This window comes from Hemitrygon akajei, chromosome 10 (assembly GCF_048418815.1).
Source record: "Hemitrygon akajei chromosome 10, sHemAka1.3, whole genome shotgun sequence".
In the NCBI taxonomy this organism is placed as follows: domain Eukaryota; kingdom Metazoa; phylum Chordata; class Chondrichthyes; order Myliobatiformes; family Dasyatidae; genus Hemitrygon; species Hemitrygon akajei.
The window spans coordinates 4,411,443-4,699,800 of NC_133133.1; the positions used below are offsets into that span (position 1 = coordinate 4,411,443).

The following is a 288,358-nucleotide window of genomic DNA, read 5'->3' on the forward strand; positions in this document are numbered from 1 at the left end:
CATCTACCCACCCTGTTACTTGTAAAAATGCCAATCCCTTACTCTCAATTCCTCCGTCTGCTCTGAGCCTGAAGCTTTTCATTCCGAACAAAGATATCCTCCTACTTTACAGAAAGGGGCTTCCTTCATCTGCCATCCACGCTGCCCTCAAACCACATCTCTTCCATTTTGCACGTCTGCCCTCACCCCATCCTCCCGCCACCCCATCAGGGATAGGGTTCCTCGTCCTCACCTACCACCCCACCAACCTCTGTGTCCAGTATATAATTCTCCATAACTTCCACCAGCTCCAACAGGATCCCACCACCGAGTACATGTCCCCTACGCCCTCCCCACCCCAACCCCTGCTTCTGCTTTCTGCAGGGATCACTCCCTGTGTGACTCTCTTGTCCATTCATCCCTCTGCACTGATCTACCTCCTGGCACTTATCCTTGCAAGCAGAATAAGACTACAGCTGCCCCTATACCTCCTTCCTCACTTTCATTCAGGGCCCCAAACAGTCTTTCCAGCTGGAGGTAGCACTTCACCTGTGAGGCTCTTGGGGGTCATCTACTGTATCCGGTGCTCCCGGTGTGGCAGGTCCTGTTGAAGATTGGGAGACCGCCTCACTGAGCATCTACGTTCTGTCTGCCAGAAAAAGCAGGATGCCCCAGTGGCCACCCATTTTAATTCCACTTTCTAATCCCATCCTGATATGTCAATCCACAGCCTCCTCTACTGTCAAGATGAGGCCACACTCAGGTTGGAGGAACAACACTTTATATTCCATCAGGGTAGCCTCCAACCTGATGACATCAACATTGTTTTGTCAAACTTCTGGTAATGCCCCACCTTCCCCATTCTGTCTCTCACCTTATTTCCTTACCTGCCCATCATTTTCTCTGATGCTCTTCCCACTTTTCTTTCTTCCATGGCTTCCTGTCCTCTTATCAGATTCCCCATTCTCCAGCCTTGTATCTTTTTCACCAACTTCCCAGCTCTTCACCCCTCCTCCCCTTCCAGTTTTTCCTATCACCTTGTGTTTCTTCCTTCCATCTCACAAACTTCTAATTCTGACTCCCCATCTTTTTCTCTGCTGTCCTGATGAAGGGTCTCAGCATGAAACATCAACTGTTTACTCTTTTCCATTGACACTCCCTGGCCTGCTGAGTTGCTCCAGCATTTTGAGTGTGTTGCTTGATTTCCAGCATCGGCACATTTCCTCGTTTGCCATTACAAAGTTACTCACTTTCTCCAGAAGAAACAGAATCCACTTTGAATGTAATGTTGTATCAAGGCATTTGGCAAGGTCCCACATGGGAGGGTGATGCAAAAAAGTAAAAGCACGTGGGACCCAGGGTTATTTTAGCAAATTGGATACAAATCTGTCTCAGTGGTAAGAGGCCAGAGAGTGGTATTGGAGGGCAGTACACACAAAATGGCAGAGGATCTTAGCAGGTCAGGCAGCATCTATGAAGGGGAATAGAGAGCTGATGTTTCTGGCCGAGACCCTTCTTTGACTCAACTGGAAAGGAAGTGGAAAAAGCTACAATAAGGTGGGGGCAAGGAGAGAAGTACAAGCTGGTAGGTGGTAGGTGAAGCCAGTTGAAGGGGAAGGTGGGTGGGGCAGGGGATGAAGTGAGATGCTGGGAGATGATAGGCAGAAGGGGTAAAGGACAACTCCACCATGAATGGTCCTAAGCCCGGCTGTGAAAGGATGGCTGGGCATGGGACCAGCAACCTCATTTTGTAAAATCCTGGAGCAACAGAAGCTCCGAAGACCTCAGCTCCATCAAAGAAAGGATCTTTGCCTTGAAGATGTAAGGACTACACCTGAAAGTACAACTTGAAAGTCTGGTCCAGGATAGAGGACTCCAGCGAGCTGCTGACGGTAGCCTATGCCCTAGTAGGGGTAATGGGCTTATGTAAAGAGCCTTTTTCACCTATCACCTCACAGCTTATTCTTCATGCTCTTGGAGAGTGATGTGCAGATTGGAGGACTGTGACCAACCGTGAGCTGGAGGGATTGGTACTGGGTCCTCTGTTGTCAAATACATTGATTTAGATGGGAATGTACACGGTGTGATTAGCATATTCGCAAATGGCACCAGAATTACTGGTACAGTGGACATGAGGGTGGTTATCCAAAGTTACAATGGGAAAAAGATCAACTACAGAAATAGGTAAGGGAATGGCAGATGGAATTTAAGTCAGACAGATGCCAAGTTGGGAAGTTAAACCAGGCAAACAGATATAGTGAATTGTTGGGCTCTGGAGAATGTTGTAGGACTAAAAGTCCTAGGAGGACAAATACATTAATTCTCTGAAAACAGGAATGCAGGTAGACACACAGGTGAAGACTGGTATGGCACACTTGCTTTCATTGGCTTAGGCACTGAATACAAGTTCATAGGTTAAGGGTGAAAGGTGAAATATTTAAGGTAACATGAGGGGGGAACTTCTTCAGAGGGTGGTGAGTGTGTGGAACAAGCTGCCAGAGGAAATGATGGATGTGGGTTCGATAGCAAAATTGAAAAGAAGTTTGGATCGGTATACAGATGGGAAGGGTATGGAGGGCTATGATCCAGGTGCAAGCTGATGGGATGAGGCAGAATAACAGTGCGGCACAGACTAGATGGGCCGAAGGGCCTGTTTCTGTGCTGTAGAGCTCTATGACGCTGTGAGATTGGAACATTACGTTATAGTTATAGCTATACAAAACATTGGATGAGCTGCACTTGTCAGATAGTGTGCCGTTTTGGTTTCCCACACCTTAGGAAGGGTGTGATTTAGTTGGTGAGTGTGCAGACAAGATTCATAAGGATGTTACAGACAGACAGACATACTTTATTGATCCCGAGAGAAAGTTTTTTTTTTACTTGGATTGGGTTACAGGATGGATAGGTTAGGTTTGTTGACCCATAATATAGGATGGTCAAAGTCAGCACCGGTGGACTGGGCAGATGAGATCCAGTGGCTAGAAAGGCAGTTCTGCAAAGTTCCATGGAGAGCAAAGGGTGGATCAAGGTACCAAAAGTCATGGTCATCCACCACAACTAAGGAAAAGCCCAGATGTGATGACCACTTGACTTGTTCTTCCAAGGTTGAGAGAGTTAATCTGCCCCAGTGCATTAGCTTTTCAACTTCAAACACCCTACTGCACAGGTTTCCTGTTATTGCTGGATATGACGATGGCCAGCATAGTAGGGTGAAGAGTGACCCAAGAGAATATAAAATTCTGACAGGTAAAGGTAGACAGCCAGTGTCTGCTTCCCATAGTAGGATCATCTAAGACCAGTTAACATGAGGAGGATGTTTAAAAGGGTAAATTTTTTCACACAAAGTAGTTGGCATTTGTTATAAGCTCCCAGAGATGGTGGTGGAGGCAGGAGCAATAACAAAATTGAAGAGGCAACTGGGCAGGTACTTCAATATTTATGAGCACACTGCACACAGGACATGATCCCTCTCATGTGTCCAATAATCTCTTTTACTCTCTGTCAGGTAGAAGGAACCATAGTTCATTACCAGTTATATGTAAAAGTATGTGAATGGCAGTCATTACACCACTGCCATGTCATATGTGCACTTAAAGAAACAAAACTAAGAAAACACAAATTTATCCCAGTCTCCTTGTGTTTTTCTTTCAATTAGTTTTATGGGTTGAAGTTACAAAACTTCTGTGTACATGGTTGAACTGAAGAGATTGTCTGAGTATTGTCAGTTCAGTGATGAGCTTAATGATGCACTGAGATTGTTTTGTTTGGTGGAATCTTACAAGAAAACATTCAAAAATGGTTCCTTACTGAAGTACAATTCATTTAAAAGAGCAATTGAATTACTGTTTCAATGGAAACTGCAGGCAGAGATGCCATTCAGTTGGTGAGGAATGAAAGTGCGTGTGAACAAAATTGCAACATCTCAACAGAAACCAGCATGGCTGAACACATTGTGTTGCTGTTGTGGCAGGGGCTCACGTGCAGGTTTAAAGGTGAAAATTGCAGAAAATAGAAGAAAGTAGAAGACACACAAAAAGCATGTTGGGCAAACAAAAATAAATGGACTGCATAGAGAAGAGAAAAAGTCAAGTTGCAGTTTCAAAAAGAACATTAAACTGCATGCTGCTGATGAAAATCTGATAATGATGATAGTGGCACCAGACTGAGAGACTTGAGACTTACAATGTGAAAACTAACCATTAGTGAATGGCATTTCATGACACTGAATAGAAGCCTGCAGATATCTAACTAAGAACTTATACTGGAGAAATTATAGTTCCTGTGGGAATTTCATTCACAACAGTGACATGCAACAACCGTCAAACCACATTGGATTTGTATGTGGTTAAAACACGAGGGCCAGTATTGTGAGGCCATGATTGGCTGAGAGAACTACAACTTGATTGGAGAACCATCCACATTTGTATGCCTTGTCCCCTGCAATACAGTCAATTGAAAATAAATTAAGAAAGGTCCTAGATACCACAGAAATGTTCAAGGATGGCATTGGAATACTCAAAACATATCAAGTGTAATGTTAAATGAAAATGCCACACAAGTTTTATAAAGCCTGTCAGGCTCTACACCATCTTTGATAAAGTAGCCAGTGAGTTAGATCACGTGGAGCCTGAAGGTATTCTTTATAAAGCTGAATGGAGCCCATGGACAATACCAGTGCCCCCCCCACCCCCCATAGCCAAGAAGAATGGTCTGTCAGGATCTGTAGTGATTTTAAGATTACCATCAACCCAGTACTGAAAGAAGGTCAAGACCCTCTGCCCAGGATAGAGGATACCTTTGCAAACCTTTGTGGATGCAAACACTTCAGCAAAGTGGAATTAGCGGAGGCCAACCTACAGATGGAGATGGAAGAAGAGTCCATAAGCACTCACAAGAGGCTTTAACACTGTAATAGGCTTATTTTTAGAGCAACATCTGCACTTTGACAGACAGCTATGGACCAAGCACTGCAAGGCTACCGAGGTACTCAGTGTTAACTGGATGACATCATTATTACAAGTAAGGATGACAAGGGACATCTCCAAAATCTCAAGAGTGTTAAAAAGATTAGAAGATAAAGGACTCGCAGCACGGCACCACAAATGTGAATTCTTTAAATCAAGCATCATTGACTGCAGTCTCGTCAAGAACTTACAGAAGTGAGTTGAGAAAATTTAAGCAGTGGTGGATGCCCCAAGGACAAAGAACACATACCAATTGTGGTCCTTTTCAGGATTTGTGAATTACTTAAAGAGGTCACTGCCAAACCTGAGTACTGTGCTCCCCCCTTGAACTCACTATTAAAGATCAGGAAGAAGCAGCAATGCTCAAAGCAATGTGAGGTGGCTTTCCAAAAGGTAAAGAAACTGTATTCACACATTATAATCCACATCATCCAGTGAACTTGCTTGTGATGAACCACTTTATGGTATAGGTGCAGTCATGTCACATTATGAGTTATGGAAGTGAATGCCCCATAGCCCTTGCATCCCGTTCCCTTACCGTTGCAGAGAAAAAGGATGCAACATTGGCAGAGAGGCCTTGTGTCTGGTTTGGGATGTAAAATGTTTGACCCAGGACTTGTAAGGGAGAGAGTTTACCCTTGTTACTGATGATCAACTACTAGTGTATATTTTCAATCCACAGAAAGGTGTTCCGCTAACAGCAGCAGCACAAATGCTGAGCTATTTAAATCATCCTTAGTGACAGGAGAGGTACCAGAAGATTGGAGGATGTTTAAAACAGGATGTTTCATTATTTAAAAAAGGCTCTAAACATAAACCAGTAAATTATAGGCCAGTGAGTCTGACATCAGTTGTGGGAAAGTATTGGAAGATATTCTAAGGGACCAGATATCTAAGTATTTGGATAGACATGGACTGATTAAGGATAGTCAGCATGGCTTTGTGCATGGTAGTTCATGTCTAAGCACTCTTTTGTTGATGTTACCAAGAAAGTGGATGATGGTATGTTGTTTACATAGACTTCCCACATGGGAGGTTGATCAAGAAGGTTCAGTCACTTGCATTCAAATTGAGGTAGTAAATTGGACTGGACATTGGCTTTGCGGGAGGAGCGAGAGAGTGGTAGTAGAGGGTTGCCTCTCTAACTAGAGGCCTGTGACTAGTGGGGTGCCACAGGGATTGGTTGGCCTTTGTTGTTTGTCATCTATATCAATGATCTGGATGAAGGTTAAATGGATGAGTACATTTGTAGATGACACCAAGATTGCGGGGTGTAGTGGACAGCAAGGAAGGCTATCGTGGCTTGCAGAGGGATCTGTCTCAACTGGAAAGATGTCTGAAAACGGCAGACAAGTGTGAGGGTTACACTTTGGTGGAACCAACCAGGGCAGGTCATACACAATGAACAGTGGAAGTCTGAGGAGTGAGGTATAAGAAAGGGGCCTGGGAATACAGGTCCATAATTTGTTGAAAGTTGGGTCACAGGTAGATAGGGCCGTAAAGAAAGCTTTTGACATATTGGCCTTTCATAAATCCAAGTACAGGAGATGGGATGTTGATGTTTGGTCACCTACCTACAGGAAAGATGTAAACAATGTTTGAGGAATACAAAGAAAATTTACATGGATATTGCTGGGAGGACCTGAGTTATAAGGAAAGATTTAATAGGTTGGGACTGCATTCCCAAGAACGTGGAAGATTGAGAGGAAATTTGATAAGAGGTATAAAACATTATGAGGGGTATGGACAGGGTAAATACAAGCAGGGTTTTTAGACTGAGGTTGGGTGAGAATACAAACTTAGTGTAAAGTTTAAAGGGAACATTCAGGGAAACTTTTTCACTCAGAGGGTCATTAGCTGCCAGCACTAGTGGTGCATGCTAGATTGATTTCAAAGTTTTGTAAAGTCTGGATAGGTACGTGAATGGTAGGGGTATGTGGGGCTATGGTCCCAATGCAGGTCGATGGGAATAGGCAGTTTAAATAGTTTCAGCATGGACTAGATGGGCCAAAGGGCCTGGTTCTGTGCTGTACTTCTCTATGAATCTACAGGCTCTTTCCTGGAGGACACGATTGACCCGAGCGAATGCAAGAGGATAACTAATCCTTTAAAAGGAAACTTCAGAAAAATTTACAAAAGAGGACACTCTTGACATATTCTCCCTAATGTAAATTGGAAATCTCCTTATTACAGCAGAGATGATCAAAAGGAAACCAGAAACACCATGGACTCTCTCTGGTCTATACGGCAACCCAAAATGGCTGGACTGTGTAGCAGAAATCAGAGTTACCCCATTTTTCCCAACACCAGAATGAATTTGCCCTTGAAGGGGGTTGCCTTTTGTGGGTATTGTAAGTTGTTGTACCAGAGAAGCTGACAGCTAACGTGTTGAAGGAGCTAGATGCCAGTCATCTAAAGGTGATAAAATGAAAGTGTTGGCTCAAAGCTTTCTCTGGTGACCTGGGATAGATCAGCAGAGCTAGCAACTTGCCATGCACTGTCCGGGATGCCAACACATTTAGAAGATGCCAAGAGCAGAACTCTCCATCCCTGAGAATGATCTGCATTGTCCTGGCAGAGGATTCATGTGAATTTTGCCAGACCATTCATGGGCACAGATTTCTTGGTAGTAGTGGATCCAGCTATAAATTGAGGGTTCTTCAAACAAGAAGGTTCGATGTTTCACTCCTGGAAAAGCAGTCCTGGCAAGGACTACAGAGGTGATCAAAAGTAGGTAATTGGAAAGATTAAGGACATAACTGGACCACTCTCCCACACAGCGGAGATTGTATCTGATGTCATCTGGAGATGAAATATTGATCAGTTGAGGAGAGCAGAGTCAATTGTTAAAGAAGTTGTCCAGAGTTTCAGCACAGCCACAAGAGTAGGAAATTCACCACAGCGATTAAATTTTTATGCCTGAATAGGTAAAATTTACTATGCTGTGAAGGTCTATATAGTAGTTGTATTATTTGGTATACTCTGTGTGTGTGTGTGTGTGTGTGTGTGTATCTGAGCAGAGAGGAGTGTTGTGTATTTAATATTTTAGTAACATGAGTAATATTGTAAAAATATTGTTTGATCAAGCATCCTGTTGTTTAAATAATTACCAGTTATATGTAAAAGTACGTGCATGGCACACATCATTACCCCACTAAGTCACATGTGCGCACCTCGCTAAAAGTAAAGAAGCAAAACTAGGAGTTCACAGGTTTATTCCTGTCTTCCTGTGTTTTACTTTCAATTAGTTTTAAGTTTTGGAGTTACAAAACATATCAGTAAATGTGTCTTATTATTTGTGATAATATTATTTTATGCGTTGTGTGTGAATTATATGTACTGCGTTGTGCACCTTGGCCTGGAGGAACGATGTTTTGTTTGACGATATATATGTGTACTGTTGAATGACAATGAGTTGAATGTGAATGAGCAGCATATAGAAGAAGAAAGCCCTTAACTCCGAGTGGAGTCATCGGGACGCCGTCGTGATGGTGTTTTTTTAGCAGGCTTTCTTGTTTTTACGAGGCCAATTTGCTAGCTCGATGCTCAGCCCAGCATGGTTGGAAAGCATGCAAGGGAGCTGGCTGGATTCGAACTCGGGAACCTTCGCTCCGAAGTCCAGCGCTGATGCCAAGCACATAGAGGGATATGGAATTAATGCAATCAATGGGATTGGTATTGATAGGCAAGTTGGTTGGTAAACAAGCATGAGAAGGTTACAGTTGCTTGCATGGTGGGGGGGTGGTTGGTGCTTCTGCTGGCACGGGTGGGGGTGGGGGGGATTGATACTTTTTGCCACTGCTTGTGCAGAGGGGTAGGAGATTTTGGGGCTTCAATGTTTCTATCATTCTATGGGATTTCTTTGTTTCATGAACATTTGTGAAGAGAAATATTTTCAGGTTGTGTTCTGGATACATACTTTGATATTAAATGTATTTTGAAACTTAGAAATAAGCAATTAGTCAAAGGACCTGCTTCTCAGTTGACAGTTCTATAAACAATAATACATTTTAAACTGCATAATATATTAGTTTCTAGCTGAACTCCTAGCCAAGGGGCATACAGTGCATTTCTTAACCTCACATCCATAGACCCATAAACCACCTAAATTATCATGGAAACCTGCTGCTGTATTGGTGCGCCAAAATGAAAAATTGCCTCTTTAGTTGTGAGTGGACCAGTTATTTTAAAAACAATAACTTAATTATTGAGACAACACACACAAAATGCTGGTGGAACACAGCAGGCCAGGCAGCATCTGTAAGGAGAAGCACTGTCGACGTTTCGGACTGAGACCCTTCGTCAGGACGAAGTCAGTCCTGACGAAGGGTCTCGACCCGAAACGTCGACAGTGCTTCTCCTTACAGATGCTGCCTGGCCTGCTGTGTTCCACCAGCATTTTGTGTGTGTTGTTTGAATTTCCAGCATCTGCAGATTTCCTCGTGTTTGCACTTAATTATTGAGCAGTTTTTATACAGATGTTGTAGTTCAAAATGCTCTACAATGGGATAAAGTGCAAACATGAAAATAAAATTAAAAAAAAATAAATGTGAAAATTAAAGACAAAAAAAGATTCAGTGAAAAGCAAGGTTTTGAGTGTTTATGTGTCAACTGAGTCTGCATCCCTTATAGTTTTAGGTATTGAATTTCCCAGTTTAGGAGCTTGGTTCAATAAAGATGACCAATTATTTTTTGAGGGATATTGTTTAAATTTAAGAGGCCATTGAAAGAAGACACGAGAGCTCGAGCAGAATTATAAAACAGCAGCAAATATTTCTTAAGAATATGTTTATTTCTGTTTGTACAGTCTGTTACGGAAGCTTAATTTATTCATATATATTTATATATATATATATAAAATGTCAGCATATATATTTATCAGTATGTAGTTTAATTAAGATCCAAACTTTGCAGTTTCTTAATAACTAGACTACATCTTATAGACTATTTCTTTTGAATCATAAACATTATCAGGAAAAAATGTGAACAATGCTGGTTTATATTCATGCTTAAGACAAGATACCACAGTTAAGAGCTCACCCCAAATGCTATTTTACTCATTTCAATTAGATGGTTTAAAATAAAACTGAAGAATTCCGCTAGAGGTATAGACAGGAAATGGATGTCTTCATTATCATTGACCTAGCATTAAAAAAGAATTTTGCTCATCTATTCAGACCAGGGAACATTTAAGCTGCACGAGGAGAAAAGAATATGTTACGAACAAGTTGCCTGGAAGAACACACACAAAATGCTACAGCAGCTCAGCAGGCCATGGAAATTAATAAACTGTCTGTATTTCCAAACATTTTGGGCTGAGAGCCTTTATTAAGATTTTAAAGAAAGATACCAGAACAAAATGATTGTGGGTGGTGGGGGGAATGGAGCACAAGCTAGAAGTTGATAGGTGAAGGCAGGTGGGTGGGGATTGGGTGGAGGTGGATGATCTGAGAAACTGGGAGGTGAAAGGTGGAAAAGGTAAAGGGCTGGAGAATGAATCTGACTGGAGAGGGAGTGGACCATGGTAGAGGAAGGGGTGGGGGGTCATGGTACTAGGGGAAGCTGATGGGCAGGTGAGGAGAGGAAATAGGAGGGAAGGGGTGGGGAAAATTACCAGAAGAAGTAAAAGTTCATGCCATCAGTTGGAGGCTCACTTGCCAGGAATATTTCATTGTGCATTAGTCTAACCCAGATTTAGCAAACACTTTAATCTACTCAAAAGTATCATTCATTGACAGGTGACATAGCACTCAAGCACAGCAAATATTAATAACATACTTAAAAAATTCAACAATCCCTGATTACTGAAATGGAGAATAAACTGTCATGAATAAAAGACAATTCAGACAAGTCATGTCAAATTGTCTTTACAAAGCGTTTGTCAAAAATTGTATTATGCACTGCATTACAAAGCCATAAGAACTCATTGATTAAATTAAAAGTGCATTCTCAGAACACAAGTCATTGTATAGTTTCTGATCTATCAGAAACACTTCATAATGTAAAATTCATATCCAGATACCCTTCAGGTGTCCATTTGGAATTACCTGCAAGCAGCTGTCACCAATGTTTATTATCAGAGGCACTATTGTGTAGAAAGTGGTTTAATATGAATTTATCAATCCAACTGCTTAAGTACGTCTTCACAGCTTGTTCAAACCATCAGATCTTGGGATGAAAGAACCATCATTAGTATATTGAAATGTCAGTAATTCAGGCAGTGTGAATCTTACATTCTGCAAAGAGGAACACAAAAAATTACTTCACACTTTTATTGAACTAGCGTTTTAAATATACAAATACAAAAGACACCTCATATCTCTTCTCATTGCTGCCATCAGGAAGGAGGTGCAGGAGCCTTAGGTCCCACACCTCCAGGTTCAGGAACAATTATTACCTCTCATCCACGGGGCTCTTAAACCAGAGGGGATAACTTTACTCATCCCAGCAATGAACTGATTCCACAACCTCTGTACTCATTTTTCAAGGATTCTACAACTCATATTCCTGATATTTATTGTTTATTTACTACTAATATTTTGTTTGTTCCCCTTCTTTTTGTACTTGTACAGTTTGTCTTTTGCACATTGGTTGTTTGTTCATTACTGTTATGCACAGTTCTTCATCGATTCGAATGTGTTTTCTGTATTAACTGTGAATGCCTGCAAGAACCTGAATCACAGGTACTATAAGGTGACGTTCAGTGCCTATGAAAAGTATTCACCCCCCCTTGGAAGTTGCCATGTTTTATTGTTTTACAACATTGAATCACAGTGGATTTAATTTGGCTTTTTTTTTTTAACCCTGATCAACAGAAAAGCCTCCTTTACATCAAAGTGAAAACAGATTTCTACAAATTGGTCTAAATTTATTATAATTATTAAGCACCAGTTAATTGCATAATTACTCTTCAAGTCAGTATTTAGTAGATGCACCTTTGGCAGCAATTACAGCCTTCAGTCTGTGTGGATAGGTCTCTATCAGCTTTGCACATCTGCATATGCAATTTTTCCCCATTCTTCTTTACAAAACTGCTCAAACTCCGTCAGCCTGCATGGGGATTGTGAGTGAACAGCCCTTTTCAAGTCCAGCCACCAATTCTCAGTTGGATTGAGGTCTGGACTCTGACTTGGCCACTCCAGATTAACTTTGTCATTTTTTAGCCATTCGTGTGTAGCTTTAGCTTTATGCTTGGGTTCATTTTCTTGCAGGAAAACAAATCTCCTAAATCACAGTTCTCTTGCAGACTGCATCAGGTTTTCCTCCAGGATTTCCCTGTATTTTGCTGTATTCATTTTACTCCCTGCCTTCACAGGCCTTCCAGGGACTGCCGCAGTGAAGCACCCCACAGCACGATGCAGCCACCACCATGGTTCACCATAGGGATTGTGGTGTTTTTGATGATGTGTGGAGTTTAGCTTACACCAAACATAGTGTTTAGTTTGATTGCCAAAAAGCTCAATTTTGGTTTCATCAGACCATAGAACCTTCTTCCAGATGACTTCAGAGTCTCCCACATGCCTTCTGGTAAACTCTAGCCAAGATTTCATGAGTTTTTTTTAAACAGTAGCTTTCTCTTTGCCACTCTTCTATAAAGCTGTGACTGGTGAAGCACCCGGGTAACAGTTGATTGCGAGTCTCTCCCATCTCAGCCACTGAAGCTTGTAATTCCTCCAGAGTTGCCATCGGTCTCCTCGTGGCCTCCCTCACTAGTCCCCCTCTTGCATGGTTACTCAGTTTTTGAGGAAAGCCTGCTATAGACAAATTTATAGTTGTGCTGTATTCTTTCCATCTTTTGATGATTGACTAACTGTACTAAAAGGGATATTCAGTGACTTGGAAATTTTCTTGTATCCATCTCCTGACTTGTGCTTTTCAATAATCTTTTAGCGGAGTTGCTTGGTGTTCTTTGGTCTTCATGGTGTAGTTTTTGCCAGGATACTGACTCCCCAGCAGTTAGACCTTCCAGATACAGGTGTATTTTTACTAGTCAGTTGAAACACCTTGACTGTACAAAAGTGATCTCCATTTAGTGAATTAATTGAATTAAATTGACTTTATTTCTTACATCCTTCACATACATGAGGAGTAAAAATCTTTGTTATGTCTCCATCTAAATGTGCAATGCGCAATCATACTAATATATAATAAACAGAACAGTCAATGTAACACAGAAATACACTCAAATCAGCGTGTTAATCGGTCTGATGGCCTGGTAGAAGAAGCTGTGGTACCGCTTCCCGGATGGTGGCAGCTGGAATAGATTGTGGTTGGGGTGACTCGGGTCCCCAATGATCCTTTGGGCCCTTTTTTCACACCTGTCTTTGTAAATGTCCTGAAACATGGGAAGTTCACGACGACAGATGTGATGGGCTGTCCACACCACTCTCTGTGATTGAAGGAGGTACAATTCCCATACCAGGCAGTGATGCAACCAGCCAGGATGCTCTCAATTGTGCCCCTGCAGCAAGTTCTTAGGATTTGGGGGCCCATACCAAACTTCCTCAACCATCTTGAGGCGAAAGAGACGCTGTTGTGCCTTTTTCACCACACAGCTGGTGTGCACAGACCACATAAGGTCCTCAGTGATGTGGGTGCAGAGGAATTTGAAGCTGTTTACCCTCTCAACCCCAGATCCATTGATGTCAATAGGGGTTAGCCTGTCTCCATTCCTCCTGTAATCCACAACGAGCTCCTTTGTTTTTGCAACATTGAGGGAAAGGTTGTTTTCTTGACACCGCTGTGTTAGAGAGATGACTTCTTCCCTGTAGGCCAACTCGTTATTGATTATGTCAATCAGTGTAGTGTCGTCGGCAAATTTAATTAGCAGATTACAGCTGTGGGTGGCGATACAGTCATGGGTATACAGGGAGTAAAGAAAAGGACTTAGTACACAACCTGAGGGGCTACTGTATTGAGAGTCAGAGAGGTATAGGCAAGGGAGCCCACTCTTACCACCTACCGGCAATCTGACAGGAAGTCCAGGACCCAGCTGCACAAGGCAGGGTCAAGGCCAAGGTTTCTGAGCTTCTTGTTGAGCCTGGATGAAATTTTGGTGTTGAATGCTGAACTGTAATCCAAGAAAAGCATTCTTACATAAGCATCCTTCTTCTCCAGATGTATAAGAATGGTATGTAGAGCTGTGGTTATTGCGTTGTCTGTCAATTGGTTGTGTTGGTAGGCCAATTGTAGGGGGTCCAGTTTGGGTGGTAGCATGCTGCAAATGTAATCCTTGACCAGCCTCTCAAAGCATTTGCTTATTATTGAGGTGTGTGCGACAGGACGCCAGGTGTTCAGACATGTTACCTTGGTCTTTTTTGGTACAGGAACAATGGTGGATAATTTGAAGCAGGAGGGCACTCTACACTGGGAGAGGGAGAGATTAAAAATGTCTGTAAACATACCTTCCAGTTGCGTTGCGTACATCTTGAGTACTCTCCCTGGGGTGCCGTTCAGTACTTGCGACTTGTCCACTTGTTGGAAACATTTGCGTACCTCAGCCTCAGAGATGGCCAGGTTGCAGGTTGTAGCGGTGGCTTTCCTCGGAGACTCAGAGTTAGCGACATCAATCCAAGTGTAAAAGCGATTGAGCTCATCTGGGAGAGAGGCCACAATGTTGGTGGTACCACAACGACTGGCTTTGGAGTCTGCGATGGTATGCAACCCTTGCCACAAGTCACGTGTGCTATTCGTTGTGAATCTTGACTCAATCTTGTCCCCGTATTGTTGTTTCGCAGCCTTGATAGCTTTGTGCAGATTGTAGCTGCTTTTCTTGAGTTCCTGCTGATTGCCGGCAGTGTAAGCTCTGCATCGAGCTAAGTGTTGTTCGCACGGAACTACTGATCCAGGGATTCTGATTTGGAAAGACCCTGGCCAACTTCCGGGGGACAACATCGTCGATGCACTTCCAGATGAAGCACTTGACTCCATCCGTGAACTCAGAGACATCCTCATCCTGGAAGACATTCCAGTCAACATCACCAAAGCAGTCCTGCCTGCAGCATGGAGGCCAATTGGTTGGACCAACAGTGAATTAGATGACTTCTAAAACCAAATGACTGCACCACTGATGATTTGGTGTGCCATATTAAAGGGAGTTAATACTTATACAACAAATTATTTTTTTTTTGTAATTAATTTAATCACTTTGTAGAGCTGTTTTCTCTTTGACACAAGTTTTTTTTCTGTTATCAGTGTAAAAAAAAGCCAAATTAAATCCACTGTGATTCAATGTTGTAAAACAATAAAACATGAAAACTTCCGGGGGGGGGGGGGGGGCGGGGGTGAATACTTTGTATAGGCACTGTGTATATGTAGTTTGATAATAAATTTACTTTGAACAGCTATCATGAAAATGTTTAAAAGGTCTGTGGACACAAGGATACTCATTTATATTGCAAGAGAATAAGGTTATTCACTAGTAAAGGAAATGGGAAATTAGTACATTACCAGGACAGTTACTCTAGTTGCAAAGAACTACATTTAGCAAGGTTTCTATCAATTAACATATTTAGTTCATGAATAACAGGGGATCCTGTCAATTCCCAACTTTTTAAAAATTAAATATTGAAAACAATTGGATAATGATAAATGATAATAAATCACAGGGTTGTAATCGGGTGGATTGGGCTTATTAAGCTGGGGGGGACGGTTACGTGCTATATCTAGAACAAGGGTTCCCAACCTAGTTTAACAGTGGGGATCCATGGGACAAAAATAGTTGGGAACACTTGATCCAGAAGATATTTCATTTTAGAAGAATGATGGCGGAATCTTATTGAAACCTATCAAATACGGAAAGGCCTAAATAAAGTGGATGCGGAGAGTATGTTTCCAATAATGAAGGAGACTAGGACCAGAGAACACAGCCTCTATTGAGGGATAAGAACAGAGATGAGGAGGAACTTCTTCGGCCAGAGGGTAGTGAATCTGTGGAATTCATTGCTATAGATGGCTGTGGAGGCCAAGTCACTGGGTACTTTTAAAGCAGAGGTTGATAGGTTCTTGATTAATCAGGCCATCAAAGGTTACAGGGAGAAGGAAGGAGAATGGGGTTGAGAGAGATAATAAATCAGCCATGATGGAATAGCAGAGCAGACTCAATAAGCCAAATGGCCTAACTTTGCTCTTATGATCAAAAAAGACTTGTACCTCATGCTTCAAAGACACTTGAAAACAAATGGCAGACAATGGATTACTTCAAAGTCAAAGTAACAACTTATCATACGGGAAAGGCAGAAAGCAGGTTGTGCACAAAAGAAATCCACTTTTTAAAGCAGTTCTGTTTGTGTGTGTTTCGGGAGGTAGCTTGATTAAAATGTAGTATGCTAAGTGGTCTTGAGAAGCAAAAGTTAATGCAGCTAGAATCTATCTAGGACCTGCTCGTTTTACTGTGATTTACCCCCACCATCCCATCACAAATTCATACTCTCTTCTCACTGCCTCTCCAGGAAGGAGGTACAGGAGCCTCAGGACCCACACCACTAGGTTCAGGAACACTTAATGCCCCTTAAACATCAGGCTCTTGAACCAATGGGGACAACTTCACTCATCTCATCACCAAATAGATTTCACAACCTATGGACTCATATTCTCAAAATTTATTGCTTGCTTGCTTATTTATCTATCTATCTATTAATTAATTAATTAATTAATTAATTGTTAGGCACAGGAGTACATTCAGCCAGAGACTTATTCCACCGAGATGCAACACTGAGCATCATAGGAAGTCATTTCTGCCTGTGGCCATCAAACTTTACAACTCCTCCCTTGGAGTGTCAGATACCCTGAGACAATAGGCTGGTCCTGGACTTATTTCCACTTGGAATAATTTACTTATTATTATTTAATTAATTATGGTTTTATATTGCTATATTTCTATACTATTCTTGGTTGGTGTGACTGTAACGAAACCCAATTTCCCTCGGGATCAATAAAGTATGTCTGTCTGTTTGTCTGATTATTGTTGTTAATTTTTTCCTCATTTTGTATTTGCAGCTTGTCTTTTGCACATTGATCATTTGTCATTGATTCTATTGTTATTCTTTTTATTTACTGTGAATTCCCACAAGAAAATGAATCTCAGATTTGTATATAGTGACATATGTACTTTGATAATAAATTTACTTTGAACTTTGGAATATTAATTATAATTTTAATGCATGAGTTCATAATACAACGGAATGTGACATTTGCACAGACAGTGGTGGGTGCGTGGAATGCACTGCCGGAGACGGTGGTGGACACAGATACAACAGGGTCTTTTAAGAGACTCTTAGATAGGTACAAGGAGCTTAGAAAAATAGAGGGTTATGCGATAGGGAAATTCTAGGCAGTTTCTAGAGTAGGTTACATGGTCCGCACAACACTGTGGGCTGAAGGACCTGTTACGTGCTGTAGATTTCTATGTTTTATATTCAATCATAGGACACCACATAAATGGAGGAAAATGAACGGCATGCATGTGATGGTCACTCAGAAGAATGCTATGTTCGATTATTATGCATCTCTTCAGAACACATCCGGCATTTACCAAAGCAGCAGAGCATGCAAGACATAGGCAAAGACATCCATCTAACAAGCCCCACACCAACAGTAAATAAAATGTTTGCACCACCTTGTAAAACTGAAGCCCAGTGACTATTTATTCATTTGTACCCAGAGATATGATTTGATATACTGTACAAATTATTCTTGATATTATATTATCATTAACCTGCTTCCATACAATTAGAATCACAATATAACATTTTAAAATAAAAATCTGAAGATTAAACTAGGAGATAACTACCAAAATACCAGTACCTGCCAATGTCAATCATGACTCAACTGAGAAAGATCTTGCAAGAAGTGGTTCAACAGGGGATCTGGGGGCCGTAACTGAATCAGCAGCCTTGTTATAGATCAAATATTTCTGTAATAATGAGGTGAGAAACTTAGAATACTTGTATAACACAGATTGTGCTAGGTTATAATTATCTGGGAGCTTCAGTCATTTCGGGAAGAGCATTTTTAGTCATAAGTTTGCAATAACAATAAGTCTGAATACCTTTCACAAACCCTTGAGTTAATGTGGAAAAGCCGAGGGGAGTGGATGGCTCCCTTTGAGTTTAATTTGCATTAAATTATGCCCCTAGCAGTGCAAGTGTAAATTAAATCAAAATGCTTTAAAATAGGAAAATAGCTTGACTGAAGTCTAAAATCACTATCAATCTATCCGTTCACTTTGAGACTAAAAGCTAGGGATTTCTAGTTAAAGAGAGCACATATAAACCCTTCTTTCTGAACATTATCTCCTAATACATCACTCAAGAGGATATTGGTCATACTGGAAACTCTAGAGATTTCGAGCCAAGATCTTCATCAGGACTGGAAAGGAAGGAGGTCATATTAAAGCGTTAAATGGGAGAACTGTCATGGCATTCAACTACAAAGCCAAAATCAGTGACCCTAAACTTAATTACACTCACTGACCAGTATTCCCATCAGGAATTTTGCATAAATTTATGTATATTAAGAGCATTCAGACATTTCTAACGATATTGTTACCTTGGGCAGCAGCTAGAGCCCACTTGGTTTCTAGATCTGTGCCATGCTATAAGTGTTTAGATTGTTCACTGGCTTATGCTCAATGAAATAGCTTGGAGAAGGTTTGAATCAATGCATTTTAGTTTCAAAGAACACCGTCAAGTTTGCATTGGACTTTTCAAACATTCTCAAAAAAAAAATCACTATATTTTATATAGTTTAGCCTTGGGAACCTGCTATCTTGACTATACTTCTTCCCTTTCTGACTCCTGTAAAAATGCTATCCCTTTTTCTCCGTTCCTTTGTCTCTGCCAAATCTGCTTCCAGGGTGAGGCTTTCCTATCCAAGGCATCAGAGATGGCCTCTCCCTTCAAAGAACGGGGTTTCCCTTCCTTCGTCATTGATATTGCCCTCCAAGTCCACTGCTCTATCAGATTCCTTCCTCTTCAGCACTTTACCTTTCAACACCTACCTGGCTTCTCCTATCACCTTCTAGCTAACCTCCTTCTCAATCACCCCCACCAACCTTTTTATTCTGGCATCTTTGCTTTTCCTTTCTAGTTCTGAAGAAGGGCCTTGGCCCGAAACTTTAACTGTTTGTTCTTTTCAATTGATGCTGCCTGATCTGCTGAGTTCCCTCCAGCACTTTTTGTCACTATATACTACATTTGAAAAAAGCTACAAATGACTGGATATAGACCAATTGGCTAGATATTAAGATCATAGTTGAGCCTTTCCTTTCATCAACAGTCAAGATGGTGATTTGTTGACTGAAGATCCATACCACTTTACTTACTGGTCATAAACACAAGAGATTCTGCAGGTGCTGGAAATCTGAGGAAGTGTCTGGGCCTGAAACATCAGCTGTTTATTCCTCTCCATGGACGTTGCCTGACCTACTGAGTTCATCCAACATTTTGTGTGTGTTGCCTGGTTCATAAGAACCTTGTGCTAAATTTGTCCATTAAAAGCATCCGGGCCAGGCTCTCTTCTTACTGCTGCCATGAGGAAGGAGGTACAGGATCTCAGCACTCACACCACCAGGTTCAGGAATCACCAGGCTCTTGAACCAGTGTGAATAACTTCACACACCTCACACTGAACTGACTCCACAACCCATGGACTCACTTTCAAGGATCTGTACAACTCCTGTTCTCAGTATTACTTATTTTCTTTTGTTTCTTTTTCTTTTTTTTTTGCATTTGCATTATCTGTCCGTCTTGTGTACAGTTTTTCATTGATTCTATTGTTTCTTTGTATTGTGAATGCCTGCAAGAAAATGAATCTCGGGGTTGTATAGGGTGACATATATGTTCTTTGATAATAAATTTACTTTGAATTTTGATCAAGTAAGGCAGTTTTGCTGCATGCTATCCACCTTTTCCCCATTGAGGCATGATTTGTTCTAGCTATTGTGTGTTAAAATACATCTGATAACTAGCAATATCATCATGTGAGAACCAGAATGGAAAATAAGTGACTTATATATTCAGTCAGTTTCAGCAGTAGTCAGCTTCTGCCATGTTGACATTATCTATCAACCTAAAATCAATAGAATTAGGAAACAAATCAATGATGATTTCTTTTGCACTGTAGACTCTTAAAAACTGAATATACTGTTAGTGTGAGGCATGATGGACAAAGCAAATAGCCAAGCACATACAATACCAAGGCACATACAGGAAACTTTACACTGAACCTGTGTTTTGAATGCATATGAAAAGTGAAATGAAGGAATGAACAATAACATTGCTTAAGTTACATCGCCACACTTTACAAAATCTAATGTGACATCAAATAGATGATCAGTTTTAATAACCTTTCACTTGCCAAATACAACACTGTTCCTAGCATTTGTTGTCGTATTCAAGGTGAAGAACATATGACTTTCCTGGCTTCAGTGCTAGTTTTAACATGCTAACACTTCATTTTTTTTTAAGAGTTAAGCATGTAACAGGACTTTCTGGCTCAATGCCCAGCAACCCACCTATTTAACCCTAGTCTAATCACAGGACAATTTACAATGACCAATTAACCTACTAACTGGTATGCCTTTGGTCTGTGGGAGAAAACCAAAGCACCCCGAAGAAACGCATGCACACACGGGAAGAATATACAAATTTTCTTACAGAGGATGCCAGAAATGAACTTTAAACTCTGACGCCCCGAGCTGTAATAACGTGGCACTAACCACTACGCTATTGTGGCGCCATATTGAACCCATTTATCAGGAAGGAAAGCTTTGCAATAATTTACCAGATTTAATTATCTCTTACAATGACCTTCTCTTCCATAGTTACTCATAGAGCTACCTGTGAATATAGATAATCTACTTACGGTTTATTTCCTTGCTTATAAAGTCTCCTTTTTTTCTCAGCGAGTAAATATTTCTATAAATGACAGAAATCTGCTTTTGACAGCTTGATGGCAGCTTGCAGATCGAGTGCTATTTAAACTACTGGATTGCCACCATACAACAGAGAATAAATACTGTATGGTTGCTCTCCGAACCCAAACATCAGGTTCAGGAACAGTTATTACTCCTCAACCATCAGGCTCTTGAATCAGAAGGAATAAATTCACTCAATTTCACTCACCCCAACACTGAACTATTCCCTCAATCTATGGACTCACCTTTAAAGGATATAAACACATTACAGTATCAATATTTATTAGTTATTTATTATTATTTCTTTTTATGTATTTGCACAATTGGTTGCCTTTTGCACACCAGTTGTCCGTGTTTGTTGTGTGCGGGTTTTCATTGATTTTATTGTATTTCTTTGTACTTACGGTGAATGTTCACAAGAAAGTTAATCTTAGGGTTGTATTTGACGACATACGTACTTTGAAAAATACAGAAGTAACAATCTTACAAGCTATCAACTCAGAGTACTTAAAATGTCAAGCATAACAAATTTTTCAATAAAATGCAGATTTAGCTTTTCAAAAAAATTACATACATTTAAGACAGATCTTAATCAGAGATATGTGTCTAAATAAGTAAACATGCATGTAGAATCCATCAAAAAATAAGTTGCTATAAATACACTGCATGACAGGTTAAAAAAATAAATTAGTTACACAGGAACAGGAAGAGAGATCACCTCAATCATTCCAAGAGAAACTCTGGCTGCTGGAGGTTTGTGAGAGCATAAAGACTGTAGAGTGTCTGGAAGAAGGCAAGTGTGGTCTTGCCTGGTTCAGAGTGCAAGGAGGGGGAAAGGAGAGAGACCGATAAGAGGATTATCAGAAATATTTCAGGCACAAGTAGGTTTGAAGATTTTAAAGAGGGGAGGAAGCACAAGTAATCAAAACATGGCATGAAAGATCTGAGAAATCAACACCACTTTGAACAGTCAAACACCATAAAACTCAATGAAGCACAGATTCTTCTGATCATTGCTTCCATTCAGATGGAATGGAAAATACTGTGAATAACTGCAACATTAATTGCCACCTAAAATTTAGCACTTAAAATATTGCCTTGCTGGAAAATATTCCCACTTTCAAAAGGCTGATGATTTTTCCTAGATTTTTATGGTTATTAAAATAAACAGGTGTGCAATTTGATGGACAGTTTTACAGTTAAGTCCATAAGTGGCTTAATGCCTCCTTAGCAACTGAGAGTACTTGGGGGCAGATATTTCATTATATAACTACCGTATATAACAATTACACCACGGAAACAGGCCACCTTGGCCCTTCTAGTCTGTGCCGACGCTTACACTCACCTAGTCCCACTGGCCCGCGCTCAGCCCGTAACCCACCATTCCTTTCCTGTCCATATACCTATCCAATTTTACTTTAAATGACAATACTGAATCTGCCTCTACCACTTCTACTGGAAGCTCATTCCACACTGGAAGCTTTATTCTCTGAGTAAAGAAATTCCTCCTCGTGTTACCCTTAAACTTTTGCCCCCTAACTCTCAAATCATATCCTCTTGTTTGAATCTCCCCTACTCTCAATGGAAAAAGCCTATCCACGTCAACTCAATCTATCCCCCTCATTATTTTAAATACCTCTATCAAGTCCCCCCTCAACCTTCTACGCTCCAAAGAATAAAGACCTAACTTGTTCGACCTTTCCCTGTAACATAGGTGCTGAAACCCAGCAACCTCAGGAACCTCATCAGTGCAACCTCAGGAAATTTAATTACATTCTAGTAGTTATATTTGCTTAATTTAGATTTAATAATTAATACACTTAACTGAAGAAAGTATGTGTAATGTTAATTCCAATACCATCCAAACTTTTGCATTTAACATGTCAATGTCGAATTTCCAAGTTCACAAGACTTGAAAGATAAATGTATGCTTTAGTGACATACAAAATCCAGGTTTTTGGGTTTCTTTAATGCCATTTCAAAAGTTGGTAAAATATTTATCCAGCTATTATGATGTTAATCTTATGTTATAATTCACTACTATATAAGTAAACACAGGCAATTTCTCTGACACCTATGGCTTGTTCCTTATCTTTGGGATTAATGGAATTGTGATCTAGGACTGAGACTGCAGATAAATCCATTTCATACAAAATCAAATGCTTCAGATAGACATGTGTCTGCAATTTTGCTGTTCAACACACACAAAATGTTGAAGTAACTCAGCAGGTCAGGTAGCATCTACAGAAATTAATAAACAGCCGATGTTTAAGGCCAAGACCTTTCATCGGGAATGGAAAGGACGGGGGTAGATAGCAGAATAAAAAGCTAGGAGGAGGGGGAAGGGTCACCAAGGGGAGGTGATAGGCAGGGGTGGAGAAGAGATGGTGTCTGGACTCTATATATTAAACCCACCTCATCCCAGCAGGGGAACACCTATTGTAATAATGTTTAAACATTAATTCCCCTCCTGCAAATCAATATTGATAGGTAAAATTTAAACGAAATCTGCAGGATAAATATTGCCACATGGAGGGTGGTGGCTACATGAAACAAGCTGCTGGAGAAATATCGAGGCAGGTAAAATTAGAATGTTTAAAATGTTCTTGGACAGGTACTTCGATAGGAATTGAGTGTTAAGGCTTAATGTGAGCTAATGGAATTAGTACAGACATACTCCCTGGTTAGCACAGATGAGTTGGAACATGAGTCTCATTTGCATGCTTTAAAACTGATCCTAAAATGCTAGCCTGGAGCTCCAAATCACCAAAAACTCAGTACAAAATACGTATGTACATTACTCCTTCAAGTTTGCCAGACTTAGTTACAATATATAAACACAGCACAGTACAGGCCCTTCAGCCCACAATGTTGTGCCGACCCTCAAACCCTGGCTAGCATATAACCCCCCTTAAATTCCTCCATATACCTGTCTAGTAGTCTCAAACTTCACTAGTGTATCTGCCTCCTCCACTGACTCAGGCAGTGCATTCCACGCACCAACCACTCTCTGAGTGAAAAACCTTCCTCTAATATCCCCCTTGAACTTCCCACCCCTTACCTTAAAGCCATGTCCTCTTATACTGAGCAGTGGTGCCCTGGGGAAGAGGCGCTGGCTGTCCACTCTGTCTATTCCTATTAATATCTTGTACACCTCTATCATGTCTCCTCTCATCCTCCTTCTCTCCAAAGAGTAAAGCCCTAGCTCCCTTAATCTCTGATCATAATGCATACTCTCTAAACCAGGCAGCATCTTGGTAAATCTCCTCTGTACCCTTTCCAATGCTTCCACATCCTTCCTACAGTGAGGCGACCAGAACTGGACACAGTACTCCAAGTGTGGCCTAACCAGAGTTTTATAGAGCTGCATCATTACATCGTGTCTCTTAAACTCAATCCCTCGACTTATGAAAGCTACCACCCCATAAGCTTTCTTAACTACCCTATCTACCTGTGAGGCAACTTTCAGGGATCTGTGGACATGTACCCCCAGATCCCTCTGCTCCTCCACACTACCAAGTATCCTGCCATTTACTTTGTACTCTGCCTTGGAGTTTGTCCTTCCAAAGTGTACCACCTCACACTTCTCTGGGTTGAACTCCATCTGCCACTTCTCAGCCCACTTCTGCATCCTAAAGCTTGAGAATGAGAAGAACACATATATTCTTCCACTGTTATCTTAATTAGCAAATCACCATAGATCACTTTTCCAATAAGGAACATATTTTCATTTAGGAAGTGTTTAAAAAAATCCACAAAGAATTCCTGCATTTTGTGTAATAGAAAGAAATCTGCAATTAAGAAGACCACCTTTGACCACTGAGACAACTTTTCCAGATTTTCCTACAGAATTTTGTGTGAATAAGATATTACTTTTGATTAAGAGAACTACTAATGCTTTGCAATCTCACAGATTAATAGTCATAAATTTCACTTAGACTTGAAGACATACTGAGTGAAGAGGCACTATTTTTCAATACACAAAATATTTGTTCTACAGTAATTCATATCACCAGGAGAACTTTGGTATGTACCAAAAATACACAAAAAAATACCACCAGTTGCACACTGTTAACTTCTGTCTGCATATTAAATGAATTTTGAGAATGTCAAATCTCGAGCAAAAGTAATGCACAATGTAAATGATTAGTCTGCAGAAACAGTAGTAAGTATTCTCAGTTTTAGGACATTGTAACAGCTACTTGTACATTTTCTGGGTCATCTGTTTATTAAAAACAGTTCTCTGGTAGTCATAATGAATGAGAAAAACAGTCAAATAACATTAGATCAATCTGTCACATTCAGTGTTGATCACTTACCTGGAACTGCCTTCTGCCAGGTTTGCTCAAGATTTTTACCACAATATCAGGCACCAAACTAACAGTTATTAATAAAATTATAGTCAGCCATGCTGAGCCAGACGTCAGCATCTGTGCAAACACGAAATGCATTCTCTGTTGTTTTAGGGATGGCCTAGCAAAAAGAAACCAAAATAATCAATACAGTATTTTCATGGTGCATTCAAATCATTTTTCCAAATTGATGCAGTTAAAATATGAAAGCTTAGGCAATTTAGCAAGGAGTGCTATGAAAATTCATATTTAACTGACATAATCCATTGACTATTTGGTTTGGATGCAATACTGTGAATCCATCATTGTATTATGAAGTTGTTCAGATTGGCACAAAGTAATTTCCTGCACAACAGTTAGTACACAAAATTGTGTCCTCTTTCTCAATGATTCTTTGAGATTCTCAAAGATAAAGCCCCTTTAAAATAAAATAGGTACATGATAATTTAGCATAACACATAACACTGAGTGTGTGTTCGTGGTCTTCTGGACGTCCAGTCCCTATATACCTCTATCCCCCACCGAGATGGTCTCAAAGCTCTTCGGTTTTTTTTTGGATTCCAGACCTAACCAATTCCTCTCTACCACCACTCTCCTCCGTCTAGCGGAATTAGTTCTTACTCTCAATAATTTCTCCTTTGGCTCCTCCCACTTCCTCCAAACCAAGGGTGTAGCCATGGGCACCCGTATGGGTCCCAGTTATGCCTGCCTTTTTGTTGGCTTTGTGGAACAGTCCATGTTCCAAGGCTATACCGCGATCCATCCCCCTCTTTTCCCTCGCTATATCGACGACTGCATTGGTGCTGCCTCCTGCACGCGTGCTGAGCTCGTCGACTTCATTAACTTTGCCTCCAACTTTCACCCGGCCCTCAAATTTACCTGGTCCATTTCGGACACCTCCCTCCTCTTTCTTGATCTTTCTGTCTCCATCTCTGGAGATGGCCTATCTACTGATATCTATTATAAACCTACAGACTCTCACAGCTACCTGGACTATTCATCTTCCCACCCTGTCTCTTGCAAAAAGGCTATCCCCTTCTCACAATCCCTCCGTCTCTGCCGCATCTGCTCTCAGGATGAGGCTTTTCATTCCAGGATGAAGGAGATGTCTTCCTTTTTTAAACAAAGGAGCTTTCCTTCGTCCACCATCAACTCTGCTCTCAAACGCATCTCTCCCATTTCCCGCACATCTGCCCTCACCCCATCCACCCGCCACCCCACTCGGGATAGGGTTCCCCTTGTCCTTACCTACCACCCCACCAGCCTCCAGGTCCAACATATAATTCTCCGTAACTTCCGCCACCTCCAACGGGATCCCACTACCAAACACGTTTTCCCCTCCCCCCCCTTTCTGCTTTTCGCAGGGATCCCCTTACGCGACTCCCTTGTCTACTTGTCCCCCCCCCCCCCCCATCCCTTCCCATCGATCTCCCTCCTGGCACTTATCCTTGTAAACAGAACAAGCACTACACTTGTCCTTACACTTCCTCCCTTACCACCATTCAGGGCCTCAGACAGTCCTTCCAGGTGAGGCGACACTTCACCTGTGAGTTGGCTGGTGTGGTATACTGCGTCTGGTGCTCCCGGTGTGGCCTTTTATATATTGGTGAGACCTGACGCAGACTGGGAGACCGTTTCGCTGAACACCTACGCTCGGTCCGCCAGAAAAAGCAGGATCTCCTAGTGGCCACACATTTTAATTCCACGTCCCATTCCCATTCTGATATGTCTATCCATGGCATCCTCTATTGTCAAAATGACTCCAAACTCAGATTGGAGGAACAACACCTTATATACCGGCTGGGTAGCCTCCAACCTGATGGCATGAACATTGACTTCTCTAACTTCCGTTAATGCCCCTCCTCCACTTCTTACCCCATCCCTGACATATTTAGTTGTTTGTCTGTTCTCCATCTCCCTCTGGTGCTTCCCCCCACCCCTCCTTTCTTTCTCCTGAGGCCTCCCGTCCCATGATCCTTTCCCTTCTCCAGCTCTGTATCACTTTCGCCAATCACCTTTCCAGCTCTTAGCTTCATCCCACCCCCTCCGGTCTTCTCCTATCATTTCGCATTTCCCTCTCCCCCCACTACTTTCAAATCTCTTACTATCTTTCCTTTCGGTTAGTCCTGACGAAGGGTCTCAGCCCGAAATGTCGACAGCGCTTCTCCCTATTTTTGCTGCCTGGCCTGCTGTGTTCTACATTTTGTGTGTGTTGTTGTTTGAATTTCCAGCATCTGCAGATTTCCTCGTGTTTGTCCTGGCCTTTACATGTGGCTTAGCTGCTAAGTCCAGTGGGACTGTTTTTACTGACAGCAGAAGGACAAAGGTGGGCTACTGGCACCTTCAAACCAGTCGCTCCGGGCAGATGGGAATCTAAAAAGGAAAAAATTGATCTCAAACCTCTGCTGCTTTGTGGCTATACCCAACACATAGGGAAGGTTTCCAGAGTAAATCCAGTGCTAGGGTCCCTAAGGCAGACCTACGTTGAGTTCAATGCTGACTGGCAACACCTACAATGCTACTAGTGCCAAACTGTGTCAATCTTTGCCGTTCCTTTGGAGTCATCCGCTGTGTGAAAGGTGGAGGGGGGGAGGGTCCACTGCATGGGCAACAGCTTGCTCTCCATGTCGTACTGCTCTGGCTTGCATACTGAGTTGACACTAGGATGCAACATTCAAGGTTGACCAGTGGAAACCAGCCTCTCCTCTATGGACTCTGTCTACACTTCTCGCAGCCTCAGCAGAACAGCCAACAGAATCATAGAGCCGACCCATCTCGGACATTCTGTCTTCTCCTCTCTTCCATTTGGTAGAAAATACAAAAGCCTTAAAGAATGTACCACTAGGCTCAAGGAAAGCATCTGCTATGCTGTTACAAACCTGGTGGTTCCCTGGTATGATAAGGTGGATTCAGGATCTCACGATCTACCTCGTTGTGATCTTGCATCTTCTTCCTTACCTGTAGTGCACTTTCTCATGTTAATGAATTCCTGTACCAGACAGTGATGCAGAGGAGTCAGGACACCCTCGATGTGCTCCTGTAAAAATGGATTAGAATGGGGGGGTGCGGCGAGTGGAGTCTCACTCGCCTTAATCTGCTCAGGAAGTGGAGATGCTGTTGTACTTTCTTGACCAAAAAGAGGTAATGTTGAATATGTTCTATGTCAATGCACAGTACAATGATTTGATCTGTTTGAACAATATGTAAGATAAGCTTTTCACTGTATTTCAGTACATGTGACAATAACAAACCAATTCCAATTCTGTTGCAAGTTTTTGTTGCACCTCTACATGCAAGTAACTGCGCTATGACAATAAACCTGGCTTTGACTTTGATCTATCAAATGCTCTTCAGACAACATTCATCAATTTGCTGTAATTCAGTGCTGCAAACTATTAAATCATCAATTAATACTTAAATTTTGTAACTTTTCTCAATCACTATCTGCTAAATTTCAGTTTGCTTAAATGGGACTGTAAATATTCACATCTACTTACCATATAATGCCACCCCAAAAGAAAGAGAAAATGACAAAAAAGGCTAGAGAGCCCCATATTACAAAGTGGTTCAGCCATGTCCAGTATCGAGTATCCAATACGAGCTGAAAATGCAACAAAATAATGAAAGCTACATAGTCAACACCAAATACCACAGCTGATTATATGCATTACTTTCCTTCACCATTCTATACCAAATTTGCTGTAAATTTGATACTCAAGTAAAAGATACTATGTAGAAAAATACAAATAGAATACAACACAACTATCTGCATGACTGAAAATCAGAACTATGAAACCTTGTGTTTCCAGCCAAATCAGTGTATGTGCTAATATGTTTATCCTAGGAATTGTCTCAAAATCTATTGATTTCCAATATATTTTTGAGAAAGCGGAAAGTTTAAGACTACAAATTCACAGAAATTAGTTCTACATTGAAATACCTCTGACAGTTGTTTAATGACATTGCAATGTGGGAAACCAAAATGACAAGCAACAACAGTTTAAAGAGGTGACATGTTGTAGCTTGATCACTTGAGTCGAGTACAATGTTCTAAGCAGGTGACTATTTGTGGATCCTCCGGTGGTAGTAGAGGCCGCATAACAAAGTGATGATAACAAAAGACTGGAGAGCCACCGTTCTTCTACATCAGCCCTAGTAGAGTCACCAACTGCCCAAAACTGACCCAAACCTCAAAAGGCAAGAACACAATATCATCTTGAGGCCTCAGCCACAAGTTCTTTGAGAACATAGAACATTATAGGCCTTTCAGCCCAGGATGTTGTGATGACCTTTTAACCTACTCCAAGGTCAATCTAACCCTTCCCTCCCATTTTCTAACATCCATAAGCCTAAGAATTTCTTAAATGTTCCTAAAGTATCTGCCTCTACTACTATCCCTGGCAGGGCATTCCACACACCTACCACTCTCTGTGTAAAAAAAAAACTTATCTGACATTACCCTCTACACTTTTCTCCAATCACCTTAAAATTACGTCCCAACCCTCTTCATATTAGCATTTTTCTTGGGTTCATCGCACAAAAACAACCAGTTAGGCAATCAGCACCTCAGAAAGGTCATGCTCAAAGATTCCCGCATCATGTGCATTTCTTTGTGAATGTATTAAACAAGAATGCTTTAAGGGTTTACAGACTTAAGGGAGGGGTGGGGAGGAATACACTGGGGTGGGGCTTTCTAGGTTGAAGGTACCTTGGCTATGAGTATAAACAGTGGAAAAGCTTAAGGCCTCTGTTTAATTCTGAGCAATATTTCAATAATTTTGAAATATTGAACGGAACTTATTTGATACTTTCAAAAATTAAAGAGGGAACCAAATGCAGCATATCTAAGTTTGCTGATAACATTAAGTAAAGTAGAAAAGCAACTTCTGCAGAGATATAGAGCTAGGTTAAATGAGTGGGCAAAGGTTTAGCAGATTGGGTGAATGCAAGGTCATCCACTTCGGAATGAAAAACAGAAGATCAGACTATTAAAGAGTGAAGGTCACAGTACACTATTGTGCAGAGGGACTTGTGAGTGCTTGTGCATGAATCACAAAATTTGGTTTGCAAGTGTGATATGTTATCAAGAAGGCAAATGGAATGGCTCTCATTGCTAAAGGGAAGGAATTTAAGAGCAGGGATGTTATGCTGCAACTGTGTGCTGGTGAGGCTGCATCCAGAGTAATGTGTGCAGTTCTGGCCTCCTTACTTGAGGAAAGATACACTGGCTTTGGTGGTGGTGCAGAAGACATTCACCAGGTTGGTTCAGTAGATGATGGTGTTAGTCTATGAGGAGAGAATGAATCACCTGCGACCATACTCACTGGAATTCATAAGAATGAGAGGAGATGTTATAGAAACACATAAAATTATGAAAGGAATGGACAAGATAGAAGCAGAAAGGTAGCTTTCTTGGGAAGGTGCAATCAGAACCAGGGAACGTCACTTCAAGATTTGGGGGAATCTGTGGAATTCATCCCAGGGAAACAATAGAGACTACTTCAATAAATACACTTAGACAGTTGAACGGATTTCTGAATAGCAGGGGAATTAAATATAATGGGGAAGAGCCAGATAGATGGAGCTGAGTCCACAGTCAGATCAGCCATGATTTTATTGAATGGAGGATCAACCTCGATGGGCCAACTCCTGCTCGAAGTTATTATGTTCTTTAATAAATAAAGTTATTTTTGTTGTTGGGTCCAGAGTCTAGTAATCAATAGACAATAGACAGTAGGTGCAGGAGTAGGCCATTTGGCCCTTCTAGCCAGCACTGCCATTCACTGTGATCATGGCTAATCATACACAATCAGTACCCCGTTCCTGCCCTCTCCCCATATCCCTTGACCCCGCTATCTATGAGCTCTATCTAACTCTCTCTTAAATGCATCCAGAGACTTGGCCTCCACTGCCTTCTGGGGCAGAGCATTCCACATATCCACCACTCTCTGGGTGAAAAAGTTTTTCCGCATCTCTGTTCTAAATGGCCTACCCCTTATTCTTAAACTGTGGCCTCTAGTTCTGGACTCACCCATCAGCAGGAACATGCTTCCTGCCTCCAGTGTGTCCAATCCCTTAATAATCTTATATGTTTCAATCAGATCCCCTCTCATCCTTCTAAATTCCAGTGTATACAAGCCCAGTCGCTCCAATCTTTCAACATATGACAGTCCCGCCATTCCGGGAATTAACCTTGTGAACCTACACTGCACTCCCTCAATAGCAAGAATGTCCTTCCTCAAATTTGGAGACCAAAACTGCACACAATACTCCAGGTGGGGTCTCACCAGGGCCCTGTACAGCTGCAGAAGGACCTCTTTACTCCTATACTCAATTCCTCTTCTTATAAAAGCCAGCATGCCATTAGTTTTCTTCACTGCCTGCTGTACCTGCATGCTTGCTTTCATTGACTGATGTACAAGAACACCTAGATTTCGTTGTACTTCCCCTTTCCCTAACTTGACTCCATTTAGATAGTAATCTGCCTTCCTGTTCTTGCCACCAAAGTGGATAACCTCACATTTATCCACATTAAACTGCATCTGCCATACATTTGCCCACTCACCCAATCTGTCCAAGTCACCCTGCATTCTCATAACATCCTCCTGACATTTCACACTGCCACCCAGCTTTGTGTCATCAGCAAATTTGCTAATGTTACTTTTAATCCCTTCATCTAAATCATTAATGTATATTGTAAACAGCTGCGGTCCCAGCACCGAACCTTGCGGTACCCCACTGGTCACAGCTTGCCATTCCGAAAGGGACCCATTAATCGTTACTCTTTGTTTCCTGTCAGCCAGCCAATTTTCAATCCATGTCAGTACTCTGCTCCCAATACCATGTGCCCTAATTTTGCCCACTAATCTCTTATGTGGGACTTTATCAAAAGCTTTCTGGAAGTCCAGGTACACTACATCCACTGGCTCTCCCTTGTCCATTTTCATAGTTACATCCTCAAAAAACTCCAGAAGATTAGTCAAGCATGATTTTCCCTTCATAAATCCATGCTGACTCGGACTGATCCTTCTGCTGCTATCCAAATGTGTTATAATTTCCTCTTTTATAATTGACCCCACCACTGATGTCAGGCTAACCGGTCTATAATTCCCTGTTTTCTCTCTCCCTCCTTTCTTGAAAAGTGGGACAACATTAGCCACCCTCCAATCAGCAGGAACTGTTCCTGAATCTATAGAACATTGGAAAATGATTACCAATGCGTCCACAATTTCTAGAGCCACCTCTTTAAGTACCCTGGGATGCAGACCATCAGGTCCCGGGGACTTGTCAGCCTTCAGACTCAACAGTCTATCCAACGCCGTTTCTTGCCTAATATAAATTTCCTTCAGTTCATCCTTTACTCTAGTTTGGCCACTATTACATCTGGGAGATTGTTTGTGTCTTCCCTGGTGAAGACAGATCCAAAGTACCTGTTCAACTCATCTGCCATTTCCTTGTTCCCCATAATAAATTCACCCATTTCTGTCTTCAATGGCCCGATTTTGGTCTTAACTATTTTTTTGCTATTCACATACCTAAAGAAGCTTTTACTATCCTCCTTTATATTCTTGGCTAGTTTACTGTCGTACCTCATTTTTTCTTGGCGTATTACCTTTTTTGTTATCTTCTGTTGCTCTTTAAAAGCTTCCCAGTCCTCCAGTTTCCCACTCATCTTTGCTATGTTATACTTCTTCTCTTTTATTTTTATACTGCTCTTTACTTCCCTCGTCAGCCACGGCCGCCCCTTACTCCCCTTAGGATCTTTCTTCCTCTTCGGAATGAACCGATCCTGCACCTTCTACATTATTCCCAGAAATACCTGCCATTTTTGTTCCACTGTCTTCCCAGCTCGGGTATTGTTCCATTGAACTTTGGTCAGCTCCTCCCTCATAGCTCCATAGTTCCCTTTGTTCAACTGTAATACTGACACATCTGATTTTCCCTTCTCCTTCTCAAATTGTAGGTTAAAACATATCATATTATGGTCACTACCTCCTAATGGTTCCTTTACCTCGAGGTCCCTGATCAAATCCGGTTCATTGCACAACACTAAATCTAGAATTGCCTTCTCCCTGGTAAGCTCCAGTACAAGCTGTTCTAAAAATCCATCTCGGAGGCACTCCACAAACTCCCTTTCTTGGGGTCCAGTACCATTCTGATTCTCCCAGTCTACCTGCATGTTGAAATCCCCCATGACAATTGTATCATTACCTTTGCGACATGCCAATTTTAACTCTTCATTCAACTTACACCCTACATCCAGACTGCTGTTTGGGGGCCTGTAGATAACTCCCATTAGGGTCTTTCTACCCTTAGAATTTCTCAGTTCTATCCATACTGACTCTACATCCCCAGATTCTATGTCCCCCCTTGCAAGGGACTGAATATCATTCCTCACCAACAGAGCCACCCCACCCCTTCTGCCAGTCAGTCTGTCCTTTCGATAAGATGTATATCCTTGAATATTCATTTCCCAGGCCCTGTCCGCTTGAAGCCATGTCTCAGTTATTCCCACAACATCGTACTTGTCAATTTCCAACTGAGCCTCAAGCTCATCTACTTTATTCCTTATACTTCGTGCATTCATATATAATACTTTTAATTCGGTACTCCCCCTCTCCTTTCATATCAATTCCTATTTCACTTGGCCATACTGTATGATCTCTTCTTGAGCTTTCTACTCCATTGATTCTGTTGTCCTTTTTAACTTTTCTTATTTTCACTTTCCCTTTAACTCCATCCTTATATTTCCAGTTCATTCCCCCCCCCCCCCACCCCACTACTTAGTTTAAACACATCCGTGTTGCAGTGGCAAACCAGTCCGCCAGAATGCTGGTCCCCCACCTATTAAGGTGCAACCCGTCCCTTTTGTACAATTCATCCCTACCCCAAAACAGATCCCAGTGGTCTAAGAATGTATATCCTTGCTTCCTGCACCAGTTCCTCAGCCACACATTCAGATCCATTATCTCCCTGTTCCTGCCCTCTCCAGCACGAGCAAGACATTTCAGGAGTAATATTAGCTGACTTATCTATAAGCAACACATGATAGAACATGCATCTGAATGTATAATCAATATAGGCAAATGTATATGGTCATAGATCAGCATAATTTCACAATTGTGAGCAGACTCCAAAGGGTTACATGGCGAGGTCCTGATTTTAGGGTATTACTTAACCTTGATAAATTTGGAATATGATTAAGTCGGGACCCTGTGCAAGGAAGTTATCAAAATTAAACTCCTCAAAACATAAAAAATTCAGTGCAAGTTAACTAAAAAATGTACATACCTTAAAATTAACTGTAAATACTAAAACTGTAAAGACAATTGTACCAAAAGTCCAGTTTCCATAAATCTGTAATAGAAGACAAAATAATACAACATCAACTGAATATAAGATCATATAGGAATGTAGCCAATACTTATAACTCTGTCTTCAAACCCTAAATGTGTTGAAAACGTAGTTTTCATCTTGTTTCATCTTCTGCTATAATCCACAGAATAATAAAGTACTCATTATTGCTGACGATACTCACTTAAAATATAATTTTTAATACACATTACAATGGGAATTAAATAGCAAAACACACAAAATACTGGAGGAACTCAGCAGGTCAGGTAGCACCTACAGAAAGGATTGAAGAATTGACTCTTCGGGCCGAGACCCTTCATCAGGATACTATTTCCAGCATCTGCAGAATCTCATGTGTTTATGGGAATTAAATAAATTAAAATGCAAATTGAAATGCATCAGGCTGAATGGGTACATTCGCCAAATTTCAACCATACATAATGTTAAAATGAGTTATACTGAATTGCAAGTTCAGCCTTAAACTTACTGTTTTACGAACAGCACCGAAAGTAAAATACAGGATTTATCAAATTCCACATCCCATTTCAGCTTAGGCCATGTCATTGTTCAGACTGAGAATCTGAAGATTCTCACTCCTACACAAGTTGAGGGCAAGATCAAAATCAAGATAACTGTAGACACTAGAATAGTTCACTAGGCACCTTCACTACATTCCGCTTACAGTCAGAAGCAATTAGAACATACAGCACAGGAACAGGCCCTTCCTTCGATCCACAACATTGTGCTGAGTTAAATCAGTAATCAAATGGGCAACTAAACTAATCCCTTCGGCCTATACAATAACCATATCCTTCCATTTTCCTCACATTCATATGCCTATCTAACTGTCCCATGGAAGTCTATAACATAACTGCCTCTACCACCACCCCAAGCAGTGCATTCCAGACACCCACCACTATGTTAAAAAAACTTGCCTCTCAATCTCCTTCAAATTTACCCCTTCTCACCTTAAACACATACCCTCTGGTATGAGAAATTTCAACCCTGGGAGAAATTGATTGCCATCTACTCTTTATCTCTCACAATCTTATAAACCTCTATCAGATCTCTCTTCAGTCTCTGCCACTCCAAGTTTGTCCATCCTCTCGCAGTAGCACATACCCTCTAATCCAGACAGCATCCTGCTAAACCTCTTCTGCACCCTCTACAAAGCCTCGACATCCTTCTTATAATCGGGCGACCAGAATTTTATGCAATACCCCAGATGCGGCCTAACTAGAGTTTTATAATGCTGCAACATCTGACTTTTAAACTCAATGCTTCAACTAATAAAGGCAAGCATGTCATATGTTCTGGGAACTATGCCCTTGGACCTCAAGATCTCTCTGCTCATGAAGACTATTAAGAATCTTGCTTTTATATATGCCTTACTGCATTTGTCCAGATTAAACTCATCTGCCATTTCTCCAACTGATCTATATGCTGCTGTATTCTTTGCCAGTCTTCTTAATAAGATGCCAAGAAAGAAGCCTTATGGAAATTACGTTAACAAGCAATTTCCAAGGTAAGGAAATCTTCAATGATAAAAGTCAAAAAGACAAGAATAAAAGGATATCACAACCATTTGATGAAGCAGTAAATGAAAATCTAATTTCTGTAATTCAAATGGAAGATACAAGATCCAGGTAAACTCATTATTTCAGCTTGTCCCTGCTCCGCTAAACTAATACCTGCATACCTTGACTCAGTTTTATCCCCCTGGTTTGGTCCCTTCCTACCTACATCTGTGACAGTTCACATGCTCTCGATCTTTTCAAAGATTTCAAGTTCCCTGACCCTGGCACAGACCCAACCCGTTCCCTCCACCACCACTGTCCTCCGTCTGGCAGAACATCCTCACTCTCAACAATTTCTCCTTTGCCTCCTCCCGTTTCCTTCAAATAAAAGGTGTAGCCACGGGCACTCGCCTGGGTTCCAGCTATGACTGTTTTTTTGTCGGCTAAGTGGGACAGTCTATTTTCCAAGCCTACAGTGGTGCCACTCACTGACTATATTGACGACTGCATTAGTGCTGCTTCCTTCATCCAAGTGGAGCTCATCAAATTCGCATCTAACTCCCACCCTGTTCTCAAGTTTACCTGGTCTACTTCTGGCTCCTCCCTCCCCCCTTTCTCGATCTCTGGAGTCAGGTTATCTACTGATGTCCATTGTAAACCCATGGACTCTCACAGCTACCTGGACTATACATCTACCCACCCTGTTACTTGTAAAAATGCCAATCCCTTACTCTCAATTCCTCTGTCTGCTCTGAGCCTGAAGCTTTTCATTCCGAACAAAGATATCCTCCTACTTTACAGAAAGGGGCTTCCTTCATCTGCCATCCACGCTGCCCTCAAACCACATCTCTTCCATTTTGCACGTCTGCCCTCACCCCATCCTCCCGCCACCCCACCAGGGATAGGGTTCCTCGTCCTCACCTACCACCCCACCAACCTCTGTGTCCAGTATATAATTCTCCATAACTTCCACCAGCTCCAACAGGATCCCACCACCGAGTACATGTCCCCTACCCCCCACTTTCTGCAGGGATCACTCCTTGTGTGACTCTCTTGCCCATTATTCCCTCCCCACTGATCTTTCTCCCTGCATTTAACTTTGCAAACGGAACTAGTGCTACACACTACCCCTACAACTCCTCCCTCACTACCATTCAAGGATTCGGGGCCCAAAAGTTGACTTCATCAACTTTGCTTCCATCTTCCACCCTGTCCTCAAATTTACCTCATCCATTTCTGATACCTCCTCCTCCCCCCCACCTTGATCTCTCTGTTTCTATTTCTGGAGACAGCTTATTCACTGATGCCTATTACAAATCAACTGACTCTCACAGCTACCTGGACTATACCTCTTCCCACCCTGTTACTTATAAAAATGCCACCTCTTCTCTCAATTCCTTTGTCTGCTCTCAGCATGAGGCTTTTCATTCCAGAATGACAGATGTCATCCTCCTTCAAAGAAAGGGGCTTCCATTGAGTTCAAGTGCTGTGAGGTAATGTTACAGCTATATAAGACCTTGGTCAAGCCCCACTTGGAGTACTGTGTTCAGTTCTGGTCACCTCACTACAGGAAGGATGTGCAGAGATTTACAAGGACTTTGCCTGGATTGGAGGGCATAACTTCTGAGAATAGGTTGAGTGAACTTGGCCTTTTCTCCTTGGAGCAACGGAGGATGAGAGGTGACCTGATAGAGGTGTATAAGATGATGAGTGACATTTCATTGTGTTGATAGCCAGAGGCTTTTTCCCCAGGACTGAAATAGCTAACACAAAGGGGCATAGTTTTAAGGTGCTTGGAAATAGGTACTGAGGGGATGTCAGGGGTAAGTTTTTCACACAGAGAGTGGTGGGTACGTAGAATGCACTGCCGGAAGTAGTGGTGGAGGCAGATACAACAGGGTCTTTTAAGAACCTCTTAGATAGATATGTGGAGCTTAGAAAAATAGAGAGCTATGCGCTAGGGAAATTTTGGGCAGTTTCTAGAGTAGGTTACGTGGTTGGCACAACATTGTGGGCCGAAGGGCCTGTAAAATGCTGTAGACTTCTATGTTCTACCTCCACTATCAACCACGCCCTCACCACATCTCTTCCATTTCGTGCATTTCTGCCCTCACTCCATCCTACCGTCACCCCTAGGGTTCCTCTTGTTGTCACCTAGCACCCCACCAGCAAGCATATCTTTCTCTCCCCCCCTACACTTCCTGCGTTCTGGAGGGATCGCTCCCTACGCGACTCCCTGGTCCATTCATCCTTCCCCACTGATCTCCCTCCTGACATTTAACCTTGCAAGCAGGACAAGTGCTACACCTATCCCCACGTCTCCTCTCTACCATTCAGTCCTTTCAAGTGAGATGTCACTTCACCTGTAAGCCGGTTAGGGGTCATCTATTGTAGCTAGTGCTCATGGTGTGGCCTCTTGTATATCACTGAGACCCGACTGAGATTGGAAGACCGCTTTGCCAAGCACCTATGCTTTGTCCACCAGAAAAAGCGTGATCTCTCAGTGGCCACTCATTTTAATTCCACTTCCAATTCCCATTTGACATGTCCATCCGTGGCCTCCTCTACTGTCGCGATGAGGCCACTGTCAGGTTGGAAGAACAACATCTTATATTCTGTCTGTGTGGCCTCCAACATGATGGCATGAATATCGCTTTCTTGAATTTCCAGTAATCACCCATCCCCACTCTCTCTATTCCCCTCGCCCCTTTTCCCTTCTCACGTTATCTCCTTGCCTGCCCATTGCCTCCCTCTGGTGCTCTTCCCCCTTTCTATTTCTTCCATGACCTTCTGTCCTCTCTTATCAGATTCCCTCTTCTCCAGCTCTGTATTTTTTTCACCAATCAACTTCCCAGCTCTTTACTTCACCACTCCCCCCACACCTCCCAGTTTCATCTACTACCTTGTGTTTCTTCCTCCCTTCTCCCCACCTAATTCTGACTCATCTTTTCTTTTCTCCAGTCCTGATGAAGGGTCCCGTCCCAAAACATCAACTGTTTACTATTTTCCATAGATGCAGCCTGGCCTGCTGAGTTCCTCCAACATTTTGTGTGTGGCTTGGATTTCCAGCATCTACCGATTTTCACTCATTTGTGATACAAGATCTCTCACTATTTAGGGCACTGGTTTCCAAGGTGGGCAACATCGCCCCCTCAGGGATGGTGGGTGTTTCTAAGAGGGTGATAAAGATAAAGCTGTGGTGGAGGGAGCACTCGGTAGCAAGCGGGGCAGCTGAGGGATTACAAGCCGAGGTTTAGAAAAAATCACATCAAGACTTCTGACTGCATAAAGAAACCACTGAACATAATCCTACACCATGGGAAAAGATCTAGATGTTCTTTATTGCCTTTCCAACCTCATTTAGTGGAGTGCAGTTGCCCAACTTATTTCAAAGAAACAATACAGACTGCAAATTACTGAATGTGATCTGAGACTCTTTCTGAGTGACACTCAGTCTGATGTTAGAAGCTGATAACACTGCACCAAGCCCATCCTTCTCACTGAAAGATGTAAAAACAACAAGAAGTGAATAGTTGGGCTACAAATTTAGGCTCTAAAACTGTGAACGAAAATTGTTTTTACTGTAGTTAATGAAATAATTTTATCTGTAGCTTTAAATAGATTTGAATATTTTTCCAATTATTTCTCACTGCTTTGAATTTGCAGATCCTATTTTCTTTTCTTTCATCATACATCACAAATCAAAATTCTTTATAGTTTTTATGTAATGACCAGAAAGTGAAAGGGGAGAACCGGGGATATGGTCTGGTAGCCAAGGAGCGCTAACCCAAACAAGTTTGAGAACCGCTGATTTAGAGTGGTTTGACTAATACTTTGAATAGCACTGAACCAACTGAAGAGATTATCTATCTAATCACTTACATTTCCTGTTTATGGAACTGACTATGCTGTATCTGCCTACAGCAGCAAATGCTCCATGTCATTACTGTCTGACAGTAACCATATAACCATACTAGTCCGTGCCGAACGCTTACTCTCACCTAGTCCCACCGACCTGCACTCAGCCCATAACCCTCCATTCCTTTCCTGGCCATATACCTTATCCAATTTTTTTTTAAATGACAAAATCAAACCTGTCTCTACCACTTCTACTGGAAGCTCGTTCCACACAGCTACCACTCTCTGAGTAAAGAAGTTCCCCCTAAACTTTTGCCCTTTAACTCTCAACTCATGTCCTCTTGTTTGAATCTTCCCTACTCTCAATGGAAAAAGCCTATCCACGTCAACTCTATCTATCCCCCTCATAATTTTAAATACCTCTATCAAGTACCCCCCTCAACCTTTTATGCTCCAAAGAATAAAGACCTAACTTGTTCAACCTTTCTCTGTAACTTAGGTGAATTACTTGAGAATAGTTCTGAAAGCCCAATTAAAATATAGGCCTTTTATTTCCAAGTACTGTTAATGCATAAGAATATTTATATAACAAAGCAAGATGGGCACTTCATGCTCATTTTAAAACAGATACATTTGTTCATAAGGTTTACATGGTCAAAATTAATAAAATGACAGTCACTAATGCAAGTATTTCTCTACTGACCTGCCCCTTCCCTGAAGATAATGAATTATCGTAGAGAAAATATGCTCCAAAGAAAAAGACGAGCCCATTAAAGAGTCCAAGAGTGGTCCAATAAAGGAAAGGCTTCCACTGAAGTAATGCGTTATTGGCAATGTTCCTGCAGAAGAGATAACAAAACAATCATGCATATGGTATATCTTCAAAAACTCTGCCAAGCCCGGCTACGAAATGAGGATTGTAGGTCATCCTGAAAAAATGCCAACAGAAGCCCCAAACACTTCATCCCTGGGAGAGGGAGATTGCATCAAGAGACAGGGTACACCTGGGGACAATTCAAAAAACTGGCTCAGGACAGAGGACACTGGCAAGCTGCTGTCAGTGCTCTATGCCCCAGTAGGGATGAAGTAAGTTATCTTCAATAGAATTTCATATTCCTTCAAAATTTACTAATCATATTGATAGAAAATCATCTGTTGAGAGAATCATCAGAGTGTCTCTCGACTCCTCTCCTCTCCCCCCCCCCCCCCCCACCACACCCTCCAACCTATTCAGGACATACACCAGAAGCACTGTGCTTGCAGAGTCCTCAGCAAAGGTTCCCATCTGACCCAGAACGTCTTTAACCTCCTATCAGCAGGCAGAAGGTACCTCAATATAAGAACAAGGACTGTTAGGTTAGGTAACAGCTTCTCACCCCAGGCTGCAAGACTTCTGAATGCCCTGCTACCACCCAGTACACATCATTTATAACAATGCCAGTAACACAGTGATATATTTAACTATATTTCATAAATGCACTTTATTTCAACTTGTAGAGTACATATACAGAATATTTTTAATTATTGTATTAATAATATTTTATGTGCTGCATATGATACATGTAACTATGCTTTGTGCTTTGGTCCCACAGGAACATTGTTCCATTTAACATGTGTACCATTCAATGACAATAAACTTGAACTTGAATCTGAAAATGAAAGACATATTGAAGATACTTATTTGTATTTGCAACACACACAAAATGCTGGAGTAACTTGGCAGGTCCAACAGCATCTACATAAATGAATAAAGAGTCCATGTTTCGAACCAATGCCTTCATCAAGACGGGAAAGGAATATGGAAGATACCAGAATAATGAGGTGGGGCAGGGTCAGGACAACAAACTAGAAAGTGATAGGTGAAGCTAGGTGGGTGGGGAGGTGGGATGAAGTAACAAGCTGGGAAGTGATAGGTAGAAAAGGTAGAAGGCTTCAGAAGGAGGAAACTGATAGGTGAGGAGAGTGAACCATGGTACTCGTAATAGTTTAAAAAACGTCAACACTTAACCATCAATATAAACCTTCAGGGCTGTGATCTTTTCTTATTTCTGTTTCTAAAAACAACAGAACAACTCTGGTTTAAGTTTATTGTCATCTGACTGTACACGGATTCAACCAAACAAAACAATGTTCCTCCTGAGAATGGTGCACCCACAGTACATATATCATGCACAGCACATAAAACAAAATCCTACCACAAATAAGTTAATAAAATATCATACAAAAATGCATGTACTACGCAGTACATGTAAACAATAAACAGCTCGCTGTCCTAGTGATGAGACCTTGGTACTAGGGTACTCATTAGTCTCACAGCTTCAGGGAAGAAGCTGTTACCCAGTCTGGCAGTCCCAGTCCTGATGCTCCTGTACCTCCTTTCTGATTGTCGTGCGCCAAAAAGATTGTGGGATGGATGATAGGGATCCTCAACGATGCTTTGGGTCCTTCCGACTAATAAACATACAACGGATAAACTGATAAACCACCTGAAGCACCGTATGGAAACTTAATAGGAGTGCAATGCAAAATAAAACAATTGCTACACAACAGGGCCATGAAGCACAAGAAAAATGACTTTAGATAATCTGAAATACCAAACAGCCTCATCATACTTGATATCCAAATTAGATCTACAACAACAATTGTTGAAATTTAGCACAAATTATCACCAACTTTGTCATTGACTGATTTGGGGTAGGCAAAACAGAAATGTTCATGCTGCAGCTGTAGCACTGAACACAATTCCAAAAGCTTCTCAGAGATTCCTCTACTCCTTTAATGATCTGTCTGAAATTGTGTTTCACAGTTCATGTTTAAGTTGCACGGTTTGTTTTTACAAACAGAAATGGACCTCTCAGCCAACATAGTCCATGCTGAACTAATAATTGGCCCAGTCCGATCAACCTCCACCCCGATTACAGCGCCACATTTCAATACTCCTCCCAACCATGTACTTATCTAAATTTGTCTTAAATGTTGAAATCAGAATCAGGTTTATTACCATTGACTTGTGCTGTGAAATTTGTGTGTAACAGGCAAGGTTTGAGGGTCGGCACAACATTGTGGGCCGAAGGGCCTGTAATGTGCTGTACTATTCTATGTTCTATATGTTCTTTAGTAGTACATTGCGCGCAACTACATTGGTGACCCCGACGTTCCAGACGGCATCTGGAGCCGGTGACTCAGTGACCAGCCATGAGTCCGAGCAACTCGCACAGCACGGTCTCTCTGAAGCTCCCGACTTTCTGGGCCACTCAGCCCCACGTTTGGTTCGAGCAGGCTGAGGCCCAGTTCAATATCAGAGACATTACAGTCGACGTCAGATCATCGACTTCCTATGCCAAACACCAATGGAGGACAGGTACACTAAGCTTAAGGCACTCCTGATCTGTACCTTCAGACTCTCCCGCTGTGAACGGACCGCGTGGCTCCTACACACGGACAGCCTGGACGACCGCACGCCATCTGAGCTCATGAACGATATGCTGGCGCTCATAGACAGCCATAAGCCGTGCCTTTTATTTGAACAGTTATTCCTCGAGCAAATGCCAGAGGACATTCGCCTCCTCCTCGCGAGTGAGGATTTCCACGACCCACGCAGGGTCGTGGCTAAAGCAGACGTCCTTTGGCAGCGCAAGCAATGTGGAGCAGCCTCCATCGGCCTAGCCACGATTGCACGCCCCAAAGCCCAGGCACTGCAACCGAAGCCATCGAGACCCACGGGGGAAAAAGAGGAAAGTTCGGAACAATGGTGTTTCTGTCACCAAAGATGGGGCTTAGACGCGCGCCGCTGCCATCCACCATGTGCTCTTCCGGGAAACGCCGGGGCCAGCCGTCGCTAATTGCTACGACGCCTGGCCACCAAGACAGCCTCCTGTACTTCTGGGATCGACACTCCGGGCAGCGCTTCCTGGTAGACACCAGGACTGAAGTCAGCGTACTCCCCCCCTCTAACATGGACACTCGTAATGCAGTCCCAGGGCCCGAACTCACCGCTGCAAATGGCACCAGCATTTGGACATACTATCTCACTGCGTTTCGGGTCCAGCTGTTTCACTTGGACTTTCACGTTGGCAGTGGTGTCACAGCCACTACTGGGGCAGATTTCCTACAAGCCAACTGCCTCCTGGTTGACCTAAAAGGCCGCCGTTTGGTCCACGCCGAGATGTTCCAGACTTTACAGCACGGAGAAGTCAAGCTACCGGCCCTCCACCTGGATTCCGTGACCCTCTCGGGTAACGAATTCGCCAGGGTGTTGACGGAATTCCCCTCCATAGTCACCCCGCAGTTCTCCACGACCAAACCCAAGCACGGTGTGCAGCACCACATCCCCACGCAAGGACTGCCGCTGCACGCCCGAGCTCGCAGGCTCCCACCCAACAAGCTCCACCTCGCCAAGGAGGAGTTCCATAAGATGGAAGAGATGGGAATCATACGCCACTCAGACAGCCCATGGGCGGGATATCCCCACTGCACATGGTGCCCAAGTCCGCAGGAGGATGGAGGCTCTGCGGAGACTACAGAAGCCTCAACGATGCCACAACCGCTGACAGATACCCAGTACCCCACATCCAGGACTTCACAGCGAACCTGCATGGAGTGACCATCTTCTCCAAGATTGACCTGGTCAGGGGATACCATCAGATCCCAGTGCACCCCGATGACATGCCCAAGACAGCCCTCATCACCCCGTTCGGCTTACTCGAATTCCTGAGGATGCCTTTTGGTCTCAAGAATGCAGCCCAAACTTTCCAAAGGCTCATGGACTCGGTGGGACGCGGCCTAGATATCGTTTTCATTTACTTGGACGATATCCTGGTGGCCAGCAGTTCGCACCAAGAGCACATGGCACATTTGCGCCAGCTCTGCCAACGCCTGAGCCACCACGGATTGGCAATCAATCCGGCGATGTGCCAGTTCGGGCTGACGGAGATCGACTTCTTGGGCCACAGAGTCAACTGACATGGCACAGTTCCCCTACCGGACAAGGTCCAGGCCATCTGCCAGTTCTCCAAGCCCAGCACGGTCAAGGGCTTGCAGGGGTTCGTAGGGATGGTCAACTTTTATCATCGGTTCGTGCCGGCGGTAGCACGCATCGTGAGACCCTTGTTCAGCCTGATGGCCGGCAAGGCCAAAGAAGTGGCATGGGACGCGGAGTCCTCGGAGGCGTTCGAGCAGACCAGGGAGGCGCTGGCCAAGGCGGCCCTCCTAGTGCACCCCAGAGTCGATGTACCCACGGCACTCACAGCTGATGCTTCCGACACGCGACTCGTCGAGGACCAGTGGCGACCACTCACTTTCTTCAGCCGGCACCTACAGCCACCAGAGGTGAAGTACAGCGCTTTCGACAGGGAGTTGCTAGCGCTCTACCTGGCTGTCCTGCATTTCTGGTACTTCCTTGAGGGAAGGGAGTTCACCATGTATACCGACCACAAGCCCCTCACCTTTGCACTGGCCAAGGTATTGGACCCATGGTTGGCTCGGCAGCAGAGGCACCTGTCCTTTATTTCAGAATTCACCACGGACGTCCGCCACATCACAGGGAAGAACAACGTCGTCGCCGACACACTGTCTCACCCCTGCCACCACACAGTAGGCATACCGTCCTCAGGAATAGACTACACAGCACTGGCAGAAGCACAACAGTCAGACACTGAGATCCTGGCTTTCCACACCGCTGTTTCGGGGGTCCAGTTGGAGGACGTCTCCATCGACCTGGCAACAGATCGACTCCTAAGTGACGTGTCTACCGGCAAACCACGACCCGTGGTACCAGCAGCATGGAGGCACCGTGTGTTCGACACACTGCACGACCTGGCCCACCTGTCCATCCGGGCGTCCATCAAGCTGGTAGCGGACAGATTCGTCTGGCACGGTTTGTGCAAACAGGCCAGACACTGGGCCAGGACCTCCATACACTGCCAGACCGCCAAAGTCCAGCGACACGTGAAGGCCGAGACCTTTCGTCAGGACTAACTGACAGCAAAGATAGTATGTCGGTTAGTCCTGATGAAGGGTCTCGACCCGAAACTTCGACAGAGCTTCTCCCTATAGATGCTGCCTGGCCTGCTGCGTTCCACCAACACTTTTTGTGTGTGTTGCTTTCTTTACCATGGTAGACAGGTTCACCAGATGGCAGGAAGCCGTACTGCTCGCAGACATGTCCATTGAGTCCTGCGCCAGGATGCTCATTGCAAACTGGATCGCCAGGTTCGGCCTCCCAACAGACATCACCTCCGACAGGGGCACAGTTCACGCCTGGTTTGTGGACAGCACTGGTGCAACTCCTGGGCACCCAGCTGCATCACACCACAGCGTACCATCCCCAGTCTAACGGTTTGGTAAAGCGATTCCACCTGCATCTCAAGTCGGCCCTGATGGTGGGCCTCAGGGGCCCCAACTGGACAGATGAGCTTCCCTGGGTCCTACTGGGCATCCGCACAGCCCCCAAGGAGGACCTGGACAACTGCTCGGCGGATTTGGTCTACGGTGTCCCCCTGACGGTCCCAGGCGAGTTCGTACCAGAGGCCCGAGGTTCGGAAAAAACTCCAGCAGCGGTGCTAACGATTCTGCGGGACAAGGTAGGGACCCTGGCACCGGTCCCAACCTCCAGGCATGGTCCCACGCCATCCTTCACCCCTAAAGACCTCCGAGACTGTGAGTATGTTTTTATTCGCAAGGGCATGCACAGGTCACCTATACAGCGACTGTATGAGGGACCCTTCAAGGTGATCTGGCACAACGGAACCACGTGTGTCGTGGAGGTGGGTGGCCGGGAAGAGACTTTCACAGTGGACCGCCTCAAACCGGCGCACTTGGACATTGAACAACCAGTGAGGGTACCCGCACCTCGCCGGTGACGCCAGCCACCCAGGCAAGCCACACAGACTGGGGGCTCCATACCCCGATGGACGTTTCTGAGGGGTGGGGGGTGGTGTGGTGGCCCGCACACGCGGGACTCGAACCGCCATCGGGAGCTGCGGGCAGACATGCAGTAGCGCGATTTGGAATCAGTAAAGACATTCTGAGTTCAGCTCTCTCTGCCTCCGTGTTTCTTTAGTAGCGCATTGCGCACGACAGTATATAAATTAAAAATATTAAATAAGTGATTTTATATATATATATAGAGTAAATTTAATATTTAAATTCAATAATAATTGAACCACATTCCACCATTTTCGCTGGTAGCTCATTCCACACTATCATTTTCAAACTAGGAGTTGATAATTATCCACAGCAAATTAATCCTTCTGAACTGGAAGAAGGTCTGATTACAAATTGTGCTCTCTCAAAGACCAAGCACAGATAGGCTTGATGTGATAGGCAGTGCAGGAACAATATTTGGAATTGTAGTGGCATTGGGAGGTAGAATGGGTTCGAATCAGCGAACAAGAGAATCAGTGCAACAGCAGGAGAGAAAGGGAACCTACTCTTTCTGCTCCTCATAAGTGACTGCAGAGAAAGAATGAATAACGTCAGGAAAAAGACAGTATACTAGTTTGAGTATATTGCATGCCATCATGAAGCAAATTTTATTTATTTTATTTAATTTAAAAGAACAGCCTGAAGAGGAGCTTAGGAGAATTAATGGCGGCTAATGAGGCATCCTTTGCTTCATCTTCGGAAGCAGCTCTATTTCCGTCTTTAACTTATCTATTTTTCCCTTTCAGGGTTCTTTTGAAGACTCTGACCTGGAGTTACACACTGACTATGGTTCTTTGTGGGACCCACTCTTGGGGTTTCACGACTGGCCACTATTCGGTACGCCAAGGGCACGGTCTAAGAGCTCAGCTGGCCTTCAGAGGGCCGAGATCTCGTGGCTCTGGGGATGGGCAGATCGAAAGTTGGTGTCCAAGCAGATTGGTGTGTCATGGGAGATGAAAAATCTAAGGCTGTGTGTCCAGACACCCGAGATCTTTGGACACAGAGCTCAGAAAAGGCTAAATTGCAAACCAGCGAGTTGTTTGTTATGTCTCTCCTCTCGTTGTGTAATGGAGACACCTCTTTTCCCCTTATTAGGGAAAGAGAGCCTTTGGTATGTCAAATACCGGGTGAACATGTAATCTTTGGGGTGACTGCAAGTCTTTTTCTTTGCTGTTGCTTTGCTCATGCTTGAGTGCTTGGTGGCGGGTGTCGACGCTTTTTTTTGGCAGTGGGGTCAGGGGGGATTGTTGCTTGCTGTCGCTTACGTGCGGGTGGGAGGGGGGGCTGGTGGGGGGGGGACTTTGGGCTCTAGCTCAGGACGTTGGAGTTCAGAGTTTATTTCAGGTGTCCTCGGTTAAAAAAAAGTGTGTACATTCTTCCCATGATTGTGTGGGTTCCTTCTGGGTGCTCTGGTTTCCTCCACGGTCCAAAGACATACTGGTTGAAAGTTTCAGGTTCAAAGTAAATTTATTATCAAAGTACATACAAGTCACTACATATAATCCTGTGATTTACTTTCTTGTAAGCAAACTCAATAAACCCATAACACAATCCATAACTGTATTAATTTGAACATTCAACCAGTGTGCTCAAAACAATGAACTATGCAAAAACAAAATAATAATAATTAAATAAGCAATGAATATTAGGAACATAAGATGAAGACACCTTAAAAGCAAGTCCATAGGGTGTGGGAACATTTCAATGATGAGGCAAGTGAAGCTATCCCCTCGGGTTCAAGAGTCTAATGGTTGGAGGGGTAATAACTACTCCTGAGCCTGATGGTGTGAACCCTGAGGGTCCTGAACCTCCTTCCTGATGGCAGCAGCAAAAAGAGAGCATGACCTGGGCAGTGGGGATCCCTGACAATGGATGCTGCCTTCCTATGACAACACTTTGTGCAGATGGGCTTGATAGTTAGTACCGTAGATTCCGGATTTTAAGCCGCTACTTTTTTCCCACATTTTGAACTGCTTTGAACTTTGCGGCCTTTAATACGGAGCGGCTAATGCATTATTTTTTTTCATGCCGCCTCGTAAACATTTTGCCTCGTAACAGTAGACCAATAAAATTGATGAGTAGTTCACAGAGGTCCAATGAAATTGTACGATAAATCAAGCGCACTTTCACAATTAAATTATTGTAAATCAGCCATTTGTACTCACCCTCATCAACATGGAAAACACTCGAAGAAAAGCATTGTGCTGCCTTTATGGCAGTTATTTAGTTTATAATATTTTCGCTTAGTAATTCATTTTCTAGTTAAAGTTAGAAGAGTTTTAACTATATTTGTTTTCTGTACTACATCGCGGGATGCTATGACGTCACACCCGGTTTCGCCGCGTCTTGTGGGATACCAGTTTGCGATAAACGGAAAGGAGGGGGGGAGCGGCGGAGCCAAAACGCTGCTTTTAAGTTAAAGGCGATCAATAACTTTTCCTGGTAGGCTGCAGTATATATATTTTTTACCAGTCGTTAGGAGATATTGGAATGTTGTTCAGTAAAGAAGTATACGCAACGTATATTTAAAAGTAGCCGCGTTACGGGCACGGTTCGAAAAAAAGCATTTGCAATATGTATTTGTTTTTGTTACCATATGGATTTAATTAAAAGTTAAAAAATCCTCACGTGTAATATCTTTCTGTGTAAATATCTCATATTACAACGTGGGACACCTGCGGCCGAAAATCCGGTACGGCCTTTACAAGTAAAAAATTGATTTTATTTCTAAAATTAGAGCCAGCGGCTTTTAATCAGGTGCGCTCTGTAGTCCGGAATCTACGGTAGGTTAATTAGTCATTGTAAGTTGTCCTGTAATTAGCATAGGATTGAATAGGTGGGTTGCTGGACGGTGAAGCTTGTTGGACCGGAAGGGCCTGTTCTACACTGTATCTATAAATAAATAAAATACAGAGAAGAGTCTCTTCACAGGTACCAATTATGGGGCACTGTAGAAGCACACTACTTTCTTTCCTCATTATTGTTCCAAATTTATCACAAACTGGATCCCTAACAGATGAGTTCAATGATATTGAAATACTTGTGTAAGCAAGGTCGAACCTATGGATGGGGAATTAACAGTCAATTTTTGAGGCCAAGACCCTTCATTAGGACCCAAAACGTCGGCTGTTTATTCCCCTCCGTAGATGCTGCTGAGTTCCTCCAGCTTTTTGTGTGCGTTGCTCAGGACTTTCAGCACCTGTAGAATCTCTTGTAGCTTTTGTTACTGGAAGAGCAAAATCTTTTTAATAAGCTGTTAGGGAGTAACCAAGCAACACCACCTTTTCTATAGAAATATTCTAAACCATGAGTATGCTTAAAAAAGTACAGTGAGATCATAAGCAGCTTAACAGGTTTACTAGCCCTTGAGCCTTGTTGCCCAGTGTGTTAAGTCATGGTATTTGTTAGCTAGTTTCATAATCTACATCAGGAACTGCAATTAAATCTTCAATAAAGAGAATTATTACTAACCTGTAGAGGGAGGGCTCTTTTCTCAGCATTCCAATGTTTATATGTTGTTCCAGCAGACTGTACAGCAGGATTGGCAGAGAAGTGAAGCAGATATTATAGAGAGTGAGATAAGTTGCATCATAGAGTGGCTTGTGAGAAAAAGAGAGAAAGAGAAAATTGTAAATAGTTGAGTATAAAATTCTGCAAAAAGCGAAGGAGAAAAACAAAAATAAATTGAATTGCTCAGTTTTAGGTTTACAGTTCACAGGAGAATCTGGAAATAGGGATTAGTGGTGGTGGGGGAGGTAAAAAATTTATTAGACCATACTAAGACACAAGAGCAGAATTAGACCATTTGGCCCATCTAGTCTGTTCTGACATTCCACCAGGACTGTTTTATTATCCCTCTCAACTCCATTCAACTTCTCCCCATAACATTTGAAACTTTGACAAATCAAGAACCAACTAACCTCTGATTTAAATATACCCAATGACTTGGCATCCACAACCATCTGTGGCAATGAATATTAAGTTGATGAAATGTGAAGTCATATCACAATTTAGGTTTAATTTGAAAACCATGGCTCCCAGCAGTCAAAAATCACCTATAGGGTTGAGGGCAAATTCACAAACCTGTCAGACATTCTCCACCCCAATCTGTATTAGAAACTGATAGGATAATACTAACCTGCTGTGAAAATCCACAGAAGAATTGGTATAAAAACTGAGGTAAAATGAAGCAAAGATTCTGAAAAATAAAATGAACACCATATAAATTTTGTAATTCACCACGATAGCCTTAACGATTTGTTACCTTATTATTAAGCAAATTATTCATCTGATTTGGATATGACATCATGGGAAAATTTTTCTTTGTTATACCCCTCAAAGTTGAAGATATATAACCACAGTGAACAGTTACAAATTGTTACATTATCAGAGTTTGTTAAAAGACATAGGAGCAGAATTAGCATATTCAGCCCATTGAGTCTGCTCTGCCATTCCAACATGGCTGATTTATTATCACTCTCAACCCCATTCTTATGCCCTCGCTCTGTAACCTTCGGTCCTGACTAATCAATAACCATTCAACCTCTGCTTCAAATATACCCAATGACTTGTCCTTTACAGGCATATTATCAACAAATAAAAATTCAGTATTCAAATATTTTAACACTGAGCGGTATAGGAAGTCATTTCTACCTGTGGCCATCAAACTTTACAACTCCTCCCTCAGAGTGTCAGACACCCTGAGCCATTAGACTGGTCCTGGACTTATTTCCACTTGGCACGATTAACTTAGTATTATTTAATTACTTATGGTTTTATATTGCTATATTTCTTCACTATTCTTGGTGCAGCTGTAATGAACCCAATTTCCCTCAGGATCAATGAAGTATGTCTCTCTGTCTGTAACCCAAGACTTCTGGGTAGTCTTGAGAATGTCCCAAATGCCTTAGATTGATACATTTAGAATCAGTCATTGAAAAGTACAGCACAGACACAGTCCCTTTGACCCATTTAGTCCATGCCAAAACCATTTAAGCTGTACTGGGACCATGGCCCGCCATACCCCTACTGTTCATGTACCTACCCAAACTTTGCTTCAACGTTGAAATCAAGCTTGTATGCATCACTTGGGCTGGCAGTTCGTTCAATACTCTCATGTCCCTCTAAGTGAAGAAATTTCACTTCATGTTCCCCGTAAACTTTTGACCTTTCGCCCTTAACCCATGACCTCAAGTTGCAGTCTCACCCAACCTCAGTGGAAAAAGCCTGTTTGCATTTACTGAAACTATACCGCTCATAGTTTTGTATACTTCTATCAAGTCTCCTTTTAATTTCCTACGCTCTAAGGAATAAAGTCCTAACCTAGTCAATCTTTCCTTATAACTCAGGTCCTCCAGATCCAACAGCAGCCTTGTAAATTTTCTCTGTACTCTTTCAATCTTGGTTACACCTTCCCTGTAGGTAGGTGACCAAAACTGCAAAATACCCCAAATTAGGCCTCACCAACACCTTATACAATTTCAACATAACATCCCATCTTCTGTACTCAGTACTTTTGATTTATGAAGGCCAATGTGCCAAAAACTGTCTTTACGACCCTATCTACGTGTGATACCATTTTCCAAGATTTATCTACCCGTATTCCCTGATCCCTTTACTCTACCACACCCCTCAGTGCCCTTCATTCACTATGTAAGACCTACCCTCGTTGGTCCCACTGAAGTGCAACACCTCACACTTGTTTGCATTGAATTCTATCTGCCATTTTTCTAGCTGAGGAGACTGAGGTCCTTTAACATCTGCTGGACGATGCTGAGGATGTTCTACGAGTCTGTGGTGGCCAGTGCTATCATGTTTGCTGTTGTGTGTTGAGGCAGCAGGCTGAGGGTAGCAGACACCAACAGAATCAACAAACACATTCGTAAGGCCAGTGATGTTGTTGGGGTGGAACTGGACTCTCTGATGGTGGTGTCTGAAAAAAGGATGCTGTCCAAGTTGCATGCCATCTTGGACAAAATCTCCCATCCACTTCATAATGTACTGGTTAGGCACAGGAGTACATTCAGCCAGAGACTCATTCCACCGAGATGCAACACTGAGCGTCATACCTACCTGTGGCCATCAAACTTTACAACTCCTCCCTCAGAGTGTCAGACACCCTGAGCCAATAGGCTGGTCCTGGACTTATTTCCACTTGGCATGATTAACTTATTATTATTTAATTATTTATGGTTTATATTGCTATATTTCTTTACTATTTCTTCACTATTCTTGGTTGGTGCAGCTGTAACGAAACCCAATTTCCCTCGGGATCAATAAAGTCTGTCTGTCTGATGCAGATCCCTCTGCAAACCATGATAATCTTCCTCACTATACACTACACCCCCAATCTTGATGTCATCTGCAAATTTGCAGATCCAGTTAACCACATTATCATCCAGAACGTTGATATAGATGACAAACAACAACAGACATAGCACCAATCCCTGTGGCACTCTACTAGTCGCAGGCCTACAGTCAGAGTGGCAACCATTTACTACCACTCTCTGGCTTCTCCCACAAGCGCCAATGTCTAATCCAATTTATGACCTCATTCTGACTGTTGAGCAACTGAAGCTTCTTGACCAACCTCCAAGCAGGACCTTGTCAGATGCCTTGTTAAAGTCCAGGTAGACAACATTATTGCTTTACCTTCATTCACTTTCCTGGTAACTTCCTCAAAAAACTCTGTAAGATTGGTTAGATATGACTTACCATGCACAAAGCCATGCTGACCAACATTAATTAGTCCACGTCAATCCAAATACTTACAGTATACATCTGGTTCCCTGGAATATCTTCTAATAACTTTCTCACTACTGTTGTCAGACTCACCATCCTATAATTTCCTGGTTTAAGTTTAGAGCCTTTTTCAAACAGTGGAACAATACTGGCTATCCTCCAATCCCCCAGCACCACACCTGTTGCCAAGGACGATTTAAATATCTATGCTAGCATCTGGCAATTTCTGCAATTGCCTCCTGCAAGGTCCGAGGGAATATCTTGTCATACCCTGGGGATTTGCCTACCGATTACCCCTCCTTTGTACTCTGTACAGGGTCCAAGAAATGGATGCTGCTTTGCCTCACTTCTATAGACTCTCTGTCCATCTCCCGAGTAAATACAGATGCAAACAAAATTAATTATAGATCTCCATCTCTTTTGGCTCTACACATGGATTACCATTCTGAACTTCCAGAGGTCCAATTTCATCCCTTACAATTCTTTTTGCTCTTAATATAGCTGCAGAATCCCATAGGATTCTCCTTCTCCTTGTCTGCTAGGGCAACCTCATGCTTTCTTTCAGCCCTCCCGATTTCCTTAAGTGTTTCTTGCATTTCCTATACACCATAAGCACCTCATTTGTTCCTACCTGCTATGCACCTTTTTTTTAAACCAGGACTTCAATATCTCTTAAAAACCAAGGTTCCCTACACTTGTTATGTTTTTATTCTGACAGGCAGATGGAAGCTTTGTACTTTCAAAATTTTAACTTTTGATGTCCTCCCACTTACCATGTACTACTTTACCAAAGAACTGCCTGTCCCAATCCACACTTGCCAGATCCTTTCCGATGCCATCAAAAATGTTCTTTCTTCAATTCAGAATCTCAACCCACAAACCAGATCCATCTTTTTGCATACAGGCAGTCCCCGGGTTACGTACGAGTTCCGTTCCTGAGTCCGTCTTTCGGATTTGTACGTAAGTCGGAACAAGTACATCTGGTATTATTTAGCGTCAGTTAGTCAAATGTTTGTCTTAGTATATAGTATATATTTTACCTTTCTATGCATATAAAACACTTAAGAAATGATTGTATTCCAATAATTAAACCACTGTGTTGCTTAGTAATAATTGTAGCTTTCATCTGGGCAGGGCCTTTCACACGCTCCATTATTCTCACTTTATCCGTTATCCTTTAAAATTGTTCCGATCATTGACCGTCTGTAGCCTAACGCTTTTCCAATGACCGATGGCGTTTCATCTCTTTCCAAACGCTTTATTATTTCCACTTTATTTTCAATCGCGATCGCATCCCGTCAATGGAACAGAAACACTGCAGGCGGTGGGTCCTGAGCTTTGCCGGCTCCTGAGGTCTGCCAGGTCCTAAGGACCACCGCACTGAATTCCCCGGGTCCTAAACTCCACCGCACTGAGACAGGTTAAATGGGACAAGTGGGGGCTGTGCTGGGTTTGGGTATTTGATCCTCCACAATATTCCGTGTAGGAATTTAAACTGGAGGTGGCAGTGTTTTTTTTTACGAAGTCGAGTTGCAAGCTTGACATCAACCCGGCACGGATGGTATGGGAGTCACTGGATCGACATCAACCCGGCACAGGAGCGGTCTGTCACTAAATCGAACTCTGGAACCTCTGTTCTCCAGCCTGGCGCTGATTTCACTGCGCCACCAGCTGACCGGAATTGGGGGGGGGGGGGGGGGGGGGGTGGAGTCAGGGTGAATCTTACTAAGAAAAATTTAAGCCAAATACAAAGTTAAACACTCAACACAGTGTCAATGGCAACGACTTAAAATGGCGGACGGCGTAGTGATCCGACTTAAAATGGTGGACAGCGTCGCACTCCGACTTAAAAAGGCAGATGGCGTCATGATCTGACTTAAAATGGCGGACGGCGTCGCAATCCGACTTAAAAAGGCAGATGGCGTCGTGATCTGACTTAAAATGGCGGACGGCATCGCAATCCGACTTAAAAAGGCAGATGGCGTCATGATCTGACTTAAAATGGCGGACGGCGTTCTCCTTCCTCGGTTTGTAAGTACGAGTTGTCCGTAAGTCGGACGTTCGTAACTCGGGGACAACCTGTATTTACTTTGAAACTAATCACATAATGATCACTGGATAAATTTCCCCTACATAAATTTCTGTCACCTGCTCTGTCTCAATCCTGAACAGCAGATCAAGCATCGCAAACTCTCTCATCGGACTTCAATGTACTGACTAAGGAAACTTTCCTGAACACATTTGACAAACTCTATCCCATCTAGTCCTTTTATAGAATGGGAGTCCCAGTCAATACATGGAAAGTTAAAATCACCTTCTATATCAACCTTATGTTTCTTGTAACAATATGCAATCTAATTCCTGGGGACTGTTTGTTGGTCTGTAATATAGTCCCATTAACATGGTCATACCTTTCTTATTCCTCAGCTCCACCCATAATGCTTCACTAGATGAGTTCTCCAGTCAGTACTGAACGCTGCCGTGGTATTTTCCCTTCCTTTAATCACTCCTGCTGTGTCACGTATAAAATAATGGAACTCCAGAATAATGAATTGCCAGTCCTGCTCCTCCTGGAACCAAGTCTCACTAATGGCTACAATACCATAATTCTATGCCCTGAATTCACCTGCCTTTCCTAGGATACTTCTTGCATTGAAATATATGCAGCTCATACAAAGTCAGGAATCGAAAGGTTGAGTATGGTTGAGTAGGTGTCACTAGTTGCCCCATACTCTACCTTTTGATTCTTGACTTTGTATGGGGTCTTACGAACATCTGCCTCCACAACCTTCCACTAACTGATCTGGCAGTCTGGCTCCCATCCTCCTGCAACTTGAGTTTAAACCCCACCATGCAGCATTGGCAAACCATCCTGCTAGGATAGAACATAGAATAGTACAGGCCCTTTGGCCCATAATGTTATGCCGACCCTTAAACCCTGCCTCCCATATAACCCCCACCTTAAATTCCTCCATTTACCTGTCTAATAGTCTCTTAAATTAGACTTTTAAAGGGGATATTAGTCCTCTTCCAGTTCAGATGCTAACCATCTCTTCTGTACAGGTCCCACCTTCCCTGGAATACAGCCCAATGATCCAAAAATTTTATGCCCTCCCTCTTACACCAACTTCTTAGCCACATGTTAAATTGCATAATCTTCATATTTCTGGGTTCACTAGCATGTAGCAAGGGTAGCAATCCTGATATCACAACCTTGAAGGTTTTGCTTAGCACCTTTAGATAGATAGATAGATACTTTATTCATCCCCATGGGGAAATTCAACTTTTTTCCAATGTCCCATACACTTGTTGTAGCAAAACTAATTACATACAATACTTAACTCAGTAAAAAATATGATATGCATCTAAATCACTATCTCAAAAGCATTAATAATAGCTTTTAAAAAGTTCTTAAGTCCTGGCGGTTGAATTGTAAAGCCTAATGGCATTGGGGAGTATTGACCTCTTCATCCTGTCTGAGGAGCACTGCATCGATAGTAACCTGTCACTGAAACTGCTTCTCTGTCTCTGGATGGTGCTATGTAGAGGATGTTCAGAGTTATCCATAATTGACCGTAGCCTACTCAGCGCCCTTCGCTCAGCTACCGATGTTAAACTCTCCAGTACTTTGCCCATGACAGAGCCCGCCTTCCTTACCAGCTTATTAAGACGTGAGGTGTCCCTCTTCTTAATGCTTCCTCCCCAACACGCCACCACAAAGAAGAGGGCGCTCTCCACAACTGACCTATAGAACATCTTCAGCATCTCACTACAGACAATTGTTTATTTCAGCCCACTCACAGTAACACAAAGACCTTTCAGTATTAGTAATGATGAAAATTAAAACACATATGTTGGTATTTTACTTAGCATGTAATGTGTGTTCCTGGGAATGAGCAATTTAACTGAATTAACTTCAGAAGGGATCATTGTATACTGCACCAATAGTGTGTTCACTTTGGATTAACAAATTCATGAGTAAGCTGATAAGGTGGTAACTTTTAATGATTTTATTTTTGCTTTCTTTCTTACATTACGTTCCTTCCCCCAACCTACACTTTTCCTCTATTCTCCTCCCACCCAATCTCCAGACCAACAGTACCATAATGGATCTGTAATCTGCAGTAAGTGGTTACCATTCAATTTTATATCACAACTTTTCAAAGCGTTGTGAGTCCAGTCCCGTTTAACCCTGCTTCTCGATTCTCCTTATCCAAAACATTCACTTTACACACCACTGTGGATTCCAGTTAACTGGATCATCGGTTAAATGGGGTAGCCTCTTATTAGTCATATGAGCAGAATTAGGCCATTTAGCCCATTGAGTCTGTTGTGCCATTCAATCATGGCTGATCCTTTCTTGCTTCCTTCCTCAGCCCCACCCCCCAGCCTTTTGATGGCATGTCCAATCAAGAACCTATCAAGCTCTGCCTTAAATATACCCAATGACCCGGCCTCCACAGCTGCCTGTGGCAACAAATTCCACAAATTCAGCACCTTCTGGATAATCAGAATCAGGTTTATTATCACTGGCATGTGATGTGAAATTTGTTAATTTAGCAGTAGCAGTTCAATGTAATATATAATCTAGCAGAGAAAAAATATAATTAATAAAACATAATAAATAAACAAATAAATCAATTACATACATTGAATATATTTAAAAGAATGTGCAAAAACAGAAATACTGTATATTTAAAAAAGTGAGGTAGTGTCCAAAGCTTCAATGTCTATTTAGGAATCGGATGGCAGAGGGGAAGAAGCTGTTCCTGAATTGCTGAGTGTGTGCTTTCAGGCTTCTGTATCTCCTACCTGATGGTAACAGAGAGAAAAGGGCATGCCCTGGGTGCTGGAGGTCCTTAATAATGGACGCTGCCTTTCTCAATACCGCTCCCTGAAGATGGCCTGAGTACTTTGTAGGCTAGTGCCCAAGATGGAGCTGACTAGACTTATAACCTTCTGCAGCTTCTTTTGGTCCTGTGCAGTAGCCCCCACCCCCAATACCAAACAGTGACGCAGCCTGTCAGAATGCTTATAGCCGCTGTCTTGCCTTCTTCATAACTACATCGATATGTTGGGACCAGGTTAGATACTCAAAGATCTTGAAACCGAGGAACTTGAAGCTGCTCACTCTCTCTACTTCTGATTCCTCTGTAAGGATTGGTATGTGCTCCTTCGTCCTACCCTTCTGTAAGTCCACAATCAACTCTTTCATCTTACTAATGTTGAGTGCCAGGTTGTTGCTGCAGCACCATTCCACTAGTTGGCATATCTCACTCTTGTATGTCCTCTTGTCACCACTTGAGATTCTACCAACAATGGTTATATCGTCAGCAAATTTATAGATGGTATTTCAGCTATGCCACTAGCCATACTGAGAGTAGAGCAGTGGGCTAAGCACACACCCCTGAGGTGCGCTAGTGTTGATCGTCAGCGAGGAGGATATGGTATCACCAATCCGCAAAGACTGTGTTCTTATAGCTAGGAAGTCGAAGATTCAATTGCAGAGGGAGATACAGAGGTCCAGGTTCTGCAACTTCTCAATCAGGGTTGTGGGAAGGATGGTATTAAATGGGGAGCTGTAGTCGATGAACATCATGCTGACGTAGGTGTTTATGTTGTCTAGGTGGTCTAAAGCCGTGTGGACAGCCAGTGAGATTGCGTCTACCATTGACCTATTGTCTGCACTTCTGTTTTAAATGGATGCCCTCTATTATCCTGAAAGCTCTCTTGTCCTAGACTCCTCCACCATAGGAAACATACTCTCCACATCTACTCTGTCCAAGCTTTTTTTTAGTTATATAAAGAGTAAAAGGGAGGTGAGAGTTGATATTGAACCACTGGAAAATGATGCTGGTGAGGTAGTAATGGGGAACAAAAAATGGCAGATGAACTTAATGGGTATTTTTACATCAGTCTTCACTGCGGAAGACGCTGAAGTGTGCCAGAGGTCTGTGAGTGTTCGGGAGCAGGAGTGTGGGGCCATTGCTATTACAAAGGAAGAAGTGCTAGGTCTGAGAGAGGTTGCAGAAAAGATAACGGATAGATTAGTCATGATCTTTCAAGGATCACTTAATTCTGGCATGGTCCCGGAGGACTGGAAGATTACAAATGTCACTCCACTCAAGAAGGGAGGAAGGCAGACCAATGGCACTATTACAAAGTTCAAAGTAAATTTATTATCAAAGTAGATATAGAGTGGCATGCAAAATTTTGAGCACCCTGGTCAAAATTTCTGTTACTGTGAATAGCTAAGCAAGTAAAAGATGACCTGATTTCCAAAAGGCATAAAGTGAAAGATGACACATTTCTTTAATATTTTAAGCAAAATTACTTGCCAAAGGGGGTGTTCCTAAGTACTGACCATGCAGGGTGCCCAAACTTTTGCTTTGGGCCCTTTTCCTTTTTTGTTATTTTGAAACTGTAAAAGATGGAAATAAAAAAGTAATCTTGTTTAAAATATTAAAGAAATGTGTCATCTTTAACTTTATGCCTTTTGGAAATCAGGTCATCTTTTACTCACTTACTTATTCACAGTAACAGAGATTTTGGCCAGGGGTGCCCAAACTTTTGCATGCCACTGTATGTAACATATTCACTTTCTTCCAGGTATTCACAGAAAATACAAAAAAACACAATAGAATCAATAAAAAAAATTGCACACAAAATGGGCAAACAGGCAATTTCCAAATACAAACAATAAAATAACAAATAAATAATACATATTAAGTCCATTTGTTGTGAAATCAGTTCAGTGTCGAGGAGGGTGAAGCTATTCCCTCTGGTTGAAGGATAATAGCTTTCCCGAATCTAGTGGTGTGGGACCTACTGCTGCTGTTCTTCCTTCCTGATGGCAGTAGCAAGAAGAGATCATGGCCTGGATAGTGGGGATCCTTGACAATGGATGCTGCTTTACTGTGTCAACACTCCATGTAAATGTGATCAATGGTGGGGAGGGCTTTTCCTGTGATGGAGTTGGTTGGTATCTACCACTTTCTATAGCTCTTTCTATTCTGGGCATTGGGGTGAGTGAAGTTGAATGACGTTAATCCCTTCTGGTTCAAGCGCCTGATGGTTGAGGGGTAATAACTATTCCTGACACTAGTGGAGTGGATCCTAAGGCTCCTGTACCTTCTTCCTGATGATATGGGTGGTGGGGTCTGAATATAACTTACAAATTACGAAGGTAATAGGATAAGAGAATAAGCTCAGCTATAATACTCTCAGAATTTAGGTCTCACTACGAACGGAGCTGTAAGCCCATATCTATTTAAGAAGTGTCATGTTGCTGCAATTAACTGGAACACAAACATTCACTTGTACTTTTACAAAATGTTTTGGTGCAAAGATAAGGCAGTGAGAGCCAAACACTCAAATGGTGTCAAGATAAATCTATTTCAACATGCTTCAATGTCTTAGATTAAAAATAAATCACTAAGTATTTGAGTGCCTTCTCATTATCTGGCTGATCCATTGGAATTAGTAACACAGAAATCAGGTTCAAACCTGCAGCCAAATTTGTGAGCTTCAAGTCAATCAATCTGTCATTTCTATTGAACATCTAAGTCAAGGCTGATAAATGCAGATAAATATCTCCGCCATAGGTGATAACCATTATAAATGACACCACTGCCATGACCTCTGCTTTTAATATAATGGTCAGAAAATTAACAGGAAAAGCCACAAGAACAATTGGGAGAACAAAGCAGGGTACAATTGAGTAACTAACTGGCTCAACTATCTTTTCAGAATCTTTCCATCAGCTGCTGGGCTTTGAGTAATACAGTGCAAGTACCTCAGCAAGAGAATTCTAGATGTTAGATATACTTGAAGACAGAACACGTCAATTACCCAGCTCCACTGCAAAACTTATCATAAAAATTAGCAACACACAGGGTATGCTGCTCCTAAAGGCTGCTCAATTCTCTAACATTGTAGCTAATCTATAAGAGCAGAACTGGGCCATATAGCCCATCAAGTCTGCTATGCCATTTGGTCATTCCCTCTCAACTCCATTCTCCTGCCTTCTCTGAATGCTACAAACGTTTCAAGGGAGGCAAGCATCCAAAAAAAATCCTCATTTCTTCTAATAATCCACGCTTAGACATAAACGTAAGATTCAGCAGATATTGGAAATCAGTGCAACACACACAAAACGGGCAGTTGGATGATTGGGAAGCTTTTAAAATCTAACAAAAGGCAACTATAAAAGCTATAAAGAAAAAGATGAAATACGAGGGCAAATTAGCCAATAATATAAAGCAGGATACTAAAAAGTTTTTTTTCAGTTATATAAAGAGTAAAAAGGAGTGAGAAGTTGGCATTGAACCACCGGAAAATGATGTTGGTGAGATAGTAAGGGGGAACAAAGATATGGCAGATTAACTTAATGGATACTTTGCTTCAGTCTTCACTGTGGAAGACACTAAGTGTGCCAGAGGTCTGTGTAAGGGAGCAGGAGTGAGTGCCATTGCTATTACAAAGAAAAAAGTGCTAGGCAAACTGGAAGGTCTTAAGGTGGATAGCCACCTGGACCAGATGGACTACATCCCAGGGTGTAGAGAGAGGTTGCTGAAGAGACAACGGATACATTGGTCATGATCTTTCAAGAATCACTTGATTCTGGCATGGTCCTGGAGGACTGGAAAATTGCAAAGGGAGAAAGGGAAAAGAAAGGAAATTAAAGGCTGATTAGCCTAACCTCAGTGGCTGGAAAAGTGCTGGAGTCTATCATTAAGGAAAGGATTTTGGGGTACTTTGAGACTAATGATAAAATAAGTCAAAGTCAGCATGGTTTCTGTAAAGGGAAATCTTGCCTGACAAAGCCGCTGGAGTTTTTCAAGTAAGTAACAAGTGGGGTGGACAAAGGAGAGGAACTGTGGATGTAATATACTTGGATCTTCAGAAAGCATTTGATAAGGTACCACAAGAGGCGGCTTAACAAGATAAAATCCTGAGGTATTACAGGAAAGATACTGGCATATATAGAGGAATGGCTGACAGGCAAGAGGCAGCATGTGGGAATAAAGGGGGCCTTTTCTGGTTGGCTGCCAATGATTAGTGGTATTCCTCAGGAGTCAGTATTGGGACCGTTACTTTTCAAATTGTTTGTCAATGAATTAGATAATGGAATTGATGGCTTTGTGGCAAAGTTTGTAGATATTACAAAGATAGATGGAAGGGTACGTAGTGCTGATGAAGCAATGTATTTTAGCAGGATTTAAGACAAAGTGGAAGAATGGGCAACAAAGTGGCAGATGGAATACTGGGAAATGTACGACAATGGATTTTGGTAAAACAGCCTCAAAATTGAGGGGTGACTTTTTAGAACAGAGGTAAGGAGGACTTTTTTAGCCAGATTAATGAATCTATGGAATGCACTGCCACAAACTGTGGTGGAGACCAATTCCGTGAGTGTACTTAAAGAAGTTGATAATTTCCTGATCGGTCAGGGCATCGAACGACATGGCGAGAAGGCAAATGTATGGGGTTCAGTGGGACCCAGGATCAGCTATGATGGAATGGTGGAGCAGACTTGATGGGCTGAATAGCCCAATTCTGCTCCTATGTCTCATGGTCTAAAATGCAGGGTGGAACTCAGGTCAGGCAGCATCTATGTAATTGTATAAACAGTCAACACTTCAGTCCTGATGAAGGGTTTTGGCCCGAAACATCAACTATCTATTGATTTCTGTAGATGCTGCCTGACCAGCTGAGTTCCTTCAGCATTTTATGTGTGATGCTTAGATATATACTGATCTGCTTGATATTAGACATATACTGATCTGTTTAATATTGTTGAATTATATGGTGAAATTTGCAAACTATCAGTGCAGACAACCAAGGTCACAACAAAAACAGTGGCAGTCCATTTCCACCTCAATGAATTCTTTTTGCAACAGATTTTAAAACACGCTTGCTTCTCTGTTGGACAAAAGCAAGAACAAACCTGGCTCTAGCACTACTGATATACAGAAAGGTGCTGGAAATGGGCCAGTAACATCATGAAGGATCCCACCTAACTTGCTCAGAGATTCCCATCAGCTTGGAGGCTGCATAGCATCCACTCTAGGACAACCAGACTAAAAAACAGTTACTTTCCCCAAGCAGTAAAGCTGATCAACACCTCCACCCACTAACCCACCCCTACAGTCTCCCCAACAGCACTTTATCATTTCCTGTCAGTCACCTTATGTACAGACACTCTTGCGGCAAATGTCACTTTATGCATGTACAACCAATCTATAAGCTATTTCATATATGTATTTCTATTTACTGTGTATTTTTTTTCTATTATTGTGTTCTTTATGTTATTGTGTATATTTTTGTGCTGCATCGGATCTGGAATAACAATTATTTTTTCTCCTTTTCACTTGTAGACTGGAAATCACATTAAACGATCTTGAATCTTGAGATCTGTCAATACTGATTGTTTACTCAGTGTGGCCATTTGTCCAAAGCAGGGTTCCAAACCTTTTTTATGCCATGGACTAATAACATTAAGTAATGGATCCTAGGTTGGGAACACCTGGTCTAATTGGTCTAATTGTAGTCTGTGATGATACTCTGACTCCAGGAAACAAAAAACAGAAATCTGTGGAGAGAAAACACGCAAAATAGAACAATAAACCATGCATTCACGTGTATATCCTGTCCTAAATGGCAAACCTTGTAGAAGAAATACTGCACAAGTTGTGCGATCCGGATGTAGTACAAATGTCCATGGACAAGCAGAAGCTTCTGTAGGTGTTTAAACTTTGGTATTGCATAATCACTATTTCTGGCTGCTTGACGTCCTTCCTTGCCCTTCAAACCTGAAATTAAAAATTTAAAGCATTTGTAGGTGCATATGGACCACTGTTTAAGTAATTGAAAAGGTTTTCTATGCTGTAATATACTTAAATACAGCCCCCACTTTTCGAACGTTCGATTTACGACAACTCGCTGTTAAGAAAGATTTACATTAGTACCTGTTTTCGCTAACCAAAGAGGATTTTCGCTTTTACCGAAAAAACCCGCTTTATACGTGTGTTTACCCCGAGATATACTACAATGACTGTGAAGCCTTGTGCGGGCAGTTGTTTGTGCATGCGTGTACGTGCCTATGCATATGTATATGTGCCGATTTTTTTCTCCAAATCAATTTTGGTTCGCTGCCTTCCCGAGTTTAATAAGTGAAACTACCTACATTATATTGTAGATATAATACCTACAATATTTCTACTTTATATAGGGTGTAAATTTATTATATCATTCCTGCTTTTACTATATGTTAGTGTTATTTTAGGTTTTATGTGTTATTTGCTTTGATTTGGTAGGTTATTTATTGGGTCTGGGAATGCTCAAAAAATTTTCCCATATAAATTAATGGTAATTGCTTCTTCGCTTTACCACATTTCGGATTACAAACAGATTCATAGGAACGCTCTACCTTTGGATTATGGGGGAACCTGTAATACATTTCGTATATTTTCCTCTGCAACAGATATAAATCTGACTGGCTTGTAGCTTCTTGCTGTCTAGCGTCCTTTACGAGTAGTGTTATATTTTCTACTTTTCTACCCCATAAGACCATGCACTAATCCAAGACATTTTGGAATTTTTTTCCTGTTGGATATCAAGGCCCCAAGTGAAAATGTGAAGAGGGTAACGGGTACGTGTAGAAGGGGTGGGCGAGGGGTAAGTGTAGGAGAACAGGGAAGAGGTAGCTAAATTTAGGTGCCAGACAGCATGTGGCCACCACAAAGAAGAGGAACCTTGCAACCAAAAGACAATGTGTTTGGCAAAGTATTTTGAGCTATATACCTATTTCGAGTGTTTTGCTTGCATCCATACCCATTCCAAGTATAACACTTGCGTCTATGCTTATTCCGAGTATTTCGCGTGCTTAGCTATGCAATAGCCAATCAGTTGACGGATTTGAATCGGTAACCATATTTGCGAATGTAGTACCCTGCTCTTGGGTATAAGTATTACCTTTGTAAACCGACAAATTGGGAGTTGGCTACCTTATGCCTGAAGTGTGTGGGGCTACGAACTCCTCTCTGAATAAAAACTGTTTCAGAGGTAATTTCGTGACTTTGGTGTTTTTCCTCAACTGAGCAGGTTAATAATTTCAGGTTGACACAAGGACAAAATCACTCTACAGGAATTTTTATGAAGTACAAGTACATTTCCATTGTGCCTTGCTACATCATTAAATATCTTGGTTAATCTTTTCCCTCATCTTTCTGGGAGTGCACCTGAACGACAGACTTGAGTGCAGCACCAACACAGAGGCTGTGTATAAGAAGAGCCAGAATTGCCCCTACTTCCTGAGGAGACAGAGGTCTTTTGGAGTGTGCAGGCCTCTCCTTCAACATCATCTACCAGTCTGTTGTCACCAGTACAATCATCTATGTGGTGATGTGCTGCGGCAATGGCATCCATGGTGTGATACCGACAGGTTCAATAAACTGATCTGAAAGGCTGGCTCTGTTATAGGAATCAAATTGGACACACTGGAGGCTGTGGTAGAAGAAAGGACCCTACGAAAATCCTGGTAATTCTGGTCAACTTTTCTTACATGCATGCCACCATGGCTGAACAGAGGAGCACTTTCAGTAATAGACTAAGACAGCTGTACTGCTCCAAAGAGGGTCATTCTTGCCCTCGGCCAATACACTCTATCATGAGTCAACCTAGAGTCAGGGAAGTGATGTTCCCCCTCCTGTTAGACTGTTAATAACCTCTGTTTACCTCTAACCTTTATTTAAGCTGTTTTATTTTTAAGGTAACTTTTTTTTTATTCTTTCTTACTTCTCTAATATTTGAATATCTGTGCACTTGTAATGCTACTGTGACACTGTAATTTCCTTTGGGATCAATAAAGTATCTATCCACCTTCTTCATCTTAGTTTGTTCATTCATTATCTGTCATGTCGTAGGACATGGGTGATACCAGTCTTATAACCATGATTATTCTTGGAAAATTCTATAGACTGATTGCCATTGGCTTCTTCTGGGCAGTGTCTTTACAAGATGGGTTATCCCAACCATTATCAATATTCTTCAGAGATTGTCTGCCTGGCATCAGTGGTCACATAACCAAGACTTGTGATATGCACCAGCTGCTCATACAACAATCCACCACCTGTTCCCATGGCTTCAGCTGACCCTGATCTGGGGAGGGCGGGGTGCTAAGCAGCTGCTACACCTTACCGAAGAGTGACCTACAGGATACCGGAGGGAAGGAGCACTTACGCCACCTTTGCTAGAGACGAATCTCCACGTGGCAACCCACCTTAATTAGTATCAAATAAAAATCCACCAATCATTGCCTTGATAATATGCAGATTATCCAAAGGCCTCAAGACAGATAGATAGATATATAATTTCCAAAATCAATCTGGTTTAACTTCACTGTAAAAATATATCCATCCTCAGTGATATCCATCACAAAGCTATTTGAACAGCTGAAAATGAAGGAGGCCTATAAATAGCAAACACGAGGAAATCTGCAGATGCTGGAAATTCAAACAACACACACAAAATGCTGGTGGAACACAGCAGGCCAGGCAGCATCTATAAGGAGAAGCACTGTTGACGTTTCGGGCCGAGACCCTTTGTCAGGACTAACTGAAAGGAAAGATAGTAAGAGACTTGAAAGTAGTGGGGGAGGGGGAAATGCGAAATGATAGAAGACCGGAGGGGGTGGGATGAAGCTAAGAGCTGGAAAGGTGATTGACAAAAGTGATACCGAGCTGGAGAAGGGAAAGGATCATGGGACAGGAGGCCTTGGGAGAAAGAAAGGAGGCGGGGGGGGGGGGGGGGGAAAGCACCAGAGGGAGATGGAGAACAGGCAAAAAACTACCGGTAAATATGTCAGGGATGGGGTAAGAAGGGGAGGAGGGGCATTAACAGAAGTTAGAGAAGTCAATGTTCATGCCATCAGGTTGGAGGCTACCCAGCCGGTATATAAGGTGTTGTTCCTCCAACCTGAGTTTGGATTCATTTTGACAGTAGAGGAGGCCATGGATAGACATATCAGAATGGGAATGGGATGTGGAATTAAAACGTGTGGCCACTGGGAGATCCTGCTTTTTCTGGCGGACCGAGCGTAGGTGTTCAGCAAAACGGTCTCCCAGTCTGCGTCGGGTCTCACCAATATATAAAAAGCCACACCGGGAGCACCGGACGCAGTATACCACACCAGCCGAATCACAGGTGAAGTGTCGCCTCACCTGGAAGGACTGTCTGGGGGCTGAATGGTGGTGAGGGAGGAAGTGTAAGGGCAGGTGTAGCACTTGTTCCACTTCACCTTTCCAGCTCTTAGCTTCACCCTACCCCGTCCAGTCTTCTCCTATCATTTCGCATTTCCCCCTCCCCCCACTACTTTCAAATCTCTTACTACCTTTCCTTTCAGTCAGTCCTGACGAAGGGTCTCGGCCCGAAACGTCGACAGTGCTTCTCCTTATAGATGCTGCCTGGCCTGCTGCGATCCACCAGCATTTTATGTGTGTTGTTTGTGGCCTATATATAGTGTTCTCAATAGAACTGCTTCCCTGTATTCCAATAACTGGCTTCAATAGACTAGCTCATTGGACTACATTTGTTGAAGGCATTATGTCAGTGGATGACAGTGAAAGCCATAGATGAAATCACAAATTATGTACATATAAGGTTGTTAACAGGTCAGTGATTACAAATTGTTCTGTTTTGACCTTTGATTGTTTTCTTACCAATTCCAACGTGTGCCTCCAGAACCATACTGACATCATTTGCCCCATCACCAATGGCTAAAGATATGGGTCGTTCTTTTGTGTTTTTCACCATTTTTACAATCTGAAATAAAAAGATGAAAAATTTATAATTTACATAATCAGAGTGATATAAATTCTATCATTTAACCTTAACTGCAATAGTTTTTCTGATCAAATTGATCTTGTAACAGAGTAGGTGGGAATAAAGTTGTAGCTTATTTTACACTCTGCTCACAGCAAACCAGAGACGCAGGAATAATGGACAGCAAATCTTTATAAACTGACTCATGGGAGCAAGAAGTGGATACCACAAGAGGGATTGTGTTGAGTGACTGCTGAGATTGGCTGATCTTGTAACTGGAACTGGATGGTAAAGATAATTTACCAAATAAATTATCTTCATTTGTGATGAAAATCTACTAACGAGAATAATTTGGTATCAACCATCACTTTCATTAATTCTGATGAACAGTCTTCACTGCCTGAAAAAAATGGGTGGAGGCAGATACTCTCAGGATATAGAAACAGCATCTAAACCAGGGTTTCCAACTTTTTTTTAATGCCATGGATCAATACCATTAAGCAAGGGGTCTGTGGACTCCATGTTGGAAACACCTAATCTAAACAAAAGCATGAGATTGCCAAATTATGGAGGCTATGGACCAAATATGAGTAAATGGGATTAGTGTAGATTAGTACAAAAGGTAGCATGGACTCGACACCTGAAAGGCCTCCTTCTGTGTTCTGGAAATTTATGACTCTATGGAGTTCTTCTAAATTATCAAGAAACAATTCTTACATGATTGCAAAGTAACATTGATAGTATCTCACGAAATGATAATCCATTTATTTCAGGATATCAAAGCCATCCAAGAAAATGGAGGCCAAATTTGTTGGCAAAAATCAGATATGAAAAGTCAAACGGGAATGTTGTAGACAAAGTGCCCACACATCCCCCAATCTCTTTGATCCACCACCATCATGCAGAACGTACAGGAGCATTGGAACTAGGCAAGCCAGACTGGATAACAGCTTCTTCCCTTTGGCTGTGAGACTAATGAATACCCTGGCACCAACAAGGTCTCGTCACTAGGTCAGCAAGCTGTTTACTGTATACCTGTGCTGCACACTACATGTACTTTGAATTATAATTTATTAACTTATTTATGGTAATATTTTGTTTTCTGTGCTGCGTGTGATATACATTTTTTGGGTGCACCATGGTCTGGAGGAATGTTGTTTCATCTTGGCTGTATATATGTAGTCAGATGACAATAATTTGAATTTGTAATTATAATAGGTAAAAAAAACACTTAAGACACTTGTGACAAACAATCCACCATATGATCATCAGATGAAGAGCTTTATTCTGCTAAATGTGACAGGAAGATACTCTAAATACACCTATTTTGAACAAAAGTATAAAGATCAAAGCACTTCTCTACTGGTGGTACTTATAGCAGGAATGGTGAAAAGGAATGCAAACTTCTGCAAATATGATAGAAAGATGACTTAAACATGTCTTAAAATGGAAGACAACTGTTGAAAGTAAGCAGGGAAAAACTGAAGACTATCAGAGGTCAAAAATAAAGATGTCTAACTGCCAACCAAAGATCTTTTCAATGTCACATTCACTGCATCTCCCAGCAGGGCACATCCAAATGCATCCTTATTCGTGGTTTCAAGATGGAAGTATGCAGATACTTATGGGTCTTTTAAATATATACTCTTAATATACTTTTGACAAATCACAAGTGAATTATATGGGGCTCCCCATGGGGATATAACAGAGGGATGAAAAGATAAATAGACAGACATTAAAGACTGGCAAAAATTCAGCATACCTGTGCTTTCTGTAATGGTGCCATGCGACAACAGAGGACAGCTGTACATCTCTGGCATATTTGTAACAATAGACTTTTGTAGTTACTCGAACCACCATCTTGGGTTGGTTTCAATATTAGCGACAGAGCAGCGCCGTCTATGATCAAGCCATATTGCTGCGTAACAGACCAACTTCTAGAACAGAAATTGTTGCAGGTATAATTTTAAACTGTGATGAATGGCACAATTCCAATAGAAAAGGTTTCCTCCCACCCAAAGCACGCCATAGCTGTGACCAAATTAGTGCGATCAACATAAACTTTGTTGCAGTTCATTGATTCTGCCACAAGATGCCAATGCACCTTACACATTGAGCCAGAATTTACTGAAGCCTTTCAATTGGAACAATCATAAGACTACACAGCATAGAACAATACAGCACAGTACAGGTCTCTCAGCTCACAATATTGTGCTGACTTTTTAACCTACTCTAAGATCAATTTAACCCTTCCCTCCCACATAAATCATTTTTCTATCATCCATGTGCCTATCTAAGGCTTTCTTAAATACCCTTAACGTATCTGCCTCTACCACCACCCCTGGCAATGTGTCCCACACACCCACCGCCCTATGTAAAGAACTTACCTCTGACATCCCCCTATACCATTAACCTTATCAACACAGAAGCAAAATTAGGCCATTTGGTACACCGAGCCTGCTCTGCTATTCCATCATGGCCAATTTGTTCTCCATCTCAACCCTATTCTTCTGCCTTCTTCCCAAAACTAATCAAGAACTTATCAACCTACCCAGTAACTTTGCTTCCACGGCCATCTGCGGCAACAAATTTCACTGATTCACCACACTCTAACTAAAGAACTTGCTCATCTTCGATCAAAAAGGCCGTCAATGTGTTCTGAGGCTGTGTCCTTTGATCCCAGACTCCTCCACTATAGGAAACATCCTTTCCATATTATAGCCCTTTCAATATTCGCTAAAGTAATCTGCAATAATCACTATAGATGTTGACATTTATGCCAAGTCTTTAAATGTTTATTTCTTAATTCACAATAAAGAAATCACTTCATGATTAAACATAAACACAAGAGATTCTGCAGATGCTGAAAATCCAGAGCGACACTCACACAAAATGCTGGAGGACCTCAGCAGCTCAGACATCTATGGAAATGAATAAACAATCAATATTTCAGACCTAGATCCTTCATCAGGACTGGAAAAGAAGGGGGAGGAAGCCAGAATAAAAAGATAGGGGGAGGGGCAGGAGGGCTAGCTAGAACATGATAGGTGAATTCAGGAGGGTGGGGGAGGGAACAAAGTAAGAAACTGGGAAGTGATAGGTGGAAAAGGTAAAGGGCTGGAGAAGGAGGAATTTTATAGGAGCAGAGAGTCATGATCAAGTTTCACCTAATTGATTTAAAAAAAAAGTAATATAGATGCTCCACAGGTGTATTATCTGATATAAAGATTCATAGATACGATAGGGCAAGTGACCAACAGCTTGGACAAAGAGGTTTTTGGGAATCACTTAAGGAAGCTCTGGAACTGAAAGACCTGGGAGATAAAGCACATTGGCCATTGATGGATCTCAGAAAGTAGAGTATTCATCTTAGAATAAACAAAGCTACTACCAGCAGCAGTTCCTACCTATTCAAGTATAATGTTGAACTTCAGTTAGGTTACATATACTAGATCTCAAATTGAGCAACACAAAATGCAGGGGGAATTCAGCAGGTCAGGCGGAATCTATGGAAATGAAAAAGCAGTTGCCGTTTCAGGCCGTGACCCTTTACCAGGACCTGGTGATTTCCTCCAGCACTTTCTGTGTGTTGCTCAAGATTCTCAACATTTGCAGAATCAATTGCTTTTGTTTACGTCTAACTTGCTAGACTGAAACAGGTGATTAAGACTTTCAGGGCAGCACAGTTGTGAAATGGTTAGTGTAATGCTATTAAAGCAGCAGCACACTGGGTTCAATTCACGCCTCCGTCTTTGCTGCGACTGTGTGGGTTTCCTCTGGATGCTCCAATTTCCCCCCACGTTCCAAAGACCTACAGGTTAGTAGGTTAATTGGTCATGTGGAAGCAATAGGGTGGTGTTGGCTTGTGGGCTGCAAGAGTTTGAAACTGTGCTGTATCTAAATAAAAGGATGGACCAATAGGATAGATAAACAAAATTCTGCCTGTCATCTACAAGGGGATATGATTTTGATGGGGCACTGGTTGAAAGTTCAAGTTGGTGTGGTCTTTCATTGATTCTATTATGGTGTTATTCTATTATGGATTTATTGAGTTTGCCCACAAAAAAATGAATTTCAGTGTTGATAATTGTAACCTATATGTACTTTGATAATAAATTTAATTTGAATTTTGAAATCAACTTTTTCAGTTAAAGTCTCACCTGACTGCAGCACTTTTGTGCAATACATCCTCCATTCAGTAGAATGTCAACTTCTATTTTTATGTTGAAGAATTTGGACTAAGTATTGACTTGGCAGAGATATCTCAAAAAGCCTTACCTTAAAAGGCTTGCAGAAGAACATCTTTTATCTTGGACAACCACTTTATGGAGCTCCAGTAATAGTTCGTGCACTTTCTCTGCGCCTCTTGCTCTATACTCCTCAATGTGTTTGGTTGTCAGCTCTAAAAGCTTCATATTGGTATGAAAAAGTCTGCAGGCAAAACATGTGGCCATTGCTGTTTCCATTTTGTCCCCTGTGAGCACCCAAACTTTCATACCTGCAGAATGCAAGGCTTCAATAGTTTCTGCAGCTTGTTCCTGGAGTCTAGACAGAGAAAACAGAAGAACAAACATTCAACATTTTATATGCAAAAATTGCACCCAGTAAAAAAAGAGTTTTCCCTTTAATAGACAAATATTTATGCCAAAAATCTCTGTAGTAGCAGGTTATGATACTTGTCCAACTTTGGTTTTTGGACAGTGCTTACCCATGGATTTTTCTCCAATAGCTACCTATGATAGAACGCAGATTCTGATTATTTACAGTATATATACAGGTGTCCCCCGCTTTACGCCACTTCGCTTTTACAAAAGACCTACATTAGTAACCTGTTCTCGCATTACAAAGAGGATTTTTGCTTTTACAAAAATTTTTCCCATATAAATTAATGGTTTTTCGCTTTACGCCATTTCAGCTTAAGAAAGGCTTCATAGGAACGCTCTACCTTTGTAAAGGGGGGGAGGGGGACACCTGTAAAAGCCAAAAAAAACTGCACTTTGCAGATCTGTCAGCCTCTGTGCACAGACAGAAAGTTAGAGATTCAGAACAACGACACCTTCAGAATTTTCATTCTAGCATCTTTTCCATAAATGCTGCTTCTCCAACCCTGTGAGCCTAGGTAGAAAGGATGATATTTCATAAAAGGTTAGTCATAGCAGAACAAGGGGCAATTTGAAAGTGAGATATAAAATTATGAGGGGAATATATATAGAATAAATGCAGGCAAGCCTTTTCAACTGAGGTTGAGTGAGACTAGAGCTCTAGGACATGAGTTAAGGGTGAAAGGTGAAATATTTAAGGGGAACACGAGAGGGATCCTTTTTTACTCAGAGGGTGATGAACAGTGTGGAATGAGTGCCAATAGAATGGTGGGTGCACATTCGATTTCCATATTGAAGAGAAATTTGGATAAATGCATAGATGAGAGTGGTATGAAGGGCTATGGTCCGGTGCAGATCGATGAGAACAGGTAGATTAATAATAACACACACACAAAATGCTAAGCAGCACCTACAGAAAAAAGTACAGCTGATATTTCAGGCTGAAATGTCGACTGTACTTTTTCCAAAGATGTTGCCTGGCCTGCTGAGCTCCTCCAGCATTTTGTGTGTATCGCTTGGATTTCCAGCATCTACAGATTTTCTCTTGTTTGAGGCAGATTAATAGTTCAGCATAGCCTATAAAGGCCATAGTGTTCTATGACTCTATGATAACCTGCTCCCTGATCTCTGTGTATATCTATGCCCCAGCTGACTACATCTGACTACCCTCCCCTCCTTTAAGGTCATTACTGTCATGCAGTAAGATTATCATAATTAGATCATTACTGGCTTGATTGTCCCTCACATTATGTCAGTTCCTGATTAAGCAAAGGTACTAACAATCCAAGGAGGAATATTTACTAAGTATATCCTGAAATAAGTTCAAAAATAATTGTTCATTAAATAAATAATTGAATGGATGACATGATGTTTGCTGCACACCACCTTCCACTTAACAATGAAGCAGTGCAGCAACTAAAGATGGAAATTTTCAAACAAGCTGCTGCATTTTAGTACTGGAATACTAACCTTAAATCAGTATTTTTCTAATTAGCAGCTACTCCTACAATTTAAATAAATAATATGATAAGTCTGTCAACCAACAGTGGCAGGGATGTTTACTCATAGCTTACAATGAAATGTTCTGGATTACTGTTGTCTGTGCCAATAAGTTTACAGTATCTCCAATCACAGGATGATGGCTTTGGGCAAAGCCAGGACTCAGATTCATTTACCACATGAACATGGAAACACACAGTGAAATGCGCTGTTTGCGAAAACAACCAACACAACCTAAGGATGTGCTGGGGGTAGCTCGCAAGTCTCACCACACTACGTTCAGCAGAACAACACAAACAACAACATAACAACAGCAAAACAAGCCCTGTTCTTCTCTAAGCACACAGACACAAATAAGCCTCCAATTCCAGGACAGGCCTCCAACCTCTAGTCCCTTGCTAAGACTCACAGAGCATTTGCTACTTCTATCCATTTGCCTTTGCTAGACATGCCAAGTCACTTTGGTAGATATTTAATCATCAACCATAATGGTACTGGTTGGTAGCCCCAAACACCAGAGCAGCCATTGACGCAAATGATGCATTACACTGTAAGCTTAAATCTTTTGATGTACAACTGCCAAATAAAGCTAATCTAAAAATGGTGGAACAAATATGTAATTGAGGTAAAGATATCCAAATACAAAGGCTGCTTGATTAGATTATACAGTTGGACAATAAACATAAATAATCTCTCAAAGACTTACTTGTCTTCCACAGCTGTTGCCCCAATTATATGCAAATCACTTTCTATACTTTCGTAAAGTTCAGCCAGTTTTTCTTCTCTGTCCTTTAGGGCCATTTTGGCAGCATGGAGCTGTGCACTGATCTGGTCATATTCGTCCTGAGCAAGTTCTTTATAAGCGACACAGAGTGTTCTTAAACCATCCTGAAATTATGCAATTGCAGCACAAGTCATCCAACAGGTACTATTTTTATCTAATGCTATCATATTTACATGATTCATAAATTTTATGCATTTATCTTTTGTTTAAATCTCTCATTTCAATGCATCTTGGGTAGTTCAAGATATACAGATTGGACACATAATAGAAATGTTTAAGTGCAAAAATCCTTTGATTTATGAAAAGGCAATCAGCAATGGAGTCCAAATGGAAAAATGACAAGTTTTTTTTCATCAGACTAGAATGAGAGGTCAGGGGTTAAGGGTGAAAGGTAAAATGTTTAAGGGGAACATGAGGAAGTATTTCATCAGAGGATGGTAAGAGCGTGGAATGAGCTGCTTGTAGAAGTGGTGAATGATAGTTCGATTTCAACATTTAATAAGAAATATGGATAGGTACATGGCTGGGAGAGGTATGGAGGGTTATAATTTGGGTGCAGGTCAATGGGACTAAGCAGATTAATCGTTCGGCATGGGCTGGATGAGCTGAAGGGATTGTTTCTGTGCTGTTACGTTTTGTGACTTTATCCTCAAAGATGTACACTTCGTCTTCACTCAATCTACAGCATTAGTGAACCATACAAGATTGTAGTCTCCAGTCTATGGCATGAACATCAATTTCTCTAACATCCAGTAACCAGTACATCCTCTTTTTGCTGTTGACACTAAACTGAGTGGAAAAGCACATTGAACAGAGGATGTGGAGAGTCTGCAGAGGGATATAGATAGGTTAAGTGAGTGGGCCAAGGTCTGGCAGATGGAGTACAACGTTGGTAAATGTTGGCCGCACCTGGAGTACTGTGTGCAGTTCTGGTCTCCATACTTGAGGAAGGATATACTGGCTTTGGAGGCAGTGCAGAGGAGGTTCAACAGGTTGATTCCAGGGATGAAGGGGTTAACCTATGAGGCGAGATTGAGTCGCCTGGGACTATACTGTGCCCGGGTTTAAGGTGCTGGGGAGTATGTACAGAGGAAATGTCAGATGTAAGTTCTTTACGCAGAGAGCAGTGAGTGCGTGGAATGGGCTGCTGGCAACAGTGGTGGAGGCGGATACAATAGGGTCTTTTAAGAGGCTTTTAGGTAGGTACATGGAGCTTAGTAAAATAGAGGGCTATAGGTAAGCCTAGTAATTTCCAAGGTAGGGACATGTTCAGCACAATTTTGTGGACCGCAGGGCCTGTATTGTGCTGTAGGTTTTCTATGTTTCTATGCTACTCTCTGGAATTCAGAAGAATGAGAGGGGATCTTATAGAAACATATAAAATTTTGAGAGGGATAGATAAGATAGAAGTAGGAAAGTTGTTTTCATTGGTAGGTGAGACTGGAACTAGGGGACATTGCCTCAAGATTCAGGGGAGAAGATTTAGGACCAAAGAGTGGTGAATCTGTGGAATTCTCTGCCCAGGGAAGCAGTTGAGGCTTCTTCACTAAATATATTTAAGAAACAGTAGATAGGTTTTTACACAGTAAGGGAATTAAGGGTTATGGGGAAAAGGCAGGTAGATAGAGCTGAGTTTATGGACAGATCAGCCATGATCTTATTGAATGGCGGGGCAGGCTCACTGGGCTGGATGGCCGACTCCTGCTTCTATTTCTTACGTTCTTATGCATGTTCTTTTTTCCCTCCTTATCCCAGTGTCTCCTATCATCTTGCCCTTCCCTCTCTATCTGCTTGTCACTCACAGCTTCTTTCTATCCATCCCCTCCTCACGTTCCTCACCTCATTCCATGGTTCACTACCTTCTCTGATCAGATTCCATCTTCAGCCCTTGTCAGTTCTATCTATTACCCCCAAGCTTCTTACATTATTCCCTCTTTCCTTCTCCCTCAGCTGCCTATCATGTTCTGCCCACCCTTCTACTTTTTATACAGGGTATCTCCCTTCTTTCCAGTCCTGATAAATTGCACCCCAAAATGTCGACTGTCCATTTCCTTCCATAGAAGCTGCTTGACCTGCTGAGTTCCTCCACCATTTTCTGTGTATTGCTTCAGATACCATCACCTAGTGTCTGAAGACTCTCAAGAGTCTTGAGATGTGGTGGTTTTCACTTTGATCAAAGAGATATTCAGTCAGAGCCACCTGGAAAGCCATTCAGCACAGGCACCTGCTAGTGCACTTCCCTCTAGCTCTATAAACTATTTCAGTTCCAGAATTACACTCAAACTATGCATGTAAGCTCTCTTATGTATTTATATTTATCGTGTTTCTTTTTTTAGTATTATGTCATTCATCTTATTGTTTTTTTTGTGTTGCATTGGAACCAGAGTAACAATTACTTAATTCTCCTTTACATTTGTGTACTAGAAATGACATTAAACAATCTGGAATCTTAAATCTTATCAATTGCCTTGAAAATAAATTTTAAACCAGTAACTTTCCAAGTCCAGGAAGGGGGAAATTGAATACTACAATAATAATAATTACTTTTCCAAATAACATTCTTCACACGTAACCAACATCATTGCTTCAATGGCATTTAAAAGCCTAAGGAATTTTTTGTTTCTGTCTGTTCCCTCCATCCCCAAACACCTGTCTAACCAGGAACCTGTTGCTTTCAATCTTGCATTTATCCATCAAGACATATTTAAAGTTAACTTACTGTTCTAGAATGGTGTGGGGGTGGGAGACGGAGAATTGCAAAATAAAAATCTGTAAAAGGCACCTTATAACTGAAGTAATCTATACCTGGAGTGACAAATGCAAAATACTGGAGGAACTCAGCAGGTCAGGCAGCATCTAGAGGCAGTCTGGCCAAGGAAATCTGACATTTCTGGCTAAGACTGGAAAGGAAAGGGGAAGAAGCCAGATTAAGGAAGGTGGGGGAGGGAGAGTACAAGCTGGCAAGTGATAGGTGAAACCAGGTGAGGGAGAAGGTAGGTGGGTGCGAGAGAGGAGATGAACTGAGAAGCCTCCTAAAAAGTTCCTAACATTTCATCTTATAATCAAAAGCATATAGTAAAGAACTGAAGAAATCACAAAACTAAATGTTAACTAACCATCAAGAACATCACAGAAAGACCACATTAGCACATTAGATCTTACCACTGCACTGTGTTCCACGTGCAGCTTTATTTCCTCTTGTTTTCCAGCATTCACCTTTGGAAAAACTGAGGAGTCTGCTCCCTTACAGAAAAGGAAAATTTTCCCTATTGTGAAAGAAAATAAAGTAATGGATAGGAACCAGAAATGAAAATAAAGAATATCTTAATGAAACTTTTCAAAATAATGCAGGACAATTCCTCATTTTGTACAAAGTTTTAAACACAGTAATTTATTAGGATATATGTAGAAACAGCTTTTACATTAAAAAAGCATACTACCTGTACGATCTTTCACAATCACACTCATGCGTCGACGAATAGAGTCAAAGCTAAGAATCTGCAGAAGTTCATACCTGTAACCAGAGGAAGCATTTATATTTTCCATCCCAGAAACATGATCACAACAGTTGACACACATACTTAAAAGTCAAATGAATTATCCAAGTACATAGATGTCACCGTATGCTACCTCAGATCATTTTCTTTCATTTATTTTTTTATTTATTTAAAGAAACAGTGCAGAACAGGCCCACGCAGCAATCGACCTATTTAACCCTAACCTAAACACAGGACAATTTACAATGATCAATTAACCTACTAACCAGTATACTTTTGAAATGTCAGAGGAAACCAGAGCACCCAGAGGAAACGCGTGCTCACGGGAAGAACATACAAACTTTCTAACAGAGGACACCAGAATTGAACTCTGAACTCCATTGCCCCATGCTGTAATACGCTATCTTGGCACCCTTCTTGCAGGCACTTACAGGAAAATTAAAGAACTACAGTTAAACTGAGTCTACCAATTGAAAAAAAATGTATGATTCCAAACTGAGGAAAATTCTTTTGGAGACAATGTCATCTGTCACAGCTCGCTCACCTCTTCCTAATGAGGGCAAGGATAGAGTTCTTTAGGCCTTCTATGTTGAAAGGATCATTTTTAATGACCTTTAGGAAGATTCTGCTACCATGCATTTTCCTCTCTTCTTCCCTTGAAGCATTCAAACAGGTCTGCTCCCTTTGCAAATTCCAGTGCAACCAACCAATTCTCTTCCCCATCCAAATTCCGGTTTGAGATGGTGCTACTTAAGGCATGCAGTAGCTTACTGGTAGTTGGAAGGTAAGAAATCCGAGTAATAAAATTACTATAACACCTTTTCTGAAGAAAATTGTGGTAAACCATCACCGCAAACAATGAAGAAGCAAGTGGAGTCGAAGCTGATTGGAAGGATGGGCCGTGTGGGTTCATTGCAGAGCTGAAGCTCAATGTGTTCATGATGGAGTCACAGACGGAGTTGGTGTCACTGTTGGAATTGGAGTGCAGTCAATGTGGAAGAGTTTTGTTGCCTGTCCACCTAACCTGAGCGAGAGGTTGGATTGCTCCAAATGAAGAGTAATTTGGTGAGATTGAGAATGGCTTCGGGTTAGGCGGCCCAAGTGTTTCGCTATGCCAGGGTCCAGGGTCCTAGATGAGGCAATACCCGGTGTATGGACAATTTAAACACCAGTCCAGGTAGACTGGAAAGCCTGAGTGGAGGCAAAGGTCGAGCCGGTTTCACTTGCTCTCCCATGATGTTCAGATAGATACTTTATTCATCCCCATGGGGAAATTCAACTTTTTTCCAATGTCCCATACACTTGTGGTAGCAAAACTAATTACATACAATACTTAACTCAGTAAAAAAAATATGATATGCATCTAAATCACAATCTCAAAAAGCATTAATAATAGCTTTTAAAAAGTTCTTAAGTCCTGGCGGTAGAATTGTAAAGCCTAATGGCATTGGGGAGTATTGACCTCTTCATCCTGTCTGAGGAGCATTGCATCGATAGTAACCTGTCGCTGAAACTGCTTCTCTGTCTCTGGATGGTGCTATGTAGAGGATGTTCAGAGTTATCCATAATTGACCGTAGCCTACTCAGCGCCCTTCGCTCAGCTACCGATGTTAAACTCTCCAGTACTTTGCTCACGACAGAGCCCGCCTTCCTTACCAGCTTATTAAGACGTGAGGCGTCCCTCTTCTTAATGCTTCCTCCCCAACACGCCACCACAAAGAAGAGGGCGCTCTCCACAACTGACCTATAGAACATCTTCAGCATCTCACTACAGACATTGAATGACGCCAACCTTCTTAGGAAGTACAGTCGACTCTGTGCCTTCCTGCACAAGGCATCTGTGTTGGCAGTCCAGTCTAGCTTCTCGTCTAACTGTACTCCCAGATACTTGTAGGTCTTAACCTGCTCCACACATTCTCCATTAATGATCACTGGCTCCATATGAGGCCTAGATCTCCTAAAGTCCACCACCATCTCCTTGGTCTTGGTGATATTTCACGATGGGGTGAGGGGAAGGCCACTGCACTGGATCGAAAGAAGCTGCAGAAAGTTGTAAAATTAGTCAGCTTCATCTTGGGTACTAGCCTCCGTAGTATCCAAGACATCTTCAAGGAGCAGTGCCTCAGCAAGGTGTGTTCACTATTAATGACCCCATCCCTCAGATTGCCCTCTTCTCATTATTGCTGTCAGGAAGAAGGTACTGAAGCCTCAAGGCACACACTCAGCAATTCAGGAACAGCTTCTTCCCCTTTGCCATCTGATTTCTAAATGGACATAGAATTCATGAACACTACCTCACTTTTATTATATCTGTTTTTGCACTATTTTAATTTAATTATTTAATATACATACATATGCTTACTGTATTTGATTTACTTATTTTTTTCTATATTATGATGTATTGCATTGTACTGCTGCTGCTAAGTTAAACAAATTTCACAACATATGTCAGTGATATTGAACCTGATTCTGATTCTATTATTTGCATGATTGGGTTTTTTTTTCTCTTTCTCTGTGCAGTGGTTTTGATTTTTTTTTTTAAAAATTGGGTTCTCTGGGTTTCTTGCTTTGTGGCTGCCTGTAATTGAAAATAAATATAATAATAAATGTTCTTTCAGACTTTGAAGCTTGAATTCAGGGAATTAAACATCATAATTTTTACTTTGCCCCTTTTTATCATCCAGGGACCCAAGCAGTCCTTTTAAGTGAAGCTGAAGTGCACTTGCATTTCTCCTAATCTAGTATTTTGAAGTTGGTACCTATGATGAAGTCAGCTCTGAAAGACTAGGCAGATAAGACCAACAGAGAAACCTAACTGCCAGGAAAGTGGTTTGGCAATGCAATCATGGAAAGCGAAGAGCATACCAAGGTTCAAAAGAAGTCATGGTTATCCACTGTAACCAAGGAAGACACTAGTTGTGAGGGCTACTTGTAACACTGGACACAGACGATTGAGAGAGTGGAACTGCCCCAATGCAATGGCTTTTCCATTTTAAAAGTTCTCCCACACAGCTCCCCTTTCATTGTTAGATATGACAGACAACCAAGACTCATTTTGTGGTCTCCTCTAAACTTGAGAAATCAATGTCAATAAGGTGACTACACTGCAAAAACCAAAACTGGTTAGTTCTGCTGAAAAGTGATTTATCATAAAACCAGTTCAGTGTTTTGCTTTCCAAGGTCGCTGCCTGATCTGCTGGGGATTTCCAGTAGTTAGGTTTCAGTAAAAGCTCTGACCTGCTTTTCAACTTTCCATACCTTTTGTCTGTTTTCTCGCTTTGCCCTACCCTGATGTTAGAAATATTTGACTTATTTCAACCCTCCCTACAACATTTCCCCCTCCCTTTGACAAGCATCTTTGATCTGTGGCGGGAAAGTCTAAGATCAGAGGGCACAGCTTCAGAATAGAAGGACATCCATTAGGAACAGCGATAAGGAGGAATTTCTTTAGGAAGAGAGCTGTGAATGTGCAGAATTCATTGCCACAGATGGCTGTGGAGGCCACGTCAATGGGCATATTTTATGCAGAGGTTGAGAGGTTCTCAATTAGTCACGAGCTCATCCACCTTATTCCAAATACTATGTGTATTTAAATACACCACCTTCAATCCTGTATAGTTTGCCCTTTTGAATTTTGCCTCTGTGGTGCAACTTAATTCTTTGCACTGTCTGCATTTGTATCCAATCACTGGCTTGTCCTTCCTTACATTCATATTACACCCATCATCAACTTAGAAACCTGCTGGCTCATCCTCAGCTTATCATACTGGTTCCCATCGCCCTGCCATATAAGTTTAAACCACTCCCAACAGCTTTAGCAACCTTGCCCGCACGGATATTGGTTCCCCACAGATTCAAGTGCAACCTGTCCCTTTTGTACAGGTCCCACCAGCCCCACAAGAAGTTGCAATTACCAAGAAATCTGAATCCCTGCTTCCTGCTCCAATTCTTCGGCCATGCATTTATCTGCCATCTCATTCTATTCCTAACCTCACTGTCGTGTAGCACAGGAAGCAATCCCAAGATTACTACCCTTGAAGCCCTGCTTCTCAGCTTCTATCCTAACTCCCTTTATTCTGTTTTCAGGGCCTCCTCCCTTTCTCCACCTATGTCGTTGGTACCAATGTGTACCACGACCTCTGGCTGTTCAAGCTCCCTATTGTGGACATGATCAGAAATATCACAGACCCTGATACCAGGGAAGCAATCTACCATCTGCGCTTCTTTTTCATGTCCACAGAATCATCTATCTGTCCCCCAAACTATATAATCCCCTATTACTGTTGCCAGCCACTTTAATTCCTTACCCTTCTGAGCCTCAGCTCATGTCAGTGCTAAGTTTTAATGGATATTGCATCATCAACTACAAGTGGCAGGGTGCAGGGATACCTGCAAGAAAAAGTTTGTAAACCCTTTGCAATTGCCTGGTTTTCTGCATTAATTACTCAAAATGTTGTCTGATCATCTGTCACAATGATAGACAGACATAATCTGCCTAAACAAGTAATAAACCCATCAAAGACATAATGGGCCAATGGGCTAACTCTGTTCCTGCATCTTCTGGTCAAACAATCGTACTTTTTATGTCTTTATTGGACCCATTGTTTAATCATTCACAGTCCAGGCTAGAAAAATATATGTTAACTCTTGTATTTAATAACAAGTAGAACTTCCTTTAGCAGCAATAATCCCCAAATGTTTCCTGTAGCTGCTCATCAGATTTGCACAACAGTGAGGAGAAATTTTAGACCATTCCGCCATACATAGAAAACCTACAGCACATTACAAGCCCTTCGACTCACAAAGCTGTGCCGAACCTGCCCTTATCTTATAAATTACTTAGTGGTACCCATAGCCCTCTATTATTCTGAGCTTCATGTACCTGTCCAGGAGTCTCTTAAAAGACCTTTTCATATCGGCCTCCACCACCGTTGCCAGCTGCCGCTTCCACGCACTCGCTTCCAGGCACTCACCACTCTCTGCGTAAAAAACTTACCCCTGACATCTCCTTTGTACCTACATCCAAGCACCTTAAAACTGTGCCCTCTCATGCTAGCCATTTCAGCCCTGGAAAAAAATCCTCTGACTATCCTCTTATCATCTTATATATGTCTATCAGGTCACCTCTCATCCTCTGTCACTCCAAGGAAAAAAGGCCGAGTTCACTCAACCTAATCTCATAAGGCATACACCCCAATCCAGGCAACATCTTTGTAAATCTCCTCTGCACCCTTTCTATGGTTTCCACATCCTTCCTGTAGTGAGGCGACCAGAACTGAGCACAGTACTCCAAGTGGGGTCTGACCAGAGTCCTATATAGCTGCAACATTACCTCTCGGCTCCTAAATTCAATTCCACGATTGATGAAGGCCAATACATAGTACGTCTTCTTAACCACAGAGTCAACCTGTGCAGCTGCTTTGAGTGTCCTATGGACTTGGACCCCATGATCCCTCTGATCCTCCACACTGCCAAGAGTCTTACCATTAATACTATGTTCTGTCATCACGTTTGATCTACCAAAATGAACCACCTCACACTTATCTGGGTTGAGCTCCATCTGCCACTTCTCAGCCCAGTTTTGCATCCTATCAATGTCTCACTGTAACCTCTGACAGCCCTCCACACTATCCACAACACCTCCAACTTTTGTGTCGTCAGCAGATTTACTAACCCATCCCTCCACTTCCTCATCCAGGTCATTTATAAAAATCACGAAGAGTAGGGGTCCCCCAGAACAGATCCCTGAGGCACACCACTGGTGACCGACCACCATGCAGAATATGACCCGTCTACAACTACTTTTTGCCTTCTGTGGGCAAGCCAGTTCTGGATCCACAAAGCAATGTCCACTTGGATCCCATGCCTCCTTACTTTCTCAATAAGCCTTGCATGGGATATCTTATCAAATATCTTGCTGTAATCCATGTACACTACATCTACTGCTCTACCTTCATCAATGTGTTTAGCGACATCCTCAAAAACTTCAATCAGGCTCGTAAGGCACGACCTTCCTTTGACAAAGCCTAATCATATTATGCCTCTCTAAATGTTCATAAATCCTGCCTCTCAGGATCTTCTCCATCAATTTACCAACCACTGAAGTAAGACTCACTGGTGTATAATTTCCTGGGCTATCTCTACTCTTTGTCTTGAATAATGGAACAACATCCGTAACCCTCCAATCCTCTGGAATCTCTCCCGTTCCCGTTGATGATGCAAAGATCATCGCCAGCGGTTCAGCAATTTCCTCCCTCGTCTTCCACAGTAGCCTGGGGTATATCTCATCTGGTCCCGGTGACTTAACCAACTTGATGCTTTCCAAAAGCTCCAGCACATCCTCTTTCTTAATATCTACATATTCAAGCTTTCTAGTCTGCTGCAAGTCATCCCTACGATCGCCAAGATGCTTTTCCGTAGTGAATACTGATGCGAAGTACTCATTAAATACTTCTGCTATCTTCTTTGGTTTCATACACACTTTTCCACTGTCACACTTGATTGGTCCTATTCTCTCACATCTTATCCTCTTGTTCTTCACATACTTGTAGAATGTCTTAGGGTTTTCCTTAATCCTGTTCGCCAATGCCTTCTCATGGCCCCTTCTGGCTCTAATTTCTTTCTTAAGCTCCTTCCTACTAGCCTTATAATTTTCTGGATCTGTCATGGGCAAAGTACTGCAGAGTATAACATCGGTAGCTGAGCGAAGGGCGCTGAGTAGGCTACGGTCAATTATGGAAAACCCTGAACATCCTCTACATAGCACCATCCAGAGACAGAGAAGCAGTTTCAGCGACAGGTTGCTATCGATGCAATGCTCCTCAGACAGGATGAAGAGGTCAATACTCCCCAACGCTATTAGGCTTTACAATTCAACCGCCAGGAGTAAGATTTGTTAAAGTGCCGGGGTTGATTGTATTTAATGTATTTAAGTAAACTACTTAAGAACTTTTTAAAAGCTATTATTAATGCTTTTTGAGAGAGTGATTTAGATGCATATCATATTTTTACTAAGTATTGTATGTAATTAGTTTTGCTACAACAAGTGTATGGGACATTGGAAAAAATGTTGAATTTCCCCATGGGGATGAATAAAGTATCTATCTATCTATCTATCTATCATTACCTAGTTTTTTGAACCTTTCATAAGCTCTTCTTTTCTCCTTGACTAGATTTTCAACAGCCTTTGTACACCATGGTTCCTGTACCCTACCATCCCTTCCCTGTCTCACTGGAATGTACCTATGCAGAACCCATGCAAATATCTCCTGAACATTTGCCACATTTCTTCCATACATTTCCCTGAGAACATCTATTCCCAATTTATACTTCCAAGTTCCTTCCTGATAGCCTCATATTTCCCCTTACTCCAATTAAACACTTTCCTAACTTGTCTCTTCCTATCCCTCTCCAATGCTCTGGTAAAGGAGATAGAATTGTGATCACTATTTGCAAATTGCTCTCCCACTGAGAGATCTGAGGTCTTCTTGTAGGCTTATCTACATATTGTGTCAAGAAACCTTCTTGAACACAGCTAACAAACTCCACCCCACCCCATCTAAACCCCCCGCTCTAGGGAGATGTCAATCAATATTTGGGAAATTAAAATCTCCCACCACGACAACCCTGTTATTATTACACCTTTCCAGAATCTGTCTCCCTATCTGCTCTTCGATGTCCCTGTTACTATTGGGTGATCTATAAAAAAACATCCAGTAGAGTTATTGACCCCTTCCTGTTTCTAACTTCCATCTGTAGACTCTGTAGACAATCCCTCCATGCCTTTGTCCTTTTCGCAGCCGTGACACTATCTCTGATCAACAGTGCCACGCCTCCAACTCTTTTGCCTCCCTCGCTGTCCTTCTGAAACATCTAAAGCGTGGCACTTGAAATAATCATTCCTGCCCCTGAGCCATCCAAGTCTCTGTAATGATCAGAACATCAATGCTCCAAGTAATGATCCATACTCTATGTGCATCCACTTTATTCATAATACTCCTTGCATTAAAATAGGCACATCTCAAACCATTGGTCTGAGTGCATCCCTTCTCTACCACCTATCATTTTCGCACTGTCTCCAAGCTTTCTCTATTTGTGCGCCAACTGCCTCTTCCTCCGTCTCTTCAGTTTGATTCCCACCCCCCCCAGCAATCCTAATTTAAACACTCCCCAATAGCCTTAGTAAACCTCCCTGCCAGGATAATGGTCCCCCGGGATTCAAGTGGAACTCGTCCTTTTTTTGCAGATCACTCCTGCCCCAAAAGAGGTCCCAATGATCCAGAAATTTGAATCCCTGCACCCTGCTCCAATCCCTCAGCCACACCTCACTCTATTCCTATACTCACTGTCACGTGGCACAGGCAGTAATACTGAGATGACTACCTTTGTGGTCCTGCTTCTCAACTTCTTTCCTAACTCCCTGTAGTCTGCTTTTAGGACCCCCTCCCTTTTCCTGCCTATGTCATTGGTACCAGTATGTGCCATGACCTCTGGCTGTTCTCCTTCCCACTTCAGGATATTGTGGATGCAATCAGAAACATCCTGGACACTGGCACTTGGGAGGCAAAGTAGCATCTGTGCTTCTTTCCTGCATCCACAGAATCACCTATGTGACCCCCTATCACTGCTGCTATCCTCTTCCATTTCCCTACCCTTCTGAGCCATAGGGCCAAACTACAAAAACAGTTTCAGTTCATCAATATTTCTGGGAGACCTTGCATGAACAACCCTCTTCAGGTAATGCCACAACATCTCAATTGGTTTAAAATCTTGACTCTGACTTGGCTATTCCAAACACAAACAAATTTTCTTCTTTTTAAAACCATTCTGTTGTTGATTTACTCTTGTGTTTCAGATCATTGTCTTGTTGCATCATTCAACTTCTACTAACTTCAGGTGATGGACTGCTATCCTGACATTCTCCTGTAAAATGTCTTGATTTAGTTTTGAATTCATTGTTTCCTGAATGACTGCAAGCTGACCAGGTCCTGAGGCAGCAAAGCAACCTGAAACCAGGATGCTCCTTTAACCATGTTTCACAGTTGGGATGAGGTTTTGGTGTTGGTGTGTGGTACCTTTTTTCCTCCAAACATAGCAATGCGCACTTCTGCCAAAAAATTCAGCTTTTGTCTCATCTGTCCAAGAAGCATTGTAGAACATCCAGAATGTCTTTTGCAAACATGAGACATGCAGCAATGCTTTTTTGGAAAGCAGTGGCTTTGGCTGTGTTGTCCTTCCATGAACACCATTCTTGTTCAATGTTTTTCTTATAGTGGATACATGAACAGAGACTTTAGCAAGTTCTAGAGATTTCTGCAGGTCTTTTGCTGTTACACTTGGGTTCTTTTTCACCTCCTTCAGCACAGCAGGTTGTGCTCTTGGTATGATCTTTGCAGGACACCCACTCATAGGAAGAGGAGCAACTGTACTGAATTTCCTCCATTTGTAGACAATTTCTCTTATTGTGAGCTGATCAACACTCAGGTCTTTAGAAATACTTTTGTAGCCTTTTCCAGCTTCATGCATCTCTACAATTCTTCTCAGGTCCTGGTAAAGTTGTTTTGATCGAGGCATGGTGCACATAAACAGATCTTTCTTGAGAAGAGCAGGCTGTATCAGAAACCTGGCTTTGTGTGTCCTTTTTACAGGGCAGGGCACCTCTCCAACCCACACCTCCAAATAGGAACACCTGACTCCAAATAGCTTTTGCAGAAGGTATTACCCCAGAGGTTCACCTACTATTTTGAATCTAGACTGTGATTGTTTAAATGGTGTACTTGATATTGATAGTACAATTGTTTGTGTGTTATTAGTTTAGGCAGATTGTGTTTGTCACGAACCAGCTAATTGCAAAGGGTTCACAAACTTTTTCTTGCAATTGTACATATCCTCCAAAGGAGGTGTAAGGCGCTCCTTCCCTTTGCTAGCCTGCAGGTCACCCTTGGACGCCTGTCTTGTCCCCCTCCCTGAACGGCGTCACACAGAGCCATGGGAGTAGATGTGAATGGTCTTATGAGCAGCTGGTGGATATCACACGTCTCGGTGATGTGACCACTGAAGCAGGCAATCTCTGAAGACTACTGGTAATGGCTGGGGTCACCCATCTTGCAAAGGCACTGCCTAGAAGGCAATGGCAAACCACTTCTGCAGAAAAAGTTGTTAAGAACAATTATGGTCATGAGACCATGATTGCGCACGTCATACTACATGGCACAAGATGATGATTATCAATTATTAAAATCAATTCACATTGAATGAAAGAAATACAAACTAGTTAAATAATACGGTTTACAAAAATGTAAAAATTTCACAAAGAGAAGGAAATACATACATTTCAATTTCTTTGTCTCTGTTCTGAACTTTCATCCAGTTTTTCTCCTGTCCTTTGAAGGTGAAGCCCAACCTATTATGGAAAATAAACAAGTGTTTTCTTGGTAAACAAGGAAGATTAAGCCTCTGAACTACTAACAAAGTCAGAACACTGTATATTATGTATGATCGTTACGATCATTCTGACTTCTGTCTTTGTCCAATAGTACAAAGTAAGATTGAGGCTCTACAGTTTTTACTGATACCGTGCAGGCATCACTATTCATGTCATCTTCAACGAGTTCAGATGACTACCTATTCTTGAAGCTGTCAGAAATGGACAAGTTTATATATCTATAACATTAACTGTTCATCACACTCTCTTCAAATACAATCCAATTTTCTGAGTATTTCCAGCATCTTTCTTGTTCAGATTTCCACAGTGTCCGCATTCTGCGTCTCAATTCGAGCACCGTTTCCTCTCTCTCCATTCCTTTTGTCATTTTCTCCTACGTACACTCCAGATCCAGTAATTTCTCTCTCCATTTGGTACATTTGATACTGAATCAACTGCAGCATTTAGAAAACTTTGCCATATTTTCTCAGTATTAAGGTGTGGCCACTTGGCTGGTTTTGGCCTGAGATGCCACAGCAAGGCACCATGGTAGTGTAGCACAACTTTTACAGCTCAGGGCATTCTGGATTTCAGAGTTTAATTCTGGCGCTGTCTGTAAGGAGGTTTGCTCAGTTTCCTTGTGACCATGTGGCTTTTACTTGGGTGCTCCGCTTCCCTCCCAAATTCCAAAGATGTACTGATTATTAGTGTTACGCCTGTGCTTCCCCCCCACCCCTCCTTTTTGAGAATCGCAAGATCGCTATTAAGTCAGGTCAGGAGACCCAGGAAATGAGAGAAAGACATGCAGAATCCACAAAGAGTTTGGAATGTGTCCTGGCCTCCGAAAGGCGGAACCATTGATAACGGCTATTGTCTCTTGGAGACGGAATTGTGTATTGAGCACTGTACGATTCATCGAAGCCCCCAGGCAATGAACCGAGTGGGGTTGGTGGAGGGATTGCATCATCCCAACCTGATTGACATCTGAGACCCTCTGAGTCAGGATAAAAGAGGGTCTGGAGAACAGCCCCTTCAGACGCACCAGAAGAAATGCTAGAACTCCTGTAACAGCGTAATAGCGAAAGCCGGTGGAAAAGCCCACGTGCGTCCTTTTCCATTTGCCTCGGAATTGGTGGGCCTTTACCACGGAAGCACGGCTTTAGCTAACAACAAAGGCCCCCAATGACTCTCGAAGGTTTGACATCATAAAAGGAATGGGCAAGTTAAACCTCCTACTTTCTCTCCAACCAAAAGCTGCAGCTTGAATGAACTAAAGTGACTTTTATATTTCCAAAGGACAATACATTATCCCCTAGGCAACGATAGAGCTATTTCTTATTGATTATTATTATACCTGCGCTTTTAGATTTAGTATTGACGACGTATATTATATGTATGTTTGCATTGATATTATTTTTGTGTATTTTTATCAATAAATACCGTTAAAAATAGTACCATCAGACTTCAACGGACCTCTCTATCTTTGCTGGTAAGTGACCCAGTTACGGGGTACTTAACATTAGGTAAACTGAAGTTTGTAAACTGTCCTATGATTAGGCTAGAGTTAAAAAGGTGGGTCGTTGGGCAGTGTGCTTCAGCGACCCACTGGAAGGGCCTGTCCTGCAAGCTATCTCCAAACAGATAAATATACATTGACTCATTTATTTTTCTCCATAGACGCTGCCTCACTTGCTGAGTTCCTCTAGCATTTTGTGTGTGTAGGTCATCGAGTTTATGCTAGCTCTCAGAATATATTGCTGTTAATCCCATTCACTGCTATCTTTGCTCCCAGGTAACTTGCATTCTTTCACACACCCATCAACATTCCCACTTTTCCTGCCACCTATCTACGTGGGTAACTTACAGAAGTCAAGCAAGCAAACAAGCAGCCAGTAAGTCTGGGATGTGAGACAACCCTGCAGTTATCCACAAGGTCACAGAGTAGATGTGCAAACTGCGCACAGAGCACCCAAGCTCAGGATCAAACCTGGATCCAGGTTACGGTAGCACAAGCAATTTACAGCACCAGCAATCACCATTCAGGACTCATTCAGTGCTGCTGTCCATAAGGAGTCTGTATGTTCTCTGCATGATCACATGGCTTTCCTCTGGGTTCCTGTTTTCCACCCACGTTCCAAAGATGTACACATTAGTAAGTTGTGGGGAGAAAATTCAAATATCAGAGGTGCAGAGGGACTTAGGAGTCCTTGTGCAAGACTCCCAGAAGGTTAATTCACAGGCTGAGTGTGTGGTAAATAAAGCGAATGCAATGTTGGCATACAATTCGAGGGGAGTAGAATATAAAACAACAAGCTGCACCACAACTGGTCTGCACAATGTCAGATATTCTCTCCACCATGCCTTCTCTGCAACTTAAAGCACGTTTTCTTCCTCCTAGTCCAAATGAAGGGTCAGCAACCTTAAGTGATAACTCCATTTCTCACTGCAAATGCTCCCTGAACTGCTGAACATTCCCAGCAATTTTTTAGTTTTAATCTCAAATTGCATATTGACCGTAAACTCTAAGCCTCTAAGCCTCCTGCTTTCAGTATATTTTTCTACCATGATAATTACACCATCAATCATCTACCAGCCTCGATTAAAGAAAATTCCTGTGTGAATTGACTAGGCACAAAGATGTGCCATAATCAGTGAATCACCCTTGTACTGGCTACGAATACAGTAAATGCAGTCATTTTGGTGCCCTGGATGACAAAGAACGTCAAGTATAATAGATACAGTTCATTCAATCACAAACAAGAGAAAATCTGCAGATGCTGGAAATCCAAGCAACACATGTCAACTGTACTCTTTTCTATAAACACTTCCTGCCCAGCTATGTTCCTTCACATTTTGTGTTGTTTAGACACAGTTCATAATGTTTATGGTGTCAAAATTCAAGAAAAAGTTACAATTCTTTATCAAAGTCAAAATCCCAAAATCTAAATTACAGGAATTAATGGTTTAAAATCAAGACCAGTTCATTTTCATTATATTAAGTCACGGAGTTGTTCTGTACAGAAAAGACCTTTCAGCTCACAATACCCATGCTAACCATTCAGCCCATCTACACTCATCCTATTTGCCTGCATTTAGACTGAATGTTTCTATGCCTTTGTTATTTGTGCGCACACTTTGGTTCCTGATTCTGTTGGGTGTTGTGTTATTAATAGAATAACACTGCTCGCACTGGAATGTGTGCTGACATAAGCAGGCTTCCCCCATACACCCTCAGGTACGTTGGTTGTTAATGCAAATGATGTAGTTTAGTGTTACATTTTGATGCAACACTGAATCTTGATTTTATAAAACCTATTTTGTCAAGTACAAAAACACGCTATGTTGAGAAAGAAAGCACTGCAGAACACTTATAAACATCATACTGTGGAAGTGGTCGTCAGGAAGCACTTTCCAGAATGAAACTTTTGGAAAAGGCAGTTTGCTGGGTTGAGCTCACAACTCAGCCTGCCTTGTAAACAAAAAACCCTGCGCTGTGAGAAGGGCGTGGGGGACCACTCACAGAATCTTTCCTCCAAGACAACCACTTGGAAAAAAAAAGTGGTTGCTGAGGCTCTGGCAGAGTGTGGCACACTAAAAAAAAGATGGAATGGTGAAGCAGGCTCAATGGACTAAATAGCCTAAGTCTGCTCCTATGTTGTATGGTCTTATTCTTTTTGACCCCATGTCTGGATTCTTACCTCTTAGCACCTTGTACTAATGCGACTTCATCGGGAGAAGATGCAGTGTACGTGCACTCGCTCTCTTGCTGTTTTACCAAGCCATCTACTTTGTCCTCCTCTTTTACTTGAACCGTGTGGCATAAACACAACGCACGAAGGAACAGCTCTTCTTTTTCCTGAAAGCACATTAATTGTACCAAAGTGAGATCTCAACTTACACACATAAATTTGGATTCAAGACTCAAGATTGTTTGTCATTTCCAGTACACACATGTAAATGAGAACAAAATAATTGTTACTCTGCAACTGAGGTAGCGGACAAAACACAACAGGATAAAGAACACAATCATTAAATAAAACATATTAAACATAAATAAGATAGCTTTTATATATATATATATATATATGTATAGACGGTATGTCCATAAAGTGACACTATGTACACTTGTTTTAAATGGACGCCCCTCTATCCTGAAGATGTGCCCTCTTGTCATAGACTCCCCACCACGGGAAACATCCTTTCCACATCTGCTCCGTCCAGACCTTCCAACATTCAAAAGGTTTCAATGAGATCCCACCCCCGTCCATCTAAATTCCAGCTAGCACAGACCCAGAGCCAAGCTTTTCTCATGATAACCCTTTCATTCCCAAAATCATCCTTGTGATCCTCTCTGAATCCTTTCCAATGCCAGCACATCTTTTCTTAGATGTGGAGGCTAAAAATGTTCACAATACTCAGGGTGAGGACTCACCAGTGCCTTGTAAAGCCTCAGCATCACATCCCTACTCTTGTATTCTAGACCTCTTGAAATGAATGCTAACATGGCATTTGCCTTCCTCACCATCGACTCTTCCTGCAAGTTAACCTTTACTGTTGTTTTGTACAAGTACTCCCAGATCCCTTTACATCTCATATTTTTTGGATTTTCTCCCCATTTAGAAAATAGTCTGCACATTTATTTCTTCTATCAAAGTACATTACCATGCATCCTGCCTGTTTCCTCAACACTACCGGCCCCTCCACCAATCTTCATATCATCTGCAAACTTGGCAACAAAGCTATCTATTCCATCATCTAAATCATTGATATACAGAATAAAAAGAAGCGGACCCAACACCGACCGTGTTATATCACTAGTTACTGGCAACCAACCAGCAAAGGATCCTTTTATTTCCACTTGCTGACTACCAACCAGTCAATGGTCTAACCATGCTAGTAACTTTCATGTAATATAACGGGCACTTAACTTAGTAAGTGACTTCATGTGTGGCACCTTGTCAAAGGCCTTCTGAAAGCCCAAATATACAACATCCACTGCATCCCCTTTATCTATCCTACTTTTAATCTCCTCAAAGAATTCCAACAGATTTGTCAGGCAAGATTTTCCCTGAATGAAACCATGCTGGCTTTGTCTAATCTTGTCCTGTGTCACCAAGTACATCACAACCTCATCCTTAACAATTGACCCTAACATCTTCCCAACCACTGAGGTCAGGCTAACTTGTCTATAATTTCCTTTCTGCTGCTTCCTCCTTTTGGAAAGAGTAGAGTGACAATTTGCAATTTTCCAGTCCTCTGGCACCATGCCTGAGTCCAATGATTTTTGAAAGGCCTCCACAATTTCTACCTCAACCTCTTTCAGCTTTTTGAGCACCTTCTCCGTTACTGTATTCCTTTCTCTTTGTTTTTGGAATTCATCTATCCGGCACCTTCCTAATTTTCCCCAGAACTCACAACATTGCTGTTCTGTTGACATCCCTGCCAGCTTTTCCTTCCAATTTGCTTTGGTCAACTCCACTCTCATACCACTGCAATTTCTTTTAATCCACTGAAATACTGCTAAGCCAGACTTTAGTTTCTGCCTATCAAATTTCAAGTTGAAATCAATCATATTGTGATTACTGCCTCCTAAGAGTTCTTTTACCTTAAGCTCCTAATCGCCTCCAGTTCATTACATAACACACAATCCAGTATAGTTGATCCCCTAGTAGGCTCAACAATAAACTGCTCTTAAAAGCCATCTCATAGGCATTCAACAAACTCACTCTCGAGATCCATCACCAACCCGATTTTCCCAAAAAACTTGCATGTTAAAATCTCCCATGACTATCATGACATTACACCCTTTTCACACGCGCCTTTTCTATTTCCCATTGTAATCTGCGGTCCACATCCCAGCTACTGTTGGGAGGCCTGTATATAACTGCCATCAGGGTTCTTTGACCCTTGCACTGTCTTAACTCAACTCACAAGGATTCGACATCTTCCGATCCCAAGTCACATCTCTCTATTGATTTGATGCCAGCAGAGCGAAACCTCCTCCTTTGCCTACTTTCCTATCCCTCCGAATACAATATATAACCTTGGACATTCAGCTCACAACTACAACCATCCTTCAGCCATGATTCAGTGATGGCCACAACATCATACCTGGCAATTTGTAAAAGTGCAACAAGTTCATCCACCTTATTTCTTATACTCTGGGCATTGAGATATAACGCTGAGTACTGTATTTACTACCCTTTTTGATTCTGCATCCCTAATGCACTGATACCCACCCTGCTGGCTGCAATTTTGTTCTATCATCTGCCTGCCCTTCCTGACAGTTTGGCTGCACACTATCTTTGCTTTTTACCATCTGTCCTATCCTGAATCCCTTCATTCCTGTTCCCACGCCCCTGCCAAATTTGCTTAAACCCTCCCCAACATCTTTAACAAACGTGTCTGTGAGAATATTGGTTCCCCTTGGGTTCAGGTGCAACCCGTCCCTTTTGTACAGGTCATACCTCACCATGAAGAGATCCCAGTGATCCAAGAATCTGAAGCCCTGCCCCCTTCACCAGCTTCTCAGCTACACATTTATCTGCCAAATCATCCTGTTTCTACCCTCACTGGCATGTGGCACAAGCAACAATCCAGAAATCACAACCCTGGAGGTCCTGCTTCTCAGATTTCTGCCTAGCTCTCTTAAATTCTCTCTTCAGGATCTCTTTTGCTTTTCCTTCCTAAGTCATTGGTACCAACATGTATCAAGACATCTGGCTGCTCCCCTCCCCCTCCAAAATGCAGCTGATGCGATTCAAGACACCTCTGACCTTGGCACCTGGAAGACAACATACCATCCAGGTTTACCGCTCACGTCCACAGAATCTCTTGTCTGTTCCTCTCCTGCTCCACGGACCCGTGCTCAGTGCCAGTAACCTGGTCTCCGTGGCATTCCCCAGGAGGTCATCCTCCACAGCAGTATCCAAAATGGTATACTTATTATTGAGGGGAATGACTACAGGGGTGCTCTTCGCTAACAGCCTGTTCAAATTTCTCCTGACAGTCACCCAGCTACTCGTCTCCTGCGTCATAGAGATAACTACTTCCCTGTAATTCTGATTATCTCCTCACTCTCCTGCACAAGCTGAATTCTGCTCCAACGTCAGTGCCTAAAAGGGACTTGGAAAGATGAACTGCATAGCTTCCAAAGTTCAAAGCTTAAAATTCAAATTATTATCAAAGCACATGTGTTCCAATATATTTTCTTGTGGACATTCACAGCAAATATAAATAAGCAATAAATCTTGAGAGCATGAGTCTTTGAAGTTGAGTTCATAGGATGGAGAAACAATTTAGTGATGGGACGAGTGGAGTGAAGTTATCCCCTCTGGCGCAGGAGCCTGATGGTTGAGGGGTAATAACGGTTCCTGAACTTTAGAGTCTCCATCCCTAAAGCTGGTTGTTGTTATCCTACTGGATAGATATGTGAACAAAAGAAACAATTTGTTGTTAAAGAAACACACAAAAGGCTGGAGGAGCTCAGCAAATCCGGAGGGGAATGAACATTACAATCCAATAAACTAAACCATTGTTATAAAATTGGGGAATTATATTACATAAATAGCAGCTATCATTGGCACAGATGTAGTAAGCTAAATGATAATCCTGAATTTGTTGCTAGACTCACTGCAAAAGCATGGTACTTATACATTATAAGCAGAATAGATTCTTCAGATGCTGGAGATCACAATGAGTCCTGATGAAGGGTCTCAGCACAAAACATCAACTCTATCTCTCTCCATGGTTGCTGCCTGACCTGCTGAGCTCCTCCAGCATATTGTGCGTGTCATACTTACACACTGTCAATTACAACAATATTTAAAACTACAAATACTGTTACCTTTCCAGCCATCCCACAGATGTCACTATGAGGACCGTCAGTTGAAGAAAGGCCATCCACAACAGACACTGCATTTCCTATGAGTTTATACTTGAATCCATCTATACAACATTCAATAAATTCCATGTTGTTTTCTGTCAGTGTTCCTGTTTTATCAGTGAACACATACTGAACCTGTAAGCAGCAAGATGGGAGGTGAACACACTTTCAACTTAGGTGACGGTAGGCAATATGAACTGTTTTGAAGCTGATTATTGTAAAAAGCATTTAATCTACATAAAGGAAAATTAATTCTTACGGAAAGGATTAGCAGCTGAAAAACAATGAAACCTGAGATTAGAAATTAGTAGAAACTAAGTAATTTTAAATGTTAAATCCAAACTTAGAACACAGAACAGTACAAGCCAGTAGTGTAGTGATTAGCACAATGTTATTACAGCTCGGGGTGTCAGAGTTTAAAATTCAATTCTGAAGGCATCTGTAAGGAGTCTGTACATCAGAGGTTCCCAGCCTGGGGTCCACAAACCAGTTGTTTAATGGTAGGGGTCCATGGCATAAAAAAGGTTGGGAACCCCTGCTGTACATCATCTCTGTGGAATGTGTAGGTTTTCTCCGGATGATCTGGTTTCCTCCCACAGTCCAAAGATATACCAGTTAGTAGGTTAACTGGTCATTGTAAGTTATCCTGTGATTGGTCTAGTGTTAAATTGGGGGTTACTGACGCTGCGGCTTGAAGGGCCAGAAGGGCCTATTCCACACAGTATCTCTAAATGAAAAAAATATAAACCCTTTAGTCCGCGATGTGGTGCTGACATTTTAACCTACTCCAAGGTCAATCTAACACTTTCCTCCCACATAGCCCTCCATTTCTCTACTGTCCCTGTACCTATCTAAGAGTCTATTGAAGCCCGTTAACAATGCAAAAAAGCATACTTGACACAAAATAGCCCTGTACAAGAACGTATTTTACAAGGTAATTGTTATTGGAGTTGTTGGGGCATAGAACACAAAAGCATGCCTTTCTGCCCAGCAAGTCTGTTGACCATCAGGCTTCCATTTATTTCAGTCTCATCAGAGCAAATCAAATCAAAGGCAAAAGCAAGACCCTTAACAGTTTAGAGCATATATGTCAAACTCAAGGCCCGCGGGCCAAATCCGGCCCGTGGTGGAATTATCTTTGGCCCGCGAGATAATATCTAATTACTATTAAAGCTGGCCCCAGTAATCGAAGCGCCTATGGCGTATGATATGGCTAATGCTGAGTTTATTCAGGTACCAGGTTTTCAGGGGTTTTAGTGTTTATTCGGCAGGCTTGCTCGGCAGGCTTCTTCATAAGAAACGGAATTTGTAAAGTGAAACACTTTGTAGTTATAGCAGAGACTGAGACACATGAGAGCAGGCTGAAAAAACAGAGGCAACGAAAGCTGCGTTCGCATGCGTCCGACTGATCCGGCCCGCATGAAGCTGCATTTTGCTCAATCCGGCCCGTGACCTAAAATGAGTTTGACACCCCTGGTTTAGAGGGACCTTGGGTCCAAGTTTATAGTTTCTTGAAAGTGGCTACACATCACAAACATTACAATCATATCACAAAGGAACAAACATGAACGTATTCTGATACAGACCTGACCAAGCTCTTCATTGAGATCCGATGTGTTCACCAATGCACCTTCATCCAACTGATCATCATACATGTCTTTATCCCAAGTAATGAAGTAAGACCCCAAAAATTTCTGCATCTCCACAGTAACATACATAGAAACAGGAATGATGAAGTTGAAGAGTACCATGTAGGAGAGGAAGTCAGTGAACATCTTGACAAACTGTTAACAGATCAAACACAGAAGCACATACAGTTTTTATTGCATACACACAAGGGTGCAGTTTCCATACTGATACCTTTAAATACAAAAGCTTTTTATATTGTGTGGTGTGTCAAATAGCTTTTGTTTCTTCAAGAAAATTGCAATAGGGAATATATATTCCGGGTAGGTGAATTAGTCATTGTAAATGGTCCCATGATTAGATTAGGGTTAAATCGGGGTTGTCAGGGGTTGCTGGATGGTGCGGCTCGAAGAGCCAGACAGGACTATTCTCTAAATAAATAAATCATGACCATTGGCTGCTTAATTATGAAGGTATAACACAACTTTGAAATAATTAACTATTCCAGGAAAAAATCCTGGCTAGGAAATCCAATTTATTCATAACTTTAAGGTAAAACTTAAAGTGAAAGCGGACAGCACAGTAGTGCAGTAAACACAAAGTACACTGCAGATGCTGGGGTCAAATCAACACGTACAAACAAGCTGGATGAACTCAGCAGGTCGGGCAGCATCCGTTGAAATGAGCAGTCAACGTTTCGGGCTGAAACCCTTCATCAGGACTGAAGAAGGAGGGGGCAGGGGCCCCATAAAGAAGGTGGGGGGAGGGTGGAAGGTGCCAGGTGAAAAACCAATCAGAGGAAAGATCAAGGGGTGGGGGAGAGGATGGGCAGGAGAGGTGAAGAAGGAATGTAAGGGGAAAGCACTATGGGTAGTAGAAGAAGGCAGAATCATGACAGAGGTGATAGGCAGCTAGAAGAGGAGGCAGAGTGAAAGTGGGATGGGGAGGATGAGGGATCAGAGGAATGGAGGGAAGGTTGGGAGTCGCGGGGAGGATAGGAAGTAGTAGAGGAATAAGACGAGCGGTAGGACCCAGCGGCAGTAAGAGCGGTCCCGGTCTCTCCTTCACATTCCCATTCTACTGTCACGATGAGGCCAAACTCAAGTTGGAGGAGCAACACTTCATATACCGTCTGGGTATGAGTTGGAGTGGGTGGCAACCGGGAGATCCTGTCTGCTGTGGCGGAGAAGACCCATCCACCTCTGACTCTAACCCCGAATGGAACCACGGCCTCCTGGACATGGGCATCAACCCCCGGCATGCCATGGACTCACTCGCTTCTGATTCTGGCGCCCTGCAGGCCACAGGCTCCGACACCCACAGCTCTAGATCCAGCTCAGACCGAGATCCTGACCCTATCCAGACCGGAACCGCTCTTACTGCCGCTGGGTCCTTCCGCTCGTCTTATTCCTCTACTACCCCCTATCCTCCCCGCGACTCCCAACCTTCCCTCCATTCCTCTGATCCCTCATCCTCCCCATCCCACTTTCACTCTGCCTCCTCTTCTAGCTGCCTATCACCTCTGTCATGATTCTGCCTTCTTCTACTACCCATAGTGCTCTCCCCTTACATTCCTTCTTCACCTCTCCTGCCCATCCCCTCCCCCACCCCTTGATCTTTCCTCTGATTGGTTTTTCACCCGGCACCTTCCACCCTCCCCCCACCTTCTTTATGGGGCCCCTGCCCCCTCCATCTTCAGTCCTGATGAAGGGTCTCGGCCCGAAACGTTGACTGCTCATTTCAACGGATGCTGCCCGACCTGCTGAGTTCATCCAGCTTGTTTGTACAGTAGTGCAGTGGTTTGCGTAATGCTATTACACTGCCAAAAACCAGGGTTCAATTGTACTGCTGTCAGTAAGGAATTTGTAATACTCCCACATGGGTTTCCTCCAGGTGCTCCAGTTTCCTCCCACATTCCAAAGACATATGGTTAGAACGTTAATGGGTCACATGGCAGTAATAGGACAGTGCAACCTCTTTGGGTTGGAAGGGCCTGTAACCATGCTGTATCTCTAACTAAAAGTGTTTTGTGGTTTAGAGTTATGTGTCTTGAGTATTTGATATAATTTTAAATTCATGAATATAATTCCACCTCGTGAACTGAAGAATACAGAATCAGTAAGATGGTTAATCACCCTCAACTGCCAAGGTGTAAAAAATTACCTCATAAAAATCATCATGAGTAGGTTTAATACAAATCTTCTACACTTAACTACAAACCAATGCTTTAATTTTACTTATTCCATTACCTTATTTGTATTCCTTTCTTTATTTGTTTTTAAGCTATACCATGGTTCATCGTTTGCAGGGTCATGTTGCCAGACGTACTTCATTGCAGTGCCTATCAAAGATTTACTGATCAATATGCCCAGATAAACAATTAAAAACACGTTAATAGACCTGCAACAAAACAACAAAAAATGGTTAAAGTAACTTCCATTATTGTGCCAGGTATATGTGCAAACACAAAATCTGTGTCTATTGCTATCAGTTATCGTTTCTTCTTCATTTACCTACCCTGGCCTCCCTCTTCTCGTCTGCTGCCCACCACCTCCTCTTCCCTTTCTTCCATGGTCCATTTTCCTCCCCATCAGATTTCTTCTCCAGCCCTTTACTTTACCACCTGTCACCTCCCAGATTCACACTTCATCTCTCCTCCCCTACCCTCCTGGCTTCACCTTCTAGCTTGTGCTCCTTCTCTGCCCCACCTTCTTATTCTGGCATCATCCCCTTGAAGGGCCTGTTTAATTATTCTCTTCCATGGATGCTGCCTGACCTGCTGCATTTCTTCAGCATTTTCTGTGTTGCTCTGGATTTTCAGCATCTGCAGAATCCCTTGTTTGTAGTTTTGATTTCCAATGTTCTCTGCACAGCTACCCAATCTGTTCTGTGGTTCAGCATTTCAACGTTCTGCTCTCCAGAGACTTTATATCCCCAGGTTCACAGCTGTTTTCTTTTGTCCTGCTGCATACCAACTCATCTTTCAGGGTCTTTACCCCAGAAGCATTTCTCTCCTGCATTTCCAAATTTCTCTTACATTTCCTCTTCAATTTTCATTAAAGTGCCAGTCTAAGACATATACATAGACAATAACTTGTAGGTAATTCTCAGCAACATTCTATAAACCTTTTAGTAAAAGGACCAACACAAAAGATCCAGAGCAACACACACAAAATGCTGGACAAACTCAGGAGGTTCAGCAACGTCTACGGAAATGTAACATCAGCAACAGTCAATGTTTCAGTGGAGACACTTCTTCCAGGGGGAGGACTAGTTAGGTGATAAGTAAAGATGTGTGGGAAAGGTAAAGGATTGGAGAAGGAATCTAACAGGAGAGGAGAGTGGAGCATGGTAGAAAGGGAAAGAGGGGCACCAGAGCAAAAGGGGAGGCCAGTGACTGACATGTCGGATGCAGTGGAGGCGCTCGACAAATTAGTACCCCGATTTACGTCATGTCTACTAATGTAGTGAAGGACGCATCCCAACAGATGACCTCAACAGATTCACAAATGAAGCGTTGCCACCCCAGGATAGACCTTTTGAAGCCCTGAACGGAGGTGAGCAACAGGTGTAGCATTCCTGTTGCTTACATAGATAAGTGCCAAGTGGAAGATTAGTGGGGAGGGTCAAATGGACAGGGGAATTACAGAGAGACTTATCCCTATGAAAAGTGGAACGTGGAGAGAGGTAAAGGTGTGTTTGGTGGGAGGATCCCATTGAAGATGGTAGTAGGTGTTGAGAATGATGTGTTGAATATGAAGACTCATAAGGTGAGGACAAGAGGAACTGTTGTCCTTGCCAGTGTTGTCCTCATTGTTAAGGCGGCAGGAAAATGGGATGATCGTGAATGAACAGGAAATGGCGGAGATGCAGGTGAGGGCAGCATCAATGGTGGAGCAAGGGAAATCCCGTTCTTCGAAGGAAGAGGATATCTTTGATGTTCTCATTAAAATTACTGCACAATAATTTTCAAAATGTGATATAAATTGATGTTGCAGCTTTGTACATCTTTTAATTTCCAATGACAGGTAATTTTACTGTGTTTCCAAAATAACTACCAAATTCATTTGTACTGATATGTACAACTGGTTATAAATGCTCAGTTAGAATACAGGTAACCTCCATGTTACGGGGGGGTTTGGAGGGCATTGCCTGAAAACTGTCTGTATTGTGATTTGCTCTACAGTGAGGCTGTATCATCCCCATATGCCAATAAAGGAAAACTTAACATAAAAATTGACACACAAATTCTGTCAAAAATTTTTGGTAGTAATTTGTGAACTCTCCAAAGTGGAGTGTCCATGCTGTAATGGCAGCAGTTCGGAGATCACCTGCACGTGCTAAATCTAAATCTCCAATTTCACTCAGGTTTAGCACAAATTTGTTAACCTTTTCACCCAAAATTGTTAAGAATAAGAACTACAAAATTCCACAAAAAATATTTATAAATTGGAATGATAGAACAATTACTTCTCCACCACTGATCGTTTCTGCGATTTTCCTTGGTAGTTCAATGCCATTTTGGTTTCCATCCCAGTATATATAGACACACCTGCAATCCACATAACAGTGTTAACTATTCAGCACACACAAGCACAAACATTTACAATTTGAAAAGTGGCTTTATTTCATCTTGGTGTATGCAAGCTTTACACAATGATCATAAAATAGCCTCAATATGAAGTGCCTCATTTTTTAAAATTGTATACAATTTGCATATACAGTGTCTATAAAAAGTATTTGCCGCTGCCACCCCCCCCCCCCCCAAAGTTCTCATGTTTTATTGTTTTATAACACTGAATCACAGTGGATTTAATTTGGCTTTTTTTGACACTGATCAACAGAAAAAGACTCTTTCATGTCAAAGTGAAAACAGTTCTCTATGAAGTGATCTAAATTAATTACAAATATAAAAGACAAAATAATTGATTGCATGTACTCACCCCCTGCAAGTTAGTATTTAGTAGATGCACCCTTGGCAGCAATTACAGCCTTGAGTCTGTGTGGATAGGTGTCTATCAGCTTTGCACATTTGGACATGCAATTTGTCTCTATTCTTCTTTACAAAACTGTTCAAGCTTTGTCAGCCTGCATGGGGATTGTGAGTGAACAGCCCTTTTCAAGTCCAGCCACAAATTCTCAGCTGGATTGAGGTCTGAACTTTGACATGGCCACTCCAGGATATTAACTTTGTTGTTTCTAAGCCACTTCTGTGTCGCTTAGGCTTTATGCTTGGGGTCATTGTCTTGTTGAAAAACACGTCTTCTCCCAAGTCACAGTTTTCTTGCAGACTACTCAGGATTTCCCTGTATTTTTGCTGCATTCATTCTACCCTCTACCTTCATAAGCCTTCCAGGGCCTGCTGCAGTGAAGCATCCTCACAGCATGAGCAGCCACCATCATGCTTCACCATAGGGGTTGTGTGTTTTTGATGATGTGTGGTGTTTGGCTTATGCCAAACAGTGTTTAGTCTGATGGCCAAAAAGTTCAATTTTGGTTTCATCAGACCATAGAACCTTCTTCCAGCTGAGTTTCCCACAAGCCTTCTGGCAAACTCTAGCTGAGATTCCATGAGAGTTTTTTATTCCGACAGTGGCTTTTTTTTGCCACTCTCCCATAAAGCTGTGACTGGTGAAGCACCCGGGCAACAGTTGCTGTATACAGTCTCTCCTATCTCAGCCATCTCATTAATTCCTCTAGAGTTGCCACTGATCTCTTGCTGGCCTCCCCCACAAGTCCCCTTATTGCACAGTCACTCAGTTTTTGAGGATGGCCTGCTCTAGGCAGATTTTCAGCTGTGCCATATTAATTTCATTTCTTGATGATTGATTTAGCTGTACTCTAAGGGATATTCAGTGACTTTGAAATTTTCTTGTATTCATCTCCTGACTTGTGCTTTTTAAATAACAATTTTGCAGAGTTGCTTGGAGTGTTCTTTTGCCTTCATGATGTAGTTTTTGCCAGGATACTGACTCACCAGCAGTTGGACCTTCCAGATACAAGTGTATTTTTACTACAGTCAATTGAAACACCTTGACTGTACACTAGTGATCTCCATTTAACTCATTTTGTGACCTCTAAAACCAATTGGCTGCACCAATGATGATTATTAAAGGGGGTGAATACTTATGCAATCAATTACTTTGTGTTTTATATTTGGAATTAATTTAGAACACTTTATAAAGATCTGTTTTCACTTTGACACGAAAGAGTATTTTTCTGTTGATCAGTGTCAAACAGTCAAATTAAATCCACTGTGCTTCAATGTTGTAAAATAAAATATTTTATTTTATTGGGGGTAGTTGAATATTTTTTTAAAGGCACTGTAATTCTCTCCAGTGCTTCACACAATTACATTATTTCCTTAATAAGACATGCAAATTTACCATATATTTTGTCAGTGTTCTTCAAGGTGGCTCCCCTGAGTAATAGGTTCTCTGGACCTAATGATCTAAGATAAATAGACAAGCCTCAGTTTCAGATTTAAGGAAGACGACAAAATGAACAAACAGCTAGAACATTATTTGATCCGAATAAGAAATAAACTGCGGAAAGAGCCTCTGTATGTTAATCTGAAAACAATGTCTTCAACCAACCAATTTACTCAGTGTCAGCAGACATTTTAAACGAGTAGCAGTTGTAAAAGAACACAAACAAAACAAAACCAATGGATCCCACAGGACAAAGGATGTGTGTTTTTGACGATGGATTTAACTAGATGTTTTTTTTGTAAGCAGACAAAATTTATCTGCACAAAAACTTCCAAATTAATATCAAAACCAAAGGATCCCACCAGGCAAAGTATCTGTGATTTTGATGGGAAATTTAGTTAGATGAACTGTGGTCAGCAAACAAAATCTACCCGCACGAGAAATTTTTAATGTTGAACTGCATTAACATTAGTCAAGGAAAGTTCTTTAGATTGCACCATAAAAATTTCAAAGCTAACATTTGAAAAATGAGAATTGCCGAATTATTTGTTTAGATCAAGATTGTGTGCAACTTTTTATTTTTAAACGTAAGGCAATGCATTCATCCTGGCAACCTGGAAGATTTTATTTGATACAGTTTTAAGTGTACAAGTATATAGTAACCATTCACATATTTACATAGAATATTTACCTTGCCACTGGCTCTTGTTTATCACTAAAAACGTGAATTCGTCCAACAAACCTGTAATCAAATTTTATATTAGATTTTAACCCAAGAATTTGATTAATCAAACAAAAGCTAATTACCTCTCCCTGTGAGTAAAGGCAGATGATTTCCTGCATCAGTGACTGAGTCAGTCATTGAATTGACCTCATCTCTAGTTCCTAGAGTTTGCAATGTACAATTAGCAAGAGCAAAAGTAGTTAGTGGTCAGCCACCAATTTCACTGAACTGCAATTTTTTCACAAGTGTTGCTGCCTCAGAATTTTTTTTGTTTATGATAGACCGCTTGAAGCTGAACACATATATAATTTCAGGCTACTTGTATCACATAGGAATTTAGAGAAACAAAGAATTAACTTTTATTGAATATAATGTGTTTAATTACAAAGTGGTGCTGACACTTTGCAATAGTTCAACAGCTAAAAATGTTGTTGATGATTTTTATTTGTACTGTGTCTGAGGCTTCTCGTTTAAGTGTCCAACAATAATCAGCCCGCATCGATGGATTCCAGTTGCCCTGATACCACTTCTCCATGACTGCAAAGTCCAGTTGAAACCTTGCACCATGCTCATCACCGACAGTGGCAAAATTTGCAAGGAAGAAGTCTAAATGGGAATGCAAAAAATGAATCCTTTGGGACATGTTGCACTTCACACTTTTGTTTTTTTTATGCAAAGTGTGGTGAGTTCATGGAATGGGCTGCCGGCGACGGTGGTGGAGGTGGATACAATAGGGTCTTTTAAGAGGCTCTTGGACAGGTACATGGAGCTTAGAAAAATAGAGGGCTATGGGTAACCCTAGGTAATTTCTAAGGTAAGTACATGTTCGGCACAGCATGTGGGCTGAAGGGCCTGTATTGTGCTGTAGGTTTTGTATGTTTAGTTAAATAGAAATTTTTCATAAGTTTTTAACTATTTTCATGAAAATTTGGCTAACTGAAGCAACTACTTAAGTGGGCCAAAATGTACGGGTCCCGATGTGCCCCAATTAACCAGAACCCACAAGTGCTAATTTTCTTTAAAAGTGGAAAGATTGCAGGTTCAAATAAAATAACACTTTGAGCAATATTGAGGGAAAGCTGACTGCTATGCTTTAGACATTGGCTGAACTGCAGGTGCAAGATTTCATGACATGAAGCTCTAGCATCTTAGCCAGTATTTGTCCAAAGATCAATACTATCAAAAATATTTATTCATTCGTTTAACATTTACAAAGAGCTTGTCATGGCCAAATTCACTGCTACATTTAACTAAAAAGCAACAAAGCATAAACTATAAAAATAGCGCAAAACCTAAAAGCAATTTTGGCTGTCAAGAATGTCATGGAAATTATGTAATCGCATAAACAGACACTAGTTTAGGATTTCCGTTCACTTTCACAGCAGTGAAAGCATGACTTTATAAACTTGCTTTTTTTCTTCCAATCACGTAACTGAGAAGAATGAATAGACCATTACTCCATTTCCCTACCCAGTGAAGGGTTCATTACTCAAAGTGACCATGGGTTTCATCCGGGTGCTCCGTCTTCCTCCCACAGTCCAAACATGTACAGGTTAGGGTTAGTAAGGTATGGACATGCTAAGTTGACACTGGAAGCATGGCAACTCATGCAGCTTGTTCCGAACAATCTCAAACTGTGTTGGTTGTTGACACAAATAATAGTTCACAGTATGTTTTGAGGTACATGTGACAAATAAAGCTAACCTTTATCTTTATGAATTTAAATATGTCCCACAATGAATTGAAGTTACATGCACTGTAGCTGAGAAGAAAAATTATTTTTTCAAAAAATGAATGAACAACATTGTACATCTAAATGAAAACCAGAAAATGCTGGAAATGCTCAGTGTGTTAGCAGCCTCTGTGGAAAGACAAACAGGTCACTGATCCTTTGCAGAAACAGTGTCTGATTTTCTCTCTCTAAATGTAATCCATAACATTGACTGCAGTTAATAAACACCACTGGAATGTGTAGTTTTTCAGTTCCTCACATTATAAAACAGTGGATTCCCGTTAAATGGAGCAGCAGCTTATTTGGGACAACTCTTAAAGAATAAAAACTAATCAAGAAAAGAGCCAGGATTTCCTTTGTTTATTTGGAACACTATCTTGGACTGGAGACTTCTGCCAAACAATTTCTAACTAGTGTCAGGCACCTATACTTGTGTGGCCATCATACACTACACTGTGCTTAGAGCAAAAGTTTCTAGCCATTTATCCATTTGGGCAGGTGGACGCCAATTCAAAAAGCAGCGATTTTTGATACATTTGTGTTTTATTTTGACTTTAGAATATTTAAGATCCTTGCCAAGATGCTACCATTAGCCAAAACATTACCCTGTCTGCACTGAATTTGTTCATTTACACTCAAAAGGACAGAGCAGCATACAATAGTACATTGATGAACTATTAGGAACTAATACAGTTTTACAATACCGTAGTAGTATTTATAGTGTTCTAATTTGTTCTGTATTTCATTTAAATACATAATTTGTTACTCATTTAAACAGTAGTTTAACTCTTTTATAACTTTTAAACTATTTCCATGAAACTTCAGCTAATTGAAACAGTCACTTAATTGGGCCAAAATGTACTGGTCCCAATGTGTTCCAATTAATCAAAATCCACTGTACAGGACTTCTCCAGATGCTCTGGAGGGACATGTATCAAGGTATCAGCTCACATAACAAATCCTAGATTTAACAGACAACCAGAGAAAGTATTTGATTCCTGCCAACCACTCCGCTCATGTACAGTTAAACGGGTGGCACATTTAATCAACAGCTGCTTCATGGTTCTGGTGACCTTGGTTCCTTTCTAGCCTCTGATGCTGTGTGCCTGTTTCAGAAGGCTTGAAAATTGCAAATGTCACTCCACTCTTCAAGAACGGAGAGAGACAGAAGAAAGGAAACTATAGGCCAGTTAGTCTGACTTCAGAAGATGTTGGAGTTGATTATTAAGGATGAGGTCTCAGCGTACTTGGAGGCACATGATAAAATAAGCCATAGCCAGCATAGTTTCCTCAAGGGAAAATCTTGCCTAAAATATCTGTTGGAATTCTTTGAAGAAATAACAAGCAGGATAGACAAAGGAGAATTGGTTGATGTTGTGTACTTTGATTTTCAGAGGCCTTTAACAAGGTGCCACACGAGGCTGCTTAACAAACTACAAGCTCATGGTATTACAAGAAAGATTCTAGCATGGATAAAACAGTGGTTGATTGGCAGGAGGCAAAGAGTGGGAATAAAGGGAGCCTTTTCTAGTTGGCTGTCGGTGACTAGTAGTGTTCCACAAGGGTCAGTGTTGGGACATATTTCTTTTATATTATATGTCAATGATTTGCATGATGGAATTGTTGGCTTTATTGCAAAGTTTGCAGATAATATGAAGGTAGGTGGAAGGGCAGGTAGTTCAGAAAATGCAGAAAGGCTACAGAAGGACTTAGACAGTTTGGGAGAATGGGAAAGAAATGGCTAATTGGCATCTGCGTCGGGAAGTGTACGGTCATGCACTTTGGTAGAAGAAATGAAAGGGTTGATTATTTTCTAAATGAAGAGGCTTACGAATATGATTCCAGGATTGAATGGTTTGTCATATGAAGAGCATTTAATGGTTCTGGGCCTTTTAGAATGGAGATGAGGAGGAATTTCTTCAGCCAGAGAGTGAGGTATCTATAGAATTCTTTGCCACATGCAGCTGTGGAGGTCAAGTCTTTATGTACATTTAAGAGAGAGGTTGATAAGATTCTTGATTGGTCGAGGCATGAAAGGATACGGGAAGAAGCCAGGAGATTGGGGCTGAGAGGAAAATTGGATCAGCCATGATGAAATGGCAGCACTGAGTTGATGAGCCCAATGGCCTACCTCTATTCCGACATCTTATGGTCTTTCTGAGAGCGTATGCAATTCCCTTGGGTGCTCTACTTTCCTCCCACATCTTGAAGACATGCAAGTTGTTAGGTTAATTGGTCACTAAATTACGCCACTGAGAAGGGAAAAGGGTGGGCACGTCTGGAAAGTTTCTTGGCTCAAATTATCGAAATTCAGATGTTCTAAGTAAATATATTACAAAGTACACATATGTCACCTTATCTTGGTGGGCTTTTACAGTAGAACAGAAATACAAAAGAATCATACAAATCATTGTGCAAAAGAAAATTATTTTAAATAACATCATTTTGTTGAAATGGTGGATTTTGATAAATGCCTGTGTCATTTAGACTGAAAATTAGAGGGAGATAACTAATAAACAGCAGATATTCTACTGCATTAGACTCTAGCCTGGTGCATCTGCAATTGCAAGTCAAATTAAGCAGGCCTGTGTGGTCAATCAATACAATAGGCAGAAGCCAGTGTTTGTCTGGGGTTAAGAACAAATATTAATTTGCTATTCATGGCAAGAAAATCACATTGTACAATATAAAGAGCACTCTAACACAATTCTTGATTATGCGCCATAAAAAACGTATTAGAATTAAGTGAATAACATTAATTTAATTGACATTCCCAGAGAAAATAAAAACTAATAGGGCCAGAAGTGCATTAAAAATGCAGGGAGCTGTCTTCAGAATTAGGTTAGTAAGGTTGTTAAAGGAGATGACTTGCATGCACTACAATCAGAATTAGGTGTTATTATCGCCAGCATGATGTGAAATTTGTTAACTTAGCAGCAGCAGTTCAATGCAATATAATCTAGCAGAGAGAGAAAAAATAATTATAAATAAAACATATTAATAAATAAACAAGTAGATCAATTACTTATATTGCATAGATTTTTAAAAATGTGCAAAAACAGAAATACTGTTCATAGCGTCCAAAGCTTCAAACTCCATTTAAGAATCGGATGGCAGAGGGAAAGAAGCTGTTCTTGAATCGCTGAGTGTGTGCCTTTAGGCTTCTGTATCTCCTACCTGATAGTAACAGTGAGAAAAGGGTACGCCCTGGGTGCTGGAGGTCCTTTATAACAGACGCTGCCTTTCTGAGATACCGCTTCCTAAAAATGTCCTGGGTACTTTGTAGGCTAGTGCCCAAGATGGAGCTGACATACACTAACAGCAACCCAGTTAGTCCAATTTTTCAGTTTTCTCCTGCAACTATGTCATTTTCTCAGCTTTCCACACACCTCTCCTTTGAAAGTGATGATTTAATCTGCTTTCACCACCTTTTTGGGATGTGTTTTCCAGATCATGACTGCTCACCTAGTGATAACTTGTGGATGGCATGCATCATTCTGTGTCAATCACTATGCTAGTGGCCCTTGATCTTCCTAATATTATGGACAAGCTTCTCCTTTTCTTTAATTGTCAAATCAGACTTTGATCATTTAAAGGACTTATCAAATCCCCTCTCAGCTCTCCCTGATATATTGAAAGTGATGCCAAGTTATCCAGCTTGTCTGTAAGAAAAATATAGTTTTATTTGTCACATGTCAATGTCATGATAATCGTTGGGGATTTTAATATGAAGGTGGATTGAGAAAACCAGGCCAGTACTGGGCCTCGAGAGAGAATTTGTAGAATGTCTAAGGGATGGCTTTTTAGAACAGCTTGTTGTTGAACCCACTGGGGGATAGGCTGTGCTGGATTGGGTGTTGTGCAATGATCCAGAGGTGATAAGAGAGCTTAAGGTTAAGGAACCCTTGGGGTATTGTGATCACAATATGATCATGTTCACTTAGAAATTTGAGAAGGAGAAACTAAATTCCAATGTGTCGGTATTTCAGTGGAATAAAGGAAATTACAATGGCATGAGAGAAGAACTGGTCAAGGTTGATTGGAGAGAGAAACCGGAGGGGGTGAAGTACAGGGAAACATTGTTCTTGTAATTGTATAGCATCCAGAATAGTCCACATCAGAAATATTACAATGTAATTATTATCTCCACATACTAGAGCTTGTTTTATACAGTACAAGTAAAATAATATGCAAATTCCATTTTGACTCCCTTTGAAAGGTTCTGAAAAATAGTCTGTATTCAAAGGAATTTATTAGAAATGATTTTATTGAAACAAGAAATTCTGATGACTTGATCAAGTAATATTGAGGCACCATTTCTTAAGGCTAAAGTGTACTCTGGTCATCTGTAATACAGAACTAAGATGACAAAAAAATTCTTTACTTGGAGGTGAGATAGGAAGCAGCCAACAGGGTGTAAACTTTTAGAATTCTTTACTCATTGACATTCAGTTATTGAATATATTCAAGATGGTTGAGGTTGGATTGGAGAAATCATGAAGGAAAATATACTTGCCATAAGAATTAGGCGTAATCTTACTCAAGTGTGGAGCAGGCTTAGGGTCTGATGCCCAAATACGCTCTTGTGCTATTCAGCAGCTTGCTAAGTCAATATTCAACATGATCGATATGTCACAGGTACAGGACGTCTCAAAGAGATCTTTTGGCACTTTGGCCTTCATAAATCAGAGTACTGACTACAGTAGTTGCGAAGTTATGGTAAAGTTGGTGAGGCCAAATTTGGAGTACAGGCGTCCCCTGCTTTACGCCACTTCGCTTTTACAAAAGACCTACATTAGTAACCTGTTTTCGCATTACAAAGAGGATTTCAGCTTTTACGAAAATTTTTCCCATATAAATTAATGGTTCTTCGCTTTATGCCATTTCGGCTTATGAAAGGTTTCATAGGAACACTCTATTTTTGAAAAGGGGGGGGGGGAAGAGACACCTGTATTGTACGCAATGCTAGTCAACCGCCAACAGGAAAGTTATGAATATAATTGGAAGAGAAAATTTACAAAGATGTTGCTGGGATTGAGTTATAGGAAAAAAGTTGAATAGGTTAGGACTGTATTCCCTGTAGTGTAGGAGATTAAGCAGAGATTTGATAGAGATATACAAAATTATGAGGCATATAGATAGGGTAAATGCAGGTTTTTTCCATTGAGGTTTGTTGGGACCACAACTAGAGGCTATAGAGTTGGGGTGAAATGTGAAATATTCAAGGAAAATGAGAGGCAACTTCACTCAAACTGTGGTGATAATGTGGAACAAGCTGCTGCAAAAGTGGTCGATTTTAACATTTAAAGAGAAGTTTGGCTAGGTTCACGGATGGGAGGGGTTATAGAGTCTGGGTGCAGGTTGAAGGAATTAGGCAGAGTAACAACCTGGCACAGGTTTGTCATCAGTGGTCATGTAACCATGATTCTAATATGCACCAACTGCTAATACAACTATCTACCACCTGCTCCCATGGCTTCACATGACCCTGATCATCGGGGGGCTGGGGGCAAATCAGGTACTACCCTTGTCCAAGGGTGATCTACAGGCCAGCAGAAGAAAGGATTGTCTTACACCTCCTTTGTTAGAGAAGTATCTCCACCCCGCCACCCGGAGATTGATCTCAGAGTAGGGAAAAAGAATGGCAGACACCATGGGCCTAGGGCCTGTATTGTGCTGTAGTGTTCTATGTTCTATCTTAGAGGATCCTCCATAAAAGCAAAATTAAAAATTAAATACAAATCACAGTGAAGAGCTTCTGGTAATTAAACTCTGGCAGAGTAAAATTATTAAAAGGGTGGTTAACCACCAACCAACAAAGTAAAGCAGCTCTCAAAGAGGAAAGTAAAAGATAACTGTAGAGAGGGAAGAGGTGCGTTGCACTAGTAGACATTTTCCCCTTGCTGAGAATTGGTGTGGTCTCTATTCATAAACTTAAATTGAAGTTGAAGTTTAAGGTTAATTATCATTCAATCATAAATGAATACAGCCAAACGAAAGAGTGTTCCTCTGAGGCTTTTTTGTAGTATTGGATAATAGAATATGTAAATAATTTAGCAGGTCACTAACACATATATTATCAGCAATCACACAGTTAAAGTTGCATTAGGCTAAAATAAAAAGCTTTTATTGCTGTTGACAGCGGCTCCCTTTCAGGAGCACTTTAATCTTTTAATTACATTGTACTGATGGATACATTTCTAAAGAACTTCTCTGTAAAGATATCTTGAGGCAGTGAATAGGCACGATATAAATAAAATCATGCTTGATGTTCAACTACTCACTTCATACAATTTTCTGTTAAAGTTGTGTGGGAGGGAGCAGAGGTGCGGCAGGCACACTGGAGTTCATGCTGAGTTGGGGCTGGCCCCTTCTCTCAGTGCTGCTCGGTGGAAGACAAGTTGGATTGTGTTTGTTGGCACAAGCACATGATGATCAGACTGCTTTGGGCCTGCTCTTGCCGACACCATCTTGCTCCATCAATTAGCATAACATGACATTCAGAGACTTGAGCTTTTTCTTGTGTTTACTGCTAACTTATAAGTGCTCTAAGTGTCTTGTGGCATGTGTGACCGTTGGTAATGTCTTTTCTACCTTGACCCCAGAGGAACACGATCTTGTTTGGCTGTATTCATGGATAATCATGTATGGTTGAACTATAATTAAACCTGAAATTATATCAGAATTTGTGATATGAGTTATTATTATCAAGATTTATGGTTCAATAATTTTTATGATGGGTGCTAAGTAAATAAAATTCAGCAAGTATAGTAACAAAGCTAAAGTACCCTCGGTGGCCACTTTATTAGATATACCTGCTTGCTAATGAAATAACTAATCAACCAATCGTGTGGCAGCAACTTAATGGATAGAAAAATGCAGTTATGCTCATGGGGGTTGAGTTATTGTCAGCCAAAGATCAGAATGAGAGAGAAATGAGATCCAAGTGCAAAAAGGAACCCCTGAACGCACATGTTGAACCTTGAAGTGGATGGGCTGGAGCAGCAGAAGACCATGAACATGCATTCAGTGGCCACTTTATTTGGTACAGGAGGAAATAATAAAGTGCCGAGGATATTTTAGTCACATAATTTGGCATTTTACTGTAAATTTACTTGATGCCTTATACTATCAATATCTGACACAATTTTAAGCAGACTGTGTCTAATTTTCTTACAGGAAAAAGCAGCCATGTTCATAATAACAGAAATGATAAAACTTCACTGGAGCTATGGCTGGCCATCAAAATTCCTCCGAAGAAGGTTATGATTTTTCATTAAGTGACTGTAATCTGCAATGACATGCAGACAATTACTGATGTCATCAGCTTCTGAAGCTTCATACTTTTTACCACTGATTTCACTAACTTTAGGAGAATCTACCTGTTAGGAGCTTTAACATGTTTATAGCCAGATTCTGACTCCAAATCATTTCCAATGTTTTGATGCTTTATTTCCACTTTAGTAACAACTACTTTTGCCCTGCCTCACCCCACCTGCTGCTGAAGCACCCCCATCTACAAAATTAACTTCTTTCATGCTTTCTTAGTCAGTCTAGAAACTAGAACCATCCACTACTTTGTTAGCCATATCCCAAGCTATACCATCACCTTTCTCAGCCATCACCAGTGTTTGTAACAATGGCTCAGGTACACCAATTCCTTAATTCTTAGTTATTACATTCATCCATAGTCTTTCATGCATGTCAGGGCTTTCAAGGTTATAATCAGATAAAGTTTTCTTTCTTTCAACTATGGCCTCCTGTATAATAGACACCATATTGGGGAGTCTGCTTTTGGAGTTCAATCCAGCATCCTCTGTAAGGAGTTGTACATCTTCCCCGTGGAATGTTTGGGCTTCCTCCAGGTGCCCGTTTCCTCACAAAGTCCAAAGGTGTACTAGTTAGTAGGTCATTGTAAATTGTCCCATGATTAGGCTAGGGTTAAATTGGTGGACTACTGGCAGTGCAGCTGAAAGGCCAGAAGAGCTTATTCTTCACCGTGTCTCTAAATACAAAGAAAATAAGGAATCCTTCAATATCTTCCCCTCACCATTCCTATCAGAGCCGTTGAACCATTTCAGCTCCAGGTTGTGAACTCTTTTCCAAGAGCTACTTTGATTTTATAATCCTGATTATACAGATGTCCAAATGCCATCTTAGTTCAGATGCTGGAGGAACTGAGCAGATTAGGCATCATTTATGGAAGGAACCAGATAGGCGATATGTCAGGCTGAGACTTTTCACGGGGGTGGGAAGTGCTTTGAGCTGTTTTCTTACCCAAGACCAACTATATAAAAGCAAGTTGGTGCAAATGAGAAGTGTCTTGTCCCAAGACCAGTTCATTTTCTAAACCTAATTCCACAGTTCATGGGATGACAAAATATACAACAATTTACTATATGTAGCCAAAGGGTTACTTATTGCATTATAAATTACTTTTATTGGCATTACCTCATGAGATTAACTGAACAGCATTGTACAGTATTTCTATAGTTTACAAAACTGTATTTGCTAATCTAACAACAATTCCTTAGTTCTTTGATTTCCCACTGTTACTTCTTCTTCACATTTGGATCAACTTTATTCACCATTTTCATGTATTAGGAATTTGCTGTGGTGCTTTGGTGCAACATTCAACAAAGAACAATATTCAACAATGATAAAGTATTACAGAATATAAAATAATACTGTAAGAGGTTAAAGGACAGATATGAAATAAAATGTGCATAAATACATAAATATCAGCATGTATTTACAATGTAAACAGCATTATAAAAAGTGGTTCAAAGTTTACAGTGCGATGCAGACAGGGGTAATAGATAGAAGGGATAGGTGAGACAACTACAATGGCTGATCAGATTAACTGCTTTGAGGAAGAAACATTTAAGAGGGTGTGAACTTTTTGTTTTAACAGCCCTCTAGCACTTTCCAAAAGGGAACTTTCCGACAATGCAGCTTGCAGGGTGGATAGTGTCTACGAAGAATTTTTCGGTCCACTTCTTTGTCACAGTCAAATACAAATCCTGCTTTGAAGGTAGCCTACAGCCAATAGTCTAGCATTCTTTAGGTTGGTGGAAACAGTACATCAGATTTCTACTACTTCGCATGGAGAAGGGTCTTCTGATTCTGCTGCTGTGTAACTGCCTTCTTGACTTTCCTCTCAAGAAGGATCAAACACATATATATACCCCATCTGAATGCCCCTGCCATCTTCTTCCAGCACCCTACAGTTCCCAACTCATGAATACACTCTCATCTTGCATTGGTTAATTTTCATCTTTTATTGTTGCTCTTTCACATATTTCTATTAGGGTGGCAGGGTTGAAATACAGCTCTAGCAAAGGAAGTGTAAGGCGCTCCTTCCTTCCACGAGCCTGCAGGTCACTCATGGGCAAGGTATAGCACCTACTTAGCCACCCCCCTCCCCCCAATCAGGGTCACGTGAAGCCACAGGAGCAGGTGGTGGATGGTCATATGAACCACTGGTGCATATCACAAGTCCTGGTTATGCGACCACTGACACCAGGCAGATAGTCTCTGACGAGTACTGTTAATGGCTGGGGTCACCCATCTTGTAAAGACACTACCCAGAAGAAGGCAATGGCAAACCACATCTGTAGAAACAATCATGGTCGCAGATAGACAGCACATACAACACGGCACATAACGAATGAACGATACGACTGCTTGCTTTATTATAATAGTGCTAGTAACATTATACTGCCTTACATTAACATGCATCTCGTGTTTTATGTCGAACTCTCAAACTTCTGGCCATTATTTTGTGACTCTATGTGCTGATTCGTAACTGTATGCACTATGTGTGACTACAGCTGGCCCTCCTTATCTGCGGGGGATTGGTTCCAGGACCCTCCACGGTTACCAAAAAATGCAGGTGCTCAGGTTGGTGGACTTTAGGACCCGGTGGAGCTCCGGAGATTATTTAACCTGTCTCAGTGTAGTGGACTTTAGGACCTGGCAGAGCACCAGAGCTTATTTAACCTGTCTCAGTGCGGTGGACTTTAGGACCCGGCGGAGCTCAGGACCTGCCACCTGCAGTGTTTCTGTTCCGGAAAATGATCACAACTGAAAATAAAGTGGGAATAATAAAGCGATTGGAAAGAGGTGAAACACCATCGGTCATTGGAAAAGCAAAAGTCGGGATAAAGTGAGAATAATGGAGCATGTGAAGGCCCTGCCCCGATGAAAGCTACAATTATTACTAAGCAACGCAGTGGTTTAATTATTGAAATACATACGCTTCTTAAGTGTTTTATATGCATAGAAAGGTAAAATATATACTATATACTAAGACAAATGTTTGACGAACTGATGCTAAATAATACCAGATGTACTTGTTCTGACTTACAGAACTTCCGGTTTCTTTTTCGATTCCCGATCCACGGTAACCTATGCACATTCTCCAGTATACCTTAAATCATCACTAGATTACTTATAATACCTAATACAATATAAATGCTATGTAAATAGTTGTTATACTGCATTGTTTAGGGAATAATGACAAGAAATAAAGTCTGTACATGCTCAAACAACAAGTGCTGGAGAGAGAACTTCCGGGTTTTCCTGATCCGTGGTTGGTTGAATCCGCGCATGTGGAACCTGCGGATAAGGAGGGCCAACTGTATATGTACTGTGTTTTGCACTTGGCTGCAGAGGAATAATGTTTCTTTTATCTGTCTATACATGTATAGCTGAATGACAATAAACTTGTCTGTAAATCATACTCAAATCTAAGTCACTCATTTTACCCATCAAATGTTTTTAGTTTCATCCTTAAGGAATACAAGTAAAACAAAAGCATCTCAACCTCTGACAAATAAACTCTATCAATTATAACTGACATTTCAGTGACAAACTTTGGCATCCTCTTCAGGGATGATGCCTAAGCACATTTAGTCCAGTGGTATTTATACCCTGCATTCTGTTCTTCCTGATTGGATAGTCCTCATCCAATTAGGTTTCTGCTCTCCCACCTTGTTTACAATCAAATTCCAGTTCTTACTTGGAGTGAGACCTTCGTCTTTGTTAAGATTCTTTTCCTTTAGTTTTATTTCAATGGCTTTATTTACCAGGCGGTCCCAAAAGCCACTGGCACGGCACAGTAGTTGAGTGCCATCAAAGTCAATTCTATGGCCATTGCCACTGTTCTGCTACCGTCGGATGTCCCGGATAACCCTAATGGACACTGTGCTCCTTGATATAGGTTTCCCTTCTGACAGATATACGCTGCTCTGCTTTTACAGGGAATCTTGTAAACGCCAGCCAACCTGACCTGCATAAGCTGTGACCTGAGCTTCCATATGGGTGTGCCGTGCCAGTGGCTTCTGGGACCGCCTAGTAAAGAAAGCTCTTGAAATAAAACTAAATAAAAAGAATTTTAACAAAGATGAAGGTCTCACTCCAAGAAAGAACTGGAATTCGATTGTAAACAAAGGGGAGAGCAGAAACCTGATTGGATGATGACTAACCTTATCAGGAGAGATGGATTACAGGGATATAATACCACCAGACTAGACATAGTTGGGCATCATCCCTGAAAAAGATGGCTGTATTCTGAACAGATTTAGAGACCACTCCTTCCCAAACACATTAGCCTTGATATGGACTTTAAGAGAAAGGAGCTGAATTAGGCCATTTGGCCCATCAAGTCTGCTTTGCCATTCCACCTTAGCTGATTTATTGTCCTTCTCATCACTATTCTCCTGCCTTCTCCCCATAACCTTTGATGCTCTAATGAATCAAGAACCTATCAACCTCTGCTTTAAACATATCCAATGACTTGGCCTCCACAGCTGACCGTGGCAATGAATTCTGCACATTCACCACACTCTGGCTAAAGAAATTCCTCCTCATCTCTGTTCTAAATCTAAGTCCCTGTATTCTGAGGCTGTACCGTCTGGTTCTAAGGTACCACACAACAGGAAGTATTGTCTATTGCACTCCATCTAGGCCGTCCAACATTCAATAGGTTTCAATGAGAATTCCACCCCCCCCCGTCATTTTTCTAGCAAGTACAGGCCCAGAGCAATTAAACTTTTCTCATATGTTTACCCTTGCATTCCCAGAATCATCCTCATGAACCTCCTCTGGACTCTCTCCAGTGTCAGCACACCTTTTCTTGGAGAAGGAGCCTAAAAGTGCTCACAATATTCCAAGTGTAGCTATTTTTCACCTGTGCTCTGCACCCACCCAGGCCACAAGTACCTGAGGTGACGAATAAAATTGAAAACTGAGTTCCGAATAGATCAGGCAGGTGTAAAATTAACTTACTTGTAAAGGTCAGGCTGAGGCTGTTCACAATCTATTGTGGCAATCAAAGAATCTATTTCCATGTCTGTACGGAATGCACTGGTGTCCGGCACAGTAAAATATGTCTGGTGAAGAAATTTTTATAGTAGTTAATAGGTAAAGTAATATTTTAAAAAACTAAACAAGTTGAAAGACAAAGTAACACACAAAAATTGCTGGAGAAACTCATCAGTACTGATGAAGGGTCTCGGCCTGAAATGCCAACTGCTTACTCTTTACTCTTACTCTCAGCTGGCCTGCTGAGTCACTCCAACATTTTTTATGAGTTGCTTTGGATTTCCAGCATCTACAGATTTTCTCATGTTTTTGAAGTTGAAAGACAATTCAAAACTTGGAAGCTATACACCTGGTTTAAAAAAAACAATCAAGACTGTAGTTATCAAGCATATCTCTAGTTTTGGGAACAACCACTTAACAACTAGTCTGTTCCAGGGTGTGTGTGTCAAGTAAATCTAATAGCAAACATACTGAGCAAATGGTTCAATGTTAAAGATAATTCCACAAATGTATTTATTTTAGAAATACAGTGCGAAACAGGTCCGTCCAGCCCACCAAACCACACAACCCAGCTACCTACCGATTTAACCCTTTCCTAATCACAGGACAATTTACAATGACCAATTAACCTTCTAACCAATATGTCTTTGGACTGTGGGAGGAAACTGAAGCACCCAGAAGAAACCCACGTACACGTGCGAAGAACCTATGAACTTTCTCACAGACAATGCCGAATTGAACTCCCCCTAGCTATAATGTCAAGCTGACCACTAGGCTACCATGGGGGCCCCAAATATCAATTTCCATGGAGACCTTAATTTAGCAAAATGATTCAGTAACTTCACAGATGTATTTCAGCCCGACAACAAAACACTAAGAGGAATAGATAGAGTGGACAGCCAGCACCTCTTCCCCAGGGCACCACTGCTCAGTACAAGAGGACATGGCTTTAAGGTAAGGGGTGGGAAGTTCAAGGGGGATATTAGAGGAAGGTTTTTTTACTCAGAGAGTGGTTGGTGTGTGGAAAGCACTGCCTGAGTCAGTGGTGGAGGCAGATACACTAGTGAAGTTTAAGAGACTACTAGACAGGTATATGCAGGAATTTAAGGTGGAGGGTTATATGGGAGGCAGGGTTTAAGGGTCGGCACAACATTCCAAATGGTCTGTACTGTGTTGTATTGTTCTATGTTCTATTATTGGGGTACTAAAATATTATGTGGGAGAACGTCAAGATAATTATACATGGTAACATGCACAAAATGCTGGAGGAACTCAGCAAGTCAGACAGCATCTATAGAAATTAATAAACTGGTGATGTTTCAAGTAGAGACCTTCCATCAAATGCCTGCCTTAATTATACATAGTAGATTGCCAAGTATCGTGTAACAGTACTTTGCTACAAAGTGACATTTCTGGCACGAGTGCTTATTTCATCACCTTCATAAAATGAGAGGCAATGCAAGACTAAATAACAAAAATCTGCAGCCTACAATTCACTGGGTTGAAATTACATGTGGGACTTAGTTTATGAAATTTCAGACTATTACTGGCTTCGAAACTAACAATCATGTACACCACAAACGATATGCTTGCATATCAAGAAGAAATTATTTTGTTGCATCTTTTCAAAATATGCCAACGAAAGCAAGACTTGGGAGTCAAGCTATCTTCTGATATGTCCTTAACTTTTTATTTTAAATGGTTAATTTTCCATTGGAGTATTATTTGCAAGCAAAATATGCACTGCACACTACACATCCAGGAATGAAAAGGTTAAAATATAAGGAGTGCCCGATGGCTCTGGGCCAGATTTGTAGGGTTCAGAAGAAAGAGGGAAGATTTCATTGAAACCTATTGAATATTGAAAGGCCTAGATAAAATGGATGTGGAGAGGATGTTTCATATAGTGGGGAAATCTAGGAGCAGAGGGTGCAACCACAAAGTAGAAGGACATTCATTTAGAAAAGGAATGAGCAGGAATTTCTTTAGCCAGAGGGTAGTGAATCTGTGGAACTCATTGCCACAGGCAGCTGTGGAAGCAAAGTCATAGGGTGTATTTAAAGTGGAGGCTGATAGGTGCTTAATTAGTAAGGGTGTCAAAGTTTATAGGGCAGAATGGCATTGAGAGGAATGATAAATCAGCAATGATGAAATGGCGGAACAAAGTCGATGGGCTGAATGCTGCTCCTAAGCTTAGACTCTTACAATTCCACAACACTAAAATTATTGCAGAACCTCAAGTGTCTTCATTCATCTTAAACAGAATAAAGAGAGAGAAGATTCAGACTCCAGAATACCTGTATCAATGGATGTGCTTTACCTTTTGGCTTGACTCTCCATCAAGACTAGCAGTGGTAACATAGCATGTACCATCATCCCTGCTTGAAGACAGAAGGATAAGGTCACACGGAAACGTCTCATCCTCCCTCACACATACAATATCTCCGACCTAAAGAGAAGTGAAAAGATAGTTTTGTTTTAAGCCCACAGACATTAATTTAATTAGTTCCAACACAACTCGAGTGTTAGCTGAACTTCCATGCAACCACCACTACTTTATCATTTCCTGTCAGTCACCTTATGTACAGACACTCCTGTACCTGCTGACACTTTATGGACATACAATGTATATAAGCTATCATATGTATTTATACATACTGCATTTTTTAAATTATTGTGTTTTTATCTTATTATGATTTTTCTGCATTCCATTGGATCCAGAATAACAACTGTTCCACTCTTCTTTACACTTGTGTACTAGAAATGACATTGTGAATGTACTGTATATGCTAGACTTTCAGAAACAACTTGTGATTGAAATAGGATCACAATGCCTCCTGATGACAATTATGAGGTTACACAATGTACAAGTTGAGATCAACACTGTTCATTTTCTTGCCTCCGAAGTTCAATTACCCACAAAACACTGCTCAAATAGGTGACCAACACAAGTTGATAATAAACACAAGAGATAATGCAGGTGCTGAAAATCCAGAGGAACACACACAAAATACTGGCACTCAGCAGGTCAGGCAGCATCTATGAAAATGAATAAACAGTTGACTTTTCAGGCAGAGACTCTTCAAGAGAAGTGGAAAGGAAGGGGGAAGATGTCAGAATAAGAAGATGGGGGCAGCAAAAGGAGGATAAACTAGAAGGTGATAGGTGAAGCCAGGAGGGTGGTGGAGGGGGAATAAAGTTCGAAGCTGGGAGGTGATAGGTGGAAGGGAAAAGGGCTGGAGAAGAAGGAATCTGATAGGAGAAGAGTGGACTATGAAAGAAAGGGAAAGGGGTTTACTAGGGGTAGGTATAGGCAGGTGAGGAAAAGAGGTAAGGGAGGGGCCAGAGTGGGAAATAGAAAAGGGAAGGGTGGAGAGGGAAAAATTACCAGAAGTCGGAGAAATTGAAGTTCCTGCCATCATGTTTGAGGCTCCTAGACAGAATATGAGGTGTTGCTCCTACGACCTGAGGGTGGCCTCATCACGGCAGAAGAGGAGGCCATAGACCAACATGTTGGACCAGGAATGGGGATTAGACTTGAAATACTTGGCCACTGGGAATTTCCACTTTTTGTGGAAGGAGGTGAGGTGCTCAAAAATTGATTGTAACTGATTTTAGCTCTCAAGATATCAATCAAGATTCTTTACTCTGCAGCATACTAATTATACATATTTTCATCTGCAAGCAATCTACTGTATTAATTGCACCTTCCAGAGGGGAATGTTGAGGGAATTCATTTCAGCACTGCTGCAAGTCACAGAGTAACTTGTTTAGCACCAAAAACGCAGGTTGCAGCCACTACTACGAGCACCCTGATTCACTGTTGTTGCCTTTGACATTGGTGGCTCTGATCTTTCCAGGTACTTTGGATAGGCTTATTCATGGCACATATTAACTCCAGCCTTCCAGGGAAGCTTGACCCACTGCAATTCGCCTACTGCTGAAAAAAGTCCACAGCAGACACCATCTCTCTGTTTCTGCAGCCATCTCTGAAACATCCAGACACTAAAGACATCAATGTTTATTGGCAACACTCACAAAATACTGGAGGAACTCAGCAGGTCAAGCAGCATCTATGGAAAAGAATAAACAGTTGACGTTTCAAGCTGAGACCCTTTATCAGGACAGTCCAGATGTGTGTGTGTTGCTTTGGATTTCCAGCATCTCCAGATTTTCTAATGTTTATTGGCTACAGCTCTGCCTTCAGTACTACAAGACGAAGCAAACACATTTCCAAACTCCTTAACCTGGGTCTCCACACACCTTCCTTAGCAACTGGACATTTGACTTCTTGACTAACACTAATGATGACTTTATTTATAGAGCATTTTTCATGCAGATGATGTAGTTCAAAGTGCTTTACAATGGGATAAAAGTGCAAACAAGAAACTAAAAACATAAACATGAAAATAAAAGACAAAAAGATGTTAGTTAAAAGCAAGGTTAAGTTCAGTAAGTTTTCAGCTGGCGTTTAAAATTTGTTTAAAATTTAGATTGTTGTAATTTAACAAACCAGTGGAAGAAGACCCAAGAGCTTGAGCAGGATTATAAAATGAAAATGAGTCAGGAAGGGTAAGTTGAAGGAACACGTACGAATCCTCATAGAAGGATCAGAAGTGGAGAGAGTGAGCAGCTTCAGGTTCCTGGGTGTCAAGATCTCTGATGATCTAACCTGGTCTCAACATATTGATGTAGTCATAAAGAAGGCAAGACAGTGGCTATACTTTATTAGGAGTTTGAAGTGATTTGGCATATCAACAAATACACTCAATAACTTCTATAGTTGTACCGTGGAGAGCATTCTGACAGGCTGCATCACTGTCTGGTATGGAGGGGCTGCTGCACAGGACTGAAAGAAGCTGCAGAAGGCTGTAAATCTAGTCAGCTCCATCTTGGGCACTAGCCTACTAAGTACTCAGGACATCTTTAGGAAGCGGTGTCTCAGAAAGGCAGAGTCCATTATTAAAGACCTCCAGCACCCAGGGCATGCCCTTTTCTCACTGTTAGCATCAGGTAGGAGATACAGAAGCCTGAAGGCACACACTCAGTGATTCAGGAACAGCTTCTTCCCTTCTGCCATCCAATTTCTAAATGGACTTTGAAGCTTTGGACACTACCTCACTTTTTTAATATACAATATTTCTGTTTTTGTACATTTTTTAATAATCTATTCAATATACATAATTGATTTACTTGCTTATTTATTGTTTTATTTTATTATTTTTTTCTCTCTCTGCTAGATTATGTATTGCATTAAACGTTGCTGCTAGGTTAACAAATTTCAAGTCACATGCTGGTGATAATAAACCTGATTTTGATGTACTCCGATCCCAGACCATTGAGAGCTTCAAAAATAAGAAACTTTTAAAATCAACTCTAAAAGGTACGGAAGCCAATGCAGAGTAGATATGATGGGAGTGATATGTTCCCTCATCCTGGTTTTGGTTAAAAGTCAGTAGAGATAGGTGCAACACCTCAGCCATGATTACTCTCAACATTTGAATGAGTTGAGCACAACTCTGTGGGCCAAAGGGCCTGTTCCTCTGCTGCACTGTTCTATGTTCTAGGTAATGATCAAAATACTCATTCGGTCCACTTCTGCAACTCCTAATTTCACTATTGATGAACCTAATAACAAAGGACAAGGCAAATAATGACCTTGATGGCCATAGAAGCAGAAAGAGGAGATACAATGATACCATAGCTGCTATTGTATACCAGTTTATTAAAACAAGCATGCAGATACAGGAGGTAGTTAAGGCAGCAGATTATACAGTTGAAGTCAGAAGTTTACTTACACCTTAGCCAAATACATTTAAACTCGGTTTTCCACAATTCCTGACATTTAATCCTAGAAAACATTCCCTGTCTTAGGTCGGTTAGGATCACTACTTTATTTTAAGAATGTGAAATGTCAGAATAATAGTAGAGAGAGAGTGATTTATTTCAGTTTTTATTTCTTTCACTTTCCCAGTGGGGCAGAAGTTTACATACACATTGTTAGTATTTGGTAGCATTGCCTTTAAATTATTTAACTTGGGTCAAACGTTTTGGGTAGCCTTCCACAAGCTTCTCACAGCAAGTTGCTGGAATTTTGTTCCATTCCTCCAGACAGAATTGGTGTAACTGAGTCAGGCTTGTAAGCCTCCTTGCTCACACATGCTTTTTCAGTTCTGCCTCAAGTTGATAACCATCTTTTTTTAAATCTCCTCAAGGAAAATGTGGTAAGCCATTTAGGGCTGAGGTAAAAAGAAATAATTTCACCCCAAGGGTGGTGATTTTGAGGAATTCTCTACCAGTTGAGGCCAAATTAAATTCAAAGAATTAAATGTAATTCATCTTCTTAAATGGATCACGGGTTAGAGGAAAGAAGCACGAAAGGGTACTGAATTCTACTGATCAACCATAATTATATTGAATGGCCAAAAAGCCTTATAAAGGCAGAATAGTGCACTTATATTCTACAGTTCTAAATAAATCCCTTCAAATCATACACCCAGAGGCTTTTCCTGTTGCTTATTTTCTTGTGCCTGACCTACATTTTTTTTAGCTAGTTGTACAAAACTTCAAAGATAAGTGTCATTGTTCAAGGACTAATATAATCCCTGCAGCCTGTGTACACTTTTGGGCCACTTTGGCATTAAGTGCATAAAACTACACAAGCAAAAAGGTGCCCTTATACATATGTATAGAATAAAAGGCATCAAGCATGTTACTTCCAGTTTGATACTGTAATTCAATTTCATTGAACAGAAGACACATGCTATGTTACACTTGTAAACTTATATAGGCTTGTCCCAGAAAGAAGAATAAATGCATTTCAAATAATTATAAATAACATTTCAGATCAAAAGGTGATGGCTGGTTTAAAAAATATATAAAATAAAAAAGACAGAATTTATCTAAAGCCCAGTGTAGAATGAGAGCAGAATTCAGCCATTCAGCACATTAAGTCATTCAATCAAAGCTGAATTATGATCTCTCTCAACCCTATTCTCCTGCCTTCTCCTCTTAAATTTTGATGCTCTCAAACTAATCAAGAACCTGTCAACCTCCATTTTAAATATGACTTGGCCTCCACAGTCATCAGTGACAATGAATTGCTCAAATTCATTACCCTCTGGGTAAAGAAATTCTTCCTCAATTCTGCTCCAAAGGGGCATCTCTCTATTCTGAGGCTGTGCCCTCAGCTCTTGGACTCCCCCACTATAGGAAACATCCTCTCATGAAGGAAGAAGGAGATCAGAGGACACAGTGGAACTGGCAATACCGAAGAGGTAGGTGATCCTGAGACAACAAATAATATGCAAGGTTTGAATCTTAGCTCAGGGCAGGGTGTGACACTCAGATTGTGAATATTCATCGGTCTGAATTAGCAGGTGGGATAACAGGTTTAGATATAATAGTAAAAGATGAAGTATTTAACAGAACTAAGGTAACATCAGCATCTTCAATTTAAGTAGCAAGTCTAAATCAGCCATCAGAAAATATGCTTAACTCTGTTGAACAGAATTTGCAAACAGCCCAAGGCCTCCACTGATCAGGGTCAGCCATGCATGTTGCATGTTGGTGCAACGCCAATGGTACACAAGCCAAAAAGTCCCGAACGACAAGATTTGGCTTTATTTAGAAACATGATCACAAACTAAAAACTATTACAAAATCCAAATTAAAGATTCAGGAATAAATAACAAATATACAAAATAAAAAAAGATTTCTAAAGGGAACAGAAATTAATAATGACTATTTATAGAGCACTTTTCATATAGACAATGTAATTCAAAGTGCTTTACAATGGAATAAAAGTGTAAACATGAAAAGACAAAAATATATCAGTTAAAAGCAAGGTTTTGAGCTGGTGCTTAAAAGAGTCTTCATCCCTTAGTTTTATTTATTGAATTCCCAAGTAAGGAGTATACCGGGTAGTTTAAAAAAGGGGACTGACAATTATCTCAAATTAAACATTTATCATGCAAATCACAAAAATATGTCGATATCAAAGCAAAATGTGTATTCTTAAGACTATATTTATAATATTAATCCAAATAGGCTTTTAAGATTAGATCAAGTCTTGACAAGAACTTTCCAAAAACCAGATATGCCCATTCTCTTTATTCACTTACAGCACATACAAAAAAAACCTGTTTCAACTTATTTCAACATCGACTTCCCATGCATGTTGATGACAACACAGTAAATTTAGGATGGAGTTTTGCCTTCAGCTGACAACTACATGGAAACAGCAATGACGACAGCTTGGAATACACACCAAACATTCATCTCAATTTGTTGGAATTAGCCCGAAGGTCAATGCATTGTCTCTTTGGAAAATATCATCAAAGATAATCACTCAATGACAGGTTAAATGGAAATCTCCGCTACAGGTGGAAAATTTCAAAGAAATGAATGCCTTTATTTAGATGCACAAAGTACTATTTAAAGGTTTTAATTGGTCAATGGATGACATATGAATATAAGAACAATGAATCTTAAACAGCATTGAGATAATAACAATATTAAGATAGGAAAGATTTTGAATGATGGAAATAAATTGCAATAGGGATGAACAAAATGATATATTTTAGCGAAAACAATGGCTCAGTTACATAGGAAGGAGCACAGTAACTACAATGCTTATAAACTAAAACATCATCAAAGCCATAAGTTGTCATAAACACAGAGATAAAAATACTGGTGTGTGTAGCTAACAGGATGTTTCTCAAGGGGAGAAACTGCAGGGTTGAATAGAGCAGAGCATTAGGGCCAACAGTTTAGAAGAAGAAGACTATGGGACAAATTAATTTTATCACCAGTATTTGAAAAAAAATGTCAGTTAGTAATTCTGTTCCTTTTATCAAGATTAACAGTTCAGTTTCAGCACTGGACTTAGCAGCTCTCTTGTATTAAATGCAAACTAAAGCCAATGAAATTATTCAGAAACAGGGCATCATCAAATTATTTTCTCTTAACACATTTACTGATATTTTTAAAAGTGATAAACCTAGCAGATATCATTTCACCACAACCCTAACCCCAACACACTAACATTTCCTTAAAATATAGGCTGCTATTTCGTCCATTGACTGTATACTGGCTCTCAGAGCAACCCATCTCATTCCATGCAACTCGTTCTCTCTTGCATGTCCATCAATCTCACCGGACTCACCTACCATCCACATACACAAGGAACAGCTTTTAGCCGCCAATCTATATCTTTAGTATACAAGATGAAATCTAATCACTCTCAAGTCACTGGGAAAACACTCAAACTCCACACAGTGCCAGAAGTTAAGTTAAATGCAAGCCTCTGGAGATGTGAAACAGTTCCATCTGCTCTAACAATAGAATATTATTGGACTAGAATATAACAGCATGGAGGCAAGCTGCTCTTGGATGAGAGGTGGTGGCTGTACACCAGAGATAATGAAACATCTCTACTTTTCAGTAAAAGGTGCCATGCTCTCGACTTACTTATCAGAGGAAACAACCAGGCGAATCAATAGTATCAAAACCTCAGGAGTTTTTATTTCATTAAGACCACCTCTCATTCTTATGAACTCTGGATGATAAGCCTATCATCGGGTGAAACAATTCTAAGGATTTATACTGACATTACGGCCTGGTATAGAAACACCAATGCCCTTGAATAGAAAAGCCTACAAAAAATAGTAGATATGGCCCATCCATCGTGGGTAAGACCCACCCATCATAGAGCACATCTACATGAAGCACTGTTGCAGGAAAGCAGCATTCATCAGTACCTCCCACCATACAGGCCATGCTCTCTTCTCGCTGCTGCCAACAGGCAGGTGGTACAGGAGCCTCAGGACCCACACCACCAGGTTCAGGATCAGTTATTACCCCTCAACGATCAGGATCTTGAGCCACAGCGGATAACTTCAGTTAATGTCACTCACCCCAACAATGAATTATCTCCACAACCTATGGATTCACTTTCTGCAATTCATGCTCTCAATATTTATTGCTTATTTATTTATTTGTTTGTTTGTTTGTTTACTTACTTATTATCAGTTTGTTTTCCTCTCTTTTTGGATTTGCACAGTTCGTTCTCTTTTGCACATTGGTTGTCTGTTTGTTGTATGTGGTTTTTCACTGATTCTATTGTGCTTTGTATTTACTATGAATGCCGACAAGAAAATGTTTTTTGGAGGTAACAAGATCACTGATGAAGACAGGGTAGTAGATGAGTTTTACATGGATTTTAGTAAGGGTTTTAACAAGCTCTCACATAATAAACTGGTTCAAAAGGATAAAGCATTTGAGATAGAAGGTTTGTTGGGAAAAACAGGATCCAAAGTTGGCTTAGTATTAGGATGGTTGTTTTCTGTGCTTCACAGCTCCTTTACTCAACAACATTAGCTCAATCTACTTAAAGTTTCAGAAGATAACCTCTTCATGACTAGAAATGGTGAGCTGCAAAGAGACTGGGGAGTCCTCATGCAGGATTCCCTGAAGTTAACTTGCAGGCTGAGTTGGTGGTAAGAAGGCACTGGTGAAGCCTCATCTGGAGTACTGTGAGCAGTTTTGGGCCCGATTCAGGAACAGTTTCTTCCCCTCTTCTATCTGATTTCTAAATGGACATTGAATCTTTGGATACCACCTCCCTTTTTTAAAATATGCAGTATTTCTGTTTTTGCATGATTTTTTAAAATCTATTCAATACACGTAATTGATTTACTTGTTTATTTATTATTATTTTTTTCTCTGCCAGATTATGTACTGCATTGAACTGCTGCTGTTAAGTTAACAAATTTCACGTCACGCGATAACAAACCTGATTCTATCAAAGAAAGGATGTGCTGACATTGGAGAAAGTTCACGAGAATGTTCCAAGAATGAAAGGGTTATCACATCTTTGATGGCCCTGGACCCGTGGTTGCTGGAGTTTAGAAGTGGGGGGGGGGGGGGGGGTCTCATTGAAACCTATTGAATGCTGAAAGGTCTAGATAGAGTGGATGTGGACAGAATATTTCCTATAGTGGGGTAGTCTAGTACCAGAGGGCACAGATTGAAATGCAGAATTTCTTTAGCTGGAGGGTGGTGAATCTGTGCCACAGGCACCTCAGGAGGCCAGGTCACTGGGTGTATTTAAGGTGGAGGTCGATAGGTACTTAATTTTATTATTTTATTATTTTTTTTTTTGACATACAGTGCGGACTAGGCCTGTCTGGCCCTTTGAGATACACTGCCCAATAGTCAGGGCGTGAAAAGTTATGGGGAGAATGTAGGAGGATGGGGTTGAGAGGGAAATGGATTATCCATGATGAAATGGCGAAGCAAGCTCAATGGGCTGAATGGCCTAACTCAGCTCCTGTGTCCTATGGTCTAATAACCAGAGGGAACAGCCTAAACATAGAAGGATATCACTTTAGAACAGAGATATGAAGAAATTTCTTTAACCAGATGGTAGAGAATCTGTGGATTCATTGTCATGGATGGCTGTGGAAGCCACGTCATTACAGTGCAGGCTGATAGGTTCTAGATTAATAAGAGTGCAAAAGGTTACACAAACAAGGACTGAGAATGGGGTTGAGAGGGATAATAAATGAGCTACGATGGAATGGCAGCACAGACTCAATGGGATGAATTCTGCTTCTTTGTCATTGTCTAACAAATCCAGTAAATCTCTCTGCACTATCTCCAGGTACAAGTTTTCTTGTATAAAGAGAACAATACTCTACACAGGACATACCTAGAAAAAAAGGTGTCCTTACACCTCCCCAAAGCCTTTTTCATTTACATTCATAAAATCAGAGAAAAGTATGGCACAGCAGCAGGCACTATGGCCCATCTAGTCTGTGCCAAAACCATTTAAAATGCCTGCTTCCATTGACCTGCACCAGGTCCATAGCCCTCCATACACTGACTATCAATGTACATTATCCAGACACTGAAATTGAACCCCCATGCACTTGTGCTGGCAGCTCATTCCACACTCTCACGACCCTCTGAGTGAAGAGGTTTTCCCTCATGTTCCCCTTAAACATTTCATCTTTCACGCTTAACCCATGACCTCCAGTTGTAATCCCACCCAACCTCAGTGAAAAAGCCTGCTTGTGTTTACTGTATCTATACCCCTCATAATTTTGTATACCTTTATATTCTTCCAACCTTATTTACATCTTTCCTGTAGGTACATGATGAAAACTGCACACAATACTTCAAACTAGGCTCACCAATGTCTTATACAACCTCAACGTAACATCCCATCTCCGGATTTATGAAGGCCAATGTGCTAAAAGCTTTCTTTAGGAATCTATCTACCTATGACACCATTTTCAATGAATTAATCCCAAATGCCTTTGTTCTACCATATTCCTCAGTGTTCTGCCGTTCACTGTGAAAGACCTACCCTGGTTGGTCTGACCAAAACGCAACCTCACACATTTCTACATTAAATTCCACCTGCCATTTTTTCAGCTGATGCAGATCCCTCTGCAAGCCATGACAGCCTTCCACTAAACCCCCAATTTTGGTGTCATCCATAAATTTGTTGATCTAGTTAACTATAGTAATATCCAGTTTGCTGATATAGATGACAAACATCAATGGCCCTAGCACCGATCCTTGTGGCACACCACTAATCACAGGCTGCCTGACAGAGAGGCAACCCTTTAATATCACTCACTGGCTTTTCTCACAAAGCTAACATCTAATCCAATTTTAAACACAAAGTACACTGCAGATGCTGCGGTCAAATCAAGACGTACAAAAAAGCTGGATGAACTCAGCAGGTCGGGCAGCATCCGTTGAAAGAAGCAGTCAACTCGTCCTGACAAAGGGTCTCGACCTGAAACGTTGACTGCTGACATATTCTACGGATATGTCTCTTAACATATCCGTAGAATCCCTTAGGATTCTCCTTCATCTTGTCTGCTAAAGTGACTTAATGACTTTTATTAGCCTTCCTGATTTCTCCTTTAACCCCTCTGGGAGTTCATTTACTCCATAAGCACCTCATTTGTTCCTACCTGCTTATACCTGCTATGCACCTCCTTTTTCTCTTAACCAGGGCCTGAATATTTTCTGAAAACCATTTTCATCTTTTGTTCTGACAGTCACATACAAACTTTGCACTCTCAAAATCTCACCTTTGAAGCCCTCCCACCTAGCATGTACACCTTTACCAGAAAACAGCCTGTCCCAGTCCACACTTGCCAGATCATTTCTGATGCTATCAAAATTGGCCTTTCTCCAGTTTACAATCACAACCCACAGACCAGACGTATCTTTTGGCACATTTACTTTGAAACTAATGGCATTGTGATCACTGGATGCAAAACTTAAAGTACAAAATCAAAGTACATTTATTATCAAAGTATACATTATACAACCTTGAGATTTGTCTAACAGGCAGCAACAAAACAAAGAAACCTAAAAAAAACCATATAATAAAAAAGAGCACCGAACAACCAATGTTCAGAAAGAAAAAAAACACGTCCATAAGAATGCACAAAAAAAAACCCATAAAAATAAAGAAGCCCAAACATCCAAAGTGCAAAGAACACATCATGCAAAAAATCACTGCCAAAAAAAATAGCATTCTAAAGTCTGGAAAGAAAATTCCATAGTTTAGTGCAGAGCTGAGTCTTGGAGCAGTGAGCCAACTGGCCCACCCCTCGCCTTGGGGCCCAACTCCCTGATCTTTTCCTTACACTAACTTCTGTCACTTACCCTGTGTAATTCCCTATGGCAGATCAAGTATCGCACTCTCTCTCGTTGAATGTTGATATCAACCCCACATCCCCCACTTGCACTGACAGCTCACTTCACACTCAGAGAGAAGAGATTTCCCCTCATGTCTCCATAACCACTCCACTATCGTGGCACGAGTCTAAACCTGTGTACCCCACTGCCCTTGCAGTACTAGTAAGCCTTCCCACTAGGATACGAGTCCCTCTCCAGTTTAAGTGCAAAGTCTCTTCTGTAGAGCTCACAAATTTCTATAGTTGTAGTCATCAGAGACACTCCCTGCCTTCCCACATCCCAAAAGAGCATTCGGTTGTCCTGCCTGGCATCCCTACTACCCTAAATCTGCAATTATAAAGAAGAAAATAATAAATAAACTGAAAAAAAAATATATATACACTAACAGCTTTTCACCTTCTCTCACTGAAGCCTCAAAATCCCCAAGCTAATACTGTCCACTACAACAAAGGCCACTCTACTTGCCCCATCTTATTTTTATTTGCATTTGCTAATGAATCCCTCACTCTAAGTGGATGCTGCTCAAACGCTGAAGCTCCCAGAAAGTGCTTTATTAAGGTGTATAGAGTCTATACATTGTCTCAAGATTCAGGGGAGAAGATTTATGATGGAGATGTGGAGAAACTGTTTTTCCCCAGAGAGTGGTGAACCTGTGGAATTCTCTACCCAGGGAAGCAGTTGAGGCTTCTTCACTAAATATATTTAAGAAACAGTTAGATAGGTTTTTACACAGTAAGGGAATTAAGGGTTATGAGGAAAAGGCAGGTAGATGGAGCTGAGTTTACGGACAGATCAGCCACAATCTTAGTGAATGGCGGGAAAGCTCGATGGGCCGGATGGCCTACTCCTGCTCCTATTTCTTATGTTCTTATGTATTGACCCTTTATATTCTTTTTCCTAATGGGTAGCACAGTAGCATAGTAGTTAGCGTAATGTATTTACACTGGGTTCAATCCCACCTCTCTCTGTAAGGAGTTTGTACATTCTCCCTGTAACTGTGCAAGTTTCCTTCAGGTGCTCCGGTTTCCTCCCACATTTTGAAGACATACAGTTTAGTAGGTGAACTGGTCACATGGACGTGACTGGATGGTGCCGACCCATTGGGCCACAAGGGTCAGTTACTGTGCTGTGTCTCTGAATAAATAAACTAAATAAATAAATAAAGTAATAGAAAAACTAATGAGTGAAAGCAGAGGAGAGGCAACTGACAGAGATGTACAAGATGATAAGAGGCATAGATAGAGTGGATAGCCAGGGACTTTTTCCAGGAGTAGAAATGACTAATGTGAGCGGGCATAATTTTAAGGTGACTGGAGGAAAGTTGGGGAGGGGGATGTGACATGTTAACTTTTTTTTTGTTTTTTTAAACTCAGATTGGTGAGTGCGTGGGACACCCTGCCAGGGATGATGGTAGAGGCATATAAATGCCTCTCAGTTAAGCACATAGATGAAAGGAAAATGGAAGGGTACTGTAGGAGGAAAGGGTTAGGTTGAAAGATATTATGGGCTAAAGGACCAGTACTGTGCTGTACTATTCTGTTCTATTACTGAGCAAACCAATTTTAGAAATCAGTTGTTTTGTTTAAAAAAGGATGGGGATTTCATTGTAAGAATTGGGGATTTAAATGAAGAAACACTTTTGTATGATAAAAAATTGCTTTCACTAATGAAGTGTTAAGTAACTGAACATTGCAATCCAGTTGTTCAAAGACTGTGAAAGACTTCAAAACATCAGCAATTTTACCTGGATCTTTTCACTTTGTTTTTGCAGAATACGTCCATTATTCACAATATAGACAGGACTTTTATTCACAGAATTGTCTGCTTTATGTCTGAGCCAGTCCTCATAGCCCTGTAATGTGCACAAAGCCAAAGCATAAAATAAACAAAAGGCTTTAGTAAGTTCTATCATTTTTGATTTAAACTGTTATGCTGAATATGCAAAATTTTTAAACTTGATAATCAAATTATTCAAATATTCAAGATAATTAAATATGACCTTGCCAAAAGCCACCCATTTCTCAGTAAAGAGTAAACTAGAAGCTTACTAGTTCTGGTTTTATAGAAGCTGGTTTTATAAAGAATTAAAAAAAGTATTCTTGTTAAGTTTAATCAGAGCATTTATATTTAATTCTAACATGCATTATGAACAGTAATTCTATTATTGGTAGGTGTATTTTTCATCTTACTTGTTTGATTGCAGTGACAATAATCACAAAAAAGAGAGGGAGTCCACTTGTTACTGGGCTGGTTGGAGTATCAACAATAACCTGAGGAAATTCAAAAAGATAAAATTAAGCAAAGTTCAAACTGAATATATTATACAACTGTATGAATGTCATCATATACAACCCTGAGATTCATTTTCTTGCAGGCATTCACTGTAACTACAAAGAAACACAATAGAATCAATAAAAGACTACACTCAACAATACGGACAAACAAACAACATGCAATAGATGACAAACTGTAAATACAAGAAAAAAAAAACAGAAAGCATAATAAATAAGTGAGAAATAACGAGAAGAGCCCTTGAAAGTTAGTCCATAGGTTGTGGAAGCAGTTCAATGTAGAGGTGAGTGAAGTTATCCCCTCTGGTTCAAGCAGTTGCATTGCTTAGAATAACTTAATTTCTCAGTACTTAAAACTGAAACATAACATTAACATTATAATTATAATCTGCTTATAGAGTAATTGTTTCATCAATCAGATTAATATATTTTAGCACTGATCCAACAATAACACCACTGTTTATCTCATAAAAACTACTATGAATACTTCGATTTTTTAAAATACCTTTACTGCATAAGTGACTCATTCATAAAGGTAAATAGTAAAAAGGAAACCATAGGCTCGTTAGCATAGCATCTACCAAGGGATAATATAATTGAAGCATCGCTAACCAAGCAAAGTGAACATAATTTTATGGAAGGAAACCCACTTCCGATCAATATATTGATATCTGTTTAAAAAGTACATTCAGCAATGGATAAGGTAAAATGAGTGACTGTAACACATTCAGAAGGCATTTCTTAAGGTACGGTATCTCTTCAGAGAATACTGCAGAAAATAAGATCCTGTAGTATAGGATTGGCTCAAATCTTTGAGATGCAATGGGATATGGGTGCCTTAATACATTATTTGGAAAGTGAGCATATATGCTCAGCAAAACATCTATGACATCTATGACAGTAATCAATTATTGCAAGGAAACTGAACGGAAGAGTCATACAGCACGAAACACAGACCCTTCTGGCTAAGTTGTCCATGCTGACAAAGTTGTCTAAATGAACTAATCTATTTGTCTGCATCTGGCCCATATCCTTTCAAACCTTTCTTATCTGTGTACTTGCCCAAATGTCTTTCAAATGTTATGACTGTATCTGCCTCTACCACTTTATGGTACACAGGTTTTGATGGTTATAGAAGGGCATAAGTGAAACCACATCAGAAGTACTGGGCTCCTGACTCATCAATGGTATAAAGGTGTTCAAAGCAGTTCAGAGAACATAGAACATAGAAATTTACAGCACATTACAGGCCCTTCGGCCCATAATGTTGTGCCAACCATGTAACCTACTCTAGAAGATTATAAAAGAAATGAGAAGGATGAGTTAATGAAAGTTAGACATTAAATTGGAGTTTAAATGAATAAGAACTTGACTGAACACAACAAAACGAAGAGTGGATGTAGAAAGGACATTGCCATTTGTGGGAGAATCTTAAAACTACATACAGAGTAAGGACCTGTTATTGAAGGCAGACATTCACAAGTCTTTGAAAAGCCTTTCCTCACAGCACCATCCTTAAATAATTTAAGTCAGAAGTTGAGACAGATAGATTTTTGTTAAGAGGGTGAAATGTTACTATGGATCAACAGGAAGGTGGAAGTGGAGCTACAGTCAGTTCTTGCATGGTCATCCATTGGCCATGGTCAACCATGGATTTTGCATCTTAACTAAGTCTATATGCAAGACAGGGCAGTACAATATGGAGAGAAGCTACTGCCTCTGCAGCAGGCCTCCCATCTCCACACAGCTTGACGAATCAAAAGAACAGCAGAGACTGATACAGTCTGGCATCAGCAGTATCACAGGAATTGCCAGTCAATGTTGAACTCAACGTAGGACTGCCTTAGTGACTCCAGCTCTGGATTTTACCTTGGAGTTTACCTCCAAAGCCTTCCCCATGACTGGGTATAGTTACAAGAGTGGAGGTTTGAGATCAGAGTATTCTTTCGCTTAGATGAGCTGTCAACCATGGTTAATGAGCCCCATTATCCTGGAGCGACTGATTTTAAGGCACCAGTAACATGCCTTTGCCCCTTCTCTTGTTAGTAGAAATGGCTCCGCTGAGCTTAGTTGGTAGGACATATGTTAAAGCCAGGAGCTGGACTTGGATGTCACACCACTGGGAGCATTAAATAGGTAGTGGGAGCTTATACCCACTAAACCCCTCCTCCCCCTCCCACCCTGCTATGACAACCTTAAGAAACAATCTGATCAACCACAATCTTATTAAATGACCGATCAGGTTTGGAGGGTCTGTTACTGCTCCTGCTCTGAAAGTTTCTGAAGGCAATTGGTTCACCTTACCTGTACAAGGAATATGATAAGAAAGTAAAAATTTGCAATTCTTCTGAACTGTTCAAACAAATTTTTTGGAATAAAATTCCAGTATGTGTACTGTGAAGAAAAAAAAGGTACAAAATATTAATTAAAATTTCACTCACAGACCGATAGATTCAAACAATGATGCAAAACTGGCTAAGAACAGAACCATTCCCTAAACCCAACATACTTCTGAGGTACCATCCCAGGACCTCTGCATTTCTATTAAGTATAATTTTAGGCCACCTTTACCAGAGGAAAATGTTTATCATAGCCATCCATTCTAAAGATCTTAAGTGCATTATCTCCACACTCCATGTCACATTTTCCTTGAATAGGCTATCCAAACAATAGCCTATTGTTTTTCTTTTAAATTCACATGTTAACCAAGCATTGATTGCAGAATCTTTTTAAAATCAGATCCCACATAGCACTGATTCGTTACAATGCTGTTATTCAATTCTTTATTGAAATTTTAAAAAATGATGGAAATTCATTCTAAACAACATTTAAAACTTCTCACGAGCAGCCACCATCAATCAGCCAATAAGAGTGCTTTACATACACTCTGAGCCACTTACAGCCAATCATATATTAGTTCGCGCTCTGCCCCTCCCCCCGCATGTGTAAATGTCTTTGTTCCCTCGCCAATTTATTCCATATTTCTTCACCTGTAATGTCTGGAAAAGCATTAGCATAGATGTGCAAATGCAAGTGATACACGTTTGGAAACTGGTGAATGTCAGGTTGATGTTGGTGCCTTTTTGTAATCGGCTACATCGATGATTAGAACAATTATAAAAAATGCAAACACGATAAAAGCTTCTGTAACTACGACCTCAAAGTTATCATCAATAACTCTTTCAAGGAGCAATGTGCACGAAGAAATAGAAAACAGACTGAGTATATGGGTGGATGACCAAACACAATGAAACATGCCCCTAAGCCAGTTGATAATAATCAAAAAGGCAAGAAGCATCTTCAATCATATTCAGGAAGAAGAAAGTCGGTAACATTCCCAGCCAGCAGAGGTTGGTTTGTTAGATTTAAACAGTGCAATAACATCCTAGCATACATATCTCTGGTGAAGCAGACAGCAAGGCAGCCCAGGATTTTCCTGCAACGCTGAACACCATAATGAAAAAGGACAATAATCTCCCAAGCTTGTGCTCAATGTCAATGAAATGGGCCTATTTTGGAAAATAAAGTCTTCTCTTACTTTCATCTCCCAAGAAGAGAAGCATACATCTGTTCAAGACTGCAAAGGACCAGTTAACTCTCTTGCTAGGAGGCAATGCTAAAGGTGACTTTAAATTAAAGCCTATGATTGTGTATCATTCTGATACAATCGGAGTAACTAAAGGGATTTTAAAATCAAGTCTACCAGTGATTTGGAAATCAAACAAGAAAGCCTGGTGACGATTGATTTTTTCCAAAATTGGTTTGTTTAACATTTCTGTCCAGCAATGAAGCAGTATTGTGAGGAGCATGACCTTGAACCTAAAGCATCGTTGGTGTCTGATAATGCCTCAGGTCACTCTGAGAATCTTGACACTCGTCGGACCTGCATTCCTGTAGAAGTGACTTACCTTTCACCCAACACCACTTCATTGTTCCAACCAATGGATCAAGGACTCATATCGAATTTTAAAGTCTACTACATTTGTTGCACATTCAAGCAACTTGTAGAGTTATTAAATACAAGGACCCACCTACTTTTTCCAGCCTGGTCTGTGAATGACTAAACAATGTGCTCAATAATGACATGAAAAGTACAACTGTTTGTATGTGATTAATTTAGGCTGACTGTGTTTGTCTATTGTGATTGAGATGAAGACCTGACCACATTTTATGAGTAATTAACTCAGAAAACCAGGCAATTGCAAAGGCTTTACAAACTTTTTCTAGCAAGTGTACACTATTGTCAGGAAACAGCCTGCCCCAATCCACATTTTCCAGATCCTTTCTAATACCATCAAACTTTAGAATTTCAGCCACAGACCAGACTTACCTTTTTGTATATTTATTTCAAAACTATTGCCATTGTGATCACGAGATGCAAAGTGTTCACCTACATCTGCTTCCCTAAAAGCAGATTCAGTATCACACTCTCTTGATGGGCCTTCTATGTACAAATTAAGTAAGCTTTCCTGAACACATTTGAGAAACTCTATCCCATCTAGTCCTTGTATGGGAGACCCAGTCTCTACAAATTTGTTCCTCTAAATCCCTCGGACTGTTGGGTGGTCTGTTATATAGCCCCATTAACCGGGCCATACCTTGCTTATTACTCAGTTCCACCCACAATACCACACTAGACAAGTGTGCAATTATCAAAAGCATTGTTTGAAGGCAGTCCGTTATCTGCACTAGGTACCTGTGCTGATTTTATTCATTTACAAAGGAGTATAGCAGTGTACACTGAATGAATTCCTCTATCAATAACTATTAGGAACTGTTGTTTTATAGTATGTAGTTGTATTTATAGTGTTCTAATTTGTACTGAATTCCATTTAAATGCTTAATTTGTTCCTCAGTTAAATGTATTTTTTCTTTTTTCTTTTAAATATTTCCATGGAACTGGCTATACTGGCCTGCAGATTAATTAGGCCAAAATGTACTGGTTCCAATGTGTCCTAATTAAGCATCTCCCTCCCAGCACTTATCCTTGCAAGCAGAACAAGCACTACAGCTGCCCCTACACCTCCTCCCTTCACTTTCATTTAGAGTCCCAGTGAGTCCTACCAGGTGAAACGACGCTTCACCTGTGAGGCTGTTGGAGTCATGTACTGTTTCTGGTGCTCATGGTGTGGCCTCCTGTACATCAGTGAGACCTGACATAGATTGGGAGACTGTTTCACCGAGCACCTACACTTCATCCGCTAGAAAAAATGGGATCTCCCAGTGGCCACCCATTTTAATTCCACTTCCCATTCCGAAATGTCAATCCATGGCCTCCTCTACTGTCGCAATGAGGCCACACTCAGGCCGGAGAAACAAGGGTGATGAGTGGGGAGGGACGCATGGACAAGGGAGTCAGATATGGAGTGATCCCTGTGGAAAGCAGAAAGTGGGGGCGGGGGGAGGGAAAGATGTGCTTGGTGGTGGGATCCCATTGGAGATGGTGGAAATTCTGGAGAATTATGAGCTGGGTGCGGAGGCTGGTGGGGTAGTAGGTGAGGACAAGAGGAACCCTATCCCTGGTAGGGTGGGAGGAAGATGGGTAAGAGCAGACGTGCGTGAAATGGAATAGATGCGATTGAGAGCAGTGTTAATGGTGGAAGATGAGAAGCCCCTTTCTTTGAAAAAGGAGGACATCTCCTTTGTTCTAGAATGAAATGCATCATCCTGAGAGCTGATGCAGCAGAAATGGAGGAATTGAGAGAAGGGGATGGTGTTTTTACAAATAATGGTAGGAAGAGGTATAGTCCAGGTGAGGTGACACTTCACCTGTGAGTCTGTCAGGGTCATAAACAGTATCTAGTGCTCCCAGTGAAGTCTCCTGTATATTGGTGAGATCCAATGTAGATCAGGAGACCGCTTCGCTGAGAACCTATGCTTCATCTTCCAGAAGAAGAATTCCACTTCCCATTTCCATTCTGATATGTCAATCCATGGCCTCCTCTACCGTCACGGAGACAGGTTGGATAAACAACACCTTATATTCCATCTGGGTAATCTCCAAACTGATGTCATGAACATCGATTTCTTGAACTCCCCTCCTCACTATTCCCCATCCCCTTTTGTGCGTGTTGCTTGGATTTACAGCATCTGCAGATTTTCTCTTGTTTCGTGATTAATGCCAGTTTTTATTTCACCTTTCTGTTTTTATCAGAATCAGGTGCATCATCACTGACATACTGTATGTTATGAAATTTGTGGCAGCAGTATAGTGCAATGCATAAACAAAAAAACTAAGAAATACAGAAATACTGGTTAAAGAACACCCAAAGCACCAGGATTACAGCTGCACAGGTGGAAGGTCAACTGAGGAAGATCTGTACCAGCAAGGCGGCTGGACCGGATGGAGTTTCCCCACGATTACTGAGGGCCTGTGCGACTGAGCTGGGAGAACCACTACAGCACATCTTCAACATGAGCCTGGAGCAGAGAAGAGTACCCAGACAGTGGAAAACATCCTGTATTGTCCCGGTACCGAAGAAACCACAACCAAAGGAGTTGAATGACTTCAGACCTGTTGCCTTGACATCGCACGTGATGAAGACCATGGAGCGGCTGATATTACAGAATCTGAGGCCACAAACCAGGCACGCCCAGGATCCTCTTCAGTTTGCGTATAAGGAGAAGGTGGGAGTGGAGGATGCTATCACGTATTTGCTGCACAAATCACTCTCTCACCTAGAGGGGGTCAGTTGTGCTGTGAGGATTACATTCCTTGACTTCTCTAGTGCCTTTAACACCATCCAGCCCAAGATCTTAAGGCACAAACTAACGGAGATGGGAGTAGACTCTCACATGGTGGATTGGATAGTGGACTACTTGACAGATAGACCTCAGTATGTGCGGTTGGGAGACTGTAGGTCTGACACGGTGGTCAGCAGCACAGGAGCGCCGCAGGGAACCGTACTCTCTCCGGTCCTGTTCACCCTGTACACATCAGACTTCCAATATAACTCGGAGTCCTGCCATGTGCAGAAGTTCGCTGATGACACGGCCATAGTGGGGTGTGTCAGGAATGGACAGGAGGAGGCGTATAGGAAACTGATACAGGACTTTGTGATATGGTGCAACTCAAACTACCTGCGTCTCAATATCACCAAGACCAAGGAGATTGTGGTGGACTTTAGGAGATCTAGGCCTCATATGGAGCCAGTGATCATTAATGGAGAATGTGTGGAGCAGGTTAAGACCTACAAGTATCTGGGAGTACAGTTAGACGAGAAGCTAGACTGGACTGCCAACACAGATGCCTTGTGCAGGAAGGCACAGAGTCGACTGTACTTCCTTAGAAGATTGGTGTCATTCAATGTCTGTAGTGAGATGCTGAAGATGTTCTATAGGTCAGTTGTGGAGAGCGCCCTCTTCTTGTGGTGGCGTGTTGGGGAGGAAGCATTAAGAAGAGGGACGCCTCACGTCTTAATAAGCTGGTAAGGAAGGCGGGCTCTGTCGTGGGCAAAGTACTGGAGTGTTTAACATCGGTAGCTGAGCGAAGGGCGCTGAGTAGGCTACGGTCAATTATGGAAAACTCTGAACATCCTCTACATAGCACCATCCAGAGACAGAGAAGCAGTTTCAGTGACAGGTTACTATCGATGCAATGCTCCTCAGACAGGATGAAGAGGTCAATACTCCCCAATGCCATTAGGCTTTACAATTCAACCGCCAGGACTTAAGAACTTTTTAAAAGCTATTATTAATGCTTTTTGAGATAGTGATTTAGATGCATATCATATTTTTTTACTGAGTTAAGTATTGTATGTAATTAGTTTTGCTACAACAAGTGTATGGGACATTGGAAAAAAGTTGAATTTCCCCATGGGGATGAATAAAGTATCTATCTATCTATCTATTTCCACAGGGTTAAGTCAACTCACCAGCAGTACTCCATTTTGTTAGGAATTTGACAATTTAAAATAGCTCACAATTCAGTTTTGGATTGAGAATAGAAATGTGAAAGTCAAGTGAGAGAAGTATAATCAAAATTGTCATAATTATGTCAATTTACACTTGATTTGTAGACTCCTGCTCTTCTGGCAAAATGAGCTTCCTTGGAAGTGTGCTTTGTCAAAGCAAAACAAAAAACTATCTGCCAGGCACTAGGGACACGGAAGTGTGTCACATTTTTCAGATATTATCAAAAAAGTAATAAAGCTGCAAATTAACTAACAGAACCTATTTATTTATACATATTTAATTGAACATTCAATTATACTTGTGTACAAAATCAAAAAAGAAATCAGAAGTAATGTCCTCTTCTCATTATTACCACAAGGAGGTGGTCCAGGAGCCTGATGATCCAGTCAACATTTTAAGATTCAGACTTCTGAATGGGCAATGAATCCATGAAAACTACCACACTTTGTTTTTGCTCTCATTTTGCAATAATTTAAACTAAATACGAGAGTCAGTGAAAAGTACAACACAGACTGCCAAACCATTTAAATAGCCTACACCTACACAGATACCATAAACCTCCATACCCCTACAATCCATAAATAGCCTACTCCCTACAACTATTACTTATGTAAAACATTAACACTCTGAGGCAAGTTAGATACTGGCTTACCTTTGAAGAAATTATTCTGTTGTCACAAAAATTCTGAGGGAGAAACGTTTCTATTCCAGGAATCTGATGGTGTCCAACATAAATTGTGCGGCTATCAACTCGTTTTTCCTCACCAGCACACTTAGAAGGGGGAAAAAAAAGGACAACTGAGTTGATTGGAAAGTGAAAATGGTTTTGTATGGCAATGCATTAATTTGTACTGTGCAAATTATAAACACCAAGTCAGATGAAGGTCAAAATCACGCTCAATCACTCTTTTATCCAGAAGTGACAAATTACAAACTCTTCCTGATATCTACACAAGAGATTGCAAAGGATAATTTGGTTAAGTATTTACAAGTTAAAACAGAGTAATAGGTTGACTGTATTTTACAGCCAGTCCTTCACTGCAGAAACAGGCTCTTTGCCTGCCTGGTCCATGACTAACTCTTCTGCTAATTTATACAAATCCCATTTGCCCACATTAGGTCCCTATCCTTCTATACCTTATCTGTTCCAAATTCAAGTCTAAATGCCTCTTAAACGTTCATGATTCTACCTGATTCAAACATTCAAAGTAAATTTATTATCAAAGTTCATATATGTCATCATATACAAATGTTAGATTCATTTTTGTGGAAGCATACTCAATAAATCCATAATAATAACCATAATGAAATCAGCAAAAGACCATACCAACTTGGGTGTTCAACCAATATGCAAAAGACAACAGGCTGTGCAAGTACAGAAAGAAAGAAGTAATAATAAATGAGCAATATTTAGAACATGAAATGGAGAGTACCTGAAAGTGAGTCCCATCATTGTGGAAATATTTCAGTGATGGGGCAAGGGAAGTTGAGTGAAGTTACTCCCTTTGGTTCAAGAGCCTAATGGTTGAGCAGCAATAACTGTTCCCGAACCTGGTGGGGAGGTCTGAGGCTCCTGTACCTCCTTCCTGATGGCAGCAGTGAGAAGAGAGTATGACCTGAGTGGTAGGTGTCCCTGATAATTAATGCTGCTTTTCCTGCGACAGCACTCTGTGCAGTTGTGCTCAATAGTGGGGAGAACTTTACCTGTGACGGACTGGGCCCCATATACTACTTTTTGTATGATTTTCCATTCAAGGCTATTGCTGTTTCTATATCAGGTGGTGGTCTGCTCCACCACCTGCAAGAGATACAGATGGCCACTGAGTGTACTTTGGAAGATGCAAATCCACAATATCAATGGCCTTCTTTGAATTCATCTATACTTCCTGTGACCTTGGGAAAGCAGGCAATATAATCAGGGGCACCTCCCATTCCGGTTATTCTCTCTTCTTCCATAGAGCAGAATATACAGAAGCTTGAGAACATGTACCAGCAGGCTCAAAGACACCTTCTATTCTGCTGTTAACAGACTCGTGAATGGACCTCTCATACACTAAAGATGAACTCGTGATCTCCAGTCTACCTCATTAGGCTCTTGCACTTTGTTTTCCACCACTGCACTTTCACTGCAGTTATATCCTGCATTTTGTTTCTCTTTATAAAAGATTCACGATTGTTTAATATAATTTCCCGCACACAAGTGTAAAGGAGAATGAAATAAGTGTTCCTTTGGTTCTCATACAACACAAAAACACATAAGATACAAGATCCTGTGGGCTTCGGACAGGGTGAAAATGGAGAGAACATTTCATATGTGGGAGGATCTAGAACTAGGTGGTCACTGCTAAAAAACAAATAATGATTAAAAACAAAACACAATAAATACATAAGATTGCTCATATACATAGATTGATAGTACATCCATAAAGTGATGGTAGGCCGTACAAAGGGTTACTGACAGGAAGTAATAAAGCAGTGGCAGATGTTAATTAGCCTTACTGTTTGGGGAATGTAACTGTTTTTGAGTCTGGTGGTATTGACATGAATGTTACATAGCCTCCTTGCTGATGGGAATGGGACAAACAGTCCATGAGCAGAGTGGGTGGGATCCTTTCTCCAGCACCTTTCTATACATATGTCCTTGACGGAGGGTAGGCTGGTGCCAGTGATGCATTGGACAGTTTTGACTACCAGCCTAAGTGTTCTGTATGGCATAAAATGGCTGGATAGCAGATAAGATTTCACTGTATCCTGGTATACATGACAATGTTAAACACAAATTCAACTCAACATGTTCAGCTCTTTTTCTAGAGCCATATCCAAGTCTTCTGGTCCCTGATCTGCAACCATAACAGGAAAGCGGGAGAGATGGCAAAACAGTTCAAAGCTACTGTCGTAGAACAGCAATAACTCAAAGCTCTGTCACTCTCAGATGAATAATGTGGTACTGAAGCAAACAGTAGAAAATGTAAATACTGCAGTCTTCAAATGGAAAACTCAAATTCCAGTATAAACTGCCAAGCTGTAATTTCCTCATAGACAATTACAATTGAACAGTGCAATTATCCCACAGCAACAGAAGGGTGGTGAATTTGTTGCCACATGCAGCTTGGAGACCAGGTCCTTGGGTGTATTTACAAGTATTTACCAGGTCACAGGGCAGAGATTGATAGGTTTTTGATTGGACATGGCATCAAAGGTTATGAGGAGAAGGCTTGGAACTGGGGTTGAGGAGGAGAAAAAAACGAATCAGCCATGATTAAATGGTGGAGCTGACTCAATGGGCCAGATGGCCAAATCCTGCTCCTATGGTCTTCTGGTCAGAAGAAAAGCAAACATACACTCAGTGAACAACATAACATCTTTGTATTGTATACAATTATAAACTTAAGTCATCGCATAAAAGTTTCACATGTATAAGAAACAAAAATCACACTTCATTTCTGATTCGATTCTCTAGTGATGGCTTCAGAATATTATATAAAAGACAGCAATATGAAAAACACACTGGCATTGACATACTAAAGAGGCAACCCCACTCCATAAAATCATTAAAACTCACTTCCATGTTGACATTTTAAGCTACAGAAGCACCCGCAATGGTGCTGTCATTGATGGCAGGCATTAGAAAACACTGAATTCACAAATTTCACTATTTTCTGTACAGATGTACTTCTAACAATGTGACATGTTGTAGAATCATTATATGACATAGAGGTCACAATTCTGCCCAAATATACATCCTATTCATTTCTACTTTCATATCATACCTGTTCATAGAGAGGCACAGACAATATTGTGGAGGTAAATAATAACTCCGATTAAAGCAGGAAAATGATAGCAAACCTTTCAATTATGCAACATAACAGTGTACATTTTTTAGATGGTGCTAGCAAAAGGTGTAAAGTACAATCTTAATTAAAGCAATTTCTCATCATTTTAAAGTGTTTCCTCATTTACCTCCTAATTCGTGCAATTAAATCTTCATCTTTTAAAAACAAATGACTGCTACAATTGATTTGCTCAATAACATAACACAGAACATTACAGCACAGTACAGACCCTTTGGTTCATGATGATGTGCCGATCTTTTAACCCACTCAAGATCAATGTAACACTTCCCTCCCACATAGCCCTCCATTTTTCTATCATCCATGCACCTATATAAGAGTCTCTTAAATGTCCTGGCAGGATGGTTAATCACTGTAAAAAAAAAATCTACCTCTGACATTCACCTCTATACTTTTCTCCAATCACTTTAAAATTATAGCCCCTCTTATTAGCCATTTCTACTCTGGGAAAAGGTTTTCTTCTCTTTTACTTGGACGCCACACTACCATAGAGGTTAACATGATGCTATTATAGCTTGGGGTGTCAGAGTTCACAGTTCAATTCCAACAATCTTTGTTAGCAAGTCTATACCTTCCTTCCCACGTCTGTGTGGGTTTCCTCCCACAGTACAAAGATGTAAATGAATTGGTCATTGTATATTGTCCTGTGATTACCCTAAGGTTTAAATCAGTAAGTTGCTGGGTGGTGCGGCTTGGGAGGCCTGTTCTGCACTGCACCTCAACATAAGTAAATAATTGTTAAATTCTGTGAAGGCTCGCTGTTTACAATCCTTTCAAGCAGCAGGAATACAAAATAATTTTTCAGTGACCTTCAAAACAATAATTCCAAAAGTAGCATTTTCTAAGGCTGCACATAAGAAGACTGGTAAACTCAACAGATCAGGGTGAATCTGTTGAGAGTTAACATTTTATGATCAAGCAAAAGGTTTTCAACTTTAAGTACAACTTTTGCTTCCTCGTTGCTGATGAAGGGTCTTGGCCTGAACCATTGGCATTTCTCCATAGATGCTGCCTGACCTGCTGAGTTCCTCTAGCATTTTGTGTTTGCTCCTGTGCAGATGGTCAAGTTTTCATTCAGAAATTAAAAATTAGTTAAATGCATGTAATATTTTCTGCATTTATTCACCTCTATTTGGGATATCAAGGGATGAGAGTTCAATGCAGGGAAATGACTCAATATTCAATGGTAGAAAGGCATGAGGGAACTACTACATGAATATGAGATTCTGCAGATGCTGGAAATCCACAGCAACACACAGAAAAATGCTATAGGAACTCAGTAGGTCTCTATGGACTGAAACCATTCATCAAGCCTGGAAAGGAAGGGGGGAGATGCCAGAATAAGAATGCAAACAGAGGAGGAGGAGGAGGAGGAGGAAGACAAGCTAGAAGGTGATAGTGAAGCCAGGTGGGTGGAGGAGTAAGAAGCTGAGAAGTGATAGGTGGAAAAGGCAGAAGGCTAGAGAAGAAGAAATCTGATAGGAGAGGGGAGTGGACTACGGGAGAAAGGGAAGGGGGTCTCCAGGGAGAGGTGATAGGCAGGCAAGAAGTGGTAAGGGGCTGGAGTAGGGAATTAAAGAAGAGAGAGGGGGGAGGGAGAGAAATTACTGGAAGTTAGAGAAATTGATGATCATGTCATCAGGTTGGAGGCGACAGAGATGGAATACTTGCTCCTTCAACCTGAGAGTGGCCTCATGAGGGACCAACTACTGTATCTATACAAGAATGATTTTGTTTTTCATTTAGTAGCTAATATAATACTATTGACACTAACTAAAGTAGTGCTTTTCCCTTGGACACAGTTTATCTCAGTACATTAGAGATGCTACAGGTACTGATCTGTGGATATGAAGCTTGTAGTTATTACAGTAGCTAAAAATGCACTGTGGATATGACTGCAGAAAATAAGTGCCGATGTGTACATATAATTACACTACAAACTGTAGTACAAAAGTATGTTTATCTCATCCTTTACAGTCCAGTTTCCTGTCTAAGGGTATAATTTCTTTAAAAACAATATTGATGGATTGGATAATACATGCTGATGGTAAAAGTGATCAAAGATATAAAAATGCCTATTTTCAGAACATAAAAGTACAAGAACAAATTGAGAGAAAACAATTCATAATAGAAGTGACCCTATATGATAGAGGAGGGTTGCTTTCCAAGAAATCACATCATCTGCACCTGTCAAGAAATGCAAATCAGAAAATAATAAATTTTGTTTGTCTCCTTCTTTACAATTCCCTGACCCTATATAAATTCTGAGAGAATTATTTTTATTCTGTATCTCAAACTTGTGTTAATTCTGGAAAGTTGAATTTCTGTCAACTGAACAACTGTAACTCGGGGGTGTTCTGAAAAATAGAGATCAAAATTGTTCCTCTCAAAACAAAATTGTTAGTGCAGCCTCACTGATTTGTTTATAAACAAGCTCACGCTAGCGGGTTCAAAGTGTTTCCCAGCTGCTTTGCCAAGTTAGTGGAGAATGGAAAACAGAAACACGTTTCAAACAGTAAGTGAAGAGTATAATTGCTAGAGGAATTTCATCCATATAACCATATAACAATTACAGCACGGAAACAGGCCATCTCGGCCCTTCTAGTCCGTGCCGACGCTTATACTCACCTAGTCCCACTGACCCGCACTCAGCCCATTACTCTCCATTCCTTTCCTGTCCATATACCTATCCAATGTTACTTTAAATGACAATACCGAACCTGCCTCTACCACTTCTACTGGAAGCTCATTCCACACAGCTACCACTCTCTGAGTAAAGAAGTTCCCCCTCGTGTTACCCTTAAACTTTTGCCCCCTAACTCTCAAATCATGTCCTCTTGTTTGAATCTCCCCTACTCTCAATGGAAAAAGCCTATCCACATCAACTCGATCTATCCCCCTCATTATGTTAAATACCTCTATCAAGTCCCCCCTCAACCTTCTACGCTCCAAAGAATAAAGACCTAACTTGTTCAATCTTTCCCTGTAACTTAGGTGCTGAAACCCAGGTAACATTCTAGTAAATCTTCTCTGTACTCTCTCTATTTGGTTGATATCTTTCCTATAATTCGGTGACCAGAACTGTACACAATACTCCAAATTCGGCCTTACCAATGCCTTGTACAATTTTAACATTACATCCCAACTCCTATACTCAATGCTCTGATTTATAAAGGCCAGCATACCAAAAGCTTTCTTCACCACCCTATCCACATGAGATTCCACCTTTCCATTTTGAAAACTTGAACCTTTTAATCACCAACAGCTCCTACACAAATTAACAAAAGAACTATAATTATTTCTGTTTAAAAGGTGCTAAAGTGCTAAAGGTAAAATATTCAAACACAAGGAAATCTGCAGATGCTGGAAATTCAAGCAACACACACAAAAAGCTGGTGGAACGCAGTAGGCCAGGCAGCATCTATAGGAAGAAGCACAGTTGACGTTTTGGGCCGAGACCCTTCATCAGGACTAACTGAAAGAAAAGATAGTAAGAGATTTGAAAGTAGGAGGAGGAGGGGGAAATCCGAAATGATAGAAGACAGGAGGGGGAGGGATAAAGCTGAGAGCTGGAAAGGGGATTGGCGAAAGTGATACAGAGCTGGAGAAGGGAAAGGATCATGGGACGGGAGGCCTAGGGAGAAAGAAAGGGGGAGGGGAGCACCAGAAGGAGATGGAGAACAGGCAGAGTGATAGTGAGAGGGGCAGAGAGAGAGAAAAAGGAGGGGGAATAAATGGATGGGGTAAGAAGGGGAGGAGGGGCATTAACGGAAGTTAGAGAAATCAACGTTCATGCCATCAGGTTGGAGGCTACCCAGACTGAATATAAAGAGTTGTTCCTCCAACCTGAATGTGGCTTCATCTTGACAGTAGAGGCGGCCATGGATAGACATATCAGAATGGGAATGGGCCGTGAAATTAAAATGTGTGGTCACTGGGAGATCCTGCTTTCTCTGGCAGACAGAGCGTAGGTGTTCACTGAAACGGTCTCTCAGTCTGCATCGGGTCTCACCAATATATAAAAGGACACACCGGGAGCACCGGACACAGTATATCACACCAGTTGACTCACAGGTGAAGTGTCACCTCACCTGGAAGGACTGTCTGGGGTCCTGAATGGTGGTGAGGGAGGAAGTGTAAGGGCAGGTGTAGCACTTGTTCTGCTTACACGGATAAGTGCCAGGAGGGAGATCGGTGGGAAGGGATGGTGGGGGACAAATGGACAAGGGAGTCGCGTATGGAGCGATCCCTGCGGAAAGCAGAAAGAGCGGGGGGACGGCAAGATGTGCTTTTGGTAGTAGAGTTGGAGGTGGCGGAAGTTACAAAGAATTATATGTTGGACCCGGAGGCTGGTGGGGTGGTAGGTGAGGACAAGGGGAACCCTATCCCGAGTGGGGTGGCGGGCAGATGGGGTGAGAGCAGATGTGCGTGAAATGGGAGAGATGCGTTTGAGAGCAGAGTTGATGGTAGAGGAAGGGAAGCCCCTTTGTTTAAAAAAGGAAGACAACTCCTTCGTCCTGGAATGAAAAGCCTCATCCGGAGAGCAGATGCGGCAGAGACGGAGGAATTGTGAGAAGGGGATAGCATTTTTGCAAGAGACAGGGTGGGAAGAGTAATAGTCCAGGTAGCTGTGAGAGTCAGTAGGCTTATAAGCTGGTCTTAATAAGCTGGTAAGGAAGGCGGGCTCTGTCGTGGGCAAAGTACTGGAGAGTTTAACATCGGTAGCTGAGCGAAGGGCGCTGAGTAGGCTACGGTCAATTATGGAAAACTCTGAACATCCTCTACATAGCACCATCCAGAGACAGAGAAGCAGTTTCAGCGTCAGGTTACTATCGATGCAATGCTCCTCAGACAGGATGAAGAGGTCAATACTCCCCAATGCCATTAGGCTTTACAATTCTACCGCCAGGACTTAAGAACTTTTTAAAAGCTATTATTAATGCTTTTTGAGATAGTGATTTAGATGCATATCATATTTTTTTACTGAGTTAAGTATTGTATGTAATTAGTTTTGCTACAACAAGTGTATGGGACATTGGAAAAAAGTTGAATTTCCCCATGGGGATGAATAAAGTATCTATCTATCTATCTATCTATAGTAGATAAGCTGTCTCCCAAGATGGAGACAGAAAGATCAAGAAAGGGGAGGGAGGTGTTGGAAATGGACCAGGTAAATTTGAGGGCAGGGTGAAATTTGGAGGCAAAGTTAATGAAGTCAATGAGCTCAGCATGCGTGCAGGAGGTAAAATATTGGTCCTTTAGTTTGCAACTCAAGAAAATATAAGCACAGTGTGTACAGCAATCTACTTTTATATAGCACTAAAAATCCAAATTACAATAGACAGCAACCAAAGTGAGAATGTCCAAAAATGCTCTCAAGAGAGGCAGGTATAATCATAGTATATACAGCAGATGACTGCAACAAATGACGAGGTACTCATCAGCAACACCTAGAGCAAGGCAAAGGAGTGATCCTGAGTCAGTTTGAGAAGCAGAGAGCTAAACGGAGAGCATAGCGAACAACAATTCCATGACGCAATACATATGCAGCAACTGTGGCAGAGCCTGCTGTTCCGGGATCGGCCTCAATAGCCATAGTCGACACTGCTCGACAAACCAGTGACTACCAGACCAACGGAGGCCACACACGTCATAGTACAGAGACTAATCATAGTCAGGGGAAGGTTGACTGATTACAAAATAGCCCAGATCAGAATTGGACAGACTGATAGGTAGACCGGATTAAGACAACTCTGAGGATTTTAATATCATTGGCCAAAAAACAAGTTCAGGAATAGGAAGGCAGTTCTAGAACTTGCACCGGTGAACTCAACAACCTTCACATCCTGTAAATACATTGACAGGGCTAGAGAGTTTCAATAACAAGGACAGTATAGCTAGAGTACAATCTCCCTTGTTAAAATGCCTTACATTTATTAGCAGGAACACAGACAAGGTCATTGGTAGAAAGATTGAAGAAGGATTTTCATCACCCTCTCTTTTAAAGGGGTGTGGGTGCATAAACCATCACTTTTAAACAAAATATCCAAATGATGCAGTTCACGCTACTACTGATAAAGCTCCCTTTTCTTAGCCTAGGTTAAAAGATAGTCCTCCATGTTGAAAATTTCTGTCATTATCCTGCAAAAGAGTGAATTCAACCTAGTATATCACAGGTAAAACTCTCCCAATCACATCCACATGAAAATTGTTGTAGCAAAGCAGCATCCATTATCAGAGATGCTCACCATCAGGCCATGCACGTATCTTACTGCTGCCATCAAGCAGAAGGTACAAGGGCCTCAGGACTCACACTACCCGAATCAGAAACAATTACGTACTACCCGTCAACCATCAAGCTCTTGAACAAAAGCGAACAACTACACTCAGTTGCCCATCCATTGAGATGTTCCCACAACCAATGATCTCCCTTTAAGGACTCTATCTCATTATCTCATGTTGTCATAATTTACTGCTATTTATTTATATTTGTATTTGCACATTTTGTTGTGCTCTGTACTCTGGTTGATCTTTAATTGATCCTGTTATAGTTATTATTCTATAGATTGGCTGAGTCTGCCCACAGGAAAATGAATCTCAGGGTTGTATATAATGACATAGATGTACTTTGATCATAAAAGTTAGTTTGAACTTTGGTTTGACAGAAGTTTAGATTAGGGTAGGGAAGGAATGGAAAACAAGATTCTCAATTTGATTGAAAGAAATCCCAAGACTGCAAAAATGTTGCGAGAAATGGTATTCAGGTATAAAAAAGAAACCCTACTGATGTTCACAAAGTAACGATTACATGGCTGTGTAGGGTAACGTAATTGGTGGAAACATACATAATTCACAGCCACTGACATTGAGTTGGGGTTCACTTTAAAAGGCTGCTCGGACTTGATGAAGTAATTACATAAAGTATTTTACCGCATTTTGTGGTCATTGGAGTTCAATAAATGAGTATTACGGCTTTGCGTAAATATAAAAGGCCTCTGCCATTTCTATTTGCAAAAACCTACATTGGTGACCCCAATGCTCTAGGACGATTCCAGAGTTAATGAACATGTTGGCCAATGCAGTTACTTTGAAACTGCTGGGAGTTTTGAGAGTAAAATACCATTGTTTGGTTGATCTCAAGAACTGCCGGCTTGTCTTTGTCGTTACCCTTCTCCTCCAGTAAGTTTGCCACAATGACTGCCAAGCGCATGCACCACTGTATGAGTTTACTCGACTGCTGGGCAAATCCCCAAACCTCACCAAGCACACTCTTCACTACATTCACAAAATATGGGGTCGAGCACTACATTTCTACAACTGGCCTGCCATTTCATGCCTATGTGTATAGACTGAACCCAGAAAAGCTGGCAACTGCGAAGGCTGAGTTTGCCAATATGGAAAGACTTGGCATTGTCCGCCAGTCGAATAGCCCTCGGGCTTCACCCCTCCATATGGTCCCCAAGTCCGATGGTGGTTGCCACCCATAAGGCAATTACCAATGCCTTAACAAGGCCAGTACCCCTGATCATTACCTGGTCCCACACATCCAAGAGTCTTTGCATGTTTAGCTGGAAAATTAATTTTTTTCAAAGTCGCTCTAGTTAAGGGCGACCATCAGATGTGCTCAGAGGACATTTCCAAAACAGCTGTGATAATCCCGTTTAGCCTTTAAGTTTCTGCGCATGCCATTTGGGCTTTAAAAAAAAATGCAGCAATGACTTTCCAATGGCTGATGGACTGTGTTAAAAGATAGATATTCTTTTTTGGTTACCTGGATTACATGCCTGTGCATCCAAATCCGAACACATACAGTGGTACTAGAAAGTTTGTGAACCTTGTAAATTTTTCTCTATTTCTTTATAAATACAACCTAAAATGTGATCAGATCCTCACATATCCTAAATCCAGGTGAAGAGAACCCAATTAAATAAATAAATCAAGAAATATTATACTTGTTCATTTATTTATTGAGAAAAATTATCCAATATTACATGTATTTGTTGGAAAAAGTATGTGAACCTCTGGGCTAATACCTTCTACAAAAGCTATTTGGAGTCAGGTGTTCCATTCAATGAGATGAGATTGGAGGTGTGGGTTGTAGAGATGCCCTGCCCTATAAAAGACACACAAAGTCAGGTTACTGACAGAGCCTGCTCTTCTCAAGAAAGATTTGTTTATGTGCACCATGCCTTGATCAAAACAACTTTCAGAGAACCTTAGAAGAATTGTAGGGATGCATGAAGCTCAAAAAGGCTACAAAATCATTTCTAAAGACAAGAGTATTCAGCAGCTCACAGTAAGAGAAATTGTCCACAAATGGAGGTAACTCAGGGCTTTCGCTACTCCCCTTAAGAGTGGACATCCTGCAAAGATCACACCAAGAGCACAGAATGCAATGCTTAAGAAGGTGAAAAAGAACCCAATGGTAACAGCAAAAGACCTGCAGACATCTCTCGAACTTGGTAAAGTCTCTGTTCATGAGTCCAGCAAAAGAAAAACACCGAACAAGAATGCTGTTCGTGGTAAGACCATGGAGGAAACCACTGCTCTCTAAAAAAAAACATTGCTGCACGTCTCAAGTTTGCAAAAGATCACCTGAATGTTCTACAATGCTTCTGAGACAATGTTCTGCGGACAGATGAGACAAAAGGAGAACTTTTTTGGCAGAAATGCACATTGCTATGTTTGGAGGAAAAAGAGCACTCCACACCAACACCAAAACCTCACCCCAACAGTGAAGCATGGTGAAGGATCATCATGGTTTGGGGCTGCTTTCCTGCCTCAAGGCTTGGACAGTGTGCAGTTGTTGAAGGAACAATGAATTCAAAATTGTATCAAGACATTTTACAGGAGAATGGCAGGGCAGCAGTCCGTCACCTGAAGCTTAACAGAAGTTGGATTATGAAATAATGATCCGAAAGACAAGAGTAAATAAACAACAGAATAGTTTAAAAAGAAGAAAATTTGTGTTTTGGAATGGTCAAGTCAAAGTCCTGACATTAATCCTATTAAAAAAATGTTGGGGTAGGACTTGAAGCAAGCAGTTCATACAAGGAAGCCCACCAACATCCCAGAATTAAAGTAGTTTTGTAAGGAGGAATGGCCTAAAATTCCTCCTGGCTGATGTACAGGACTGATCAACAGTTACCAGAAATGTTTAGGTGAAGTTATTGCTGTACGCAGGGGGACACCAGTTACTAAAAGCAAAGGTTCACATACTATTTCCAACTAATATAGGTAATATTGGACCATTTTTCACAAAAATAAATAAATGAATAGATATAATGCTTTTGTGTTATTTATTTAATTGAGTTCGCTTTATCTAGTTTTAGGACTTAAGTGAATATCTGATCACATTTTAGGTCATATTTACGTAGAATTAGAGAATATTCTACAGGGTTCACAAACTTTCTAGCACCACTGTATCTAATCTCTGCCCACTTTGAGTGCTTAAGCCAACCCAGGTTGATTATTAACCTTCCTAAGTGCCAGTTTGGGTTGTCAACCGTTGACTTTCTCAAGCATCACATCTCAGCAAAAGGTGCAAAACCCTTTCCTTCAAAAGTAGCCACAATTATGGATTTCCCACCTTCACACACTACTAAATGTCTACAGGAGGTTTTACACCTGGTGAATTTCCATCACTGCTTCATTCTGCGAGCTGCTGAACTTCTGCCCCCTGTAAAGTGTGCTTAAATGCAATACCCCTCATCATGTGTTTGACTAGTCAGCGGACATGACCAGGGCATTTGATGCTAACCACAAGCTTTTTCCAATGCACCCACTCCCCAAAACACCTATAGCTATTAATACTAATGCTTCAGACTATGCTGTGGGTGCAGTGCATGAACAGTTTGTCATACACGTGTGGCTCGCCTTCCTTAGCCAGCAGCTCTGCCCCCCAAAAGGAAGTATGACGTGTTTGAATGTAAGCTTCTCTGTCTCTATCAGGCAGTCCGCAGTTTTCATTTTTTTTCTAGAGGGCTGCCATTTCACATTATTTGTTCACCACAAATTCCTCGTGCATGCGATGGCCTACATATCAGAGTTCACAAATGATGTACAACATATCAAGGGGAAGAATAATGCCATGGCTAATTGCCTCTCACAACCAGCCATTGAGGCCATACACAAAGGGGTTGATTATGGAAGTCGACGAAGCTACTGACCCAGAGATTCAGACTTGTTGAACAGCAATTACAAGCCTGCAGTTGGCTGACATTAAGTTTGAGGAAGCTGGGGTTTCTCTCCTCAGACTTGGGTTTATCATCACGGGCATGTGTTGTGAAATTTGTTAATTTCAAATCAACAATTTTAAAGCAGCAGTTCAATGCAATACATAATAGAGAAGATAACAATAATAATAAATAAGTAAATCAATTATAGTAAACATGTATTGAATAGATAAAAAAAAATAGTGCAAAAAACAGAAATAATATACTTTAAAAAAGTGAGGTAGTGCTCATGAGTTCAATGTCCATTTAGGAATTGGATGGCAGAGGGGAAGAAGCTGTTCCTGAATCACTGAGTGTGTGCCTTCAGGCTTCTGTACCTCTTATCCGATGGTAACAGTGAGAAAAGGGCATGCCCTGGGTCCTAGATGTCCTTAATAATGGACGCTGCCTTTCTGAGACACCGCTCGTTGAACATGTCCTGGGTACTTTGTAGGCTAGTAACCAAGATGGAGCTGACTAAACTTACAACCCTCTGCAGCTTCTTTTGGTCCTGTGCAGTAGCCCCCCACCCCATACCAGACAATCATGCAGCCTGTCAGAATGCTCTCCGTGGTACATCTACCGGTATATAAGTTTTAGAGTGTATTTGTTGACATACCAAATCTCTTCTAACTCTTAATGAAGTATAGTCATTGTCTTGACTTCTTTATAACTGCTTCTATCTGTTGAGACCAGGTTAGGTCCTCGGAGATCTTGACACCCAGGAACTTGAAATTGCTCAATCTCTCCACTTCAGATCCCTCTAAAAGGACTGGTGTGTGTTCCTTCATCTTACCCTTCCTGAATCAGCTCTTCCGTCTTACTGATGTTGAGTGCAAGGTTGTTGCTGCAATACCACTCCACTAGTTGGCATATCTCGTTCCTGTACGCCCTCTTATCTCCACCTGAGATTCTACCAACAACTCCTGTGCGATGTCTCAACTGGTCACCCTTGCCCCATCGTGCCTGCAAACTGGAGGAGGGCTGTTTTTGACTCTATACGTGACCTCTCGCAACCAGGCTGGGAGCCCCTCACTGAAACTGGCTGCATTAAATTTTGTGCAGCATGGGCTTAGAAAGGACATGCATAATTGGACTATAGCTTGTGTGAAGTGCCAATGGGCAAAACTAACCACCATGTTTAGGTGCCAATGGCACCTTTGGAGGTGTCTGAGTAATGGTTTCACCATGTCAATGTGGACTGTATTGGCCCTCTTCCCCCCTCCACTGGTTTCACGCACCTCCTATTCATGGTAGACCATACCACAAGGTGGCCAGAGGTCATCCCTCTAGCTTCAATGATGCCAGCAGATGTGGTTCAGTAGTTTATCAGCACCTGGATTGCTCTGCTTGCATCCCATCTGATATTTCCTCTGACCACTGTCCCCAATTCAGATCAGACATCTGAGCTTCGCTGGCACAGAACCTTGGCATTAGGCTGCATCACGCCACAGTGTATCACCCACAGTCTAATGACCAATGTGACTGGCTTCCCTACCCCTTAAAGGCAGTTCTGAGAGCTTCCCTGATTGATGAGCGTTGGCATGATCATCTCCCGTAGGTCCTGCTGGGGTTCAGAAACGCTCCAGAATATAATTTCTGTTTTTACACTGTTTTTAATTTAACTATTGAATAAACATATATGCTTATTGTAAATGATTTTTTTTCTATATCATCATGGATTGCCTAGTACTGCTGCCGCTAAGTTAACAAATTTCACGCTCTGGACAAACCAGAGGCCTCTGCTGTTCCAGCCATGGAACGCAGGACCTAAGCCAGGCAGCTCAATCGAGCTACGGACAGGCTCACAATGCCTGATTAAGTGAATTCTGGGGGGGGGGGCCTGGGTAAGGTAATGTAATTGGTGGAATTATATTGAGTTAGGGTTCACTTTAAGAGGCTGGTCTGATGTGATGATGTAATTACGTAAAGTACTTTTACCATGCTTTGTGTTCAATGTTTGGAGTACAATAAATGAACTGTTACAGTTTTTCTTAAACATAAAACCCCTCCGCTGTTTGTATTTGTGAAAACCAGTGCTGTCACCAACAAATCCACAGATGAGCAAAGCAAGTTAAATTACTTAGGGGACTCAGAACTAAAAGGAAACAAGCAAAAATATGCCTAGATATATATACTAAAAGAAGAATTGTGGATGCTGACTTCTGAAGTAAATATTGACAATATTCAGCATATCAAGTGTCAAGTAGAGGCCCTGATCGATACACAGAGATCATAACCAGAATCTTCTGTTCATCAGTAGTATTCCGGTTACAATCAAAACATGAGGTTGCGAAGCCATGTTTCAGTGCCAGAATGCTTTTCATGAATTTGGCATGAAATACTGACCTTCTTGAATGGCAAGTATTGGTGAAAGCTTGCAATTAACATTCTGCTGCAATGGAATTGAAATGATTGGAAACAGTTGCCTGGAAGACAGCATAATTGCTCATTACATTTCAATGAGTGTTAATTTGCAGTCTTTGTCTAAGAAATGTTTTGATGGACTTGACACTAAGATAGAGGGCATGTTTTTCCCAAGAACCTTAAGTATCAACATTTTGAAATTTGCTTTCTTTTTGTGAATTCCACAGGAACATGTGTAAGATTTTAAAGATTGTGATTAAAAAGGAGAAACTTTGATAGCAATGAGAATAGCTAGCTTTAGAAATGAAACTGGGAAATAATTATGCAATCAGAACCATGCAAATTCAATGAAACTTCTATTTAGCAGATCTCGTTGAGATTCCTTGCATTAAAATTAAGGAACAGTTGGAAAGCGAACAAAGTATATGAGTAAATTTAAAACTGGTAAAACTGTAGGAATACAACTTATCATTAAAATTATAGTATTACATTGTCAACTCCTGCACTCTAATGATAATTTATAGTTTTGTTATCTGCATTGTTGGACTTGCGCATCTTTGGAACATAAACACCCTTTTGTAACAACATCTATAACAAGCTAATGCATTTTTGGTAATTAAGACATTGAAATTACTATTCAGTTTGTGAAAACAACTTCTCTCATCACTTTTCCTCTGCCCATATGACAAAGAACAAACAAACAGCTCTCAGACTGTATCAGCATTTTGGGAACAAAGTTCAATTTGCCAGAAAAATCACAAAGTAAATTATATAAAACAGTGTGAATTGGGTTAATAAGAAAATCTTCAGAAAAATGTTTTGTCAAGCAAATGGTTTACAAAGGTTTACCGCTGAACAATAGACTTTCCAAATAAGTTATGTACATCTACAAGGCTGAAATTCCTTGATTAATAGGATACTTGATGATTTTAACTGGAGACAATGAGAGTCATTATGATACATATTTTTAATTGCACTGGGAAGGCTTGCTACTTTGGTGAAAGTAGAATGCATAACTTATTTTTCATTATAAACTGCATACTAACTGTACACTTGAAAGTAAAGGTCTGAGTTATCCACCCATAGCTGAAGTTATGAATTGTTTGAGATCTTAGGCTAAAGACATAGAAGTCGTTCAGTTCTTTAACTAGATGCATCATTGTGCCACAGATCTAAAGCACTCACATATGATTAATAAGAAAATAGCAAGCTACAGGCAAACACAAAATACAGTCGATTTTGGTTAATTGGGCCATTGGTTAATCAAGGTAGCTGCTTATTTGGGGTAACTTTTAAAGTACAAAAACTAATCAAGAAAATAGCCAGGATTCCTTTAGTTTATTTGGGACACTCTCTCTTAACTGGGGCAGGAGACCATTGCTGAACAGTTTCTATCTAGCGTCAGTCACGTGCACTTGTGTGGCTGTTAAGACACTATGCTATACTTCAAGTGAACAGTTTTTAATACCATTAGTGGTGTGTGCTTGTCTTAAAACAAACAATAACTTTTGTCACTGATGGTTGACAAGCAATAAGCAGCAAGACAACTCAGAACTGTTTTGCTCAAGCATCAGACTTGAAGATGCCAGATACAGTTGGGAGCGAAAATGAAACTATTTCACTACTTCAAGTTAAGCACTACAAAGAATTTCAAGGTATCAATGATCATCTTGAATGTTACCATAAAAATAAAGATTTGGATGATCCAATCATCATAAGCATTGTATGAAGTCCATTATCTGCACTAGGTGTCCGCCCTGATTTTGTCCATTTCCAGTCAATCAAAAGAACGTAGCAGCATACACTGGACAAATTACTCCGTTAATAACTATTAGAAACAGACAGTTTTATAGTACTGTAGTAGTATTTGTAATGTTTTAATTTGTTCCATATTTCATTTAAATACATAAATTACTCAGTTAAATGATTGCTTGTCTTTTTAAATACCTTTTTAACTATTTCCATGAAACTTCAGCTAATTGGGGCAGCTGCTTAATTGGGCCATCAATGTGGTCCCAATGAACCAGAACCACTGTATACCTGAACTGATCTGCAATACTGAATTGGAGCTACTACTCAATGCTGAAAGAAAAATCACACTTCTCCGGTAATTGGAAATGGTTACGTTAAAGCAGGCTGGTAAACATTCACTGTACTTTCGGTTCCTCATTTTTCAAATGCAAATATTGTCTGCACAACTTACCATTCTATTCCAACAGAGATGTTTAACTCCAACAATGTTCTCATATCAGGGTGCTTTGTTCTCTTTGGGAGTGCTGATTATGAAACTCTGGTCTACATTTGTGCTCTTATAAAAGCATTTTTACTCAAATATTGATCTATATTCGAATGCGTCTATCCGAACAAAGTTCAAGGACTCATTTTAGTAAAAGAACACAAGAACAGCAGAGTAGGTCATTTGTCTCCTCCCCCACCATGTCGTTACTGCCATCAAAATGGTGCCTATTTCGGAGCAGCTTGAATAACGTGCAGTTTGTATGTTATTCCCTTAAAATCACTGGATTTTTAATGGAGAATGTACAAACTCTATATTATTCCCCTAAAATTCAAAAATCCAACAATCTTTGTATTGAATGTACTTTGTAAATGAAGCTTTATATCTTAAAGATTCACTGCCCTATGAATGAGGAATAATCTAATATCAGTACTAGAATGTCAGACAGTGTATTCAAGCTGTACTCCCTCCTCATCCTAAACTCAGCAGTCAGATGAAACATGCATCCTGCATCTCAGTCTGGCACGCTGCTTAAGAATACAGTAAGTTTCAATGAGACCTTTCCTCATTCCTATAAACTTTCAGTGGACTGAAACAGTGTTCTCTAATCAAGATTCAAGATTGTTTAATGTCATTTCCAGGACACAAGTGTAAAAGAGAACAAAATAATGGTTAACACGAGGAAATCTGCAGATGCTGGAAATTCAAGCAACGCACACAAAATGCTGGTGGAACCTTCGTCAGGACTCCATAAATGTTATAAATAATTGTTACTCCAGATCCGATGTAGCACCAAAAAAAACAAGATAAAGGACACAATAATAAAAAGCACATTAAATATAAATACATTAGATAATATATATATATAGATAAACTATATATTCATAAAGTGACACTAGGCACATGAGTGTCTGTACAGAAGGTGACTGACAGAAGAAAGAGTAGGAGTGGGTTTAAGGGTTTATACCCAATTTCCCTCGGGATCAATAAAGTATGTCTGTCTGTCTGTTTGGGTGGAGGTGTTGATCAGCTTTACTGCTTGGGGTAAGTAACCGTTTTTGAGTCTGGTGGTCCTAGCCTGCTCCCTTATGGGAATGGGACAAATAATCCATGAGCAGGGTGGGTGGGACCCTTCATGATGTTACTGGGCTTTTTCCAGCACCTGTTTAAATATACGTCCTTGATGATTACCTTGCCAGGCAAATCTACTATTCCTGGAACCATTCAAGTGAATCTTGACTCACCTCCGTGTTACATGTTCATCACCCATCCTCACTCCTCCCAGAGGCGAGAAATGTTTTCAAAATAAACCACCCATTTCACAATGTAAAACAAGGAAATGAATGGCCTCACTTCTGTAATCATCTAGGAAGGTAACTGCAGTAGTATCTCTAACCATATGGAAAAGATTTCATGGATATTGGTCAACTTGTAATTTTAAGTTTATTCTCTGAAATATTACTTCAGAGTTTCTTCTAATCTTAACAATCCTGTCCACACACTTCATATTAATGAAGTAAAAAGTTAATACCCTGAAGGATGCATTGTGGTTACAAGCTGACAGAATTAAAGTTTAATAATATGGGCTCTCTGTCAGTCAGGGCAACTGTGGATGATGTAGCCTAACAGTCACCAATATGCAAGTCAGTAACCCGCCTTTTCCTCTTCTCTGTCAGTAGAAATGGTTCCGCCTGGCTTAGTAGCTAAGCCAGGAGCCAGACTTGGTTGTCAGAGAGTATTTTAAGAGCCATGCGATTGGGAGCATTTATTAGATAGTGGGAATATATCCCCACTACTCCCCCCACCCCCACGACAACCTTAAGGACAATGTGAATACAACAAACTTTAATCAGTGAAGTAGGATTCCTCACCATGAATAACTTATGGTTCTTAAGATTTGTGCAGTGTTCTGTAAATGTGTATATACCAGCTTTAATCAAAACAAACTACTTCAAGTGAAATTCAAGATTTTCCCACAATGCAATTTATCTATTAATTATTTGATGAAAAAATCCCTAGTTATTATCCTAACATACTTCAGCACTTCGTAATTATACTTGTATCAAAATAGACATTTGGGCCAACAGATGGAAAATTAATTGCGGAGAGCAGGCAAGTTTCACAATAATATTCAAACACTTTTAAAGTTTGTTATATACAACGGGCAGGTAAGCAAGATTGCGTTCATCTGCCTCCTCTCCCCACCCTTCGAACTCTAGCAGATACAAGCCTCACCTACAAACTTTCCTTATAAGGCACCTACTCTGAACAGCTTCCAGAGCATTTGCATTCTTAAATAAAGCAACCAATGCTGTGTGGAATATTCCACAGTAGTGTAGAGGTTAGCATGATGTTATTACAGCTCAGGGTGTCAGAGTTCAGAATTCAATTCCACCACCACCCCCTGTAATCAAGTTTGTAGGTTTTTTCTATGTGCACATGGGTTCCCTCCAGGTGCTCTAGTTTCTTTCCACAGTCCAAAGACATACTGGTTTAATTGGTCATTGTAAATTGTCATGTGATTAGGCTAGGGTAGTGGTCGCCAACCAGTCGATCTTTGAGACTTTCCCAGTAGATCCCAAAAAAAATGAAAAATACACAAATACTGTTGTAATGTGAACATTATAAAAATAAGTAATTCATTAGGATAATGATAATATAGCAATACTCCCACTACAGAAAGCTATTTGTGAAGAGAGGTTGTTTCCAGGGTTGTAGGGTTTTACTTCCATTCTTGACGTACAAAATTCTTTTTGTACGTCTTGATTTGACCACAGCATCTGCAGTGCACTTTGTGTTTACTTCCATTCTTTCTGCCCGTGTGCCTGAGATAAAGACTTTTCTGTCAACAAGAAACGAGGAGCACGAGGAACTCTCAGATGATGCATGGCTACTAGATTTAGGGTTTCTGACAGACCTAACGGCTAAATTAAATGCATTCAACACTGAGCGCATGGGAAAAGACTGACATCTGCCCCACATGATAAGTGCAGTAAACGTGTTTAAGGCCAAGCTCGGTGTTTGGATTTCAAATTTAAAGAACGGGAGGCTGACACACTTTCCCAACTTGGAGAAATGTTACAGGCTGTCAAGGAAAAACAATTCTTTTCATCCTGAGCAGTACTGTGTTTATCTAGACAAACTGGCAATAGAGTTCGATTGGCGTTTTGGGGAGTTAAACATCATGAAAGATATTGCTGCATGTATTTCAAACCCATCTCTGCTGATCAATATAGAACAGATAGCAGCCAAATTCCAGCAAGTATTTGGTGTGCCAAGTTATATTGAAATGGAAATACTGGTAATTGATTTGCAAAGTGACTTTGAGCTTAAGGCAAGATCAAGGGATGGTGACTTTTGGGAGCTTGTCAGCAGGGAGAAGTTTCCTCATCTCACCATGTGCACTGAAAGTCAGTGCCTACTTTGGGTCAACTTATCTGTGTGAAATGCATATTCACAGATGAAAATTATTAACTCTAAGTACAGGAGCTGTCTTACTAACAGACACCTCACAGATGGCCTCAGACTGGCTGTCTATAGTCATGAGCCAAATTTCAGGGAACTAGCTGAAAGTATTCAGCCCCAGTTAGCACACTGAGTGCAACAGTCAATTTTTATTCATTTATTTTTTGTGTTGAAATAAAATTAAATAATGAATTAAAGGTATGAAGTATTGTAATATTCTTAAAGAAAGACAGCTATGGCCTGTTTGATATGCTAGTTACAGCATTTTCTTGGTTGAATTAATTTGAAAGTTTGACAAAAGTATTTTATGTAATTCAATTAGCCCAATAAAAGGCCTCAAGTTGGAAGTACAATCTGAGCTGTTGTTTCTCTAAATGATTTAGTAGGTCGATCTTGCCTTTCACTAAGGCTGAGGTAGGGGATCTTGGGCTTAAAAAGGTTGGTGACCACTAGGCTAAGGTTAAAATGTGGGAGTTGATGGTGTATATGCTCATCGGGCTAGAAGAGCCTATTCCGCACTATCTCCAAATGATCAGACAGACTTCAGTTAGGCCACTGGTATGACAATCTCTAACTATTGCATTCTATTCCCTAGTAACATTGTTAGTTTTCCTAATTGCTATACCGATATACAGAGAGATCTTGAGGTCCAAGTTCATAGCACCCTAAAAGTGTCAGCCCACAATGTTAAAGGTGGTAAAAAAAAAAGTCATTTGGCATGCTTGCTTTAATTAGTTGAGGCATTGAGTTCAAGAGTCACGAAGTTTTGTTACAGTTTTATAGAATTCAGGTTAGGCCACATCTGAAGCATTACATTAATTTTGGAGTGGGTGCAAAAATTGAGGGCAGGTGTTCCAAGGGGGGTTTGGACAAACTAGGGCTATTTTCTGTGCAGCAGCAAAGGCTGAAGGGTGACCAGAGAGAAATGTATACAATTCTGACACACAAATAGATCGACAGCAAGTATTTTTCATTAGAGATTATATATAGGTGAAAGGAGATGTGCAGGACAATTGCTTTTTGTTATACAAAGTTTGAGGTGTCTGGAATGTGCTGCCAGAGTGGTGGTAGTGGCAGAAGTGATAGAGGCATTTGAAAGGCTCTTAGATAGGCAATGAATATGTATATTCATTGTATGAATATTCTGATATATGAATGCTGCATTTTGGGAAGTCAAACCAGGAACAAACCTATACAGTGAATGTTTGAGTGCTGGAGAATGCTGTGGGGCAGAGAGATCTAGAAGTACTATACGTAATGTGTGGATCTGTTTCTTTTAGAGCAATGGCCCCTGTTCCACCCTTAGCACAACGTATAGATAGTTGTCTATGCATGCGTATTAATCTGTTTCTACACGTGCAAACTGATCAGTTTTCTGTGCATGCACTGTTGCCTAGGTGTGGGCAAAGCTCTCTCTCACTCAACGTGAATACACCAGTTAAAGCCATCTCCTGTGTGCATGCTTTTATTTAATTGATATGTAGTTGTGCACAGAAACAACAAATTGGTGACAAGTATGAACAAGAATGTGAGAAAATAACTCAAACTGCACTGACAATTACAGGACAAAACAGTTAAACAGCACAAGAAAGCTGTCACAGATGCAAAGGTGTGAGTACAGTACACAGAGAAAGATGTGCTGAGTTTAAAGTGAAAATAATGTGGCAATGGCTTCAGGCAGGAAAACTGATGATAGCGCTAATGAAGGCTAGGAGTCGTATAGAGAGGGTTGAACTGTATTGTAACAAAAAATATGGAAGATCAAAAAGATGATATTTTTGCATTTATTTATTTAATTGGTTCTCTATCTAGTTTCAAGACTTGCATGAAGATCCGATCACATTTTAGATCATAATTATGTAGAAATAGAGAAAATTCTACAGGATTTAGAAACTTTCAACTGTAGTATTACTGAAGCAGATCACAAAATTATCTGGATCACAATAGATGTGTCCGGTGTAAAACTGGAACTAGAGTTCAATACAGGGTCAGCTTGGTCCATAATTCCAGAGGCTGACTACAACAGGCTGTTTTCTAAGATACCACTAGAGAAGACCTCCATGATGCTAAAGACTAACACAGACTAAAAAGTGTCTCCCAAAAACAAAGTGAATGTGACATATGGAGGCCAAACACAGCATTAGAGCTTTATAGATACTTTATTGATCCCAAAGTAAATTACACTGTCACAGTAGCATTACAAGTGTACAAATATTATAAGAGAAGAAAGAAAGAACAAAAAAAAGTTACCTCAGTCTAACAGGAGGGGGGTCATCACCTCCGCAGCTATAGATTGACTCATTATAGAGCCTAATAGCCGAGGGTAAGAATGATCTCATATACTGCTGTTTGGAGCAGCACAGTTGTCTTAGTCTATGACTAAAAGTGCTCCTCTGTTCCGCCAAGGTGGCATGCAGAGGGTGAGAAACAGTGTCCAGAATAACCAGGATTTTCTGTAGGGTCCTTTGATCTATCACAGCCTCCATTGTGCCCCGTTTGACTGCAACAACAGAGCCAGCCTTTCTAACCAGTTTATTGAACCTGTTGGCATTACCCTTGTTGATGGCATTGCCCCAGTACACCACTACATGGAAGATTGTACTGGCAACAACATACTGGTAGAACATGTGAAGGAAAGGCTTGGCTAGTATCATTCTGTTTTTATATGGGTAGCAAGGACAAATCAAGGAACTACAGGTCAAAAAGCCCAACATCAACAGTGGGGAAGTTGCTGGAAGGAATTCTAAGGGACAGGATCTACCAATAATTAAATCGATAAAGACTGAATAGGAGCCATCAGCATGGCTTTGTACATGGAAAGTCATGCTTGACTTTTAAGGTAGATGAAGGCCTACACCTCACAAAGATACACTGGTAGGTTCACTCTCACTGTACATCATTAGCACAAGAGATTCTACAGATGCTGGACATCTTCAATATACACAATGCTGATGGAGTTCAGCAGGTCAGGCAGCATTGGAAATGAATAAATAGACAATGCTGTGGGCCATAACACTTCATCAGAACTTGAAAGTCTCACACAAAATGCTGGTGGAACTCAGTAAGCCAGACAGCATCTGTGGAAAGGGTCTCAGCCCAAAACGTTGCCTGTACTTTTTTGTCCATGGATGCTGTCTGGCTCACTGAGTTGCTCCAGCGTTTTGCCTGTTGCTTGGATTTCCAGCAACTACAGAGTTTCGCTTGTTTGTGATAGGAATCAGAGGGTAACAATTTAAATTTGTTTCTCGGAACAGAAGCCAATGTGCTGCAAGGGATATTGCTGGGAGGTTATTTATATAAATAATTGGAATGTAAACGCTCAAGACTGGATCAGCAAGTATGCAGAAGACACAGATTTAGAAGTGTTGATAGTAAATTTATGCCATAGATTAAATCAGTATTGATCAGTTAGGGAATTGCACAGAGGAGTGACAAATAGACTTCAATGCAGACAAGCGTGAAGTGATGCAGTTTGGAAAGTAAAACCAGTGCAGGACTTGTACTGTGAATGATAGTGCTCCAAAGAGTGTCATGGAACAAACAGATCAAGGAGTACAGGTGCGTGGTTCGTTAAAGGGGTGTCACAGGTAGACAGGGTGCTGAAAATGACACATAGACTTCAGTCAGGGCATTTAATATACAAACTGAGACATTATGCTGTATACTATCAATTATTGGTTGCAGCTTCACTCAAGAGTACCGTGTACAATTTTATCACCATTATTGGAAAGATGTTTGCAAGGACTAGAGGGCCTGATTATTGGGTAAGGTTGACCAGGCAAGGTCTTTATTATTTGCAATGTAGAATGATCTGATAGAATTGTGTATAATTATGAGGCATAGCTAAGGTGGATAGTACCAAGCCTTTCCCCAGCTAAAGATCCAATCTGTATAGCATTGAGGAGCAATAGCTGCAGTGCAGCACCAATGCCTGCAGCATTCTGATAAACATCACCTTCCAGCCTCTCAATGACCCCTTCATTCCTATTGCTTTCTGTTTGTTATTCAACATCCCTACATCATCACAATGCCATGTGCTTTAAAATAACCTTCAATAATAATCTTGTGTGATATTATATCCACTGATTCTTTCATCTATACATAACAAAACTCTAAATTTCATATGGGTGGCAGGGTGGAGATGCATCTCTACCACAGGAGGTACAAGGCTCTCTGTTTCCCTCTGCTAGCCTACAGGTCATGTTTGGGCAGGATGTTGCACCTGTTTAGCCCCCGATGAGGATCACTTGATCCATTGGTCATATGAGAAACTGGTGCACATCACAAATCCTGGTTATGTGACCACTGGCAAAAGGTAGATAATTTCTGAAGAGCATTGATAATGTCTGGGGTCAACCGTTTTGTAAAGACGCTGCACAGTAGAAAAATTTGCGTCTGTCCAGCCTATTTCCATAGTAGGATCCAGCATCTTGCAACTAATATCATTACTGTACTAAATGGCACTTGATCCCTACATGATTAGCTTGTTACATAATGAAAATGTAATTTTTTTCCAAATTATCCCTGATCATTCAAGTGAATAAAATGCTTCTGCTCCAAGAAAGTTAAGTACTGACTTGACAATTTTTAATCCTACTCCATGCTGGTTGTGTGGATCTTTGCCAATTTATCTTCAATGTTGCTCTTCAAATCTCTTCATCCATCATCTTGGAGTCCACAAGTGCTTCACTGTCAACTCACTTACTTGACAATGTCACACTGATAAAATAGTGTGGTGGCACAGCAGTTATTGCTGTTGCACACAGGCTCCAAAAGCCAGGATTTGATCCTCATCTCAGGAACCATGTGGTTTCCATGTTCTGCCCTCAATCACAAAGGTTTCAGCTGGGTATTCTGGTTTCCTACACCTCACAAAGATACACTGGTAGGTTCACTCTCACTGTACATCATTAGCACAAGAGATTCTACAGATGCTGGAAATCTTCAATATACACAATGCTGATGGAGTTCAGCAGGTCAGGCAGCATTGGAAATGAATAAATAGACAATGCTGTGGGCCATAACACTTCATCAGAACTTGAAAGGAAGGGGGAAGAAGCAGAATGAAAAGGTGGGAATAGGGGAAGGAATACAAGCTGGCAGGTGACGGGGGACCACGGTAGCATAGTGGTTAGCGTGACACTATTACTGAACTTAGTGCTCAAGTTCAATCCTAGCACACTCTGCAAGGAGTTTGGATGTCCTCCCTGAGGAATGTGAGGGTTTTCTCCGGGTGCTCAGCTTCTCCTCCACAGTCTAAAGATATACAGGTGAATTGGTCATTATAAATTGTCCTATGAATAGCCCAAGTTAAATCAGTGGGTTGCTGGGTGATGCAGCTCACTGGGCCAGAAGGACCTGTTCCATGCTGTATCTCGAAATATAAAAAGCCAAGTGAGCGGAAGGTGGTTAAGTAGAGAAGGGGGTGAAGTGAGAAGCTGGGGGGGGGGGGGGGTGACAGATGGAAGAGGTAAAGGGCTAAAGGAGGAATCCAATAGGAAGAAGAGAGTATGGAGAAATGTTACTAAATTATCCCTTCATTTAGATAGCATAAAAACATCCAAGAAAAGCAATTTGTAGGGCTTCAAGGAAATGGGATTGGACAGTTGAGAGCTAACACTTAGTCAATGAGCTGAAAAGCCTCCTAAAGGTCAGTCATACTTACACATAACTTAACACTTGTTTGTTTGCCTTAAAGTTAAAAGCTTTCAATTTGTCTCCATTCACTGTAGGTGCAGGTAATGACAGAAATTATTCAATGCTGTCAAGATCACCAATTCCCATACAATAAACAGAACAGCAGTCTGCTACTTAAAAGTATTGATCCCAGTGGCAATAACTGCATGCTCCTGCTACTCGTAATATTATAAATTAACCTTCAGTCAGAGAAATGCAATCTGGGACAAAACAAAATATTACACACACTGAAAATCTCAAACAAAAATCAGAAGCAATCAAAAAGTCGCAACAGGTGACAGAAAGAGTTGATATTTAGTTAAGGAGCCTTCATCAAAACCAGAATCGTGAAAACAGTATTGACGTTGCAAGGGGGTGGGGGAAGAGGTGAAGAGGAAGGAAAAAGTGGGTATATCTATGATCAGGTACAGAGTGAAGTTGTCACGTAATAGCTTCTTTTAAGTACAGCAGTTGGAATCAGAGTAGTCTGGTGTAAAGTTAGAACATTGCAGGACAGTACAGGCCTTTTGTCTCATGATGTTGTGTCGACCTTTTAACGTAGTTTAATCTAACCCTTCTCTCCTACATAGGCACATGGATGAGAGAAAATGAAGGGTTATCTAACAGTTTCTTTAAGGTCTGTAGGGAAATGTCCCCAGTGCAACACACTGGAATGTACTGCAACATATAAAATGCTGGAGAAACTCAGCAGATCAGGTAGCATCAATGGAAAAGAGAACAGTTGATGTTTCAGGCCAAGACACTTTGTCAGGGTTCATAATACTGCAAAAGCATTTCTGGACAGTAACACATCTGTAAGTAGATATGCAGAACAATAGACTGGTGAAGCAGTGGAAAAACTTCACTTTGCTTGCCATCCAACAGATCATTTCAAACACGTATATATGAATGTAGTTGGCGCGTGGCCAAGTGGTTAAGGCAGTCGTCTAGTGATCTGAAGGTCGTTAGTTCGAGCCTTGGCTGCGTGTCTGCCCTTGAGCATACGGGGGCGAGGGAGGAGAGATTGAACAACCTCTCAGTCAATGCCAATAAGACCAAGGAACTGATTGGAGACTTCAGGAGAGGGAAACCAGAAGTCCATGAGCCAAGTACTCAGAGGTGGAGAGGGGAAGTAACTTTAAATTCCTGGGTGTCACCATCTCAGAAGACCTGTCCTGGACCCATCACATAAACATAATTGCAAAGAAGACACAACAGCGCCTCTACTTCCACAGGAGACTGTAAATTTGGCATGACATCAAAAACCTTGGCAAACTTCTATAGGTGTAAGGTGGAAAGTAAGCTGACTAGCTGCATAACAGTTGGTACTGTATGGCAATACCAATGCCTCTGAGTGTAAAATCCTACAAAATGTAGTGGATTCGGCCAAGTACAGCATGTGAAAGCCTTCCCAACCACTGAGCACGTCTATAAGACCGTAAGACGTAGGAACAGATTTAAGCCATTTGACCCATCATGTCTGTGCCGCAATTTAAACATGGCTGATCCATTTCCCTTCCTCCTCAACCCCATTACCCAGTCTTTTCCCTGTAACCTTTGAGACCACATCCAATCAAGAACCTATCAAAAGCCTGTGGCCTCCACAGCTGCCTGTGGTAATAAATTCCAAATTCACCACCCTCTGGCGAAAGAAATTTCTCCGCATCTTTGTTTTAAATGGATGTCCCTCTATCCTGAGGTTGTGCCCTCTTGTCCTGGACTCCTCCACCAGGGGAAACATCTTTTCCACATCTACAGACATTACAATATTCAAAAGATTTTAATGAGATCCCCCCTCATCCTTCTAAATTCCAATGAGTATAGACCCAGAGCTATCGAACATCCCTCTAGTCCATCATCTAAATCATTGATATACAGCATAAAAAGAAATGGTCCCAACACCAACTCTGTGGAACACCACTACTCACTGTCAGCAAACCAGAAAAGGATCCTTTTATTCCCACTCATTGCCTCCTACCAATTAGCCAATGCTCTAATCATGCCAGTAACTTTCCGTAATGCCATGGGCTCTTAACTTGGTAAGCGACCTCATGTATGGCACCTTGTCAAAGTCCTTCTGAAAGTCCAAATATACAACATCCACTGCATCCCCTTTATCTATCTTACTTGTCATCTACTCAAAGATTTCCAATAGATTTGTCAGGCAAGATTTTCCTTTAAGGAAACCATGCTGACTTTGTCCTAGTTGTCCTGTGTCACCAAGTATTTCATAACCACATCCTTAACAATTGTCTCCAACATCTTCCCAACCACTGAGGTCAGGTTTGAAAGATCATTCCTAATGCCACCATAATCTCTAATGCTACCTCTTCCAGAATCCTAGGGTGCAGTTCATCCGGTCTGGGTGATCTATGCACCCTTAAGTCTTTTAGCTTTTTGAGCACCTTCTCTCTTGTAATAGTAACTGCACTCAGTTCTCTTCCCTTACACCCTTCAACATCTGGCACACTGCTAGTGTCTTCCACAATGAAGTATGACACAAAATCCTCATTTAGTTCATCTGCCATCTCCCTGGCCCTCATTATTAATTCTCCGGCCTCATTTTCTAGCGATTTTATATCCACTCTTATTCTATTATTTTTATACTTACTTGAAAAAGTTTTCATGATCCACTTTGATATTGTTTGCTAGCTTTGTTTCATATTTCATCTCTTCTGTCCAAATGATTCTTTCAGTTGCTCTCTGTAGGGTTTCCTCTGTCTTCCCACTAATTTCTGTTGTTGTATCCCCTCTCTTTTGCTTTTACACTAGCTTTGACTTCCCTTCTTAACCACAGTTGTACTATTTTGCCATTTGAGTATTTCTTTGTTTTTGGAACACATTTATCCTGCACCTTCCTCATTTTTCCTAGAAACTCACACCATTGCTGCTCTGCTGTCATCCCTGCCAGCATATCTTTCCAATTTAATTTGGCCAACTCCTCTGTCATACCACTGTAATTTCCTTTACTCCACTGAAATACTGCTACTTCAGACTTTACTTTCCCTCTATCAAATTTCAAGTTGAACTCAATTGTATTGTGATCACAGCCTCTTAAGGGTTCCTTTACTGTAAGCTTCCTAATCACCTCCAGTTCATTACATAACACCCAATCAAGTATAGTTGATCCCCTAGTAGGCTCACCAAAAAACTCCAAAAAAAAAATCATCTTTTAGGCATCTCTCGAGCTTCATTTACAAACTGGTTTTCCCAATCAACCTGCATGTTGAAATCTCCCATGACTATCATAACATTGCCTCTTTGACTCGCCCTTTCCATTTCCTTTTGGGCAGTCTATATATAAATGCCATCAGAGTCCTTTTACCCTTGCAGTTTCTTAATTCAACTCACAAGGATTTGCCATCTTCCAATCCTATGTCACATCTTTCTACTGATTTGATGCCATTCTTTACCAGCAGAGCCACGCCACTCCCTCTGACTTCCTTCCTATTCCTCCGATACAGCATATAACCTTGGACATTCAGCTTCCAGCTACAACCATTCTTCAGCTACAATTCAGTGATGGCCACAACATCATATCGGACAATCTGTAATAGTGCAACAAGATCATCCGCGTTATTTCTTATACTCCATGCATTGAGATATAACACGTTGAGTGCTGCATTTGCAATCCTCTGATTCTGCATCCCTGATGCACTGATATTCACCCTACTGGCTGCAATTATGTCCTATATATCTGCCTGCACTTCCAGACAGTCTGACTGTACGCCATCTTTGCTTTCTTACCATCCATCTTATTCTGAGTTCCTTCACTCCAGTTCCCAACCCCTCCCAAATTAATTTAAACCCTCCCCAGCAGCTCTAACAAACCTACCCCCTGTTCCCCTTGTGTTCAGGTGCAACCTGTCACTTTTGAAGAGGTCATACCTCCCAAGAAACGATCCCAATGATCCAAGAACCTGGAGCCCTGTCCCCTGCACCAGCTTCTCAGCCACACATGAACTTGCCATATCATCCTGTTTCTACTCTCACTGGCGCATGGCAAAAGCAGCAATTCAGACATTACTACCCTGGAGGTTCTGATTCTCAGCTTTCTATCGAACTCTCTAAATTCTCTTTTCAGGACCTCTTTGCTTTTCCTGTCTATATCATTGGCACCAATATGTATCAAGACATCAGGTTGCTCTCCCTCCCTCTCCAAAATATTGTGGACATGATACGAGACATCCCTGACCTTGGCACCTGGGAGGCCACATATCATTTGGGTGTCCCGCTGACATCCACAGAATCTGCTGTCTGTTCCCCTAACTACTGAATCCCCCCATCACTACCGCTCCCATCTTCTTCCTCTTCCCCCTCTGCTCCACGGACTCACGCTCGATGCCAGTAACCCAGTCACCACGGCATTCCACTGGGAGGTCATCCTCCACAACAGTATCCAAAACAATATACTTATTATTGAGGGAAATGGCCGCAGGGGTGCTCTGCGCTAACTGCCTATTCACATTTTCATTTCTCCTGATGGTTACCCAGCTCCTCACCACCTGCCAACTTCGGGGTGTCTACTTCCCTGCAACTCTAATCGATTATCTCTTAATTCTGCCCTACAAGCTGAAGGTCAGATCCCTAACACAGTCTAAAGGAGCTGCAGCCAGATGCAGATGCAGTTCACTGGGAGACTCTGGGTCTCCCAGGACTCCAACATCCGGAATGCAGAACACACAACACCCATTTATTTCACTAGGTACAGTAAGAGAAAAAGGGAACCTTTACAGAAACTTACCCACAGCCAACACCTCTTTCAGCCAAAGCGTGACTTTCCTACACATGCCACTGGCCTACTCCCAACAATGGCTGCCCCGCTTATCCCTTCTGTACTTTTAAACAAGCGTTGCCAACCTGAGAGAAACCTCGTCGCTGTGGTCTGCTCCTGCCACTGATTGAGCCATCGGAATGAGCCTGAACATCTACGAAACTCTCTTTTTAAACAAGCGCTGCCGATCTGTGAGAAACCTTGTCACTGTTGCCTGCTGCTGCCGCTGATTGGGCCATCGGAATGACATGAACCCACATGAAATGTTCCTGTAGAAAAGCAGCATCCATTGTCAAAGATCCTCACCACCTAGGCCATTCTCTCTTCTCACTGCTGCCATCAGGTAGAAGGTACAATTGCCTCAGTACTCACACCACCAGGTTCAAGAACAGTTACTACTCCTCAGCTATCAGGTTCTTGAACAAAAAGGGCTATTTCCGGTGTTCCCACAATACTTTAAGGATTCTATCTTGTTATTTCATCCTCTTGTTATTTATTTACCGTAGATTCCGGATTTTAAGCCGCTACTTTTTTCCCACATTTTGAACAGCTTTGAACTCTGCGGCCTTTAATACGGAGTGGCTAATACATGGTTTTTTTTCATGCCGCCAAAAACATTTTGCCTCGTAACAGTAGACCAATAAAATTGATGAGTAGTTCACAGAGGTCCAATGAAATTGTACAATAAATCAAGCGCACTTTCACAATTAAATTATTGTAAATCAGTCATTTGTACTCACCCTCATCAACATGGAAAACACTCGAAGAAAAGCATTGTGCTGCCTTTATGGCAGTTATTTAGTTTATAATATTTTTGCTTAGTAATTCATTTGTTAGTTAAAGTTAGAACTGTTTTAACTATATTTGTTTTCTGTACTACATCGCGGGATGCTATGACGTCACACCCGGTTTCGCCGCGTCTTGTGGGATACCGGTTTGCGATAAACGGGAAGGAGGGGGGCGAGCGGCGGAGCGAAAACGCTGCTTTTAAGTTAAAGGCGATCAATAACTTTTCCTGGTAGGCTGCAGTATATATATTTTTTACCAGTCGTTAGGAGATATTGGAATGTTGTTCAGTAAAGAAGTATACGCAACATATAACATATAACAATCACAGCACGGAAACAGGCCATTCCGGCCCTCCTAGTCCGTGCCGAACTCTTAATCTCACCTAGTCCCACCTACCCGCACTCAGCCCATAACCCTCCACTCCTTTCCTATCCATATACCTATCCAATTTTACCTTAAATGACACAACTGATCTGGCCTCTACTACTTCTACAGGAAGCTCATTCCACACAGCTATCACTCTCTGAGTAAAGAAATTTAAACCTCTGCTGTGGACCTGTTTTGGTAGTAGATGAATTGGAGAAAGCTGAAAAAATGAATGGGAGGCTGGAGCTGCTGACAAGCCTCTCAAAGCACTTCATGATGATGGATGTCAGAGGCAACACATGACTATAAAATTAGATGGAATTTCTTTTTAGGCTCGTTGCCAGTTTTCTTTTCATCCACTCTCTGGCTTTCTTGTCCATCTCAGTCCCATTCTGAACTTTCTGAAACCAGCATTCTGGTAGGTGCCAGATCCTTTCTTCTCCTGAGTCATTTCACTCTTTTAGCCATACATGAAGTTCTGCTTTTAATTTCGACACACTTCTCCATCAGGAAATATACTGAGACTATAACCAAAATATTGCTTCTATGAAAGATCTCCCAATGTTCAATTCTCATTTGACAAGCTTTGAGCCTAATTTTGAAGAGCTAGACCTGCTCTCATCCCAATGAAAATGTCTCCTCTCCGAAGGACTAACTTTTCTCCCTTGGAGTTATCATATCCCCCGTACAAAGACATCAGATATCCTATTCCAGAGCAACGTACAAAATGCTAGAAGAACTCAGGTCAGGCAGCGTCTATGGAAATGAATAAATAATCAACATTTAGAGCTGAGACCCTTCATCAGGACTGGAAAGTAAGAGGAAAGATTACCCCTAAGGTGGGGGAGAGCTGGAAGACAAGCTGAAGGTAATGGAGGATGCGAGGTGGGCAGGGTGGGGGAAATAAAGTAAGATGCTGGGAAGTGATGGGTCGAAAAGGTAAAGCCTGGAGGAGTAGGAAGACCTTAAGATATAGGAGCAGAATTCCACTATTTGTACACCAGCTGGCCAATGTAACTTGTCTACCTTCAGACCTTTCAATTCAAGAACCTTCGTTCTAGTTCCCAAGAATCTGATAGGAGAAGAGAGTGGACCATGGGAGAAAGGGAAGGAAGGACACCAGGAGAGGTGATAGGCAGGTGAGAAGAAGTAAGAGGCCAGAATGGGGAATTGAAGGAAGGGGGAAGGGAAACACTTACGAATGGAAAAATCAATGTTTGTGCCATCAGGATGGAGGTGTTGCTCCTCCAACCTGAGAGTGGCTTCATTGTGGAAGAAGAGTAGGCCATGGACTGATGTCGGAATGGGAATCGCCCACAGAAAAATTCCACTTTTTGCAAATGGAGCGAAGATGCTCTAGGAGGAACTCAGCAGGTCAAGCATTATCTTGGAGGGATAAACAATTTTAGGCCAAGAACCTTCAACAAGACTGTTTAGTCTTCACCATAAATCGGGGTTCCCAACCATTTATTATGCCATGCCCCCTACCATTAACCAATGTGTCTGTGGACCCCAGTTCGGGAAACACCAGCATAGCTGCTTCCTCCAGCATCTGCACATTTTCTTGTGTATACAATAACCCAAACCAGGACTGGCAGCAGAATCTGAAGAGTGCATTCCTATTCTAACTTTAAGCACTTTCAACAGCAATCCATTCAAATGATGATACATTTAATCCAAATTGAGAAACAGCTGGCAGAAATAAAGGAAACAAAATCCAAACTAAGTGAACAACGTACATAGCTATTACAGCTTGGGGTGTCAGAGTTCAACTTCTACGCTGTCCAGAAGGAGTTCTCCCACAGTCCAAAGACATACAGGATAGTAAGTTTCAGTCATTATAAATTCTCCGATGATTAGGACAGAGTGGGATTGTGTATGGCCTGTCTCACTGGGCTGGAAGGAACTGTTCTAGCTGTATCTCTGAACAAATAAATAAATAGTCATGACAAGGGTGTATGTTCAGATGAAGATTCAATCCGTCACAAAAATAAGACAATGCATGCTCAACATACAAAATGCTGGAGGAACTATCAAGTCAGGCAGCATCCATGGAAAGGAATAAACAGTCAATGTTTCAGGCCAAGACCCTTCATTAGCAGTGGAAAGGAAGGGGGAAAATGCTAGAATAATTAGATGGGGGGGGGGGGGGGAGGGAAAGGAGTTCAAGCTAGAAGATGAAAGGAAAAGCTGGGGTTGGGGGAGGGTAGTTGGTAGTTGGAGCACATATCAGAATGGGAATGAGGATAGGAATTAAAATGGCTGCCCACTGGGAAATTCTGCATTTTGCGGATGGAGTAAGTGCGGAATGCATGCTCAACCAGTTGCATTGAGTAAAGAAATTGTGTTTGAAGGGAAGAGAGCAAAATTGCTTTCAACCAGCTCATGAATTAAGCACTTAATTCTGCAACAGTCTGAGACCTGTTTTAGTGGATTCCACATACCAAGATGCCAATATTAATCACACCAACAAAGACCCGTTCATTCAGCGAAAAGCAATTACCAGCAGCAAATTTGAGGTTGCTGATTGCAAAGTAGGTGGTTGAAAATTGATATTAGAATGAACGGTAGCGTAATGTTTGCTACAACGCCTTAGATAGATACTGTATTGATCTCAAAGGAAATTAGTGTCATAGTAGCATTACAAGAGCACAGATATACAAATATATAACTATTAAAAAAGTAGTAAGAAAGAACCAAAAGTAAATGACTTCAAACAGTCTAAAAGGAGAGGATCATCACTTTCTTGACTACAAGTTGACTCATTAATAGAGTATAATGGTCGAGGGTAAGCATGACATCATATAGCTTTCTTTGGAGCAGCACAGTTCTCTTAGACTATTATGGAAAGTGCTCCTGTGTTCAGCCAAGGTGACATGCAGAGAGTGAGAAATATTGTCCAGAATTACCAGGACTTTCCAGAGGGTCCATGGTTCTACCATAGCTTCCAGTGTGTACAGTTTGACTCTTATAACACAGCCAGACTTTCTAATCAGTTTATTGAGCCTATTGGCATCAGCCGGGTTGATGCCATTACCCTAGCACACCACTGTATAGAAGATTGCACTGGTGACATTAGACTGCTAGAACATGTGAAGGAGAGGCTTACATACTCTAGAGGTGCAAGTCTTAATTAAGTGGTGAGCAAGTTGTTGAAGATCCTGAGAGGCAGGATTTATGAGCACGTGGAGAGACATAATCTGATTAGGAATAGTCAGCATGGCTTTGTCAAGGGCATGTCATGCCTTACGAACCTGATTGAATTGTTTGAGGATGTTAAAAATCACTGATGAAGGTAGAGCAGTGGATGTGTCACCAGATTTGGATATGGTCCAAGTGCGGAGTGAGAGACACTGAAGTGGGTCGATGGCTCACAAAACTTTAATGCAAACAGTGTTAAAGGGAAAATAAAACAATAAATGCTAGGCCAAACAGGACCATTAACTAAAACTCTCAACCGGGAAATGAAGCCTACACGGTGGCTGAAAAGAACATCTAATTATTAAATGAATACCTCTAGTCTTCAGAGTCAGTTGACTCGACAGTCCGATTTCTCAGGCAAGGCCGATGCAAACAAAAACAAAGCGTTGCTGTGCTCTGTCCAAGTCTCGACAAGTACTACGACAACAAGTATGGAGTTAAATACTATCACGATTAAATAGCTGACATGTGCAAATTCACAAGTGCAATTGCTGTATCCACTGCACTGCTGAATCTGTGGTTTTGACAGGGACCTCCTCTCTAGGCGCTACCCGAGGTGCCACAGACCTGTGTCCGCTGGAAGTCCCAGATCAGCAACTTGTCCAAGATGTCCTTTGCCAGGATCCAAGTACGTTCTTCTGGGCCATGCCTCTCCCAGTCCACAAGGTACTGCACCTTACCGCGTACCCAGCGAGATGCCAGGAGGCGCTGCACAGTATAGACAAGGGAACGTCTACCAAGCGGGGAGGAGGGGGAGGTGGGGTGACTGGGGCCAGGGGAGAGGTAGTAACCGGCTTGAGCTGGGAAACATGGAATACTGGGTGGATTTCAGTGATGCTGGTAGACGCAATCTATAGGACACCTTGTTGACAGCCTTTTCCACTACAATTGGTCCCATGCAGCACGGTGCCAATTTCCGGTTCTTGACTTTCAGGGGAAGATCCCTTGATGCCAGTCAGACCTCCTCCCCTGGCTTGAATGGCCTTACCTGTTGATGGAACCGATCAGCCTGCCGGGAATGCTGTTTCTGGGCATGCAGCAGAGAAGCCCTGGATCATCTCCAGGTAGGTTCGTAGCGCTGGATCAGCTGTTCAGCAGCAGGAACTCCTATGTCGATCTCCTGATCAGGGAAGAGTGGAGGCTGGAATCCTTTCTGATATTCAAAGGGAGACATACCCGGTGGAGGACAACAGGAGGTTATTGTAGATGATCTCTGCCCAAACCAATTGGGAGCTCCAGGACGTGGGGTTGGAAGAGGCAAGACAGTGCAGGGTTGTCTCCAACTCCTGGTTCACTCTCTCAGTCTGGCCATTAGATTGGGGTGGAAGCCAGACGAGAGGCTGGCCGTGGCTCCTATGAGAGAGCAGAAAGCCTTCCAAAAACAGGAATTGAACTGTGGTTCATGATCTGACGCTACGTCTTGAGAAAAGCCGTGGAGACTGCCACACATGTTGAACCATGAGTGTGGCAATCTCACGAACTGATGGAAGCTTGAGGAGGGCAATGAAGTGGGTAGCCTTGGAAAATCGATCCACAATGACCAAAATGGTAGTGTTTCCATTAGACATGGACAGACCAGTGATGAAATCTACTGAGAGGTGGGACCAGATATGGATTTCAGCAAGATATTTGACAAGGTACCCCATGCAAGGTTTATTGAGAAAGTAAGGAGGCATGGGATCCAAGGGGACAGAACTGGCTTGCCCACAGAAGGCAAAGATTGATTGTAGACGGGTCATATTCTGCATGGAGATCAGTCACCAGTGGAGTGCCTCAGGGATCTGTTCTGGGACCCTTACTCGTCATGATTTTTATAAATGACCTGGATGAGGAAGTGGAGGGAGGGGTTAGTAAGTTTGCTGATGACACAAAGGTTGGAGGTGTTGTGGATAGAGTGGAGGGCTGTCAGAGGTTACAGCGGGACATTGATAGGATGCAAAACTTGGCTGAGAAGTGGCAGATGGAGTTCAACCCAGATAAGTGTGAGGTAGTTCATTTTGGTACATCAAATATGATGGCTCTTGGCAGTATGGAGGATCAGAGGGATCTTGGGGTCCGAGTCCATGGGATGCTCAAAGCAGCTGTGCAAGTTGACTCTGTGGTTAAGGCATACGGTGCATTGGCTTTCATCAATCGTGGGATTGAGCTTAAGAACCGAGAGGTAAAGTTGCAGCTATATAGGAACCCTGTCAGACCCCACTTGGAGTACTGTGCTCAGTTCTGGTCGCACCACTACAAGAAGGATGTGGAAACCATAGAAAGGGTGCAGAGGAGATTTACAAGGATGTTGCCTGGATTGGGGAGCATGCCTTATGAAAACATGTTGAGTGAATTCAACCTTTTCTCCTTGGAGCGATGGAGGATGAGAGGTGACCTAATAGACATGTATAAGATGATGAGACACATTGATCACTTGGATAGTCAGAGGGTTTTTCCCAGGGCTGAAATGGTTGCCACACAGGACACGGGTTTAAGGTGCTGGGAAGTAGGTACAGAGAAGATGTCAGGGGTAAGCTTTGTTTACACAGAGAGTGGTGAGTGCGTGGAATGGGGTGCCGACAACAGTGGTGGTAGATACGATAGGGTCTTTTCAGAGACTTTTGGATAGTTACATGGATCTTAGAAAAATAGAGGGCTACAGATGAGCCTAGTAATTTCTAAGGTAGGGGACATGTTCAACACAACTTTGTGAGCCGAAGAACCTGTTTTGTGCTGTAGATTTTCTATGTTTCTATGTAGAGGTGGTGGGGCTTAGGCAGTGGACATAACAGACCTGCAGGCCACTACCATGATGTCTCGTTCTGAGCGCAGGTGGGACAGGCAGATACAAAGTCGTGAACATCCTGAAACATAGATGGCTACCAAAATTGTCTCTTTATAAATTCCTGAGTCTGTTGAATTCCCAAATGTCCCACCAGATGGGAGGAGTGACCCTACTCCAACACTTTGGAATGCACCGCTGCAAAGACAGCCAGCCTGTTGGGAGGTCCCTCATCTGAGCCTGGATCTAATTGTTGGACAGCCCTCATGTCTGCTGCTATTACCCAGATCACCGGAGCAGCGATACTGAGCGAGTAAAAATGGGCTCTGGATTGGCATTGTCCTCAGATCCGTCAAACTGCCTGAAGAGAACGTTGGCCTTTGTGTTCTTGCTGCTGGGTTGATAAGTGAGGATGAAATTGAACCGTGTGAAGAAGAGAACCCACCAGGCTTGACGAGAGTTGAGTCTCTCAGCATCCTGAATATAGGAGAGGTTCTTGTGAGCTGTCCAGACTAAGAATGGATGCTCTGCCCCCTCCAGCCACTGTTGCCATTCCTCCTTGTCAGCCAGAAGCTCCTAGTTCCCAACGTTGTAATTCCTCTCAGCTGGAGTCAAGCAACGGGAAAGAAAGGCACAGGGGTGCAGCTGGCTATCCAACAGACGAGCGCTGAGAGAGGACAGCTCCAATGCCTACATCGGATCTATCCACCTTGACAATGAATGTCTGAGATGGGTCTGCGTGTTGCAGCAGCGGGGCAGTAGTGAAACGTCGCTTGGCACCGTCCGTCTAATGGAATCTTGCTGAGGTCTCCTTGGTGAGTGCATTAATTGGAGCTGCGATATAACCAAAATTCCAAATGAAACGGCGATAACAGTTTGCAAATCCCATAAAGTGCCATAGCTTTTTGACAGTGGGATGGTTTGAGCCACTCTGCAACTGCCTGAACTTTACTAGGGTCCATTTGAACACTAGATGGGTTAAGTATATAGTCGCAAAACGACATCTAGTCTTTATGGAATTCACATTTTTCAGGCTTGGCATACAGGTCATTTTCAAGAAGGCATCTGAGTACTCTCCAGACATGCTGGACGTGCTCCTGTTGAGAGCGGGAATAGATGAGGATGTCATCTATATGCCCCCGAGCACATCACTAACCAAGGCCTGGAATACAGCGGGAGCGTTGACCAGACCATAAGGCATCACCAGTTATTCATAATGGCTATTAGAGGTGTTGAATGCCGTTTTCCACTCAACCCCTTCTCTTATGCGAATCAGATTGTAAGCATTGCGCAGATCAATTTTGGAAAATATAGTTGCTCCCTGGAGGTGCTCAAATGCCAGTAAGGGCAGAGGGTAGTGGTTCTTCACAGTGATGTTGTTCAGGGGCCGATAATCTATGCAAGGACGGAGCTTGCCATTTTCCTTGTTCACACAAAAAAAAACAAACCCACTCCTGCTGGCGAGGTTGATGGACGGATAAGCACCATGCTCAATGCTTCCTGAATGTATTCCTCCATCGTCACAATTTCAGGACAAGAGAGGGAAAAGAGCCAGTCCCAGGGAGGAGGTCTATGGCACAGTCGTATGACTGGTGTGGGGGCAGGGTGGTGGGGTACAGGGCGACGGTGGGAAACTTTGTCACATGGTGCGAGCAGAATCATCTGCAGCTCAATGTGAAAAAGACTAAGGAGCTGGTGGTGGACCTGAGGAGGGCTAAGGCACCGGTGATCCCTGTTTCCATCCAAGGGGTCAGTGTGGACATGGTGGACAATTACAAATACCTAGGGATATGAATGGACAATAAACTGGACTGGTCAAAGAACACTGAGGCTGTCTACAAGAAGGGTCTGAGCCGTCTCCATTTCCTGAGGAGACTGAGCTCCTTTAACATCTGCCGGACGATGCTGAGGATGTTGTACGAGGCTGTGGTGGTCAATGCTATCATATTTGCTGAGCAAACACGAAGAAACCTGCAGATGCTGGAAATTGAAACAACACACACAAAATGCTGGTGTAACACAGCAGGCCAGGCAGCATCTATAAGGAGAAGCACTGTTGACGTTTCAGGCCGAGACTCTTCGTCAGGACTAACTGAAAGGAAAGATAATAAGAGATTTGAAAGTAGTGGGGGGAGGGGGAAATGCGAAATGATGGGAGAAAACCGGAGGGAGTGGGATGAAGCTAAGAGCTGGAAAGGTGATTGGCGAAAGTGATACAGAGCTGGAGAAGGGAAAGGATCATGGGACGGGAGGCCTCGGGAGAAAGAAGGGGGGAGGGGGAAAGCACCAGAGGGAGATGGAGAACAGACAGAGTGATGGGCACAGAGAGAGGAAAAGAAACAAACAACTAAATATGTCAGGGATGGGGTAAGAAGGGGAGGAGGGGCATTAATGGAAGTTAGAGAACTCAATGTTCATGCCATCAGGTTGGAGGCTACCCAGCTGGTATATAAGGTGTTGTTCCTCCAACCTGAGTTTGGATTCATTCTGACAATAGAGGAGGCCATGGATAGACATATCAGAATGGGAATGGGACGTGGAATTAAAATGTGTGGCCACTGGGAGATCCTGCTTTCTCTGGCGGACCGAGCGTAGGTGTTCAGCGAAACGGTCTCCCAGTCTGCATCAGGTCTCACCAATATATAAGAGGCCACACCGGGAGCACCGGACGCAGTATACCACACCAGCCGACTCACAGGTGAAGTGTCACCTCACCTGGAAAGACTGTCTGGGGTCCTGAATGGTGGTGAGAGAGGAAGTGTAAGGGCAGGTGTAGCACTTGTTCCGCTTACAAGGATAAGTACCAGGAGGGAGATCGGTGGGAAGGGATGGGGGGGGGGACGAGTGGACAAGGGAGTCGCGTATGGAGCTATCCCTGCGAAAAGCAGAAAGGGGGGGGGGGGAGAGGGAAAGATGTGCTTGGTGGTGGGATCCTGTTGGAGGTGGCAGAAGTTACAGAGAATTATACATTGGACCTGGAGGCTGGTGGGGTGGTAGGTGAGGACAAGGGGAACCCTATCCTGAGTAGGGTGGCGGGCGGATGGGGTGAGGGCAGATGTGTGGGAAATGGGAGAGATGTGTTTGAGAGCAGAGTTGATGTTGGAAGAAGGGAAGCCCCTCTGTTTAAAAAAGGAAGACATCTCCTTCGTCCTGGAATGAAAAGCCTCATCCTGAGGGCAGATGCGGCGGAGACAGAGGAATTGTGAGAAGGGGATAGCCTTTTTGCAAGAGACAGGGTGGGAAGAGGAATAGTCCAGGTAGCTGTGAGAGTCTGTAGGCTTATAGTAGATATCAGTAGATAAGCTGTCTCCGTGCCGAATCCGTGGTTGTGACAGGATGTATCCCCATGTGAGGCTCATTCAAAAAGTAATGAGGCATGGAATCCAAGGACCTTGCTTTGTGGATTCAGAATTGGCTTGCCCACATAAGGCAAAGGGTGGTTGTAGATGGTTTGTATTCTGCGTGGAGGTAAGTGACCAGTGGTGTTCCGCAGGGAGCTGTTCAGGGACCCCTCCTCTTTGTAATGTTTTTTATAAATAACTTGGATGAGGAAGTAGAAGGGTGAGTTAGTAACAAAGTTGGGGGTGCTGTGGATAGAGTGGAAGGCTGTCCGAGGTTACAGTGCAACGTCAACAGGATGCAGAACTGAGCTGAGAAGTGGCAGATGGAATTCAACCCAGATAAGTGTGAAGTGGTTAATTTCAGTAGTTCAAATTGGAAGACAGAATATAGTTTTAATGCTAAGACTCCTGGCAGTGTGGAGGATCAGAGGGATCTTAGGGTTCACGTCCATAGGACACTCAATGCTGCTGCGCAGGTTGACAGCCTTGTTAAGAAGGTGTATGGTGGGTTGGCCTTCATCAATCATGGGATTGAGTTCAAGAACCATGAGGTAATGTTACAGCTATACAAGACCTTGGTCAGACCCCACTTGGAGAACTGTGCTCAGTTCTGGTCACCTCACTACAGGAAGGATGTGGATACTATAGAGAGAGTGCAGAGGAGATTTACAAGGATGTTGCCTGGATTGGAGAGCATGCCTTGTGAGAATAGGTTGAATGAACTGGCCTTTTCTCCTTGGAGTGACAGAGGATGAGAGGTGACCTGATAGAAGTAAACAAGCTGATCAGAAGTACTGATAGCCAGAGGCTTCTCCCCAGGGCTGAAATGGCTAATGCGAGGGGGCATAGTTTTAAGGTGCTTGGAGGTAGGTACAAAGGGGATGTCAGGGGTAAGTTTTTCCATACAGAGAGTGGTGGATACGTGGAATGCACTGCCGGTGAAGGTGGTAGAGGTAGATACAAAAGGGTCTTTTCAGAGACTCTTAGATAGGTACATGGAGCTTAGAAAAATAGAGGGCCATGTGCTAGGAAGATTCTAGACTAGGTTACATGGTTGGCACAACATTACAGACCCTTTGGCCCACAATGAGCAGTAGATTTCTATGTTCTATGCTCTAAAGGACCTCAGTCTCCTCAGGAAGTACAGGTACCATATACAGCCTCTGCATTGGTGCTGTCATCCAGATGCACTCCCAGGTATCTGTAGGTCCTCACCACATCCATGTCCTCCGTATCAATAGTCTTCCTAAAGTCCATCACCATCTCCTGTGTCTTACTAATGTTGAGCTGCAAATGATTCAGCTTTCCTTTTTGTTTATCCCCCCTCTCTAACTGTACCATTTAAATGGCTGTGGTGTGTTCTTTGTGCTGGATGTTGGAAACCTGTTCAAAAGTGACACATTGCACCTGAAAACAAGGGGGACCAATATTCTCACTGGCAGGTTTATTAGAGCTGTTGAGAAGGGTTTAAACTAACTTGGCACGGGGGTGGGAACTGGAGTAAAGGGATTCTGGAAAGGACAGATGGTCTAAAAAAAAATTAAAGACAGCATGCAGTCAGATTGTCAGGAAGGGCAGGCAGGTGATGGGACTTAGTTGCATCCAACTGGTTGAGTATGAACACATTAGGGATGCAGAATCAGAAAGGATCGCAAATACGGTACTCAAGGTGTTGCATCTAAATGCGCATAGCATAAGAAATAAGGTGGGTGCAATATTGCAGACTACCAGGTATGATGTTGTGGCCATAACTGAATCGTGGCTGAATGATGGTTGTAGTTGGGAGCTGAATGTCCAAGGTTACACATTATATCGGAGGGATAGGAAGGTAGGTAAAGGGAGTGGCATGGCTCTACTGGTAAAGAATGGCATCAAATCAGTAGAAAGAAGTGACAGAGGATCGAAAGATGTTGAATCATTGTGGGTTGAGTTAAGAAATTGTAAGGATAAAAGGACATTGATGGCAGTTATATACAGGCCTCCCAACAGTAGCTGGGATGTAGACCACAGGTTGCAACAAGAAATAGAAAAGGCAAATCAAAAGGGCAATGTTACGGTAGTCATGGGAGATTTTAACATGCAGGTCGATTAGGAAAATCAGGTTGGTAATGGATCTCCAGAGGGCGAGTTTGTTGAATACCTAAGAGGTAGATTTTTAGAGCAGTTTGTCATTGAGCCTACTGGGGGGGATCAGCTATCCTGGACTGGGTGTTGTTCGCCAGAAAGAATGACAATCTTCAAATCAGTGAATTCAAATGAATCAAGGACAGTGGAAGCGGTCTTTGTTCTTGCCGTGTGCTTGGGGGATGGAGGCTGCCATTTTGTAAAGGCACTCTATTCTTCATTTTGTCAGCTTGACATGCTGGGCTTGATTGGTGTTTTAAAGAAGACACAAAGACTCTTCAGGTAATCTGCTGGACTGGAGGTCATTTCCAAATAAGGAGTTATTTGTGAGGTGTTCTTTGGTTGGCTATAACATGCAGAATTGTGAATGCCTAGTTTGATTCAAGCTCATTGCTGACTGAGAACAAAGAGCCATGAGTCAGCAACTGTCCCTTGATGGGGAGAGGATAATAGATGGATGCTGGCTTGGACCAGAGCCAATGACCAGGTGTTAAATGCCAGACACATGACCTGCGGCCAATGACACGGGAATGTGACATTTGAATTGATAAGAAATGGACATAAAAGTGGATGCTTTGTGTGTGCCGGTGGCGGTAACTTCGAAGAATAACCATCGCAGATACAAGCGAGAAGAACCCTGCGTGAAGCACGTGGAGAGTGAATCGGGAGCACAAGGAACAAGGAACGCCTGGCCAGCATTAATTCCTCTGCCCGGGTAATACCTTTGCTATTCTTTTACTATCCAGGAGAGTCAGGGATTGTCTTCAACTTGAAATTTGATAGGGAAGAAGTCTGATGTTGCAGTATTTCAGTGGAGTAAGGAAAATTACAGTGGTATGAGAGGGGAGTTGGCCAAAGTAAATTTATTTTATCTTTTTTAAATTATTTTTTTTATTAGTTTTTCTATACATTTTACAAATTAAAAACCCCAAATCCCAATGAGGAACATTAATACAGTGCAAAATTAAGCATACAATGACAATATGCTACAAAGGAAGAGAATTTGACAAAAAAGCACCTAAATTGAAGACAAGTAAACTTAGTATCCTCTCCAAGCCCCACAACACAAAAAAAAAACAACTCCAGACCAACCACAACACAATATAGAGTATAAATCAGGACAATCAAACTCCCAGACTGTGAATACATTTAGCAACAGAGGATAATAATGCCTACTAGCAGAAAAAAAAGGGAGCTGAAAGCAAGGGACTGAAAAGAAAAAAAAACCCTAGTCAAGAGGAAGGTTATGAAAGTACTCGATAAAAGGTCCCCAGACCTTATGGAACTTTAGATCCGAATTGAGAACTGAATAATGAATTTTTTCGAGGTCCAAGCAGGCCATGATGTCGTTAAGCCATTGCGCATGAGTGGGCGGGGCAACATCTCTCCATCTAAGGAGGATCAAGCGTCTAGTCAGGAGAGAGGCAAAGGATAATATTCGGCATTTGGTCGGACTCAGACGTAAATCTGTCTCGCCCCAGAAACCGAACAAAGCAATTACGGGGTTTGGTTTCTAGGTGCTGATTCAGAATACACAATAACATAGTGAAGACATCTTTCCAAAAATTTCTCCAAGCTAGGACAGAACCAGTACATATGGATGAGAGATGCCACGCCCCTCTTGCATTTATCACAGAGCGGACTAATGTTAGGGTAGAATCGAGATAGTTTAGATTTAGACATATGGGCTCTATGAACAATCTTAAACTGTAAAAGGCAATGGCGAGCACAAAGAGAGGTTGAGTTAACCGATTTGAGAATCGAGTCCCAGCTCTCATCGGATAAGGAGGTATTTAAATCCTGCTCCCAGGCCATTTTAATTTTATCCACAGGGGCCCGTCATAAGGCTGCTAATTTATCTCGAATAATTGATATTAAACCTTTACCTAGTGGATTAATGGAAAGAAATAAGTCCATAGCAATTTTCACAGTCATTTCAGGAAAGTTAGGAGTTAAAGGAGCAATAAAGTGTCTAATTTGGAGATATCTAAAAAAAATGAGCATTGGGCAGATTGAACTTAACAGAGAGCTGCTGAAAAGAAGCGAAGCGATTATCAATGAAAAGATCTTCAAAATGTCTAATGCCCTTCCTATACCAAACATGGAATGCTGAATCGTACGTAGTAGGTAAAAAAAAGGTGATTATGTGCGACAGGGCTGGAAACGGAAAAACCATGGAAACCATAGTGTTTCCTAAACTGAGCCCATATACGCAAAGTGTGTCTAACAAGAGGATTAGCTATTAATCTGGACAGACTACTAGGGAGTGCAGAGCCAAGAAGTGCAGAGCTAGATAATTCTTTAGTGGAGCTCAACTCCATTGCCACCCAATTAGGGCACTCGGGTTGGCCGTGGAAGAAAGACCAAAAGGTAGCACAACGTATATTAGCTGCCCAATAATATAAACGAAAGTTAGGTAAAGCCATGCCACCCTCTTTTTTAGATTTTTGGAGATGAATTTTATTAATTCTAGAGCACTTATTCTTCCACAGATATGACAAAATAATAGAGTCTGAGGAATCAAAAAAAGATTTAGGAATAAAAATTGGGATAGATTGAAATAAGTATAAAAATTTGGGGAGAACATACGTTTTAACAACATTGATACAACCTACCAAAGACATAGATAGACGTGACCATTGTACCAGACTCTGTTTTATAGTATATGAAAGATTGGCAAAGTTTTCACAAAAGAAATCTTAAAACTTCCTTGTGACTGTAATTCCAAGATAAGTAAATTGATTATGGACTACTTTAAAAGGGAGATCACGAAATGTTAGTTCTTGTGCTTCTTTATTAATTGGGAAAAGTTCACTCTTATGTAAGGCCAAAGTAAATTTTAAGGAGCTGCTGGCAGGGATGTAGGCAGAGCAGCAATGACGTGTGTTCTGGGGAAAATGAAGAATGTGTAGGACATATGTATTCCAAAAATGAAGAAATACTCAAATGGTAAAATAGTACAATTGTGGCTGACAAGGAAAATCAAAGCTATTGAAAAGCAAACGAAAGCTCATACAACAAAGCAAAAATTAGTGGGAAGACAGAGGATTGGGAATGTTTTAAAAATCTACAGAGAGCAACTAAAAACATCATTAGAAGGGAAATGATGAAATATGAAAGCAAAATAGCAAATAATATTGAAGTGGATAGTAAATGTTTTTTTAATAATGTTAAAAATAAAAGAAAAATGAGAGTGGATGTAGGAAATGAGGCAGGAGAAATAGAGGGGGACAAGGAGATGGCTGATGAACTAAATGAGTATTTTGTGTCAGTCTTCACTGTGGAAGACACTAGCAGTGTGCCTGATGTTGTAGTTGTAAAGGAAGAGAAATGGGAGCAGTTACTATTACAAGAGAGAAGGTGCTCAAAAAGCTGTAAGACTTAAAAGTACATAAGTCACCCAGACCAGAAGAACTCCACCCTAGGGTGCTTAAAAAGGTAGTGTTAACAGACTGTGGTGGCATTAGAAATAACCTTTCAAAAATCATTGGACTCTGGCACAGTGCCAGAGGACTGGAAAATTAAAAATGTTACTCCACTCTTTAAGAAAGGAAGAAGGCAGCAGAAAGGAAATTATAGACCAGTTGGCCCAATTTCAGTGGTTGGGAAGATGTTGGAGTCAATTGTTAAGGATGAGGTGATGAAGTACTTGGTGACATAAGACAAGATAGTACAAAGTCATCATGGTTTTCTTCGTGGAAAATCCTGCTCGATGAACCTGTTGGAATTGTTTGAGGAGATTACAAGTAGGATAGATAAAGAAGATGCAGCAGATGTTGTATATCTGAACTTTCAGAAGGCCCTTGACAAGGTGCCACACATGGGGCTGCTTACCAAGTTCAGAGACCATGGTATTACAGGAAAGTTACTAACATGGTCAGAACATTGGCTGATAGGCAGTGAGTGGGAATAAAAGGATCCTATTCTGGTTGGCTGCCAGTGACTAGTGGCATTCCACAGGGGTCGACGTTAGGACTTTTATGCTGTATATAAATGATTTAGTTGATGGTTTGTTGACAAATTTACAGATGACACAAAGATTGGTGGAGGGGCAGGTAATGTTGAGGAAACAGGTAGGCTGCAGAAGGACTTAGACAGATTAGGAGAATGGGCAAGAAAGCGGCAAATGAAATACAATGTTGGAAAATGCATGGTCATGCAATTCCATAGTAGAAATGAAGGTATAGATTACTTTCTAAATGGAGAAAATCCAGGAATCTGAGATGTAGGGGGATCTGGGAGTCCTTGTGCAGAACACGCTGAAGGTTAACTTGCAGCTTGAGTCAGTGGTGAGGAAGGCCAATGCCATGTTAGCATTCATTTCAAGAGGTCCAGAATACAAAAGCGGGGATCTGATACTGAGGCTTTATAAGGTACTGATGAGGCCTCACCTTGATATTGTGAACAGTTTTGGGCCCCTCATCTTAGAAAAGATGTGCTGGCATCGGTGAGGGACCAGAGAAGGTTCATTAGGATGATTCCAGAAATGAAAGGGTTATCATACGAGGAACTTTTAATGGCTCTGGGTCTGTACTCGCTGGAATTCAGAAGGATGGGGGGGGGGGGATTTCATTGAAACCTTTCAAATGTTGAAAGGACTAGACAGAATAGAAGTGGAAAGGATGTTTCCCATGCTCTAGGACAAGAGTCCATACCCTCAGGATAGAGGGGCACTTTTTAAACCGGGTTGCAGAGAAATTTATTTTGCCAAAGAGTGGTGAATTTGTGGAATTTGTTACTACATGCAGCTGTGGAGGACAGGTTGTTGAGTGGATTTAAGGCAGAGACTGATAGGTTTTTGATTGGACATAGCATCAAAGGTTATGGGGAGAACGCCAGGAACTGAGGTTGAGGAGAAGATAAAAAAGGATCAGCCTTGATTCAATGGCGGAGCAGATTCAATGGGCCAGATGGCTGAATTCTGCTCCTACATCTTATGGTCTTATCTAAATAGAAGTAGCTTCTGTTCAGCAAGCAGATGACAGAATCATCGACTCCAATGTACTCCTGGCAGGTAAACTGCAGGGGATTGAGGGCTGATCTGATCAGGGGTTAGAGCTGTGCCAGGACCAGTCTCTCTAGGGTCTTCATGATTTATTACGTTAGGGTCACTGGATGCAGTCATTCAAGACTTCTGATTGGCCCTTCTTGGGTACAGAAACCACAATGTTTTCCACGCAGTCGGGACCCCTTCCAAGCTGAGATGCAAATTGAAAATGCACTGGAGAACTCCACAAAGCTGGCCAGCACACACTCCTTCAGAACCTCGGGGTTCACACTATCCTGTCACAATGGTTTGCTGTGTCTGAGTTTCCCTAGAGCTCAGTAGTGAAGGTGAGTCCATGATGACTGGGGAGTTGGAAGGTGGGGTCTGGGGAAGGTGAAGCTCGAGACAATGGTAGCTGGTGTGTGGAAGGTAAGTGCAGGGCAAGGAGGGGATGTAGACAGGTGTAGCTTGTGTTGTTCATCCATGTATTGAACTAGAGGAGAGAGGGGAGGCATTGGTGCTGAGGGAGCACTAGGTGTCTCAGCACCTGGACCGGTGTGTTGAGGGGGGTGTGAATAGGAAGGCAATTGTCAAACCTATTGAATAGTTTACACCACCAGTGATCTGGATTCAATTCCTTGCCACATGCAAGTAGTTTGGAGGTTCTCCCTGTGAACCATAAGGATTGCCTCTGGTTTCCTCCCACAGTCCAAATGTGTACCAGTTATTTGGTTAATTGGTCATTGTAAATTGTCCTGTGATTTGGCATGGGTTGAATGTGTAGGTTGCTGGGAGGTGTGGTTTGTTGGGCCAGAAGGGCCCGCACTGTACTCCATCTCCAAATAAATAAAGAAATACGTTCTAATGTGTCAAACTTTATAATGATAATCAAAGTCATGGATATAATAATTTTCTGAAACGCAAGTCATATCAACCAATTTCTCTTTTGGACCTTCCATTAATCTGTCAATGCTCCAAAGAAATTAATGAAACATCTACTAATTGAATGAATGCATCTAGAATAATTAACCATGGATCTCTTGACCAACTTCAACCGCCTTGATACACTGAATAGTGCAACAAGAATGACCTAACAAAGGAGCAGTATAGGATACCAAGCAAACATCTCAACTGTGCACCTACCTGCCAGCAAATAAGAGCTTGAGTTAGTTGTTTGACAGATCCTCAAGACAGAGTACATGGAAGATAGATATATGCAATAGCAAACAAAATGCTAGAGGAACTCTGTGGATTGGGCAGCATCCATACAGGAAAAAAGAACAATCATACTTTAGGGTCAAGACACTTTATTCAGGACATATATACAAATTTAAGAGATATGTGCAAATTCTTTTAACCTGGCTGACACACATTCTTGTCAAAACCTGGTCTTGGTCAAATGCCAAGTTATAAGACAATTTTGCACTCCTCCAATGTGATCTACTTCCTGTTTATTTTTGCCCATCATTTTTGTGCCACTCCTAAAAAAAAATCCTCTTCCTCCTTCTATATATCATTTCTGCATAGTTCTTTCACTTTTCAATTGACAGTCACTGCCCACCCATTTCCACCAGTCTCTTCCCCAGGTGTCAGTTCATTGTTCCCTCAATATTGGTATTGGTTTATGATTATCACATGTGCCAAGATAGTGAAAAGTTTGTCTTCTTCATACAGATCAAATCATTACATAATGCACAGAGCTAGAACAAGGTAAAACAATAACAATGCAGAATAAAGAGTAAAATCTTCCGAAAATGTGTAGTGCAGGTAACTGGTGAAGTGCGAAACTATAACAAGGCATATTGTGAGGTCATGTGAGTCTGTATTATTGCAAAAGGTCAGTTCTACAGCATGGTAACAGCTGGACAGAATTTCTCCTTGGGCCTAGTGGTATGCACATTCAGGCTTTTGTATCTTCTGCCCAATGGAAGGGTGGCGAAGGGAGAATGTTTGGGGTGGGTGTGGTGTGTGATCACACCTGCTGCTTTACTGAAGCAGGGAGATGAACAGAGTTCATGGAAGGGAGACTGGTTGTTGTGATTTCTTAAGTTCTGTCTACAACTCTGCAGTTTCTTGTGACTGTGCAGAGCACTTGCATGCACTGAACCGTTATGCATCCAGACAGAATGCTTTCTATGGTCCACTGATAAAAATTGGTAAGGGTTGGAGGATATGCCAAGTTTTTTAGCCTCCTGAGGATCTAGAAGCATTGGCGTGTTTTCTTGGTCACAACATCAACATGCTAGACCAGGATAGGCAATTGGTGATGATCACTCTGAAGAACTTAAAGCTCTCAATCTTCTCACGTTTAATAACATTGATTCTGACAGCACCATATACGCTGACCCTTTTCCCAAGTTAATGACCAGTTCTTTTGTTTTGAAGACATTGAAGGAAAGGCTGTTGGCAGGACACAATGTCACTGGGCACTATCTCAATGTTATTTCAGATACAACCCAATATGGTGATATCATCATCAAACTTGTAAATGAAAGTGGAGTAAAATCTGACCACGTAGGCGTGAGTGTACAGGGAGCAGAGTACGGGGCTGAGGATGCAACCTTGTGGGGCATTAGTGCTTAAAATATAGAGGCAGAGGTGTTTCTGCCTAACATTACAGATTACAGTCTGTTGGTCCAGAAGTCAGAGATCCAGCTGCAGATAGAGGCAGGTGAAGAGTGTTACCATACAGAAAATGTTACCAATATGCAGAAAGTTTAGCTCTTCAAGACTGCTCTCCATTCTACCACCCCCAATCGTCTAAGCAGCCTGGCTGCTCTAGTCGCCCAACCCCAATTGTCTCAGCTTAATCGTCATTGCTTAAAGCCTGTGACTCAGCCCAAAACCCACTGACCGATTTCAGACACTTCAAAATGATCTTCAGTTGACCACAATTGTTTCCAATGTAGCAGATTGTCGTTTTCTTGTTGGTACATGCCTCTGTCCAATGGACAGAGATTAGTCTAGGGAGTAGTGGTCTCTAACATAGCATTACACAGTGTGGTCAGCATAGTTTCCTTCAGGGAAAATCCTGCCTGACGAACCTGTTGGAATTCTTTGAGGAGATTACAAGTAGGATAGATAAAGGGGGTTCAGTGGATGTTGTATATTTGAACTTTCAGAAGGCTTTTGACAAGGTGCCACACATGAGGCTGCTTACCAAGTTATGAACCCATGATATCACAGGAAGGTTTCTAACATGGTTAGAGCATTGGCTGATTGGTAGGAGGCAATAAGTGGGGAAAAAAGGATCCTTTTCTGGTTGGCTGCCAGTGACTAGTGGCATTCCACAGGGGTCGATGTTGGGACCACTTCCTTTTATGCTCTATATAAATGATTTAGACGATGGCTTTTTTGCTAAGTTTGTAGATGATATGAAGATTGGAGGAGGGGCAGGTAGTGTTGAGGAAACAGATAGGATACAGGACTTAGACAGGTTAAGAGAATGGGCAAGAAAGTGGCAAATGAAATACAATGCTGGAAAATGTATGGTCATGCACTTTGGTAGTAGAAATAGATGTGCGGACTATTTTCTAAACAGGGAGAAAATCAAAGCATCTGAGATGCAGAGGGACTTGGGAGTCTTTGTGCAGAACACCCTAAAGGTTAACTTGCAGTTTGAGTCGGTGGTGAGGAAGGCAAATGCCATGTTAGCATTCGTTTCAAGAGGTCTATAAGACCATAAAATATAGAAGCAGAAGTAAACCATTCCGCCCATCAAATCTGTTCTGCCATTCAATCATGGGTTGATCCAATTTTTCCAGTCATCCCCACTCCCCTGAAAGGGGAGCAAGGATGTGATGCTGAGGTTTATAGGGCACTGGTGAGGCCTCACCTTGATATTGTGAACAGTTTTGGGCCTCTCATCTTAGAAGAGATGTGCTGGCATTGGAGAGGACCCAGAGGAGGTTCATAAGGATGATTCCAGGAATGGAACCATTCCAGGGACCTGAAATGGTTATCCTATGAGGAACATTTGATGGCTGTAGGTCTGTACCCGCTGGAATTCAGAAGGATGAGGGGGGATGTCAGTGAAACCTTTCAAATGTTAAAAGGCCTAGACAGAGTAGATGTGGAAAGGATGTTTCCCATGGTGGGAGAGTTTAAGAAGAGGACACAGCCTCAGGACAGAGGGGCGGCCTTTCAAAACAGAGATGCAGAGACATTTCTTTAGCCAAAGGGTGGTGAATTTGTGGAATTTGTTGCCACATGCAGTTGTGAAGGCCAGGTTGGTGGATGTATTTAAGGCAGAGATTGATAGGTTCTTGATTGCACATGGCATCAAAGGTTATGGGGAGAAGGCCGGGAACTGGGGTTGAGGAGGAGGAAAAAAAGGATCAGCCATGATTGAATGGCAGAGCAGACTCCATAGGAGTAGAATTAGGCCATCTGGCCCATGTCTTATGGTCTTATTTACAATGTCCCTAAACTCATGAAAACTCTTGCTCCTTTGTTCCTCCAGCTTGAATTGTCCTAGGTACACAAACACACACAAACTATTGAAACACCCAGTTTGCAAATCTATGAAACCGGAGAGAAAAACAATGAATTAATTTTTAGCTTTAGATACATTCTGATTACTGAACTTTCAACAATAAACACAGGCAACTGAGCAAGTTACATGAACAAAGAGAGGATATCTATAGTTTAACAATGTAGCTTACTTCCTAATTATAGTTCCCTTCCTGTGGTCTCAAAATCCTCACACTGCCGACTATTAACCACAGCAAAAAACAAGATCACTGCAATATGTTAATATTGGTCGGCTTAATACATAATAGCTCAATTCTGAAAGACAAACTAACAAGATAATTCCTCTTCAAAACACAAAACACTGGAGGAATTCAGCAGGTCGAGCAGCATCTATGGAAATGAATAAACTGTCAACACTCGAGTCGGTACCCTTCATCAGGACAAATCCACTTTTTGGCCTAATCTTGGTTATGATGCAAATGTTAGTAATCTTCCTAAGCTGAGTCACTCCTAATGTCAATCAAGTTCCTGCACCTAAACAGTCATACTAGAGCCTAAAGATTTACCATTGCTTGGTTGGCTGCAAACTAGCTTGGATAGAATCTCCCATCACCAGCAAGTGCAGTTCATCAACCATACTCACATTCATTAATAACTCCTCAGAACGAAAGAGCATCCCTTTACAATGATAATTATTTACAATAGAGGGAGGCTAGAGGCAGACCACATTTTCAATATACTGAAAGTTTCAAGTGGAATTATTTGACCCCATCCATTGTGTTGAGAGAAAAGGAAGTTCATTCAGCATCAAACATAAAGGTAGAGGCTCAGCTGAGGAAGTGAAAGAAGTCCAATTTGGTTTATATTAAGAAAACTTCCTAGGATATCCACTGACAAGCAGAGAACAAGCTGAGACTGTGACAATTGATTGGATAAAATTAGAGATGGCAAAGAAAATAGCTCAACATTTTCAGGGTAAGAAAGAAGATAAAACCAGACTTGCCTGAATATTCGGGAGGAGAAGTTTGTGGAATTATACAACACAAGTAATTTTAAATAGGCAAACAATACAGGGAAAAAATGGCTTGCATACTGTTCATACAGATCAATTCATTACAATCAGAGTCAGGTTTAATATCACTGGCATATAAAACCATAAGATATAGGAGCAAAATTAGGCCAGCTGGCCCATCGATTCTGCTCCACCACGGCTGATCCATTTTTCCTCTCAGCCTCAATCTCCGGTATCCCCCCACCCCGGTAACCTACCTCTGCCTTAAATATACATAAAGACCTGGCTTCCACAGCTGCCTGTGGCAATGAATTCCACAGATCCATTCCTTGGCTAAAGGAATTCCTCATTTCTGTTCTAAACGGACACCCCTCTATTTTGAGGCCGTTCCTCTGGTCTTAGACTCTCCCACCGAAGGAAACATCCTCTCCACAACCACCCTATCAAGAGATTTCAATTAGGTCACCTCTCAATTCTTCTGAATTCCAGTGAACACAGGCTTAGAGCCAATAAACAGTCTTCATGACAGGCCATCCAAACCTGGAAGCATTTTTGTGAACTTCCTTTGAATCTTCTCCAGTTTCAGCAAATCCTTTCCAGGATCAGAATTAACCAAGTGAGGCCTCAACAGTGTTTTATGTAGTCTCAATATTATATCCTTCCTTTTATACACTGGTCCTCATGAAATGAATGCTAGCATCGCATTTGCCTTCCTCTCAGACACAACCTGCAAATTAACCTTTAGGGAATCCTGCACAAGAACTCCCAAGTCCCTTTGCCTCAGTTTTGTCTTTTCTCTCTATTTAGAAAATAGTCAACCCTTTCATTTCTTCTACCAAAGTACATGATCCTACACTTCCCAGCACCGTATTCCATCTGCCACTCATTTGCCCATTCTCCTAATTGTCCAAGACCTTCTGTAGACTCCCTATTTCTTCAAAGCTACCTGTCCCTCTACCTATATTTGTGTTGTTTACAAACTTTGCAACAAAGCCATCAATTTAGTCATCCAAATAATTGACATATAATGTGAAAAAAAGATGTGGTCCTAATACAGACCGATGTGGAACACCCTGGGTCACCAGCAGCCAGCCAGAAAAGGCTCCCTTTATTCCCACTCTTTGCCTCCTGCCAATCAGCCAATGCTTTATCCAAGTTAGAATCCTATCTGTAATACCATGGCTCAGCTTGTTAAGCAGTCTCATGTGTGGCCCCTTATCAAAGGCCTACTGAAAATCTAATTACACAGCATCAAAAGATTCTCCTATGTTTGTCCTGCTTGTCATTTCTCCAAAGAATTCCAACAGATTGATCAAGCAAGATTTTCCCTCAAGGAAACCATGCTGACTATGAATCCATGCTCTGCCTCAGAAGGCAGTGGAGGCCAATTTTCTGGATGCATTCAAGAAAGAGCTAGATAGAGCTCTTAAAGATAGCGGAGTCAAGGGATATGGGGAGAAGGCAGGAACGGGGTACTGATTGTGGATGATCAGCCATGATCACAGTGAATGGCGGTGCTGGCTCGAAGGGCTGAATGGCCTACTCCTGCACCTATTGTCTATTGACTACAGCTTATTTTATCATGTGCCTCCAAGTACCCCAAAACCACACCCTTTCGACTTTAACATCTTCCCAGAGGTCAGACTAACTGGCCTATAGTTTCCTTTCTCCTGCCTCTCTTCCTTCTTGATGAGTGGAGTGACATTTGCAATTTTTCAATCTTCCGCAACTTTTCCAAAATCTAGTGATTATTGACAGATCATTACTAATGCTTCCACAATCTTTTCAGCCACCTCTTTCAAAACCTTGGGATGTACGCTATCTATAGAGAGGAATAAACAATCGACATTTCATCTGGATGGAAGGGTCTCAGCCCAACAAAGGGTATGTTTATTCATCTCTATAGATGCTGCCTGACCTGCTGAGTTCCTCCAGTATTTTATGTGTGTTACTGATACTTTGTGGCTTTGGAAGATAAACATATTAGTGCATGTTGTGACTTGCATTGCCCAACTATCTATTCTGAAACTAGCACAGAAAAGACAGATGAGTTTGTCTGTTTCACTGATCCTGTTCAGTTCTATGTTCTATTTTTCTACGAATTGCCACAAAGTTTACACATATTACACTTTCCTTGATCAAAGATTAAATCATCTAACTAGCACTGAATTCTTAGGGTGTCAAAAGTCTTCAGTGGAGTCTGGATTTATACTGCAAGCATTGCTCTCATACCAGTTAGTCGTTCACCTTAGACCCTCTTCCATTTCACCTGGGTTACTACATTCACAGACAATGAACCACACCACCAAATCTGGTGCTTGGCACAAATCAGTGGAAATACTTTTGATAATTAACTCCCTCTCCTAAAGTGCTGCACACTGGCTTTGGAATCTCAATCAATTTATCAAATGTTTCTCCAACCATATACAAAGTGACAGCAGACATTTAATAGGAGTCCTGATGAAGGTTCTCGCCCAAAACATCAACTGTTTATTCACCTCCATAGATGCTGTCTGACCTGCTAACTTACTATTTCAAGTATATGTAAAATATCTTGTGATTATAATAAGAGCCAAACTCTCATATCCAGCATCTTTGGCACATCCAGCAGGCTACAGAAAATGCCCAACCACAGAAATCGCTCACTGATCATCATTCTCTGAGCAGAAATGTTCTTTTAAAATGGACATTCTCAGACTATATAGATAGAGGTCCAGGAACTGCAGTTCTGCAATTAGAAAACACTGTCAGGTGAGGTCACAGAATTTGCAACGGTTAATTAACTACAGGTTTTAATTAAAATTAGTTAATTAATACCGATCTGTATTACAGATCTACAACCTGCCTGACCACAGGAGCTCCTGAACCACAGATAGATGATCAACTTCTCCTGACTAACAGGCTGCCCATTTCAACCCCCCCCCCCCATGTGGAAAACAAATCTAAAGGAGCATGAACATTGATAGTAAATTATCCCTATGGGTGCAATCTACAAAATCACACAAATTCTAACTACACTGAAATTAATCTCATCGAATTCTGATTAATTTATCTAATTATTTCAAAATATTGCATGGCACAGGCCCCTTTGGCCAAACAGCCCACCTATTTAACCTAAGCCTAATCATCTACAGCTCAGCATCAGTAGGACAAAGGAGACAGTGATAGACTTTAGGGAGACTAAGCCTGCGCTGCTCCCTGTTACTACTGATGGTGAGGACCTACAAGTACTTGGGGGTGCACCTGGACAACAGACTTGAGCGCAGCACCAACACAAAGGCTATGTACGAGAAGGGCCAGAGTCACCTCTACTTCCTGAGGAGACTGAAGTCCTTTGGAATGTGCAGGACACTCGTTCACATTTTACCAGTTGTTGCCAGTACCATCTTCTATGCAATGATATGCTGGGGCATTGGCATCAACACGGATGATACCAACAGGCTCAATAAACTGATTAGAAAGGCTGGCTTTGTTATAGGAGTCAAACTAAACACACTGGAAGCTGGGGTAGATCAAAGGACCCTACGGAAAACCCTGGCAATTCTGGACAATGTTTCTCACCCTCTGCATGCCCTTGGTTGAAGAGCAGCACATTTAGTAATAGACTAAAAATAGCTGCCCTGCTCCGAAGAGTGCTATATGAGGCCATTCTTACCTTCAGCCATTAGGCTCTATAATGAGTCAATCTATAGCCAGGGAAGTGATATCCATCCCCCACTCTTCAGTTTGAGATAACTTTTTTTTATTCTTTCTTACTTCTCTTTTAATATTTGTATATTTGTATATCTGTGTACTTGTAATGCTACTGTGACACTGTAATATCCTTTGGGATCACTGAAGTATCTATCTAGTCATAGGACAATTTACAATGAATAATTAACCTACTGTACGTCTTTGTACAGTGGGAGGAAACAGGAGCACCTGGAGGAAACCCACACGTACACAGGGAGGAGAAACAAACTCCTTACAAAAGGTGCTGGAATTGTACTGCAATGCCCTGAACAGTAATAGTGTCATGCTAACAGCTATGCTAGCGCAGAGCCCCAAATTTAGTGCCAGTTAAAAGTTCCATCGTTAAAAATGTGCCATACTGAGCACTCAGCAGGGTTGTTACTGCCTGATATTCAATGACATAAAATGCAATTATTTTTAAACCATACAAAGCTTGCACAAATTTTATGAAGAATGTGCAAGTTGCTTTGAAATATCAAAAAATCCTCAAGCCTCAAGATCATCAATCAATCTTTCCATAAACTGTGCACATTAATGTAAAGCACCATGAACACATCAAGCAGTCAAATAATGACTGGCACTTGGGCATCACAGTGACCGGAGAGCAAAAGCAGAATCCATGAAATTTGCAGTGGTGGGGTGTGTTCTAATCTTTAGTCCCTGAACTAATAATTATTTAAACTACAAGGAATCACATCAGTGTCACAACATTGCAGTCAGTACAAGTTGCAACATTAACCACAGAACTATGCCCAACTCAATCTCTCAGCATTCAATCTACATCTAATATAACAAAGTTGTTCCTGTTTCAACTAACATAGTTCTTCAGAACAAATTTGAAAAAGAGAACTATTGGGGGCAAACTATTGTGGAAGTAAATTTGGCCCAAAATCGAAGAGTAAAATGAAGATAAACGGAAAGAAACTTGTGCAGATCATCATGCAATGGCAAAAATGTATTTCCATCATATCAAAGCAGAGATACCATTGCCCACTCACATGCTGATCTATATAGGATACAAATTAAACACGAATTGCTCAACGCAAGTGGAAACAAGAAAATTACTTGGAGGACTGGACTGGCCTGCTCTGCCAGTCAACAAGATCATAAATAGATCTTTCAGCTGGACACCATTTTCATTCACCAACTCTCTCCATAAATTATCTTAATATCCAAAAATCTGCTGTAATCTTTTCAATCACATCCACTCCCAGCTTCAAAGCTATAATATGCTGATGATACTTGGGTTTGATCTGAGAGTAAAAGTTCTAAATAACTTGCCTACTGATGTACAAGTGAATGGGCCGCACATCAAACATCCCCAAAAGGACCTTTAAAACCCTGCCCATGCCAACGATCCACAATGTGACCTGGATAACGTGGAACACATTCTATATCTTGGAACCATCTCTCAGCAAAGACATACCATACATTGATGAAATTCATCAGTGCTCCAGCAAAAATTTTGGCTGTTAGAGGAAAAGAGCATTCAAAGATCAAGACCTTACATCAAGTACAAAGTTTACAATCTGCCAAGTAGTGTGATCACTGCTGTCAGACAGGTAACAAAGAAACCCAGCTCAGCCATGCCAACCAAGGTGTCAGTTACTATTCACCTCATCACTGAACTGTTCCCACAACCTTCACCCTCTTCATCTCATGCTTATTTATAATTATTGTGATATTTATTGCTTATTCATCATAATCTTTTCTCCTTTCTTTTTGTTTTTGCAGTTTGTTGCCTTGCACATTGGTTATTTGTCTGACCTGTTTGGATATATTATTGATTCCACTGGGTTTCTTGTATTTACTATGAATGCCCACAAGAAAATGAATCTCAGGGCTGTATATGGTAACATGTACTTTGTTAATAAATTTACATTGGACTCCTAATGTCTTTTAAAAGGTGTTTGTATTCCTGCCCCAACTACTTCAAATTCAAGTTTAACTGTCATTCAGCCATACAGAATACAGCCAAACAAAACAGCTTGTTCCTCATATACACTACCTTCTCAATGAAGTTGCTCCACCTCACTTTAAAACTATGTATACCTAAGACACAGACTATCTGCAGCATGCACCCGAGAGCTGAAGAGTTACACTTACAGCATCTCTGTAGTCCTTCTTATCAATTGACAGCAGAGCCATCCCAACACACTATCCACTCTCCAGCACTGATATCCACTCTCCAGCACTGATCACATTCAGTCAGCACACTTGAGCGAGCCGCTTTGAGTGCATGCCAACAAGAAGAATCCCAAACAGACACACACACACACACACACACTTCATGCTGGGTTCTGACATTGTACCAAACTGCCAGAGAATAGGCAGAGGAAACAACTCAAAAACTAATCTAGCTTCAGGAAGTGTCACACACCCCTCAGACAACCTTAGATGTCTAATATCAGAGGGCATGCATTTACAATGAGTGGAGGTCAGGTCCGAGGAGATGGGTGGGGCAAAAGTTTTTTTTTACAATGTGGAGGCGAAGACGGGTGTTTAAGAGGGTGCTGAATGTGCAGGAAATGGAATGATGTGTAGATAGAAGGGACTAGTTGAGTGGACATTTGATTATCAGTTAGTTCAGCACCACATTAAAAGTCCTGTTCCAAGACCGAGAAGAAGCAATCAGGATAACCTAGTCTGAAGCCCACTAAAAATGGTATAGGTAACCAGCCAGCTACAACACCTCGGGGCAATACCTCCCAGAGGCTGAGTAACCCCACCATCCCTGGCTGCCCTGAGGAGGAAGTCCCTGGCCTCCTGCAGCAGGAGAGGGTAATGTGTGTACCCGCATTTCCTGAAGATATCAAGCATGACCAACTGAATGAGTCCACACGTTGGGCAGGTGCTGGCATAGGTAACTATGAATTACTGGGGAGGAGTGACAGTGTGCTGTCCAGGAGGGAGGGGGGACAAGGAGTGCGATCCGGGATAGGGAAACAATCTGTTTATGGTGGAGGTGGGGAGTGGGGAGGGAGGTAGAGGGGTTATGTGTGTTGCCTTGGGGGGTGGGGGAGAACTCCAGTGCTGTTCCAGGGGCTGGGAAGGGTTCACATTCTGACCCAGGAAATGGGGGTGGTGACGTTCTCGTTCAGTCCTGGGGTGGGATGGGGGAAATCTACATATTGTCCTGGGGAGCTGGGATGGGTTTCACGTATTGTCCCGGGGGGGGGGGGGAGGTGGGCTGGATCTACGCTGTCCGGGGTGGTGGTGGTGGGTTTCACACGCTGTCCGGGGAAGTGGGCTGGATCCACGCTGTTCGGGGAGGTGGAGTAGTGGAGGGGGGTGGTTCACCTGCAGTCCCAGGGTGGTGGTGGTGGGTTTCACACGCTGTCCGGGGAGGTGGAGTAGTGGAGGGGGGTGGTTCACATGCAGTCCCGGGGTGGTGGTGGTGGGTTTCACACGCTGTTCCGGGGAGGTGGAGTAGTGGAGGGGGGTGGTTCACATGCAGTCCCGGGGTGGTGGTGGTGGGTTTCACGTTGTCGTCTCGGGGGTGAGGTGGGCTGGATCCACGCTGTTCCGGGGAGGTGGAGTAGTGGAGGGGGGTGGTTCACATGCAGTCTCGGGGTGGTGGTGGTGGGTTTCACGTTGTCGTCTCGGGGGTGAGGTGGGCTGGATCCACGCTGTCCGGGGAGGTGGAGTAGTGGAGGGGGGTGGTTCACATGCAGTCCCGGGGTGGTGGTGGTGGGTTTCACGTTGTCGTCTCGGGGGTGAGGTGGGCTGGATCCACGCTGTCCGGGGAGGTGGAGTAGTGAAGGGGGGTGGTTCACATGCAGTCTCGGGGTGGTGGTGGTGGGTTTCACGTTGTCGTCTCGGGGGTGAGGTGGGCTGGATCCACGCTGTCCGGGGAGGTGGAGTAGTGAAGGGGGGTGGTTCACATGCAGTCCCGGGGTGGTGGTGGTGGTGGGTTTCACGTTGTTGTCTCGGGGGTGAGGTGGGCTGGATCCACGCTGTCCGGGGAGGTGGAGTAGTGGAGGGGGGTGGTTCACATGCAGTCCCGGGGTGGTGGTGGTGGTGGGTTTCACGTTGTTGTCTCGGGGGTGAAGTGGGCTGGATCCACGCTGTCCGGGGAGGTGGAGTAGTGAAGGGGGGTGGTTCACATGCAGTCTCGGGGTGGTGGTGGTGGGTTTCACGTTGTCGTCTCGGGGGTGAGGTGGGCTGGATCCACGCTGTCCGGGGAGGTGGAGTAGTGAAGGGGGGTGGTTCACATGCAGTCCCGGGGTGGTGGTGGGTTTCACACGCTGTCCCGGGGGTGAGGTGGGCTGGATCTACGCTGTCCGGGGAGGTGGAGTAGTGGAGGGGGGTGGTTCACATGCAGTCCCGGGGTGGTGGTGGGTTTCACACGCTGTCCCGGGGGTGAGGTGGGCTGGATCCACGCTGTCCGGGGAGGTGGAGTAGTGGAGGGGGGTGGTTCACATGCAGTCCCGGGGTGGTGGTGGTGGGTTTCACACGCTGTCCGGGGAGGTGGGCTGGATCCACGCTGTCCCGGGGGTGAGGTGGAGTAGTGGAGGGGGGTGGTTCACATGCAGTCCCGGGGTGGTGGTGGTGGGTTTCACGTTGTCGTCTCGGGGGTGAGGTGGGCTGGATCCACGCTGTCCGGGGAGGTGGAGTAGTGGAGGGGGGTGGTTCACCTGCAGTCCCAGGGTGGTGGTGGTGGGTTTCACACGCTGTCCGGGGAGGTGGAGTAGTGGAGGGGGGTGGTTCACATGCAGTCCCGGGGTGGTGGTGGTGGGTTTCACGTTGTCGTCTCGGGGGTGAAGTGGGCTGGATCCACGCTGTCCGGGGAGGTGAGGTGGAGTAGTGGAGGGGGGTGGTTCACCTGCAGTCCCGGGGTGGTGGTGGTGGGTTTCACACGCTGTCCCGGGGGTGAGGTGGGCTGGATCCACGCTGTCCGGGGAGGTGGAGTAGCGGAGGGGGCTGGTTCACATGCAGTCCCGGGGTGGTGGTGGTGGGTTTCACGTTGTTGTCTCGGGGTGGCACTCCGTGCGCTGCACCGGGTGTTATTGGAGATGGATGCAAGGCCACTTACCCATCGGTTGATCGCGCAGCGGAACATGTCGCGGTCGCGCTCACTTCGTCCCTCCTCAGCCGCTAGGATCCGACAGCGCGACGGCGGCTCCTCTCACAAGTGGTCGGCGCTCCAGCATTTCCGCGGCCCTCCAAGGAAATTTTATTTTGTTCTGTTTTTGCTGCTGCTCGGGTTCGCTCGCCACCCGCTCACTTTCTCCTCTCCGGACGGCCGCCCGCTCCCTGTCGTGGAAGGGACCGATGCCACCGAGCGCCGCCTTGCCTCCTCCCTGCTCCGACCAGACCGCCCTTTCCCTCGCCGCTCGGCCCCCGTCCGCTGCGCTGCACTGCGCATACGCAGATGGGTTACGCGCGGTCACCGCTGGGAAGTGTAGTCCAATAGCCCAACACGAATAGGCGCAGCCTTCCTCCTCCCGCCCTTTCGCTCGGCCCGCCCCCTCTCCTGCACTGCGCAGGCGCAGCCGGGGCCCGGCCTTCGTGGCCTTCCTTGTGGTGTTGTCCATGGAGACCGGTACCTGCCTGCAGACCGCTGCAGTGACGGTGGGTTGAGCTAACTCCGGGGATTGGGAGTATGTCAAACCACAATCCCTCCCCGATTGTGAGATCACGGACAGTTGAAGAAGTTTGGCATGAGTCCGCAAATCCTAAGAACTTTTTACAGGGGCACAACTGAGAGCATCCTGACTGGCTGCATCACTGGAACTGTACCTCCCTCAATTGCAGGACTCTGTGAAGAGTGGTGTGGGCAGCCCAGCGCATCTGTAGATGGGAACTTCCCACGATTCAGGACAGGTGCGTAAAAAGGGCCCGAAGGCTCACTGGGGACCCGAGTCACCCCAACCACAAACTTCCAGCTGTTACCAGCAGCATAAAAGCCAGGACCTACAGGCACCGGGACAGCTTCTTCCACCAGGCTATCAGACTGATTAATTCACACTGATACAATTGTATTTCTATGCTGTACATACTATTTACTATAAATTACAATAAATTGCACATTACATTTTTAGATGGAGATGCAATGTAAAGGTTTTTACGCGTGCATGTGAAGAATGTAAGGAATAAAGCAATTTAATAAACTCTAATTACTCAGTGCAGACCTTGCACATTAACCTGTACCTGCACTGCAGTTCCTCTAACACTTTATTCCGCCGCCTATACTTAATTTTACCTTGTGCAACACACACTATCTTAACTACATCAATGAACTGATATGATAAAACTGTCTACCTGCACTTCACTTTCTGTAATTATTATTTATGACTTTTTAGTTGCATTTGAGTTGATTTTAAAAGGTTCCCAATCTTACAAATTCCAATTTTTTTTTCCTCTATATATGCCTTCTCTTGGCTTTCATGTTGGCTTTGACTTCTCTCGTCAACCACACAGTCATCCTGCCTTTAGAATACTTCTTCTTTGGGATGTATATATTCTGTGCCTTCTGAATTGCTCCCACTACCGCTCTGCCTTTGTCCCTGCTAATGTTCCCTTCCAGTCAATTTTGGGCCAGCTCTTCCCTCATGGCTTTGTAATTCCCTTTATTCCACTGTCATACTGATACGTTTGACTTTAGCTTCACCTTCTCAAATTGCAGGGTGAATTCTATCACGATCACTGATCCCTTTAGGGTTCCTTTACCTTAAGCTCTATAATCAATTCTGGTCATTGCACACCACCCAATCCAGAATAGCTAATTAGTTGGCTCAACCATGAGCTGCTCTAAAAAGCCATCTTGTAAGCATTCTAGAAATTCCCCCTCTTGGGATCCAGCACCAACCTGACTTTCCCAATCTACCTATACATTGAAATCTCCAATGACTTGTAACATCACAAACAAGAGAAAATCTTGAAATCCAAGCAACACATACAAAATGCTGGAGGAACTCAGCAGGCCAGGCAGCATCTGTGGAAAAATGTACAGTCAATGTTTCGGGCCAAAACCCTTTGGCAGGACTATTGTAACATTGCCCTTTTTGTATGCATTTTCTATCTCCCTTTTTAACTTGCAGACCACACCCTTACTACTGTTTGGAGGTCTGTGTATAAGTCCCATCAAGGTCTTTTTCACCTTTGCAATTTCTTCAGTCTCTCCACCACAATCCTATTTCTAATGATTCGATTTCATATTTTACCAACAAAGCTACCCCACCCGCTTGTCCTTTCGATACAATATGTATCCTTGGACAATAAGCTATCGGCTATAATCTTCTTTCAGCCACAATTCAGTGATGCCCAAGGCCTCATACCTGCCAACTTGTAATTGTGCTACATGTCCATCTACCTTATTCTGTATATTGCATGCATTCAAATATAACACCTTCAGTCCTGTATTCATCAGGACTCTCTACTTAAACTGCATTTAGTAACTAATTGATAGTCTACCTGCGCATTCTCTGTAACTGGATGTATTATTGTCTATTTCCACCACATTTTGCAACTCTTGTCTTATTGTCTGCCAGCAATGCACTTTCTCTATAACTGTAATGTTATATTCTGCACTCTGTTGTTGTTTTTCCTTGTACTATTACAGTGCACTGTTGTAATGAATTGGTCCGTATGAACAGTATGCAAAACAAATTTTTCAAGTTTCATTATCAATCAAACATACATGAATATAGCCAAACCTTCCAGCCAAGGTGCAAAACACATTATCAACAGCATACTGCAAATAGCATATATGGTTACAATGTCTGGAAAACAAAAGGTACAGTCACAAAAAAAATAACGTAAGTCCATGTGTGGCATGACTGTAAATTGTCCTGGTCCAGCTTGTTCTTCCACCGAGCAAACACTGGAGGGCAGCATAAGACATAGGAGCTGAATTAGCCATTCACCCCATCTAGTCTGCTCTGCCATTTCATCATGGCTGATCCTGGATCCCATGCAACCCCATCCATACACCTGCCTTCTCACCATATCCCTTGACGCCCCGAACAATCAACTTTTGCTTTAAATGTACCCACAAGTGAACACCAGAGAGCAGCACCCAGTGAATACCGCCCAGGACATGTCCTTTTCTCATTGCTACCATCAGGGAGGAGTTACAGGAGCGTGAAGGACAGCTTCTTCCTCTCTGCGTTCACAGATTTCTGAATGACCCATGGATACTATCTTATCATTTTGCTAATTTTTACTACTTGTTATTTACACATTTCTTGTTGTAACTTACAGTAATTTTTTATGTATTGCACTGTACTGCTGCTGCAAAATAAAATATTTCATGACAAATATCCGTGATAATAAACCTGATTCTGATTCATTCTAGTTAATTAGTTTTATTTTGTTCTACCTCAATGCACTGTGTTACTATTTGATCCGTGTGAACAATATGCAAGACAAGTTTTTCATTGCACCTCGATACATATGACAGTACTAAACCATTCAGTAGCCTGGCACTGCCTGGGGGATCTGAGTGGGACATGCAGTACCATGCAGATTACGTGTCAGCCAGTGTCCTGTTGTTGACACTCTCACAGAGAATACCATTGTTCTCTTTATCCGTTATACGGAACTCTTGAACAGATCTCTTTTGGAGAGAATGAACTTTTGATCTTTTAAAGTTCAAAGTTAAATTTATTATCAAAGCGGCAAACATAACCCTGAGATCCATTATCTTGCAGACACACAGTAAATACAAACAAACGCAATGGGTTCAGAGGAAGACCACAAGACAGTCAAACAAGCAATGTGCAAAAGATAACAAACTACAAAGACAAAATGAATAATAAATAAATATTTAGAACATGAGATAAAGAGTCCTTGAAAGTGAGTCCATATTGCGTGGGAACATCTTAGTGTTGGGGAGAGTGAAGTTATCCCCTCTGGTTCAAGAGCTTGATGTTTGAGGGGTAATAACTGTTCCTGACCCTGGTGGTGTGGGTTCTGAGGCTCCTGTACCTTCTCCTTGATGGCAGCAGTGAGAAGAGAGCATGGTCTGGGCGGTGGGGGCCCTTGATGGATGTTGCTTTCATGCAACAGCACTCCATGTAGATGTTTTCAGTGGTGGGGAGGGCTTTAACTGTGATGCACTGGGTCATATCCACTACTTTTCATAGACTTTTCCATTCAAGGGCATTGGTGTTTCCGTAACAGGCTGTGATGCAGCCAGTCAATATACACGCTGCCATACTTCTACAGACATTTTTCAAAGTTTTGGATGACATACTGAATCTTCTCAAGTTTCTAAGAAAGTAGAGGTGCTGCTGTGCTGGACCCAGGACAGGTTTTCACAATTGAGAATTCAGTTCAGCTTGTGATGGCCTACACTGTAATGCACACTCTTTGTAATTGTAACACTGTATTTTGCATTCTCCTGTATTCCATTAATTTTATGCCATTGCTGCTGTGAAACAGTGAATTTCATTCATATGAGAGAGTAATAATAAACCTGATTATGATTTTCCTTCGCCCTCCCATCGGGCAGAGGATATGAGAGTCGGAAAGCACCTGCCAGCACGCTTAAGGACAGCTTCTATCCTGCTGTTAAAAGACTGTGGAACAATTTCCTTGTGCAGTAAGATGGACTATTGATCTCGATATCATCATCTACCTTACGGTCTACCAGCACTGCACCTTCTCTATAAAAGTAACACTTTATTCTGCACTCTTATTTAAAATTCAAGATAGTTTATTGTTATTCTTCAGTTTCTTTGTTGTGTGCCATGTCATATAACATAGGTGATCATGGTCTTTCTATGACCATGATTGTTCTTGGCAATTTTTTTCTACAGAAGTAGTTTGCCATTGCCTGCTTCTGGGCAATGTTGTTACAAAATGGGTGACCCCAGCCATTATCAATACTCTTCAGAGAGTGTCAACTTGGTGTCAGTGATCTCATAAACAGGACTTGTGATATGCATTAGCTGCTCATATGACCATCCACCACCCGTTCCCCGGCTTCATGTGACCCTGATCAGGGGGTGGGGGTGTTAAGCAGGTGCTACACTTCACCAAGCATGACCTGAGCCCTAGCGGAGGGAAGGGGTACCTTAGACCTCCTTTGGTAGAGATCTATCTCCATGCTGCCACCCAAGTTCTTCAGTACACAAGTGTAAATGTGAACAAAATGATTTTCATTCCCTGTATCAGCTCAATGCACTGTTGTAATACTAGTTCTGTGTGAACAGTTTGCAAAACCTTACTCAGTACATATGACAGTATTAAACCAACTTACCAGTTTACCGATCTGTCTGGATGCAGGCTTTTCACTGTATCTCTGTAAGTGTGACTACATAAAACAATTAGGATATAATTCTACCCCATATAATTTATAACATGCTCTTTACTTACTTTATCTCACATTCCTGAGCGGTCAATGAACTAAAGCAACTATGAGACAAGATGGAAACAGATTCGGCTAGTCAGCTTGTCAAGGCTGCTTTGCCTATCAGTAACATGTTATGCCTGATGCGCTGTGTAATTGTATGTTTCCCCTGGTTCAGATTCTCACTGCAGAGAGTGAGCTGCTTCTAACAATGTACGAACATGGTCTCTCATGAGCCCATTCTGGCATTTGTCAATCCCACATTTTTATAGACTTAGTGGAACTTGTATCATCAGGCAATCAAACAAGCTTTGGCAAACACTGATTTACAATTGTTAGAAGGAATCACAGTAACTCAAACAAGAATTAATTGCTTGGTAATCTAGGTTTATCTACATCTGGTAAAAATGTCAAGGCATCATGAGCAAACAACTCAAAGAATAGAACCTGGTTTTTTAACACTTCATGGATATTAGCAAAGATTAGGAGTGGAATCCTGTTTCTGTTCCATGGGTGTCAGCATCATTATGTGCCACATTGTACGACGTGGTTGATCATTGTTTCTATGGCCATGATTGTTCTTGGTAAATTTTTCTACAGAAGTGGTTTGCCATTGCCTTATTCAGGGCAGTGTCTTTACAAGACAGGTGATCCCAGGCATTATCAATATTCTTCAGTCGTCTGCACGGCATCAGTGGTCACATAACCAGGACTTCTAATATGCACCAGCTGCTCATACGATCACCCACCACCTACTCCCATGGCTTCACCAGACCTGAATGGTGGTGGGGGCGTGGCTAAGCAGGTGCTATACCTTGCCCAAGAGTGACCTGCAGACTAGTGGAGGGAAGGAGGACTTTACACCTCCTTTGGTAAAGAGATATTTTTAACCCTGAAAACCAGGAATACACCTGGTCAAAACCTGTACTGCATTTTCATTCAATGTGTAAATGCAAGAGATTCTGTGGGTGCTGGAAATCCAGAATAACTCACACAAATTGACCTGGAGGAACTCAGCAGGTCAGGCACCATCTATAGGAATGAATCAATAGTTGACTTTCTGGACTGATACCCTTCAACGTGACTGGAAAGAAAGGGGGGAGAAGCCAGAATAAGACGATGAGGAGAGGGGGATGGAGTACAAGCTGGCAGGTGATACCAGAACCCAGGTGAGGGGGATGGTGAGTGGTTGGGAGAAGGGGGGTGAAGTGAGATGGAGGGAGGGGGTAGGTGGAAGAGGTAAAGGGCTGGAGAAGAATGAGTTTGATAGGAGTGCAGAGTAAACCATGGGAGAAAGAGGAGGGGTAGGGGAACTAAATGGAGGTGAGCTTACCTCTTACCTGATTTCACCTATCTCCTGCTGGTATGTATTCCTTCCCCTCCATTAGTAAAGGTCTTCTTTGAACTTTTTCAATCTCACCTTAAATGTGTCTACTTTGGTATTAGACATGTCAAACTTGGGAGAAAGATTGCCTGTCTACTTTATCTATGCCTCTCAATCATAATCTTGTAACCTCTATCAGATCTCCCCTCTGACTCAGCCACTACAAAGAAAACAACCCAAGGTTGTCCAACCTCTTATTGTAGTTCATGCTCTGTAATCCAGGAAGCATCCTGGTAAATCTCTACTGCACCCTCTCCAAAGCCTCCACATCTTCCTTTAACATGGTGCTCAAAACTGTACACAGTATTGCAGCTGAGGTAGGAACAAGGTTTTATAAATTTGGAACATAACCCCTCGACTGCTGATCGAAATGCTCTCATTCCTAAAGTTCTGTGTCCCATGTGCTATCCCAGCCATATTATCCACCTACATTGCTAGCATCATGATCTATGGACTTGTATTCTGTGAAGAAGTTCACCTGGAATAAAACAGAAACATATGAAAATATTCAAGTCAAGTCAAGTTTAAGTTTATTATCACTTGACTACATATATGGATCAGCCATGATGAAATGGCGGAACAGACTCGATGGGCCAAATGGCTAAATTCTGCTCCTATATCTTACGGTCTCATATATACGACCAAATGAAACAATGTTCCTCCGGACCACAGTGCACCCAGAAAACATACTTCATGCACAGCACATTAAAGAAAATATCATAAATAAGTTAGTAATATATTTAGTGCATAGCACAGGTAAACAGTAAGCAGCTCGCTGCCCTAGTGGGAATGAGAGTGCGATGGTGACAGGGCATTCATTGGGGGAAGAAGCTGTTACCCAGTCTGGCAGTCCTAGTCCTGATGTTCCTGCACCTCCTTCCTGAGAGTAGTGAGTCAAAGAGATAGTCAGAGAAATTCTTTAGGCCAAGTATTTGTGAATAAAGCTTAAAAAAGCAAATGCAGAATAACTGAAATAACAACCGAGAATTCCATCGACTCAGCCAGTAAGGCTGGATCTGTGGAGAGATGGTGGCGGGGGGAGGGTGGGGGGCAGAGATAGAGAAACAGTATTGATGTCAATGGATAAAATACCCTGCTTGCGTCCTTCTTACCAAGGGCCCCCACCATCCAGACCATGCTCTCTTGTGGCTACTACTACCAGGAAGGAGGTACAGGAGCATTAGGTCCCACACATCAGGTTCAGGAACAATTATTACTCTTCAACCATCAGGATCCTGAAACAACTAAGATGTTGGTGAGACCTAATTAGGAATGTTCTGTACAGTTTTAGTCACCTACCTGTAGGAAAAATGTAAATAAGATTGAAAGAGTGCAGAAGAAATTTACAAGGATGTTGCTGGGACTTGAGCAGCTGCATTATTGGGAAAGGTTGAGTAGATTAGGACTTTATTTCCTAGAACATGAAGATTGAGGGAGATTTAAGAGAGACATGTAAATTATGAGGGGTATAGATAGGGTAAATGGTTTTTTCCACTGAGGTTGGGTGAGACTAGGTCATGTGTTTAGGGAGAAAGGTGAACATGAGGGGGAACTTCTTCACTTAGTGGGTGGTAAGAGTGTGGAATGAGCTGCCAACACAGGTTCAATTTTAATGTTTAGGAGAAATTTTGATAGGTACATGATGGAGGGATATGGAGAGCTTTGGCTCAGGTGCAGCTCGGTGGGATGAGGCAGATTAATAGTTCGGTATGGACTAGATGGACTGAAGGGCCTATTCCTGTGTTGTAGTGCTCTATGACTCTAGAAGACAATGTATCCTAGCCCACACATGCCATCACATTTATTATATTAAAGGTAGTAATAAGTCGGTACGGTGGTGCAGAGGCTTTCAAGTATATTTTCAGCTAGCCCACTCCGGCGAAATGCTTCATTTATAAGACTCAATAATAATAATGTTGTCAGTTTGCTGATTTCTATTTAGTTAAAGTTCTGACTCTTTAATTAACGTGCCGTTAACCTTCTAAGCACCAAATTTGAAAACTGCTGTTGTGGAGCATTCCCATAAATATTTGATCAGAAGTTCCATTCTGTAGCTGGAACATTGGCACACTGAGTCAGTAATCTATTCTATCTACAGTCTGCATTGCAGCAACTCAGCTCTGCTGTGACCTGTGCTGAGTACAGCAATAAAAACTTTCTCCTGGGAACTTCTAGACCTGATTCTCTATTCTTTTGTCATTGCTTAGTTGCAGTAATGGGACTTCCTTTTAACACCATGCTGAGAACGTTATGCTGGCTAAATAATGTCATGATTTTAAGTCATTATCTATTTTCCTCTTTTCTCATCATCATCTATTTTTTCAAACCTCTCCGTAATGAGAATCAGTAATCACATTCCTTTGATTACCAAGGACAAATCCCTTTAGCTTGCTGTTTAGAAATTAAATGTACAGTACCAATATTAATAACTTATTTGTACAGCACTTTTCATACAGACAATGTAGGAAGTGCTCTAAATTGGATAAATTGCAAACACAAAAATAAAAGACAAAAAGATGCTAGTTAAAAGCTCCATTTGCCAGAGTCTGGGAAACCGTTTCGCTGAACACCTACGTTCCGTCCATTAGAAAAAGCAGGATCTTCCAGTGCCCACAATCTTCCATTTCCCATTCCCATTCTGATATGTCAGTCCATGGCATCCTCTACTCTTGTGATGAGGCCACACTCCGGTTGGAGGAGCATCATCTTATATTCTGTTTGTGTAGCTTCTAACCTGATGGCATGAACATGAATTTCCCAAACCTCCAGTAATATAGAACATTGAAATCTACAACATATTACAGGCCCTTTGGCCCACAATGTTGTGCCGACCCATGTAACCTACTCTAGAAACTGCCTAGAATTTCTCTACCACATAGCCCTCTGTTTTTCTAAGCTCCATGTGCTTATCTCAGAGTCTCTTAAAGGACCCTATTGTATCTGCCTACACCACCGTCACCGGCAGCCCATTCCACACACCCACCACTCTCTGTGTGAAAAACTTTACCCTGACATTCCCACTGTACCTACCTCCAAGCACCTTAAAACTATGCCCCCTTGTGTTAGATACTTCAGTCCTGTCTATCCACATGATCAATGCCTCTCATCATCTTATACAACTCTGTCAGGTCACCTCCCATCCTCCATCACTCTGAGGAGAAAATGCCAAATTCACTCAACCTTAACCTATCCTCATAAGGCACACTCTCCAATTAGGCAAAATCCTTGTAAATCTGTGCACTCTCTCTATAGTATCCACATCATTTCTGTAGTGATGTGACCAGAACTGAACACAGTACTCCAAGGGAAGTCTGACCAAGGTCTGAATAGCTGTAATATTACCTCACTGTCAATCTGTGCAGCAGCTTTGAGTGGCTTATGGACACTGACCCCGAGATCTCTGCCAAGAATCTTAGCATTAATACTATATTCTGTCTTCAAATTTGACCTACCAAAATGAACCACTTCACACTTATCTAGGTTGAACTCCATCTGCCACCTGTCAACCCAGTTTTGCATCCTATCGATGTCCTGCTTTAATCTCCGACAGCCCTCCAGACTATCCACAACAAACTTATCACCGTGTGGATAGTCAGGGGCTTTTTCCCAGGGCTGAAATAGCTAACACGAGTTTGGAAGCAGGTACAGAGGAGATGTCAGGGGTAAGTTTTTAACCCAGAGAGTGGTGAGTGTGTGGAATGGGCTGCTGGTGACGGTGGTGGAGGCGGATATGATAGGGTCTTTTAACAGACTCCTGGATAGAGACATGGAGCTTAGAAAAATAGAAGGCTATGGGTAACTTTAGGTAATATCTAAAGTAAGAACATGTTTGGCACAGCATTGAGGGCTGAAGGGCCTGTATTGTGCTGTAGGTTTTTGACGTTTCTATGTTTCTAACCCCAACCTTCACCATTCCCCATTCCCATTTCCCCCTCTCACATTATCTCCTTACCTGCCCATCAGTCCCCCTGGTGTTCCTCTCTCTTTTCTTTCTTCCATGGCCTTCTGTTCTCTCCTATCAGATTCCCGCTTCTCCAACATTGTATCTCTTTCACCAATCAACTTCCCAGCTCTTCACTTCCCTCCTTCCCCCCGCCATTTCACCTATCACCTTTGGTTTTTTCCCCCACCCCCCCCCCCACCGCACTTTCTAACGTCAATTCCTCATCTTTTTTTTTCCTGTCCTGAGGAATGGCCTCGGCCTGAAGCATTGACAAATCCTTTCTTACCACAGATGTTGTTTGACTCTCAAGCAGATTTTTTGCATCTCATTGATACTAATTACTTGGAAGTGAACAGAAAGTGAACAAGTCAGGCTAAATCTGTGTACAGAGATATTTTCTAATTGACAGGGATCAGCATTTTCTCAGGTTGGCAACTACAGATTTCAATAATTCAAATAGGAAATTTTCTGTTCCTCAGGAAAGATTCTGTTCCCTTTAGGGCATTGTTCTTGCAGACCATGATTTATTTTTTTGGAGATTCAGCACAGAACAGGCTCTTCTGGCCCTTCAATCTGTGGCGTGCAGCGTCCCACACAGGACAATTTACAATGATCAACTAACCTGCTAATCGATATATCTTTAGGCTGTGGGAGGAAACCAGAGCACCCCGAGGAAACTCACACTTAAACGGAAGAATGTACAAACTTTCTTCCGGAAGACCCTGGAATTGAACTCCGAACTCCGACTCCCTGGGCTGGAATAGCTACTCTACCACAGTGATACATGTTTGTTACAGCAAACTTAATGGTAGCCTTTTCGTCTGACACAGAAATACAAATAACATCAAAGCCCTGTTTTTGATTAATTTCATTCAGCTGCCTCTTTTTACTAGACAGAACGTTGAAATAGAACATAGCCGCAATGAACAACAATGAATAAATTGAATTTTAAAACAAAAAGATAAAACTTTCTTGTTATCTTAATATTCAAGTAATTAAAAACAACGCACTTAATATCAATCGTCATGCTGTTTTGCCAATGTCCAAGCAAACATCAGTTTGTGTGTTTAGCCTGCCACCATGTGGCAGAAAATAGATTTATGTTAGATAATATGTTGGGAGATGGTGTATGAATAATCTACGATGTGACATTTTAGAGTGCAGTATAATTTATAAAAGCAAAAGAGAGTGAATACAATATAGCAAAGATTAGCAGGAAGCTAGAGGATTGGGGAGCTTCTAAAAACCAACAGATGGCAAGTAAAAAAACAATAAGGAGAGAAAAGACGGAATATGAGGGTAAATATGAGGGTATCCAATAAAAGAAAAGAGGATACAAACAGTTTTTTCAGATATATAAAGAGTAAAAGAGAGGTGAATATTGGACTGCTGGAAAATTTTGCTGGAGAGATAGCAACGGGAGATCAAAGAAATGGCGGAGGAACTTAAGTATTTTGCATCAGTCTTCACTGTGGAAGACACTAACGCATTGCTGGAAATTCGAGTGTCAGGAGGCAGACATGAATGGAGTTGCTATTACTGAGGAGAAGGTGCTTGGGAAGCTGAAAGATATGCAACAATGTAATGCTGATCAAGAGCCTATCAAACTCTACTTTAAATATACCCAATGACTTGGCCTGCACAGTTGTCTGTGGAAAGGAATTCCACAGATTTGCCTCACTCTGACTAAAGGAATTCCTCTTCATCTTTGTTCTGAAGTCAGTGTCCCCAGCTTGGGGTCCATGGACCCCTTCGTTAATGGTAAGGCTCCATGGTATAAAAAAACATGGCGAATCCCTGTTCTAAAGGGATGTCCTATTCTGAGGCTGTACACTCTGGTCCCAGACTCCCCCAGTATAGGAGACATCCTCTCCATGTCCACGCTACCTAGACCTTTCAATATTCGACGGGTTTCAATGAGGTCTTTCTTTATTCTTCTAAACTCCAGTGAGTACAGGCCAGGGCCATTAAACACTCCTCATATATTAACCCTTTGATTCATGGGATCTTCTCAAAAACCTTCTCAGAACTTGTCCAATGCCAACACATCCTATCTTAGATGAGGGGCCCACATGTTCCACGTGTGGTCTAAGCATATCCTTATAAAGACTCAGCATTACATCCTTGCTTTTATATTCAAGTCCTTTCAAAATTAATGCTAACACTGCACTTGCCTTCCTTTGCAGTGACTCAAACGGCAAGTTAACCTTTAGGGAGGACATCCAAGGCCCTTTGTACTTCTGATTTCTGAATTCACTGCCTGTTTAGAAAATAGTCTACATCTTTATTCGTTCTATCAAGCTGCATGACCATACGTTTCCCTGCACTCTATTCCCTCTGCCTACGGAACACCACCCTTTGACATCACACTCGGGACTATGTTTTCACTATGCACCCCACGGACACAACAATTCAAAAACATCTGCAAAGATCGTCATCACACATGAACATGGTATTTGTCATCAATGAATCAACAGCATTTATCTGTAAACTGATTCTGGGATCTCAGAGCAGCACACACAAATTGCTGGAGCAACACAGGAGGTCAGGCAGCATCTATGCAGAGGAATAAACAGTCGACATTTTGGGACGAGACCCTTCTTCAGGACTGGAAACGAAGGGGGAAGATGCCAAAATAAGGAGATGGAGGACAAGCTGGAAGGAGACAGGTGAAGCTTGGTGGGTGGGGGAAGGGGATGAAGTAAGAAGCTCGGGAGGGGGTAAAAGGTAGAAAAAGCAAAGTGCTGGAGAAGAAAGAATCCGATGAGAGAGAAAGGGGAGGAGGAGGGACACAAGGGGGAGTTAACAGGCAGGTGTGGAGAAGATGTAAGAGGCCAGAGTGAGGATTAGAGGAGGGAAGGTGGAGGGAAAAATTACTATAAGTTGAGAAAATCGATGTTCATGCCATCATGTTGGAGTTACCTGGATGGAATACACTGGAGGAACTCACTAGATCAGGCAGCATCTATGGAGAGGAATAAATAGTCAATATTTTGGGCTAGAAAGGGAGGGGGAAGAAGCCAGAATAAGAAGGTGGGGGGCGGGGCTGGTGAAGGGTCTCAGCCCAAAACATCAACTGTTTATTGCTCTCCATAGATGCTATCTGACCTGCTGAGTTCCTCCCTCATTTATGTATTGCTAGCTCTAAATGTGAAGCACCTTTGGGTTCCCTGGGGTCATGAAAATGGGTACAAAACAGAAAATTAGTTTCGTATTTATTTAAGCAAAATTGGATAGGTATATGGACAGGAAAGGACTGGAGGGTTATGGGCTGAGTGCAGGTCAGTGGGACTAGGTGAGTGTAAACATCAGCACGGACTAGAAGGGCCGAGATGGCCTGTTTCCGTGCTGTAATTGTTATATAGTTATATTTTCAAAAACCTTTGGATATTTCCTTCTCTAAAACACCATAATTTATAACTCAATTGCAAAGATAATTCTGAGCTGGCAGCTGTTGGTGCAGTGACACATCAGAGGGAATCATTACACCATCACTCAAACAACTTTTAAACTTAAAATTGGTGGCTCCCAACCAAACATAATGATGTGCCTCAACTTAACACAAACCCATGATTTTTAACTTTCCCATTTTCCTGAATATTCTTTCTAATTATTCCACCACAAAAAATAACTTCCTATTCATCTGATAACAACCCAACGGCAAACAGTGTTGACAAAACAAAACCAGAACCCTGAAATTGATCATAAATCTTATCTCTTTGATTAATTCTGAAACCTGTCACTATTAGGAATTCCCCTTACTTCCCGAGCAATTAGAATTAGATGATTAATTTTTCCAACCCCATCCAAGCCATGGTTAACAATTGACTAACTTTACAAACATGATTTAGTAAAGTTCAAAGTAGATTTTATTATTAAAGAATATATATGCCACCTTATACAATCCTGACATTCATTTTCTTGTGGGCATGCTTAGCAAATCTATAGTTATAACAGAATCAATGAAAGAGCAATCAGATTGCAGAAGTCAACAAATTATGCAAATACAAACAGAAAGAAATAATAATAATTATAAACAAATAAGTAATAAATATCGAGAACATGAGTAGAAGAACACTTCAAAGTGAATCTGGAACATTGTGGAACATTTCAATGATGGGGCAAGTTAAGTTATCCCTTTGGTTCAAGAGCCTGACGGTTGAGGCTGTTCCTGAGCCTGGTGGTGTGAGTCCTGACGTTCCTGAACCTTCTTACTAATGGCAACAGCAAGTGAGCATGTCCTAGCTGGTGGGGGTTCCTGATGATGGATGCTATTTTCCGTTGACGGTGTTTCATGTAGATGTGCTCAAAGGTTGTAAGGGCTTTACCCATGATGGACTGGGCTGTATCTACTAATTTTTGTAGGATTTTCTGATTAAGGGCATTGGTGTTTCCATACCAGGCTGTGATTACTTCTCTATACATTTACTCCTACGACACAACTTTCCAAAAACATTTAGACTCCATCTAAATGTGCAATGCGCAATCATACTAATATATAATAAACAGAACAGTCAATGTAACACAGAAGTCCACTCAAATCAGCGTGAGTTAATCAGTCTGATGGCCTGGTGGAATAAGCTGTCCCGAAGCCTGTTGGTCCTGGCCTTTATGCTGCGGTACCGTTTTCTAGGATGGTAGCAGCTGGAACAGTTTGTGGTTGGGGTGACATGAGTCTCTAATGATCCTTCAGGCCCTTTATACACACACACCTGTCTTTGTAAATGTCCTGAACAGTGGGAAATTCACATCTACAGATGAGCTGGGCACCACTCTCTGCAGAGTCCTGCGATTGAGGGAAGTACAGTTCCCATACCGGGTAGTGATGCAGCCAGTCAGGATGCTCTCAATCGTGCCCCTGTAGAAAGTTCTTGGGATCTGGGGGCCCATACCAAACTTCCTCAACTTTGTTTACCTTGTTTAACCTTAAAACACTGTTGTGATGAACTGATCTGTATAAACGTTATGCAAAATAAGCTTTTCACTGTATCTCAGTACATGTGTCTATTTCACCACACAGCTGGTGTGTACAGACCACATGAGGTCCTTGGTGATGTGGATGCCGAGGAACTTAAAGCTGTTTACCCTCTCAACCCTAGATCCATTGATAGGGGTTAGCCCATCTCCATTCCTCCTGTAATCCACAACCAGCCCCTTAGTTTCTGTGACATTGTGGGAGAGATTGTTTTCTTGACACCACTGTGTCAGAGAGATGACTTCTTCCCTGTAAGCCACCTCATTATTGTTTGAGATAAGACCAATCTGTGTAGTGTTGTTGGCAGATTTCAATTATTATTGAAACTATTAAAAAGTTCAAAATTCAAAGTTCAAAGAACATTTATTATCAAAGTATGTATACTATATACAACCTTGAGATTTGTCCCCCTGCAGACAGCCACAAAACAAAGAAACGCAAAAGAACCTATAAAAAAGACTGTCAAATATTCGATGTGCAGAAAGACAAAAAAAACAAATTGTGCTAACAATAGAAGTAAGTAAACAGCATTCTGAACAGAAGTGAGTCCATAGACATGAAGCTCGGAGTAGGCCACAGCCTTACCCTCGGTTCAGCACAGAGCCAGTTAAACATCACAGAGCAGCAAGCAGAAGACACCTGACCCTCACCTCTTGTCCCAACACCCTGCCTTTTCAATCCATCTGGCCTGGTGTTTAAATCATCCAAACATCGGGTTGTTCCTTGCTCTAGGACCTGGGTCCTGTCCCATTGATACACTTTAGGCCTGGACCCTGCTGCCACATTTCGGCCCGTGCCCAACTCTTCCAAATCTGCTTGGCACTTTAGTTGATCAAACCTTGCCCTCAGTTTACATAGATAGGCCTCGTATCTGCCTCTCCTCTACTGTGACTCACCCCGAGTTTGCCTCAAATATGCCTCGACCTCGCCCCAACTTTGCCTTGAACATGCCTTGACTTTGCTTTGCACCCAAATGCTTCGACCCTGGACTCAGCCTCGCATTCATTTGCCTTTCCATTGTTTGCACGATTGTTTACCACAAATTTTACAAGAAGAAGTGTTATTAATAAAGTATTTAGTTACGTTCTTTGTTTTGTCTGCCACCAGTAAGTAGTTGCTGGGCTTCACTGGAAGAATTAGGTTATTTATTTGCCAATAGCACTAGGTGTATGACTTACAGCTAACTTAACAGCAGGTCATTTCTTAACACAGCATTCGTATTACACCTACAATTGCTAAACTGTTTTACTCCATTGCACCGATGATTTCCTGATCCATGGTGCTGAGGGAGAGACCATGGGACATAAGAGCAGAATTAGGCCAATCACATTGCGAGCAGAGGTAATCATTGAGAAAGGCTGCAAAGATGGACAGTGTCGTGGGGTTATTTCTCCATGCCCCATCAGAGTGGAGTCTGGTTTTGATGTTGGAATTGGTATATTATTGTCACATGTACTGAGATACAGTGAGAAGCTTATTTGGCATATCATTTATACAGATCAGATCATTGAACAAGGTAAACAATGACAGAATGCAGAATAAAGTGTAACAGCTACAGGGAAAGTGAAGTGCAGGTAAACGATAAAGTGCAAATTCACAATGAGGCAGATTGTGAGGCCTGTCCTGTACCCCGTGATCGGGTTAAAGAACCAGCAGAAATGGAAAACACTCTGGAGTCTGGTATTACTATAAACTAATAGTGTTTATTAGTAACTAAGCAATACAGTAATATAAATGCAAATATATTGAACAGGTTAGCAATGGTGTGTGTGTGTGTGTGTGTGTGTGTGTGTGTGTGTGTGTGTGTGTGTGTGTGTGTGTGTGTGTGTGTGTGTGTGTGTGTGTGTGTGTGTGTGTGTGTGTGTGTGTGTGTGTGTGTGTGTGTGTGTGTAAATAGGAACAAAACTAGGCTCTTTCAAACCTAGGAGTAAATGGGTACAGTCTTACGATGATGAAGAGAGTTCAGTTCAGTTTGTGGTAGTTAGTTGAGTAATGTTGGAGCGAGAGAGAGAGAGAGAGGTGAGAGGTGAGCTGTCGCCGTCGATCTTCCCGTTGTTTTCCAAAATCCTGTTGTGGTCACCGACTATAACCATAGCACATATGACCGTTCTTCAGTGGTGGAATTATCACCCAGGCAAGGGTGGACACACAGATAATTCCCCACCAGTCACACCTTTTCACACTGTGAGCCACTGATCAATTTCCTCAAATCGATCCTCCAAAACCCCACCTTCACGTGGGTGCACAAAGCTCGTTCAGTGTCCAACACTGTGTGTGTCTTGTGGTGTGTCCTGGTGTGTATGTTTGTGTAACAGCGGACCTGGTTTTTATCTCCACATGTTGAACACCAGCTGTCCATCAACCTGCTGCTCCGTCCTCCACTTTCTGTAGGAACTTTACAAGCAGGCAAGTGACCTCGGGGAAAAGGTAAATAAGCTGGCAGAGAAACCATAACATCAGTCTTTCGAGCAGTTTCTGTCTGTCTGTCTCTCATTGCGCTGGACGCCTCCCCCTCTCTCTTAATAGCCGCACAGTTCATAGGGTCTATACTGGACCGCTTTTCAAACTAGGGTGACCCCTAACAGGCCAAACATCCATCTTGCCATATAAGAGGTGAATTCAAGAGTCCGATAATAGTGGGATAGTAGATATCCTTGAGTCAGGTGGGATGTGCTTTCAGGTTTTTGTATCTTCTGCCCAACGGGAGAAGGGAGAAGGGAGAAGAGAGAATATCTAGAGCTGGTTATACTGGCTGCTTTACTGAGGCAGGGAGGAGTACAGAGAAAGTCCATGGAGGGGAAGCTGGCTTCTGTGATGTGTTGAGTTGTGTCCACAACCCTCTGCGGTTTGCTGCAGTTATGAGCAGAGCCATTATGCATCCAGACAGGGTGCTTTCTGTGATGCATTGATAAAAATTGGTAAGAGTTGCTGGGGAAATACCAAATTTCATTAGTCTCCACAGGAAGTAAAGACGTTGATGAGCTTTCTTGGCTGTGATTTGCCCAACATTGACTCTAATTGCACACACATATAGCACATTTACTGAGAAAGGTATAAACAAGGCTGATGCTCAATGCAACTGATGTGTGGAATCCTCGGCCATAGCCTGCATGCTGCAAAACTTGCCTATAATTTCAACAACGTTGAGAATACTGGGATGTGTGACAACTGGTGATACTACTTCATTGAATCATTGAACTGCTTTGGCAAAGAAGGACACATTAGGTTCATCGAGCCGTCGCCATTTCCTTGAGGAACAACCTATTGCCTATCATTTGTTATCTACATTCAGTGACCACTTCATTAGGTACAGCTGCTCATTAATGTAAATATCTAATCAACCAATCATATGGCAGCAACTCAGTGCATAAAAGCATGCAGACATGGTCAAGAGGTTCAGCTGTTTTTCAGACCAAACATCAGAATGGGGAAGAAATGTGATCTAAGTGACTTTGACTGTGGTCAGTCCGGATCGGGAGCAGCATCTCCAACACCATCACACTGAGCACAGGGGCCCCCCAGGGCTGTGTGCTCAGTCCACTGCTGTTCACTCTGCTGACCCACGACTGTGCTGCAACACACAGCTCGAACCACATCATCAAGTTCGCCGATGACACGACCGTGGTGGGTCTCATCAGCAAGAACGATGAGTCAGCTTACAGAGAGGAGGTGCAGCAGCTAACGGACTGGTGCAGAGCCAACAACCTGTCTCTTAATGTGAATAAAACAAAAGAGATGGTTGTTGACTTCAGGAGGGCACGGAGCGACCACTTCCCGCTGAACATCGATGACTCCTCGGTAGAGATCGTAAAGACCACCAAATTTCTTGGTGTTCACCTGATGGAGAATCTCACCTGGTCCCTCAACACCAGCTCCATAGCAAAGAAAGCCCAGCAGTGTCTCTACTTTTTGCGAAGGCTGAGGAAAGTCCATCTCCCACCCCCCATCCTCATCACATTCTACAGGGGTTGTATTGAGAGTATCCTGAGCAGCTGCATCACTGCCTGGTTTGGAAATTGCACCATCTCGGATCGCAAGACCCTGCAGCGGATAGTGAGGTCAGCTGAGAAGATCATCGGGGTCTCTCTTCCGGCCATCATGGACATTTACACTACACGCTGCATCCACAAAGGAAACAGCATTATGAAGGACCCCATGCACCCCTCATACAATCTCTTCTTCCTCCTGCCGTCTGGGAAAAGGCTCCGAAGCATTCAGGCTCTCACGACCAGACTATGTAACAGTTTCTTCCCCCAAGCTATCAGACTCCTCAATACCCAAAGCCTGGACTGACACCTTGCCCTACTGTCCTGTTTATTATTTATTGTAATGCCTGCACTGTTTTTGTGCACTTTATGCAGTCCAGTGTAGGTCTGTAGTCTAGTGCAGCTTTCTCTGTGTGTTCTTTTTTACATAGTTCAGTCTTGTTTTTGTACTGTGTCATGTAACACCATGGTCCTGAAAAATGTTCTCATTTTTACTATGTACTGTACCAGCAGTTATGGTCGAAATGACAGTAAAAGTTGACTTGACTTGAATGATTGTTGGGGCCATACAAGGTGGTTTGATTATCTCAGTTATTGCTGATCTCCTGGGACTTTCAGGCACACAGTCACTACAGCTAACAAAAAATAAAAATGACATCCATTGATCCAGTGAGCGGCAGATTTGTGGGCAAGAAAGTGCCTCGTTAATAAGAGAGCTCAGAGGAGAATGGCCAGACTGGTTTGAGCTGACAGGAAGGAGACAGTAACTCAAATAACCACACGTTACAGCAGTGGTGTGCAGAAGCGCATCTCTGAATGCACAACATGTCGAACCTGGAAGTGAATGGACTCCAGCAGCAGAAAACTACAAACATATACACAGTGGGCTCTTTATTAGGTACGGGGGGTAGCCACTGAGTGTATATTCTCTAATCTTCATGTTTTGTGATGTGACCTGTTGCTCAAAAACAACCTACAAATTCACCAACGATGCCTCTGTTATTGGTAAAGTCTCAGGCAGTGACGAGGAGGCTGTAACTGTCTCAGAAATATGTTTCATTGAGAAGTTTATTTTACATGATTTTGTCACAAATTCATGATTATTTTATCATCTTAAAATATTTTATGTAAGGTTTTATTTAAGGACCAGAGTTTAATCAGTCACATGACCACAGTTTAATAAAAGTATGACTGTGGTATTATGGTTCAGAACCAACATGGAAGAAGAGAAAGACATATGGCCCTATAATAACCTTATTCTGCATGTGGTCCAAGAGGCACACACGGTAATTGTTTATTGTTTTATATTGTGTACAATGTTGTTGATGTGCCTTTATTTGAACAGTGTGTTATGTTTCTAGTGATTTATCTGATTTTAGCACACTTCTGATGTGCTAACATGTTTAGGCCTGTTTATCAGCGGACACCAGCTTGAGAGACTTTAAGACTGAGAGATGTATGTTTCAAACCTTTTATGACTTTTATTTTCTTGTAGTTTTCACGGTGTCTACTGAAGAAAGAGAGACAGAAATAAACATAAATCTTCAAGGACATCTGTATGTTGCGTGGCCGTTATTTCATTGGACCAGTGCATTCGAGAATGAGGTAGATCGGTCGGTTGAGTCGGATCACAGAAACTACCTTGTAATCTGTGTCAGCAAATGAAGGAAATGATTATGGAGCAAACACGAGGAAATCTGCAGATGCTGGAAATTCAAACAACAACACATACAAAATGCTGGTAGAACACAGCAGGCTAGGCAGCATCTATAGGGAGAAGCGCTGTCGACGTTTCAGGCCGAGACCCTTCGTCAGGACTAACCGAAAGGAAAGACCATGATTATGGACTTCACGTAGGGTAAGTTGAGCGAACGCACACCAATCCTCATCGACGGGTCAGCAGTGGAAAGGGTGAGCAAGTTCAAGTTCATAGATGTCAACATCTCAGAGGATCTATCCTGGGACTGACACATTGATGCAGTCATTTACAGGGCACGCCGGTGGCTCTGCTCTGTTAGCAGTTCGAAGAGAATTCGTATAGATGCACTGTGGAGAGCATTCTGATTGGCTGCATCACAGCTTGGTATGCAGGATTGGGAAAAGCTGCAGAGGGCTGTAGACTCGGCCAGCTCCATCACGTGCAACCCTCCCCAACATCAAGAACATCTTCAAGAGGTAGCACCTCAAGAAAGGGGCATCCATCACCATCTGGAACATGACCTGTTCTCGTTACTTCGATTGGGGAGGAGGAACAGGAGCCACACTTTGTGATTCTGAAATAGCTTTATCCCTCTCTGCCATCAGAGTTACAGTACGAACAACCCGTAAACCCATGAACACTGCCTCATTATTACTATCTTGGCACAATTTATTTATTTTTGTGATTTATGGTTATTTTGTCTTGCAAGGTACTGCTGTCACAAAACTACAAATCTTACCTCATCTGTCAGTGATAGTAAATCTGATTATTTTTTAAAAGTAAAGATTATTATGTGAATTTAGATTCCATATTTGCCCAGTAGGTTTGTTATTCCAGGCTCTAGAATGCAATAACAAGCATCAGTCATTGAATTGGAATGGTTTCTTTCCATTTAACCCATGATCGTTATGCTCTGTCAAATTTCCTTTCACATTCTTACCGATAAGAAAACAATGGCATCTTGTCTACCTGTTTATAAATGGAATTTTCATTCCTAGGACTATGATATAGTCAATGTTTTCTGTACTCTGTCCTTCACATGCCTTCAGAGGTACTGGCAGTAATACTCTTCTTGCAGCGTAACTGGTGTTTTGCAAAGGTTCAGCATAATCTCCCTGCCTCTGCACCTTATGCTAGTACTTATGAAGCAGAGATTCCAATCACGTGATCTGGGGCTGCCTCAATCTACCTTGCTATTTTCAAACGTTCCAAGGTGCCTATGTTCTCCAACACACTATACAACACATGATATTGTTCTCTTTGCCAAAATGTGTCATTTCACATTTCACAGTTCAAAGTAAATTTTTATCAAAGCATGTATATTACCTTGACATTCATTTTCTTGCAGACATTTATAGGGAAAATAAAGCATTACAATAGAATTTATGAAAAATTATACATAAGCAAAGACTGACAGACAACAATGTGCAAAAGAAGACAAATTGTGCAAGTGAAACATAAATAATTCTGAGAATATGAATTACAAAGAATCCTTAAAAGTGAATCCATAAACGTGGATATTTATTTAATTATTGAGGTACAGCGCGGAATAGGCCCTTCAAGTGGCACTGCCACCAACCCCCAATTAGCCCCAGCCTAATCACGGGACAATTTACAATAACCAATTAACTAACCACTGGTACGTCTTTGGACAGTGGGAGAAAGAGTAGCACCTGGAGAATACTCACACATTCCACGTACAGACTCCTTACGGATAACACTGGAATTTAACTCCACGCTCCGATGCCCCGAGCTGCGCCCACATTATGTGTCTTGTTATGCCCTTCACTGTCCGCAGTGTTGCTGGCTATTGAATCTCACTGCTGATCTCATCCGGCCAGTCTGCTGGAGCTGGCTTCACTTGTCCCTATCTCACTGGGCGATGAGGCCACCGGCTACTCTCACCTGTCAAAGCGGTGTGCTGGGGTAATATTCAATTTGATTCAAGTTCAATTGTCATTCAACCATACATGAATACCCGTGAATTCAGCCAAACAAGACAGTGCTGCTCCAGGGTCAAGGTGCAAATCACAGTATCAACAGTCACACAGCTCAAAGCAGACATAAAGATGTCAGCAAGATACAGCCAGACGAAAAGAATATTCGAGACCCAAGCCACGACTGCAGCAGAAATCTGCGGTCACCTGTTGAGCAAACACTGGGAAGGCCAGCACTAAGTCAGGCCTGGATGCCGCACAACACTGCCCTTGGTGGAGCACACCAGCCCTGACGCCTTTCTTCTGGTGACTAAACAGGCAACACTGTGGCTTGAGGGCTAATCCTTCCATATACAAGATAGCAAGCACACGTAAGATATCAGTAAAATACAAACATGCAAAAAACACATATAGTTCAGACCCTGAGTCCATTAACGCCACAGAAATCTGCAGTCAACCACAGTACAGCTTGTCTTCTGCCGAGTGGTGGGGACAGCACTGACCTGCCACGTGGCCCCTGGTGGAGTGCACCAGCTCTGATGCCTTCTCCCGAGAGCACAGGGAGAAGCTTGTAAACAGCACCAAAACTGGAAGTTTAAGAAGCAGTTAAATAGCCTGACAGTTTGGGCAGACATTGACTGAAGAGTAAAGATCTTAAAGATTGGCTTAATTTTTCATATGTACATCAAAACATACAGTGAAATGGATTGTTTGCATAAAATCAAACCAGCAAGGATTTGCTGGGGGCATCCCCCAAAGTGTTGCCATACTTCTGGCACCAACACAGCATGCCCACTGATACTAATCCTAACTGGTACGCCTTTGGACTGTGGGAGAAAACTGGAGGAAATCCACACGGTTTTGTGGAGAATGTACTAACACCTCACAGATAGTGGATGGAATCAAACTCTGATCTTATAGCTGGGGCTGTAAAGCATTACACTACTTGCTATGTAGAATTTGAATGTAGAACTCTGCTTTGTTGGTCTACTGACCTCTGTGCTCCAACCATTAACCCCTTGTCCTACAGAAACACACAAAACTGACCAAAATTACTGTGACAACAAGGTAAATTTTAGAAATGGTCGATATTGTTGGTAGATGGGGTGTCCAGGGAGGGTAGCACCACTGGTGGAGTGGTTTGCTGAGTCTATTCTGGGGCAGCTCACTCACCCTTGGTCCCCACCAGACACTCAGCTCTCACCTCTGACTCTAAGTAGCTGTTTACATGTGATAACAGCCACACTCCCGATACTCTGCTTCGACGGGCAGGATAAACCAGGTGAGGGTAGCTGGCAGATCTCATACTCCGGTGAGATAGGGACATGCCTGTCGTAGCATGTGAAGTCAGCTTTGGTGGACTGGGCCGATAAAATCAACAGTGAGGTACAACTGCCAGGAAAGTGGTTCTGCAACACTTTGTGGAGAGCGAAGGGCATGACAAGGCACAGAAGAAATCACGGCCATCCACTGCAAACATTTAAGACCCAGTCCTTGACAACTGCTCATACCATTGGACCCGGACATTGGAGTGGAAATGCCCCAGTGCAATAGCTTTTTCATGTTAAAAACATTCCCATACAGGTTTCCAGTCATTGTTGGATTGTTGATGAAGACACAGTTCCAGTAAGATGCAAATGTTTGTGCATGTCCCTTTAATTGGACTCTGATCAATCCAGATACATGACCATTGACAACATGTCTGATCTACAGGCAGTCTTCTAAAGGATTGCACGGGTGAGAAAACTCCTTTTTGGAGCTACCTGTGTACCTGATGCTCGCCATACTAGCCATATAGGATATTAATCCTATTTAGTCATAGAGCACTACAGCACAGAAACAGGTCCTTTGGCCCATCTATTTAATGTTGAACTATTAGCCCCATTGACCTGCATCTGGACCATAGTCTTCCAGACTGCTCCCATCCATGTACCTATTCAAATTTCTCTTAAACGTTGAAATCGAACCTGCATCCATCACTTCCATTGATAGCTTTTTCCACACTCTCACTGTCCTCTCAGTGAAGTTCCCCCTCATGTTCCCCTTAAAAATGTCTCCTTTCACCCTTAGTCCATGGACCTCTAGTTGTAGTCTCACCTAACCTCAGTGGAAAAAGCTCGCTGACGTTTACCCTATCTACACCTCTCATAATTTTGAATACCTTCATCAATTCTTCCCTCATTCTCCTATGCTCTGGGGAATAACCCTGACCTATTCAATCTTGCCCTATGACTCAGATCCCGGCAAAATCCTTGTAAATTTCTCTATGCACAGGTGCCATCCAAAGAGTATCAGCATTTTTTCTGGCCCATTTATTGAACTACCAAACTAGAAAAAGGACTGGCAAGAAATGGATGTATAAAAATGTATTAAATAAATCAATTACCATATATCTTCCAGTTTATATATGTTAAATTCAAATCATCTGTTTACCAAATGAAATAAGAACGTCCACATTTTGTTTCAAAGAGATTACAAACATGTCCTCCTTCCTCTCCTATTAGCTTCTTTCTTCTCCAGCCCTTTACCTCTTCCGCCTATCACCTCCCAGCTTCTTACTTCATCCTCTCTCCCTCACCCACCTACCTCTCCCCTCACTTGGACTCACCGATCACCTGACAGCTTGTACTCCTCCCCTCCCCCACCTTCATATTCAGGCTTCCTCCCTCTTCCACTCCAGAACTGATGAAGGGTCTCGGCCTGGAAAATTCACTGTTTATCCCCGTCCATAGATGCTGCCTGGTCTGCTGAGTTTCTCCAGCATTTTGTGCATGTATTGCTCTGGTTTTCCAGCATCTGCAGAATCTCTTGTGCTGACGACTAACATGTGTTATATAATCACAGAAAGTTGTTGATTATCATATATATTTTTTATTTGTAGCATGCTTTCCAATCATTGATTTATATGTATTCTAGACATATAACAGAGGCACATCAAATCAATATTCAGTGACGTGCTACTCTCCAATAATTCTATTATATAATTTTCAAGTTAAAGTTGCATTTCCCATCACACTTATCTGTGAGGTATATGCTATTCAGTCACTAAATGTGTAATCACTGGAATCATTGAAGACAGTTGTTGCTGAATAGTAAGGTGATCTGGGGAATTGGTTGGTATCGCTGCTGATTTCGTTGATGGAGTAGTCGCTGGACATGCCTGTGTATTTCTCTCTCTGGGAAGGCGAAGCAGGTACTTGATGATACACACTCTCAAAGGAGGTTGGGAAGCTGTCCTGCACTTGTGGCAGAGAAAGTTGCTTGTTGGATGGGGCTGCTTCTGTAGATCCAGAGCTGATGCTGGTTGTTGATTCAAGGGCAGTTTGAAATGCTTCAGGATTAATGCTTACTGACATTGTTCTTGAATGTCTGGGTGTTGATACAAGGTGCTGGGAACCATCTGGATATGTAAACACATCATCATCGCTGTAAGAATATCTTCTTGGTGTCAAATTAAATGACTGAGGAGCAGAAGCAACGGGTGCCAATGCTGGGCTGGAGTAATCTTTGAAAATGAAAGATTGGGAAATGGGTTTCCTCTTCAAGAACTCACTGTCATCAAACCTGCTGATGTGGAATGGTTCCTGGAGCATTGAACTTTGGCTTTCAGAAGGAGCAACTTGTGAACTTTCTGCTGCAGGATCACGGAGGAACGTCAGCGATAAGGGAGACAACGGTTGGAAGGAAGGGAATGCAAAGGATGACCGCTGCAGGGATGCAGGCTCCATGTGAGCGGATGGAGAGAGGGGAGGTGGAACCTTAGGTAGTGGGCTACGTATTGTAGCCTGAGATCTTGAATACACATCAGACTCAGACCCCTGCTGCGATATGGGTAATACCTGTTGGTATGATGGCATCATGGAAGATTGCTGAGATATTGAATAAGCAGATGGTGAGTGAGCTGTTGTTGGGGGAAACAAATCACGCCGTGACAGGAGGTTATCTTGTGAAACATCTGCAAAGCCCCTTTGACTTGGAATATTGCTGATGCTGACCTCTCCCACTGCCGGGCTGCCGGTGGAGATCCAGCCTTGCAATGGCTGTGTTGGTGAAATGTAAGATGTCGAGTAGGGCATCCCACTGTATGAAGTATCCATGTATGGTAGGTCCTGCTTGGCAAATGGCATTATGCCACTGTATGAAAAGGACGGTTCTACAAATGAGTGGTGAGCTGCAGTTGGAGATAGAAGAGGTGGCTGTTGGCCCGGCCTTATTAGAAGACACTGTGGCCCTTGGTCGATATTTGGAGAAGTCACCTCATCAGGAAAGTAATCTTGAGTAATCTGTTGCCTTGAAGGTGTATAAGCCATTACGGATTCTTCTGGAAGGTATGGCCAGGACAGGGGTGAGGGTGACAGACTGGGTAACTGGTACTGCACCTGTGAATGGGTGATGGGGTGTTGGTTCTGACCTTGGGGAAGAGGAGATACTGGGTACATTGATGACTGCACAATATCTGGTGAAGTAATCCCAACTTCACTTCCTTTAGGAATGTGGTGTATCCTGGGTCTCAGATCTCTTGCCGAGATACTGCCTTGGTAGGTATACTGATTTGGTGACAAAGGGGCCACTGGAATACTAATGGATTTTGATCTGGCTCTTTGTGTCAGAGGATGAGGAGATGAGCGTCTTGGTGCCAGATTACCGTAAGATAATGATAAAGGTACTGATTTTCTGGATGATCTTATGTGAGACAGCTGAGGAACAAATGGCAAAGAGTGGGTCATTGGTACAGCATGTTGTGAACTACGGATTGGCCTGATGGTAGTGGATGATGGCTCAGCATAAGGTTCAGTGCTCACAATGTCACCTTCATCGGAAATAAAGGCTGATCTGCTGCTCCTCTCCATACTACCTCCTTCTATGGCATCAGAAGGTTCATGAGGAGGTATTAAAGATACTGATTTTGTACTTGTAGTTGTCATTGATAAAGGATAACGAGCTTCACCATTTTCACCTGGTTGGTATGGAAACTGCATGGGTACCTTTTGCTTCTTCACTGAGTAAACATTATCCACTGATGGCATTCTTGAAGACGAGGGATAATACCTCGCATCTCTAGCTGAAACAGCTAATACTGGTTCATCTTCTGATGGCATTCTTGAAGACGAGGGATAATACCTCGCATCTGTACCTGAAACAGCTAATACTGGTTCATCTTCTGATGGCATTCTTGAAGACGAGGGATAATACCTCGCATCTGTACCTGAAACAGCTAATACTGGTTCATCTTCTGATGGCATTCTTGAAGACGAGGGATAATACCTCGCATCTCTAGCTGAAACAGCTAATACTGGTTCATCTTCTGATGGCATTCTTGAAGACGAGGGATAATACCTCGCATCTCTAGCTGAAACAGCTAATACTGGTTCATCTTCTGATGGCATTCTTGAAGATGAGAGGTGGTATGAGGGATAGTACCCGGACAGAGTTGCATGATGTGGATCTTCATAATTTGACAATGCTGTATCGCTGACTGGAACAGGTAATCCTGTCTCCGGCATCTTCCTTGGGACTGATGTAAGTAGTGACTCTGGGTAAGGTGCTACCTCCATGTTCCTAGTTGAAACCGCTGACCCTTCATCTTGCAGAGATAACCTTTCTAGTGTAGTAAGTTGTGAAGATTGGTGATCTGGTGGTGTTGAGTCCCTAATTGAGAGAGGTATTCCTTTGTCTTGTAATGCTAACCTTCTAGGAAATGAGGGCAGTGAAGCTCGGTACTCTGCCGATGGTTTGTCCTTTTGCAAAATGGGTGATTCTGCATCATGCGTTGCTAACCTTCTTGTGGTTTTGGGTCGGGAAGTTTCATAACTTGGCTGCATAGCCTCTCTTCTTACTGGTTTTTTAGCTTCCCTACGTTTACCGTGGCGTTGAGGCGAGGGACCGCGGGTTTGCTGTCTGGATGGCAACTGGGAAGAGAGTGCACGAGGGCTTACTGATTGAGGAGACAGTGGCTGAGGCGAGTAGGTTCGGGCAACATGTGAACGAAGGGGTCGTGGACAAATCGGTACCATCTGAGCTGGTGGCAGAGACATTGTCTCAGTAGTTCTGCTGCTACTATCTGTGGAGAGATTGGACGAACCCGTTTTCTGAACTGGCATCCTTTCACGTTTGTGCCGCAATTGACGTTGCCGTGGTGACCTGACTATTTTACCGTAGCAAACAGGGGAACCGTCTTTACTGGAGGAGCCAACGGTATATTTCCTTGTTTCATCCTGAGGTCCGCTTTCAATAATGGTTATTGTCGGACATCTGAAATAAAGTTTGACTTTAAATATATGATCTCAAGAAAAACTATTTGAAAAAATAAACTGCAAGAAAATTATTTCTAATTATAAAGAAATTAAAGTGTCATATGTAATCTGTCAGCAGTTTGGTTGCTAAAATAATATATAAACTATTACATTAGATTTTGATTCTTGTCAGGTTCTGACATGACTGATGGTGTGGCTGCACATATGGCCAACCCAACTTTCTCAACATATTGCAAACCATGTGTTGCCTGGATTTAAACACTTTGTGATGATGCGGGTGAAGTGTTTTAGCCCCAATACCAAACAGGGGTATCTTAAAAAAAGGTAAATTGTTTATAAATACAAGAGATTCTGCAGATGCAGCAAATCCAAAGAAACACACAAAAAAATTGCTGGAGGAACTCAGCATGTCACGAAGCATCAATGGAAATGAATAAACCACCCACGTTTTGAGCTGAGACCCTTCTTCAGGACTGGAAAAGAAGTGGGAGAAGCCAAAATAAGATGGTGGGAGGAGGGGATGGAATACAAGCTAGAAGGTGATAGGTGAAGCCAGGTGGGTGGGGGAAGGGATGAAGTAAGAAGCTGGGAGGTGATGGTGGAAAAGCGAAAGGGCTAGAGAAGAATTAATCTGATAGGAGAGGAGAGTGGACCAGGGGGAGGTGATAGGCAGGTGAGGAGAAGAGGTAAGAGGCCATAGGGGGAAATGAAAAAGAGTGAAAGGGGTGGGGAAAAATTTCCTGAAGATGTTTCTGCTCCAACTTGAAAGTGGACATCGTGGTGGAAGAGGAGACCATGGACTTGGAGGCATGTTTGTTGGTGTTACTCTGAATTTCCAGCATCTGTAGAGTATCTTTGCTTATTAATTGCTGAAATTTATTACAATAGTATTTACCGGTGCTTACTACACTGCAATTATGCCTGTGCTCTTCCTTGCAGTGTGCAGAGCATGAAGTTGCTCTGTCATTTCTGTGTCGGGCACTGGAAAGAGAGTCAGTAGCACAAAGGACAGCTACAACACATTGGCGTACACAGAGGGATGAAAGAGCATCTATGCTTGCTGTCCATGACCACACTTTCTGCCCAGTCCTCACCACAGTCATGGTGGTGGATCAATCCCAATGCTACAGGTCACTGTGAATCATGAGCTTACAGTTCAGTCAGAGAGGTACTGTGGAGTGCATTCTAACTGGTACGTAGTGGCTGCTGCATGCGATCAGAAAAAGCTGCAGAGTTGTAAAGACAGCCTTCCATCATGATACTAGCCTCCCTAACGTCAAGGCCATCTTCAAAAGGCAATACTTCAAAAAGGCACTATCCACCATTAAGGGCCCTCATCACCCAGGACTTGCCCTCTTCTCTTTGCTACCATCAGGGTGGAGGTACAAGAGCCTGAAGACCCCTCTTCTCTTTGCTACCATCAGGGTGGAGGTACAAGAGCCTGAAGTCACACACACTATATTTCAGGAACAGGTTCTTCCCCTCGGCCATCAGATTTTGGAATGGGCAATGCACTTTGGAAGGACAACAAAGGTAGAACAAAGTTCTACAAGGTAAATGGTAGGACACTGAGGAGTGCAGTAGAACAGAGGGATCTGGGAATACAGATATATAACTCCCTAAAAGTGGCGTCACAGGTAGATAGGGTAGTAAAGAGAGCTTTTGGCACATTGGTCTTTATAAATCAAAGTATTGACTATAAGAGTTGGAATGTTATGGTGAGGTTGTGTAAGACATTGGTGAGGCCGAGTTTGGAGTATTGTGAGCAGTTTTGGTCACCGAATTGCAGGAAGGATATTAATAAGGTTGAAAGAGCGCAGAGAAGGTTTACAAGATGTTGCCGGAACTTGAGAAACTGAGTTACAGAGGAAGGTTGAATAGGTTAGGACTTTATTCCCAGGAGCGTAGAAGAATGAGGGGAGATTTGATAGAGGTTTATAAAATTATGATGGGTATAGAGAGAGGCTTTTTCCACTGAGGCTAGGGGAGAAAAGAAACCCAGAGGACATGGGTTAAGGGTGAAAAGGGAAAAGTTTAAGGGAACATTATGGGGAGCTTCTTCACACAGAGGGTGGGAGTGTGGAATGAGCTGCCAGTAGTGAATGCAGGCTCTCTTTTTAAGAAAAACTTGGACAGGTACATGGATGAGGGGGGTATGGTCCAGGTGCAGGTCAGTGGGACTAGGCAGAAAAATGGTTCGGCACAGCCAAGAAGGGCCAAAAGGCCTGTTTCTGTGCTGTAATGTTCTATGGTTCTACAGTTCTATGGAATCCATGAACACTACCACACTACTTTTTTGCTTTCTATTTTCCACTATTTCATTTAATTTTTATATACTGTACTTAGTCTAATTGATAGTTTGTTTTTATTATTATATATTGCACTGCACTACTGCTGCAAAGTTATCACAACATATGCCAATAATATTCTGATTCTGACCACTGCTGTGATTTCTGTATTAAAGTCTCTTGTAATAACTCCATCCCATAAATGATGTGTAGCACAGGCCAAGTGGGGACCAGGAGGGGGTGAGAACTGAAAACATTGTTGTCAAGTCATGTTGAGTGAAGAACACAGTATATGCTGCACGAGCTACTGAAGATTTTGGTGATGCTGGATGCCTCGGTTCTGGGAAAAATTCATTGCATTTATCTGATCAATAATTCTACTATTGCTCCCCCTTCCCATCCCCTCTATCTGTCACCTCAGTCACTGCACTGTACTGTGAACACTTTAAACCACTTCGGATATTGTAAATACATAGTGATTTATTGTTTATGCACATTTCATTCTATATCTAAGGCAACACGAGTGAATCCGCAGATGCTGGAAATAAATAAAAAACACAAAATGCTGGCAGAACTCAGCAGGTCAGACAGCATCTATGGGAGGAGGTAATAACAACGTTTTGGGCCGAAACCCTTCATCAGGAGTGAAGTGACATGGGATGGTTGAGGGGGGATAAGAAGTGGGGGGAGGGATAAAGTAGAGAGCTGGGAAGTGATAGGCTGGAGGGAAATGGGCTAGGGGGAAGGTGGAGAATTATGAGAAGTAAAAGAGAAAGAAAGGGAGGGTTGGGGGAGATTATAGTGAGGGGGGAAAAAGAGAGAGAAAGAGAACCAGACTAAAATAATAGATAGGGATGGGGGTAAGAGTGGGGGGCAGGGGTATCAACGGAGGTCAGTGAGTTGAATGTTCATGCCGGCAGGAAGGAGGCTACCTAGGCGGGAGATAAGGTATTGCTCCATCGACCTGCGTGTGGCCTCATCTTGATGGTAGAGGAGGCCATGGACAGACATGTCGGAGTCGGAGTGGTTTGTGGAATTGAAGTGTGTGGCCACAGGGAGATCCCGCCACTGCTGGAGGACCAAGCGCCGGTGTTCGGTATACTGTATCCGGTGCTCCCGATGTGGCCATTTTATACATTGGGGAGACCCGCCGCAGACTGGGAGACTGTTTCGCCGAAATAGTCACACGCGGGTCAATGGAGCATTACCTTATCTCCCGCCTAGGTAGCCTCCTTCCTGCCGGCATGAACATCCAACTCACTGACCTCCATTGAAACCCCTGCCCCCCCCCCCCACCCTTACCCCCATCCCTATCTATTATTTTAGTCTGGTTCTCTTTCTCTCTCTTTCCCCCCCTCACTATAATCTCCCCCCCAGCCCTACCTTTCTTTCTCTTTTATTTCCCATAATTCTCCATCTTCCCCCAATCCATTTCCCTCCAGCCTATCACTTCCCAGCTCTCTACTTCATCCCTCCCCCCATTTCTTATCCCCCCTCAACCATCCCATGTTACTTCACTCCTGATGAAGGGTTTCGGCCCGAAACATCGTTATTACCTCCTCCCATACGTGCTGTCTGGCCTGCTGAGTTCTGCCAGCATTTTGTGTCATTCTATATCTAACTTCATTTTTTATCTAATTCTTTGTTCTGTAGTTTTGTTGAAAGTATGCATGTCACACCCTGACCGAAACATCCTGGCAGATTTCTAATACATGTAAAAGTATGTGGTGAATAAAGTTGTTCCCTGGATTCACCTATCATCCATCACCTTTTGATCCACCCCTTTTATACTGGCTATATCTCTCCAGCCCTAATGAAGGGTCGATTGCCTGACTCCCTCCACAGATATTCCTGACCCGCTGAGTTCCTCCAGCATTTCGTGTGTTGCTTGAGACACTACAATTAACCCTCACATCCTCCCCACTCTGTGCTATATCTCTAAATGAAATAAAAATAAATGTAAACGTTATGGGTCGAGATGACTCCATCATTCCAGGCACACTGAAACCCAGTGCAAGGTGCCAAGCATGGATGGGATGGAATTGGCTTTGGAACAATGACAGAGGTGCCATTACATAAGGTAAATAAACTGATTTAGTCTGGTTCTTTGTAGAAGAGAATGTGGAGAGAGGAATGCAAATGTGACTGCTAGGGCTGAGATCCTGCTAGTCTGTATAAGCAGAGACTGGCAAAAAAGGAATCACATTGTGAATGCAACACACAGAAGGTGTTGGTGGTCAGCAGCTCAGGCATCATTTATGGCAGGGCTTCCCAAACCTCTTTACGCCATGGATCCCCACCATTAACCGAGAGGTCTGTGGACCCAGGCTGGGAACTCCTGATCTATGGAAAAGAATAAAGAGTCAATGTTTTGGGCTGAGATCCCTCATCAGGACTGGAAAGGAAAGGGAAATGCCTTAATAAGAAGCTGAAGGGAGGGGAAAGAGGACAAGCTAGATGGTGATAGATGAAGCCATGTGGGTGGGAAAGGTGAAGGAGTGGAGAGGAAAGAATGCTTTAGCAGAGGAAAGTGAACCATGGGAGAAAGGGAAGGAGCAGGGATACCAGGGGGAGGTGATTGGCAGGTGAGGAGAGGAGGTAGGACAGCAGAGTGGGGAATAAAAGAAGAGGGAAGGGGGAAGGAAAAAATTCATCATCAGGTTGGTGGAATATGAGAGTGGCTTGATCATGAGAAAGAAGCTATGGACCAACATGTTGGAATGTGAATGGGAATAGAAATGAAAAAGATTGGCCATTGGTAAATTCCACTTTTTTCAGATGGAGCAGAAGTGTTCGACAAAGCAGTCTCCCAGTTTAAATCCGGTCTCACCAATGTACAGGAGGTTGCATCGGGAATACTGTAGACAATCCCAACAGATTTGCAGGTGAAGTGTTGCCTCGCCTGGTAGGACTGTTTGGGGCCCTGAATGGAGGTGAAGGAGGAGGTGTGGCATTTCTGTTGTTTGCAGGAATAAGAGCCAGGAGAGAGATTAGTGGGGAGGGATGAATGGGCAAGGGAATAAAGATTGTGAATGCAATTAACAGAAAGCTCACTGAGATATGGTTTGATCTATTACTGCTTTCTGATACAACAAAGAAATCACTGGGTAAATATTCCATTCCAGAAAATACTTATTCTGAGGACCAGGAGAAACATATTTGGCTCCACTCTGTCATAGCACATTCTTCTACAATTTAGATTTAAGCAACTTTAAGATGATAGATCCAGCATCAGGAAGCCAAGCTACTTGATGTAAGAAATTATTGTTTCTTTTACTATTGTGTTTGATTTAAATAGTAAACATACTTACTTTTCTTTCCCTTTACCTTTGACAAAGGAAACTGTGTAGAACACTGCAATTAACGCTAAAATGATAAATACAGCAATCAAGCTCGCAGCAATCAGATCCTCCACCGTGTCTCTTACGGACTGCTTGGCCGGGCTGTGAATAGTCTTTGGAATGTTGTTGTTTGTCATTTCTTCGTGCAAAGCTGAGGAAGGGGAAATCATCTCTCGTATCAGTCATTCTAAAGCATGGAAATAAGACTTCAACAGAAAACCCATGTAGCTATTACCTTTGTTGTATTCAATAACAAAGAACATACAGTCATAGAGCACTACAGCATATACACTGCCCTTCAGCCCATTTAGTTCATGCTGACCAGGTCTTCTGCCTAGCCCCATCTACCAACACCTGGACCACAGCATTCCATACTCCTCCCATCCTTGTGTTTATTCAAACTGAACCTGCATCATCCACTTCTGCTGACAGCTCATGAAATACTTGCACCACCTTCTGATTCTTAAATATTTCACTGTTCACCCTAAATCTATGAGCTCTAGTTCTAGTCTCATCCAACTTGAGGGGCAAAAGGCTACAAGCATTCAAGCATGCCTGCAAGAAAATTGATCTCAAGGTAATAAGTGGTAATGTATAAATACTTTGATAACAAATTTACTTTGGTATTGACTTCACTCTTTCTGTACCCCTCATAATTTTGTACACCTCTATCAAATCTACCCTCATTCTCCTAAGCTCTAGGGAATAAAGTTCTAACCTATTTAACCTTTCCCTATAACTTGTGACCTCAAGATCTGGCAACATCAAGTCTGAGTAACACATACATAAACATTTTTTTTGTCTGAAAGCAGAAAGTAATCGCAGAGGCCTCTCAAGCAATGCCAAGAAGACAGAAAGCATGGTCATCTCCAGAGAGACAAACATCCCACAATGTCTGATCAAGATCGGAAATACAAACATCAAACAACATCAACAAATTCAGATATCTTGGCAGCCAAATAACAAGTGACAGCAGGTGCGACACAGATATCAAATACAGAATAGCAATGGCGAAAGAAGCTTTCCAGAAAATGAAGACCATATTAACAGACAGAAAGATGAGCATGCACGCTAAAAACAAAATACTGCAGTGCTACATTTATTCTATCCTGAGTTATGGAAGTGGATGCTGGACCATTTCCCCAGCAATGGAAAAGAGACTGGAAGCAGCTGAATTATGGTTCTACAGGAGAATGTTAAAACTATCATGGACCACACACACATCAAATGAAGAAGTTCTCAGAAGAGCCCAAGCAGTTAGATCACTCATACCGACAATAACAGAAAGACAACTCAGATTCCTAGGACACATCATGCGGAAAGATGAACTAGAAAAACTCATACTCTGTGGAAATATCGAGGGGAGCAAACCTTGAGGAAGACCTCGGCTTATGTACATCAAAAGCCTAGACAGGTGGTACACATCGAGGAAATCAAAGTCATCCAGAGAACAAGGGATATATCTATATGGAAAACCATGGTCACCAAATTCCACATCGGATATGGTACCTAGACAGATTCTATGAATTCACAGCCTGTTAGGAAACTTAAGCCCCACACACAGTGATTTGGGAGTAGTTTCCTGCCCTCCACCATCAGATTTCTGAACAGTCCATGAACCCATGAACATTACCTCTCTGTTCCTCTTTTGCACCAGATATTTATTTTATCTCTTATTGTAACTTAAAGCAATGTTCTGCTGCCACAAAACAACAGACTTCACTACTGTACTGATGTCAGTGATAATAAACTTGATTCTGATTCCTTGAGCCTCTTCTGCTGTCAGTGAGTTAATTGTCAGCACAGTACAGGCCCTTCAGCCCACAATGTCCTGCCAGCCTTTTAACCTATTCTAAGATCAATCTTAACCCTTTCACATACGCTTCAATTTATATGTTCTAGTTGATCTCATATTTGCTGTTGTCATTAATAACTTTGGTTAACAGTAATCTGTCATTTACTGGTTAACAGTAATTTGCCATTAACACTTGATGTGACTTTAATTGGTATTTGCAGAGGAGAGTTTGAAATGTTACTTCTCTTTCCATGCTTCACTCCCACACTCCCTCCTGAAAGTCCCAGTTGTAACCTATAGACTAGTTCCTATAATCTCTCTATCTATCCTGTCAATGATAACTTGGAAACTGTAATCAAGCCATCACATTTTATTCTAAATTACTGAGGATTCAACCTTAATTAATGTAAAAAGTAAGTTCTTGCAGACCAACAGTAAATCTAAATTACACCCTATCCAAGTCCAATAAACTCTTTCTCAAAGAATCTAATGCAACATACACAGAATGCTGGAGGAATTTGGCAAGTCAGGCATCAGCTATGGAAGGCAGTGGACAGTCGACATTTTGTGTGTGTCGCTCAAGCTTTCTAGCATCAGCAGGACCTCTTGTGTCTAAGAATCAAACTGGAGTCTCGAAATGTCTAGCTGTATCCATGTGTATGGTTGAATGGTGATTGAACTTGAACTCGTGTCACAGTCGTATCTTTCCGTATGTTTCAATTTTACTCTTCTTTATATAAAGAGCATCACTGAAGTAGGATTTTAGTTTGTTTTTTTTTTGAAAATGTGAAGAACTTGTTTTTTCTTTGCATGGGGAGGGGAGGGTTTGATGTTTTCTTTGGCCAGGTTCCATGGTTTTCTATGTTTTTGGCAGTCTGTGCGGAAGACGAATCCCAGGGTTGTATACTGCATACATACTTTGAAAATAAATGTACTTTGAATCTTTGAGTTTGAATCTGAAACTTTGCAATGGACTCTTTACTCCTTTCCTCAATTTGTTCTATCCTTTTAGATCTGGTGTTTATTAAGCATATTTCAATTTACTTACAGTTTTACATTCTAATCTAGTAATATCTCTAATGTCATGTCTCTATCTACACTGCTTATAATAAGACCAAAAGACTATAAGACATAGGATCAAGATGAGGCCATTCAGCCCATCGAGTCTGCTCTGCCAATCCATCATGTCTGATCCTGGATCCCACTCAACCACATACACCTGCTTTCTCGCCATAACCTTTGATGTCCTGACTGATCAGGAAACTATCAATTTTCACTTTAAAAATACCCAAGATCTTGGCTTGCATAGCTGTCCGTGGCAGAGCATTCCACAGATTCATTACTCTCCGGCTAAAAAAATTCCTCCTTACCTTTGTTCTAAAGGGTCACCCCTCAATTCTAAGGCTGCGCCCTCTAGTTCTGGACACCTCCACCAGAGGAAACATCCTCTCCACATCCACCTTATCTAGTCCTTTCAAAAGCTGGTAGGTTTCAATGAGATTCCCCTGGATTCTTCGAAGTTCCAGAGAATACAAGCCCAAAGTTGCCACACACACCCCTCATATGTTAACCCTTTTATTCCCCGAATCATCGATGTGAACCTCCTCTGGACTCTCCCCAATGACAACACATCCTTTCTGAGATATGGGGCCCAAAACTGTCGACAATATTTCAAGTGCAGCCTTTTGTTTTATAAAGCCTCAGCATTATCTCCTTGATTTTATGTTCTATCCCCCTTGAAATAAATGCCAGCATTGCATTTGCCTTCTTTACCACAGATTCAACCTGTAAATTAACCTTCTGGGAGTCTTCATGAGGACACCTAAGTCCCTCTGCACTTCTGATGTTTGAATTTTCTCTCCATTTAGATAATAGTCTGTACTATTGTTCTGTTTTCCAAAATGCATTATCTTACATTTCTCAACATTGTATTCCATCTGCCACTTTTTTGTCCAGTCTTTCAATTTGTCTAAGTCCTTCTGCAATCCATTGCTTCTTCAGCATTATCTACCCCTCCAATTATCTTTGTATCATCTGTAACCTTTGCCACAAAGCCATCCATTCCATTATCTAAATCACTGACAAACAATGTGAGAAGTAGTGGTTCCAATACTGACCCCTGAGGAACACCATAGTCAGCAGCAGCCAACCAGAAAAGGCCATCTTTATTCCCATTTTCTACCTACTGCCTTGTCAGCCATTCCTCTATCCATGCCAGAATCTTTCCTGTAATGCCATAGGATTTTATCTTGTTAAGCAGCCTCGTGTGTGGCACCTTATCAGATGCCTTCTGAAAATCCAAGTAAATGACATCCACTGCCTCTCCTTTGTCCACCCTGCTTGTTGCTTCCTCAAAGAACTCTAACAGATTTGTCAAGCAAGTTTTCCCTTCACAGAAACCATGCTGACTTTGACTTATTTTATCATTAGTCTTCAAGCACCCTGAAACTTCATTCTTAATAATGGACTCCAACACTTTTGCAACCGCTGAGGTTAGGCTAACTGACCGATAATTTCCTTTCTTTTACCTTTCTCACTTCTTAAAGAGTGGAGTGACATTTGCAATTTTCCAGTCCTCCAGGTTCATGCCAGAATCAAGTGATGTTTGAAAGATCATGACCAATGCATCTGCTATCTCTTCGGCAATCTCTCTCAGGACTCTGGGATGTAGTCCATCTGGTCAGATGACTTATCCATCTTAGACCTTTCAGTTTGCCTGGCACATTTTCCTTTGTAATACCAATGCCATTCACTCCTGCTCGCTGACACAAACAGACCTCTGGAACACTGCTAGTGTCTTCCACAGTGAAGATTGATGCAAGGTACTTATTAAGCTCATTTGCCACTTCTTTGTCCTCCATTTCTACTTCAGCAGCATCAGTTTCCAGTGGTCCAATATCAACTCTTGCCGCCCTTTTACTCTTTATATAACTGAAAAAAAACTTTTAGTAGCCTGCTTTATATTATTGGCTAGTTTGCTCTCTTATTTAATCTTTTCCCTTCTTATGGTTTTTTTAGTTACCTTTTGTGGGATTTTAAAAGCTTCCCAATCAGCCAACTTCCCCCTCATTTTTGCTACCTTATATGCCCCTTCCTTGGTTTTTACGCAGTCCTTAACTTCCCTTCTCAGCCACGGTTGCCTACCCCTGCCATTTGAGAACCTCTTCTGTGGGACATATCTATCTTGCACCTTGTAAGCTATTCCCAGAAACTTCAGCCACCTCTGCTCTGCCTTCATCCCTGTCAGTATCCCCCTCTAATACACCTAGGCAAGCTCCTCTCTCATGCCTCTACAATTCCCTTTATTCCATTGTGATACTGATACAGCAGACTTGTGTTTCCCCCTCTCAAATTGCAGCATGAATTCAATTATGTTATGATCATTGCCTCCTAAGGGTTCATTTACCTTAAGCTCCCTAAAAAAAAATCTGCATTATTATACAACACCCAATCTAAGATAGCCTTTCCCTAAGTAGGGTGAAACACAAGCAGCTTTAAAAAGCCATCTCGTAGGCATTCAACAAATTCCCTTTCATGTGATCTAACACCAATCTGACTTCCCCAATTCCCCTGCCTATTGAAGTCCCCCAACACAATTGTGACATTACCCTTATTGCCTTTTCCAGCTCCCTTGCCATATCAACCTCCTATTTGGAGGCCAATAGATAATTTCCATAATAGTTTTTTTTACCCTTGCAATTTCTTAACTCCACCCACAAAGATTCAACATTCTCTGACCCTATGTCACCTCTTTCCAAATATGCAATTCTGTCTCTTACCAACAGAGCCACGCCACCACCAATGCCTTCCTGCCTGTCCTTTCAATACAAAGTATATTCTTTGATGTTAAACTCCCAACTATGACCTTCTTTCAGCCACGACTCAGTGATGCCCACAACGTCACACCGACCAATCTCTAATTGTGCTATGAGTTCATCCACCTCATTCTGAATGCTACGTGCATTTAAATGCAGCACCTTCAGTCCTGGTATTTATCCTTCTGTCATCAATATTTTAGTACCACAGTAGTGTGCAAAAGTTGTAGGCACATACAGAAACATATAGCCAGAATGTCTAAGACTTTGCTGTGTACTGTAGTAATTTTATGTATTTCACTGTACTGCAGCCACAAAAAGAACTAATTTCATGACATATGTGTGTGAAGGGGAAACCTGATTCTGATATGGGTCTCTATTGTGGACTGAGAATGGGAATGGGCAGGGAAAGGGTAATCATGTTTGGGAAAACGGGGAGGGGGAGGGAGCAGGAAGTATCAGAGAGACATTCTGTAATGATCAATAAACCAGTTGTTTGGAATCAAATGACCTTGTCTGGTGCCTTAGGGCTGTGTGTATCAGGACCTGTGTCAACTTCTTCTGTCAACTGTTCCCTCCCACAGAGCACCACCCTTGCCATTCCCAACATCCAACAGGGCAGCATGAAGGAATATGGGGAGAAGGCAGGAGACTGGGGCTGAGAGGGAAAATGGTGAAGTAGACTCAATGGGCCAAATGGTCTAATTCTGCTCCGATATCTTATGGTTTATCTTATGCTCCCGCCAGATTTACAAACTTGCTCTTATGCTCCATATTAACAAATACAGGACTATATAAAAATTCTAGGCACCCTAGCTATAAATATGTGTCTAAGAGTTTTGCATAGTACTGTAGAATTAGGTAAGCCCCAATGCAGTGTTTCATGGCATGATCTCAATCATATCCCGCACTGTCCATCAAATTGTGCTACCAAATCAGTAACTATCCTTAAATCCACAAACTTTTAAACATTGGATTTAAAAGCAGAAAATGCTGTAAGTTTTCAAAAAGTCAAGTGACATCTGTCAGGGCAATGATGCTCTGGATGAACGTTCAATAATTTGAAACAATTGGATTTTCTCTCTCAGATTCTGCCTAAGTTGATGGAGTTTCCATTATTAATCAAACCATAAGAGCAGAATTAGGCCATTCGGCCCATCGGGTCTGCTCTGCCATTCCATCATGGCTGATTGATTCTTCCTCTCAACCCCATTCTCTTGAATTCTCCCCCTAACTTTTGACACCCTGACTAAGGAAGAACTGATCAATCACTGCTTTAAAGATAATAGAACCATAAGACATTTTTTTCAGTTATCTCAGGATATGATGGTGGCACAGAGGCTGAGTGCTGGAATTAGGGATCCAGCAATCCCACCTAGACTATGAACAGCTCATCTTAGTAACAATGACTACAAAAGATACCCGTTTGTTGTAAAAACCCATGTCCTTCAGAGAAGAAAATCTATTTACTTGTAGTGTGATTTATCACAGCAGTGTCCACACTCTCTGAGGAGATTGGGACATACAAGGCTTCCCACTCTATTGTAACAACTTTCTACAGGAGCATCATTGAGAGTGTCCCGTCTGGTTGCATCACAGTGTGGTACAGAAGCTGCAAGGCATCAGACCACAAGTCCTACCGAGGACAGTAAAAACTGCCGAGAGGCTCACCTCCCTCCTATTTGTGACACTTACCAGGAGCATTGTAGATGAAGGGACCAAAGCATTGTTGAGGATCCCTCCCACTGATCGTACAATCTCTTTGACACAATACTGTCAGGAAGGCGGTACAGGAGTATCAGGACTAGGACTGCCAGACTGGGTAACAGCTTTTTCCCTTAGTCTGTGAGACTAATGAATAATCTGCTACCACCGAGGTCTCATTACTAGGACAGTGAACTGTTTACTGTTACCTGTGCTGCACTTTACTACATGAATTTTGAATTATACTTTATGAACTTACTTATGGTAATATTTTATTTTATGTGCTGTGTGTGATATATGTTTTGTGGGTGAACTGTGCTCTGGAGGACCATTGAATTGTTTGGTTGTATATACAGACAGATGACAATAAACTTGAACTTGAACTACCCTCTGCTTCTGCACTTGGACTATCCCTTTTCATCAGGGCTTTTCTCCTTGGAGCAATGGAAAATGAGAGGTGTACACGATGATAGATCGAGTGGACAGCCAGAGACTTTTCCCAGGGTGGAAATGGCTAATATAAGGGAGCATAATTTTAAGGTGTTTGGAGTAAAGTATAGGGGGGTATCAGAGATAGGTGGTTAGGTTCTTTACCCAGAGAGTGGTGGGTGCATCAAATGCCCTACCAGGGGTTGTGGTAGAGGCAGGTATATAAGGGATATTTACGAAACTCTTAGATTGGAACATGGAAGATAGAAAAATGGGGGTAGGGCTATGTGGGAGGACAGAAATAGATTGATCTTAGAATAGGTTAAAGGTTGTCACAACTTTGTGGGCTGAAGGACCTGTATTGCACTGTAATGTTTCATGTTCTATGTAATTATCCAGTCAGTAATACGTGGCACACTGCCATTCATTCAAGGCTTAATCAGAGATGGCTATTATATGTTGGCAGTGCCAACAATGCCAGATATTGAAAAATGAATACATCTTCTTTTATCTGTTTTTGATTGAACTGTTATGAGGCACTTTCAACCATTTACATTAAGTAATAACTGCAGATTTTCCATTTACAGTACTTAGTCACTTCTTAAGGCAGTCCAAAAAATCCATTTTAGCTCTCACCAAAAAGATGATAATGCCCTCTCCTTTGCTGTAGTCTTCCTGGCAACAGGTGCTGTTCTAATTTATCCATTATTCCCTAAATTCCTTCTCCTGCTTTATATGGTGAAATACAATTCCCTTGAACAGAAGCAAAGTAATTGTGGACTCTGCGGCGCAATGGACAGAGTGCTGGACTTTGACTGAAGAAATCCTAAGGTTGTGGTTCGACCCCCACCGGAGTTGGTATTTTGGGATGCCTTGGAGACACAGAGGTTAGTGCGATGCTATTATTGCTTGAGACATTGGAGTTCAGAGTTCAATTCCAGTGTCATGTGTCAGAAATTTGTACGTCGTGTGTGTGTGTTTGTGTGTGTGTGTGTGTGTGTGTGTGTGTTTGTGTGTGTGTGTGTGTGTGTGTGTGTGTGTGTGTGTGTGTTTGTGTGGGTCCCCTCCAGGCGTAGGTGGGGTTACTGGACAGTGCGGTTCGTTGGGTTGGAAGGGGCTGTTCTGTGCTGTATCTCTAAATAAATAAATAACAATAATTACTGAACATGCCTACCTATCCCATATAATCTCAGCATTTATACCATGACAGGTGTTGGGATGCCTCTGTGAGCCTTACATCTGTAGCAATGTAAATCACAAGTCATTATGTTGTCTCTGTGCATTAATTCCCACCCCAGTACAGGACTGAGAGAAAGCTGCAAAAGGTATGCGTTGTGTGTTTGTGGCTGTGGTTGTGTGTTGTATCCAACGATGACAGGAGATCTGTGCAGATGAGTTTTTAAAATGGGAAAGCAGTGGCACTGGGCCACATCCATTCTCTCGACCTGAGTCCAGTGGCACGTGCAATCATCAGAAACTGGTATCTTCCCCGGTTGCAGTGGATTACCATGACTTCCCCTGTGCCTTGTCTTTCCCTTTGCTCTCTGTGGCACGATGCAAAACTGCCTTCTCAGTTGTTGTGTCTCACCGTTGATCTCATCCAGCCAGTCCTTCAGAGATGACTTAGCATGCTAGGATAGAGTGCTTTTCCTATCTCACTAGGACTGGCAACTAACCTCACCTGGTTTATCCCACCTGTTGATCCAACATTAAACCAAAGGAGCTGGTTGAGGACTACAGGAGGAATGGAGATGGCCTAACCCCTATTGACATCAATGGATCTGGGGTTGAGAGGGTAAACAGCTTCAAAATCACCGAGAATCTCATGTGGTCTGTACACACCAACTGTGTGGTGAAAAAGGCACAACAGCACCTCTTTCACCTCAGACAGTTGAGGAAGTTTGGTATGGGCCCTCAAATCCTAAGAACTTTCTACAGGGGCACAATTGAGAGCATCCTGACTGGCTGCATCACTGCCTGGTATGGGAACTGTACTTCCCTCAATCACAGGACTTTGCAGAGAGTGGCACGGACAGCCCAGCGCATCTGTAGTTGTAAACTTCCCACTACTCAGGACATTTACAAAGATAGGTGTGTAAAGAGGGCCCGAAGGATCATTGGGGACCCACGCCACGCCAATCACAATCTATTCCAGTTCTACCATCCGGGAAATGGTACCATAGCATAGAAGCCAGGACCAACAGGCTCCAGGACAGCTCCTTCCATCAGGCCAACAGACTGATTAATTCACGCTGACTTGAGTGTATTTCTATGTTACATTGACTGTTCTATTTATTATAAATTATTATAAATTACTATGTTTGCACATTGCACATTGAGACAGAGATGTAACGTAAAGATTTTTACTGCTCATGTATGTGAAGGATGTAAGAAATAAAGTCAATTCAATTCAAATCCACATGGTGTTCAGACTCTCAGGATGCCCAATGGCTTTCACCTCTTTGCTTTCTATTATTCTGAAGAACGGAGATGTTCTCCTTAAAATCCTGGCAAATATCTGTGGCTTAAGCTGTTATAAAGCCATAGATATCTACAGCTCAGGAGCAGGCTGTTTGGCCCATCTAGTCTGTGTCAGCCCATTTTTCTGCCTAGTCCCATTGTTGTGAATTCTTCTTAGTACATTGTGTCTGTCCTCACTTACTACCATGACTTACCATTCCCATCACACCCAAAATTCATTAGCTCACCTTGCCCATAATACCATAATGCCCCTAATACCATAGGGTTAGAAGTAGATGCACTGGATTGTTCTGAAGAGTGGGACTAAGGTTATGTTAACATTTGGTTATTTGACCATAAGACTTAGGACTGAATTAGGCCATTCGGGACATTGAGTCTGTTCTACCATTCCATCATGGCTGATATATTATCCCACTCAATCCCATTCTCCTGCCTTCTCCCTGTAACCTTTGACACCCTGGCTAATCAAGAACCTATCAACTTCTGCCTTAAATATACCCAATGACTTGGCCTCCATAGGCATCTGTGGCAATGAATTCCACAGATTCATCTCCTTCTGGCTAAAGAAATTCCTCCTCACCTCTGTTCTAAATATATGTCTCTCTATTCCTAGGCTGTGCCCTCTGGTTCTCGACTCCCCCACTATAGGAAACATCCTCTCCACATCCACTTTATCTTGGCCTTTCGATATTCAATCGGCTTCAATGAGATCCCCCCTCATTCTTCTAAACTCCAGCAACTACAGGCCCAGAGCCATCAAATGATCCTCATACATTAACTCTTTCATTCCCGGAATTATTCTTGTGAACCTCCTCTAATCAGGAAGCATCTATGGAACTGAATAAACAGTTGATGTTTTGGGCCGAGACCTCGGTATACATGACAATAGTAAACTAATTTACCAGCATCTAGTCCATTGCTACCAGGACTACTTGTCATCTCCAAAAGCTTCTTTCCTGTAGCTATCTAGCTTCTCAACAGACCTCATCAGACTCTTGGCAGTGTGGAGGATCAGAGGGAACTTGGAGTCCGAGCTCATAGGACACTCAAAACTGCTGCGCAAGTTGACTCTGTGGTTAAGAAGGCATAAGGTGCATTGGCCTTCATTAACCGTGGGACTGAGTTTAGGAGCAGAGAGGCAATGTTGCAACTATATAGAACCCTGGTCAGACCCCACTTGGAGTACTGTGCTCAGTTCTGGTTGCCTCACTACAGGAAGGATGTAGAAACCATAGAAAGGGTGCAGAGGAGATTTACAAGGATGTTGCCTGGATTGGGGAACATGCTTTATGAGAACAGGTTGAGTGAACTTGGCCTTTTCTCCTTGAAGCAATGGAGGATGAGAGGTGACCTGATAGAGGTGATTAAGATGATGAGAGGGATTGAGCGTGTGGATAGTCAGAAGCTTTTTCCCAGGGCTGAAATGGCTAGAATGAGAGGACACAGTTTTAAACTGCTTGGAAGTAGATACAGAGGAGTTGTCAGGGGTAAGTTTTTGACAAGAGAGTGGTGAGTGCATGGAATGGGCTGCCGGCAATAGTGATGGAGGCGGATATGATAGGTTCCTTCCTGCTAGCCTTATAACTTTCTGAAACTCTATCCTTACCTAGTTTTTTGAACATTTCATAAGTTTTTCTTTTTTTCTTGACTAGATTTTCAACAGCCTTTGTACACCACGGTCCCTGTACCCTACCATCCTTTCCCTGTCTCATTGGAACGTACCTATGCAGAACTCCACACAAATATCCCCTGAACATTTGCCACATTTCTTCCATACATTTCCTTGAGAACATCTGTTCCCAATTTATGCTTCCAAGTTCCTGCCTGATAGTCTCATATTTCCCCTTACTCCAATTAAATGCTTTCCTAACTTGTCTGTTCCTATCCCTCTCCAATGCTATGGTAAAGGAGATAGAATTGTGATCACTATCTCCAAAATGCTCTCCCACTGGGAGACCTGACACCTGACCAGGTTCATTTCCCGATACCAGATCAAGTACAGCCTCTGTACTTCTGTTCAGTCTGTTCACATGTTCACATTTATTTAAGTTTGATTATTGACATTTGCACATGTAACCATTCTGCTAATTGCTGATTGCTCATGGCTATCTGCACTATTGTCTTGCAAATTCTTGGTGCTATTGTAATGTCTGTTATAATATTGTCCTGTGTTTTATGCTTGGCACCAAATCACAATCAATTCTGGTATGCTTCCATACTGGCAGTGAAGTGATCCTGATAAATTCACCCCACACTTCTGGCAAAGCTGAAACACCATCCCTATGACACACCCAGTAAAACGTTGTTCGGGTGGGATAAACACAAGCCTAGTCAAATTGAGAAAGTACTCATCTTCCACCTCAATAGAGATACATATCTTGCAACATAGAACATTGCATAGCACAATACAAGTCCTTCGGTCCATAATCTTGTGCCAACCTCATCACCTACTCTAAAATCTATCTAGCCCTTCCCTCCCACATAGCTCTCACCTCCATTCTTCTATCATCCATGTATCTTTCTAAGGGAACTTTAAATGAACCTAACATAGCTGCCTATAGCACCACCCCTTCTAGGGTATTCCACACATCCATCACACTCTGTGTAAAAAACCTATATCTGACAACACCCCTTACTTTTTTCCAATCACCTTAAAATAATGCCCCTTCATATTAGCTATTTCCACTCTGGCTGTCCACTCTGTCTATACATCTCATCATCTTGTACACCCTTATTAAATCACTTCTTATCCAGCTTCTCTCCAAACAAAAAAATCCTCGCTCGCTTAACCTATCCTCATACGATATGCCCTCTAATCCAGGCAGCATCCTGTTAAATTTGCCAAAGCTTTCACATCCTCCTATAATGAGGCAACCAGATTGAACACAATCTTCCAACTGTGATCTAACCAGGGTTTTACAGATCTGCAACATTACCTCCATAATTTTGTGTAGTTCATCAAGATTATTATTAAAATAATCTTTGGAAACTCATCAGTTGAGAAAAGCAGACGATGAAAGGTGACTTGACAGAGATCTATAAGATGATGAGGCACAGATCAAGTTGACAGCTAGAGACTTTTTCCCAGCAACCACCAATCTAATTCTTGCCTAATCACGGGACAATTAACAACGCCCAATTAACTTACTGACTGGTACGTGTTTGGAATGTGGGAGGAAACCAGAGCACCCGGAGAAAACCCATGAGTTCATGGGAAGATCTTACAAACGTGCTTACAGAAGATGTCCTCTGACATCCCAAGCTTTGTACTATTGGTGTCTTTATTTTATTAATCAACATTTCTGTTCCTTCTGCTGTTCTAACCTGTGTTTTCTTCGTTTTCATCATCAGGCGTAATGACATGTTCATTGGCAGAAGGGTTAGGAGCTGCCTGTTTACCTGTTATTGAAGAAAACAGCATTGAGATTTTGTGACAGTTTGGTAGTTTAAGTTTCTTTAAATTTTCATCAAGCATATCTCCAGCACAGGTTGTACAAGGATTTCAAATTTATTCATTTTATTTATTTAGAGATACACTGCGGAACAGGGCCTGTTGGCCCTTCAAGTCACACCTCCCAGCAACCCACGATTTAACACTAGCCTAATCACGGGACCATTTAAAATGACCCATTAACCTACTAACTGGAACACCTTTGAACTGGGAGGAAACCAGAGTACATGGAGGAAATCTATCCTTTCCACAGGGAAGTCATACAAACTCCTTACACGGGATGCTGGGATTGAACTCTGAACTCTTGATACCCAAGCTTAATAGTGTCACTCTAGTCGCTACTTTACTGTGGCACTTTACTGTCATCTCAATATTGATTTTCATTCAGCTGATTATCTGCAACCTTGAAACCTTTTATTTATTTTAAATGAGCAGATGCATATCGTAAAGTATTAAAAAAACAGGCTTCTCTTAAATTTCCTAATGTTACTGAAACACCATTGATGTTTGGAAAGTGATATGCTGTTAGGGGCTTAATAATGAAGGTTCGGTTCAAGGTACAATTGCTGGAACTTCCACTTGCTGTTGGAAATTTGCTATTCTCTTTCTGCATCAACGTATAGTTAATCAGGATCTGCATGCTGTGTAATTTGTGCAGAGAAAAGAGGGCCAAGATGGATGTTTGAATATTCATTTAGATTTATCAATTTTAATTACACTTTTCTTTCTTTTTTGTAGAGAATAAACCTAAATTTGGAATATTAAAAGGTATTTTTAGTAAGGGTGTTAAAGATTACAGGGAGGAGGCCAGAAAAATGGGTTGAGGGGCATAATGGAATGTTGGAACAGACTCGATGGGCTGAATGGCCTAGTTCTACACTACCTAGTTCTACCTGTGTCTCAATATCACCAAGACCAAGGAGATGGTGGTGGACTTTAGGAGATCTAGGCCTCATATGGAGCCAGTGATCATTAATGGAGAATGTGTGGAGCAGGTTAAGACCTACAAGTATCTGGGAGTACAGTTAGACGAGAAGCTAGACTGGACTGCCAACACAGATGCCTTGTGCAGGAAGGCACAGAGTCGACTGTACTTCCTTAGAAGGTTGGCGTCATTCAATGTCTGTAGTGAGATGCTGAAGATGTTCTATAGGTCAGTTGTGGAGAGCGCCCTCTTCTTTGTGGTGGCGTGTTGGGGAGGCAGCATTAAGAAGAGGGACGCTCAGACAGGATGAAGAGGTCAATACTCCCCAATGCCATTAGGCTTTACAATTCAACCGCCAGGAGTAAGATATGTTAAAGTGCCGGGGTTGATTGTATTTAATGTATTTAAGTAAACTACTTAAGAACTTTTTAAAAGCTATTATTAATGCTTTTTGAGAGAGTGATTTAGATGCATATCATATTTTTACCGGAAAGTATTGTATGTAATTAGTTTTGCTACAAGTGTATGGGACATTGGAAAAAATGTTGAATTTCCCCATGGGGATGAATAAAGTATCTATCTATCTATCTATATCTTAAGGTCTATTTTTTCATTAATGAGGTTCGTGTAGATGTTAACAAAAGTTAAAATCCAATGCATTCTCCTGACATCACATACTAACAGATCTCTTTCTGTTTTCCATTTTAAGAACCAAACAACAAATTTTAATGTTTATTTCTCCCTGGTGTTTACTAAGAAGAATATTGTTGATTAAAAAGAAGTGGGGCAATAAACAGTGAGGACTCGGAACATATGTGTATTACAGGGAAGGAGATAGCGGCACCCTAAAGGAACATTCAGGTGGGCAAGTAGCCAGGGCCTGAATGGAAGCAAGGCACCGCCTCTACTTCCTTAGGAGGTTTTGGAGACTCAGCATGATATCTAAATCTTAGACAAACTTCTACAGATGTGCAGTTGAAAATATATTGATGGCTGCATCACAGCCTGATATGGAAATACCTGATGCACCATCAATAACTCTAGGAGACTGGAAGTGAACGAAAGGCTTTTATTAACAGCAAAAAGGGAGCACGACCATGTCGAAGACTGAGGGAGGAGCAGTGCCCCAATCGCCTTTATACAGGGGTCTGTGGGAGGAGCCACAGGAGCAGTCAGCAGAGGGGCGTGTCCAGTCAGGTATACACATAGTTTACCACAACACCAATGACTTTAAATGGAAAATCCTATAAAAAAGTAGCTGATATGGCCCAGTCCATCACAGGTAAAGCTCTCCTCACCATTGAGCACAGGAAGGCAGCATCCATCATCAGGTTCCCCCACTGCCCAGGACATGCTCTCCTAATGCTGCCATCAGGAAGGAGATACAGGAACCTCAGGACTGATTTAAAATGGAAAGTCTCAATTAATTTTCTTTCTGGAAATTAATGATCACTCAGAAACCTACCACTGACTAAAATTTGATGTCATGATTCCTACACCTTTTCTCCTTACTGAATCGAACCACTTTATTACTGTCCAAGTTTATTTATGATTTCAATATGCAGAAGCTTATGTTCAATCAAACGTTAATGTATCAAGTGCAGCTTGACTCAAATTTTTTAAGTCCAAGAATGGAAATTGCTGCAAGAAGAACAGCCACCTCAACAATCGCACCAATACCAGGTAAAGAGCAGGCATTTTATCAGCAGCTCTTGGCTTCAGTTAGATCATAGTAGAACCTAGACCAGTACAGCACAGGAACGGGCCTATAGGGCACAGTGTAGTGACAAACCCCTCAGCTTCCACCACTCCAGAGAAAACTACCCAAGTTTATCTAACCTCTTGTTATAGCACATTCCCTCTAACCCTGGTGAACCTCTTCTCAACCCTCTCCAAAGCCTCAGCATCCTTCCTTCAGTACAAATCCAGAATAAGATGGAGTGCTGCTAAACACATAGGTACAGCAGCAGTTAGGAAGGAAAAGGGATTTGACAACAAGATACCGTATTAGTTTTCTCGGCAAGCTACTTAATCAAATAAGTGAACTTTCTGTAATTGTACTGTTCCAAAACAGGTACACCATTTTTTTTTACATATTCTGGCTGAAGCTAATCAGATTTCTGGGGACTTGGTTAAACAGTGGGCACCGAATTGGTATAAGTTTAAGTGCAACTTGCCAATTACAAATTTCACAGGAGATTCTATCCTTCAGTGTGTAAGGAGCAGAGGCTGATGATGAGTATACAAACCGTGTAGTTGATCTGACTGCAGCTTGTCAATGCTATTCTGGACTAGTTCTTCATCAGTGTACTTATGTGGGTTTGATCCTTCAGCTGAGCCTACAAGAAAAAGAGGGTTTTTTTTTGAAAGATCTACTGATTACAAAATGTTAAAGTCAAGGTAAAATGTATTATTAATCTACATGTACTACTACATATTACTGCATACATATCTACTGCATACTCCCTTGAGATTCATTAGTGTGATGTTCCAAATTCACCAGCAAATTTAGCTCCAAGTTGGCAACTTCCCATCCATTTCAAATGAAATCAATTAATAACCAGAAGTGGAATGGAATGAAGTGGAATAAACTCTGTAATGCCGTGTATGAATACAGAACATAGAACAGTACGGCACAGGAACAGGCCCTTCAGCCCACAATGTTGTGCTGAACCAATTAAATCAGTAATCAAATGACCAACTAAACTAATCTCATCTGCCTACACAATATCCATATCCTTCCATTTTCCTCTTAAACATGTGCCTATTTAAATGTATCTTAATAGTTCCTAATGTATCTACCTCTACCATTATCCCAGACACACACCACTCTCTGTGTAAAAAAACTTGCCCCTCACATCTCCTTTGAAATTACCCCTTCTCATCTTAAATCTGTGTCTTCTGGTATTTCATGAAACATACAAACATAGAAGATAGAAACATAGAAAACCTACAGCACAATACAGGCCCTTCGGCCCACATAGCTGTGCTGAACATGTCCTTGGAAATTACGTAGCGTTACCCATAGCCCTCTAAGCCAAACGTATGCTTGAAAATATTCACTCCTCTCGTCCCCACCATTGATGCTGCCACTTTCCACTGCCTGGGGAAAGCAGCTATGACTGTGATATATAGATTGTGGATGCACCACAGACCAGAGGAACATTTTCATTTGGCTGTATATTTGTACAATCAGATGACAACTTAAAAGTGAACTGAAAAATGAGTCTGTAGGTTATCAAATCAATTTGGAGTTGTGGTGAGTGAAGTTGTCCATATTGATTTAGACTAATTTCAAAGTTCAAAGTAAATTTATTATCAAAGTATATACAGTAGATGTCATTATATGCAACCCTGAGATTCATTTTCTTGTGGGCATACTCAATAAATCCAATAACCATAACACAATAAAATCAATGAAAGACCGCACAGAGCACCAAGTGTACAAAAGACACTATAAGCTGCAGATTTCAATGAGAGTAATTCAAAGGAGGTATATTTAGAATTATTTTATGTAGCCTGCAGAATGTCACCATGGTTCGTCGGCGCTATCTTTCACAAAACCCAGATAGAGATAAAGATCGGTACATAACTCATTCCAATATAAACTCTCTCCTGTATCTCCGATAAACTTTCTCAAGCTCTCTCCTGTATCTCCGATAAACTTTACACCAATTGCTCATGCATACATTTGGTTCTTTTCTTCGATTAAATCTTCAATTTCCTTTGTTAACTGAGGCTCCCTAATCTTAGAGTTTTTGCTTTTTACCCTGATAAGAATATTCTTTTTTATTTATTTATTTATTGGTAGTATAGCAGTTAGTGTGACACTATTACAGGTCAAGGCGTGCCAGTTTCAAGTTCAATTCATGGCACTGTCTGAAAGGAGTTTGTACATTCTCCCCTGACAGCATGGGTTTCCTCCAGGCGCTCTGGTTTCCTCCCACAGTCCAAAGATGTACCAGTTGGGAGGTAATTGGCCATTGTAAATTGTCCTCTGATTGTAAGTTGTCTAGTGATAAATAGTTGGGTTGCTGGATGGTGCAGCTCATTAGGCCGGAAGAGTCTGTTCTGCCCTGTCTCTTTAAATAAGCAAGGATGTCCTAACTCTGAACCCCTGTTGTCTTTCTTACAAATGCTTCTGACTTCTCTGATGTGGTTTTCATCTCTTGTAGTTGCTTCCAATCTATGTTTGCCATGTTCTGTCTTGTACAGTTGAAGGCAGCCTTGTCTCACTTTAAGATCCTATCTCCAGAACCAGCCTTATCTCTTCCCAATACCACCACCAAACTTACTAAGATATGGTTATGGTTCCCAAAATTCCCAAAGTGACAATTCCATCACTTGCTGACTTTGATTCCCTAATGCAATGTCTCAACTTCCCCACTGAGCTCTCTACGTTCTGCTGAACAAAATTCCCTCGGGTATAATTTATAAATTCTACCCCACCTGACTACTGAGAGCCTTATATTGCAACTCCAAAGATGTCACCCCTTATTTTAAAATTCACAGTAAATTTCTTATCAAAGTACCATACCTCGAGATTCATTTTCTTGCAGGATTCACAGGAAACATAGCAAAATACAATAGAATTTACAAAAAGCTATACACAAAAACTGACAAACAACCAATGTACAAAAGAAGACAGACTATGCAAATAAAAAATATTTTAATTTAAAAAAACATTTAAACTGTTGGAGTTCTAGCCATTTAGCCTCAGTGGCTGTTCCCTCCAGGCTATACTCCATTACCACTACCAGAATTCTCTCTGCTCAGCAGTGCAACACCCCTCCTGTTTTTAAGGTTAAGGAGAGGTTTGGCTTGTCAGTGAACCCTCTAACAAACTTTTACAGATGTACCATTGAACATATCCTGACTGGTTGCATTATGGTCTGGTACAGCAATTCAAATGTGCAAGTTGCAGAGTAGTGGACTCTATCCTGGGTCCATCCCTCCTCACCACCAACAGCATCTAGAGAAGGCATTGCCTTAAGAAGGCAACATCTGTCATGAAAGATTCCCACCATCCAGGCCATGTCATCTTCTCCCAGCTACCGCCATGCAGGAGGTACAGAAGCCTAAACTCCCACAACATCAGGTTCAAGAACAGCTACTTCCATTCAGCCATTTGGCTGTAGAAACTGCACACAACCCCAATTACTACCTCAGTATAGAACACAGAAACCTATAGCATGTCACAGGCTCTTTGGCCTACAATGTTGTGCCCACCACGTAACTTACTCTAGAAACTGCCTAGAATTTCCCTACTGCATAGCCCTCTATTTTTCTAAGCTCCATGTACCTATCTAAGAGTCTTTTAAAAGACCCTGTTGTAACCACCTCTACCACTTTCACTAGCAGTGCATTCCGCGCACCCACCACTCTCTGTGTGAAAAACTTACCTCTGACACCACCCCCCCCTTTCCTGGTACCTACTTGCAAGCACCTTAAAATTATGCCTCCTATTTCAGCACTAGGAAAAAGCCTCTGGCTATCCACACGATCAATTCCTCTCATCATCTTATCACCTCTATCAGGTCACCTCTCATCCTCCATCGCTCCAAAGAGAAAAGGCCAAGTTCACTCAACCTATTCTCATAAGGCATGCTCCCCAATCCAGGCTACATCCTTGTAAATCTCCTCTGCACTCTCTCTATAGTATCCACATCTTTCCTGTAGTGAGGTGACCAGAACCGAACACAGTACTCCAAGTGGGGTGTACCTAAGACTTATATAGCTGCTTCTTGAACTCAATCCCACAGTTGATGAAGGTCAATACACCATACACCTTCTTAACAATACTGTTAACCTGCTCAGCAGCTTTGAGTGTCCTATGGACATGGACCCTAAGATTTCACTGGTCCTCCACGTTGCCAAGAGTCTTCCCATTACTATTATATTCTATCTTCAAATTGGACCTACCAAAATGAACCACTTCACATTTATCACACCAAGAGGTAACAAGATGACTGAACTCTAACCATTGTTACGTGGCATGTCCAACTGTTGCACAAGCTCATCGAAGGCTTCTTCACTGGAATCTGATTGGTCAGGGCCATGGTTCACTTGTTCAAACTCTTTGTTTTCATGAGCATCTGCAAAACACATTTGATTTGACAGTTCATCAATCTATTTGAACTCATATGAATCCTTTCACCATTGGTTAAATCTAAGAGTGAACTTTACATTAATTTTTTCTTCTTCTTCAGCCCGTTGCCTCTTCCATTACCCAGCTTCTTACTTCATTCCTGCATCCCCACTTACTCACCTTCCACCTCACCTGGTCTCACTGATCACCTGCCAGTTTGTACTCCATCCCTTCCCCCGCTCCATCTCCTCTTTCTGGCTTCTGCCCCCTTCCTTTCCAGCCCTGAGGAAGGGTCTTGACCCAAAACGTTGACTGTTAATTTCCCTCCATAGATGCTGCCTGACCTGCTGAGTTCCTCCAGTCTTTTGAGTGTGTATTGTTCTGGATTTCCAGGATCTGCAGAATATCTCATGTTTATCTCTTTTTTTTTCCTGTGTGCATTTTACAGCACCCAACTAAACTTTGGGATGTGGGGGAAAAGCAGAGCAGGCTGGGGGAAATGCATGGTCACGGGGGGGATGTGCAAACTCCACATGGACAGTACTGGAGGTAAGAGTAAACAAGGTATAATGGATAGTCAAGCAGCCTGAAGAAATGAGAATTAATTTCCAATTTCAAGGAAATAATGAGAAATCGTTTCCATTCTGACCGGATCTTATATTTGCTTCCAATTCATCCAGTTTCTCTTCAACAATGTCCTCATTGTTACCATCATTTTCTTCTCTGGTTTCTTGGTCATCAATGTCAAACTCTGAAAGGCTTCTGCTAGGTACCAAATCTTCAATTCTTTGATCTGTGTATTTGAAATAACAAATACATATAATAACAAGGATGCATCTCACCCTAACCATGGACTTTTTACTCTCCTCCCATCCAGTAGGCACTACAGGAGCCTCCACTCCCACACCAACAGGCACAGGAAGAGCTTCTTCCCTGAGGCTGTGACCCTGCTGAACCTCACATCACAGCGCTAAGCAGTATTGCACCCGTACTGTACTGTCTCAGTACTTTTATATTTGTGTGCTGTAGCACTTACTTTTTACTTGCAGTTATTTTGCAAGTAATACTATTCTTTTGCATTTCTGGTTAGATGCTAATTGCATTTCATTGGCTTTGTATCAATGACAATAAAGCTGAATCTAATCTAATCTAAAACTGTGGCTATATTTTATGAGAAGTTTGAGGAGAATTGGTATGTTATCAAAAACTCTAGCAAAATTTCTACAAACGTACCATGGAGAGCATTCTAGCATCACACAGAAAATGCTGGTGGAACACAGCAGGCCAGGCAGCATCTATAGGGAGAAACACTGTCGACGTTTTGGGCCGAGACCCTTCATCAGGACTGACTGAAGGGAAAGATAGTAAGAGATTTGAAAGTAGTGGGGGGAGGGGGAAATGCGAAATGATAGGAGAAGACCGGAGGGGTGGGGTGAAGCTGAGAGCCAGACAGGTGATTGACAAAAGGGATACAGAGCTGGAGAAGGGAAAGGATCATGGGACGGGAGGCCTCGGGAGAAAGAAATGGGGGGGGGGCACCAGAGGGAGATGGAGAACAGGCAGAGTGATGGGTAGAGAGAGAGAAAAAAAACAAACAACCAAATATGTCAGGGATGGCGCAAGAAGGGGAGGAGGGGCATTAACAGAAGTTAGAGAAATCAATGTTCATGCCATCAGGTTGGAGGCTACCCAGCTGGTATATAAGGTGTTGTTACTCCAACCTGAGTGTGGCTTCATCTTGATAGTAGAGGGGCCATGGATAGACATATCAGAATGGGAATGGGACGTGGAATTAAAATGTGTGGCCACTGGGAGATCCTGCTTTCTCTGGCGGACAGAGCATAGGTGTTCAGCAAAACGGTCTCCCAGTCTGCGTAGTGGAGAGCATTCTAACTGTTTGCATCACTGTCTGGTATGGAGAGGCCACGGCACTGGTCAAAAAAGTTGTAAACTCAGCCAGCTCCATCATGGGCACTAGCCTCCCCAGCATCGATATCTTTATAAAGGTGCTGCCTCAAAATGCATCATCTGGCAGTAAGGACCCCACCACCCAGGACATGCCCTCTTCTCATTGCTATCATCTAGGAGGAGATACAGGAGCCTGAAGAAAACACCCAATGTTTCAGAGCAAAACACACACACAATGCTGCCTGGTCTGCCAGATTCCTCCAGCATTCTGTGTGTTGCTCGGAATTCCAGCATCCGCAGATTTTCTCTTGTCAATGTTTCTGAAACAACTTCTTTCCCTCTGCCATCAGACTTCTGAATGGACAATGAACCATTGTACAGTACCTCAGTATTTTATTTCCTCTCATCTTACACTACTTATTCAATTTAACTTTTAAAATATACTTGTATATACAGTACCTATAAGAAGTATTCATCCCCCCCCCCCCCGGAGGTTTTCATATTTTATTGTTTTACAACATTGAATTACAGTGCATCAATTTGGCTTTTTTGATACTGATCAACAGAGAAAGACAATTTTGTGTCAAAATGAAAACAGATCTTTGCAAAGTGATCTAATTACAAATATAAAACACAAAATAATTGATTGCATAAGTATTCATTCCCCCCCCCCCCCGAATATGACACTTTAAATCATCACTGGTGCAGCCAATTGTTTTTTTAAGTCGCATTAGCTAAATGGAGATCTGATTTTGGAGACCTGTGTGCAGTTAAGGTGTTTTAATGAACACACACAAAATACTGGTGCAGATTTCCTTGTGTTTGTGAAGGTGTTTCAATTGATTGTCATAAAAATACACCTGTACAGTGTCTGGAAGGTCCAACTGCTGGTGAGTCAGTATCCTGGCAAAGACTACACCATGAAGACAAAAGAACACTCCCCAGCAACTTCACAAAAAGGTTATCAAAAAGCACAAGTCGGAAGATGGATACAAGAAAGTTTCCAAGTCACTGAATATCCCCTGGAGTCAATCATCAAGATATGGAAAGAATATGGCACAGCTGTAAATCTGCCTGGAGCAGACCATCCCTGAAAACTGAGTGGCTGGGCAAGGAAGGGACTAGTGAGGGAGACCACCAAGGGACCTATGAGAACCCTGGAATAGTTACAAGCTTCAGTGGCTGAGATGGGAGAGATTGCGCATACAACAACTGTTGCCAGGGTGCTTCACTAGTCGCAGCTTTATGGGAGAGTGGCAAAGAGAAAGCCACTCTTGAGAAACACTCACACGAAATCTCGGCTAGAGTTTGCCAGAAGCCTTGTGGGAGACTCTGAAGTTAGCTGGAAGAGGTTTCTATGGCCTGATGACATCAATATTGAGCTTTTCGGCCATCAGACTAAATGCTATGTTTGGTGTAAGACAACCACTGCAAATGATCAAAAACACACTATCGCCACCGTGAAGCATGGCTATGGCTGCATCGTGCTGTGGGGATGCTTCACTGCAGCAGACCCTGGAAGGCTTGAGAAGGTAGAGGGTAAAATGAATGCAGCAAAATACAGAGAAATCTTTGAGGAAAACCTGATGCAGCCTTCAAGAGAACTGTGACTGGGGAGAAGATCTGTTTCCAGCAAGACAATGAATCTAAGCATAAAGCCAAAGCTACACAGGAATGGCTTAAAAACAATAAAGTTAATATCCTGGAGTGACCAAGTCAGAGCCCAGACCTCAATCCAATTGAGAATTTGTGGCTGGATTTGAACAGTGCTATTAACTCATGATCCCCATGTAATCTGACAGAGCTTCAGCAGTTTTGTAAAGAATGAGGAAAAATTGTAGTGTCCAGATTTGCAAAGCTGATAGAGACCTATCCACACAGACTCAAGGCTGTAATTGCTGCCAAAGGTGCTTCTACTAAATACTAACTTGAAGGGGGTGAATACTTATGCAATCAATTATTTTGTGTTTTATATTTGTAATTAATTTAGATCACTCTGTAGAGATCTGTTTTCACTTTGACATGAAAGAGTCTTTTTCTGTTGATCAGTGTCAAAAAACCCAAATTAAATCCACTGTGATTCAACATTGTAAAACAATAAAACATGAAAACTTCCAAGGGAGTAAAAACTTTTTATAGGCAGTGTATCTTACTGTAATTTATAGTTTCTTATAACGCATTGCATTGTACTGCTGCTGCATAACAACAAATTTCATGACATATGCCTGTGATACTAAACCGGATTCTGACTCAGGGATACCATACAAAATATCAAGTGAAGATGAATACTGATAAACACTCGTCTTTCCTGATGTCAAATTGCAGTTTTCAGTGTCATGAGGCTAGAAATTCCTTGAAGTACCACAAACATTCTTTAAATTCTTGCCTTTAAATTAATAACACTATATACAGAACTATTGTTCAATGTGGAATTAGGAAGGATGTGGAAACCTCAGAGCTGGTCCGGAGGAGATTTACCAGGATGCTACCTGGATTACAGAGAATGTTTTATGAGGGTAGGCTGAGAGGACTTGGGCTTTTCTCTTTGGAGCAAAGGAGGATGAGAGGTGACTCGAAAGAAATTTACAAGATGATCAGAGGCATAAATATAGTGGACAGCCAGAGACTTTTCCCCAAGGGCAGCAATAGCTAATTTAAAGTTGATTGGAAATAGGAAAGTATCGGGGGGGGATATCAGTGGTAGGTTTTTTAACAGAGTGATGAGTGTGTGGAACCAGGGGTGGTGGTAGAGGCAGACACATTAATGACATTTAAGAAAGTCTTAGAAGGCATATGGATGAAAGAAAAATGGAGGGCTATGGGTGATCCTTTAATTAGGATAACTTTTCTGACCCTGGGATAGATTTTCAAGAAAAAATAGTTTTTTATAAAAACAAGTATTGTAGTATTTAAGGTAATAGTAACTCTAAACTTTTTCAGTACGCTTGATAAATAATAATTTCTTAATTTTTAAGTAGTTAAAAACTTGAATGTGCCAGAATTTCATCTTGCACTTGTCCCCTACCCGGAATCTGTAACTGTCTTCAAATTAAATTAATAATAGGTATTAAATTCATGAAGCTTTTAATTTGCATTTTTCTCACAAGAACTTTTAAAACACATGTTAAATTCATGTGTATTTTTAAAAATACAATTTGTAGATTTTTTATGACAAAGAACTGCTGTCCCCAACAATTCTGTCATTACCAACACACAACAAATTTTAGAGATCAATCAAGCTTTATCAAACAACTGATTATGTAGTTGCCATGGAAATGAGGAGTAACAGGAAGCATATAAACTTCTATAGTTGTACTGTGGAGAGCATTCTGACAGGCTGTATCACTGTCTGGTATGGGGTGGGGGGGCTACAGCACAGGACCAAAAGAAGCTGCAGAGGGTTGTAAATTTAGTCAGCTCCATCTTGGGTACTAGCCTACAAGGTACCCAGAACATCTTCAAAGAGCGGTGTCTCAGAAAGGCAGTGTCCATTATTAAGGACCTTTAGCACCCAGGGCATGCCCTTTTCTCACTGTTACCATCAGGTAGGAGGTACAGAAGCTTGAAGGCACACTCACAGTGATTCAGGAACAGCTTCTTCCCCTCTGCCAAACGATTCCTAAATGGACATTGAACCCTTGGACACTTTTTAAATATATATTATTTCTGTTTTTTGTATGATTTTAATCTATTGAATATATGTATACTGTAATTGATTTATTTATTATTATTATTATTATTTTATGTTTCTTTTCTTCTATATTATTGCATTGAACTGCTGCTGCTAAGTTAACAAATTTCGCAACACATGCCGGTGATAATAAACCTGATTCTGATTCTGACATGGTTGTCATGGCAGAAGACCAATCTTTTTAAGTTCAGAAATGTGAGTAATTTAATGATTTATACCTCCTGATCAAGTATGTTTATTATGTGTTAATACCAAGTGAGTTACTGTTAGAGTGTTTTAACAGAGAAACAAATAACTTCACTTTATTTCTACACATTTAAATTACATTTACAAGCTAGCTATCCAGTTGAGTTAGCAAGTACGAGACTTAGCCAACTTTTTCTTTAAAAAGTGAGAAATGTCATTACCATCATACAGCAGTGAAGTTGTCAAGATGGCCCCAAAATCATCAGCAGACCGATCAAAAAAAAATACAGTCACAATTAAAGACCCAGTGAAATATCAGCAGTACCTTGAAAGTGAAAAGAGAGAGAGATGCAAAAAAAAAGAAGAGAGACAAGAAAATTTAAGATCATCTTCCAAATATTAAAGCTGAGAGACTGAAGACATGACAGAGGAGAGTTAATCAAAGAAACAAAGGGCTGCTGATAAGGAAAGACAGGCAGTACAACATTTTATAGCAGGGTATCTCTGTAATCTCCAGAAGCTCCAGCAGGCCAACAGCAAGATTGTGACCGTCTTCCTGAATCTTCACTTATGCACTAATGGAGACTATAAGAAGGTGCTTTCAATTTCAAGTGTTGATTTTTTTCAATGTTGAGATTTCTGTAAATATTTCATTAGTCTAACTGATGAAACAAGTGTGTACAGGGTTGAGTAAATGTTTTGTCAGTGTTAAAAAAGTGTTTTCTTGTATGGACAGTTGAAAGATGATGATCTCTATAATCTGTTTGAAATTTGAATTGCTGCTTATTCCAGAATTGGAGGGGTTAGACAAATGTTTCTGAGCATTATTGTCCTCTTTAAACACAACTAGATAATGCCTAGTTTAGCTGAGCTACCTACGATCATGTTTCATGAGGATATCCTCGAGCCGCTTGCCTTAAAGACCGTGATCTCTTGTGGAATTTTGATAAATAGTACAGACTGTGTTTTTAAGTGCTGTTTCTTCTTGTTGGACAGATGTCATGTCAGAATTAATGTTAAACTAAAACCATTGTTTGTCAATGTCCAATGTATTTTGTCATTACCATCACAGAGAAATAAAGTTTTGTCTGAACTCATCTGCTGGAGCCAAATGCTCTAATGCCAATAGGTTAAATGGTCAGCGCAGAACTTTGGACCTAAGGGCCTGTACTACAATCTACTTCTATCCAGGTTTACATGGAACCCTTTGGATGTGTGGTCTGATGGCATTTTTTATGTCACATGTATTTTCACACCACACTCAGAAATAGTACAGTACATGAGATTGCAGCAAGGAAAGAGATGGTTTTCACCGGACTGTTGATCCCTAGATTGCTATCAAAAGGGTCTAGCTATTTGTCTGACTGCCTCAGTAAACCAGTCAGCATAATCAAAGAACCCACCCACCAACGTTAAAAGCCCAAGAGGTAAGTATGTGGAAAGGAGAGGGTTAAAGGGATATAATCCTAACATGGACAGATGGGGCTAGCTTGCTGGGCATCTTAGTCAGCATGGGCGAGTTGGGCCAGAGGGCCCGTTTCCCTGGAGTCTGTCTCAATAACACTGGGGTGCACTAATAGATTTAAAGTCCAGCATTAATGCACACTGTTACTTTCCCCAAGCAGTAAGGCTGTTCAACACCCCCACCCCTCCACAACTGACAGGAAATGATAAAGTTACAGAGGTGGGGAATGTGGAGGGGAGGTTAGTGGGAGGAGGTGTTGATCGGCTTTACTGCTTGAGCGAGTAGCTGATTTTGAGTCTGGTGGTCCTGGCATGGATGCTACGTAGCCTCCTCCCTGATGGGAGTGTGACAGTCTATGAGCAGGTGGGTGGGATCCTTTGTGATGTTACTGGCCCTTTTCTGGCAACTATTTGTATATATGGCCTTGATGATTACCTTGTAAGGCAGATCTGCCAGTCCTGAAACCATTCGAGTGAATTTTGGCTCGCTTCTGCGATATACAGTGCCTATAAAAAGTATTCACCCCCCCCCCCCAAGGAGTTTTCATGTTTTATAACATTGTAGCACAATGGATTTAATTTGCTTTTTTTGAATTAGACTCTTTCACGTCAAAGTGAAAACAGATCTCTACAAAGTGATCTAAATTAATTACAAATATAAAACACAAAATAGTTGATTGCACACTTTGGGTCAGTATTTAGTAGATGCACCTTTGGCAGCAATTACAGCCTCACGTCAGTGGATAGGTCTCTATCAGCTTTGCACATCTGAACACTGCAATTTTTCCCCATCCTTCTTTACAAAACTGCTCAAGCTCTGTCAGATTGCATGGGGATCGTGAGTAAAGAGCCCTTTTCAAGTCCAGCCACAAATTTTCAATTGGATTGAAGTCTGGACTCTGACTTGGCCACTCCAGGTCATTAACTTTGGCATTTTTAAGCCATTTCTATGTTGCTTTGGCTTTATGCTTGGTGGTCATTTTCTTGCTGGAAAACAAATCGTCTCCCAATTTGCAGTTCTCTTGCAGACTGCTCCAGGATTTCCCTGTATTTTGCTGCATTCATTTTATCCTCTACCTTCACAAGCCTTCCAGGGCCTGCTGCAGTGAAGCATCCCCACAGCACGATGCAGCCACCACCATGCTTCATGTTAGGAATGGTGTGTTTTTGATTATTGGTGGGTGTTGTTTGGTCTGATGGCCAAAAAGCTCAGTTTTGGTTTTATCAGACCATAGAGCCTTCTTCCAGCTGACTTCAGAGTCTCCCACATGCCTTCTGGCAAATTCTATATAAGCTATCTTCTATATTTATATTTATTGTGCTTTTTATTATTATTGTATTCTTTATCTTATTTTGTTGTTTGTGTTGCATCAGATCTGGAGTAACAATTACTTTGTTCTCCTTTACACTTGTGTACTGGAAATGACATTAAGCCATTTTGAATCACAGGAAAATACATCAACTGATAATGCGCTGATTGCTCACACGATTCTACCAGTACGATATGTAGGAAACTAACCTATTAAAATTAATTTTTATGTAGAGTTTGGAAGATGCCCTTTAAGGTAGGTAGTTCATTGATTGCCCCATTGTATTCCCAACTGTTCCCCGAACCCTTGATCACAATGCAAACACACAAAACACACCACACACGAAAGTAGGAACAGGAGGAAGTCACTAGACTCCGCAAGCCTGAATGGCCATTCAATATGATCAGAGATGATCTATGCTGGTCCCAACTTCCCTTCTGTGCCTGTTGCCATGGTAAATTGAATAAATTGGTTTACTATTGTCACAAGTGCCGAGGTATGGTGAAAGACTTTACTTTGCATGTCATCCATATTGATCATTTCATTACAACAGTGAATTCTGGCGGTCCTCAATTCCCGAATAATTCAAAAGCTTGTCTGCCTCCACCTTAATTACTTCTACTGAGGTAGGCTCTGCAACCTCCCAGTGTGTGAATTCTAGAAACTCACCGTTATCTGTAACTTTAGAGATTTTATTTGGAAGAATGTACAGATTACTGAACACTATTTGTTTAGATTCTAAACCAGTTTTCCTGGGAGTTTAAAGAGCCAACACAGTTCTAATGTAATTGCAACATTAATGCTTTCCTTGTGATATTGAAATTGTGTATTACAAAGAGTCATGATGAAGGGTCTCGGCCTGAAACATCGACTGTTAATTCCTCCCCATAGATGCTGCTTGACCTGCCGAGCCCCTCCAGCCCCTCCTGTGTTTTGCTCTGGATTTCTAGAATCTGCAGAATCTCTTGGTTTTATATATTACAAAGGTTAGTTTACAATTTGAACAACAAATTTGGTTCAGGTTTCATATTTAAAAAAAACATCAAAAGACTCTCTGTAACTTCCAGGGGTGAGTCAGTGATGAGGAAGGCAAAAGCAATGTTGGCACTCATTTTGAAATGACTAGAATATAAAAACAAGGATGTGATGATGAGGCTTTGTAAGGTATTGGTCAAACCATATGGAGTATTATAAGTAGTCTTGGGCATCTTATCAAAGAAAAGATGTGCTGGCATTGGAGAGGGTCCTGAGCAGGTTCACAAGTTTGATCCCAGGAATGAAAGGGTTAATGTCTGGGGAGCAGTTGATGGCTCTGGGTCAGTATTCACTGAAATTTTGAAGAATGAGCGGGGGAATCTCATTGAAACCTGTCGAATATTGAAAGATCTGGATAGAGTGGATGTGGACATTGGTGTTGAAGCTGGCAATGTCCAAATCCAATGTTCCATCAGGTCCTAACCTGGGCCCTATAATTGTGGGAGAGGGCTTTGGAGTATCGGGGGTGAGGATATCACTTATTACTATTCTGAAGACTTTTGGCCCATTGTATTCATACTGGTTTTCTAAGAGAAGGAAGTCGGAGGAGCAGAATGGGAGTGTGGCAGGAGCCATTTTGATTTTTTCTTATTCTCATTGGAGTTAAGAGAGGCGGGACTGCGCAGGCGTGTGATGTCAGGCAGTGAAGTGGGGAAGATTTAAAAAGGACACAGCCTTAAACAGCGGGCAGCGTCGTTTGCAGGCAGCGGAGTAAGCAGGGAGCAAAGTGAAGGCTTAAGGGCTTTGGCTCAACGGGCTTAGGCAGAAACGGGCGAGGCAAGGTAGGTTTAGGTTTCAGTTTTTCCTGTTATTTGAAGAAAGGGGAAGTATGAGTGTGAGGGCAGCTTGTTGTTCTCGGTGTCAGATGTGGGAGATCCTGGAGTCTCCTAGCCTCTCAGATGTCCACATCTGCGCCAGGTGCACCGAGCTGCAGCTCCTAAGGGACCGTGTTAGGGAACTGGAGATGCAGCTCGATGATCTTCGTCTGGTCAGGGAGAGCGAGGAGTTGATAGAGAGGAGTTACAGGCAGGTGGTCACACCGGGGCCACAAGAGGCAGACAGGTGGGTCATGGTTAGGAGGGGGAAGGGGAAGAGTCAGATACTAGAGAGTACCCCAGTGGCTGTACCCCTTGACAAGAAGTACTCCTGGGCAGCCTACCTGGGGGAAGCAACAGTGGCCTTGCCTCTGGCACAGATTCTGGCCCTGTAGCTCAGAAGGGTAGGGAAAGGAAGAGGAAGGCTGTAGTAGTAGAGGACTCGATAGTTAGGGGGTCAGACAGGTGATTCTGTGGACGCGATCAGGAGACCCGGATGGTAGTTTGCCTCCCTGGTGCCAGGGTCCGGGATGTTTCTGATCGTGTCCAAGATATCCTGAAGTGGGAGGGTGAGGAGCCAGAGGTCGTGGTACATATAGGTACCAATGGCATAGGTAGGAAAAGGGAAGAGGTCCTGAAAGGAGAATATAGGGAGTTAGGAAGGCAGTTGAGAAGAAGGACCTCAAAGGTAGTAACCTCGGGATTACAGCCTGTGCCACGCGACAGTGCGAGTAGGAATGGAATGAGGTGGAGGATAAATGTGTGGCTGAGGGATTGGAGCAGGGGGCAGGGGTTCAAGTTTCTTGATCATTGGGACCTCTTATAGGGCAGGTGGGACCTGTACAAAAAAGACGGGTTACACTTGAATCCTAGGGGGACCAATATCCTGGCGGGAAGGTCTAATAGAGCTGTTAGGGAGGGTTTAAACTAATTTGGCAGGGGGATGGGAACCGGAATGATGGAGCGGAGGAGAGGGAAAACAGAAATAGATCTAAGGTAGTGAGCAGTACGGATATCTGGAAGGACAGGCAGGTGATGGAGCAAATTTGCAGCCATTGGGATGAGTTGCAGTGCAATAAAGTTGCAGTGCGATCAATGCAAAAAGTACCAAACACTGGACTTAAGGTGTTATACTTAAATGCACGCAGCATAAGGAATAAGGTGGATGATCTTGTTGTACAGTTACAGATTGGCAGGTATGATATTGTGGCCATCACTGAGACGTGGCTAAAGGATGCATGTCTCTGGGAGCTGAACTTCCAAGGATACACGGAGTATCGGAAGGATAGGCAGGTAGGTAGAGGGGGTGGTGTGGCTTTAATGGTAAGAAATGATATTAAATCATTAGAAAGAGTTGACATAGGATCAGAAGGTACAGAATCTTTATGGGTTGAGCTAAGAAATCGCAGGGGTAAAAGGACCCTGATGGCAGTTATCTACAGCCCTCCAAACAGCTGCAGTGATGTGGACTACAAATTACAACAGGAAATAGAAAAGGCTTGCCAGAAGGTCAGTGTTATGATAATTGTGGGGGATTTTAACATGCAAGTGGATTGGGAAAATCAGGTTGGCACTGGATCTCAAGAGAGAGAATTTGTAGAATGTCTACGAGTTGGCTTTTTAGAACAGCTTGTTGTTGAGCCCACTAGGGGATTGGCTGTACTGGATTGGATATTGTGTAATGAAGCAGAGGTGATTAGAGAGATGGAAGTGAAGGAACCTTTAGGCGGCAGTGATCACAATATGATTGAGTTCACTGTGAAATTTGAGAAAGAGAAGCTGAAATCCGATGTGTCAGTATTTCAGTGGAGTAAAGGAAATTACAGTGGCATGAGAGAGGAACTGGCCAAGGTTAACTGGAAAGGGACACTAGCGGGAAGGACGGCAGAGCAGCAGTGGCTGGAGTTTACGCGGGAAGTGAGGAAGGTGCAAGACAGATATATTCCAAAAAAGAAGAAATTTTTGAATGGAAAAAGGATGCAACCGTGGCTGACAAGAGAAGTCAAAGCCAAAGTAAAAGCAAAGCAGAGGGCATATAAGGAAGCAAAAATTAGTGGGAAGACAGAGGATTGAGAAGTTTTTAAAAGCTTACAAAAGGAAACTAAGAAAGTCATTAAGAGGGAAAAGATGAACTATGAAATGAAGCTAGCAAATAATATCAAAGAGGATACTAAAAGCTTTTTCACGTATATAAGGAGTAAAAGACAGGTGAGAATAGATACAGGACTGATAGAAAATGATACTGGAGAAATTGTAATGGGAGATAAGGAGATGGCGGAGGAACTGAATGAGTATTTTGCATCAGTCTTCACTGAGGAAGACATCAGCAATATACCAGACATTCAAGGGTGTCAGGGAAGAGAAGCGTAAGCAGTCACAATTACGACAGAGAAAGTACTCAGGAAGCTGAATAGTCTAAGGGTAGATAAATCTCCTGGACCAGATGGAATGCACCCTTGTGTTCTGAAGGAAGTAGCAGTGGAGATTGCGCAGGCATTAGCAATGATCCTTCAAAAGTCGATAGATTCTGGCCTGGTTCTGGAGGATGATTCCCATGGTGGGAGCGTCCAGGACAAGAGGGCACAGCCTCTGGACAGCGGGGAGCCCTTTCCAAACAGAGATGCGGAGAAATTTGTTTAGCCAAAGGGTGCTGAATTTGTGGAATTTGTTGCCACGTGCAGCTGTGGAGGCCAGGTCATTGTGTGTATTAAAGGCAGAGATTGATAGGTTCTGGATTGGACATGGCATCAAAAGCTACAGGGAGAAGGCCGGAAACTGGGGTTGAGGAGTTGTTAGAGAAAAAAGGATTAGCCGTGATTGAATGGTGGAGCAGACTCAATGAGCCAGATGGCCTAATTCTGCTCCTATGTCTTATGGATATTGTCTGGGAAGGGATTGAGCAGGTTAGGTGTGATGGGTTTGGAGAGAGAAGCAGAGGAGATTCACTAGGACATTGTCTGGGAAGGGATTGGGCAGGCTGGGTGTGATGGGATTGGAGAGAGAGCAGAGGAGATTCACCAGGACATTGTCTGGGAAGGGATTGGGCAGGTTAGGTGTGATGGGATTGGAGAGAGAGCAGAGGAGATTCACCAGGACATTGTCTGGGAAGAGACTGAGCAGGTTAGGTGTGATGGGATTGGAGAGAGAGCAGAGGAGATTCACCAGGATATTGTCTGGGAAGGGATTGGGCAGGTTAGGTGTGATGGGATTGGAGAGAGAGCAGAGGAGATTTACCAGGACATTGTCTGGGAAGGGATTGGGCAGGTTAGGTGTGATGGGATTGGAGAGAGAGCAGAGGAGATTCACTAGGATATTGTCTGGGAAGGGATTGGGCAGGTTAGGTGTGATGAGATTGGAGAGAGAGCAGAGGAGATTCACCAGGACATTGTCTGGGAAGGGATCGGGCAGGCTGAGTGTGATTGCCTTAGAGAGAGAGCAGAGAAGATTCACCAGGTCATTTTCTGTGATGGAGGATGTTAGTCTGGGGAGAGACTGGGCAGGATGGGTTTGAGCAGCCTGGAGTGAAGGAGGCTGAAGGGTGACCTGATAGAGGGTCATAATTGAAAGAGGGAAAAACAATTAACTCCTCCATGGAGAGTCCCAAGCCTGGCTATGAAAGGAGGAGGGTTGGGTATGGAACCAACAACCCCATCCTGTAAAAACACAGAGCTACAGAAACATCAACAGAAGTTTCAGAAACCTCATCCCTTGGAGAGGAAGGATACACCTAGGAGGTGGTGGAATCACCAATAAGTTCTGAGATAGGAACATGGATAGAAAAATGGAGAGCAATGTGGGAGGGAAGAGTTAGATTGCTCTTAGGGTAGGTTAAAGGTTGACACAACATTGTAGACTGAGGTCTTGTACTGTGCTGTAATGTCCTATGTAATCAGACATAACCACTGCATTTAGGAGATATTTAGAAAGGCACTCAAATAAGCAGTACCAAGAAGGATGAGAGCCTAATGTGCAGAAAGGTATCCGTATAGATCGGCAAAAAGGTTTAAGTATGGACTCGATGGTTCAAAGGGCCTATTTCCATCTTGTACAAAGTTATGACTATTGTAGGGGTGCCATGTTAGCATAGCGGTTAGTCTGACGTTATTGCAGCTCCAGGCGTTGGGAGTTCAATTCTGATGCTGTCTGTAAGAGGTTTGCATGTCTTTCCTGTCAGTGTGTGTGTTTCCTTTGGATGATCACGCTCCCCTTCCCCCCCCCCCCCCCCCCCACCCACCCCACCACGTCAGTCTAAAGACACACTGGTTAGTAGGTTAACTGGTCATTGTAAATTATCCTGTGACTAGGCAAGGGTTAAATTGGTGAATCACTGCGTGGTGTGGCTCGAAGGGACAGAAGAGCCTGTTTCACACTGCATCTCTGAATAAATAAATTAACAGCCCAGTGCAATTCACCAGCGCTCTGTACCCTAATAAACACTAAGCAAAGTCATATGGGGTGGCAGTCTAACCTTTTACTACTTGTGACCAGTTATCTTCCACAAGATCATCAGAAAGTTCATGTCTTTTCGACATTTTCCTTCCTTTCCTTTGGCTTTTTTGTTGCTGCTGATCTAGAATTGGTATTACAGAATCACGTTATTTCATCACAAAAACTTAATTGTACAAATATATTCAGTTCATAACATTCTGTAGTAAAATGCATTTACCCCCTAACATGCTAAGGCATGTCATGTCGCGGATGTCACCAACACTTTACAGCGCCAGTGAACACAGATCGGGGTTCAATTCCTGCTGCCGCCATAAGGAGTTTCTATGTTCTGGTTTCCTCCAAGGAGAAATCATTTTCTCGCATGGGGCATGGACAATATTGTATTGTGACCCTTAAGACCTCATGTAATGACCCTGGGGAGATGAGGTGAACCAGCTGTAGTGGTTACAGATGTACGGTGGAGAGCATTCTGACTGGGTGATTCATCACCGATTTTCTCCCACAGTCAAAAGACCCTAACCAATGCAAGTTGAGGGTGTGCTATATTGGTCACAGAGGCATGGCATCATATGCGGGCTGAACCCAGCAGAATCCTTGTTGATTTGATTTAATGAGAATGATGCATTTCACTGTATGTTTCAATGTACAGATGAGAAATAAAGCCGTTTTATCTTTAATCTGCTTGGAAGCTGATTCCCGCTCTGTAGTTACACTTGGCATTACTGATGCATGTTGTATGATCACTCACAAACATTTTCAGCCATAGACATCGGGTCAGCACAGAAAATGGCCCTTTGGCCCATTATCCCCCATGCCAGTCATCAAGCACCCAACATGCTGACCCCATTTTGATAGTGAATGACAGTGTAGTGGTAACACAGTGCTTTACGGTGCCAGTGATCACAGATCAGGGTCTGGTTCCTACTGCAGTGTGTAAGGAGTTTGTGTGGGGCCTATATAACCACGTGGGTTTCCTCCGGGTGCTCCAGTTTCCTCCCACATTGCAAAGACATACAGGTTAGGGATAGTGAGTTGTGGGCATGCTGTGTTGGTAATGGAAACATGGTGACACTTGCAGACTGCCCCAGCACATCTTCAAATTGCATTGGTCGTTGATGCAAATGACATATTTCCCTGCTTGTTTTGATGAACATGTGACAAATACAGCTAATCTTCCTTTCTTTCTTTCTAGTTTGGCTAGCAAGACGTGGAATTTCCTTAATCATTCACACTTTATTTAAATGTTTCCGAGAAGAAATCATTTTCTCGCATGGGGCATGGACAATATTGTATTGTGACCTTTAAGACCTCATGTAATGACCCTGGGGAGACGAGGTGAACCAGCTGTAGTGGTTACAGGTGTACAGTGGAGAGCATTCTGACTGGGTGATTCACCATCTGGAATGGAGGGGCCACTGCACACGATGGGAAAAAGCTGCAGAAAGGTGGAAACACAGCAAGTTCCATCGTGGGCAACAGCCTCTCCAGCAGGCAGGGTACCTTCAAAAGGCGATGCCTCAAAAAGGCCACATCCATCATGAAGGACTCCAACACCCAGGACATGCCCGCTTTTAGGTACCTCCATTTGGGAGGAGGTACAGGACGGAGCCTGAAGACACTCATTCAATGGTTTAGGAACAGCTTCTTCCCCTCCAACATCAGATTTCTGAATGGACAGTGAATACCACTTCACTGCTTAGCCACCTGATCTGAGTTAGGCGATGCTGTGGGAGTAGGTGGGGGATGATTGTAAAGGCACCGCCTGGAAGGTTAATAGCAAACCACTTCTGTAGTAAAATGACAAGAGCAGTCATGGTTTTGGGAAGAACATGATTACCTATGTCATACCACATGGCACATAATGAATGAACTATAAATATATACACACACACAACGTTAAAATCTGGTATTAAAACAGGTTATAAAATGTAGAAACCTCATGTTAGAGAAAAGTGTGGGCAGCTTACTGGTATTGAATGGACATTTTAAGTGAATAGGAATATCAGAGACTAACAGGTATCAATTTGCATACAGAGTAGATTTTCAGGATATCATTCTGTAAATTATGTTTCTTTCTGTCACACAGAGTAAACTGAGATGAACAGTAATTATTTTCCTCACCTTCTTGTGTTGCTTGCTGGAAGTTTTGGAGAACAGTTTCAATCTTTTTCTCATCAGGCTCTGATAAAAGTACTTCTTCATATTCTACCCATAACAGAATGGCTTATGAGTTTGTTCAGTGACAGATATTTTCTCAATAGTTTTATTACTTAGTATTTTTATGTATTGCTTTCTACTCCTGCTGCAAGACAACAGATTTCATGACACAAGGGATTCTGCAGATGCTGGAAATCCAGAGCAACACACACAAAATGCTGGAGGAACTCAACTGGTCAGGCAGCATCTATGGAGAGAAATAAACAGCCGACATTTTGGGCCAAGACCCTACATCAGGACTGAAAATGGTGGAGGGAAGGGAAGGAGCATAAACAGGTAACGGGCTGGAGAAGAAGGAATCTGATAGGAGAGGAGAGTGGACAATGGAAGGAAGGAAAGAAGGAGGGGCACGAGAGGAAGGTGATAGGCAGGTGAGGAGAAGAAATAAGAGGCCAGAATGGTGAATAGAAGAAAAGGGAAGAGGGAGGGAAAAAATTACCGGAAGCAGAAATCGATGTTCATGCCATCAGGTTGGAGGTGACCTAGATGGTGTTACTCCTCCAAACTGAGAGTGGCCTCATCTTGGCAGAAGAGGAGGCCATGGACCAACATGTTGGAATAGGAATACGGATAGGAAATAAAACAGCTGGCTACTGGGAAATTCCATTTTTGACAGATGGAACAGGGATATTTGACACAGCAGTCTCCCAATTTATGTTGGGTTTCACCAATGTAGGGGATTTGGTGATACTCAATGGTGACAAGGCAAGTTAAAAACGTTAATGGGTATTTTTCTTAACGGTCATGGAATAAAATAAAATTGTTCACACTAGAGCTTAAACGGTGCATACTGCTGTGGTCACCACATTTCAGAAAGATATGATTACAGTGGAGTGGATGTTGGCAGAATGGAGAAATTGCAGTTGAGTGGACAGATGGGATAAACTGGGAATGTTTCCTGTGGAGACGAGGAGGCTGAGTGCTGACTTAATTATGTATATTTAAGGCAGAGGTTGATGGATTCTTGATTGGTCAGGGCATGAAGGGATACAGGTAGATGGCGGGAGATTGTGACTGAAAGGAAAATTTGATCCACCATGATGAAATGACGGAGCAGACTCAATGGGCCAAATGGCCTAATTCTGCTCCTATTATGATGTCTTATGATCTTAATCAAGGGTATAAAATTATATGGGGCTTATATCAACAGGAAGGATTTCCCCATCGCAGAGGGGGTCAAAAACCAGTGGATGCCAAGTTAAAGTAAAAAGCGGAAGAGAGAGGAGAAATTTTAATTTTAATTCACAGGGACATCTACAAACGTTTGTAGTTGGAGCACTGTCACAGGAAAGTTACATCCACTGTCAAGGACCCCCACCATCCTGCAACGCTCTCTTTTCACTGCTGTCATCAGGAAGGAGGAACAGTAGTCTCAGGACCCACACCACCAGTTCAAGAACAATTATTACCCCTCAACCTTCAAGCTCTTGAAACAGCATGGATAACTTCACTCACCCCATCACTGAACTGTTCCCACAACCAATGGACCCTCCTTCAACGACTCTTCATCTCATGCTCTTGATATTTATTGCTTATTTATTATTATTATTATTTGTTTGTATTTACTGTGAATATCCACAAGAAAATAAACGTTGAGGTAGTACATGTGTTACTTTGATAGTAGGTTTACTTTGAACTTAGAACAGTGTCCTCAGTGTCCTCGGCTTGACCACGTATTTAAGATTCACGATTCAAGATTATCATTCTTCAGTAGACATACAGGGTCTTGTGTTAACAGCTAACACACCCAATAATGTGCTGATTGCAACCGGCAGGTGTCACCACATGTTCCGGTGCCAATATAGCATGCCCACCGTACTCGGCAGAATGTTACAAACCAAGCATGTAAAGCCAGGCTCAAAGGCTGCTTCTATCCTCCTGCTATAAGATGATTGAATAGTTCCTTAGTACAATAATATGGACTCTTAACCTCACAGTTTTCCTCATTATGACTCTGCACCTTATTGTTTACCTGCACTGCACTCTCTCTGTAGATTTTACACTTTATTCTGTTATGGTTTTTTACACTTCATTCTGTTATTGTTTTACTTTGTTCCAGCACAGTGCACTGTGTAATCATTTGATCAGTATAACAACATGCAAGACAAGCTTTTCACAGTATCTCGGCACATGTGGCAATATTAAACCAATTCCAATTCTCCAGTGTTGCTGTTTGCAAAGGCCGAGGTGGAGTTAGAACTCTAACAGTGCACCGGTAGTCACACTACATGCTTCAGTGTATTCTTAAACCTACTGTTACACTTAAATTCCCCACAGTCTCTGAATCAAAGCCTCTACCACATCTACTCAGGCTTTACAATGTACAGTACTGGACATACACAAACAGTTCAGTTAATATAATAATAAACACAAGAGATTCCGCAGATGCTGGAAATCCAGAGCAACACACCCAGAAAATGCTGGAGGAACTCAACAGGTCAGGCAGCAGCTATGGAAATGAATAAACAATCAATGTTTCAGGCTGACACCCTTCATTCGGACAGATGATCCTGAAGGAGCTCGTCCTAAAGCATGGATTGCTTATTCTTTTCCATAGATGCTGCCTGACCTGTTAAGTTCCTCAACCATTTTGTGTGTTGCTCAGTTAATAAAATAATCTAATGAAATAATCTTTTCTAAATCATAAATGCCATCTTGATTCCAACTTCCCAGCTCAGATATCCCAAGACACGTTCTGCCAAAGGAAAGATCCCATTTTGAAATGTTATTGTGTACTTGCTGTCTGTGTGGGTGTCTTTCCATTTGCCCTTCAATGGTAAGGTGTCTTCTCCAAGAAACAACAGGTTCCCTAGATACCGACAATATGCCAGTGCGACTTGCCATTACGTTTCAGCAGTTTTGAAAATTGATTCACTTTTCAATCAATTATTTCAGGAATGACAAGAATTAACTTCCTTAAACTGAATTAACTTCTAAAATACCATTCCCAATATCACATAGCCCAGTTATCTCATGGTTAACAGTAACAATTCTCTCCCTGTCCCTAACCAGCACTCTGTGCTGAGGTTCCCCTCCATGTCTCCCAGCCCTGAGAAACAGGGCCGCATTCAGCCTCCGTTCCAGCAGTACTGTGAAGCTACTAACTGGGCATGGACTCCCTATCACCCCTTCCCCCAAAGAGAAGATTGACCGAGTCCTGATGAAGAGTTACGGTCCGAAACGTCGACTGTTTATTCCCATCCATAGATACTACCTGACTAGCTGTGTTCCTCCAGCACATTGTGTGTATTGCTCTGGATTTCCAGCATCTTTAGAACTTCATGTGTATATTGACTGGCTGCATCAGAACCTGGTATGGAAACACTAATGTCCTTGAACAAAAAGTAGTGGCTACACCACAGTGCTTCATGGGTAAAGCCCTCCCCTCCCCTCCCCTTCTCACGGAGCAATGTCGCAGGATAATTTGCCAAATTATTCATCAACGACTCCATACCACTACAGCACAGAAACAGCCTCTTCAGCCAATCTAGCCTTTGCCAACCTGTTATTCTACCTAATGCCATCAATTCACACCTGGACAATAGCCGTCCATACCCTCCCATTCATGTACTTAACCAAATTCTTCAGAAATGTTCCACCACTTCTGCTGGCAGCCCGTTCCCCATTCTCACCACCTTCTCTGAGAAGCCGTCCCTCACATTCCCCTTAAACATTTCAACTTTCACCCTTAACCCATGAGCTCTAGCTGTAGTCTCACCCAAACTCAGTTTAAAAAGCTGGATTGCATTTACAAGAAGGGAAGATCCTAGCCATTACCAATACTCTTCAAAAGTGTATTCAGAACAATCTCTGAAGAGTATTAATGATGACTGGGGTCACCCATCTTATAAAGTCACTGCCTAGAAGAAGGCAATGGCAAACCACTTCAGTAGAGAAATTTGCCAATGACAGTCATGGTTGAAGACCATAATCACCCATGGCATATGACATGGTACATAATGATGATGATGGGTATCAGAGTGTTCTGGATTCAACTACTTATTCAGGAACTTTAGTTCAAACCTCTCTGTGGCATGTCACAAACTTCAATTAAAGCAACTGAATTCTGGATATAAAAGCTGTTTGGTTCTCTAACAACTTTTAAGGAAAGAAATTTGTTATCCTTACCTAGCCTGATCTATCTGTGACTCCAGACACATCCACCATTGTCCCTGTACCTAAAAAGACCAAGGTAACATGTCTGAACACCTGGCGTCCTGTCACACTCACCTCAGTAATAAGCAAATGCTTTGAGAGGCTGGTCAAGGACTACATCTGCAGCTTGCTACCACCCACACTGGACCCACTTCAATTCGTTACCAACACAACCGATTGACAGATGACGCAATAGCCACAGCTCTACATACCGTCCTTACACATCTGGAGAAGAGGGATGCTTATGTGAGAATGATGTTCTTGGACTACAGTTCAGCATTCAACACCATAATTCCATCCAGGCTCGACAAAAAGCTCAGAGACCTCGGCCTTCACCCTGCCTTGTGCAGCTGGATCCTGGACTCCTTGTCACATTGCCTGCAGGTGGCAAGAGTGGGCTCCCTCACCTCTGCCCCTCTTACCGTCAACACAGGTGCCCCTCAAGGCTGTGTGCTAAGCCTCTCTCCTTTACTCTCTATATACTCATGACTGTGTCACCACCCACAGCTTTAATATGCTAATTAAATTTGCTGATGATACTACATTGATTGGCCTAATCTCAAATAATAATGAGACAGCCTACAGAGAAGAAGTCATCACCCTGACACAGTGGTGTCAAGAAAACAACCTCAGTGTTCCAAAACAAAGAGCTGGTTGTGGACTACAGGAGGAATGGAGACAGGCTAACCCCTATTGACATCAATGGATCTGGTATTGAAAGGGTGAACAGCTTTAAGTTTCTCAGCATATACATCACCGAGGATTTCACATGGTCTGTACGTACCGGCTATGTGGTGAAAAATGCACAACAGCGCCTCTTTCACCTCAGACGGTTGAAGAAGTTTAGTAAGGGTCACCAAATCCTAAGGACTTTCTAAAGGGGCACGATTGAGACTGGCTGCATCACTATCTGGTATGGGAGCTGAACTTCCATCAATTGCAGGATGCAGTGAACTTCCATCAATTGCATAGAGTGGTGCAGACAGCCCAGCGCATCTGTAGGTTTGAACTTCCCACTACTCAGGACATTTACAAAGACAGGTGTGTTAAAAGGGCCCGAAGGATCACTGGAGACCTGAGTCACCCAACCACAAACTGCCACCATCTGGGAAATAGTACCGCAGCATAAAAACCAGGACCAACAGGTTCTGGGACAGCTTCTTGCACCAAGTCATCAGACTGCTTAATTCATGCTGACAGAACTGTATTTCTATGTCATATTGAGTGTCCTGTTTTACATACTATTTATTCTAAATTGCTATAAATTGCAAATTGCACATAGATGGAGACGTAGGGTAAAGATTTTTACTCATGTATGTGAAGGATGTAAGTAATAAAGTCAATTCAATCCAATTCAATTCAGTCTTTGTGATTTATACCTAACTTCTTGTCCAGGGAAAAGTGAGAAGGAATAAAATGTTCAAGTGATATCTGCTTCCCATGATGAAGTTTAGAACTTCATATTCCAATTAACAATAAAAACAAATAAAATAAATTAATTAAAAGCTGTTAAAATTTTTGAATCAGTGATGATGAGTGCTTGATGGCTCTAGGTCTGTACTCGCTGGATTTTAGAAGAATGAGAGAGGATCTCATTGAAACCTATCGAATATTGAAAGGCCTAGATAGAGTGGATGTGGAGACTATGTTTCCTATAGTGTGTAAGTCTAGGACCAGAGGGTACAGCCTCAGAATAGATGGACATCTATTTCAAACAGAGATGAGGAGGAATTTCTTAATCCAGAGGGGTAGTAAATTTATGGAATTCATTGCTAAAGAATGATGTTATGGATGAAATGGGAGGTGAAGACCTTGATAAAATCACTGTCACTAAAGAGATAGTGATGAGCAAACTAGAGTGTCTGAAGGTAGATAAATCCCCTGGTCCTGATGTGAGGCATCCCAGGGTGCTGAAGGAATTGGCGGAGGTTATAGTACACACGTTGGTAATCATTTATCAAAACTCTCTAGACTCTGGGCAGGTCCTGGCAGATTGGAAGAAGGCAAATGTTACACTACTTTTTTAAAAAGGATGTAGTCAAAAGACGGGCAACTATAGGCCAGTTAGCTTAACATCTGTAGTCGGGAAAATGCTTGAAGCTGTCATTAAGAAATAGCAAAACATTTGGAAAGGAGTGGTTCCATTAGACAGACACAGCATGGATTCAGAAAGGGCAGGTCCTGTTTGACAAACTTACTGGAGTTCTGTGAGGACATAATGAGTGCAGTGGATAGAGGGGAATAGGTGGATGTCATATACTTGGATTTCCAGAAGGCGTTCGATAAGGTGCTGCACAAGAGACTTATAATTAAGATACAGATGCATGCAGTCGGAGAAAGTGTATTGGCATGGATAGTGGATTGGTTAACCAATAGAAGGCACAGAGTTGGTATAAGTGGGTGTTTCTCCGGTTGGCAGTCAGTGGTGAGTGGGGTGCTGCAGGGGTTGGTGCTGGTCCCACAGCTGTTTACCATTTACATTGATGATTTGGAAAAGGGGACTGAGTGTAATGTAGCAAAACTTGCTGATGACACTGAACTGCAAGCTGTACAGAGGATATGGAGAGTCTGCAGAGGGATATCGATAAGTTAAGTGAGTGGACCAAGGTCTGGCAGATAGAATACAACGTTGGTAAATGTGAGATCATCCACTTTGCAAGGAATAATAGAAGAGTAGATTATTATTTAAATGGTGAAAGATTGTGGCATGCTGTTGTGCAGAGGGACTTTGGAGTGCTTGTGTATGAATTGCAAAAAGATGGCTTGCAGGTAGAACAGGTTATTAAACGGGCAAACGGAATGTTGGCCTTCATTGCTAGAGGGATTGAATTCAAGAGCAGGGAGGTCATGCTGCAACTATACAGGGTACTGGTGAGACCACACTTGGAGTACTGTGTGCAGTTCTGGTCTCCATACTTGAGGAAGGATATACTGGCTTTGGAGGCAGTGCAGAGGAGGTTCACCAGGTTGATTCCAGGGATGAAGGGGTTAACCTATGAGGAAAGATTGAGTCACCTGGGACTATACTCTCTGGAGTTCAGAAGAATGAGAGGGGTTCTTATAGAAACTTACAAAA

The 288,358-nt window shown here is 42.0% G+C and overlaps 1 protein-coding gene across 9 annotated transcripts; it reads right to left on the reverse strand.

Moving 5' to 3' along the window:
- Nucleotides 1–9,746: 9,746 nt before the first annotated feature.
- Nucleotides 9,747–208,616, reverse strand: atp11c (ATPase phospholipid transporting 11C). Of its 9 annotated transcripts, none has more exons than XM_073057765.1 (30): nt 208,296–208,616; nt 144,544–144,663; nt 138,282–138,371; nt 135,876–135,956; nt 135,431–135,538; nt 122,279–122,407; nt 119,923–120,026; nt 105,867–105,917; nt 105,131–105,195; nt 103,215–103,296; nt 100,994–101,144; nt 98,705–98,902; nt 97,080–97,253; nt 92,932–93,089; nt 89,141–89,212; nt 78,754–78,827; nt 78,476–78,579; nt 75,236–75,417; nt 72,707–72,973; nt 70,191–70,365; nt 68,326–68,428; nt 64,274–64,419; nt 51,003–51,062; nt 50,336–50,463; nt 40,644–40,779; nt 34,503–34,568; nt 28,709–28,812; nt 25,179–25,332; nt 17,773–17,856; nt 9,747–11,111 (listed from the first exon to the last, which is right to left on the reverse strand). In XM_073057765.1, the coding sequence occupies exons 1-30, from the start codon at nt 208,320–208,322 to the stop codon at nt 11,106–11,108; spliced, it is 3,399 nt and encodes a 1,132-aa protein (XP_072913866.1). In that variant the 5' UTR covers nt 208,323–208,616; the 3' UTR covers nt 9,747–11,105. The 9 variants fall into 9 exon arrangements, with proteins under 9 accessions (XP_072913866.1, XP_072913860.1, XP_072913864.1 ...); XM_073057759.1 differs by having other exon boundaries at nt 9,747–11,179; XM_073057763.1 differs by having other exon boundaries at nt 17,748–17,856.
- Nucleotides 208,617–288,358: the final 79,742 nt, after the last annotated feature.

Coding starts and splice junctions, on each gene's coding strand:
- atp11c (XM_073057759.1), bottom strand. CDS start 208,322: ATGTTCCGCTGCGCGATCAACCGATGG. Junction 135,539..135,875: donor TTGTCACTGCAATCAAACAA/GTAAGATGAAAA, acceptor TGCACATTACAG/GGCTATGAGGACTGGCTCAG. Junction 51,063..64,273: donor TGCAGTATTTCTTCTACAAG/GTTTGCCATTTA, acceptor TTTATTTTTCAG/AATCTTTGCTTCATTTTACC.